Source organism: Aulonocara stuartgranti (genome assembly GCF_965226115.1).
Source record: "Aulonocara stuartgranti genome assembly, chromosome: 13".
Taxonomy (NCBI): domain Eukaryota; kingdom Metazoa; phylum Chordata; class Actinopteri; order Cichliformes; family Cichlidae; genus Aulonocara; species Aulonocara stuartgranti.
Genome location: NC_138949.1, coordinates 34450442 through 34684186, shown reverse-complemented (window position 1 = coordinate 34684186; position 233745 = coordinate 34450442). Strand labels below are relative to the sequence as shown.

The window sequence follows — 233745 nt, the reverse complement described above, 5'->3', positions numbered from 1 at the left end:
ACTTGTAATATTCCTTCTTTTTTATATATAAACTTATTTCATTTATTCATTTTGATGAATTCACTGTTTTTTCATTTTTCGTTTACCAAGTTTGGGTGTTCTTTTTTTTTTTTTTTACATTTTGAATCTTTTTATTTTTTTCATCTCCATATTTTTCAAGTATTAACATTTAGAAAACAAGCTCTTCTTAAACACAGAACCTTAGAAAGTAAATTTCATCATACAAAGAAAACTTGGTTTATGGATTCAAATTACCGATCAAAGGAATTTTATTCACGCGTTCATACTGCTGTTCATCTTTCCCACAGATGTGAATTCATATTTTCATCTGAATGAGCTTCTGTGAACCTGCACATCTGCTTCAGCAGCCAATCAGCTCACCTATGAGGACAGATGTTCCCCCAGATGTTTTCAGTTAGCATCAGACTGACAGAGCTCCCAGACGAATTTCAACTTATTTTTAATTTATGTTGTTTACAGACAGGAAACAAAAACAAACAAAAGCACTGGTCCTTCACTTCAACCAAACTTTATTTATCCAGCACAGAACAAACAGCTGACAGACCATCGGCCAATCAGCCGATTGCAGGCTTGATCATCAAAACAACATCAAAGAATTCAATGAAATAAAAAGCAGTAAAAAAAAAATAATACAAAACTGAATTTTTATATTCAGGCAAACAATGCAAAGAATAAATAAATCATTAAAAATAATCAACCAGAAATTGACTTGAAAGGGAAAAAATCAAATGCATTAAAGCTCCTTTTTGAGCTTAGAAACGGGCAAATCGAATGACCACAAAACGTTAAAATGGTAAGCTAACATTTGGAGAGAAAAAAGTGGAATATTCACACTTTAAAATGTTTTAATTGGCAATAAAAATCATTCAAATATGTTTAAAATTACTACAAACAGAAAGTAAAATGTAGTTGTGACTCTTTAAAAACACAGTAATTTACTGACTTTGACTATAATTGACTTCATGTTTTTCCGGCATGCACGCGCACTTCCGTATAGGTTCCCATCCTCTTACCTTACTCCAAGCAGAAAGAACCAGGATCCAGGACACACCTGAAAACCATCAGATGTGACACATACCTGTTACACCAATCAGAAATAAGATGTGCAGCCTGATCATGAGACACGTGGAGTTGCAGATTAAACAGAGTCTGTGTGGGAAGAAAGTTTTTAGACTTTTACTGAAGTAAAACTTATAACAGCACAGACGTGAAACAAACATGCTCCACATTACAAACATATACATGTTACTAATGCATCATAATTATTGATGTGTACATTTCTTACATCCAGCAGCTGTGCATAACTTATACTTGGTGATTATCTGTACTCCAAATAGTTTAGAGTATAAACCACAATATCTGCATCAGAAATACAGTAGAAACAGGAAGCAGCATCACGCAGAAATTACAGGTATGTTAAATTTGAGGGAAGTACTTCAGTAAATGTACTTGGTTATTTTCCTGCTGGTCTCATCTGAGGGGCTGTAACCTGGCCACCTGCGCCATGAAAACATTTTTATTGGACATGTGCAGCAAATTTCTGAGCTTTAAAGCAACACAGGCTCATCAGGTCCACTCTGATGTGCTTTGATCCGATCTTCACTCACTCATTCACCTGTGCTCACCTTGAACATGTGACTGGAGGACCCACAGGTATAAGATAAGCTTTATTAGTCGCACACGTGGGAAATTAGTTTTGTTACAGCAGAAAGAGGACAGTGCAAAGTTACAGAGCAAAACAAAGAAGGGGGGGGGGGGGGTTCCACACTGACCATAACTGAGACCGTCACAGGGTTTTCACTCATCATAGATGACCAGTGTAAAATGTATTCCACTACAGATTACATGGCCCAACAAGTAGTTGGTAACTAGGGCTGCCACGATTAGTCAACTAGTTCATGCCACTGCATGTGGCGAATAAAATTTGAACTTGAACTAGCTATGATTACGTCGACTATCAAAATCGTCGACGACGAATTTAATAGTCGACGCGTCGTTTGAAGCTTTGTAAGATCCCAAAAGATGCAGGAATAGAGATTGACAGACCACGTGACTTTCGCGCATTGCATTGTGGGTACAAGTGGCAACTAAATCATAACACTGCATCAAACACTAGTATTTCCAGCACCGGTAACCATTAATTCTGTGGTTTTAATCCCGGAGTAAGGATGTTAGTGTGCTGCACAACTTTCATCACGCACATATTTATTATTATATGGTCCTAAGCGTGAGTGCATACACTCACAACATGTTTAGTAACTTCAGATCCTGCAACAAGCCCAGGCCCAGTTTACTTTGGTGATTTGGACGATTCCATCTCACAGCTGTTGTTACAGGCCAACGCATCTATTTGTCGTTTCAGGTTGTAGTGTTACACAACATTTTCAGATCTAATAGAAAAAAAAAGTGTTTTGTAATTCATTCAATTATTGTCTTTATTTTTAACTGGCATTATTGTTTCATTCTGTTATAGAATCTTACAAGAAAGAGGCAACATTGTATTTCATCGTGCTTTATTAGCTGCTTCGGTGAAAAACAAATCAATAATGAAAAACCTCCAACATACTGGAAAACAGTTATTCATCACTTGCTTGCTTCAATACAACACTTGGGCACATATATGCAGACGTTTCGTGGCTGTTTGGATCTCGCTCTCTCTCTCTTAACCGATCAAATCTGGCTGTGGTAGCAGCTTTAAACCCAGGCTGATAGAGGGGCCCAGTCTGGATTGCATTCCTGCATTTTGTAGGCTGGTTTTCCTACAAAACACATCAAAAAATTGGCAAACATTAGCCCGCAAAGCCACCGCGAACAAAGCAGCATAGCAACGAATTCAATTCAAATCAATATGAGACTTATTTGTAACCTACATCAACAGTTATGTTGTGATAAATTACGTATTAACTACAACAGAAGACTGACCTTTGTGGGAATGCTTGGAGCAGACTAACATGTGAGCTGGAGTGTTCTGGGACGTTATATTTGGTCTTGGAATGGCTGCAATCCAGGCCATCCGTCACCTCTTTGTTACTTCGGAAACGTGGCTTAAACAATTTCTCTTCCACAACTGAATCCGATAACAACCGATCTCTTTACCCGTCGGCTTCCCGTGGCTGTCATGCGACCGGCTATTGCAGTTAATAATACAACGGCTTCTTGCCATGTGTTTCTTTTTATCGCGGTGTGACTGTTTTCATGTGAAAGCCTGCGTGCGCTAGTACCGCTTGCCACTCGTTCCCAGAATCCTTTGCGGTTTTACTCCGGAAATGGCGTCACATTTTAATCTCTGTGGCTGTATCCCTGTATCCTATCTGCAGCCCCCCCCTTTTTTTTTTGAATACGCTTTATTGACAAATCACAAAATACAAATATACAAATACAAAATAGCAAACACAATGTCAGGGGGTTCGTATAAAAAAACAAAATAGACACAGTCTATTAAAGAATCAGATGATATTGAACAGGGAACATAAGTTTATGGTTTTGACAGCTTTTAGATTTTGAGAACGTTGTATGGTTTTAACATAGTGTTTGGTTTCAGTTAAAAAGCACTGAAAGGATGGTTTTGCGTTAGAAAATTTCGACTTATGTATATGAAATTTAGCCAATAATATCAATAAATTAATCAAATAAAATTTGTTTGCCCTGTGCATGGGGTCGTTAAAGAAACCAAACAATATTTTCTCGTAACAAAGAGAGAACTCAGAAAGGATAAAGGAAACAACAAAAACACAAAATTCTTGCCAGAAAAGATTCGTGTATGAGCATGACCAAAATAAATGAGAAATATCTTCCTTCACACAATTACAACATGTACAGTTAACATCAATGTCCTTTTTATAACGTACAAGAAAAGATCTGGTTGGGTAAAAACGATGAATAACATTAAAAGATATTTCCTTTACTTTGTTATTTAATAGAAATTTCAACGGTAAGGTCCAAATCTTCTCCCATTCCAGGTCCTGGTATAAGTTATTCCAGTAGGCGACAGCCGTTGGGACACAAGTTCTGTCTTTTTGAAACAGAGTTCGTATTTCACGGTTGTTTTTCCTCCTTACAGAGGGGAACCACACCCGACCAACATAAGTAACAGCAGGATCCAGTGGTAAAGGGGTCAAATCATTAACAACAGGATTTCTAAACAACATTAAGACCCCAGCAGGGATAGCATCAAACTTTCCTTTGGTGGAACAGGAAGACCATATGTATTCAAAAATTCTGAGTAAGAGAGTAAACCTCCAGCTGGATTTATAAGTTGTGAAACACGATGAATCCCATTATCAAACCACTTACTTATAAACACAGACTTATGTTTGTATAAAATCTCTCTATTGTTCCAAATATAGTATCTATGTGGAGAAAAGTTGTGTTTATAAATCAATGACCAGGAAAGAAGCATTTGTTTATGAAAGTTGGATAGTTTTAAAGGGATTTTATCGATATTGTAATTACAAAGCAAAAGAAAGTTAAGACCACCAATTTTTGAGAAAATATAATTGGGAATAAAGTTCCAAATTGAGGTTGGGTTACTGAAAAATTGTTTAATCCAGTTTATTTTAAACACATTGTTTAATGAGGAGAAGTCAAGAAAGTTTACTCCACCATAGGGCTGCTCGATTATGGCAAAAATGATAATCACGATTATTTTCACTGAAATTGAGATCACGATTATTTGACGATATTTATTTAACCCTTTAAGACCTACTATAGAACCAAGTCCACCAGAGCTTATATTATTTTTTTTTACATGCTGTAGTGCCATTTGTGGGAGCATTTCAAGTTGCTATACATCAATACAACTGTTATAGCCCATATTTTAATAATATGTATGCATTAAGTCCATAGTAATTACATAAATTGCAAAAAAGTGCAATAAACTACAAAAAAAATTGAAAATCGCTTTTGTTTTGTTTACATATATTTCTACTTGGAGAAATTTAAGAGGTTTATCCCTCAAAACTTTAAATACAATAAAGTTGCAAAAAATAGTTTACAACAACAGGAAATTTATTTTGAGTGTCTTCATAGTTTTATTTTGGAGATACAGCAATTTTTATATACTGCAGGAAAAACAAAAAACAATCCTATGATGCAAATTTGCAAAGAAAACAGCATGTGCATCATTTCACTGTGGGAAGTGTTACGAACAGCTGATAGGAACGGCAAAGCGTGTTTCTGGAATATTATGTTTTTGTTCCTGCAAGCGCTTTTTATGCAATTTTTGCAAAGCTATATGTGGAACGAAACCGTGACCGAGGACAAGCTGATGGCATCAGATGTAAGTACAACTCCTCCGGTTTCATATGCAAAACAAATTATTGCGCTAGCTTACACGGTTCAGGTTCTACAGGGATTTAAAAATAGTTACACAACACGGAGCGTGCTGCTCTGACCGGCTTTAAAGGGTTAACAATGACTTTAAAAAATAATATAACATAGTGTGCAACACCACTGAAGTTTTTTTTTTTAAACTCTCTTTTCAACCAGCGGCAGTCACTCTCCTCTCCAAATAACTCCTGCTTAGCTTTCCGAGCTTTCCGAGCTTCCCTCGGGTCCTCTTAATCAGCGGTCTCCAACCTTTTTTGCGCCACGGACGGTTTATGCCCGACAATATTTTCACGGACCGGCCTTTAAGGTGTCGCGGATAAATGAGGGAGGGGCTAATAATCGGCTCAGTCATTTTTAATGATCGTTGAAAGCCCAGATCGTAATCGTGATTAAAATTCGATTAATTGAGCAGCCCTACTCCACCATGTTGGTATGAGCTGGATAAAACTGATCTTTTAATATAATGAATTCTATTCTTCCATATGAAATTATAAAGATGTCTGTCAATATCTGCCAGGGTTTCTTTATTTACATCAAGAGATAAAGCAGCATGAGTTAGACGAGATAAACCCTCTGCTTTCATGAGTAAAACTCTCCCTTTAATGGATAAATCCCGCTGCAGCCAAGCATTTAGCTTTTGTTGTGTTTTGTCCAAAATTGGAGTGAAATTAAGGGAGCACCTGGTGGATTGATTTTTATTAATGACTATACCAAGGTAAGTGACAGACTCTTTCACTGGGATGCCAGCAATAGATAGACTGGTACAATTTCTAAGGGCAAGCAGTTCACATTTGCCAATGTTTAGGTGGAGTCCTGAAGCTAAAGAAAAGGCATTAATTGTGTTAATAGCCATCTGCACCTGTGAAGCATTTTTTAAAAAGAGAGTGGTATCATCAGCAAGTTGACTAATGAATATTTCTTCATCCGCAATTGTTATACCTTTCAGAGGACTGCCTTTAATATAATCAGAGAGGAGTTGAGCACAGATGAGAAATAAGTATGGGGAGATGGGGCAGCCTTGCCTGATACCGCGGTTCAAGTTAAACCTAGGTGATGTACCTGCTTGTAGTTTGATGGAGCAATTTAAATTTTTGTACATTGTTTTAATTGCATTCTGAAAATAAGGACCAAAGCCAAATTTGTCCAAAGCCTGAAAAATGAAACCATGTTCAATCGTATCAAACACTTTGCAGAAATCTACAAATAAGATAAAGCTATCATCCCTACACAAATCTGCATAATCAATTAGGTCAAAAACAAGTCTAATGTTGTTGGATATGTGTCTGTTAACCATAAAGCCAGACTGAGTTTCATCAATAATATCATTCAAAACAGTTTTCAGTCTTTTGGCAAAGATCTGAGCTAGGATCTTATAATCATTATTAAGGAGGCAAATTGGCCTCCAATTGTCAATATAAGTGGGATCTTTCTTTGGCTTTGGGATTAGGGTTAACAGACCTTGTGGTAAAGTGGGGGGAAGAGACTGATTTATAAGACTTTCAATGTATATATTAAGAAGAAATGGAGCCAGTTGATCTGCAAAAGTAATGTAAAATTCAGAGGTTAAGCCATCGGTTCCTGGGGATTTATTAAGTTTAAGACGTCGAATAGCAGGTAGCACTTCACTAATAGATATCGGCCTATCACAGAAACTCATCTGATCTTCTTTAACTGTTCGCACATCAGGGATTTGTTCCATAAAGTTCAGAGCAGCACTCTCATCAAACTCTGACTTGTATAAATTTTTATAAAAATTGGAGCAATAGGTGGAGACTTTTCGGGGTTCATCAGTTATAATACCGTCAATATTAAGTCTCCAAACAGAACCAAGTTTAGAACGAGATTTCTCTAATTTAAAAAAATAGTGGAGTTTGCATTATATTGGCTATAACATTATCCCTATTTAAGCAATCAGAGAGTGACGCGACGAATATGGCGTTATTTTTGTGGCACTACTCTGAGCGCACGTAAAAAAAAATTGAGCGCACATAAAAAAAAGTTTGCAGGTGCAAGTGTTGCATTTTGAGGAGAAATTTAAATTTAAAAGCTGAATTTGAGTGAACAAAATTCATTGCTGCGTGCAAAAACTGTATTTCAGTGTTTGCTATTATCCACACACACACACAATAGCACCCCCTCTCGCTCAGTTTTTGCATTTGCGCTCGCTCGCAATGTGTTCGCAACATTTCTGCCTGTGGGCGCTCAACTCTTTCTGTTAGTGATGCGCGAATCATGAACGAATCGTTCAATACTCGAGAATCACTTTAATGACTCATGAATCATGATTCACAAGCCCAACTGACTCACTGACTCATCCCTGTTGCTGTTAGCAGCAATGTATCTAGCTTATAATTAAAATTGTGGAGAAAAACACAACATCCAGTATCTTAACAAAAAAATTTCTGCTCAAACTCAATTCAGTAAAAACAATCTAATTTACCATCACTACTTTCTGTACACCGTTATATTTGTGCCACAAAACCAGCCAATCACAGACTTGGATGCAAAAAAATCTGATTGGCTGTTCTGGTCTCCAATGAGCTCGAAATGACGAAATGCAATATCCCAGAATCCATTTCGTCCAAAACTCAAACGAGGCAGTGGCGGAGGAACACAGAGTGGCAGAGTTTGAAATATTACTCTTTCTGGGTCACAAAATAAACTTTTAAGAGATTTTCATGTGAGAATGTTTCTGTGTAAACTTCAAATATCTGCTTGATTCATCAAGACGTCAGATATTTGCAAAAGTACTCTAATGTTTTTGGAGATGCCTGTTACCCACCAGCTGACCGGTTGGGAACTCGGGTTAAACGCTGATGAAAATGCAGAAAACACAGATCATGAACACTTGTTCAACCAATCACTTTCATTCCACTTTGATCTGCGACAAACTGACGCGTTCATCTCTGTTACAGTGTTGCGTTAGACTGCTATATTTTTTTGTTCTTTATGCTGTAGATTTTCACGTCTCTGGAATAGTAGGCAGTAATAAGGATGAGTTCCTGTAAAATCATATTGATATGACCCGTGACATATTCGTAGATGACAGATTAGTTTGATGGGTTAACTCATAGAGCTGAAGATATCGTGGACATGCTGACCTCACTCCGTGGTGTACAGGGCCGTTTACCCTCATGATTAATATTCACAATAAAAATATTAGCCGAACATCATGAAGTCTGTATGTGTTTCATAGTGTCGAACAACCTTTGTACAGTTAAAGCCAGCAGTTACTACATGACGGAAACACCAACGTTATCTCTTTTATGTGTTTATACACAGGTCACGCTGATTACTGAACAAAAACCCAAAGATCAGCTGTTAAACAGATTTATTTGCTCTCTCTCCTCCTTAAACATGTTTTTAATGTTAGTTATAATTCAGAATTAGCGACTGAAACACGTAGGACACATAAGAACATCAGGAAATAAAACACCGATAAATATAACCTCAGTAAATGAAGTCAGTGTAAGCGGGGGTTATTACAGCTGTGTACCGGGGCCTGCGCTTTGTCGGTGGTAATGAAAGCTCGATTGCGAGGCGAGTGGGTCTATCCCACGCTTTGCCGTGAGACTGGGCAGACATCTCCAAAATCATCGAAGCACTTTTGCAAAGAGGCTGTATCTTGACAAACCGACCAGACACATGAAGATTAAACCACTACATTCTCGGCTAAAAAAATATTAAAACGGTATTTGGTGACACACACACAGGGTTTTTCAAAGCTCAGTTCTGTTAGCTTCCACATGCCGGTTGTTGTGTGCTAGAAACAATGGCCACCAGGCCAAAGCAATGGTTTTGACTCGATCAGCGTTAACCCCGCCCCCTGAGTTTGATGGGTGAGGCTGACAGATAAAATGGGTGAGACCTGGTGAGACCTGAAGGAGTCAACTGTGCCAAAATGAATTAATTAAATACACCATTAAATAATTATTTAATTATTAGTTAAATGTGTCAATAATTAATTAAATGTGTCAAAAACATTTTTAATTAATTATTTCCAATTTTAATTAATTATTGCCACATTTAATTATTTAATGGTGTATTTAATTAATTCATGATGGCAGTCCTGGCGTTCCATAGGGCACAGCCTAACACTTGAAAAAGGAAACGACCACTATGTAATCCATTTATTTTAACAAAGTAACTGCATTCTAATTATCACCTATTTAAATGGTAACTGTAACAGAATACAGTCAAAGGAGCTTGCAAAGAAAAGCGTCTGGACTTCTTTAAGTTGCTTGAAGACGTTTCACCTCTCATCCGAGAAGCCTCTTCAGTTCTAAGGTCAAATGGTGGAGAGTCCCAGATATAAACCTAGTGGGAGTGACCCCCCACAGAGGGACAAAAGGACCCCCTGATGATCCTCAAATCGCCTGAGCCAAGGTGGGAAACTGGGCGTGGGTCCCAATCAGCCAGAGTTTCGGGTGTGTTCATTGTGAAACCTGGCCCCACCTTATCATGCGAATTCCTGAGGTCAGATGGCCCAGGATGTGAGTGGGCGTTAAGGCGTCTGGGAAGGATCTCAAAACTGGATTATAGATGGCAGAGAGTTGGTGTCGTAAACCCCCGCCTCTGTTCAAAGATGGTCGCTCACAGTGGACATAGATGGCTTCTTTCACTCCTCTTTCAAACCATCTGTCCTCTCTGTCCAAAATGTGAACATTGGCATCCTCGAAAGAGTGTCCTTTATCCTTAAGATGCAGATGGACTGCTGAGTCTTGTCCTGTGGAGGTGGCTCTTCTGTGTTGTGCCATGCGCTTGTGAAGTCTTCAAGCAACTTAAAGAAGTCCAGACGCTTTTCTTTGCAAGCTCCTTTGACTACGATGACCTGGATGACTGAGAACCTTCACAGACGTAACAGAATACAGTTACTCATATTTTGTATTCCATTACTCCCCAACACTGTAGATGCCCCCCAACGTGGAGACCGGCTCAATCAGAGACTTTACCTGAGACAGGTGAGCCCCGTTGGGTCACAAACTGCAGTTTAATGATCGTATGATCGGCTTGAGTATTTGGACTTGTCCCCGATTACCTCTGCATGGACGCCACTGCACGGTTCTCAGATTTGACACTTCTAGAGTCGACCCAACTCTGGCTGCAAGAATCTCTGGAAGGTTTCTTAATCACTGCAGATTATTCATCAAACCTTCAAATACAAAGTAAATAAGAGAGAATATCTCAAACTAATCTGGGTCAGAATTTCCTTCTGCTTTATACTCTACAATCATCCAGACATTAGGCTCTCAGAACTTTATTAATAATATATAACTATTAATATTTTAATAATAAATCAGATTTTTGCCTTTTATCTGTAGAAGTACTTAAACCTGAGCCAAGCGTCCCCCGTGTGTTCCGATTTTGTCCCGATTTTGATTGAATAAAGTTTCTTTCCCTTGTAATGAGCACACAGAGACATGCTGGAGTTTCTCCTTTTATTAAAACTTTAACACATTACAGAACGAGCAGTTTCAGACACAATGAACGAAGAACATCCGATGCAGTTCCAGTAACTGTTTCATTCAGGAGCATCAGAACAAGCTTTCCGAGGTCGAAACAGGATGAAACGAGGCCTTAACCGTGAACCGCCCAAAACTACACTGTGCTCTTTGAAGGAGCAGTCTTCCAACCATCAGTTTCATCTGTAAGAGGCCGTTCAACAGGTGATGAGGGAACATTTCCTTTTAGTAATTTATGCTCTGCTTTACAACCATTTGTTTGAGACCCTAAATGGGATTACAGCCTCTCATCTGCAAGTTCTTAAACAGGTTAACCACAAATTTAGTACATTACAGTGAGTTAATCTGGGTTAGCTGGATCAAACATTGAGAACCAGTGAAAGGACCATGACTCAGATCTTCACCTTCACATTGACATATTTCCCAGACACTAAGAAACTTTTAACGATCTGGTTGCTAAATTAAGCCTCACCTCGTGTTCTGAGATGCCATATTCTCTGTAGGTTCAGGAAATTTGAGGTCCAGGTCACAGGTTCTTTTCTAGCATTTCCCAGCCACAGATTTATCTATTCTGAGACAGATGATTCAGTTCAGACCCGTTACACAGGGGAAGACATCCAGCAAGTCTGAGATCAACAACAGAAAGGTCACCTATAAAAAAAATAAAATAAATACACTGATGGCTTGAAAATTTAAGAAATGTCCCTGGGATGAACTGTCTGAACTTTGTTGGGCTTTTTTTGACTTCAGGAATCTTTTATTTCCCGAAAGGTTCTAGGCCAACATTTCCTGTGACAAGAAGCAGAAATGAGGTGAAACCAAACAGTCGGTCCAGATGAACTGTGAAAGGGTTCAAGGATTACAAAGTGTTCCAGGTTCACCTCAGAGTACGGAAATTCACAGGAGTCTTAGCAGACTCATCCAAATATTCATCATTGTCAGCTGCATCTCCACTTTCAACAGAGAGCACCTCAGACAGACACTCTGCTGCCTCAAAGGACAAGTTGTGTCATTACAATAAAAGACTGTGCTTGACTGAGCCTGGTTTATGTATTTCAAAGACTGGGTCAGGCTGAAAGTCTGCAATTGTGTTTTTATTATTTAGAGCCAGGTAGCAACAGGTACACGGTAACTAAAAACTAACAAATCACAACCAGACCGGGTGAGCGCTCTGATTTTATAAGGTTTCTCGTTCAGTAGATCGGATGGCAGCCATCTACATGAGCTCACTAGTCCTGTTAGGTGGAATCATTATTCATTTAATGCAACTCCAAAACGCAACACACCAGCGGTCCCAGCTGCCAAATATGATCAAAGAGAGGAGGTTTATTGTGTTATTTAAACAGAAATGGCATAAATCAAGCAGTTTACAGGTTTATTTGAGTATTTAAATTCTTCTTTTAGTCTATTGGAAACCTATGAAGTGTAAGCAAAAGCTGCAAAACTAGGAGACTGCTGGGTGAGGACAAATGTCCTGGACACGTTTCTATGAGATCAATCAGACCTAAAAACAAATTCTGGAGAAAACAGTGAAGAAAGGAATTCAATTAAACTCTAAATAAATCTGGTCCTTTAGACAGGTGTAGTCCCTCAGCAAGAGTGTCTATCTCGTCACTTTCACATGCCCTCCACTATGTGACACATTGTGGCTTCAGCCTTTCTGGATAGCCGAGCGGTTAGAATAAACCCCGCCCCCATGTCACAAAGCCCAGTCACCTCCTACTCAAAGTTAAAATCATATTCAAAGTCCAGTGAGGTCATGTCAGAGGGCAAGCCCAGTGTTTCTGCAGTTATCTTCATAATCTGAGGGTTCGCCTCACTGGACGCCTCAGCCTCTGGCTGCGACACAGAGCCAGGATCTACCATGTCCAAGTTCTTTGGGTTTGTAGTTGCAGCATCAGTGTCACCTGAAGATGACTCGGGTTCTGGTTCAGGCTGGTTCTGGTTCAGCTGCTGTCGGGTTTGGTATCTTGTTTGGGATCGGGTTTGCCGGGTTGGCCGAGGAGCAGGCGGGGTTTTCTTACCCCTGGTTTTAGGACCCGTTTTTGGTTTGGGTTCAGGTTCTGTGTCAGAATGAGTCTCTGGATGGAATTCGTTGACCTTGCTTAATTCTGACTGTTGGGGCTCTATTTGACTTTCAGGACATGGTTTGAGCTGGGACTCCAGTCTGGAAGACTGACTCTCTGGGAAGATTTGGGGATCCAATTTGGCTGTCACAGACTGGTCTTCAGGTGCACTCTGAACCTCACACTGAAGCGGGGGAGACACTCTTGGTTGAGCCATTTGCGTGTTTCTTTCATTAGGTAGAGCCAACTCAGATGCGGAGTCTTTGGCAGACTGCAGGGACCAGACAGACATAATTTGAATGCCTGAGTTTGTTGGGGTCAGTGGGTTTTGTGGCTGCTCATTTGGATTTCGTTGTGGAGATCTTTGGAGTTCATTTGGAAGCGGGAACTGAGTAAGACCTTGTGCCTTGGGCTGTGGTTCAGGCTGGAGTTCAAGGTGTTGCTGTGTCTGTGGTTTGGACTGTGGCTGGGACCCAGGTTCAGGGTGCAGTTTGGGCTGTGGTTGGGACTGTGGCTGAGACTCAGGTTGGGGCTGTAATTCTGGGTGTGGTTTGGACTGTGGTTGGGGTGTTAGGGCTTTTGGAACTGGAAATGGACTTTTACTGCCACTACTGCCTTCAGCTCTAGTATCTGATGCTGGTTTGCTGAAGGAGGAGGGGCCCGTTTGGCTGATGCTGCTGTAGAAGATGCCAAATAAATCTTGGGCTCTGGCTGCAGCCAGGTTGCTCCTAAATTTGTCCGATTTCTGAGCTCCATCACACTTATTCATGAAAGGTGGAGGTTTGACAAACACCGTACGAGTCTGCTCACCCTCTGGGACACCAGGAGCTGCCACGTCAGACACAATCTTTATCATGGCTGGTTGTGCTGGAGTAGCTGTGGTAGCTAAAGAAGTTAAAGGTTTTGCCTGTACTGGGACCGACTTTAAGTCGACTGGGACAGGTTTAGAAACTGGTGGAGCAGGGTTAACTTTAGAAGGTGTAGGAGTTGTGACACCTGCAGGGGCAGGATTTGGCTGGACTCGAGCAGGTTCAAAAACTGGTGGAGTAGTATTAAATTTAGAAGGTGTAGGAGTTGTGAGACCTGCAGGGGCAGGATTTGGCTGGACTCGGGCAGGTTCAAAAACTGGTGGAGTAGTATTAAATTTAGAAGGTGTAGGAGTTGTGAGACCTGCAGGGGCAGGATTTGGCTGGACTCGGGCAGGTTCAAAAACTGGTGGAGTAGTATTAAATTTAGAAGGTGTAGGAGTTGTGAGACCTGCAGGGGCAGGATTTGGCTGGACTCGGGCAGGTTCAAAAACTGGTGGAGTAGTATTAAATTTAGAATGTGTAGGAGTTGTAACACCAGCAGGGGCAGGATTTGGCTGGACTCGGGCAGGTTCAAAAACTGGCAGAGTAGATTTAACTTCAGCTGGTACAGGCACCACGGGTGGAGGTCTAACCTGAAACAAGGGAAGGACTGCCTCAAATGGCCCAAGTTTATCAACGTATGGGACCATTTTAGTCTGAAGCAGACCATTTCCGGAACTCACGGGAGGAGGCGGGAGTACTGCGCCCTCTGTTGGAAGAGACTCTACTAAAGTAGGGTTTTGGGGTTTAATGGACAGAAAGGTATTCAGAGATGCAGGTCTGCCCATCATGGTTGGCTTCCTCAGACCTAGAGCAGGTGTAGGGAGGTTGGGTCGGATCCGTCCCCGGTTGGACATCCAGGGAGCAGATACGCTTGGTTTGTTTCCCAGCTTCTCTGCGATCTCTTTGGCAACAGCTACTGACTTTGCAAAAGAGTCTTCCACCGAAGGGGACTTGGCAGCAGCTTCATCCTCTTTGATGAATTCTGCAGCAACTTTCTCTGCCTCCTTTGCAAGCACGTTCTCCTTCTTCTTCCAAATGAACTTTCCGAATGTGGTTGTTGCTGCTGTAGTTGGTTTGCCGGCCTCCAGGCTCTGCTTGCGGAGCTTGGCCCTCATGGCCGGACTGGGGCCACAAAGAATTTTGGGCGGTTCGTAGGGTTTTGGTAGTGGTTCGGGGTTGCTGACTGCCGGCTTCTCTGGCTCAAACGTTTTAAAACCTTCCCTCTCAGGTTTAGGTTTGCATTCGTCTCGCTCTTTCTCATATTTGGATCTGGCATCTGAATATTTGCCACCTTTAAATTTGTCCCCATCATCTTTTGAACCATATTTGGGACGGTCATTAGCATCGGTGCGGTAATGGTACCGATATTCCTCATCCCTGCTGTATCTGTGCCGGCTGTCCCTCTCGTCTTCCTCTCGGCTGTAATGGTACTTGTCATCCTTCTTGCTGTAGTTGTACTTTTCATCATTATTTTTCTTGCTGTAATAAGGCCACTCCTTTTCAGGGCTCTTGGCATTCTTAAAATCTTCCTTTTTGCTTGGCTTCAGCTTATCCTCGTCTTCCTCCTTTTTAATTTTGGACTTGTCCTCCTTTGAAGCATTCTCTTCTTTCTTTTTCTCCTTTTCCTTTTTCTCTTTTTTGTGTTTGGACTTTTCCTCTTTGCTGCCTTTCTCATCGTCATCATGTTTGCGTTTCTTTCCACTTGCCTCTAAGGCCAGTCCCGCCTGGCGGTCCAGGTTCCGCCTCTGCTCGTACAGTGGGTTCTCATACATTTGTTTCTGGTGAGGAAGAGTCAAGAATATATATTGAAGTCCACTTTGGTCACTTGACATATAAACATGTAATCTTAAAATCTACACATCAGAATTGATCAAACCCCAGAAACACACTGCTCAAATAATTCAAAGCAACACTTTTTAGAGCATGGGGAAAATTCCAGGTGACAGGCAGTTACTCTAAGCTGGACATAGATGCCCCTCAGCCCAACAGCAGAACTGATGTCTGCTCCTTTGTACAGGATGAGAACTGAGGAGCATTTTTAGGTGCTGCAATGAAATTTCAGCATAATGAACAAGCCTTTTCGTTTTGACTGTTGACGTCTTTGAATTCAGTCATCTGTAAAGGTTCATAATTTTCTCTTCCATTAAACCATGTGGCTGTCCAGATTTCCAGGATGGGGAGGGATCCTCTGCGATCCGATGTGTGAAGTGTTGCTTTATTTATATCTATCCTTTATCTATATCAAATCAAGAAAAGGCAGGCCTGACCACCTTTAAAGGTTTAGGTGGCACAGATCTCTGTATATTTGGCAATGCTTAAGTCATTGAGTTCCAAACCTTATACTTCTCGTTGTGAGCGTGCGTGGTGACATGCTCTTCTGCACAGATGCCGTCGCCATAAAACTCTCTGCACAGCAGGCAGAAGAATCCTCTGACGGGTACCAGGAACTCCGAACCTGCAGCGCGACACACATGACATTTTCAACCCTCAAACGGAGGATAAATGAGCTACCAATCATGTTTACCTTATGGAAGTGTCCATTTCCAGTACCTGTCAAAAAAGGAGAAGGTTAAAGAGGCGGGGTGCTGACTTTTTTGGAAAACAGATGGTAAAGAGTTGAGTGGTTATTTAAGACCAGTGAAAGATGGAAAAATGCTGCAGCTCCTCAGCAATAACCGGGTGCCTGCAGGAGATGCAGTCAAGCTGTTTTTGGGGTGATACGAACACACCTGCACCAAGAACTTAGCGCACTTTACCAACTGTTGTTGCATTTTCAGCAGCTTTCAGAGCCATGTGAGGCATGAAAAGGAAACGAATCAGCACTGGAGGTGCGGACAGCAGTCTCCCCTATGCTTCGATGCGAATCACTTCATTATCACTGTTTTCATTAAGAGACAGAAATGGCAGCAGAGATCCACACTGAGCTCCACCTGGAACCAAAATATGGCTAACAAAATTCAGTGGTTCAAAAAACAGACTGTGATACGTCTGCAGGATCCTCTGAAGGTGCAGCACAAGTACCTTTAGCGGGTTTAGTCAGCTTCTCGTCTGGCAGCTGGTTCTTTTTGATTTTGCTCGGAGTGGAAGCCCAGGGTCGGTCATACGGGTCCAGAGTCTGAGGGACGGAGAAGAACATGAAATGTAACAGAGCAAACACGAGGAGCCCGCCGAGGTATGAATATCAACTGAATATCAAAGAGGGAGAATTTCAGACAATGTGGGCGATGATGCTTTAAAGTGAAAACCAACCTTTAGGTGCGTTTTGCTGTGCAAGTGTGTGAAAAAATCAAACATGGAACCACACGTAGCGTTACAGTTTTTGCACCAGTGGTTTCCAGCGTCATAGTATTCAAAGGGCTCGGGGGGCGGGGCTGGAGCTGCAGTGGCGTCGGGCGGCGTGTGCAGGGACGCCTTCGAAGGCGACAGAGTCACGGAAGTCTGCTAAACAAGAACAAAGAAAGAAAAATGATGGAGAGTCAAGATGGCGGGGAGAAGAGCGACAGCCTTCATTCAGAGCAAAAACAGGAGCTCCTTTTAAAGAGTTTCTTACCTTGTGTGACTCTGCATTGAAGATGTCAACGTGTATCCCTCAGACGGTTTTTATAGCGGCAGTAACTTCTTACGCAAAATTTCAACTTGAGCACAAACTTGCAGCGGTCACAATGAAACTCAACAGTCTAAATTCAGTCTATAACCCTCCGCTCAGCAGCGTTGTTTTCATGACTAGTCGCTCATTAACGCAATCAATAATCTGGATCTGACTCGTCCAGTATTAGGGCTGCTCAATTAATCGAATTTTAATCACGATTACGATCTGGGCTTTCAACGATCATTAAAAATGACTGAGCCGATTATTAGCCCCTCCCTCGTGCTTTACTCTCGCGCTGCTCCGTGTGGCAAATCGAGTGCACCTCTCTGCATTTCGAACACGTGTCACAACAATTAAGAGGACCCGAGGGAAGCTCGGAAAGCTCAGCAGAAGTTATTTGGAGAGGAGAGTGACTGCCGTTGGTTGAAAAGAGAGGTAAAAAAAAAAAACCTTCAGTGGTGTGGAAACATTATGGGTTCGCGGAGTCAGACGTGGATCAAGTAGACACAGTGTGTAAACTTTGCTACGGTGTCGTAGCTGCACCACAGAGCAACACTGCAAAGTTCACTAAACACAGATGTTTACATTTTTCATTTATTTCTTATATTGCAAACATTTGCACTGTTATCAGTATTTGCACTATTTTATATTATTTTTTAAAGTCATTATTCAATACATTGTTATTGTTAACCCTTTAAAGCCGGTCAGAGCAGCACGCTCCGTTTTGTGTAACTATTTTTAAATCCCTGTAGAACCTGAACCATGTAAGCTAGCGCAATAATTTTTTTTGCATATGAAACTTACATCTTATGCCATCAGCTTGTCCTCAGTCACGGTTTCCTGCCACATAAAGCTTTGCAAAAAATTGCATAAAAAGCGCTTGCAGGAACAAAAACAATATTCCAGAAACACGCTTTGCCGATCTGATCAGCTGTTCGTAACACTTCCCACATTGAAACAGACGTCAGCGCGAACTATCACATGTCCGCCATTTCCTGTCCAAAATCAGAAGTGACGCCATATTCGCGGAAAATGTAGTTTTTTACTTGTAGGCCTTAAAAGCCTATACTGGTGTTTTTATAAGTCATGTTTGACTTTTCTGAATAGTTTCTGGGATGCTTAGAACTCGAATTGCACTGCTGGAAATAGTTTATTTTGATGCACCTGCTGTTTTCTTTGCAAATTTGCATCATAGGATTGTTTTTTGTTTTTCCTGCAGTATATAAAAATTGCTGTATCTCCAAAATAAAACTATGAAGACACTCAAAATAAATTTCCTGTTGTTGTAAACTATTTTTTGCAACTTTTTTGTATTTAAAGTTTTGAGGGACAAACCTCTTAAATTTCTCCAAGTAGAAATATATGTAAAAAAAAACAAAAACGATTTTCAATTTATTTGTAGCTTATTGCACTTTTTTGCAATTAATGTAATTACTATGGACTTAATGCATACATATTATTAAAATATGGGCTATAACAGTTGTATTGATGTATAGCAACTTGAAATGCTCCCACAAATGGCACTACAGCATGTAAAAAAAATAATATAAGCTCTGGTGGACTTGGTTCTATGGTAGGACTTAAAGAGTTAAATAAATATCGTCAAATAATCGAGATCTCAATTTCAGTGAAAATAATCGTGATTACCATTTTTGCCATAATCGAGCAGCCCTATCCAGTATCCACGCCTTGGTAGCGTCACACCTTCCTGATGCTGAAACCCAGCGTGTAACGGCCAAACCAGCCGAGCAGCAGCTGTAAACGTGAGCCAGGAGCTGATTCATGTTGATTTCTCTCACTACCTAGCACCCGATCCACGTGTTTTAATAAACTGATTAGAATAAACTGACGTTTAACTACTCGAGGAGGGTTTCAAGGAAACACATAATTACTCACAGCAAACATTCAAATGTCTGTTTAACCCATCAGCAGCCCAGGACACCGCCACGTTCTGTTGGGGTGCTGATGGAGGACTTTCGGCACATTGATGACCTGAGACCATGTGCAGATTCACACGTATGTGCTGCTTTTTTGCCTGACGTTGGATGTATCTGGACGAGGATGGGGCGCTCTTCAAACCAACAGCGCTGCGTAAGTGCACCAAATGATCAGCGAGCAGTTACTGATCATCATCGATTTGTATAACCTGGCTCACGGGGCTGTCACAACTTCAACAACCAATCACTGATGAGGCAAGCTGCACTGTCATAAATGCAAACGCTTCTGAAATGTACGCTGTGACCGTCCTAGAAACACGAAACATTTATCATCACAGTCGGCAACGACTACGACTCAGTGCGGCCTTCCCACTGTTGCCAAAGCGCTCGCTCGTAGGCGGTCGGTCACAGGACTGTTGGGTTTTCTCTGTATGTGTTATCGTAGGGTCTACCTTACAGTATAAAGCGCTTTGAGGTGACTGTTGTAATTTGGCGCTGTGTAAATAAAACTGAATTGAATCACCTCAAAGAGAGAAACTCCACCTCCAACTACTCCAAACTGGTGGAGCTCCGCCATGCACAGGTATAAATGTTGGTGGCCATGACAGTCCAGTCTGACAACATGTGATGTCACAACAAACACACAGAATGAGAGTAGAGCCCATTAAAGCCGGACACAAGCACACGTGAATCCTCCTAAACTGTCTGTGAACATGTTTGCAGAGGTACGTTAGCTTGCTAATATGGGCTCAAATTGTGGTCATAAAAGTTTTGTGCTTGTAAATCAGGATTTGTATGTGTAAAAAGATTTGTGTGTGGACTTAGCCAAAAAATACACTTAAACTCTGCACTCAAGTTTCAAGTTACAAGTACGAATTTTGACCCTATTTTTCTTCCTTTCATCTCACTGGCCAATGTCATGTCAATCACAAATTTAACAATCCAATCAGAGAACAGATGGGCTTGGGTTTGTGGAAATGACAGTCTTCACTAGTGGGGATAGTTACAAAGCTTTCTTCATTATGAATTAGCGATACATGTTTTTGTTGAACATTTGAAGATAAAAAAAAAACAAACTCTTGTAGAGAACATAAAGTCAGAGACAGAAACGACAAGGAGCAGGTACATCTAGTGCAGGGAGAGCTGCTGCACACAGAATTCAGCAGCCAGCAACAGATTCTGGATCCTTGGCTTTTAGTTAGCATTAGCAGCACATGCTGCGTCCAATGAGAGGACCTTTATGCTGCGCACTGTGACTCACAGCCATGGTCCCGGGTCAGCTATGACTTTGTGTTAAACTAATCCTAAAGTAATAATGCATTTCTAACCACTGAGATATCACAACTTTATCCTTTCAACAGCTGCTGAAAGTTAGGGGACCTAACTGCTATCAGATAGAGATAGAGAGATAGAGAGATAGAGAGATAGAGAGAAAGAGATATAGAGATCCTCCAGCTTCAAACTGTATTACCCTTCCAGGACCTGCAGTTAAAAAAAAAAAACCTCCGACAGCCCAAGCCCATCTGTTCTCTGATTGGATAGATAAATTTGTGATTGACATGACATTGACCAATCAGCTGAAAGGAAGAAAAATAGGGTCAAAATTCGTACTTGTAACTTGAAACTTGAGTGCAGAGTTTCACACTTAATTTTTGGCTAAGTCCACACACAAATCTTTTTACACATACAAAACTGATTTACAAGTACAAAATATTTATGACCACAATTTGAGCCCATATGCTAATCCTTTATGGAATTCAAATAATATTTTATTTTCTAGAAATACTTTTTTGACTTCCTGTTTCTATGTTTCACAGCTTGCTGAGCTGAACCGGTCCTCTAAACTACATCACTCGACCACAAAGAAATGTTTTCAAACCGTCTTATTGTTACTACAGCTGCATTAAAACGCGCTCTCACTCTCAATGTAACGAAAACAAACAGTAGTAAAAGTACAAAGACATTTCTATGATGATGAATGGATTAAACTAATTTACATGAGACAGTAGTGAGGCTTTAGCTCCACCCAGCGATTATACAAATCCTTTACATGTCCGATAAACTTCTTGTTTGTTAGCACAGCTTTAAAAACATTTCATTTCTCTGAGCTATCTATTTCCAGTCTAACGCGACAAGATCGCAGAATCTTGTCATGAAACATTTAAACTTCTTATATTAAAATTTTTATATAAAACCATTAAAACAACTAATGTTCAGGGAAACTAGTTTCACTGCCGACGTGATGATGAGGCAGACAAAACTACAAGCACAAAGTAAAATCTTCCAAAATAAAAGCATTGAATTCAAAATAACAGCTCTAGAGGACAAAGTGGTCTGCAGGTGAACCTCACTGAGTGAATAAAGGAACATGTTCTCGGTGCTTCTCGACACATCTCGTCTGAGTAAACTCTGATCAATAACTGACCCTAGCTATGCTTTCTAACTCCGATATCACTTCCTGTTACCTCCTCTGCAGGTGAGTGTACCTTCATCATGGGGCCGCTGGCCGCCGGCTGGCCTTCTGGGCTCCTTTCCGCATCACGTTTCTTCTTCTGTGGTGGAGTCTGCTGCTCAGCCTTCTGGACCTCAGGCGGTTTGCTGGTCCTGCGGGGTCGGTCCGACGGGTTCAAGCCAAGGATGAGTGCCACTTTCTCGATCTCGCTGCGTTTCTTCTCGGCAGCCTCGTGCTCCTTGCGGAGGTTGGAGATCTGGGCCATGACCTCCTCCTGCAGGTGGCTGATCTCCTGCAGCAGAGGGTCCTTGTGGCCATCCTTCTCCCGGCGCTTCTTCCTCAGCAGCTCGCCTGAAAAACATTGCAGGGCAAATGTCAAAGCGCCATCAGTGACGTTCCATCGATCAGAAGGCGTCTCCTGCAGCTCCATGTTTTCATGTCACACCTAAAACAACAAACACCAAATGAAACTTTCTACAGTGGCAGGTTTCTGAAATGATCAGCTGTACACAGCTGTGCACATGTTGAATAAAAACAAATTTTAAAAAAGTCCCAGAGGTGATCCCTGAGGATCTCCAGTCTCATTTCAGCTGAGAAAAGTGTCTGATTTTATACTTCATTAATAAACTTAAAACCAACACCAGCTTTATAGGACATCCCACCACATGCTGGCTGGGATTGCTGCGTGGGCGGAGCATAAATCACCTGTAACACAGTAACACACCTTGCTGCTTCCTGAGTCTCTCCAGCTCCTTCATCAGATACTCCTTCTTCTTCATCCTGATCTCTCGCTCCTGCTTCAGCTTCTCTCTCTCTTCTAGAACCTGAACAAACCAACACAGTCACAGGTGTGAACATCCAATCAGCTGAATCTGAGTCAGAGGCTCCACCCAAATCTACATCTTTCCTTCTCGGAATGATCCACATCTCAGTTTTTCAGGTGGAGCCAAAGGATGTGGAGGCATAAACTTCCTTCTGACGTAAATGCAAAGACGTGGGAAGAAGCGATGGAGGCTGACCTTCTGTTTCTGGCTCTCGTTGTTCTGCTCCTCAGACACTCTCGCAGCTTTGGCGCTCCCCTTCTCTGCGTGTTGGGTGGAGCTCTTCACCAAACCTGAGGATGGACAGACACATTTATTTACACCGACTGACCCACAGCTGCTCATCCTGCTCTCGCTGGTCGATGAATCCAGTTTATTCTTCCAGCGCTCACCAGTTTTGTACACTGGATTCAACTGTGGCCAACCATGTGTTACACTGATTATGGAGGCGGGTAAAAATAGTAACAACACATTTTAAAACTACCTGAATGTTTATGACTGAATGACTCGTTTCTATGTGCAAACATTTGGGTAGTGCACATTTCAGCCTTCTCAACCTATTAAGTAACACAGCTAATAAAAATGGCTAAGTACTCTGAAGCAAACAAACTGTATATAAAAATGGAAGTAGCTTCTTAAAGCTGCATTGTTTTTAAGCAGGGGACAATCATTGGATAATGAACATTTAATCACAACTTGTTGACCAATGAGGATGCAGAGTCTCTGTGACAAATCAGTAACTGTTCAATAGTCAGCCGTGTCTCCTACATGCTGTTTTGCAGAGGTGGCAGGGGGAGAAGTGAGAGGACAAACACTACAGCAACCTACACGCAAGGATCCACAAGAGGAAGGGGCAGGGCCGCCTGGTTAGCGGTGAGGAAAACATCCCGCAAATAATCGTCACGCTCAGACTAAATGTGATAAGAGTTCTTTAAAAGGAGACTGACCTTTGACCCCTGGCTCAGGGGTATAATCCTGTTTGTAGGGTAGTGTGGGAGGGTACTCCTCAGCAAGTGTAGGAGGAGGCATCCTCATGTTTGGGGGTGGATATGTGGGGGGCCACTGCTGGGGTACGAAGGGCAAGTAATTCCCATACTGACTGTACACAGGTGGCGGGTAGCTGGGGTGCATCATGGCGGGGACCTGCGAAGGGGGGTAGGTGGGGATGGGTACACCTGGATGAGGGGGGTGGCAGCTTGGCTCTGGAGTCTGACAGGGCGGCGCTGCCGTGTTGCTCCACTCGCCTTTCTCCTCTTTAATGTCACGGTCTTGGTGAGATTTGAGCGAAGCTGAGCTCTTCCTGCGGTCATCCTCGTCGCTGCTCCAGCCGGCGCCAGTGGCACCGCGTCCGTGGCTCCGGCTCCGGCTGGTGCTGCTAGAGCTGCCACTGTGGCTTCGTGACCTACGGCCCTGCCGGCTGCCATCAGAGCTGTCGGAGGAGTACCGTCTGCGCCGCGTGGGCGTCTTTGTAGGGGGTTTCTTCCCGTGGAGACGCTCTTTGGTCCTGGCGGCCATCTTGGTAATTTCGGCCACTCCAAGGTCCAGACCGATGGTTTTAAGCAGATCCTGGATCTTCTCGTACTCTTCTAGTGCCTGGCGCTCGCTCTCCTCCAGGGGCTCGTTCCCCGGTGGGTGAGCGGGGTTCGACACCTGGGCTGTGGTGTTGTGGTCGGGGCTGATGGCGGGCCGGCTCACATAACTGTCCGTGGAGTGAGGGGGCTGAAGGGTACATCCGTGTGTCTGAGCAGAGACCAGTTTCTGCTGTGGGTAGTCTCCATACAGCGCCTCCTCAGTTACGTCTCCATACAAGTCTAGACTGTGGGTCAAGACTGGCTCTGGCCCCGGCGGTGGTTTGGGTTCCTCCAAATCGCCATAGAGGAATCTCTCCTCGTCGTCAATGTCGTCCAGCACCTTCTCCTGAGTCCTGGGCCCCGGCGTTGTCATCCCCAGCAGGCTGAGGATTTCTTTGATCTCAGCGTCGAGGCCAGCACGGCGAGCCATCTGTGGATCAGACCGCAGCTCCGCAAGCATGGACGCCACCATGCGAGGGTCAGCGCCTTTGACGGCCTGCAGGAGCTGATCGGCCAGTCGGGACATGGAGCCATCCTGAGTTTGAGGAGAGTCCGTGCTCTGTAACAGAAATACTATGATGGTCATTTTGAGGAACTCCGCCGTGGTCATCTCTGCTTTTTGGCTAACAGAAGCATGTATCGAAACACCGACTGAAACACTGTCTGCAAACTTACCCTGACGGATGGCGAGTCCTCGGAGCTGCGTTTCTTCAGGATGGACTTTGTTGGTAACGTGAGCAGCTCCTCAAGTTCCTTCCTGCGGCGAGCCATTTCTAGCTCCTTAAACCCTTTATTCAAATCTGTGGCACCACTTCTGCTGCGGCTGCTTGAGCTGCTGCTTGCACTGCGACTGCGGCTCCTCTGACGGCTCTTACTGCGAGCATAGCTCGTCCCTTTGCTGTAGCTTCGTCCTCGACTCCTTCCTCTGGATCGAGACCTGGATCTGGACCTAGATTTAGACCTGCTCCGGGGGCGACTCTTGCTGCGGCCCCGACTCTTGGCTCTGCTCCGGTCTGGACTGCGGCTCTGGCTCTTGGCCCTGCTCTTGGCCCTGCTCCGGTCCGGACTGCGGCTTCGGCCCCGGCTCTTGGCCCGGCTCCGTTTCGGACTGCGACTCTGGCTACGGGGACGGCTCTTGCTCCTTCCAAGACTCCTGGCCCGACTCCGGTCGGGACTACGGCTGCGAGGTTTGCTCCGGCCCCGACTTTGCTCGTACTCCCGTCTACATGGAGACAAAAACATGAAGTAGCTAAACCTCACTGGCAGGGTTTTAATAGTTTTGCAATTTTCATTAGTTTTTATTTTTATTTAGTTTTGACTTCAGATTTTCAATTTTATATCAGTTTTAATTAGTTTTTACCAATTGTTTGCTAGTTTAGTTTAGTTTTTTTTGAAAATCCTTAGTTTCAGTTATAGTTTTAGTTGTTTGCAATAATTAAGTGCAACAAAATCCCAGTTTCATCATATCAGTCATGCTCTTCTGCTTATCCTTGGGTATGTTGCTATTCCAGCTACCAAACCCTGCACCCTGCACAGGTCGCCTGTCTGTCGCAGGGCTAACACGCAGAGACAGACAACTCACATTCCCACCTATGGGTTCTTTAAATAAATAAATAAATGAATAAAGGCAGATGAACAACCATTGATACCAGGCAACTATAAAATTTATATCTTGGCCCCAATGAGACTATTAACTCTTGCAGCACCGGGTGTTCGTAATTTTGGTTCAAGTGAATTGATAAACTTTGTGAAGGCAATTGACTCACACAGTTATGCAGATGTCCCCGTTCTGTTGTCTCGGGATGCATCACGCTGCCTTGCCTGGGGTTAGCTTCTGTTTTCTGGGGATGAGGTTTGAGTGCGCTCCCTTACCTTCTCAAGGTAAGCTAGGTTAGCCTTCTTGTGTGAGCTTTTCAAGCGCACTTTAAGGTTTGTGGGATTTTTTTCCCCTTTAGAAATGTCCCTCATAATTTGTCTCTTTCCACTACAAGACACTTGCTTTATCCAAAACACAGTCATATTCAAAGTAATCCCAAATTGGACTCTGGCGCTTTCTCCCGACTTTTCCTGACATGATTCTGCGCGTGGACGGAGCAGCGACACAAACAACTCGACTAACGTACTGCCACCTGCTGGCATAATGAGACACAGCAAGAAAAAAATCTGGAAACTAAACTTCATTTTCACCCTTAACTATTGTATGACACACACACATCTACGAAAACTAAACACATTTTTGCTATAAATTCAGTTAATTTTAGTTAGTTTTCCTTTTTTTGTTTTTATTTTTATTTCCGTTAACAAAAATGTTTTTTCACTTCTAGTTTTCGTTATTTCGTTAGTTTTCGTTAACGATAATAACCTTGCTCACTGGTTGTGCAGATAACACATTTTTACCATTCACTGACACATAATTGCCAGGAACCTCAATGCACAGGCCGAGGGGGCGGTGTGGCAGCAAGTTTTCACACCAGCCTAGTAATCAACCAAAGACCCAGACAGACTTTTAATTCATTTGAAAGCCTGATGCTTAGCCTCGTCCACCCCAGCTGTAAAACTCAGAAACCAGTCATACTTGTTATCATCTATCGTCCACCTGTGACTTACAGAGTTTCTGTCTGATTTCTCAGACTTTTTATCTGATTTAGTTCTGAGCTCAGATAAAATAATTATTGTGGGTGATTTTAACATCCACGTAGATGCTAAAAATGACAGCCTCAACATGGCATTTAATCTGTTATTAGACTCAATTGGCTTCTCTCAAAATGTAAAATGACAAATGATCTTCTTATGGCCTCTGACAGTGGACTCATCTCTGTGCTTGTCCTGCTAGACCTCAGTGCAGCGTTCAATACTGTCGACCATAATATCCTATTAGAGCGATTAGAACATGCTGTAGGTATTACAGGTACTGTGCTGCAGTGGTTTGTATCATATCTATCTAATAGACTCCAGTTTGTGCATGTAAATGGAGAGTCCTCTTCACACACTGAGGTTAATTATGGAGTTCCACAGGGTTCAGTGCTAGGACCAGTTCTGTTTACATTATACAGTGGGGCAAAAAAGTATTTAGTCAGCCACCGATTGTGCAAGTTCCCCCACCTAAAATGATGACAGAGGTCAGTAATTTGCATAGTTCCCATTTCTGTATAGCTGTATATCCCAGATTCTGTAAAGTTATTTATTTCATATTCTGTATAGTTTTTTCATATTTATATCCTGTTCATATCCTGTACATAGCTTGTACTCACTACAGCCTGTACATACTTATAGTTATAGAATATTCACAACATACTTCATACCGTGTACATTATAACATACCATAATAGACCCATTTCTGTAATATACTCACATATCTATATTATTGCTAATATATATTGTAATATATCTATATCACTAAAGCACTTCTGGATGGATGCAAACTGCATTTCGTTGCCCTGTACCTGTGCATGTGCAATGACAATAAAGTTGAATTCTATTCTATTCTATTCTAATTTGCACCAGAGGTACACTTCAACTGTGAGAGACAGAATGTGAAAAAAAAAATTCATGAATCCACATGGTATCAGACAATCACACCACCACACAGTACTGACCCACACATATGGTTCTTACACACACACTGGACTTTCTGGACTTTGGTTTTGCACAACACTGGTCACTATATTCTTCATTTCCGGTTAATACTTGTACAGCTGCTGTTATTGTGTATATATTTATTTATATTTAGATTTCTTCATACATTCTTATATAGTTCTATATTGTGTATTGTGTATTTTGTTGTACAGTTATTTTATTTTCAACTTTAATTTATATATTTTATCTTATTCTTCCCAGTTAAATTTACCCTTCATTCTAATTTGTGTTGTACAGTTATTTCATTTTTAACCTTAATTTATATTTTATTCCTTCCTAGTTAAATTTACCCTTTTTAATTTTTCATATTTATTTCCTTTCTTATTCATAGCCTTTTCCTTTTTTGTTTTCTTTAGGTCACGAGCAGTTGTCCAAGCATTTCACTACATATCGTACTGTGTATGACTGTGTACGTGACAAATAAAAATTTGAATTTGAATTTGGTAGGATTTGTAAAGAATTTATTCGTAAATCAGTAGATCAGGAAAATAAGTATTTGGTCAATAACAAAAATACAACTCAATACTTTGTAACATAACCTTTGTTGGCAATAACAGAGGTCAAACGTTTACTATAGGTCTTTACCAGGTTTGCACACACAGTAGCTGGTATTTTGGCCCATTCCTCCATGCAGATCTTCTCGAGAGCAGTGATGTTTTGGGGCTGTCGCCGAGCAACACGGACTTTCAACTCCCGCCGCAGATTTTCTATGGGGTTGAGGTCTGGAGACTGGCTAGGCCACTCCAGGACTTTCAAATGCTTCTTACGGAGCCACTCCTTTGTTGCCCGGGCGGTGTGTTTTGGATCATTGTCATGTTGGAAGACCCAGCCTCGTTTCATCTTCAAAGTTCTCACTGATGGAAGGAGGTTTTGGCTCAAAATCTCACGATACATGGCCCCATTCATTCTGTCCTTAACACGGATCAGTCGTCCTGTCCCCTTGGCAGAAAAACAGCCCCATAGCATGATGTTTCCACCCCCATGCTTCACAGTAGGTATGGTGTTCTTGGGATGCAACTCAGTATTCTTCTTCCTCCAAACACGACGAGTTGAGTTTATACCAAAAAGTTCTACTTTGGTTTCATCTGACCACATGACATTCTCCCAATCCTCTGCAGTATCATCCATGTGCTCTCTGGCAAACTTCAGACGGGCCTGGACATGCACTGGCTTCAGCAGCGGAACACGTCTGGCACTGCGGGATTTGATTCCCTGCCGTTGTAGTGTGTTACTGATGGTGACCTTTGTTACTTTGGTCCCAGCTCTCTGCAGGTCATTCACCAGGTCCCCCCGTGTGGTTCTGGGATCTTTGCTCACCGTTCTCATGATCATTTTGACCCCACGGGATGAGATCTTGCGTGGAGCCCCAGATCGAGGGAGATTATCAGTGGTCTTGTATGTCTTCCATTTTCTGATGATTGCTCCCACAGTTGATTTTTTCACACCAAGCTGCTTGCCTATTGTAGATTCACTCTTCCCAGTCTGGTGCAGGTCTACAATACTTTTCCTGGTGTCCTTCGAAAGCTCTTTGGTCTTGGCCATGGCGGAGTTTGGAGTCTGACTGTTTGAGGCTGTGGACAGGTGTCTTTTATACAGATGATGAGTTCAAACAGGTGCCATTCATACAGGTAACGAGTGGGGGACAGAAAAGCTTCTTACAGAAGACGTTACAGGTCTGTGAGAGCCAGAGATTTTCCTTGTTTGAGGTGACCAAATACTTATTTTCCACCCTGATTTACCAATAAATTCTTTACAAATCCTACCATGTGGATTCATGGATTTTTTTTCACATTCTGTCTCTCACAGTTGAAGTGTACCTCTGGTGCAAATTACTGACCTCTGTCATCATTTTAAGTGGGGGAACTTGCACAATCGGTGGCTGACTAAATACTTTTTTGCCCCACTGTACATGCTTCCCTTAGGCAGCATCATTAGAAGACATAGCATACATTTACACTGCTATGCAGATGACACCCAGCTCTATCTGTCCATGAAGCCAGATAACACACACCAATGAGTTAAACTGCAGGAATGTCTTAAAGACATAAAGACCTGGATGGCCGCTAACTTTCTGCTTCTTAATTCAGATCAAACTGAGGTTATTGTACTCGGCCCTGAAAAGCTTACAAATATGGTATCTAACCAGATTCTTACTCTGGATGGCATTACCTTGGCCTCCAGTAACGCTGTGAGGAACCTTGGAGTCATGTTTGACCAGGACATGTCCTTCAACGCACATATTAAACAAATATATCAGACTGCTTTCTTCCATTTGTGCAACATCTCTAAAGTTAGAAATATCCTGTCTCAGAGTGATGCTGAAAAACTAGTTCATGCATTTATTACTTCCAGGCTGGACGACTGTAATTCATTATTATCAGGAAGTCCAAAAAACTCCCTGAAAAGCCTTCAGTTAATCCAAAATGCTGCAGCAAGAGTCCTGACAGGGACTAGAAAGAGAGCAGATTTCTCCTGTTTTGGCTTCCTGTTAAATCCAGAATTCAAAATCCTGCTCCTCACATACAAGGTCTTAAATAATCAGGCCCCATCTTATCTTAATGACCTTGTAGTACCATATCACCCTATTAGAGCACTTTGCTCTCACACTGCAGGCTTAGGGTAACTATGTGAGACTGCTGTTTGTTAATTACAGTTCAGCGTTTAACACAATAGTGCCCTGCAGACTGTTCACAAAGCTGAGGGATCTGGGACTCAACAGCCGTCTGTGTGCATGGGTGTTGGACTTCCTCACTGGCAGAACTCAGGTGGTGAGGGTAGGTAGATGCGTGTCTAACAGCATCACCATCAACACAGGAGCACCTCAGGGATGTGTCCTCTCGCCACTGCTCTACTCCCTCTACACTTCAGACTGTGTGGCCACCCATGGCTCCAACACCATTGTGAAGTTTGCTAACAACACAGTGGTGTTGGGCGCCATCTCCAACAACGATGAGACGGCCGACATGGACGAAGTGAAGAATCTGGCATCGTGGTGCCGGGACAACCACCTCCACCTGAACGTCAGCAAGACCAAGGAGCTGGTGGTGGACTTCAGAAGGGGTCAGCACAGAGACTACAAGCCCATCATCATCAATGGAGCTCCAGTGGAGAGGGTGCAGTCCTTCAAGTATCTTGGTGTCCACATCTCCTCAGACCTGACATGGGCTGCCCACATTCAGGTCCAGACCAAAAAGGCTTTTTTGGTCTGGACCAAAAAATTCAAATTCCTTTAATTTTAAATGTTTATATTGTCTATTCTGTAAAATAGTCAGATGTCTATTCTTATTAATGTACAGAATTCACCTGCTTGCTGCCACTACTGCACATTCACCCCAATGTGTGTGTGTGTGTGTGTGTATATATATATATTTTTTTTTTTTTTACTCTCTCCCCCCCCCAATTTTTGCACATGTCGAGGAGCATGTCAGGTTACATTTCACTGTGTGTTATACTTGTATAACTATGCACGTGACAAATAAAGAACCTTGAACCTTACTTGTTGTTCCTAGAATATTTATATCAGATGACTTAGATGAGATGTTTCACTGTGAACATCTTTTAATGGTGAAATCATTTCCTTTTCACAAGTAACAAAGGACCACATTTGCTGTTTCTTTATCCAGCTGTATTGCCTTCAACCATCACAATAAACACAAAATCTGCCTAATGATCACCTTTCGAGATGGCATAAGGAGGCGGAGCCAGAAGGTCCATTCAGCTCGTTGCCAACGGTGATGACGAGGTTGTGGTCCAGGGGAATCGGGCCACGTGGAGACAAAGACCTCTGTACGAGAAACACAAAAATTCAGCACTAAATCTCTCAGAGTAGAATACCGACAGGACAGCCCAGCGCCTGTGGCACGTAATGGAAAAAACGAACCTTTTCACCATCGGCGTGTGTGACCTGATGGAGATGTTTTATGGCAGCTTTGTGTTTTGTTTGGGGTTTTTTCAGGTTTCTAAGATTCTGATTACTCTACAGCATAGGTGTCAAATTTGGCCCGCAGCCTAATTACATTTGGCCCGCGAAGCCATACCAAATTACTATTAAAGCTGGCCTACTGGTATTATACAGCTAATATATATATATATATATTGTTTAGTATTAAGCTTTGCTTGTTTCATATTCAGTTTTTCAGCAAAACGTGTTTGAGTCCGTAAGAAAAGATTCATTCTTATATCTGGAGGAATAAATATATTTCAATAAATATTAATGTTAGCCCGCGACTTTGTTCCAGTTTTGAATTTTGGCCCACTGTGTGTTTGAGTTTGACACCCCTGCTCTACAGTTTCTAACCTGAGCGTTCCTGAGCTTACAGCGCCAAGTGTGGTGGGAGCAGAGCTGGATTCAGCCAAAGTCCTTCCTGAAGTATCTCCAGGCACTTATTCTGAAGAACTATAATCAACTAGAATTTTACAGGTCACTGGGACATAAACTTCACGGCTGAAACAGCACTTAAACCAAAGTAAGATTTTACAAAGCTCCTTGTCTTGCAAGCTAAACGTCTACCAACATCATTATTACCAACAAACATCCCAACAGTCCTGCTGTTTAGCATACGTGCTCCAGGTGCCCTTTCTTCTGCTCACCTTCAAGGCCCTTCATAACCTGGCTCCTCCTGATCTCTGACCGAGTCGTCGGGCAGACACGTTAAACAATAAAACTAAATAATAAACGCGGTACATAAACGCTAATCTCGCGATAAATTGGTCGTTTTTTAAAAGGGGTTTGGTCTAAATCTGATTCCAAACACACTCTTTATAAATGAGAAACAGATATTTTCCCTCTCAGCCGTATCCGTCCCCGCAGACCACCCAAACCGGTGTGTGTGCGGTAACCTGCCGGCTGTCCGGTGTGTTCGGCCCGTTCGGACCTCGGCTCTCTCACCTCTCTCGGCGGACCTCCGGTCCATAACTCCCCGCCGCGGTTGCTGTCTGAGCCCGGGGAAGGGTACCTCCTGCGCGGCGGGGAGCGGCGGTAGGGATCCGGGGGTCCGTGGTCGTGGTAGCCAGAGTGATACGGAGGTCTGGGCCGGCTCCGGTCGTCCCTGTAACCCGGGGCCGGGTAGGGCCTCGGCGGAGGCGGACCCCGGCCTTCAAAGGGAGGCGGGTAGCCCCCTCTCGGAGGAGGCCGACCGCGGTACATCTCCTTCCGCGGAGGTCCTGCGGCTCCTCGCGGGCACGCTGCGGGAGAGCTGCGGAGGTCACTGAACGAGGAGGACCGAAGTGCAGAGCTCCGCGGATAGATTGCAGCTTTTTCTGCGGATATTCCAATACAAACGGAACTCAGAGCTTTAGCTACGAGCAACACAACGGCCTCCCGCTGCTTCTTCCTCTGCTGCTGCTGCTCACCGACATAAACAGCGCGCAGCGAGCTGCTGCCACCCGCAGGCAGAAACCTGTACTGCACATTAACAGCAGCGCTCTCCTCGGCATCAGTTCTTCAACTCATCTTCCTCTGGGCCTTATTCTCACAGTTTTCATCACAACAGCAGTACAATAAAATATTATATATATCATATCCATCCATGTATTATTTTGTGCTTATCCAACTCAGGGTTTGGGAGGCTGGGAAGGGTAAACCCTGCCTGCATGTTTCTTTACATCTGTCGTGCACTCTAGAGGTTTCCTGGGTATGCAAATTCTTATACATGAGCCATTTTCACAGAAGCCAATTGGTATGCAAACTGATAGATCAAACACTTGCGTCCATGTTGATAGTATACTTGCACATAAACCACTACATTGGACATTGATGTGTCACTCCATACCCCGCCACCCACTGGTCAGCCAGTGGACATTTGTAAGTGGACATGTAACAAAAAACAAAACTCTTTTAAAAGCATGTTTAAAAAATGAAGTTCAAAAATATTTTTTCTTGCCTGAAGATGAATAAAAATACTTAAGAAAACAATCCTGATTGAGGTTGTCATAATTCATGCATGAAAGAGTTAAATACCCCCCTCCCCAAACTGAGACGCCTACAGATGCATCTGTGACAACAAACTTATGACAGCTCTTTGGTTTGCACTTGCACAGACTGTGTGACGTTTATGAAATGCATTGTTCACAAAAGTAACATCATCACACTTTTTTTAAAAGAGTCAGAATCTTTATTGTCATTGTGCTTTAAGAACAACAGAAACTGTATCCAAACAAATTCAGTGCAAGTGGCAAGAGAAAAAAAGTATAATAAATAAATAAATAATATAGTATATAGAAGACTGTATATGAGAATGGACAAGGGAAAATATGGTTATTGCACAGTGATTTAATCCTTAGAAAAATATTGTAGAGTTAAGAGTTCGCATTTTCACAGTGGTTTATGCCCGAGTATATTTATTAATGCAACAGCCGGTTTTGGCTTGAAGTGTCCTGCACCGGCTGCCTGAGGGTAACAGCTGGAACAGGTGATGTGCACATTGCCTGCATGTTAAAACATCAGGGCATGCTTTCACATACGAACTTCTCCCTCCTCGTGGTACCCCTGAGTTTTGTTTTAAGTTTGTTTTCCTTTAAAGCATGGCACGTCTCTCTGCTTTCATCAACCTAAAATGCTCCTCCCAAAGATCCCACCTCATGCCTCTGAATACCAGCTGCTGTTCAGCTTTAAATCTCAGAATAGTTTGGCACTCATCATGTTCCAGTTTTCTAAGAAAAAATTAGGAAATGTGTGAACTAACAGCTGATTCGAGTCTGTCAGTGTGTCCGCATTTCTCAAATTTCTCATGTTTTTGAAGCTACGGCTGAACTCTGTTTCAACAAATCAAACAGACTCCACACTGGATAAATAAGAAACTGTACAAAGTATTAGTGCAAATAATTAATACAAACTATTATGCAAATTATGATTGGAAAACAGAGCAGGGCACCGGCTTATGACCCAAATGATCTAACAGTGGGTTGTTTCACTGTGTTCATCAGAATTAAAGCCTGGGGGACGAAGCGTCTCTCTGGCAGCTGGTTTTTCATCACAGAGCCAGTTTATTTACTAGTTTGAAACCTGAAAATATAACAGCAACACTTTCCCCTGTAGGTCTGCGAGAGACGTCCTGAGAGTTACGTCTGACTTGTTGGAAATTACTAAGCACATTTGCAGGAAATTAGCTGGAAAATTAGCAGTGGTGGGATTTTGAAAGGTTTTCAGGGGAAACAATGGAAGCAGCAAACTTTCAGCTCATCTTCTCAGGCTGCAGACATCTGTCTGCTTCAGCTTCTGTTTGATGAAATATTCAAACTTATGTTGAATTTCATGAAGGCTCATCTGATCAGCTGTTTCTATTGGATGCTCTGATGCATACTGACTCCGCAAGTAGTTTTCGCTCACCTGATCCATCACAGGTACACAGCAAAAACTAACACTGGAGAGTGTCTATATGGGTCCACACCTCTGAGTGTTAAATACAACACTGTTGAGTGTTAAATTAACACTTTTGACAGTGTTATATGTTTAAAAGTAACCTAGTCAGTTTTGAAGATTAACAAAGACTAACACTGAGCAGTGCTGGTTTTCTAACACTGGAAAATAACTCAAAATGTTAGAAATAGTCCAGCGCCTGTGGCACGTGTGTGTGTGTGTGTGTGTATATGTATGTATGTATATATATGAACGTCTACAGGAGGTGGAAGAAAGATTTCTGTGAGATTCTGAGTGTCCCCTCCTCTCCATTTCTATCCAGGTGAAGGCAGGAATCCCACCAGGAGAAACAGGAGAGGATGAGCGCAAGCGTCCAAAGTTTCTGCTCAGAACGGTTCACCTGCTGAGTCCTTGACTCACCTAGAGTGTCTTTATTGGCCGAAACCTGCAAAGAAACCAGAAACTCACCTGGTCAGCTCAGACAGGTACCACACGAGATGAAAGCTTGAGTGCAGAACAAACTGCATGTCTGTCACGTCTGAAATGTTACGACTCAAACATCAGAGCTCTAAACTCTGACCGGTGTCATCGATCCATCCCTTCACATTCACTCTGCGCACAGCGGGGACGAGTTTAACGACTGTCGTCTCAGATGTTAAGAAAAGGAGAGTTTGGATCTACTGCACTCAGTCGAGTCTTTCTAGTTTCAGGGATGAAGCTCTTCGTCTCTCCAGTTTCCTGACCTCACAGTATCATTCTTTTAACTCAGTCATTAACTTACAAACACAGAGACATCAGAAAGCTGCAAACCCACAACACACACAACCCCTAAGAACATCAAATCATTCTGAGCTTCATTTTTCTAACAAGGACTATTTGGGTATCAGTGACCTCTCAATGTGCATAAATATGTTTTTGGCTTTGTTCTCTTTCCTGAGCAGGTGATAAGAGACCATCTTCAGTTACAAACTGCTTAAATGGAACATTTAAAGACCAAACTCTCACTTTCCAACTCAACATATGAATAGATCAGAATGAGCAGGAAGCTGAAATGAAAGGATAGACGTGTGTTCATTAAATGAAAGCGATCACTTTTCAGAGCTTCTGTGGCTGCACAGGAAACACACACACATTAACCTACCTTACTGTTTTCACAGGTGTGTTATGTAGAATTCGACATCCACAGGAGATCCCTGCTCCTAAATGTTGCACAGCTTGCTCCACCAGCACTAACCAATAAATGATCATTACTTATGGTCACCTATCAATAAACATGCATCAGGAGCCCAGCAGCACCTTCAGAGGGTCACACTGCTCTGACCTATGACCTTTGAGCTTGAAATTCTCACAATGACATGAAAAAACCCTTTTTAAACAGATTTGATTGTTTTAAGGTCTGAGGTCGTCCCAGATGAAATGACCTTTTTTCAAAAAGCAAAACAAAACAACTAATTTCTGTTTAATTCACTGTCTGAAACCACAACCGTTCACACAGGAAGTCCCGCCCACAGTCACCTGATTCAGAGCAGCTTTGACCTTTAAACAAAGACATTGAAGAGAAAACAAAACAAAAACAGGTGAAAAAAAAGCTGTTTTACACTTGGAACAAAGCAGTAACTTATATGACAGATACACAGATACTCTGATTCAGGTTTCTTTAATGCTTCTCTGACTAAAACAATCAGCATCCTTTCATTTCTGTCTCAGTTATCAAAGACCAGATGTGAATGCCGGCCTTCATCTACATAATTATTAATAACAAAATGGTTCTTCTCCATCCTCCGCTCTGATAATATTGCGGATGAAGATGTCACCGAAGCTTCTGACAACTCCCACATATTCACAGATCATTGTTTTAGACGAGACATTTATCACAAAGACCAGACTGAATCAGTGTTTATTTCATTTTCAGAACACAAACACAAAGCAGTTTAAATCATGAACATGCTTTTTGCTTAAATCAAATGTAGGTTTAACAGCTCCATGCATGAGAAAAATGTCTCTGCATACCTGCTGCATAACATTAAGTCGTAATGGCTGAAAATGAGCTGACATTCATGAATACAGTGAATTATTATTACCATAAGATGTGAGATATGCTACACAGTAAGCTAAAACAGTTTCATTAGTCAGGAGGTGGTCTGTGCAGATACAGAGTTGGTGAAAAACTGCCTAGCTATCCTCAGAAATAAACCTAAAAAAAAAAAGAAAGAAAGAAATGAATGTGAAACCTCTCAGCTCTTCTCAGAGGCGGCGTTCACCTCCATCTCCCACTTCTCCAGGAGGTCCTGCAGGTTCAAATTGAAAACATCGATGCCCTTTTGGGAAAGGTGTACACCATCGACCCGGTATAGACCTGTGTTTGCGCCACAGCGGATGTTATCGTGGGTCAGAGAGGTGCCACCCAACTCTGAGATGATATTTTGGATCCGGCGATTTACCGTAGTGCGGACCAAATCGACCTCGTGGCTGTCCACTGAGTGGCGCCACACCCTTCGAGGGAGGATATTGGACCACACAAGGACGCACTGTGGGAAGATGCTCCTCATAGACGTCAAGTCCTTCTTGACGGAGGCTAGCAGGTCTGTGGGGCTGTCGGTGCTCAGGTCATTCCCCCCCAGGTGCAGGATAAGGACATCTGGGTTGGGCCAGGTGACCTTCAGCTGGTGGAGCTGCGGCAGCAGCTGAGACCATGTCATGCCCTGGGTGCCCTTCCACCAGACGGTCACCTTGCCAGGGTCCATGCCCAGCTGCATACCTACCTCCGGAGACTTGGCACGTGACTCGGCCCAATACACCAGTGAATGACCGACGATCCAAACGTTCCTGGGCTCACTGCTGACTTGTTTACCTGGAAATTTCAACAGGATATACTTGTAAGTGCCAGAGCCTTATGGAACATCTTCACAAGCTGAACCCACATCACATTTAGCATCAAATCCCAAAGCTAAGACTACTCCATCTTCAAGCTGGTTTCACAAAGTTCTTTTAGACCAAAGCATCAGGTCAACTTTAATTAGTGCAAAATTATAATTTTAAAACGTCCAGAAGAGATTTTACAGTGCTTGGACACTTGTGACGGGTGACAGCTGAATTAAAGGTCCATCGACCTTTGTGAAACAAGCAACCTTAATACAGGTGACATCACATAGGATTATCTGTGCAATATTCACCCTCTCAACTTCATTTGTAGATGAGGTTCCATTTTGCTTCATTGTGCTTACTTGGTGCATTATTAAACCTTTTCTTTGTCGTATTTGCTGAAGCTTTCTAGCTCAATACATCAGTGACTATATAAATTACTGAAGTGATAATTACCATTTCAGGAAAGTTAAGTGTTAAGCCAAAAGAAAACCTACCATTTACAGGTTTGTGATAAATTAGTATCTACATCTTCAGACTCATGACTTTATTGATATGTTTATATTTTAAAAATGTACTTTTGACTATATTACAGCAATCAAAACTATCAGCCTGATTAATCAAGAGACCAAAATGATTACCTACCTTCGCCATCAAGACATTAAATAAATCTGCTGTTTTTATTTTAAACCTCTTTAAAATCTAATGTATGCAAAGCTGTTTGCGACCGTTGCTGTAGCAGCTTTTATATCCCTAGCTAATAACTCAGTCCCAAATAACATCTCATTTCTTAAACATTTCATTTTTACAGATAATACTGATGCACAAAGAACACTATCAGCTTCATTCTAAGGCCGTTTTACTCCGAGGTTGCTTCAGAGACCAATATTTCATGTGGGGAAAGGAAATGGAGCTTAAGCTCAAAAAAGCCCAACGAGGGCAGACAAATGGGAATGTGGAACCCCAACTACACTCGCTTGACTGTCATTGGGGGTTACGGCCAGTGTTTCAGGGCTTATAGCACAGTCGAGTCATAGCCAGGTAACCGAAACAATATCTGGGAGAAAAATTCTCTTTCCATAAACTTTTTATCATTTACAATCCAACCACCAATGGTGACACGTTTAAACAAAGCTGAAATCTCTATTGGAGATCACATTTCAGCCAGTATGAAGTTCTTCTTCTCTCCACGTGGAACACTAATGGCTGAATCTGCAGGCAGTGTCCAAGGCTTCAAAATGGCCTTAAAGTGGTCCATTTTTTTTGTATGATCAGGGCACGCATTTACATCTGATCATTACTACTGAAACTATTGGTGGATATTTAACAGCTTGACTAGAGTGTGGGATTTAGTCATTGAGAGTACCTTAAAACTACAAAGATGAAGTTAGTGAGGGGGTGGATCCAAAGAAAGAGTCATTTAAGTGTGGGTCATATCTTTAGAAAGTGCAAGGCGTAGGCCTATCTAGTATAACCCTCTGTTCACATTATGCCCTGTTGTTAGATTATTTGAGAGATTTTCTCCATTTCCATTTCCCAATTCCATATTGGACCTCATTATTTCACTGACATCTAAACCAAACTGGTCTAAACTGGAAGTCCAACCTGTGAAACCTCACAGGTCTGCAACGTGAATAGAAGTTACCTGAGCACATGTTTAAAGGCAGAGATGAGACCTGTTGTGTGTGGAGTCACACTGGATGTAAATGCGTCAAAGTGTGAGCTGTGACAGACGACCTACTGCCGTTTGGAAGATGGAAGTCCAAAGGTTTGAAGTTCAACCACTTCCTGTGACACGGCCATGTTTGTGGCACAGAAAATAAATACAGAACCCAAAAGGTGCGGATAAAGATATCTATACGACCATCAGGCAGGATTATCAGCAGTGCGTCAGTCCCAGCTTCAAAAGGAGTTCTCTGTTAGCTTTCTGAGCTAACATTGGTATTACCGGTAAGACAAGCAAGAAAAGTAAAACGTCCCTATCATATAACAAAAGCTGGATGGCTTAAAATATTGGTTTTACAACTCTTGAAATCTAATTTTACATTCAAACATAAGAGTATCAGATTGTGCTACATGATACTGATGCTCTACCAAAGAAACGGTGATCTCTAGCTGAGACTAGTGTCACAGACCAACAGGTACAATCCCAACCATGTAATCAAGTTAAACAACCCCCCTCCCAAAAAAAAAAAAACCCAAAACAAAAACTTTGCACATTTTATATAAAGGATAATTTAAATTGATCTCTTAAATTGAAACACAATGCTATGCTGCCTTAAACAAGTTTTAAAAGTATTCTATGATCAGAAGCAATATTTGTACTGAGGGCAGTGGACCCATTCTGCTACTCCATATCGGAATATATAACTGATGTTCTTATTAAATGTGACTAACTTTCACATAATGTTATAAGTCTAACTAAAAGTCATCCAAAAACTCTGACTGAACCATCCCTTTATGTTTTGTCTTCTTTCAAGAGACAGCCAATCAGGAGAAAGTGGCTTTTATATAAGGTGGCCTTCAAGAGGCAGGAGCTCTTCAGGCGAGTATAAAGACTTAGTCACAGGATACAAATACAGAGCTGGAAATTAGCAGAATAGGTCCACTTCAAGCTAATGACACCTGCGTAATGAAGCCTATGGTAACAAGATGGGTAATCTAATGAGATTAATATGGACGTTATATACCTGGAGTAAATTTTCCAAATGAAACAGGACAAATTTATCTGGACACAATGCTCTTCATCATACTTGCTACTCTTTTGTGACATTCAAAGAAGCCTATAAAACACAAAATCTTGTATCTAAGATTGAAATCAAGCAGATGTGAAATAATGTAGTTAGCAGTCCAAACAAGTCTACTCTGGAACAAAAGTCACATCCTTAATGAGTAACCTCTCTTATCTCTCATTAGGTACCAAATTAGTTCTAAAATATTAGATAACCAAACATTTTTACCTGCGGTGGAATTAAACAACCTTCTCAAGGAAGCTTTCCTGATTCACGAGCTCTTCCAGTTAAGTATTAAATCTGGCTGGATAAAAATAACTATTCCCGAGTTCCTTTTACTGTAAATGAATAAGGAAGGCTTTACTTGTTGGTGCCCGGATTACGAGTAGTCTCCTGGATCTTCTTCTGCACACTTTTCAGTTCGATGCAAATGGAAATGAGCAAACTTGACTTACCCTGAGTATTTCATTAGGACTGGACTCAAGAACTTCAAATCAAACACAAAAAAATCTTGTGCAAACAATTATGTAAAAACTAAAGACTAAATGCCTAGAAAAGTAGACTTGTTAGCAATAATCAACCAAATTATAATTACCGCTTAAAACAATCAGAAAAGAAGCTGTTTCAAGATGGAACAAACGCTCATTAAAAGATGGCAAAGCATTCGTGACCGCGAGACATTTTGGCTTAAGAGAGCAGAGTTCATAAGAACCTGTAGCTTAGCATTTCCAATATACTTCCAATGCGAAAATGGACACAGTCTGAGATCTGCTGTATTTAAGGTACTGTCATCGTTAATGAGCTACAGCTGACATAGTTTCTAACACTATCTGCAGGAAACATTTTCTCACTTCAGTCAAATGTCCGTTTTGACATCCTTAAGCTCGGACAGTATATATCAGTAACATGCATAGATGGCTGATATATACCTAACATTAGCTGTATAACGGCTAACTACACACAAAATGACAGCTCTAGACAACTTCTTAGCATTGCATGCATTTGGGCAGACGGGGCTCAGAGTATGGGGCTGGACTACTTCATTCGACGCTAATTCATGTACGCCCAACTTATTCCTGTACTGACGCTCCCTCATTATGATACAACCCTAGATCTTGGATCTAGGCAGTTCTGATAAGACTGAGACCTCGACTACTTAACCTTGAATTTTAGACTAAATAAAGAAAAGAATAGTAGCTACCCAAGATTTTGATAAGACAGAGCAACCAAATATAGATAGGAATGAGTCAATCTATGAATTTTGGGATGGTCTTTATCATGGTCTTCCTCCTGGTGAGCTGAATCAACATACTGAGTTTATTAAATGAAAGCAGGTATCAGGAAAAACATAAAACCATTCAAAGCTTAGAAATGGGATATTATACTAGCTGTTCAGTGTTTACACTCAGTGGTCACAATTTCAGTACACCTCTCAGTATTTGGTACTGTGTTGAGGCTGAGAGGCCCGATACAGGATCTACTGGCTGTTTGGGGCTCAAATCAGGATTTGCCTTCGCTGTCTCCTGGAATTCCCTCTTTGGATTGGAGATGTGATCCTTCATCCAAAATTATTATAGACCTTTATTTTAGGACGACCCAGAGGTAAAACCAGCATACAAGCAGTCAGCAAATACCATTTAGCAAAAGAATATACTGTCCACAAGGTACCTGTGGACAGCTACAGGTACCTTGGTGTTCATCTGAACAATAGACTGGACTGGACTCATAACTCAGACGCCCTCTACAGGAAAGGGCAGAGCAGGCTGTACCTGCTGCGGAGACTCAGGTCGTTTGAGTGAAGGGCCCACTCCTGAAGACCTTCTATGACTCTGTTGTGGCTTCTGCTATCTTTTATGGCGTGGTCTGCTGGGGCGGCAGCATCTCTGCTGGGGACAGGAAGAGACTGAACAGGGTGATCCAAAGGGCCAGCTCTGTTCTAGGATGCCCTCTGGACCCAGTGGAGGTGGTGAGTGACAGGAGAACGGCGGCTAAGCTGTCATCCCTGATGGACAACATCTCCCACCCCATGCAGCAGACTGTGACAGCACTGAGCAGCTCCTTCAGTGGGAGACTGCGGCACCCACGGTGTGGGACGGAGAGATTTCGCAGGTCTTTCCTCCCCACTGCTGTCAGACTCCATAATAAAGACTTTAACTGATCAAGCACACACATCCATACATATGCAATAATACTAAGTGCAATAATCCTTTCTGTCATCGTTGTATTTTTACTCAGTTGTATATAGTATTTGTATTCTATTTTTATCTTATTGTATATTTATTTTATTCTACTGTATATAGTATTTTATTTTATTCTATTCTGTACAGCTGTGTACTGTATTTATTCTTATTGTATTCTAATTTTTGCCTCATAACTTTTGCACTGTCCACTTCCTGCTGTGACAAAACAAATTTCCCACGTGTGGGACTAATAAAGGTTATCTTATCTTATACCTTCTGAATTACATGTACCGTATTTTCACGACCATAAGGCGCACTTAAAAGTCTTAGATTTTCTTCAAAAAGTGCGGCGCGCCCTATAGCGCAGTGCGCCCTGTGTGTTGTAAGGAGGACGTAGTAGAGAACACCATGAGAACGCTAAAGGGTGAAGTGTGGGCGTTGATCGTATATACCGGACAATCGCACATACCTGTATAAAAGGACAGGTATATGCATTATGTGGAACATCGTTGTTTTAACAACCCTGAAAATGGCAAAGAGACACGCTTACGAAGCACAGTTTAAACTGAAGGCCATCAGCTATGCGGAGGAACATGGAAATCGAGCAACGGCGAGAGAATTTAAGATTAACGAATTGATGGTTCGAGCAAAGAGCGAGCGGGAGAAGCGTTTCGACGGTCACCATTCGGCTAAAAGCAGTTTCACTAGCTGAAGAGATGAACATTGAACATTTCCAAGGAGGTCCGTCTTGGTGCTTTCGTTTTATGAAACGGTGCCATTTTTCCATCCGGACCAGGACTACGGTAGCGCAGCAACTTCCAGCGGATTATAAGGAAAAGCTGGCCATCTTCCGCTCCTACTGCAGCAAACACATCGGCGACAAAAACATCCAGCCCAGCCACATCACAAACATGGACGAGGTGCCGCTCACTTTTGACATCCCGGTGAGTCACACTGTGGAGAAGAAGGGGACCAGCACGGTAGCGATACGCACAACGGGGCACGAAAAGTCTTCTTTTACTGTTGTGCTTGGCTGCCATGCTAATGGACAGAAACTGCCGCCTATGGTGATTTTTAAGCGAAAGACTTTGCCTAAAGAGAAGTTTCCAGCAGAAATCATCATTAAGGCAAATGAAAAGGGCTGGATGGATGAGGAAATGATGAAAGAGTGGCTGAGGGAGGTGTATGTAAGGAGACCAGGTGGTTTTTCCACGCATCACCATCGCTCTTAATCTGTGACTCTATGCGTGCCCATCTCACAGACGATGTGAAAAAACTAGTGAAGCAAATGAACTGTGAGCTTGCTGTCATTCAGGAGGCCTGACAAAGGAGCTCCAACCGCTGGGCATCGGTGTGAACCGCCCGTTCAAAGTAAGGCTGCGAGCGGCCTGGGAGCGATGGATGACCGATGGGGACCACAGTTTCACCAAGAGTGGAAGGCAGCGCCGGGCGAGTTACGCCACAATTTGCCAATGGATTGTAGATGCTTGGGCTAACATGTCTGCTGGCACTGTTGTTCGAGCTTTCGCAAAAGCCGGCATCATTTCCAAGGAGCCGCACGGCACGGAAAGTGACTGACAGTGAAGAAAGTGAACCTGGCATGTTTGATGGAGATTTAGCGCAGCTGTTCAATTCAGACACAGAGGATGAGGACTTCGATGGGTTTGATTGATGATAAAAATGTGAGTACCAAACTTTGTTTTGCTCCTGCTTTATTTTTAAATATGCACACTTGTATGCTTGTGTGTTGTTGATGATGACGATTACTGGTAATAAAAATGTGAGTAAGGTACCGAACTCAGGTTTGCTCCCGCTTTATTTTTAAATACGCATACGGTACTTGTATGCGCCCTATGATCCAGTGCGCCTTATGTGTGTGTTAAATACAGTAATGGCACACATAACTGAGACTGCGCCTTTTAGTACAGAGCGTCTTATGGTCGTGAAGATACGGTAGGTATGAATGACCACTGAGTGCAAGTAAATCTAAGCTGAATATGGTGCTAGCTTTCCAAAACATGATCACTCTGCCTACCTGTCTAGTTATCAATGTGGGTTGATGCTAAAAACTGTCAGGTTCTGGACTGGTACTGAATGTTTGGTCATACAGTGTAATTACACTCAAAACAAAGTCTATATTCCAATGGAAGAGACCAAACGCATTATTTTGCGGAATTCAGATCGCAGCTGGTGGCTTCTCTCGATCATTGGATGAACCACCAGACTCAGTAAACGGGAGCAGAAGAACACACAATTGTATATATATGTGTGTGTGTGTGTGTATATATATATATATATATATATATATATATATATATATATATATATATATATGTGTGTGTATATATATATATATATATATATATATATATATATATATATATATATATATATATATATATATATATATATATATATGCATGCGTACACACACATATATCTGACTCTACTGTGTAGGAATCTATAAGATGGCAGGGCCACCTAGGTGAAGAGACGTGACTGTATCTTAGCAATAGATAGGTCTCTCTTCAATAGGGCGTACCTGGCTAGCAAGGCTTGGGTAGTTACATGTTTTCAATTTCAGAGAAAGCAAAGCAATACTTCCTTGATGTTATCTTCTGAATGTTTTACCACGTGGCTGGGCTTCTCACTAAAACCTGCTTTTGTTTTTTTGTTTTTTGAATACTCAAAGTACCTGTCAAGTGAAATAAAAAGAAACCATGAAAATAATATACATTGTATTCAGTGGAAAATATATTTGTCATTCAAATACCTGCAAGTGAAAGGTTTCTAGTTAGGATGAAATATCTTATTTTAAAAACAGAGGTTCTGATACCTGACGAGATCAGCAAGCCATCCTTACTGGTCTCCCCTTGCTTCTTACGGGCTAGCATCTCCTTGAACTCCTGTTCTCTCTTTTCCAAAAGTCTCTGGTTGTACAAATCCAGCTGCAACATAAATATAAATACCTTCTGTCAAGACTTCCACCATGATGCAGTTGATCTTATCGTTCTTTTAACATTTCCTGGGTTTCTAACTCTCAAGTGCACAAGTTATCTGGAAACATACGATCTAAGGAAAGAACCAATCCAAAAAACAGACGTTCTGCAGTACATTTATTTTATCTCTCGTGCAGTAAAATATCTGATAGTCTAGTAGTGCCGAACTCTACCTTCTCCTTCTGCTTGAGCTTTATGTCATCTTCTGTCTCTACTAATGGGGGCTCTGTGGGTAAACTGAACTGGACAGATTTGACTGGTTTGGCTGGTGACTGAACAGCTAGAGATTTCACGGTCTCAATGACCTTCAGGCATCTCGCCACTGTTGTAGAGATAGCAGAGTGGTCAGTGCTTACAGGACTTGAAGATGTCAGTGTTGGTGATGGTGGTAGTACCACAGTAGTGATTAAAGGTTGCGTAGGACTGGTGGTCCCAAGGGGAGGTGCTTTGTCTGGCACTTCAATAAAAGGCAAGACTGATTGATTGGAGGGTGGAGAGAAAGGAGGCTGTCCAGGATGACGTCGTGGTGGAGGTCCAGGAGGCGGTCCCGGAGGAGGCTGTCCTGGCCGCCGTGGAGGGGGTCCAGGTGGAGGTCCAGGAGGTTGTCCCAGTGTTTGGAATTGTGTACCAGCTGCAGGAGGAGTTTGAGTGACCATGCTGGATGTGGACGTCTGCGTTGGCAAAATCTCAGCGGTGACGCCAAGTGGCCAGTTGAATGGTGGTGTTGGATGTCGGTAGTGAGCAGGTGGAGGCCCAGAAGGGGGTTTTGGAGAAGGAGTGGTGGTGGCTGTGCTCCCCATCGTTTTGGTAAGACTCTGTAGCTGTTGTGCCTTCTTAAATGCTTCTAACTCTTGCTGGTCCAGGAAATCTTCATATTCAGACACGTTAGTTTTCTGTCTGCTGAGCGGCTCCAAACTGGAGGATCTGACAGGCGAGTGGGAATGGATGCGATCCGATTCCAGGGAACCGGTTCTGGTTGTCCGAAGTTCTTCCCGTGGAGCCGATGAAGTGTCTCTCTCCGTGGAAGATCTCGGGCTAAAGACTTTCTCCTGGGCTTGGCTGGCTAGTTTAGAGACCTCTCCTGTGCTCAGCTTCAAGCCAATAGTACGAAGTAGACTCTGGATCTTGTCATAGGGTTCTGTCTTTGGATCCTCATTTGTTTTCTCAACAGAGGAACGTTTAGGGCTCGGTGGTCTCTTTTGCCCTTCTTGGGCTAGACTAATGCTTGGTGGCTCTTGAGCCAGCCCCACAATTCGAGAGAAACCCTTACCATCCTGAAGAGCCCGCTCATGAGGCAGAAGGTCATCATTAACATGAACTGGTCCCAAATTCTTTTCAGCATCCACCTTTCGGTTAAGCATATCAAGGAAACGGTCCAGGGGTGGTTTCTCAGTTGGAGGAGACAAGCGTGACTTCTTCTCCTTTAGTTTGGGAGAAGGGCTTCTAGGAGGTGAGTCTATGGGCGAAGGGGGTCTGAATGAGGTCTGGCATGAGGATGTGGCAGCACTATGGGACAAAGGCGGGTGAGTCGAAGCTGTGTGAGCTTTGCCAGCGTGAGAAGGGGGCGAGAGGCCACGAGGTTCTGGAGAGTGGCTTCGTTTGGCTGGGGGATATGGATCGTAAGGTCGGTCCACATACGCCGGGTCATAGTAGCGATCATCGTAGGGTTCATCATAAACATCGTATCGATCAGTGTAGCGGCGGCTGGTAGATGGCGGGCCACCATAGGGAGATTCACTATAGAGGTGACTTTCATAAGAGCGGTCACTGTATGGACGGTCACCATACTGATCTGCGTATGGCCGAGTGGCATACGGGTCACTGTAGGACCTGTCTTGGTAAGCACTATATGGGCGGTCATAATAAACATCGTCGTAAGGAGGACGGTGGAGATATTCTGGTCCATCTGGTCGTTTCTTTAAGATGGAACGGACCGGTTTGTACTCGGCGAGGGGAACGGCGATCCTACCGTGGTCGTAGTCAATGCAGGTCCTCTGTCCAGGTTCCAGTCCTCTTGGGTCCACCAGCGACTTTTTGTAGGCGATCATTTCATTCAGCTCCTCCAGTTCCCGCTTCTTCCTTGCCAGCTCGTCATCCACAATTCCACCTCGCCTAGGAGGAGGGCTCAGTTCCCTCCTCCTCTTGTGATTTTCTTCATGGTCTCTGTTTGTTTTACTCCTTCTCTTGCTGGCCCGGTCTTTGCTCCTCTCCCTGCTTCGGCTCCTGCTGGAGCTCTTGCTCCGGCTGCGACTCCTGCTCCTGCTCTTGGAGCGGCTTCGGGTGCGCTTGTGTAATCTCTCTCGGCTTCGCCTCTGCCTGCTGCTCCGGTGTTCACGTTCGACGCTGGAGCTGCATCTCTTTTTGATACGTCCAAACTGGTCTCTGGAGGGACTTCTGCTCCGACTCCTGCTCTGACTCCTGCTGTATCTACGCCTTGTGGCGCTGTAATCCTTCTTGTTAGTCTTACTGTCCTGTGCTCTGAGATTTTTCACCACTGCCTTCAGCTTCTCTGCCTCTGGTTTTTCCTTCCTGAGGAAGTTACAGGGAGGTTGTTCTTAATAAGTTTTACAACTTTTCCGAGATACAAAAAGAAATATGGCATTTATTCAGAGCCAAACGTATTTACATGAAGAGTGGTAACATTTTGAATGTATAACTTACTCTTCGGTAGCTTTTGTCAGCTTGATGGTCATCTGCCAAAAAAGAGTTATGACAAATTCATTAGAATGATGACGATTTTGCATTCTTCGCAAAAGATTTCTTACAGTTTGAAGGAAAGTTTGGAAGACTCCATAAAAATGATGGCATAAATTACCAACAGAACTAATGAGAGTTTGCCCACCATGCACCTCCACACTGGACTAATGTAAACATAAATCAGGTCATCCTCACCTTTCCTTTGTTTGCACCGACACCACCAAGTTTCCTCACTGGGAGGAAAACGCTCTCTGTGTAACGTTTTATCCTAATGGCCTGGACTCCCCCGTCTGCTGTTTCATGCTTGAAAGAAATGACAAACATCATTTTAATCGGAAATGTCACCAGGCGCGTCCAAACGCGTGATTTCCTCACGTTTGAGCTTGAAGCGTTAAATCTAACACCAACATCAAGAGAAAAAACAGAGAGGTCTGCAGAGGAAAACTCCGAGACTGGACTAAACAGATGAAAACAAGATGTTCTTGAAGACGTTCCCCTCATTTCATTTTAAAAGTTCGGTTGCTACCAACCAGAAAGCCTCAGCACTTCCTGTCTTGTTTCTCTGCCAGCAGTTTGACGAGTTGTTCCGGAATATCATTTAGCTGCCTCTCAAGTGGATCCCTGATCCACTGGTTGGATAAACTCCACCTCCTCTGCAGCTAGTAGTCCTCGTTCTACTCGGCACACCACGGAGGCTTTCCAGGAAGAGCCTGGACCAGCTGGAGGCGGAGTCTGTCCGTGAGATGAGGGATTCACCGGAAAGGCAGCCAACTATTTTTCAGTAAGAGCAGTTTGTGTGCTTGTGTGACCTCCACAGATCACCTTGTGGTAGTTCCATTTAGAAATGTTTGGACCCTCCTCTGGAGTTTACCTGACATCCGGTAACCTTTCCCTCCACCCCGAGAACCCAGCAAGGGGACTCACCGGGACGATGCTAAACTCAACCTTCTCGTTCAACTCCAGCTTCTTCTTCTCGATCACCTCAGACATGTGGAAGAAGAGCTGGGGGTTCTGAGTGCACTTGATGAGCCCGGAGTCCTCCAAGAACTCGATCACGATGCCCTGGTTGGAAAAGCAGCAGAGACCTGGACTCAGACCCTAAGAACCAAACTGAGGCCTTGTTCTGTTTTTGACTCTGAGGCTGGGAGTAACCGGACGTCAAGTCTTACGTGCTGACGCTGTTCAGTAGATTCTTCAAAGGAGTCGTGGAGAATTTCCACGCAAGTCGCCCGCTCCTCTTTGGTCTCCCGATGGGTTGCGATGTTAAAGCGCACCTGTGCAGGCGAGACACAGTTCAGGATCAGGTTCAAAAGAAGCAAACGTTCTGTAGATGCTGAACTCTGAGACCTTATTTGCGTTTATTTTGCAAATAAACGCGGCTGGTCTGAAACATAGAAGAAGAAAGTCCAGCGTCCTCACCTTGTCACCATCGAGCATGGTGGCAGTGGTCAGGAGGTCTTTGGGGCCAAAGGTCAGCTGTTTCTGTTGGCCGTCGATGGTCATCACCAGCCGGCCCACCTCTACGTCCGATTTGGTTTTGACTTCAGCAACAGGAGGCTTTTCCTTCGTTACCTCCTCATATGTCTTCTCCTTCTTCAGCTCCAGTGTTACCTCCTGTCCTCCCTGCACCTCTCCCTTCTCTCCCTCCTCCATTTTCTCCACTTTTATTTGCACCTGAAAGAAAACAACAAACTGAGTGTTTTCTTTTCGTTTTTCAGGGAAATTGCCGTTTCCACAGAGCTTTTGAAGTTGTACCTGTCCAGCATCGGCAGCTCCTTGCTCCTCCTCAGTCGCCTCCTCTTTCTCCTCGAGCTCCTTCTTTATTGTCTTGGGAGGGTGTCTGGGAATTGATTTGAGGATGGTGCCTTCAAATCGCTCCTTGCTGATGTCGTCCAGCGTGTCGGGGTCTCTCATTGTGAAGCCGAGCGGCGTCCACTGCAGAATGTCAGGACAGCGAGCGTTCAGAAACAGTTCAGAGTTTTATATTTGTGGCTCGTGATATTTTTGTGAAGATAAACGGACACAGTCAAAAAAAAAAAAAAAAAAAAAAAAAAAAAAAACAGTTTAATGCACTTTTATGAAAAAATAAAATGACAATAAGAAGCTCTGATTGGCGAGTCATGACTCCCTGATTTCATTCAATAACCATTAGTGGCTTGAACGCTCAGGACCCGCCCACTTTGCAACGCTAATGATATTATTATTGAGCTGTTGGCGTGGGGCGCCCTCTGTTGGCTGTTGTGGGTTTCTTTGCTATAAAAGAGCTGCAAAATGTGACGTCGCAGCCTGAACTCAGCGCCTCTAACAACCCGAGCAACTCTTTCCTCACCTTGTCTTTGGCAGCTGCCAGTGCTGCAGCCACCTCCTCCTTCTTCTTCCGCTCCAGCTCCCTCTCACACTCCTCCTCCTCCTCTCTCTTCTTGCTCTTTTCCTCCTTCCTCTTCTTCCTTTCTTCCTCCTCTTTCTTCCTCTCCTCTTCATCCCGTTTCTTCTGCTCGTATAAGATCGGGTCCTCGATCTTCTTCGTCCTCCTCAGCCTGATGGCCCTTGTGTTCGATTTCACCTGTGGAGACAAAACGATGGATCAAACCCGCCCCCTCTCTGCAGCTCGCTCCCGTTTGGTTTGCGCACTCACCTGGATGGTCGTGAACTCCACCTCTTTCTGGACGTCGTCACCGTTGAACTCTGTATCGCTGAAGTTCTCGCAAACGTCAAAGGGAAGCTCGCCGTGCTTCTCCGACTTTAGGATGCCGACCTCTGGCCCCAGCGAGGTGATGATGCCCTGAAAGACAGCGGCTCTTGAGAGACCAGAAGCAAAACGGAGGAGGCGGGTCATCAGTGTGCGTGCTGCGTTACCAGCTCTCGCTCCTCTTTGGTGTATTTGAAGGTGAACGGGACTTTGGGTTTGATGTTGGCCGCTCTCCTCTTCCTCGTCACTGTGTCGATCAGCAGGTTGATCAGCACGTGGTCGTTCTTCAGAAGCGTGACGCCGCAGTCTCGATCGTCGAAGGTCACGTTGGTCCTGACGGTGCCGATGTTGGCGTGGACCTGGCCCGGGTAACCAGGCATGCCGGACTGGAGGCATGGGAGAGGAGCTTATTAAATAAACATGTTAACGGCCTGGCTTAAAGTCTGCTTACTTCTCCTGTGTAACAACCGTTTCTCTAGCTCACCTGTTTAAATTGGATTAAGTCTTACAGTTTTGCATGATTAGGGGCGTGGCCTGTTTGACTGACAGGTGGATCCTTCACCTGAACTGGACATGTGGGGCGTGTTTGTGCTGTTGGAGCCGTTTTAATGAGGTCACTGTACTAAAAGACTGTCTGAGGGGGCGGAGCAAGAGTTTGGCTCCACAGTGAGATTCTGGGACTGTGATTGGATGTTGCCGAGTGCCGATTTGAAGATGTTAATAATTTTCATTTAACACTGTTTGAAGTCAATTAGTGACATCTGCTGGTCAATAATAATAAAACATTAGTTACCGTCTCGGTTTCCCGTTTGTCTCATCTCATTTTAAAACTGTTAAAGTTTGAGTTCAGGGTCACCTTGGGTTCGATGATAGTCTGGCTGACGATGCCCTCGTACAGCTCCGTGTCCAGCACCATGTTGGGTCCGATCTCCTGCTTGGTCCTGGTTCTGATTGGCTTGGTGAAGCAGTCTTTGCTGGTGTCGTTTTCTGTCTTATCCTCCTCGTCGCCGCCGGCGGTAGCAGTGGCGGTGCAAAGGGCCAGGAGGAGGGGCTCCTTCACCCGCTGGATCCTGACGGCTCGTTTTCCCGCTCTCAGCTGACGGTAAGAGCAGAGAAATGTTTGAAACAGTCCAGTCAATGGCGCCGACAGCCACTCTCAGCTAACGGCCTCACCTGGATGATGGTAAACTCCACCTCCTCGTTGATGTCCTCCTGCGTGAACTCGACGTCGCTGAAGTTCTCTTTGGTTTCAAAGGCGAGCTCCGTGTCGTCCTGCCTCTTGATGACGCCTTCTGTCTCCTTCAGGCTGACGATGACGCCCTGTCGCCCGCAGATGAGCGGAAAAAGTAAAACCATCAGACAGAGAAGCCGATTTGAGAACGTGAGCAATCAGATATTTCTCGTTTGAGGATAGACAGCGGAGAGGTTTCACCGCACGAGCACCGCCGGCAGGCGAGGATTGGCCTGACCTTCTCTCTGATCTCCTTGGTGTGGCTGAAGGTCGCCGGGATTTTGGGCTTGATGTTGGTGGCTCTGGTCTTCTCTGTGATGATGTCGGTCAGCAGGTTGATGAGCACCTGGTCGTTCTTCAGCAGCGTCACCGTGCTATCCTTCCTGTCGAAAGGCAGGTTCCTCCTCACGGGCCCGATGGTCACGTACACCTGACCTGGGTACTGACGCTCGCCGGGCTGCACGGCAACAGCACGTGGAAACGTGGAGGAGAGGAAGTAGAAACAGAGACATGAAAAAGCTTTAAAAAGGAGCTAAAACATTTAATCTCTTTGTTACAGTTTTCTGGTCTTACTGAATAAAACCTGAATAAACTAAACGCAGCTGAACCGAATAAACAAAAAACACAACAGAAATGTGAGAAATGAGAACATGAAGACAAACACACCAAACACAAACTGACAAAATTAACCACACAACTTATTACGACGCTTCTTTTCTCCTTTAGCTTTTTAATTTTGACAGATGAATAAATCAGAAAATTCAGACTGAATTTAAAAACAAATGAAGAGTTTCTTGTAAATCTAATGGTACTAAGGTGGCTACATGCACTGGTTTAATTTTCACTGATGCAGCAGATCTATTTTGAAAAGCAGGCTCAGTCCCTGCAGCTTTCAGTCATCTCAACTTTCAATAAGCATGAAAAGTCATTAAACTGGGACAGAAAATGACTGTAGAAGGATTTTTAAACACTTTCAATGTTGTTAAAGATGTTGACTGGCCGAGGATGTTATTTAAGGACCAGAGAAGGTCTTAGAGATGTTCAATAGTTTGATTGGCCAATCACAGACAAACTGAGGCCTGCGGCTTCCTTGGACACGCTCTCAATTTAACAGATACAGAATATTAAGAAATTATGTTAGTAAATTAAATAAATCCAACAAAAGACGTTATTACAAAAAAAGATTAAAAAGATCCTAACTGAGGTTTGGGCAGGAGAGCTAAATCAGTGCATCACTGTATACGTAGACACATCCTTCCTGACTACACCCGCTAATATCTGTGTGTTTATTTTAAGTTTGTACTCTAAGAAAAGGGATGGATCCACAGAAATAAATCATGCAGACAGAGCTGGTATGAATATAACTGAACGTCTTAAAATTAATGAGATAGAACCCATCAGGTGCTGATAACCTGAGGTCATTACAAACAGCAGCTGATGTGATAACGTCAGTCTGTCCTCTGGGTGGAATAACTTCTTACAGAGGAGCCAAAAGAGTTTCACTCGCTCTGAGTAGATGATAGAAGAACAGTCGATGAACACATCAGTGAACACTGTAGGACTGCGGCCTCACAGAGAACAGATGATCAGAGATGGTAAATGGTCTGTATTTGTATAGCGCTTTACTTAGTCCCTAAGGACCCCAAAGCACTTTGCACTACAACCAGTCATCCACCCATTCACACACTGGTGATGGCAGCTACATTGTAGCCACAGCCACCCTGGGGCGCACTGACAGAGGCGAGGCTGCCGGACACTGGCGCCACCGGGCCCTCTGACCACCACCAGTAGGCAACGGGTGAAGTGTCTTGCCCAAGGACACAACGACCGAGACTGTCCGAGCCGGGACTCGAACCTTCTGATTACAAGACGAACTCCCAACTCTTGAGCCACGATCGCCCCAGATAGTCGTTAGAGCTGAGTGTTTGATTCAACTCGATCATGAAATCTTATTGGATACATTAAATTGTTATGGTTTTGAAAAGTCTGCTGTTGAATGAGTTAAGAGTTGTTTACTGCATCGTTTAATGCGAGTAACTCTGACACTTGTGGTGTTCCTCAGGGCCGTAGCCTGGGGCCACTTTTATTTTCTGTCTTTACAAACGATTTGCGTTTTGCTTTGGACAGCTCCACCTCTGCGCTACGAACCTCTGCTATTGAAGAAGCTAACAGGGATCTTAATAAACACATAATGAAGCTCACTGAGAGAAGGCCGAGGGTTTGCAGCAAAGCAAAGGGCAGCTAACTTTGAGGAATCTAAAACAAAACAGATTTATCAGTTTCTTCTTTGCTACATGAGTCCAAATAACCTGCTTCATACATCTGACGCTTCAGTGAGAATCTACAAAGTAGAAAGTTGTAAAAATAAAGAGAAACTATTCAATGAAGAGGTGTGTACAAACCTTGTATATATATCAAAAACATTTAACTGACTGTTAATTTCATGTATGTATCAAAATGTATTTAATGCTGAATTTGGCAGTTTGGGTCGATACAACTTTATTTATATGGCACATTTAAAACCGAAGCTACACCAAAGTGCTTCACAACAAGGTTAAAACATAAGATATAAGATAAAAGGCTATAACAGAGTACAAACCCCCCCCAAAAGTAAAGTAAACAAGTAAATAAGAAATAAAACATTAGAGCACAGTTTAGAAGATAAAATTACTGGGTATTCATAAATATAAGGTGGGGGTATTTATACAGCGGAACATTAGTAGAAGATAAATAACATAAGGTTGATGTGCACTAACTGAAAACACTCGGTCAAACAGGTACGTTTTTAACTGAGATTTAAATGAATAGATGGAATCGGAGGTCTGTAATTTGCAAGGTCGTTATGATCAAGATTACTTTTTTTAGAACAGGCTGTACTACCGCATGTTTAAAGACTGTCGGGATGCAGCCGGAGGACAGTGATGAAATCATTAAGGATAGGACACTGGGCCCAATTACATCAAAACCATCCTTGACAAAGCGAGATGGGAGGATATCACGAACAGAGTCAGTATTTCTCAGTTGATCGCTTATACGCTTAAGAGTGGGATGTGACACCAGCTCAAACTGATGAAAAGTCGATGGGCATCCTGAGGTAGGGGCGGGGCTCCCCACTATGAGGTGTAAGGCTTTTAAAGATCTAATTTTATCTGTGAAGTAATTTAAAAATTGTTCACAGAGAGTTGGGGGAGCGCCCACGGCACTTTGGGACAAGGATTTACCACTGAATTAAAGATTTTAAATAACATTCGGGGGTTGTGAGTACTGGTAGCAATAATGTCTGATAGAAAAGCTGCTTTAGCCATTTTAGTGCCATTTTGAAATTCTGAGCGGCTCATATGTAGTATGTCAAAGGAAACTTGGAGCCTGTCTTTCTTCCATCCCCTCTCGGCTTGGTGGAAAGCACGACATAAGGCACGTGTAGGGTCATTTAGCCAAATTTGAGAGTGAGTTCTGGGACGTTTCACCTTAACAGGGGCAACGGCCTCAAGGATATGAGAGCATGTAGATATCAGAGAATTAGCATAATCACAGTCGTAAGAGATACAGAACAATTACAGATGCTGCAGAGTCAAAGGCCGCAGAGAAGTTAGCCACGGTATCGGGGTTGATTATATGCACCAGGCGTCGGGGCCGTCATAGTGTAGCTTTGATTTGCATAGGTCAACTTCAAACATAACTGGGAAATGGTCCGAAATCCCAGTATGTCAATGTTCTTAATACAAACATCCAGGCCACACGAAAGAAGGGGTAGGTTCATTTACCCACTGAAACAGGCTAAAAGTGTCAATAACAGCGAGAAAATCCTTGGCTAGCGGATCACCCTTGCAGCAGATATGAGTATTAAAATCACCAATAATAAGAGCACAGTCATAGCTTAAGAGGAGAGATCCTAAAAGATCAGCAAAGTCAGCAATAAAAGTCTTATTGTATTTCGGTGGTCGGTAGACCAAACATATTGTCGGGGGGGCAGCCAGCTCCAAAAGTTGAACTTCAAAACTGGGGTAGGTAGGGGAGGGCAGATGCCGCACTATATGTTTAATAACTGAGGCTAGACCTCCGCCTTTACCAGTGGGTCTGGGTGAACTAAAAAAGACAGTCAGGAGGGCGTAGCTCAGCGAAGGAGAGCGACTCCCCAGGACGAATCCAGGTCTCCGTCAGAAACAATGCGTCCAGCCCAGAGGTGAGGAAAAAGCTTTCAATAATGCAATAACTAAATGTATAAAACAAAGCAGCGCGGTTTCTCGAACTCACCTGAGGCTCCATGATTGGCTGACAGACAACGGCCTCGTAGATCTCAGGGTCCAGGTTCTCGGTCCCGCCCGGCGCCACCTTCACGTCGGTCGCTATCGAGCTGTTCTGCTCAGAAACAGGAAGTGACAGAAGACCAGGTTTACAGAGAGAACTCATCCACGCCGCGCGAGTAACAGGCGGCGAGCCGGCGCCTCACCTTCTCCTTGCAGGCAGTGAAGTGAACTCTGACCCCGGCCGTCATGGCTTTAGGATTTCCAAAGAAGGCGTCGAAGCTGAAGTTGAACTTCTCCAGGTCTTCACGCATGATGTAACCGAACGTTGGCTGCAGGTCAAACACAGAAAAAGACGAAGATTCATACAGGTGAGCGGGTAAACAGGTGAGCGGGTAAACAGGTGAGCGGGTAAACAGGTGAGGGTCAGACGGAATTCTCACCCCGATGAAGGAGATGATCCCTGTGGACCTGCCTGGAGGAGGCCTGCAGACAGAGAGCAGTTTAAACAGCAGCTACAGGAAGTGATGTCACATTTACAGCACAGGTGTTAAAGGGAGGGGGGGCACGGTGCCCGTGTCGGTACAGAGATCAAAGCTGCTGAAACGAGCCGACCTCCACACTGACGTGACTGAATCTGTGAATTCCACAAACACACCGCTCACTGCTCCCACGAGCCGGCGTTCCACGTGGGAACTTTCATTTCTAAACTGAAATGAAAGCTTCTGTGCTGCCTGCTGGTTCTACAGATGCCCCACAGGTGTCAGCATAAATAAATCATTTATTAAATAAACAAAGAGAATACATTTGATGTATTTGTGGGTAGTCTGAGCACCACCACGTGAGCAGGGTTAGTTCCGCTATACTGAGAGAAGACGGACGTCTCCACCACCGAGCTGGTCGCAGTCTGCTTTTGATTTTAGGTGAACTGTCCCTTTAAAGAGGAGTGCAGTACCTGTGTGAGTCACACAAACACAGCCGCCAGCTCACAGGCGGAGGCAGCTGTTCAGCAGCAGCTCCAATGCTCTAAGGTAAAATTAGAGTTTACGTGAATGCAGTCTGGTGGGAGTGATTTTTGCCAACTGTACTTACTTTTCAAATGTGCGTTTTCCCAGCAGCCCCAGAGCTTTACTGATTGTGCTGACCTCAGGTTTAGGTGTCGGGGCAGGAGTGGTGGGGGCGGTGGGAGCAGCAGCGGCGGTGGGGGCGGGCTCAGCAGCAGGCATTTTTTTGGCCACAGCCGGGTCCTCAGCGGGCTTTTTAGCCTCAGATGATGTTGACTCCGTAGCCGGAGCTGAAATCAGAGCTTTGATCTAACAAAGAAAAAAAAGAAACCAGCAGGAGTCTTTACTGAGCGCGTTCAGTAACAGCCTCAGACACATCCTGCACACTTTTACATTTTAGTGACATCTGAACATTTTCAAAGTGTTCTGCAGTTTGTGACATGCTCCGAGACAACGAGCCAGGAACACCTGGCGAAGGTTCAACAGCCATCACTGTATCACCAACATCTGTCACACAGCTGCAGGTTAGAGCACGGCTCTGTCCTCGGGGATCAGGACTCACCCACTCGGGCTGGTCAGGTGGAGGGTTGGGCATGGGCTCTTCCACCACAGGCTGAAACCAGACAAACATTCACTTATTCTGACATAAACTGCGCTTTTATCACAGCTAACACACAATAATCAATAATCGGTGATCGATATCTGTGACTGAGGCAGTGTTTGTGTGGACTCTGCTGAGCTCTCACCTCTCCTGTCCAGCCGGGCGGAGGGTAGGCTGGTGGGTATCCAAAGGGAGGTATGCAGCTTGGGGGTACAAAGGCTGCGGGGTCCGGGGGAGGCATCCCAACCGTAGGCACAGGGGGAATCCCAGCTGGGACCACAGGGGGGGGCACAGGGGGAACCACAGGGGGGGCGACAGGGGGTATGGGTGCAGGAGGGATGGGCTCGGGGCCCCATGGTTCAGGGGGACCCTCCGGATCCCAGCCAGGATGACCCCATCCTGGCGGAGGGAGAGGCCGGTCGGGTCCCCTCCAGTCAGCCTCTGGGTGTAGGGGTCTCCAGTAATCAGCACGACGGTCCCAGTCCCAGTCCTCCGGTCCCCAGCCAGGGGGAGGAGGTCCCCGTGGATCCCAGTCAGGGGGTGGGGGTCCTCGGCCGTGCCAGTCTGGGAGTGGCGGTCCTCTTGGACCCCAGTCCGGAGGCAGCGGTCCCCTTGGATCCCAGTCCGGGGGCGGCGGTCCTCTGGGGCCCCATGCACCATGAGGAGGCGGCCCTCTCGGACCCCATCCTCTGGGCGGCGGAGGGCCTATCAGGTCCCAGTCATCGGGCGGCGGAGGCCATCCACCAGGCGGTGGAGGGCCCCAGCCCCCAGGAGGTGGAGGTCCCCAGCCAGGGGGACCCATGTCAGGCGGATGTCCGTGTTCACTGAAGGGTGTAGCGGGAGGTGGGCAAGGGTCTGCGGCAGCGCCGGAGCCCCGAGACGGCGAGGAGGCTAGGCTAAGCTAAGCTAAGTTAGTAGCGGGGTTAGCCGGCTAATCAACCAACACCGCCAAGCTCACCGGAGGGTCCCGCTGTTAGCGCTCCTTTTCAGGGTAAAAGCCGATCATCTGACGCGGCAGTGCGGAGAACTTTCTTCAGATATTTTCAGCGGAAAGTGAAACAATCACAGCCGAACTTCAGGCTTCCTCCGCTGCTCTGCGCTCCAACTGACCGCGGGACATTTTACCGCCCCCTACTGCCAGGAGGACGAAACTTCAACTACTGCTTCTGCTGCTGTCGGAAAAATCCCCGTTTGTCCTTCATGTATGTATCAATTTATAATTGATTAGAATAAGATCGCCTCCAAAGTATTCTTATTTATCAGATCCCAGAGCACCTTCTGCGATGATTTCTTCATGCAGACTTTGTGCTCCAAGCTGTTTTACCCTGCGAGGTTTCAGTCATGGCCTCATAAAATAAACAAATCAAACCAATATCCAACTTCCTTTTATCTGAAACATTTTTGAATAAATCAGAAAATTCAGACTGAATTTAAAAACAAATGAAGAGTTTCTTGTAAATCTAATGGTACTAAGGTGGCTACATGCACTGGTTTAATTTTCACTGATGCAGCAGATCTATTTTGAAAAGCAGGCTCAGTCCCTGCAGCTTTCAGTCATCTCAACTTTCAATAAGCATGAAAAGTCATTAAACTGGGACAGAAAATGACTGTAGAAGGATTTTTAAACACTTTCAATGTTGTTAAAGATGTTGACTGGCCGAGAATGTTATTTAAGGACCAGAGAAAGTCTTAGAGATGTTCAACAGTTTGATTGGCCAATCACAGACAAACTGAGGCCTGCGGCTCCTTGGACACGCTCTCAATTTAACAGATACAAAATATTAAGAAATTATGTTAGTAAATTAAATCTGAAACATTTTTGCAAGAGTGATTAAATAAGTAATGTATATTTAAAGTGTCTTTTAAAGGCATTAATAAAACACAGTCATATGACCACAATCAAGTAAAACAACAAACATGAACTCAGAAACCTTATTCAAATTCAAATTTTATTTGTCACACACACAACCATACACAGTATGACATGAGGTCACCTATGACCTGTCAAAGGTGTACCCTGCTTCTCGTCCTATGGTCGCTGGGATAGGTTCCAGTTCCCCCCCCCCCCTCCAAACTGTGACAAGGATAAGCAGAAGAGAATGGATGGAGACTGGGTCAGATATTTCAAAGAGTGAAGCCAATATTCAGAGCATTTGCCTTTACAGTGGACGAGAAAAGACCTCAGATATTCTGGACAATAATTACAGACTGTGTTTTCTGCGTTAAGCTTCAAAAATCTGGAAATCCAGACATCCTGATCATGTGGTTTCATTTGTGGATTAACATTTGATGATTAAAGTTATTGAAGGCTGAGCTAAGGTCCAGCAAAAGAAGGACTGAGGAGACACCCTGCAAAAGGTTGTTTGTGACTTTAACTAGAGCTCTTCAGTTTAATGCAACTTTGTAAAGGCAGATTGAGAGTTATCAAGAATGTTGTGCTTCTCCAACTTTCCTAAATTGTGTCTCAACAAGCTTTTCTTATATTTTAGCCATCAAAGGTTTTGAAATAGGTGTATAATTTGTGTGAAGTGCCAGGTCCAGGTTTGGCTTCTTCTGCAGTGGTTTGTATCATATCTTCTGCTCTTGCTCTTGACGAAGGCGGTCGCACTTTTCTCCTCCTCCTCTCCCTTAGCTTCCCTGCTTAGCCTCTTGTGTCCTTGTCTAGTCTCGTGTTTTTTGTGTTACTTTTCCCTGGAACACTCTCACAGTCTGTTCTCTAAAACCTAAAAGAAGAATTATGGGTTGGATCAACTGGTCTCTGAATGCAATCGACACCCCTTTCTCAACGAGAAGTTTGGGCTCGGGTGAGCCTGACTGCTGAAGATATCTACCTATTCGGAACCATGGTAACAGGTTTCTGGCTGATCGGAGCTGGCTTGGTCCTGACTTATCGAAGAATTAAGGAAGCGGAACCGGCTGTTCAAACCCCCACAAGGCTGCCCGCTGGGATTGAAATGATGGGAGAGGCGTGAGTTTCTCAAAATGGGCTCATTGAGTCAGCACGGAGAAGATCTTGGAGCTTACGGCTGCCGTGAACACTCAGAATAAGATCTCTGAGCGCAGACTGGATGACATCTCGGGGAGGCTCACTGCCGTGAGTTCTCAGAATCGGCTCCTTGAGCACAAGAAATGACAACATCACAGAACGCAAGTATGGCGAAGCTCGCGGCGCTCCAACGGGAGATAGAGAGACCAGTGTCGGACTGTAGAACTGCTTTGAAATTCATATGAGCTGTTCGCACTAAAGTAAAAAGCACCATCACTTCATGCGGAGACCCTCTCAGCGCCAGCTGCGGTCTCAAGGCTGGAGCTGAACAACAACACCCTGATAACGACTGTGTTTAGTCTGTTCCTTCCCACTCCATGCAAGGCCACCTGGGTTGGCTGGAAGACTGTTTACTTAGCCTGGCAGGGAGGAGGACACTGTCTCAGCTGAACTCTGGACACACACACACACACACACACACTGATATGCACACACTCATCCCCCCTCCCTTTCCAAACGCCTTCGATGCTTGTGCCCTCCTGGGAACACGGCAGGTCTGAGCCTGCGCTGGAATGGTAGCGCTGGGCAGGATGGCTGCTGTGTTTGCTTCGGATGACTCCTCACCCCCCACCCGACCCTGTGGCTTGTCATGTGTTCCATAATGTTGTGCTGTGGACATTTATGTGCTTTTTGTGTAGAGGAGTTTTTTTGTTTCCTGTTCTCTTGCTGTCCTCCCAGGAGCCCAGCATGAGGTCTCTTCTTTTTCCTCTTGTACTTTCCTATTGTAGTGTACATTTCAGTGTTTTCTTTCTGTAACGCTACCGATCTCCGACCTGTATCCCCATGTGATGTCTGTGTAAGGTGTGTGTGTGTGTGTGGGGGGGGGTCCTATTTCACTGCAGAGCAACCTGCACGTGGTGAATAAAGCCTTGATTGATTGATATCGGACTCCAGTTTGTGCATGTAAATGGAGAGTCCTCTTCACACACTGAGGTTAATTATGGAGTTCCACAGGGTTCAGTGCTAGGACCAATTCTGTTTACATTATACTTGCTTCCCTTAGGCAGCATCATTAGAAGACATAGCATACATTTACACTGCTATGCAGATGACACCCAGCTCTATCTGTCCATGAAGCCAGATGACACACACCAATGAGTTAAACTGCAGGAATGTCTTAAAGACATAAAGACCTGGATGGCCGCTAACTTTCTGCTTCTTAATTCAGATCAAACTGAGGTTATTGTACTCGGCCCTGAAAAGCTTAGAAATATGGTATCTAACCAGATTCTTCCTCTGGATGGCATTACCTTGGCCTCCAGTAACGCTGTGAGGAACCTTGGAGTCATGTTTGACCAGGACATGTCCTTCAACGCACATATTAAACAAATATGTAAGACTGCTTTCTTCCATTTGTGCAACATCTCTAAAGTTAGAAATATCCTGTCTCAGAGTGACGCTGAAAAACTAGTTCATGCATTTATTACTTTAGTAACGTTCCACGAAACAGACTTATGTAAGTTTTCCTCCGTTCTCATATATTAGGGTGCAAATACAGCAGAATTGCTGATGGGTACAAAACAAGAATGGAACAAAAAATAATTACAGAATAACAGTGGGAGTGCCAAGTATCCTAACCCTCTCTCTCACCTTGTACCGCGCCCCAGGACACTGGGATGTGGATCTTGTGGTTAGTGGACGACCTGAGGAAGTCACGACCTCACAGGTGAAACCTGTATCATGAGATTTTACTCTTACATTCTCTCTGCGTGATGTGGGAGGATCCTTGGTGTCCTCACAACACTAAAGACTGACAAGCTTTGAGGTTAAAGTACAACTGCCTGAATCTCCCCCATCCCCCCCCCCCAAAAAAAAAAAAAAAAATACACTGAAGACACAGTTGGCATGTAATCTAATTACATTTGAAAGTAACTGAAGAGTAGCAGAAAAAGCTTTTATTTAGTTTTGCTAGCGGAAGTCGCTCGACTCCAATAAAGAAACCAGAAAAGCATCTCAGAACATCAATAATATGAATATAAGATCTCTCAAAATTACAGCAAAACTGGAGCTCAGGCGACATCCCAGAATCCCGCAGGGCAGGAAGTCGTCCAACAGCGTCAAACGGAGCAGGGGACAGTCTTTGCTTAGCAAATGAGAAGCGATCGCTCGTTTATTGCAGTGATACATTAGAGATCAGTTCTGCTCGACCCATCAGAACCATCAGCATCGATTTTTTCAGATGCATAGAAACCGCAGACTCTCAGAACACATAAAAACCTCCAAACACGGAGACAGGAAGTGAGTTTCTTCACTCACTAACGAAGGCAACGTCCGTCAAACGCAGAACCGAAGGCAGAACGCGATGAGGAGGACGAGCGAGAGCCGGACCGGCAGTCCGACTCCGGGGCGCCGTCCGGTTTCTCACCTTTACTCCTCAGGAAAACAAACATATGATTCAGGTGCGGAAGCAGGACCGAGGCCGGCCGGAAAACAAACCAAAATCAGAGCCGGAAGCTCCAATCAGAAGTCGTAAAAATATCACGTGAACTATTTTTCTGAAGGGAGGAGAAAAAGGAAAACCAGCGTGAACTGGTTTAAGTCAGCACAAGTTAAACTGGGGTTAACCAAATTAAAACAAAGACCTTTGAACTAATCCAAACGGGCTCGTTCTAGTTTTAAAGAGCGAACAAACAGGAAGTGGTCACGTCAGGACGTAAAAATCTTTTTTTTTTTAAACTCAGAGCTCGTTCCTGATTTTGACCCTCGCCTGCTTCCGTACTCTGAATGCAAATACAGGAAGTGAGATACAGAAGTGAGAAAGCGGGTGCAGCTGTGTTCGAGATGAAGGAGGACGTCTGTCCCAGCGCCCTCGCAGACATCCTGAGGTGGCGTTGGATGGCGGTGCAGAGGGTGCGGGGTCACGGGAGCACCTGGGTCGCCCTCAGGCTCTTAAACCCGAGTCAGTCGAAGGGGCTGAAGTCCCTCTCCAGGTTCTCGGACTCGTCGTCGTCGGAGAAGAAGTCGTCCTCGTCGATGTCGTCCTCGTCGTAGTCCTCGTGCCACTCTGGGACGTACTCTTCATCGTACTCGTCATCGTCATCCTCTGCTTCGTCGCCGCCCTCCTCGCCCGTGTAGTTGTTGTTGTCAGAGTCTCCGGAGTGGGACGCCCGGTCCGACTTGGACCTGCGTGAGAGAGAGAGAGCGCGTCAGTGTGTGCACATGCTCAGTACGCACCTTCAACCTCGCTTTACGTTGCAGGAAGCGTTACTCACACTTTGTTGGCGTCGGCGTGGTTGGACAGGTTGGAGGACTGAGTGGACTCTGGTTCCTGGCTGCCCTTGGACTGGTATCCAACACGGAAGTCCTGGAGACAGAAACAGGAAGCAGTGCAGCGATGACATCACAGAACATCCCATCGCATTTTGTCAGGAGGTCAGAGCAGCGCCCTCTGAAGAAACAGCTAAAGAAGCTTTTATTTTGATAGGTTTTATCGTTGACTGAGGCTGCTGACTAATGTGGTCATGACACGACAGCGCGTGGAGGCGGAGCTCGCCGTCACAGCTCTGACAGTAAACGCTGTCCATGGTTTACGGGCCGTGTATTTTCTGAGAGTAGTGAACGCGTCTGCCTCAGAAATAAAAAGTTCAGAGTGAAGCGACTTTGCCTGCGCCGTTCTTCACATGTAAACGCCACCGCAGGAAGTGTCAACAAATCTGCAGCACCAAACACGCTGAGCCACCGCCGTGGCGAGATCTTTTTAAAGCGTTGGATTTAATGTCAAAGACTGAAAACGTGCAGAGCTAACTTTTTACAGCGTGCATGATTTTCACTCCGCCCCCTGCAGGATCATCTAAGCCTGTCAGAGGAATCGGCTCCGTGATGTGGGCTGAGGCGCATTCCCAGTTCTGTCATCAGAGCCGTAACGCTCGTCGGCTCACCAGCTCGGTCTCACATAGACCGAACTGGTTCTGGAGCGAGTACCTGGGTGGAGTGCTGGAGGATGGCGAGGAGGCGCTCCTGGATGCGGCGGATCAGCTCGAGTCCAGTGTTCAGGTGTTCGGGTTTCAGCAGCCGCACGCACGAGGCCAGGTCAGTGCACTGCAGCAAAGTCTCCTCTGAGGAGAGAAAACCAGCAGACACACCAGTGAGACCAGTTCACACAGGCCTGACGAGGATCAGAGGATGGGAGCCTCACCCAGCAGGATCTGCAGAGCGTTGGTATGCAAGTCCAGAGCCTCGGTCTGCTGCTCCATCACGTCCATCTTCTCCGTCTCCTGGTTGTAGTAGCTGTACACGCAGGAGTAGGCCAGCACCTGCAGACAGAGCGGAGGGCACGGTAAGGACACGCTCCAACCTCAGCGGGAGCGGCTGAGGAGGAGGAAGACGACGGGGACGATACCTTCCGAGCCTGAGCGAGGACTTTACAGGCGTCGATGACGAAGGTCAGAGACTTCATCTGCAGAGCCTCATTGATGGACGACACTTTGTTCTCCAGGTTGATGGCAAAGTCCTGCAGACACACACACAGACACCACCCGGTCTGTCAGCTACGTCACTGTGTGATTAAATACAGCGGCAGCCTTAGCCTGGAGCTATCCACAGTATTTTCAGACCCCCGACCCCTGAGCTGGGCCGGGGGTTTCAGCAGATGCAGGTGTGGGGTTCATTTGAAGCGCCTACATCACCTTGAGTTATCGCATTGACAAATTTATACTTATGCGCTCTTTGTACTGACTGCACGGCCTGTAGCGGGCCACAGCGGTGCTCTTTGATGGTCTGTAGTCATACCTTGGCCTGATGGTGGAAGGTGCATCTCTCGTTGTAATCCTGGAACTTCTTCTCCTGCCGCGCCGCTTTACTCACCTGCAGACAGATAACACCTTTAACACACCGTTTGCTGTTCTGATTGGCTGACTTGTGTAGTCACATGACAGCATGTGGACCAACCATGGCAGAGCAGTTGTAGTAATCTTTGTGTGTTGGTTTCCATGGTTTCAGGCAGCGCCAGCAGAAGCCATGGTTACATTTGGCACAGGTCATACTGAGGAGAGAGGTCATCGACATCACCGTTACCAGCACGTCTGTGCGCGTGCGTGTCTGTGTGTGTGTGTCTGTGTGCGTTCGTACTGCAGGCAGCCTTCGTTCTTCTCGATCTGAGCCTGGCAGCTCGGGCAGCGTTTGGAGATTAGCTTGGCGAGGTGTTTGCTCTGAGCCTCCATGCTCATCCCTTCGTAGTAACCGCCGTCGTCCATCCACTGGGACATGTGACTGCAGCTCGCTGGGTAGTGTGCCTGCAGGAGGGGTGGGGGGAGCGGTCGCATGTTTACATACCTGGCCTTTAAACGGTTTAACGCAGCAGCGGTCACCCGAAACCCAGGTGCTGCGACTACAACACACAGACTGTATAGAGAAGATGGACATGCACCCACTGGTTTCTGTGCTTCGTTTGGTGCGATGAGCAAGAAGGTCACCTGACTATGGAGCCGCTCACTCATTGGCTAACGGGATTTGACTGACAAAGCATCTGCCAACAAGGATGCTCTGCATAATCTTCATGTTTTATTCAGTTAGACCTGGAAGGACCAGATCAGGTGACCAGGAGACTTTAGCCAATCAGACGTCAGGGGAGTTGCCCCCTGCTTGACACTAGGCAGAATGCAGGTTTAGGTAATCTTTTTATACAGTCTGTGGTAAAACAAGGTTCCCGTGGGAACTACAGCTTCACCTATAAACTGAAAGCATGTAAGGTGACCTCTGACCTCAGGGAAGTTGCAGCTGAAGCAGGAGGACCAGCAGCACTTTGAGCAGGTCGCCATGCTGCCCGTGTTCTCCTTGCAGAGGATCTGATCGCAGCCCTGAGGGTTGGTGCACCACGTCAGGTTGGAGCAGCACTCCACGTAGCCTCTCAGCAGGGCATTCTCATACTGCGGAGAAGGAGGAGCTTAACACCCATAGACGGGACAGGCAAACCTGAGGGTGGTCAGGTGGTGTGTTACCTTGGCGATGGTGTCCTTGTCAGTGAGGACGCTGAGGAAGAACTGGGAGGTGGGCTGAGCCTGGCAGTCTGTGATTGGACAGTTGCAGTTCATGATCAGGTTCTGCTCGATCCTCGCCGTCAGGTACTCCTGCCAGCACGACTGCACGACACACACACACACACACACACACACACACAGTCAGACTCACGCCACGCCCACGGCAAACATCAAGAACTGAGAGCGGCGCTGACCCTGCAGCAGTAGTGCATGCAGCTCAGCGAAGGCACCAGCTCCATGCCGCAGCTCCACGGGCTCAGGCACACTGGGCAGGTGGAGGCGGGGCTCGGCGGCGTCTGAGGGTTCAGGAACTTGAGTCCGGCAGCCACGATGATGGCGTCAGGGTCGTCGGTGTACCGCTGCACCAGCAAGTCCACGTTCCACTTACAGTGAATGAGGAGGTGCTCGGCCCGGTCCAGGTCCAGACTCAGCGTCCCCGCAACCTGAGAGGACAGAGAGGTCATCTAACGCACCTGAGGGGGTGGAGACTACGCCTCATGAACCTCTGACCTCACATACGCCTATGCAGCATCTCACCTGTTGAACCGTCCTCTGAATCAGCTGACGAACGTCATCCTGCGTCATCGTGCGACCCATCGAGAAAAGAACGGTATCAAGAACGCCATCCTCGAACCGCTGCGGCACAGGCACCAGACTGCAACATACACACACACCTGAAACACTCACACGCTGCAGGAGGACTCTTTGATAATCAATGAATACGATTATTTTTTAGTTAATGTATCAGTTTAAGACTCTCCAAACTGGTGCTTTTACTTTGAAAACTCACCTGGTTTAATACAGGTAACACTGACTCACTGCCCCCTCCTGTGGCACACAGTGGTATTGCACCTCGCTCACATCGGTGTTTAACATTCAATCTTAGTTCAGTTTTTATTTCACAGTGAAGAAAACTGGGAGTCATTTCGTTGAATGACTAACAAACGTAAGAACCAAAACGCCTCCAGCTCCAGACCATTTAACAGATGGCACCGAGACAGCGCCCCCTGCAGACCAGTCAAACTTACACTGTTTAAAAAAGTAAAGGCGTTTGTGAAGGTTTACGTTCTTTTGAAAGTCTCCGTCTCTGATGGCTCCCTTGTAAAGAGTACGACTGTTTGTGTAACCTGTGCTGGGACAGGAGTGTGCGCCTCCACCGACTGCATGGCAGTGAGTGTAATACCTGTAATCAGCATGTGCGCTCCTCACACTCATTATTCAGTTTCTGGTCCTGACATGTTTTGTCTCATTGTTATCACCCTCACCGACTCTCATAGTCAGAGGAACGTGGAAATGACCCACGGTCTGACAGCAGCAGCGTCTGTCCATCGTTTCATTCTGCCGCCTCTCTCATTCGCGGCGCTGTCAACCGTAAGGGCCGGACCGGAACACGTGCAGCTGATAAACAGCTGAAACCAGCCGCTGCAGGAGAGCAGCTCAGGTCCTGATACCCTCACAGTTTAACGTGGACGTGAAGCGCTACACGCAAAGCCTCATTTACCCCACGGAGCCCCGCCCTCAGACACTGACGCAGGTGCAACTCTGTCTGTGAACCTGGGTTGAAGAAATAACAGCTTCAAGACAAAGCTTAAAAGGTTTGACATCATAATGTGCCAACCACACAACGTCATGCGCCAACCTGACAGAAGATGGCGCTACGCCTGTTTTTAAACCCAGGTTCACAGCCAGCGTTACAGCTGTGAGAGCCTGAGGGCTCCGTGGGCCTGCGTGTAGCGTTTCACGTCCTCTTTAATCCAACGATGACTTGTACGCACAGAGACGAGCTCTGAAGAATCACTGCAGCTCAGTTTGATCCTCATCAGTTTATTTGTCAAAGGTTTGCTCGTCAATCAGCATTTTAAATCAGAACAAACAAAATCAGCGTTTAAACTTCATTTTCTTCTTCTCCTTAAAGTCGAGTTCGGCTTCGGTGTGATGTGAACAGATGTCAAAGGTCAAACAATATTTACAACATCATGTCTGATCTGTTTCAGCAGCTTCGTTTCACAGACGTCCGATTTCTGATCGATCGGCCGATCAGATAAACGTCGAGCCGATCAAAATCAATCGAAATTTACAGCCCATTCGAGTCTGTGGCCTCGTTTGAGGCTGGCAGACCGCCGCAGGCCCCAGCACCGCCCTTTTCTACAACTGCATTCCTATTGGATGATAATAAAGACAAAGTGCTATTAAAAAAAAAAAAAAAAAAGCTGACGTGAGTGAATAAAATAAAGTCAAAGAAGAAGAAATGAGAATTCTTCTGGTTCAGAAACGCCGTCTGTAAAACAAAGCGCTCTCCTGGCTAAGCAGGGCGTGGCTTAGCTGAGACTGACAGACTGAACCCACGTGTGAAGTCAGAGGTCGCGGTCACACCTGATGTCGGCCTGGCTGTTGGAGGTGGCGTCCTTCCCGATGTCGGCCCGGCTGAAGGAGAACTGGGCCTGGCCCTTCTGCGGCGTGGACGGGTCCTCGGGGACGAACTCCACAATGTGCGGGTTCTCGTCGTTGCGGCGGATGCAGCCCTTGCTGATGACGTGCATGATGCAGGACAGGACATCGCTGGTGCTGCAGCTGAAACGGCCCGAGCCCGGCGAGCGCGACGCCTCCTGCTTCTGACACGAGTCCAGCACCTGAAAGAGAGCGGCGCAGGTCAGAGCCTTGACATGCCACCACGGGCTTTTATTTTGAAGGAGGCAGGCAACCTCTGACCTTGAAGACGAGGTTGTCGATATGCATCTCCTTCTCCTGCTTCATGATGTGGACGATCAGGCAGTAGATGTAGTTCCTCTTCCTCTCCAGTGTGCCCGCCGCGTCCTCGTCCACGTTCAGATACGTCTGTTTGGGCAGCAGCCACACGGACGCCGGCGCGCCCTCCTGGCTGCGAGACGCCACCTGCTCGTTCAGCTGCAGCACACCTGATGCAAAGAGATGCAAAGTCAGAAAAGACGGACAGCGGTGCTGACACACGTGTGCGTTTGTGAGGCGGGTCTGACCTCGGGTGGGGTCGTCTGGGTGGCTGCAGGTCAGCGGCCCGCCCTCGCCAATGAGAGGCAGCAGAGCGTGCAGCAGCACGGTGGCGGAGAGGCCGCTTGCCTGCAGCAGAGCGTCAACTCGAACCTCCTGCAGACGCACAGAAACACAAACATCACACGTACATCAAACTACGCACTCACTCCTCCAATGCCACAAACGCGGCGGGCAGCGAGACCACGAGGACCTACCTGCTGGCTGTTGAACTGCAGCAGCACGAACATCTGCAGCGTAGAGACGTGCAGCGTCCAGCCGCCGAACTGCAGCTCGGCGTGCCCGAGCCACGTCCACTGCAGCCGCCGAGGCTTGGAGTGGCACAGACCGTATATGGACTGACCTGCAGACAGGAAGTAATATCCGTCAGTTAGCGTGAGGTAATACTGGTTGCTGTTGGAAATAGGGGTGCTGATGTGGGTGGAGGTGCTCACTGTGGGTGTAGAACTGGGTGAACTGGTTCAGGTAGGAGCAGAGCTCCGGGGGGAGGTGCTTCGCCGGCTCGTCCAGGTAGCAGAGTGAAGAGACGGCCCAGCAGCGCGGCGACAGAACCAGGACCTGGACCTCCGCCTCCTCCTCCAACTCCGCCCACTCCTCCTCCATCACCTGCAGAAACAAGGACACACAATGAGACCCTGCAGGCGGCGATGGGTACCTGGGGGCAGAGCAGACATGCAACCTGGTCGTGCTCCTGCAAGCTGCGGTCCAGCTGCTGCAGCCGGTACAGGTGGAACTCCTGCTGCAGCTCGGACGACTCGCTCAGGTTCTTCAGCATCTGCTGTGGGAAGCGGCTCGGGAAGCAACTGCCGATCTGCTCCGCCACGGCGTGCTCCAGCCACACGTTCCCCTGAGCCAGCAGCCGGTCGCCCAGATAGTACCTGCACAGAGCGAGAGACTGTGAGCGTTAGAGACGCGGGAGGCTCGGCGCAGCACGGCGCTCGTGTGATCGCACCTGTAGAAGTGCTCGAAGGTGCTGGCGAGCTCCAGGCCTGACAGGAAGAGCATCGGCTCCAGAAACTGCTGCAGCCGCTCCAGAGTCTCCACACAGCCGGATGCCATGCCGCTCGCCTGGATCATCTGATCGATGTACTGAGCGAAGCGCTCGCTCACCTGCGTGCAGCAAACACAACAACGTCACACCGTGCACCGAGAACACGAGAGCTTGGACGGACGCGCAGTGGCGCAGGCACTCACGTGCATAGCTCTGAGGATGGAGAGCTGCAACAGGGCGGTGGAGAAACCGTGCCGCAGGGCAAGGACGAAGGCGGTCTGCTGGCCAAACAGCTCCTCCATGGCGTTCTTCAGCCGAAGGTAGAGCCGCCGATATCGCTCCACGAAGTCCGGCAGAGTGCAGCTCGCCTCCAGGAACTTCTTCACCTGAGGGGAAGGAGTCACGTTTAGCTCATTAGCATCTAAACCCTCAAACAGGAAACAACACTGAACAGCTGACTCACCTGGCGTTGTACCACTCCCTGCCAACAGAGGGCGATGCCCGCGATGCTGCTGCTGCTCTTCACTTTGGGTTTGGCTGAGGACGATGAGGAGGAGGAGGTGGAGGCGGCTGCGGATGCCTCTTTGTTCTTTCCTTCTTTACCATCTGCAAGAAGACGACATTTCAGACGTCGGATTTGGGGAGCGCACGCTCGCCGGCGATGAGTGACGGGGAGGTGAGATGAGAGCGCGACAGCCACAAACGAAAAGTGAAGCCGAGCGTCGGTCCTTCTTTTCCCACTGAAAAGAAACCGCGTCAGGGACTGCGATGGGAACAGGAAGTAAACAAAGAGCGGCCCAACTGAAGGAAAACGAGATGGAGGACGGGCGCGTCTGAAGGAAGCCGAATGTTTCAGTCGGTTCAGATGAGGACGAGGAAGGTCGCCGGGCGCCGCCTTGCTGGAGGCATTTCTAACAAAAATGGGTGCTTTTGGGCTGCCTGTCAGACTCCTCCCCCAGCATCAGCAGCTACAAACTTGTGTCAGCAGCCAGCAGGGGGCGACACCAGCTTCCTGCCCTCATGTGGACGCATGAAATGTCAAAGCGTAAAAACCAAACTAACAGGGTCCGACTGCAGCGCCGCCGCCCTCTCAGGCACGTTTTAGTTGCCTCTGCTGGTGAGGAGGGGGTACTGCACCAAAACAGAGCGCCACACCACCGTTTAAAAACCGAAGGGTTCACTTTAAATCCGACTCACAAACAACAAGCGTCACCTCCTCTCAGTATGTTCTGATCTGACGGACAAACAGGAACAGGCGAGTCTTTGATGTTTCCTTTGTGAGGTTTTAAACAGCAGACGTGTAAATTCAATGCAAATATTTTATCTATTCGTAACACGGCTGTTCACACCGAACGCATCACTGTGCACAACGAATCTGTGGCATTTATTTTTCAGATCAAGGTTGATGTTTCAGATACGCATAAACACATCTGACCCATCAGATGTATAAACACATCGGATTGGTGCTGTTGCTCAAAACGCACGCCGGTGCTGAAGACAAACCGACCCGTTTTACCTCAGACGCTCACCTACACCTGCTCAGAGTCACTCAGGTGCCAACAGGAGCTCAAACTGCTGACATCCTGAACGTCTTAAAACCATCACGAACACCCTGAAACACTAAGAAACCAGCGTGAAACCATCAGCTTCGCTGCGGGATCAAACCAGGAAAAAAAAGAAAGAAAGAAGAACAGCCAATCCAAATTAAGTAGCGCAGAGCCGAACCAATCACAGCGTCACGTGACTTGTTACGTACAGCACAAGTGCCAAGCCGCACACGTGTATTTGTTTGGGAAGCAGCCAGCCGCCGTGCCGCCGGGTGATGGAGGAAATGAGTGTGCCGACTAGAGAAATCAACCGAGCGTGACCGAAGGTTACCGAAGAGAAAACAGATGATGGTTCCAACGCCGGAGAGATTGTCCAACGGAAGAGCCACAGAAGCTCCGTAGTGTGAAGGTATTTCTGCTATTTCAAGTCAAACAGAGCAGCTGCACTGTAAATGTGCCGAAAGCAAGTCTGGAAATACAATAAAGCGGTGCAGCTCAGTCTCTGACTGGAAGCGCTGATTCGTCATTCGGCTTTTGTCAGACTAAAGTAACTGTTAAAACTGTTTGAAAAGCTCAGCTATACAACAAGGAGAGATTGAGAATTTCCTTTTAGTTCTCAGTTTATTTGATATTGACAAAAGTTAGTTTTGTCTGTTCTTCTGTAAAACAAACTAAGATTTATTTTTAGAATTAATATTTTGTTTCTAAGTGGAATTGACAATTTAGTCTGTTTCATTTGTTCTATTTTGAAACTTAAACGCTTTAGCGGCTGCCTTTTGTGTAGTTTGCAATATTTGCCTTTATTTATCTGAAAAAGTCTCGTGTTCCTTAAGTACATCTACCCTGTTGAACTTATTATGGGAAATAAATATTTAAAAACAAGCTGCTGATTATTTCACATTTTACTTGTGAGCAACGGCACATTTAAATCTTACAAATATAGTTATTTGGCTGATATCGTGATAGATATCGTTATCGCCTGAAATGAAAAAAACATATCGTGATATGAAAAAAAAAAATCGCCCAGCTCTACTTTCGACCCAAGTTGAAATTGAGACTCAGAGTCGCTGCATCTTGTAGCTGTGTCGTCTTAAATTGGTCATGTGATTTTGATGCACCGAGGTGTCCATCGACCCCAGAGGTTTAAGCTCCGCCCAATCATCAGCTCTGTGGGATGTTTGAATGCCGACAATGATAACCAAAAGGACGACACGAGATCACTGTTTTTATGGAGACTGAAATCTTTTTAAACTCTCCCCATGAACGACCTGCGACGGCGTCCCCGTGGCCTGAATGGCGGGTGGTCACCCTCAGAAGTCGTCAGGTTGAGTCTGCGTTTTCTTTTGTTCAGGATGAAATACGACGGCGTTACGGTCCAACCCGGAGATGGCGGACGAGCTTGTGTTTTGCTTTTGTTTCAACGGCGGGAAGAAAAGTGAGATCGGTCCGACTCGTGCCGACCCTGACGTGCACTTTGACCCCTTGGACCTTCAAGCCCAGCTGTTTTTTTGGAGTCACAGGTGAGTGTGAAGCACGGCTGACATCAAGCAGCCATCATCGCCCTCACTGTGAGGTCACTTAAACTGTCCTCACAGTCACCGTGACGACGCCAGACTCAGACAGGATGGCAGATCTGAGACTGCGGCCGAGGTCAGATAAGAACGCTCGACCTGATTGGCTCAGAGAGGAGGAGGGAGGAGGAGCGCAGCTGGACCCTGGAACAGACGTGGCCTCTGAACTTTGCTCTTACTTACTCTTCAGCTCTTTGCTTCTGTTGAGACCTTCTGGAGACAAAATAAACTCCTTTAAGTTATTAACATCCACAAAGGGTCAAAGGTCAGCTTTTAAACACACATTGCTCCTAAAACAGAACTTCCTGTTTGTATCATCAAAGATCCTCTGACCCCGACCACCACTGACACCTAAAGACAAACTAATGCACTTTAATCCCAGGATCAGACAAACCCGACAGGAAAAACACGAGGAAGCTATCACAATAAAAGCCACGAACATGCTCCGACTCACTGGATTTGACGGGCGGTTTGAGCTCCTCGCCGTCCACTCGGCTCGTGTCCACGTGGACCAGCAGGTGCGTGAGCCGCCTCACTCGGGAGTTAAAGATGGTGGCCCGACTCTTACAGCGGCGAGGCGCCTCCGAGTTATCCAGATATTCACTGAGCAACCAGGACAGAGGGCTGCACGCAGAGGATTCTGGGAACACACAGACATCGGGCCGCTTTAACGAGGTCATAAAATAAAACATCAGAATTCAAGAATTAATAATCTAATCAACGAGGACGACCTGCGGCTGTAACGAGACAGGAAACCATGTTTCTACAGACACGAATCCAAACGCTTCGATCAAATCAACAAACCTCAAAATACATAATACAGCAAGACAACGTGAACAACTACACACAAAAACCACAACAGATATATTCATGAAGACACCTGTGTGTGTGTGTGTGTGTGTGTGTGTGTGTGTGTGTGTGTGTGTGTGTACCTGTGATGCTGTGAACGATGGGGGTGATCAGAGCCTCCCAGCAGGTTCGACCCAGGGCTTCGGCCGCCTCTGCGTCCGACAGGAAACGATCGGCGAACATCTGCTCATGTCTTAGAGCGCTGTTCAGTCTACACACACACACACACACACACACACACACACACACACACACACACACACTTTTCCAGATACTTGTACTTGACTAGATGCAGTAATAGAGTATTTACTAGTACTCTAACAATATTTTCAGTGAGTATTTGTACTGCAGCCGTTCACCGTCACGACTGAAACGCCGTTAGAGCGGCTTGGCGAGTTTCTCGTGGTTGCGCAGACACGCTCACAGCGAGCTGGACTGTCATTGGACACGCCCACAGTCTGAGTACACGTGAACGGTTTGCATGTAAAACTTTGTGCTCTAACGTTTCCTGCATCTTTGCTTTCTGACACGCCGTACTTTACAGTACTGTCACGTCATTTTAACAGTATTTCCTGCAGTACTTGTACATGCTAGAGAGCGGCAGTACTCTGTATGCAGTATTCATACTTGTTGAAGAGCTGCAACAACTGCGTCTTGTCCTCCATCACCTCCTGACACCAGGTGTGGGCCTTGGTGCTGTAGAACAGGTAGGTCCGGCAGCACAGCTGCTCCTTGAAAACGGGCCAGAACGTCGGCTTCGGACCGAGAACCTCGAAGCCGTGGACGCGGGTGTCGATACCGCCCTGTGACAGAGAGGGAGGGGTCAGCGAGAGGACGGGAAGCTAAAGGAAGCTGACGTGAACTTGGTCTGACCTGCTGGCACCGCTTGACCCTGATCTGGACGATGGGCCAAAACCGGGTCATGTTCTCCAGCAGAACCACGCGGCTGGCCGACGGCGGCACGTTCACCTGCGGAGACGCAGACGGGACGGGTGAGGGAACGCTCGGAGCGAGCGCAGCACGAATTGTATGGAGACTCGCACTCACCGTGTTGAGCTCCGTGTTGATGTTGGTGGGCTCGTCTCCCCCCAGGACCAGAATCCGGGCCGGCATGTAGCTCGAGTCCTCGCTGGCCACCAGGATGGCGAGTTGCCTGAGTGGAGACACAGACTGTCAGGTGTCAGCGTTACCCGAGTGGCGGGAGTAGACAGCGAGGAGCTGGGGCCCCGCCTACCTGATGATGACGCCTCTGTGCATGAAGATGTTGATGAAGTGCGAGCCGGTGCAGCCGTTGGACTCCCAGTAGGTTTTCGGGTTCTTGTCGGTCAGCTTGTTCGCTCGATGGTGATTGGACGACACCTCCACCTTCTCCCAGCATTTGTCCTCCTTCAGCTCCACGCTGGACCCTGGACGCAGCACAGACAGTTAGAAGCACACCTCCCCCAGTGCGCCAACAGCCCCTCCCACTGCAGATCTAAGGTAGAAAAGCACCACCCGAGGGCAGCGTGAAGCGGCTCTGCTCACGGAGCTCAGCGAGCTGTGAAACCAGAGCGACGCCGATTATCAGCAGCCTCTGAGGAAACACACCACCTGATGCCACCTCCACCTGTGACACTCAGGGCTGGATTTAAATCTGCACCAACAATAACACTCACTGTATATAAAAGATGGACATCTGTTCTCCAACCTACAGTGAACACTGAGGGGGCGGCTCTGACTGTCACACTGCATGCTCATTGGTTACTGAGACGCCAGTCATGAGCGAGCTACGCCCGTTTCGCACGGCGGCGGGTGGCTGCCACGCCTAACACTCGAACAGGATTGGACGTTCACTATTCTTTTGTTTTGCGGTGAAACGTCAGGATTTAACCAACCTTGGCACAGATTCCTGAGAAACACGTCGAAGAAGGGAATGTTGATTGGCTGGTGGCTGCGGCGGTGCTCCTCGATCTGCCCCAGCACCATCTGACAGGAAACGGGAAGACGTTACTTTAGAATCAGAATACTTTATTAATCCCGAAGGAAATTAGGGTTACAGCAGGCAGCACGCTAATGGCGCATGCGCACTTACAAAGGAACCTTCTGACCAACTTTACACAAACATCACATTGGGGAGACACGTCAGAAAGGTCGGCTGATAGGAAAAAAACAACGAAAATACATAACATGAGGTAAGAGGAGGAGAAAAAAAACTCCACTCAGACTGAGCTCCTAGTGGGAGAACAGTTTGATAACAGAAAAAACACCTCAGCACAAAAAGCACATGACTATTGTCGAGGAGGGAAATTATTTTACTGCTATTGTCAAATAATTGTCATTGCATTAATAATATAATCTGCAGCATGGATATTGCATTCCAAGGTTTAAACAGTGTCTCTTTTAGAAAGACTGAGTTGCAGGCTGACAGGAAGTTGTATGCAGAAAGAAGCAGGAAGTTATTTTGAGCCGCAGGCTAAGACGAGGCTTTAACAATGTAACAGATAGCTTTATCATTTTATATTAAGGTTTTAGTAGAGGTTCTTGATTAAAACATTTATTTAGTAGAAGACATACACATAGTCTCAGTGAGCTTCTGGTCTGGTAAAAGGTCAGAAGTGCAACAGGTGAATTGAGAAAGAGCATTTGAGGACGAGACACAGACAGTAGGTGAAGAGGTGACACAAAGAGCATGTGAGGTCAACACACACACACACACACACTTTAAATTAGATTTATTTAGAGGAGAGGTTAGTTATGTTTGGCTGTAACTGCAAAATGGTCTCGGTAAAAGAGGAACCGTTCCTTGTTGTCTCGGCAAGAAAGAGGAACAATTCATTTTAAGATAAGAACGGAAAGTACCAAGCCATGAAAATAGAAGATGATTTTCTAGGGGAAAAGTCATGAGGATGTTGATCTGATCTATGTATAAAATGTGTCTGTGACGTATGAAGGGGCGTCAGTAAACAAACCCTGATGCTATAAAATATCTGTTCATGCTTTGATTAAGTCGAAGACTACTTCCTGTCTGCGTACAGAGTTGTCTTCCCACACGTGTGTTCATTAAAATCATCGTTTGACTTCACCCGGCCGGATCGGTGTGGTTATTCTTCGATCACCTCTTGTACCCTTCCTCAATATTGAATCTTAACATTTGGGGGCTTCGTCCGGTTATTGAGGAGGGAGAGTTGGAGGTTTAGACGGAGAAATCCGGGGTCTTAGGTGGTCTGACGGGCAGACATGAATTCCAGTGGTCTAAGTGAGTGGGCATAAGCCGGCTTATCCAAAAGGTAAGGCACTACCTGTTGAATTATTTCCAAAGTGTGCCAAATTGGATATGATAAAATTTAAGTCTACTCACTGAAGTTACTGGTGGATGTCTGTTTTGATTTTGATGAAAAATCTCATGAGTTGAAGCAGTTAGAGTTCTGCTAAGAAGAATGAAGAAATGAAAGCAGTAAAGTCTGCTAAAGCAGTTAGAGTCTGCCAGGAAAAGTTTAAATACTGGGTTGAAGTCCCAAAGAAATTGAGTTAGAGTCTCAAGTAGTTTGGTAGGGAATTGGTTATTGTGTTGGTTAGAGTCCAAATTTGGTCATAAGAGTGGACCTGAGTGGTCATTTTGTGAGTTGGAGTCTCCATTGACCACTAGGTTGCACCTGCCTCAGTTATACACTTGTTTCGGGTGTTGATTGTTGTTTCAAAGTATTATAAATTATTCTAGAACGGCAGTTCGAGTCTGCTAGGAAGCGCAGAGCCCGGAGGTTACGCTCCCTCCTTGTCGTGGACGCGCGACATTGACCTCTCGGCGAAGAGGGTTAGTTCAGTGTGGTTTAACTGTGGGGTACAGGGCAGCCTGGAATTAAACTAGGAGTTAGAGTCTCCTTACCGTTTGAAACGGTATCTGCGCTTTTTTGGACAGGAGAAGTTGGTCTTCGGGCGTGTAACTTTAACTTAACACTTCGAGGTAAGCCTTGGCTGTGAAATGCCAAAAATAGAGCTTCAGGCAAAGTTTGGGTTGGTTGACGCTTTTAAATTGAGTTAGGGATTTTAGAAATGAGGCCAGAAACAGTTAAAGTCTTGATACTGGTTAATTGGTGGGCGGTTATTTTAAATTTGTCGAAATTGGTTAGGCGCTAAAGCTGACAGATCTGACAGTAGTTGTAAATATAAGACGTCGTTGTAATATAGAATAATAAAATTTGGTGTGAGAGATCTCTGTGTGTCGAGTCAGTAATGCACTGACTGCCTGCTGCTATTTTTGGAGGTGTGTGTGTGAGTGAAAATGCAAATGAGTAAGCAGTGAACTGTTTAAGCCACAGTTGGTTTTACAAATACTGCTGCAAACATTGTAGAGTGTGTTTAAAATGCCATTTATGTTTAGCAAAGGACTATAAATAAAGTTTTGAGTTGCCGTAGGGGATGCATAGTAACTGACTGAGTTTGGATGTAGATATATAAATAGATTGAGTGCACTGTATATACTTAAGACTAACACATCACTTTCAGTAGTAACTTTTCTCCAGCATTAGTTGCTGGTGGGTTTTATTTTTTCAATCTCTTGTGTGTGCGGTGAGAATTAATGGAGGTTTCAATTTTTTGTTTGTTTGTTTTTTACTTGCTCTTTTTGATTATGACAAGCATGTCTAAAATACTCTTAGGAAAGTGTGTTGAGTTATATTCCTTAACTCTAGTCACAGTTTAAGTGTGAATGCGGTGACTAGAAGCTTTGACATGATGAATGAAGGTGTGAGAGGTATTTCTTGGGTGATGTAAAGTAGGACGTTTTAAACTTTGAAAGTGTTTTTAATTTGAGAGAGGCATGAGTGATGTTATAAGAGTTTAGTTTATTTAAAAGGTGTGTGTGAGAGGATTATGAAATCATTGTGTGAATGATGCTACATTTTAGGTCAAAAGTTAGTAGAATTACAGAGGGTTTGTAGATTGTAAATACAAAATAAGTTTGATTAGCCTGGAGAAACAGCAAAGCAGCTTGAGCTGCTCTGAGCAGCTGCGTGCGGTGTGTGTGTAACAGGAAATGGTGTGGGTGACAGGAAGTTTGCATGCTCATATAAGGTGATGTGTGAACAGAGGAAGTCTGAGAGAGAAGTGTGTGCGTAGGCAAAATGCAGAGTGTGTGCGTGAAATAAGGGAGTATTGTTTTTACATCAAGGTTTAGTGGAACTAAAGTAGAACGTTACAAACAAACAGATAAATAAGGTAAAATGAAGAGAGAAAATAACTGACAATTACATTAATGAATAGAAAACACACATACACAAAGTGCCATATGTGAAATTATTCTAGGAAGGAGTCAGAATTGAGATAGCTTATTATAGAGATAGTTTAATATAAGATGCAATGAAGGAAGCAGCTTACATTCCTTTAATTCCCAGAGCCAGTGTGTTCCCTCCCCTGCCCACTTGGGCCCCGTATCAGGCGAGTATGGAAGGCTGGATAGCCCATGACGGGTAAGATCCCACCTCGAAACCCTGGGACAACCTAAGGCAGGCACAGTCACGATTACTCTCGGCTTCAGTAAGAAGACGGGTCCTGACGGGTAAGGCCGCTGGGCTAGGGTGGAGGTGGAAAGTGGCAAGTGGAGCCCTACCTTCTGGCTGAGGACAAGGAATGCTGCTATTTAAGGTAGGAAATCAGAATTTGGGTTAGTAAATTTGGGGAGGAGAAAATTGACTGTTTAAAGGCAAAATTATGAAGGAGTCTGACACACTGTAAAAGCACCATATGCAAATTCACACACACAAACAGGAAATGCATTAACCTTATAAAGACAAGACAAGCTCATGGAGTTTAATGCATAGACACTGATTAAACCTGGCTAAGAACACGAACATAGGCAATGAAGAACAGCTTGCTATTTTGTATGAATGATACAATGGTGTGAATGTTTAATAAAATACATTTGAGTTTGTAATTGAGGAATAGAAGAAGCCATATGACAAAGGGAGTTATGAAAACTAAAAAGGGATTAAAGTAGTTTTAAAAAAGAGTGACTTAGGAGTGCTCTCGTACTGAGTGATCAACACTAGTGATCACTGTTGGAAGAAATAAAATGTTTAATGAGTTGGGAATGTTTAAACATATGTTTCTGTTGTTACAGCTTCTTGAGAGATGATTCAGTATGCAAATTAGCTGGAGTGTGTGGTGACGAAAGGACTTCCTGAGTGTGTGTGTGACTGTGACTTTCAGGAAGAGGAAGCATAGCAGAGACGAGAAGTGCAGATTGGGGTAGGAAATTTATAGTTTAGTGATATGTTGTTGTAAGGGGGTTTATGCTGAATTGAAGTATGTTATAGAGCATAAGGGGGTGATTTTTGTGTGCAAATTGAGTGGGTTTAATGGGACTTTCGGTGTATTGAGGAGGTGAAATTATGTGGTGGCAAGACTTGTGTGTTTAAGGTTGTTGTGGTGATGGGTTGATTCGGTCAGGTAGGTTGTTGTTGTTATTTTTGTTTTTAAATAGAGGGAGTTTTAGGAAACATGGACATGTCTAAAAAATTGGGCCCATTATTTTGTAACAGTGCACTTAAAGAAAACCTGTCAGGTGATTTTGTTTTGTGTTTATGAGCTAACAATCAGCTCTATTGTTTCCATTTTTGTTTTAAGCAGGCCTGCAACAGTGAATAACGGCGCTGAAAGTTCTCGGGAAGAGCAAATATAAGGCGGCTTTCCAGATTACAATTGGCTGAGGAGAAAGCTACCTGGGGACTGATCAAGGTCGTAAGTCCCTGTAAAAAGGATTTTATGCGAGTCAATCCAGTCCAAAAGCATAAAGAAATATTTTCCTATGGAAAATAAAAAATGACTGAGCTCATTTTGCTGAGGGTGGAGTATCTGATCGTGCGGGAAGCTCCACTATCAGCAAATATATGGTGTGACTGCATGTGAGTGAATGTGTGAGTGAATGTGAGGGTGAATAAATGTGGACAAACAATTTGCTTTTACCAGAAAAATTTTTGTTTTGTTGACTGGGGTTAGATTATGGGATTATAGTATATTGTTGGGAGAATGCCAAATGCTAAAGGGGAAATATTTTTTGATGTAACTCAGTTACCATTAATTGTAGAAACACATGACTGATAACTGTTCGGTTTTAAGTTTATTTTTATGACATAGATTGGATCATGAGTGGGGAAAACTGAGCATTTTTAAGTTTTGTATAGTATCTTGACACATGAAATGTATCAAGATAAAGGGGGGTTTAGGGTTTAATAATTTAATTGTTTAATAATTTAGGATCATTTTAGGACCTTTTGGGTTTTTGATCATTTGGATATGGTAAAACTGAAACTGTTATTTTTAAGTTAAGGTTAAAGGATTAAAAGTGAACTTGTCACGGTTTGCGAGGCAAGCCGTGTGGAGTTGTAGAAAAGGACCCAAAAGGCGGCAGCTCTGGTGCAGGTGAATATTTATTTACAACGGTGGGCACAAAACAGCACTGGTGGAAAAACAAGAAACCGGAAACCTAAACTGGGTAAGCTAATAACACAAACCAGAAACGAGACGCAGGGAGACCGAGGGGAAACAACACAGACAAACCAGCAACTACCATAACAGAAGACACAACTTAAATACACCCAGAGCACGGGGAGAACACAGACATAACAGGCTGGGGGAAACATGGAATAAACACAAAGAGAGACGAGAGCTCATAAATACACAGAGGGGCACAAAGGGGTAAGAGTCACAAAGGAAAAAATACTTAGGGAACACCACAACAGGACACCTCAGAAAACCTGGCCTAAATAAGGAGCGAAAATACAAGGAACCAAGAATACTGGGCCAACATGGCCCAGGACCATGACAGAACTGAATCCTGTTTAGAAGATACAATGCCGGTTTTTCAAAGCTGTGAATAATTCTTAGAGGGAAAATTAGTGAGGGTTGAAGGGGTAGAACAGCTTTGATTTCTTTTTGATTTCTAGAAGTAGTGGTTATAATGTAGGCTTACACATACAGATATTATATAGGAGGTATTTTTAGGATAAAAGGGGGAGCTTATAAATAGAAATGATTTTTATACATATTGCATTTTGTGCTTTTAAAGGAGTTGGGGCTCAAATTTGTCTCTGGAGGGTCACGAGCCTTTGGCTAGCGCTATGATTAGCCAATCTACTGTGAGGATAATATGAGTTCATGAAGGATTGCACACGCTTACAGACACAGAGTTAAGAAACACACATGACAGTATTGATTCCAGGCAAAAGGCCTTAAATTCATTTAGCTTTTAACTGAACTTAAAGAAGGACCAAAGAGGAAGGAAAGCATATATTTTGGTTAAGTCTGATAAACTAGAATTAGGAGGTATTGTTACATTAAAGGGAGCAAAATGAAATAAAAAGGCTATACCAAAACAGGTGATAACATAGGAAATGTGAGGTTTTAAAATGAAGTTAGTGTTAACACATAGGAGTTGTTTCAAGGCAGCATTTAGCTATGATGAAATGTATACAGGAGTAATTGCTTATATGCTTAAACTTAATTGATTAAAGTGGTTGTTTTCTTTTGGAGTAGATTAACTTGCAGCAGCGACAACTTGTGCACAGGAGGTTGATGATCAGATAAGGGAAAATAGAGCGAGCAATCGGACGTGAAAGCAGGGCTTAAAGAGTTCTAAAGGGATGAGTAACGTTGAAGAGTATACATAAATACAAGTCAATAAGTTAAGAAGATAATTAGGATCAGGCTTTTGATTAAAGAGTCCCAGATAGGATAAGTTAGGGAGATGCAAGAAAAGGTGTTTTGTTTCCTTTGCAGAAGATCTCGGCGACCACAGGAGGGGCGAGGATCCTGGAGATCTCGAGGTTCGAGACCACCAGAGAGGGGTCTGCGTGAGGACACAATGTATTGTGACCTCTGGTGTTCCAGAGGTCAAAAGGGGGAGTGTCGAGGAGGGAAATTATTTTACTGCTATTGTCAAATAATTGTCATTGCATTAATAATATAATCTGCAGCATGGATATTGCATTCCAAGGTTTAAACAGTGTCTCTTTTAGAAAGACTGAGTTGCAGGCTGACAGGAAGTTGTATGCAGAAAGAAGCAGGAAGTTATTTTGAGCCGCAGGCTAAGACGAGGCTTTAACAATGTAACAGATAGCTTTATCATTTTATATTAAGGTTTTAGTAGAGGTTCTTGATTAAAACATTTATTTAGTAGAAGACATACACATAGTCTCAGTGAGCTTCTGGTCTGGTAAAAGGTCAGAAGTGCAACAGGTGAATTGAGAAAGAGCATTTGAGGACGAGACACAGACAGTAGGTGAAGAGGTGACACAAAGAGCATGTGAGGTCAACACACACACACACACACACTTTAAATTAGATTTATTTAGAGGAGAGGTTAGTTATGTTTGGCTGTAACTGCAAAATGGTCTCGGTAAAAGAGGAACCGTTCCTTGTTGTCTCGGCAAGAAAGAGGAACAATTCATTTTAAGATAAGAACGGAAAGTACCAAGCCATGAAAATAGAAGATGATTTTCTAGGGGAAAAGTCATGAGGATGTTGATCTGATCTATGTATAAAATGTGTCTGTGACGTATGAAGGGGCGTCAGTAAACAAACCCTGATGCTATAAAATATCTGTTCATGCTTTGATTAAGTCGAAGACTACTTCCTGTCTGCGTACAGAGTTGTCTTCCCACACGTGTGTTCATTAAAATCATCGTTTGACTTCACCCGGCCGGATCGGTGTGGTTATTCTTCGATCACCTCTTGTACCCTTCCTCAATATTGAATCTTAACACTATCAATACACCATAGAAACACAAGACAAGCAACAGGGGCGGGTAAAGGGTAAGAGAGAGCCGGTGTAGGCAGCGCATCCGGTCCTGCAGCATGTCTGCGCTGGTCCAGTCGACCGCCATCTTCCCTGGTAGGAGACAAGCATCGAAGGCGTTTGGAAAAGGAGGGGAGATGAGTGTGTGCTTATCAGTGTGTGTGTGTCCAGAGTTCAGCTGAGACAGTGTCCTTCAACACAGCTCAGAACAGCGAACAGCTCATATGAATTTCAAAGCAGTTCTACAGTCCGACACTGGTCTCTCTATCTCCCGTTGGAGCGCCGCGAGCTTTCTATGATGGTATCCAAACTTACGTTCTGTGATGTTGTCGTTGTTTTTGCTCAAAGAGCAGGTTCTGAGAACTCACGACCGCAGTGCACTTCCCCAAGATGTGATCGATCGCTCAAAGGTGTTGTTCGAGCGAGCCCCTCCAGATGTAATCCAGTTTTCCACTCAGAGGTCTTATTCTGAGTGGAAAACTGGATTACATCTGGATTACATCAAACTCGTGGTTCTACAGTCCGACACTGGTCTCTCTATCTCCCGTTGGAGCGCCGCGAGCTTCGCCATACTTGCGTTCTGTGATGTTGTCATTTCTTGTGCTCAAGGAGCCGATTCTGAGAACTCACGGCAGTGAGCCTCCCCGAGATGTCATCCAGTCTGCGCTCAGAGATCTTATTCTGAGTGTTCACGGCAGCCGTAAGCTCCAAGATCTTCTCCGTGCTGACTCAATGAGCCCATTTTGAGAAACTCACGCCTCTCCCATCATTTCAATCCCAGCGGGCAGCCTTGTGGGGGTTTGAACAGCCGGTTCCGCTTCCTTAATTCTCCGATAAGTCAGGGCCAAGCCAGCTCCGATCAGCCAGAAACCTGTTACCATGGTTCCGAATAGGTAGATATCTTCAGCACTCAGGCTCACCCGAGCCCAGACTTCACGTTGAGAAGGGGTGTCAATTGCATTCAGAGACAGTTGATCCAAGCCATAATTCTTCTTTTAGGTTTTAGAGAACAGACTGTGAGAGTGTTCCAGGGAAAAGTAACACAAAAAACACGAGACTAGACAAGGACACAAGAGGCTAAGCAGGGAAGCTAAGGGAGAGGAGGAGGAGAAAAGTGCGACCGCCTTCGCTGAGAGCCAAAGACGAATGTTTGCGTTTGAATCTTTACGTTTGCTTTCAACCGAGCGAGGGTCGTCTCCAGGTGACAGAAGCCCCACCCCCGTGTACCTGGATGCATCCTGCAAGGACGCTGGTGGTCATCTTCTTGTAGAGGCTGGCGTACTTCTCGCAGTCGGTGATGAGGTCTCGGAGCTCGGTGACCAGCAGCAGGTTGGTGCTGTGCTTGTCCAGCGCCTTCACCAGCGCCTCCTTGGTCCCCAGGCGGCACATGACCACGGCGTAGTCTTTGTTCAGAGACGCCAGCCGGTACAGGAAGCGGATGAAGAGCTGCACCACCTGCGGGAGGAAGCGGGAGGTTAGCGGATGTTGGCAGCTTTACCTGTGAGCGCGCTTGGAGCTAGCTGACCTCTCTGTCATTGATGAAGGCCGTCATGGAGGACAGGCAGGGCTCGATGCTCTCGTGCCACGGTAGCACGTCCTCCTGGTAGTTGTCCAGGAACTTGTTCAGGATCCTGCGGGAGCGTAAAGAGCCAATCAGACAAGAGCATCCTCATCAATATTAAACATATTACATCCACTCAGGAAGAAGCTGCACAACGTGACTGAGCTATAAACGTGTGGCGGCGGTGGGAGTGCACACCCCTTTACCAGCACCTGTTGCACCTGAACGCAGCATTTTGATCACTCATCATCAAGGTGAGCAGGGTCAGAGGTCAGCATACCTGAGGATGGACAGCTGGACGGCCCGATCGCCTCGGTGCTGCTCAATCAGACGGACCAGGTCCTGGTAGGTGTCCCGACTGTGAGTCACCTGCACGGAGACGAGACCCGGGGTTAGAAAACACACCTGCGGCGCGTGCACGTGTGCTCATGCGTGCGTCACATCACCTGGCTGCGCTCCTCCTCCAGCTGTGAGGCGTCGTCACACAGCAGCTGCTCCAGCGTCTGGATCACCTCCTTGGTGGCCGTCATCTCCTTCAGACTGACGACCAGCATCTGCAGCTCCGTGTCCTTGAAGTCGAGCTGCTCGCGGCTCTCTGAGCGCGCAGGTTAACGAGCACGAGTTAAAATTAGCACAAATCTGAATGGACTTTGGCGGGAGTGATCAAAGCGTGCGTACCTTTGCTTTCCAGCTTGTGCACCATGGAGATGTGGTTGAGCGCAATGATGGCGAGCATGGTCTCGGCGCGGGACAGACTCAGACACTTCTTCAGGACGCTGGTGACGTCGCAGGCGACCAGCTGCTCCGCGAGGCTCTTGTGGTTGGAGATGAGCATGATGATGACGAGTAGCCCGTTCCTCACAGACGGCACGCAGCTGCACAAAGAAGGCAGTGTCAGAGCGGCGAGCACACGGCGTTAACTGTACTCGCCGAGCCAAAAGTCACTCACCCTTTTGTGGTCAGCATGAGGTCGATGGCGGCCGGAATGGCGTCCAGCAGGCCTCTGGAGCCCTCGGGCGTGGCCGAGCCGATGCTGGCAAAGATCTCCAGCATCATCTGGGTGCCTGACTCTGAGAGCGGCGGGCTGCTGCCTACGCTGCGCAGGTCATGTTTACTGGCGCCCGTGATGACCTTCAGAGTCTGAGAGGGGGAGGAGCCAGTCAGGAATCATTTCACAGCAAAGCGGCAGATGAGCAATGACCAGACGTTTTCTCACCGCCAGCGCCAGCTGCTGCACATGCACCACGCCCGAGAACTCCTGCATGCAGGACAGGATGGCTTTGACCCCACCCTCGGTGGCGAAGGAGACCCTCCACTCATACTTGAGCATGAGGAGGTGGGTCAATCGGAGCGTGCTGACGACCACATCTTTGGAGGCGGAGCCGAGCAGCTCCACCAGCAGCTTCAGCACTTTGTCCCTATGAGAGTAACACGCCGTCACCTTCTACTTCCTGCCAAACACTATCACAACCGGCGCCCGCCAGCGCAGCAGGTCAAGTTTTTATGGTAACGCCACAAAGAAATGAGGTAATCTGACCGCGTTTGTGACGAGACTCCGCCCACATACCGAGGGTGAAGGTTAACATCGGGACGACACAGGAAACCGCTTGGCGGTGTCTCACCGTACAGTCTGGGCCGAGTCACTCCTCGTGGCGTTCTTCTCCTGCGTCCCCTCCACCAGCCGGGTGAGGAAGAGGACGGCGGCGAGCTGCTGGGTGTGGTCTGAGCCCGACCCGCCCTTCTTCAGGACGTCCACCACCTCCCCCAGCTTCTCCAGCACAGTCTTCTTGCCTTGCACCCGTGGGTTGTTAAACACTGCAGGAAGAGAACACAGGTGAGTAACAGCTCGCTCCGATACCTGAACCAAGTCTGGAACAGGCCCCGCCCCCACCTTTCATCTTGTCCTCCAGGTCGTCGGGGTATTTGCTGACGTCCTCTGTGGGTAGGTCACTCTCCGTCTCCGAGTTGCAGCAGCCAGAATCCACAGGAAGCTCTTTCTTGGCCTTTTTGGAGACGGAGCCCATCGCTGAGGACGAGGAGGTCGAGGCAGACGAGAAGCCCTGCCCTCCTCCGCCACCTCCACCCAGCCCGGACGAGCTTTCAGCTGCAGAGACGCACAAACGAGCACAGTGAGACAAGGGTGTGTCGAGGACGCGCCTTACGAGAGGCGTGTTGTTTGTTTTCTTACCCAGCAGCTCTTCGTCCTCTAGGCTGGCTCCGCCTCTCTTCAGGTAATGTTTGGTGAAGGCGTGGGAGCACAGCAGGTCGCCGAGGCACGACGACGGCAGCTTCTGCTTCAGGTAGTGCAGCAGCTTCTTGGCCACGTCTCCGGGCACCGACAGGCCGATGAGAGACGAGTCGTCCAGCTCCGCCTCCTGAGGACAGACGTGGTGACAATCAGGCTTTTCAAACCACAAACCCGGATCACATTTCACCGCAGACAAGCCAGGCGGCCGCCATCCCGCCCTCAGGCTCAGGTTGTACCATGTGACTGGGAGGCGCCCTCGCTCACCGTCGCTGCGATAAACTCTGCAGACTGATTTTTATTTTCAGAGAAAGTTTCAGCTTCTCGCGCAGCGACTCTTATCAAAGGACATCAGGTGATTTAGTGACACTCTTACGTCACAGGCAGCTGACGGTCAGATCCTCTCACCGCAATGATCCGCCTCCCCGCGCTCTGACTTTAAACCTCAAAGACGAAGGGGTCTCCTACCTGGTCGTCGAGGCTCTGCAGCAGGACGCCGTTGACCTCCTGCTGCTGCTTCGGCTCCAGTTTCTTGATGAAGAAGAGGATCTCCCACCACTCGGCTCTGCTCAGAGTGACCGGCTCCGTGTTCAGACCCTCGGACAGGTAGGGTAGAGAGTAGAGACCGCCGGGAGGCTTCGAGAAGAAGGTCTGGCTCACTGAGAGAAGAAGAGACGTGCTCAGACTGCGGAGGAAAGCAAAGGAGCAGCGGACGGTGCTCGGCTCTTACCTGCTGAGAGTTTGAGCGTCTCTGTCAGCGAGGAGGCCTTCTCCTGTGTCTCCTTCTCAGCCTGACTGCTGCTGCCACTCCCCAGGATCTCCACCATGTGCCAGTGGACCCAGTAAGTCCTGGACAGGGAGTTCCAGTACACCTGAACACAGCAGAGAGCGGGTCAGAAGCAGGCTCAGGTTCACGCTGATCCGAGTGCAGTTTCTAACTCAAAAATAAGAGCACGAAATGTGGATGCAGCTCCGTGTACTCAGAGTGCTTTTATTCTGAAAGTATTCACAGCATTAAGCAAGCAAGCAATTTATTTATATAGCACTTTCAGATCAGCTGAACACTTGACATGCCAAACATGATACATTGAACATGTTAAAGAATAAGAAAAATAATAAAAATTAAAAAAATTAAAATGACATTTAAAACAATAAAATCAGGGTCAGACTGTGTCATAAGCCAAGGAGTAAAAATGGGTTTTAAGATGCGTTTTAAAAGTGGACAGTGAGGGGGCCTCTCTAATGTGCTGGGGCAGAGAAGGCCCCGCCCCCTCTGAGCTTCCTCTTGGACCTGGGTACCTCCAGGAGCAGCTTGTCAGCTGACCTGAGAGACCTGGGGGTGAGTAAGGATGCAGAAGCTCAGAGAGGTAAGTTGGGGCAAGACCGTTTAAGCATTTAAAAACAAACATGAGAATTTTAAAATGAACTCTAAGATATACAGGCAGCCAATGGAGTGAGGCGATGATGGGAGTTATGTGCTCTCTTGTACGAGTTCTGGTTAAAAGTCATGCAGCAGCATTTTGGACCAGCTGCAGACGAGAGAGAAGACGCTGACTAACTCCACAATACAGCACATTACAGTAATCCAAACGAGATGGAATAAAAGCATGGATTACTGTTTCAAAATGCGGCCTGGATAAAACAGGTCTTATCTTTGCCAAACGCCTTAAATAATAAAAACTGGACTTGACAGTAGCCCTAATTTGACTGTCTAATTTAAAATCACTGTCCATCTTAAAACCCAGGTTAGTAACAACAGGTTTAAAATACTCTGCCAGGGGTCTCAAATCAATAGACGAGGGTTCACAAGGTCCACTGAGACCAAACAGAATCACCTCAGTTTTGCTTGAATTACATCTTAGAAAGTTTAGGGACATCCAAGATTTAATGTCTTCTAGAGATGCTAGAAGTGGCTTAATAGCAGTGGAAGGATATTCCATGCCTTCTGAGGATGGTTCCCAGGGGCTGTAAATATAATGAAAAAAAGCAGAGGTCCTAAAATTGAGCCCTGCGGGACCCCCAGACTGAAAGGCGGCAGAGGAGGACTCATACCCTGAAAGGTTAACACTAAAAGTTCTGTCAGAAAGATAAGACCTAAACCATTTCAAGGCAGTACCACGAATGCCTGCAAGATGGTGCAAGCGAGACAGTAAAATGCTACAGTGGTCTACAGTGTCAAAGGCAGCTGTTAGGTCAAGAAAGACAAGAACAACATGATTACCAGAGTCACAGGAAAGGAGGATATCATTAAAATCCTTTAAGAGTGCTGACTCCGTGCTATGAACGTTTTTAAAACCTGATTGGAAGACCTCTAGGACACCATTCTCCTTTAAAAAAAAAAATCCATCAATTGGCAATGTACAATTTTTAGACATAAAGGACAACTTAGAGAGAGGCCTGTAGTTAGCCAACACAGTGTGGTCCAGGACAGGTTTCTTAAGCAAGGGTTGTACTATTTATTTATTTATTTATTTATTTTCCGCCTTCGTTGTATATTGGTTTCTCTTCTTCTTACTTTAGCACCTTTGTGGTTCAGCTACCCAATTTCGCTGTGCAAGAAATTGCACAATGACAATAAAAAGCTCTACGTCTACTGCTGCATGCTTTAAATTAGCAGGGACTACACCAGATATTAAACTGCTGTTCATAACAGTAAGAACAGCCTGGCCTATGCTAGGAAAATCTCCTTAAAAAATTGTGGTGGGACAGGATCATTTGGGGAACCAGTGGGCCTCAGGTGGCCGACCACATCCTCTAAATAAGAAAGAGTCACAGGCTCAAACTGGTTAAAAACAGCAGAGCAAGGGATCGAGACAGAGGGGTCGGACTCAAACCAAGCACACCATTGTTTTTCTTGTGACATTACCAATAAGTTTGATGTGTCACATGACCCTCTTCCTATTGGAAAAACAAAAGTTATCCAAGATGGCCGACTTCTAAATGGCCACCATGGTCACCGCTAGGGCTGCACGATTAATCGTTAGAAAATCGCGATCTCGATTCATACTTATGTGCGATCTCATTTCCAAATGACAACGATTAAAAAAAAAAAAAAAAGAAAAAGACGACGATTGTACCGCATTTTGATCCGGGACGTACTCTGCATGAAAACAAGCGCTCACTCTTCCTGCTCAACAAATGACAAGGGCGGAGCCTTATACCACGTGATACAGAAGCTGTGCTGTGTGATGCTAAAATTAGCAGGAAAAAAACAACGGAGAGCACGTCAGGGATGTCGAGAAAGTGACAGGAGAAAATCCGTCCCGGTCAACCACCCAAACATCAATAACGGGAACCTTATACAGCGCTTCCCTTTACCCGTCGAACTCAAAGAAATTACGGAGGCTATCACTTATCACCTGACCAAAGATATGGCTCCCATCAACACTGTGCAAAACGAGGGATTTAGGAAAATGATCAACACCCTAGACTAGGGGTGGGTTTTTATAATCGATTTATCGATTAAAATCGATTCTGGCTTGGATAACTTAAAATTGATTCATTAAAATCCTGAATCGATTTTTTAATATAAATTTATTTTGCCCAAAATGCCAGAATTTCTGGTGAAATCTCACAAAATTTCAACAACCACCAAACAGCTAAGACAGTAAATGAGAGCAGGAACACGGATTCTGCACAAAGACAAAACCCGTGGATCAGAATCAGTTAGATGTCGCCTTTCTCACAGTCGGGGCTGGAAGCCGACAGCTCGCTGATTCTGATCTGGGCCTGGTGGCGCCAGTGTCCGGCAGCCTCACCTCTGTCAGTGCGCCCCAGGGTGGCTATGGCTACAATGTAGCTGCCATCACCAGTGTGTGAATGGGTGGATGACTGGATATGTAAAGCGCTTTGGGGTCCTTAGGGACTAGAAAAGCGCTATATAAATACAGGCCATCTGTCGGTGGGTCGGCGCTTTGTGTTCACGCCCTTTATGCGCTGATTCTAAAGCTGTTAGTTTTATCTCTCTCCAAACAATATTGACCGAACCAGCAGCAAAAGAAGATCCAAACTACGCTTCACATAAACATCGTCATGTATTCACTCTGACTTTTGCTGTTTTGCTTCGACCACGATGCACAGCTCTCTCTCTCTCTGTACTTCAACTTCAAGAACAGTTTCCCGTCTAAAAATCTGTTTTCTTCATTATTCGCTTGCTTGTTATGCACAAGACTACGTTGTATACAGCGCTGTCGGCCGACGTTTTTTTTTTCCGTTTTATATACTTCCAAAAAGAAAACCTCATTTCTGCTGTTCAATACTGAACAAATTTAAACTTTTTAAAATTATGCAAAATGCAAAACGCTTAGCCGTGTCTCTAATAAAACCGCTGTAACGTCAGAGGTAATGTTCATTAATTAATGGTTTTCTTTTGTTTTTGATGTACTGCAGAATATTTTTATAAAATCCCAGGCCAGGAAAATCACCTCCATGTTTTTCTGTGTTTTATCTTCAGCTACTTTGACACAAAGGCCTCTGCTGTGATGCTCACACCTTGGATAAAGTCTTGCGTGTGTCAGCTTCCTTTTTATAGATACAAAAATATGTAAATGTACTGATCTGAATTATATCTCTGACTGTCAAAATTTCCCAGATTTAAATCGAATCGAATTAAATCGAATCGTGGAACAAATCGATTCGGGACCTTGTGAATCGGCATTGAATCGATTCTAGAAATCAGTGACGATACCCAGCCCTACCCTAGACAAACGCTACACAGTGCCGTCCCGCAACTATTTGTCTATCGTTGCACTACCTGCTCTATACACGCAGCGTCGAGCAACGGTGGAGACGGAATTTCAAGCAGTACAACATTTTGCGGCAACAACAAAACGTGAGACATTTGTTGTTTTTATGTTTATTTATTGTTTTCATGTTCAGTCTCAACTGTTACGAAGTTGATGTGCAGTTAATAAGTGCGATAAATATTTATACTGGAAAAGAAAATCGTGAGAGAATCGTGATCTCAATTCTAAGCCAAAAAAATCGTGATTCTCATTTTATGCAAAATCGTGCAGCCCTAGTCACCGCCCATCTTGAGGAGTTTGCCCCCTCACATATACTAATGTGCCACAAACAGGACTTTAATATCGCCAACCATTCCCGTGTTATTACGCTGTATCCATAGAAATGGCCCACCCTGTACACTGACAGCCAAATCTTCCTCTACACCTGGATGAAGCCCCACCCCCTACTTCAGCCGACCTATACGGGTTTCCTCACCTGTACAGGTGGCGAGCCGTCGTTGCTGTAGCGAAACTCTCCTTCGTCGCCGGCGCTCACCTCCTCGTAGTCCTCCAGCATGCGGACCATCATGCCGCTCTTCAGGTTGTCCTGGACGTACTCCACGTAGGCGGAGCGGCAGGTGAAGTCCGAGCGCGTTTTGAAACCATTTGCTTTCTTCTTTGGTGGTGTGGCGGCGGGGGCTGCGCCACCGGAGCTGGTGGTTAGAGTGACAGGGGAGGCGCAGAATCGAGGCTGAAAAATGGACCTGAGGACAGGGCGGGAAGCCTCCTCCCCTTGATCCTCCCCGCTAACCACAACTCCTGTGAGGTGGGCAGAGCCATCAAGCGGTTGGCGGTTACGGTCCCAGCCCATCACTCGGACCAGCTCCGAGATCAGGTTGGCCATGGCCATGGTGAAGTCAAACTCCCGCTGGACACGGAGCTGCTCCGTCTGGTGGGCGGAGCTGCTGGAGGAAGAGGCAGGAGAAGGGCAAGTGTCCAGCTTTTCAGAGCCTGACTCCGCCCCCGCCGTGTTGAGCTTGTCCATCAGAGACGTGACGCACAGGTAACGCTTCACCAGGGAGAAGAGCAGCTTCCCGGGAATCTGAACACACAGTCAAGCAGGTTTACTGCAGCGACGCCCCCTGCTGGGCGGAGCCACAGAGGCGCACCTCTGACAACATAAAGAAATTAGTCTTACCTGCGGCAGGTGAATGCCCTCGAAGGAGATGCCGTGCTCCTCGGACGACGTGGTCTCGGCGAACAGCTCCAGCAGCGTGTAGCGGTTATCGAAGTCCATGTGTTGCTCGATGCCGTCCTGCTGGCTCAGAGACAGCAGCACGTACGCCCGGCTGCCTGCGGGCGACACGGCGGGACACGCCCTCAGCGCCTGACACTACTCAATAACAGATCAATAGTCATTCCAGGAGGCATTGGCCCATACGCACACATTTATACTTTAAACCACTTACACTGTCAGCAGGGGGAGGAGCCAGGAGGGTGGAGGCAGTGTTTAACAGGGGCTTAAAACATCTGATCAACTTATTAACTGATTTTTTCAGACCGTGTCAGAGTAAACGCGGCATCAGGCTTGACCCGCGTTAGCGCTCAAAGCTCTCAGCTCTGAGGTGAAGACGAACGAATGAGGCGGAGCTTTAAGAGACGTCGAGCAGCTGAACACAGAATAAGCCTGAAAGAATCAAAGCTTTAGACAGATGTGGACCAGAGTCCATTCATAAAAACGCTCATTTTAGCCCGAGTGTGGAGCTGCTGCTGATTGGCTGCCTGCACCGACGAGTGCGTTTCTGGACCCTGACCGTAACAAGTGACAGGACGCACACTTCAACGTGGCGGATGTAGACAGAGATAAAATAGTTTGTCAAAAGCTCCAGTGACTGCTCGGCTTCACGCTGCTGCGATTACCATCAGTGATTAGAAGATTACTGAGAGAGCACGATCACAGCTTATTGATTATTAATCATCAGCACCGTTCTATCAGAGTACTGATCATGTGACAGGCGTTGATGTCATCGACTGTTTCAGAGGGAGCAGGGTACGCCAGGACTCCCTCCTCCATCAGTACGGGAGTTCAGAGATTCTCAGAACATGAAAACTTTCTTCTTCTGCTCCGACTCCAGCTCTGACGTGGAGAGACGTGAGGAGCAGTGTTGCTTCTCCAAGCAGGAATCAAACTGCTCCACGCCTTTGTGGCGTGTAAACATGGCTGCTATCCCTGCCTGAGGCCTGTTTAAAGGTTTGAGTCATCACCCCTCGACGCTCAGGCGGCTTCTCCAAAGTCCAGATCTAAATCTTAAGGCGACCACAATCTCGGCGTCTTAACGTCAGCTTCACGCTTCTGTCTTTGATCATTCTGCTAACCTCGGCCTGCACGCCTCAAACGGCCGGCCGCGGTGACACAGTACTCTGAACTTCCTACCCAGTTTTTTCTCGAGTCAGCTGAACATTTCTGTTGCCACGGTGACGTGATGTCAGGCTGTCTGAGGGTTCACAAACTAAAAACTTTAGTCCCAACATCATGACCGCCTCTGATTGGACATTCTCCCCGCTGGAAAACGCTTCTTCTCCCGATTCACGATCTCGGCAGCTCGATCTTTGTCGCGGTTTCCTGCTGAACGTTCTCACACGCTGACCAATCAGCAACACCTAAACACTGATGCAGCACTGGAGCACGCCGCCGACCTCGCCGAGCTCTTGTCGTGTATCTGACACCAAACCCACTGAAAAACATCCCTCTGCTCCGATTGGTCAGCTGGTCAAAGTTTTACATTTTACGCCACATTTTAGAGCAAGTTGGGAGGAGGAGGCGGCGTAGCCTTGGCCTATCAGCTGATCGTACTCAGCACAAACAGCTGTGACGCAGAGCGCACAGACGTCATTACTCTGATCGCTCCTCACGCTTCACTTCCCATTTCATTCATCACTTAAACTCCAGAGCGCCGCCCCAAACCTTAAAACACAACTGACCGTCACACAGACAGAAGACCCAGTCGGTCCTTTTTTAATATTCTGATGATTTTATCTCCCACAGCAGCTCCAGCTGTTAATTCTGTCCAACTACCGCTGAGACTGTAAAAGAATACCAGCGCCTAATCCACCTGAGGACTCTGAAACAAGCCTGCAGTATCCTCACAGCCCACCGGGGGGGAACTAAACCCTGTGTCCGATCACAGCGCTGTTTAAAGACTGCTTACCTGCGTCATGCGAGGCAAGCGCGCGCAGCATCTTCCCGGCGCTTCGCCTCGTCTGAGTCTCCTTGTTGCACAGCAGCTCCATCAGCAGGTTGAGCGCGCCCGTCTCCTTAAAGACACCGACAAGCGAGCCAATGCTGGCGTAGGCGCTCAACACGTGGATGGTGTGCATGATGTTGATGGAGAAGTCGCTCTTCTTGGCCATCTGCTTCCGGGCTCGGCACACCAGGTTCTTCACGTCTTCCTTCATGTCCGACAGCTCCACCTCGTCAAAAGTGACGTCGGACGGGAACTCTGTGCCGCTTGAAATGCCCGAGTCGGAAGCCTCGCCGCCACGCTGCTTCTCCTGCTGCAGGGGACGCTGGGAGTCCATCTTCCTCTTGCCCAGCAGTGTGGGACAGTTGGCGTACACGTCCTCTGTCGACATCCACATCAGGATGTTTTCCGGTTTGGTTTCTCCAGACACGGCGCTCACGGACCCGCCCACTCCGGAGCTGACGCCGACCGTCCCGCCCGCTTCGCTGGCACCGCCTCCAGAGGTGGAGCCATCGTCGATGGCGACGAGGCACCAGCGAATCAGGTATTCCGTCTGCCCGTCGTGGGTGCGTCGCTGGCGAATCAGCTCCTCGGGATACGCCTGCAGTTTCGGGCCGAGCTGGACCAGCAGGTTCCCATTGCGGCGTTCGCCAACCATGGTCACTGATGGGAGGAGCCAGAAAAGGAGAAGTGGTTATTCAAAGAAAAGAAGGTCGCTTATTCATGTTTCAGTAAACTTACTTTACTGCATTCTGATGTCAAGACGTTCTAAAATGACCAAAAAAGGGACTGGACTTTGGCTTGAGGAAAGTGGCAACCAATGATCTCCAAACCAAACTCCAGTCAGAAATCTGCAGATTTTATAATCGTTATTCTTTCGGGTCCTCTCTTTAAAACAATTACTCTGACTGAACATGTGTGTGAAGGAGGACGACTTCTGAAATGAAAGTGAAAGAGTAAAATATGCAGGCCCAAAGAGAAATGCCTCAAATTTTAACTGTACTTTTGTGGCGGGAATAAAGTCATGCAAGACCACACCGAGTTTTATTGTATTCTAAAATGATCAAAAATGTAACTGGAGTTTGGTGTCAGAGTTAAAACAGTGTACAACCAGCAGGTCTTCTATGACTTCTCATAAAAAGAAACTAAAATTAACCAGAATCCGACTAAAGTTTCATCAGGAGGCCACGAGAAAATGACATCACCTGAAGTATAACTCCGTTTTTGTTGAGAAAGAGGAAAAAAAAGAAAAGTTGATCAACCCAAAGAAAATCGTGAAAATAACTAAAAGGACCAGAAAGTGAATGGAGCTGTGGCATAAAGACAAGTAATACATGTGACTGTAGTGTGATGTCAGCGGTCACATCTGCACATTTTTCACTGGATTCTGAAGAATGTGCAGAAATCAAACTCACTGGACTTTGGTGATGGGGTGAACTCTGCAGATGTGACTGGAGCTGGGTATAGAGAAGATCACTCTAAGAGGATCACAACTCCGAGTGGATGTTGGTGTGAAATAAAACGGATGTGACGCTAGTTTGATGTCAGGGCAAAATTTGTGGATTTCTGACAGGAGTTCGGTGGAAGCACAAAGTCGGCTGGTTTCCAGCTGCGTTTCGGCCCTGGGACGATCCCAGTGCGTCTCCCCGCTGTCAGCTGAGCGTGCGCTCCAACGGCTGCTAGCTTCATCGGGCTACGTCTAAAACTTGGGTAAGAAGGGGACTAATTTCTGGAGTCACCCGTGCTCGCCGCTGCCCTGCCTTTAGCGCAGTGTCATTAATGAAGTCAAAGTGACTTTTCATTGCATTAGCTCACTGACAGTCCTGTAGATTCAGGAATTAGCCGGGCACTTGATTTTTTTTTTTAATCTGAACGCAACAAGCTAACACGGCTGCTAAGGCTAGTTTGCTGCCGCAGTTAGTTTCACCTTTAACCGCAAAAATCTGCGCTTTGTGCGCACTTTGTCAAAGCTGCGGTACGCTTTGTTGGTTAACCTGCCAGCTAACTACCCATCACACCTAACCAGCTAACTTTTACTCATGGTGAGCCATATGGACGAGCACTCAAAATGTCACACCAAAGCCCGTGTAAAAAAAGCTCGATTTAACCTTAAACCGCCCGCTGATCAAACTCACTCACTCTCTCTCTTTTGCTCTATAGAATATTCTAGTAAATTCGGCGCCTCCAACTTCCCGTTTTTAAACACAAGTTATAATGAAGTCTACATCCAGTCTGCCGCTCTGCATCATCGTCACCTCAGACATACTTCAGAGGACGAGCCAACAGTTCCCGACTGAGCCCTGGTGGCGATAACGTGCCGTATCAGAGTGCCGAACCGAAGCTCGCCACCGACAAGCTCGCCACACGTCTCAGACACGGACGGGACTGCGCGTGTTTCTGCTCTCCGAAGAGCGTTTGTTCTGAATTAGCAGTTTTCTGAATGGAGTTTGGTGCGCCGCTCTCAGGGCGGCTCAGGGTGGGCTATGTGGATGTGAACGGAGGGCCTCCGGCAGGAAAGCGGTTCCGCAGGCATCCACGGCCCGGCCCGTAGGACCAGCCGAGTGTCAGGTAAGTCCGGCTTACCTACTGCGTCACAGGCCTTCCCCCCGCTCTGAGTGCCCCCCCTGGAGCGCTGTTTTCGCTTCCTTCCTAAGGTTTCGTTTCTTAGCCCGCCGGTGTGGCTCTGCTCGCTCTCAGCCAGAGCTCCGCACTCCTGGATGCGCATTTGCGCACTGTGACAGGAACAGCGTCACTAACGGCCTCTTCTTGGACGCACGCGCCGACACTTTTCTTCTTCGCTGGGTTCAAAACTACGATTAAATGAGCAGCGCGCACCCCGCTGGACGGCAGTGAGACATCAGCCCAACGAGTCCAACAGGGAAGGCGAAAACATCAGAGAGGTCTGTGTAGGTGTAACTAACAGGTACACAGGTGCAACAAATAGGTAAGTGTAACAGACAGGTGTAAGTAACAGTGTAACCGCAGAGGGTCAGGTACAGGTGAGATATATTAAGTTAAGGACTCAGTGTGACATGGAGGAAGGGCCTGGCTAACCCTTGCACATTAATATTATTATTGCTGTTTGGAGAGGAAAGCTCCAAAAACAAAAGTGTTCTGTTTTCTGAGTTACAGACATGGCAGTAACTCCTCCTGTCCCGGGGTCCTCCTCCGATGTACGAGCATCCCATTTCACACTGATTGAAGATTAAATATCAGTTTTTAATTTCTTGTATTTTCTTCATTTTTCACTACCTGATGCTTTCCCCTCAGTCTGCAGGGAGGAGCGCCTGGAGGCTCACAGGTGTATGTGCTGCAGTAAAGCGTCCACAGCTGCAGGGGGTGCTGACGTTTAATCTGTGAACTGCAGCAGGAACTGACCGAAGAATGAAAACAGGAAAGGAAGTTTGAAGTCAGCTGGAAATTTGGTTCTAAAGAATTTTGAGTGGTGAAGATAAAAATGAGTAAATTCAAGACAAAATCAGATTTTCATTTTGTTTCCAACATTCAGACCTCAGCGTGAGGGTGTGACTGTGGGCCCTGAGTGTGGTCTGACATGAGGTGTGCTGCATCTTTTTCTTTTTTTTTGCATCTGTTAGATCTGCCCTGGACCTGTGAGGTGGATGAAGCTGTGCAGGTCTCCAGTGAGCGTGAAGGTGATGCAGCATTTTTCATTTGTGCTGATTTATGTTTCCCTCTGCAGGAGTGACCTGATGTTGTGATGTGTGGATCACTGAAGGCACTTTTAGCTTTAAGCTGCTTCAGCACTTCCCTTTTGTGCAGCTCATATTAAACATGAGGACAAATCTTACACAGTAAAACACACAAAAACACTCCTGCTTGCTTTAAAAAAAAAAAGGTGGTGTGGGTGGAGCGGGATAACAGGGAATGAGGACTCCATCATTGCGTACAGCGCGCCCTACATCCTGTTTCGTTTCGGTTACTATCCATGAATTTAGTTTGGAGCTTATTCTTCTGCTTTGACAAGTTCTTCTCACTCAGATGTTTGACGTTTTTTTCCTCAGCCTCCTCCAAAATTCTCTGCTTCATCCTGATCTCCCCTCCGTCACCTCCTCCCTCCTGAGGTGTGGTCTGTTCCTGGACTCTCTCAAAGCAGCTGTGCTTGAGTCCCTGTTCAGAATAATCCTTCTTTACCTGACACCGGCCTCTCTGCAGTTCATCCTCTGTCTGAAGCGAGATATTTAACTCCTCCCCATTTTCCACACAGCTTATCTCTGATTGGCTACCCCACACAAACAGCAGTTGGGCGGGGTTTCAGCAGGTCCCAAGAGTTCAAATCCAACCCAAGATCTATAACACCAACGTTAATGAATTAACAACTGCGTGGAAACCTGACTCCGTCCCCAGTGCTTCCACTGGAGGTACGGGGCTCGGCAGCAGCAGCTGATCGGCTGCATTGATGACCTGATCCGATGCATTGGTGACCTGATCGGCTGCATTGATGACCTGATCCAATGCACTGATGACCTGATCAGATGCATCAATGACCTGATCCGATGCACAGATGTTTGTCCATGATGCACAAAAGCAAACCGCTCAGACGAGCTGTGAGCTCCTCGTCTACAGTGATGTGACACACTGATGAAATCAAACCATCACTCATACCAGGTTTAATGGGACCTGATGAAGTTTTAGTGGGTGTACTCTGTCTGAAAAGTGTTTATGACAGAAAGTGTGGTTCATTTTAAAATGTCCTGTTTCCATGACGCCTGATGGAATATCTCACCCTGACATTCTCTCTCTTGACTCTTCCCTCGTTTATATTTTGTTTAGTCTCTACAAGATTGTTTCTGCATGAAAAGCAGCAGGTGGAGTTGAGACATCTAAAGCTACGTTCACACTGCAGGCGAAAGTGCATCAAATCCGTCTTTTACGTCACTGACACAAGACAGACGCCAATTATCAGCGCTGGAGAAGCGCCCGAGATTCCTGGCCATCCAGTATAGATGTTAGTGAGACTGTTGGGAAGACAACGTTGGAGAAACGTGAACATTTTATTTGTACTGTATAATCTGCAGCTATCCTTTGAAGCACCGCTCCTCTAAAACAGCAATAAGGATCATTATTAGGCCAAATGTAGATAACAAAATAACTTTATGACTTAAAGCAAAATTGGGAAACGTAAAGTCCGAAACAAGACTTTATATGAAGGCCATCAGTCAAAGAATACTGTTGCTCTGGGTCTAAACAGAGCGCATTGTGTGTGACGTCTTCGTTTGCGCATGCGGCCGCTTTGAGGGTTCACACTAGAGCGTGTTTGCTGTCGCATTTTATTTGTAGACAAAAAAATCAGATTTGAGCTTTAAGACCTGCAGTGTGAACGTAGCCATAGTTAGAATCGTAGGGCTGGCTTCCCTGACGACCAAAAAGATATCCAAGCACCCCGGATGTTCCCATTCCAGTCCAGAAGCCTCCTCCTGTTCCAGGAGCTGCCTGGCCTCCTGGGTACTGGTGCCTGTGAGTGTAATCACTGTGGAAACATGCATGAACTGAGTGTGAAGGAGATCTGGAACAGATTCGGTTTGTAATATTAGAACATCAGGACGATGTCTCCCAGCTAAAAACAAAGGGAGATGTCAAAAATTCAACATTAACTGAATTTCTGAATTTTTTGAGAAATTCCTGGATGCAGATCAGGATCAACTCCAAACTAAAACCAGTTCTAAGTCCGAGCAAATATCTTCAAATGTTCTTTAGATCATTGAGAAAGATGTCCCACGGGAGAGGCGGAGCCTGCGATTGGTCAGCAGGTCTGACTTCAGGAGTCCAAACCTGGACGTTTTCAAGGACGATTTATTCGATTCGTCATGTTTGATGTGAGGGGCTTTAGGACCCTGTGGAAGAAGTCTCTGCTGACACACACCTCCTCTGTATTCAGCGCACATGCCTCTTCTCTCCTCCTCCTCCTCCTCCTCTCCACCTCCTCTCTGCAGGAGAATCATTCTCGGAGCAGACGGACACCTGCCTGCCCGCCTGCCTCTCTCCTCTTACGGCTTTTTTGGAAATACGGAGCTTCGCATCGGGAACCCGCCGCCTCTCAGCCCGCTCAGAGCGCACCCAACGCGGCTGCGGGACGGCCGCGGGGGTCGCTGTCACGCCTGGATGCGCAGATGGATGGACGATGAATGGATGGACGGCTCTCGTGTCTCACCTTGGGAGGTGAGTATGTGCGCGTGTTTGTGTGTGTGCGCGTGTGGCTATCACCGTGCTGACGTCAGAGCCGGTGAGTGTCGGTATTCGGGTTTACGATGAGGGTTTTTCTGTAAACATCCGTGCACGTGCGTGTGCGCGCTGTCCATGCACGTGCGCCTGTCGGTGGTGTGGGCGCAGCTTTGAAGATGAGCTTTATTATTAATGTGCTGTGGATTATTTGATGTGAGCCGCAGCTCACAGAGTCACAAATACCCCAAAAACGTCAGGAACACCTCCAACACCACAGCCAAGGAAGCACCACAATATCTGAAGGCTGTAGGGAGGGCCGAGGCACAAAATCCTTTATTAGAGCTCTAATATACCAGGTGCTTCAGGTGTTTAAGGTTTCACACACGCTGCTGACGCCAGATATTCCAAACAGACCATCATCTGGTCCCAATATGAAGCAGCAAACACAGCAGTGCAGAAATGTCCCCGTATGTCAGATTGTCCTCCTGCTGATGGTTTCCTGCCAAAACATAAAAGGACCTCAGGTGTTTATCAAGGCATCTCATCGGATGCAGGATGCAGCTCAGCAGGTGAATCCTCTGACACACACACCACGTTTGCAAACACACGTCACACGGGTGCATGTGTCCGTGCTGTGAGGACAGCAGGACAGGCCTCTTCGTGCTTTTTCCTGGATCGGTTTCACAGAGATCCCTTCATACCCCTCAGACCCCGCCCACTACCTGTTTGACCCACCACCCTCTGCACCACGCCTTGGGTCAGTCAGGTCCCACACCTCCAGGCTCCCCTGGGCTATTCGGACTGTTACCCTGCCCACTCGCCACACCAATCTGAGCCATTCTATTCTATCTTTTCTTTTTCTATTTTCCAGCAAAGTTCAGTATGCAATGCCTGACCCTTGACCTCTGACCTCTCTGAGAGACCCCTTGAGGAGGAAACGAGTTCTGAGGAGAGATGGAAGGTGGAGGAAACAAGGAGAGCCGAGGAGAAGAGCCTGAAACCTCCTCCGGGCTTGGGAGAGTCTCACGGAGAGGAGGAGGAGAAGCCTGCAGACAAAATGGCCTGATCAACACGCACAGGCTGGGGGCGGAGCCTCGGGAGGTGCTACTGTCAGTGTACTCTGCTCCTCAGTATCAGGGTCACGTGGTGGTGAGCACCTCCCCTCAGCAGGAGCACAGCAGGGGTCCTCCCCAGCTTCTGAACCCCAGCACTCTCCTGCCCCAGCATGGGATGCCAGACCCTCGCCTCAGGCCGGCCCCCGGCCTCTTCCTGTGCCCGGAGAGTGTCCTGCGGGCCTGGGGGGAGGCCGGGGGAGGCGACTGCTGTGAGACCACCTTCATAGAGGGACTTGGACCAGAAGCCTCCTCTTCTTCTGCCGCTGCCGTCTCCACAAAGGAGGTGCTGCTGTTTGCTGATGGGAAGTATCTGGAGTTTTCTGGTGAGGAGGCAAAGATTCACACACTGTCCTATGACATCGACGACGATGACGACTTCCAGGAGCTCGAGGTAAATAAGCTCTTTTCACCTCATGTTCACACACTCACACTCTGATGATGAGTTGGGGAAAACTCTGGCTTCAGAACCCCAAATCCAAGCACCGACCTTCTGATTGGTGGATGACCCACTCTGCCTCCTGAGCCCGAGGTGAGGGCAGAGGTCTGAAGAACGAGTGCCGGGACTCTTTTTCTAGTTCTGATTGAAAAGTGTCATCGACACAAATTCACTGAGGGAAAACAGGCACTGCAGTTCCTCTCATGTCCACTAGATGCTGCTGTGAAACGTCTCTGCGGTAGTCAAAACGGGCTTCCTCGTGGGTGCTACCACACCAAGGAAGCATGGCTGAAACACCAATGTTTTTGCCATTTAAAGTCATTGCTATGACAACAACAACCGCATCACAGTGGAACAATGTTAACAAAGTTCCCACATTGATTAGTGGTCCAGTCAGATCTTCTCTAACAGAGGAAGAACCAGACATGAGAGCCACTGTGAGTCAGCTCGTGAGGCTTGGTTTGGTGATCAGTGAGCTCACCACGATGGAGGTCAGGGCATCAAATCGAAATATATATAAAATAGCGTTTGAACACAAACCTGTCTGTGCTGTAGTAGGTGACATTCATGAAGCACATCCAGCAGAGTTTGGAAATCAGCTGATATCTGCTTTCATCAGAGACATCAAGAAAGTCAAGATTTAAAGTGTCTGCGGTGTTACTGTTATAGCTGAGCTCTGAAGGAGCTTTTGTGGCTGCCGGCTCATCGTCTTGGCTTAGTGATTTCTGGTCATCATCAGTCACTCACAGATAGGGATGGGTATCGTTTAGGTTTTATCCGATACCGGTGCCAAATCGGTACTTTTGAAATGGTGCCGGTGCTTAAACGGTGCTCAAACCGGTGCTTAAAGAATGGAGAACACAAAATTGGTCCAAAAACCTCTCATGTTCAGCTGTTTTTTGTAAAAATATAACAATGTTAGCCTTTTCTGCAGCTATGGGGCATATATGGTATCACTCTTGGCTGGAAGCAGTGCTTAAACAATGGAAAAAACACAAACTTTGTCCTAAACCTCTCATGTTTAACTGTTTCCCACTTTTTCTTTGGTCATTTTAGCCTTTTTGTCCAGGGTGAAGGGAGTATCTGCCATCAAACAAGAAGACATCCGCACGTAGCTATGATGATGTTTGCTAGTTCACCTTACATGCATTAATGTAATAACGTGGTTAGCCTACTCAACGTAAATTACACACGAACAACATGAAGCTACTCACGCAGAGAAGAACGGCTGCTGCTGCCGTCAAATACGGCGCATTTCTGGGCTTTTAAAAAAACGCTATGCGTCGCCAGGTGTTTCATCAGATTCGAGGTGTTACCTCCTTTGACAGTATCACAGTATCAGCTTAAAGCACTTGTTGCTGCTGAGTTTGCATCTTTTGCTGTGAAGTACAGCCAGACTTTTAACCGCTTCGCCTTGGACATTTTTAATCTGTAGCTCTGCTCTAACAGAACGTACGTACCTGGCCCCGCCTACTATCCTCGGAAACGTAAAACGATTGGCTAAAAGTGTATCACAGCTCAGGAAAAAAAAAGCACCGAAATAAAGCACCAAAATGTGCGCTGCTTTTCGGTCTGGTTACTACCGTTTATGTCAGAATGGCACCGGACACCGGTACCCATCCCTACTCACAGATGCTCTAAAGTTTTTCAAGCGTTGCAGATGTTCTGACTACTTCAGACCTCCTGGGCAACAGCTCGTTGCTCCCCTTTGGGTATAAACGTACATTTTTACTATTGTGACTGTGAGCTGTGGCATCCAAGGGGCAGAAACAGCTTCCTCTGGGCTCTTTAGAGATCAGGTGAGGAACCTGCACTTTGAGGGATCTCAGAATGAAGGAGGTGTTTCAGATCAGATCTGATCAGGCTCAGGGTTCCTCCTGGATGCTTCTCTTTGGAAATGTTTTAGCCATGCCCAGAAATATGGAGGACGACAAGAGCCCCGCGCATCGAAATAAAACATTCTGTGCTTAATTAATGAATTGTAGAATAAAATCTGCATTTGTAAATTCATTTTTGAATTCAAATTTTATAAACTGCATTTCAAAATCCATTTCCCTTTCCTGTTCGCTCAGGGATTAACATGTGGATTAGCAGTTGGATTAACAACTTCATTTTAAAAATCCTGCTGCTATTCAAATTAGCCACACCGTGGGATGTAAGGAGCTCTCTGATTGGTTGGTCAGACACAGGCTGGCCCTGAGTTAATCCCTGAGCGAACAGGAAAGGGAAATGGATTTTGAAATGCAGTTTATAAAATTTGAATTCAAAAATGAATTTACAAATGCAGATTTTATTCTACAATTCATTAATTAAGCACAGAATGTTTTATTTCGATGCGCGGGGCTCTTGTCGTCCTCCATACAGAAACCCCACCGGATCCATCCAGAACTAGATGGAACGATCATAGTCTAAGGATGTTGAAAAGAAAAGGGACCGGGCTTCTTTCAGGTACTTCAAGCTCCTGAGATTACCATGACCTGGACGACTGAGAACATACAGACACATGGAAACGTTAGACGTTCTGTCTGACCTGGGAACACCTCTGGATAACAGGAAGTGAAGCTAGTAAAGAAACATCTGGATCTGATTTTTGAACAGGGCAGGTGGGAGGATGGATGGAAGGATGAATTGAAGGCTAGAGGGAATTACAGACAGACAGGTGGATGGATGGACGGTTGGAAGTCCGTCCATCGGTCCGTGCTGGGAGTCAGAGTGCTTCCTGCAGAATGAGATTAGCACTCAGAGCTGCAGCTCTCTGAGCGACACGTTTGACCTCCTAACAGCCAATCGCATTAAAGACGATTAGCTGAGATTTTGTCTCACTGAAGTCCAGCGTTAATCTACTCTGCAGCTCTGATGGGTGAGTGTGTGTGAGTGTGTGTGTGTGTGAGGGTGTGTGTGTGTGTGTGTGAGGGTGTGTGTTTGTGTGTGAGTGTGTGAGTGTGAGTGTGAGTGTGTGTGTGTGTGGGTGAGTGTGTGTCAAATTCAAATTCAAATTTTATTTGTCACGTACACAGTCATACACAGTACGATATGTAGTGAAATGCTTGGACAACTGCTCGTGACCTAAAGAAAACAAAAAAGGAAAAGGCTATGAATAAGATAGGAAATAAATATGAAAAATTAAAAAGGGTAAATTTAACTAGGAAGGAATAAAATATAAATTAAGGTTAAAAATGAAATAACTGTACAACACAAATTAGAATGAAGGGTAAATTTAACTGGGAAGAATAAGATAAAATATATAAATTAAAGTTGAAAATAAAATAACTGTACAACAAAAACACACCCTGTGTGTGTGTGTGAGGGTGAGTGTGAGTGTGAGTAAGCTTTTACACACTGAAAAGCTGCTCCTGATTGATTCGTGTTTTTGATCAGAGCGATTACTCCAGCGAATCAGAGAGCGAGGACGCCTTCCTGCTGATGCCTCCCAGAGATCACCTGGGCCTCAGCGTCTTCTCCATGCTCTGCTGCTTCTGGCCGCTCGGCATCGCCGCCTTCTACCTGTCACACGAGGTGAGGACTCAGATCAGCTGCATGTTAACATTTCTCTGAAATAGGAAATCAAAGAGTTCTCGTGTTTTGAAGCCAGAGGCTTAGCTGCATTGAACCCAGAACACTTTAACCTGCAATGTGCATGAATGAGGGAAACAATAGCGAGTGCACAAGCTGAGACTGTAACCCCCCGAAACCGGCGGGAGCATTTTAGGTCAAATTACTCTTGAACATGGCAAAATTGCAGCAGTTTCTGAAAGCACTGACTCTGTGCGTTTCACTGATGTTAGGGCCATTATGATAATCCCAGGCAGGGATTCAAATCTCAGCAAACAGCAAAAACAAAACAATAAAAAAGACGGTCAAAACTCTTCTCTCCACCAACCTTCGTCTTTACGTAGTGTGCCTAGGTTTACCGTAATAACCCTTAAATCACTGAAAAAGCACAGACCACTGGAATTCTTTCAGTTGAGCAAATGGTTCAGATTACAGATGTTTGTCACAGCAACAGGTTAGGCTTTAAAGCAGGGGTGAAGAACTCGAGGGCCGGTGTTCTGCAGGTTTAGACATGTCAGCTGGTTTAAACGGCTAAATGACCTCCTCAACATGTCTTGAAGTTCTCCAGAGTTCTCCTGGTAAAGAACATGTGAGTCAGCTGACCCAGGGTGATGTCTAAAACCTGCAGGACACTGGCCCTCGAGTTCTTCACCCCTGCTTTAAAGTGTTAAATACATCCGTCCTTAACAGAGCTACCAGAGGGCGAAATGCAGGGTACACCCTGAAGCAGTGTGTGTAAGGCTGGCCCGATAGATTTGAAAATGGCGTTTTCGTCTGAAAACGCTCCGCGCCCACACTAGCGTGTTCAGTTGTTTTCACAGAGTTGTGCGTCCACATTGAAATGGCCGAAAACGCTTACGTTCCAGTGCTGCACATGTGTGAAGCGCAAGAAGATTTGCCCTGCCTCATTTCTGTCTGCCGCTTATTTACTTCCGTCTCTTTGAAACGTGGCAGCAGAATGTTGAGGAAAAGCACCGAGTTTGTTAAATGGACTCACAATGAGGTGGAGTCGTTGCTGCGAGTAACACAAAAGTACAAAGTTGCAAAAGCGAGTGAGAATTAGAAAAAAGAAGAAAAGCTCTCAGGAGCGCGTGCAGACTGATGTTAATCTTTAATACGGCTGTCAAACAAAACAACTGCTGTGTAACGCCCTCCGCTATCTTAGCTTGGTCACATGACTGCATCACATGACTAACACGCGTCATCGTTTTGGAAAGTCTCGGTTTTCGCTGTCCACACTGCGACGCATGAGCACCTTCTTCAAATGTGTGCATTTTCGAGAGCGTTTTCAAAACGCCGTCTCAGTGTGGACGGGCGGCCAAAACGGAGAGAAAACAATGCGTTTTCAAACAAAGACGCATCAGTGTGGACGTAGCCCAACACAGAACCATACAGACACTGTTACTGCATGTGAGAGGAGCCACACAGCCAGCCTGTCAGCCGCAGCTTCTCGCTGTGAGTGTGCTAACCACCGCACCACCGCACAGGGAGCACAGAGGGCTGGATAAATGAAAAGACTAACAACACAAACAACAGAACTCAAGTCGTCCTACAACAGAGTTTAGACTAAAGCTCTGGAATAAAACGTGGCAAAATTAACAAACTGCAGATCAGGTAACAGGCAGACATGCTGAGTGCTCAGAATCTCGTCACTATTGGCTGTAAACTGCACATGCTCCCTGTGCACGTCCACGTCCGCCTGCAGCCTCGCTCTGCTCTCTCGGCTCTGCTCATCAGGCCTGAAAGTGTCCGATTGGCTGCTCTGCCCTCATTGCTCTGATTGGTTCTCCGCACTCTGGACTCTCTGTCCCGTTCGGCTGCTTCCGCCGCTACTCTGCACAGCATCAACCCCCCCGCTTCTCCGCGTGTCTGTACTCTGCTCTGACACGGATCGATACTGCATCCACGACCCGTTCAGCTGCGATAATTATTCATGTTTGTCTAACTACAGTCTGATAACTGCTACGTTAATGGTAACAGATGGCCAATGTGATGATGGGGTCACTGCTAACAGTTAGCAGCTGTGGTTTGTCTGTTTGTGGGATGGAGACATGATTCCCTCCAGCTGGAATAAACTACCTGCATGAAACAATCACGTGACCTGAACGTGGCAAGTGACCGTTGTGTATTTACAGTAATGAGTCAATGTGTGTGTGTGGATCATTACTTCAGAGCTGCGTCTACACACACTGACACAGTTCACCTTATATAACTGATCTGCAGTCAGCTGGAGGAGGAGAGATGCTCTCACTCAGCTTGTTAAAAGAATCAGGAGTGGGACGGATGCGGCGCCTCCTGTGACCTCACACAGGTAGGATCCAGGAAGGAGAACAGGTGAAAGGGAAAGCCCATGAAACATTCAAACGAGAGGAAATTATGCATAAACACAACGCAGACACAGGAAGAACAGAGAAAGGAATAAACCCACGAACCAGCAGACAGCTACACACAGACCAGGAATTTCAAAATAAAACAGGAAACAGTCACACTCTCTGGTTACAGTCCAGTCATGCTTAAAGTGACGCTGCGTTGAAAGTTCCAGAATGAGAATTAAAACAATCACTTGATTCCAGCATCAGTCTGACAGTTTGTAGACGAGGTTTGAACTTCCTGTTCCAGACTCTCTGCAGGCTTTTGACAAAAAATGGCGGCTGATGACTGCCGATTGCTGATTGGACGGCAGGAAGTCTGAAGGAAGCGGCTAAAAATGCTGAAAAGTTTAAATGGAGCTCTGGAATGTGCACAAAGCAGGACTGGTCGGATGCGGAGGGTCATCGCAACAAGCTTTCTGGTTGTCACATATGTGGTTTCCATGGCAACTGCACACCTACAGCTTCAAGGGAGCCTGGGCTGGTTGCCACTGACAACCCTTCCCACACTGAAATCCGTCAGTGAGAAACAACAGAAAGCACTGCGGCAGGAGGAAGAGGAGGAGGAGGAGCATGGTTGTCCTTTCTCTGTCAGAGGTTCATCAAACCAAAATCATTAAGAAAGGAATATTTGAAAGGTTATGAGCGCACAGGAGAGGATCCTGCTCACTCACAGAGGGAGCTTTACATCATGTTTGAAATACGAGAATCTTCTTTGGTCCCAAACCTTTAACACTAAGAAGTCCCACAGCCTTTCTAAGAACAGGCGCATCATTAAATGTACGATGACTGTGCCTGAAAGGTCGGAAACATGACACTCGTCAACATGTTCTCAGTAATAATGCTTATTTGAGTCCCGTGGAGATGTTACAGCTCTAAACGTACTGACGTGACTTCTTATTGAGGAAAAGTAACTGAGCGGCTGCAGCCAGTCGACCTGAGTTTATAATGAGCAGGTCGTTGGACGTGCTAATGCTAAACGGCTGTGTCTGAACCATCTGCTCCACAGTGAGCTTTAGTCCTCAAGTTTCCTTTAACTAGTTTTTATTGTATTTACTGCAGTCAAACACCCTGGACCTTCAGTTAGACACATGTCCGGTACAGAGGGTAAAAATATAAACTCAGTCTGATGCTAACAGAGGCAAGCAAGTCAAAACACAGAAAAGCACACCAGGAAAAATAACTTTTAAAATCAAGGACGATACAAGCTGAACTCACATATAACAAAGCTTTCACACAGATTACGGTGAACACTCGTGTGATGTATTGTGTATGAAGTCACATCAGGACTTTTATCTAATGATGGATGAGAAGAGAAACTCCCTCTGAAAATACTGTCAGGACACTTTTACTGTGAGAACAAACAGCTGAAAAGTGTCCTGAGAGTAAACGTGGCAGACTGAAACAATCGCTCCTGTTCATAATCTGATTTGGTGCTTTTAGAGCAAGCCCAACACGCACACAGATTCATTTCCTGGAGATTAACTCACACTACTACTGGGATGACCCTAACCTTAAAAAGTGTGTCTTCAAGCATTTCCCTTTTGTCCCAGTCAGAAAGACGTCTCTCTAATGTGGTGACGTATACACACTTAGGACCCCACAATGCCAGTAAAACCTGGCTACACATGCACACACAGTTTGAGCTTGTTACATAACTCTGGCTTCTCACACACACACACACACACACACACACACACACACACACACACACACACACACACACACACACACACACACACACACACACACACACACGTTCTTTATTTGGGCCGAGTGGGAGCATCTCCCCACTGGACCAGTCACAGGAGGTCCTGAGCTCACTGGCGCCCTCTGTCATGTGGTATGACATGGAAACTAATTAAATCTTACTGGAAACTGTGGTGATTACAGTGGTTATTTCCTGCCCACAAGCCAGTTAATCAGGTTTACAGAGTTAACTCAGCTGTCACCTGACACAGAGATAGATGGTCACTGACAGCACACGGCGAACATCAGCCTCGGAGCTCTAACACATACCAGACTCCACCGATAAAACAGAACAAACAACCTGCTGTCTCAGTCGGGAAATTTGCTTTGATGAATTTGGTGTTTTAACCTGTTACTCGCCCAAGTCACACTGCACAGTGTTGTTATGTCAGTCAGTACCAGCTCTGATAGCACATTAAAGCAGTAAGAATATTCAGATTCAGTCTGACTCAGTCAGGTGGGAGGCCTGGTCCCCCTGTGTGACGTTTAGGTTACTGTCAGAATGGACCGCTGCAGCACATCGCTGTCATGTTAGCAACATTTTTCAGGTCCACTCATTCAATAAGTGGAATCCAAGCAGAAGCTGATGAAGCAGATATCTAATAGAGCCCCTGAGGTCAAAAACCAAGCAGGATGCTTTGCTCCCTGATCACATCATCTTTATTAAAAAGCGATTAAAGAGCAGAGAGACTGATGGGTCCTCTCTACTGCTCTTCCTCTGCCTTTTAATCTCATTTCTTCTGCTGCTGTTTTGCTCAGCATCTCTTTGTAAAGCTGATTATCTGCCGTCGTGAGTGGAGTCTCCCCCTAAGCTCGGAGCTCCGCGGGCGAGTTCAGACCTGAACGCTGCTGGTTTCATCAGAGAGAAGATGGAGACAGATCTTCATCACCTGATTGCGCCAGTGTGTACGGCAAGCCGTCTTTGGGTCCGTCTTCCTGAGTGTTGTTTTCTCTTTGTTTTATTACTTTCTATATGCTTTCGGGATGTTACTGCCCTGATTGCCTATGATCGACAAACTCTTTTAAATCTTCGACCCTTGAATCACCAAAAGCCGGATCTATATTGGAACTTAGGGAATTTTTCCCAGCCTCGACCACATACTTCCGCCTGCACGGATTACCTGCCTCTTTTTACACCGCACAAGAAACGATATAGGAAACGGGGTAAGCGGAGTGGTTTTCGCGTTCGTATTAAAGCTTACCTAAAAGCACATGGAGTGATTGGCTACCGCTCCATTATTGACAACCTGTGGCCCTCCCAGCATACCTTCAGACTGTGTCGTCATCGATGGATTCGCTATGCTGGCCAGCAAGCCCATTCGGTTCTACCAGCTGAGTGTCCACCTGTATGGAGCTGGAAGCGGATCTCTGGAGGAGGTGTGGATTACAGTAATCTTCGTCGGCTGGGACGTGCTCCCAGTAGCGTCAACGGGGCTACGCTCCGTATGGCACTGCTAAACACTAGGTCACTGGTGAACAAGTCCTTTTTCTTGCATCAAGGCTGGATGTCCTGTTTCTAACAGAGACCTGGATTCGCCCTGGTGAGTCCTCTTCCTTTTCGGAACTTCTTCCACTGGACTGTGCTTTCTTTAATTCTCCTAGGACCGCGGGCAGGGGTGGAGGGCTAGCCTCGGTTTTTAGAAGTAAATTCCGAGTGCGGCAACTGCCTCCCGCCTTGCACTCCAGCTTCGAAGTACAACTACTGGAGATGTCCGGTTCCCCCCGGACCCTCTGTGCGGTGGTGTATCGACCTCCGAAGCGCAACAAGGACTTTATCCGTGAATTTGCTGATCTTCTAGGAATTATTTTCTTAAGTTATGATCGTGTACTTATTTGTGGTGATTTTAATATTCATATATGCTGTGAGGAGGACCTATTGGCTAAGGACTTTCTTGCCCTTATTGACTCTTTTAATATCACTCAGTGGGTGAGGAAATCAACCCACATTAAAGGGCATATGCTGGACTTGGTATTGTCGTATGGACTGGACATTTGCATCACAGACATCAATGATGCTGGGATTTCGGATCATTTCCCAGTTATGTTTGATGTTCAGTCATGCAATATGGAATTGAACTCTGAGGGTCCACCGAGCCTATCACGTCCGATTAATTCTGAGGCTGTTGCTCTTTTTTCTGCGGCCTTTGCCAATTCTTTTTGTTATGAAGACATCAGTAATGCACCTCTCTCGGTTGATGGCGTAGTCAACTCTTTCATCTCTATATGTACTTCTATTTTGGATACTGTGGCTCCAGTAAAGATTCGACGCCGTAAAACCTCACGCCAACCTTGGCTAAATGAATCCATCCTCGCTCTTAGACGTGAATGTCGTCGAGCTGAGAGAAGATGGAAAAAAGATCAACTTCAGGTGTCCCTTGACATCCTGCATATGAGCCGGTCTAAATTCCAGAAGGCTGCCAAAATGGCAAAAACTTCTTTTTTATCTAACATTATTGCGAATAACAGCCATAATCCTCGAGTCCTGTTTAAAATTTTTAATTCAGTGGTTAATCCCTGTTCGGATGTTTCAATGGGTGCCTCCCCGGCCCTCTGCGAAAAATTTCTAAATTATTTTATAGATAAAATCTCATTGTTAAGGGCCACACATTCTTTGGTAGTAAATCAAGCCCCAGCTTCTGAATGTTTAACGGTTTTCCAACAGTCCGAACCTGTGTCATTTTTGACTTTAAAGGAAATAATTAATAATCTGAGAAGCTCAAATTCTTTGCACGACATTATTCCCTCTCGTATCATTAAGGATGCATTGAATACAATCGGGTCTTGTATTTTATTTCTAATGAACTTCTCACTGTCATCTGGCTATGTTCCGAATGTCTTTAAACATGCAGTCATGCAACCTGTTATCAAGAAAAGTACCCTTGATCGTAACATTTTAGCTAATTACAGGCCGATTTCTAAACTTCCTTTTATGTCAAAACTCTTAGAGAAAATAGTGCTTCGGCAACTACAGACCTATTTAGAGAGAAACGGTATAAGTGATAAATTTCAGTCTGGATTTAGACCGCGTCACAGCACCGAAACTGCCCTACTAAGAGTCTTTAATGACCTTCTCTTAATTGCTGACTCTGGGCGCTCTGCGGTCTTAGTACTATTGGATTTGACCTCAGCCTTTGATACGGTTGATCATGATATCCTTTTGGCAAGATTGGAACATGTAGTAGGCCTCAAAGGAAATGTTTTATCTTGGTTTAAATCATATTTTTCTGAGAGGTCGTTCTCCGTCACGATGGGAAAATATTCCTCTTCTTCTGCCCATTTCCGCTGTGGTGTGCCCCAGGGCTCGGTACTGGGTCCTGTGTTGTTTTCTCTCTATATGTTGCCCTTGAGCTCCATTTTTGAAAAACACAATGTCTCTTTTCACTGTTACGCTGATGATATTCAAATCTACCTTCACCTGACTGGGGATGCTTTATCCTCACCACATCCTCTGTTTGACTGTCTGAGTGATGTCAAGGACTGGTTATCACGTAACTTTCTTACTTTAAATGGAAAGAAGACAGAAATTATTGTTTTTGACCGAAATATGCCTCTGGGACAATTGACTGGCACATTTGGGCCTGTTGCTAACTACCTTACTGATACTGCCAGGAATCTTGGAGTTTTCATGGATAGCTCCTTCAAACTTGACAAACAGGTCTCTACTGTGGTAAAAACTAGCTTTCATCAACTACGCCTAATCTCTAAGGCTAAACCCTACATACCACACAAAGATATGGAGAAACTCATTCATGCTTTCATTACGTCAAGACTGGACTATTGTAACTGACTCTACTTGGGTCTACAATCTTCTCTTCTGCAGCGTCTGCAGCTGGTCCAGAATGCCGCAGCACGTCTCTTGACCGGCACTAGAAAGTTTGACTCTATCACCCCTGTTCTGAAAAATTTACACTGGCTTCCTATCAAATATCGAATTGATTTTAATATTCTATTGTTTACTTATAAAATTTTAAACAATATGGCACCTGACTACTTAGCTGATCTCCTCTGTCTGTACAGCCCTCAGAGAGCACTAAGATCATCGGGCCAACTGCTCTTGGTGCAACCTAGGTCTCGGCTGAAGACCAGAGGAGGCCGTGCCTTTGCCGTTGCTGCACCCAGGCTATGGAATACTCTCCCTCTTCATATTCGCGCGTCAGATTCCATTCAGTCTTTTAAATCATGTTTAAAAACGTATTTGTTTGATCTGGCATTTAAGGCGAATTAGGGTAATTTACATCTGGCTCTGTATTTAGATTATGTAATTATCTTATATTTTATATATTTGTAATTTATATTTTATTGTGATTTTATTTGTACTGCGATTTTAATGGAAAGCACTTTGGTGTACTTCGGTCTTAAAAATGTGCTATATAAATAAATTTTGATTGATTGATTGACCTGATTGAACCAGAGGAAAAATTCTGATCGGTAACAATTACTGAGGCGTACCTGGACTAGAGACTTGGGATGATCTGATATCCTCGTGTTGGTGTTGTTCCCAGACCATCATGAAAATGTTGTTCCAGGTTCAAGTGACCAATCACATTGTTGTGACGTTATTCTTTTGCGCGCCAAGCCATTCATGCATTTATGAAATTCCAATGTTGCAAGGACAATATCAGTTCTGCTTACTGTTTAGGGTCAGGGTCCGTTGATCGGCAGACAGAGGCGGTTTCTCGCAGCTTAAGTACAGTTTTTTGTTTTACGGCAGTTTTTCCCGAAGTCGCAAAAGTATGACGTCACCACATTCTGATTGGTCACTTGCAGTGTTGATCCTGGAACAACATTTAGTATGATGATCTGGGAACAACACCAACACGAGGATATCAGATCAACCAGAGACTTGAATCCTCCTATAACATCAGCAGTGGTTGGCGGAGTTGCCTTACAGTGAGAAGGTTTGAAGCCGTCAGCCTGCCAGACTTTTCCATGTTCTTCTTGTTCCTGCATGGTTTCTCTCCGGCTTCCTCCCACAGTGGATGGATGGGTGGATACTTTAGCCCAGTTTCCCACTGTAACTGCCGTTCTAGCTCACCTTGGTGCAGTTTTCTGTGTTTTGTGTTTCTTTTCCCAGCTCGTGTCACACGAGAGCGACGAAATAAGGAGCTAACCTTTGTCTGACTTGTTTTTACGTCTCTGTCCCTCTCAGACCAACAAGGCAGTTTCCAAAGGAGACTTTCACCTGGCCAGCTCCAGCTCCAGGCGGGCTCTCTTCCTCGCCGTCCTGTCAATTACCATCGGGACAGGTATCTATGTGGGCGTGGCCGTGGCGCTCATCGCCTACCTCTCCAAGAATCACCACTGGTAGCCTAAGATCACGGAGCGAACCCTCACCTTCCCCTGGAGTTCAGCTCCCCAGTGAGTGTTTTCAGCATGTTGGCCGTCATCTCGAACTGGAGAACTTCCTGTGAGCGCACGATGGCGTCGGACACCCCGCTGTGCTGTTCTGAAGGGCCAATCGGATCCAAGGAGAGGAGATGTGTGAGAAACAAAGAACCAGCAGCATTTTTTAAAGCTTCTGCTGACGTTAGTTTGTTTAAAAGAACATTTTTGGTGTGATTACTCTCATTTCCATCATCCAAACTGCACTGAATCATCACTTTAACTGTATCTGCATGAAAAGTTCTTCATTACTGTTGGAGGACGTGAATCAAAAAGCTCGAATAAACCCTGGAGGTGATGTTAACGTTCAGGGTGTAACAGTTTCTCTCATAGGAAGTTTTTAATGTCCACATCAGATGTTCAGCCAGAATAAAAGGAGGAGGAGTTTAAAGGAATACCATTAGCAGCACTAATAAGCATTTGTGTTATTTATATCCTGCTCTGTGGGCCATCAGCTTACCTGATTTAGCTCTGGACGTTACCTGTTGGCAAACACGGCCTCCATTTAACACCTGTGAGACTTTTTTGGATGTAAATGTAAATTTACTCTCTTCACACTTAAACAAAGACATAAAAAATGGGACCAAACTGTAACATGATCTACAGTGATGATAAACACAAGGAGAGTGTGAAGGGAGAGATGACCACACACCTGTGCTCAGGTGGACTCGGGTGAATGTGTGAAAGTGGACTGGCTGCGTCCTGTTTGCATATCAGGACAGACACAAAGACTTTTTATTTATTTATTTATATTTTTGGACAAACTCTGGACTTGTTCATGTGATAAAAGAGACACTGCTGAACTCTGTCAGCTGATCCGATGACATTGACCTCATCATGTGTCCTTTTGGCTTTAAACCAACACAGAAACACCAACAACCCACCAACTGGTACGCCGGTGTCGAGGGTAGAGACACATCTTTCACCTGTCATGGTCTCTGCAGGTTTAGCATCTGGAGGTCAGGCTGGGACTTCATTTAACATCTGTGTACAGTTTGGTTATGAAATTTGGACATACATTCATTTATTATTCTTTCTTATTGTCTGTTTTGTTTTTATGCACACTGATGTCTTCTCTTTGAAAGTCTACAGACTTCTGGTCCAGAATCAGGACATCTCAGTGAAAACTGAATATTCAGCAGAAACCTTAAAAGACTTTGGAAGTGTTGTAATCATGGTTCTAATGCAGGACCCTGTTTGGTGGCTGTGTAAGACAGGTACTCGGGTCCTCGTCTACAGGTGAGCACTGGGAAACGAATTGTCATAGTCATGTGTGGACATTCAGAAAATGTTATGTAAGACTATCGGTGCGGGAACGTTGGGAGGTTTTTTCCGGGGTGTTTCTGATGTTCAAGTTTGTCTGGATGTCCAACTACAGATTTTTGTCTAGAACTTTTATTCTTTTGTTCATCCACAGATCTGATTGTGATTTTTGGGCTGGCCTCTCTTCTACACCCTTGGTACTGCAGGTCCAATTTGATGGTGGACTTTAAACGAAAAACAAAAATCCTTTGAGTGATATGGGAACATATATGAGTCTTTAGATGTCCACTGATGTCCACTGATGTGTAAATGTACTGTGGATTCTACATCTGTGTCAAACTTAATTCAGAGGTTTTAAAACATCCACTCAAGTTTCATTTTGAGGGCATCAATCCGGGATTGTTATTGAAAGTCTTTAAGTCTCAGTCTCCGTGGTGCAGACCACATTTATCTTTTGGCAAACAAAACCTTGTGTCTATCTCTTTGGTCCTGATCTTTGTTGGACACAATGTCCATTCACAATTTTTGCTGAAGGCCTTCAGAAATCCAAGAGTATCAAAACTGATGTTGAATCTCCACCAACATCTGAAACCAGTCTGGTGTTTGCATGTCTGCCCACTCCTTTTTAGGAAGTCCACCCAGGTCCACCCAGGTCCTAGACTGAAGGCTGTACATGTCCAAAACAAACTGACTGCTCGTGGTGATCCTTCATAGAGAAAATGTTAAACCAGGGGTGGGCAACTCCAGACCTCGAAGGCCGGTGTCCTGCAGGTTTCAGATGTGTCCTTGATCCAAACAGCTGATTCAAATGGCTAAATGACCTCCTCAACATTTCTTGTAGTTCTCCAGAGGCTGGGTAATGACCTAATCATTTGATTCAGGTGCGATATCCAGGTTGATATCTAAAACCTGTAGGACACCGGCTCTTGAGACCTGGAGTTGCCCACCCCTGTGTTAAACACACATATCAGCTATACAGGCTTTGTGAAGGTCCAGGGTCATTGACTCAAAGTCCATCCAGCACTCGTGTTGGAAGTGTTTAAATGTGAAACCGACTGTGTATCCATGATAGAGTCATTATTTCCCAGTACAAACCTTCAGAGCTGCAGTGAAACCAAACAGAAGAACACATACACATGTTCCTGAAACTCTGATAACAATCACTGCTGTCAGACCCTGAAGAATTATCTGTTTAATGACTCCGCCCACCTAGGAGGACAATCTACCACACCTGATTCACTGCTAAGCTAACCTTCAAGCTAATCGGGCTCTCTCTGACTTCAGACCATCGGATAGAGTCTGCAAATACTGAGTGGATAATAACGCCCGTTTTTAATGATTGTAAAGTCAGACTGAAACAGTCGTTGGCTGTTATGGATTTCTAAAATTAACGGGATGAGTCTCGTGCATTTCTTTACTGAAATCAAGCAGAATGACCCTTTAATCAGAGGTTCACGCAGTCTTCAGGTTTAAGCTGCAGGTGTGGCTCTGAAGGTGTTCAGATGGGTGCTTTTGTTTGGCGTGTAGGAGTACAGTGACGGCTGTTTAAACCCCCGATAACAGAAAGGCCGTGCAGCCACTGGGTAACGTAGTGGGGTGTTGATCGCAGAACGTTCATGATTCCTAAAAAGCTGCGGTGCGCTTTATCAGCCTGGACTGGAAACAGGAAATGGTTCATCCTCGGCAGCTTCAAAGTCTGGGCTAAAGGGCTGCAACCGTCATCACACATGCTGTCCGTACACGCTCACTGAATGTGTTTGACTTTCACTGAGATTAGCATCTGCTGAATGTTTCAGATTGAACTCTTAATAAAAGTCAGAATTAAAGGAGCTTTTTGTCAAACCTCCCTGTTTGCTGTCTGTCAGTTGTTTGACTCTTAGCCTAACATGCTAAGCTACATGAGCTTATAACTTCCTGCCCAGCTACAAATCAAACAGAGCTGCTCCGGTTAGCTGTTTTTTTAAGACTTCCTGGACTTTAGGTGCTCGCTAATAAAAATGTAAATGTTTGTGTCTGAGGTACTTTCATTGAGTTGTTTGCAGACAGTTCAGCCTCACACACTTCTCCACCTAAGATGGTGTCCCTGCTGCAATCTTTCCAACCACAACAATTCTCCTCTCAGGAACAATTCTGGAGAGAAAAACACACGGGAGACTGGATTAAATGGTAAATTCACACAAGCACTTTTCTATACTTCAGTGGTTTCAAACATTCACACTCAGGTGCATGCACTGGAGAGCAACTCAAGGTTCAGCATCCTGCCCAAGGATAGATTGGCATGCAGAGTGAAGCAACCAGCAATCAAGCCAACAACTATCCGATTAGTCTTGAGTTATACTTGGGAATATTTCTTAGGAACACCTACAGCAGGTAAATAAATATCAGTAAATATATTTCTAAAGATGCACCGGATGTCAGTAACAATCCAAATCAACGGGTCGGTGCTGTTTCTCCATGCCGGTCACGTGGACTTTGATGGCGCTGTAACCTGCACTGGTGGACGGCACGCTGAGCTGCTCACAGTCGCCGGCTTCTGGAAGTGTTCCTGAGCCGTGCGCTGATTTATCACAGAGTCGTGTTTTTAATGCAGCGCCACTGCAGTTATCAGCCTCGTCTCTGCACGCACACATTCCTCTTACTATACTGATGATACAGTCTTCTCCCAGCACGACATCCCAGTGTACTTCAGATCCAGACACACACTCAGCCACACACTGGTTCATCACAAACTCAACAAACCAGCTGTGCAGAGAGGGGCGCTCGGACGTCTACACTGGACACACACTTCATAAACACACAACACAGAAGAGCCACCTCGAGGGGTCAAGACTCGGCTGTTCATCTGCATCTAAAGGTCAAAGGTCACTCTTTGAGGACGCCAATGTTTACATGTTGGACAGAGAAGACAGACGGAGTGAAAGAGGAGTGAAGGAAGCATCTATGTCCACTGTGAATGACCATCTTTGGACAGAGGGCGGGGCTTAGCACACCAACTGTCTTCCATCTATAATCCAGTCTGAGATCCTTCCTAGACGCTTTAACGCCCACTCACACCCTGCATCAGGTGACCTCAATAGGTCACATGATAGTGTGGGCAGGGTCTCACAATGGTTTCACCTGAAACCTTGGCTGATAATGACCCGTGCCCTTTTCCACACCTTGGCTCATTTGATGAGTCACATGATCGGCAGTGGGTCAGCGACCCTCCCAGGGACACGCCCACTAGCGCTTAAATACCTGGGACCCTCCACCGTTTGGTGTTACAGCTGAAGAAGCTGAAACTTCTTCTTAAAGAAGAAGAAACTTAAAGAGCTCCAGCTCACCTTTCCAAGTTCCTTAGAGTACCGATTATAGATGCAGCTTTTTCAGACTGCTGGACCTCTGCCTCTCCAACATGCTCTTTTTATACCTCATCATGTGACTGACCTGCTTCCAAATAACCAGAGTGGTAGCCAAATCTTCCTCCACCTGTTTTGTTTTAGCACCACCTCCATTTCCACTCATCCTTCCCAACTTTTTGAGACATGCCTCTGCCATCAAAGTCAAACTGAGGGCTCATTGTCTCCCACATTTATTATGAGTTAAATGTGAGTTTATGATATGTGCATATCATTGTATTCTGTTTAAATGTACACACAGTGCTTTTAGGAACTGGGTTGTACACGAGCAGCTTACGGCGCATGGCTGAACTGTTCAGATGCACTTTACTGAGTTTAAAGACAGATATTCATCCTCACACTTCATACTAAATGAATGAACAATGCAGCAATGAATGTGTCGTGAATTGCAGAGTTTAGGACCCAAATGGAAACACATGGTGATGGATAAACTACACTTCAATTTTATTTGTGTAGCACAAAATGACGACAAAAGTTGCCTCCAGGTACTTATAGTGTAAGATAAAACCAGACAATAACACAAAACGGGGGTGAAAAGTCCATCAGATGCTAACGCTGAGAAGTGACCACAGCAGGAATAACAGACGTAAAACTAAACAAGACAGTGGAGACAAGAAACTATCAGAATAAAACAGGAAGTGAGAACCAGGACTAGTTGAGGAAACAGATGAATGAACTTTAGGATAAGACAGCAGCCACAGAGGGAAGAAACTAAAATACAACCAGGAAAAAAGAGCTGCAGGACGTCCCTGTAACAGGCATGATCACGTCTGCAACACATGCACAGATACAACAGACAACAGTCGGCCACAGAAACGTTCAGGAGAGCAGAGAGGAAGACTACAGGGCGGACCAACAGGATGATCGGCAGACGATGCAGCTGTGCACATGTACAGGTAGGGCTGGGCCATATCATACCGTTCACAGTAACACTGGTATAATGTCGGGCAAAGAAAATGAAATATGGCGATAGGATATGGGTAAAACGCGCATGCGCAGTGCCTTTGTTTTCATACACACATGGCGGAAAAATCATGGCGGCGACAGAGAATGAGAAGGGCGAGAGCAGATCGTTGAATGAAACAGATGAACCAGAACTGGTTTGTAAAATTGCTGCAACTTTAGTGGTGTGGAACTGGTTTAGCTTTCAATCAATTCAATAAAACTTTATTGATCCTGAAGGCTGACCCCGAAGGAAATTGGGTTAAGGCTGCCGACCTTTGCCAGCGCTGACTTACCCTTCTGACCATAGATACATTACACAAACATCACATGGGAAAGACAGGTCAGAGAGGTATAACAATGGAAAATGCACCACATGAGGAAAGATAAGGAGAAAAATAACTCCTCCCAAACTGAGCTCCAACAGGGAGATCAGTTTGAGAACAGAAAAAACACCTCAGCACATGAAAAAACTCTTAATACACCAAAGAAACACATGACAAGCAACAGGGGGGGTAAAGGTGAGAGACAGACGAATTAGACAGCACATCCGGGCCTGCGTGCGCTGGTCTCCTTGATCTCCGTCAGCATCGGAAGGGAATAAGCGTCGAAGGCGTTTGGAAAGGGAGGGAGGATGAGTGTGTGCATATCAGTGTGTGTGTGTGTGTGTGTGTGTGTGTGTGTGTGTGTGTGTGTGTGTGTGTGTCCAGAGTTCAGCTGAGACAGTGTCCTCCTCCCTGCCAGGCTAAGTAAACAGTCTTCCAGCCAACCCAGGTGGCCTTGCATGGAACAGGAAGAACAGACTAAACACAGTCGTTATCAGGGTGTTGTTGTTCAGCTCCAGCCTTGAGACCGCAGCTGGCGCTGAGAGGGTCTCCGCATGAAGTGATGGTGCTTTTTACTTTAGTGCGAACAACTCATATGAATTTCAAAGCAGTTCTACAGTCCGACACTGGTCTCTCTATCTCCCGTTGGAGAGCCGCGAGCTTTCTATGATGGTATCCAAACTTACGTTCTGTGATGTTGTCGTTGTTTTTGCGCAAAGAGCAGGTTCTGAGAACTCACGACCGCAGTGCACTTCCCCAAGATGTGATCGAATTTGCGCTCAAAGGTGTTGTTCGAGCGAGCCCCTCCAGATGTAATCCAGTCTGCACTCAGAGGTCTTATTCTGAGTGTTCACGGCAGCCGTAGCTTCTCCAAGATCTTATCCGTGCTGACTCAATGAGCCCATTTCGTTGAGAAAGGGTGTCAATTGCATTTAGGGACCAGTTGATCCAACCCATAATTCCTCTTTTAGGTTTTAGAGAACAGACTGTGAGAGTGTTCCAGGGAAAAAAACACGAGACTAGACAAGGACACAAGAGGCTAAGCAGGGAAGCTAAGGGAGAGGAGGAGGAGAAAAGTGCGACCGCCTTCGTCAAGAGCAAGAGCAGTCCGTTAGATACACAACAAAGCACTATTTTTGGTAGCGCATGCTAGCGGGCCGTCGTTATTACCGTGTTGTTTGGAAAATACGGCGCACTTAAAATCAATCCTTTGATTTGTCTGAAAGTCGACAGAGCCCCTTATAATCCCGTGTGCCTTATGTATGAACTCTGGTTGTGTTTACTGACCTGGAAACGATTTTATGTGCACGGCGCTCGAAAATCTGTCAGATGTTTCAGCACGACTTTGCTAAGCTACGAAGCCGCACCGCTCGATGGATTGTTGGAGCGTTACGGCTATCGTAGGCGGAGCCTCGCGGAGTGATACATACTGTGCTTCAACATAATATTACCGTACTGTGTGTGTATAAGCTCTTTAAGTTTTGTGGATATTATACATGGTTATGCTGAGGATGTGTCGGCCAGTTTCCACTGGAAATGCCTTTTGGTTAAACTGTCAGCGAGGAATTTGCATTTGCACTGTTAAATGTTCATATAACTTTAATGCACATAAAAAACAGCTGCTTGTTTCAGTGAAATACATTGATGGTTGTTTGTTTTTGCTCTAATAAAGTTGTGGCGTTGTAAAGTATTTTGTCTAGTGTCAATTATATCGTTATCGCATACTTTTGGTCATATCGCCCTGCTCTGTGTACAGGTATTACACTTTAACCAGTCGCAGGCTCTCGTCTGCAGCTCAGGAGAACGGTTCTGGTCTCCTCCTCCTCTCGACACGGAAAGTTCTCCAAACCATTTATGGTACATGGCCTGTATTTATATAGCGCTTTTTCTAGTCCCTAAGGACCCCAAAGCGCTTTACACATCCAGTCATCCACCCATTCACACTCACATTCACACACTGGTGATGGCAGCTACATTGTAGCCACAGCCGCCCTGGGGCGCACTGACAGAGGCGAGGCTGCCGGACACAGGCGCCACCGGGCCCTCTGACCACCACCAGTAGGCAACGGGTGAAGATCTCTTATTCTTTCTAGAATAAGCTTTGATATTGTTGTCTTATCAAGCTCTGTGAGGTTTCCTGAAGCTGAGTTTGTTCATTTTTATTCTAACTGGTCCCGCTGGTCTCAGCAGGACCAGTTCTGGGTTTAGTGGAACATCATTAGGAGTCACTTCCTCTCCTTTGTCTCTGAGCTCGTCTTCAGCACGTTCACCCTTTGAAAAAAACTCAGTGAAAGCCAACAGGAAGTGCAGTCACACAGAGTCAGGAAGTCCTCATTAACCCTTCCTGTCCCCAGCCTGCGATAAACTTTCACACATGTGCAGAGCTGCAAACGTTTTGCACGCCCACAATGAGCCTGTGACTGCTTCACCCTCATCTAACAGGAAGGAGGAGAGGTGAGAGAGGAGGAGGTGGAGCCTGAGGTGACTGATTAGTATCAGCTGAGTCAGATCTGAGAGTGCAGCAGGAACCCTCGCTAATCTAAACAGGTACAGGAAGTGACGTCAACGAGGCAGCGGACGGACCAGTTCTCTGTGGTCTGAGACTCGACACTTTGCAGGAAGCTCAGTGAGAAGGATGGAGGTGAAGATGCTGCTGCTCGTGTTTGTGCTCGCCGCTCTGGGTAAGACTCTGTGTGTGTGTCTGTCTCAGCACAGTCAGAGGTTAAAGCTGAACTCAGGTCTGTGCAGGTCGGGGCCTTGCAGCAGCTCCACTTTCTTTAAAACAAAAACTATGCAACTTCAACTTCAAAGCGGCGACTTGTCCCAGACATGAACAAGAGCTTAATGTGGTGGAAATGAAGATGAAGATAACTGCTCTGCAGACAGTTTCTGATCAATGGAAAATGCCCAGATATTTTAGAAAGTTGATCAAATATGTACTTCTTGTGCTGAGCGTCGTCACCACGGCCTGCGTTTATCATCCTGATCAGTGTTGGTTTACATGTGTGGGATGGCTGCTGCGTTGTCAGCTTCTGATATCTTAAAACAGTTTAAACTAAACGAGGCCACGCTGTCGTCATTGAAGTCCACCTTTGGCACAGTTCAGACTCGATGGTCACGATCCTGCCCGCATGTTTAGACGTTGTTGAGGTCTGCTCGTCCCACACCTGCAGTGTGGTGACCTCTGCTGACCCGCTGAGGTCACCTTCTGCCAGACTGACATTTCTGCTGCAGCGACGCTCACTTTGTCATGTCAGCAGATTTATGGGCAACCTTCAAACATTCATCCCACATCTTAAAAACAGAAACGCTGGACTTCTGGAAGTCTCTGGGCTCTCTGTAAGTCTGTGGATGTTGCTGTGTCCCATACACCGCACCGTTACTGGTTTCATTTCAGTTAATCGCTGCAGAGGTTCGCTCACCATGACCTGTTTACAACTTCAGCCTTCACACCCAAACACCGGAAACCTCATCAGCAAGACTTAAACAAGTGAAAACAGAAACAAAGATCGCTGCATGACTAAACTAAAAACTGTCTCAGTTTATGAGTGAGAGGCTGCTCAGACTACCGTCCTGCTAAATTCTCTCGTTTAAACGAAGTCGGGTTGCTGTTTGCGCTCAGAGCGAGGTGGCTGCAGACATGATGTTTGAAGTAATGTGTATGTTCAGTCTGGCGTGTTGAGCTTGATTTTCATCAATATTAGACCAGAGAGGCGGTGACACCACGAGTGCAGCGGGCTGATGGGAAGGAAAGATTTTCATGTGAATTTCAAGCTGCTGCTCTAGACGAATGCCATGTGTAATCATCATTAAAGATCAGAACCAGCATTGTTTCATTAGAAAATTACTGTGATGCCTTAATCTGATGAACATATTTGCTTTATAAGCATTTTAACTGTGATCAAAGCGTGTATCCATGCAGGTCAGCCCTACAGGTACCTGAGACCTGTACACCATAAATAAACTACAGGCACAGACAAATGAACGCTGTTAGTTTGGCCTTCAAAAACTAGGTGTCACAGCCTGTGCAATGGCTCGGCTCGTCGTTCCAGCATGAAAGGTAAAAACTGTTTAGACATCTGAGCGTGTCAGAGATGCTGAGACCACATCTGCCTTTATGTCAGCCGTTTTTCAAAAGGCTCTAAAAATGTCAAACTACTTAAAAATTAAAAGATGCCTAGATGATGTGTGTTATTATTATTAACTCGGTGTGTGAAACGAGCTAAAACACAGTACAGTGTCTTTAAATGCAGTGAGGCAACAGGAAGTGCTTCTGTCACCACAGAAAAATGGTTCTTCCTCTCAGACCACGTACCCTGTCTGACTCACCATCCCCACAGCCAATCACCACAGAGCGTCCCCCCTGACTGATCCACTCTGTCTCATCAGCCTGTTTCCTGTGGCTGTTTTGACAGTTTGACACCCGCCTAAAACTTCACTTCTCTGAAAATGTCTTAAGTTTATACCTAAACGTTCAGCCTGAGTATTCCGAGGTGTACAACATTCAAACATGAAGCTGAACTGATCACTGTTCTGTTTGAAAAACTTTATGGAAACTCGGTGTTAACTCATCCGTCCTCTCCTGCGTATCGCTATCAGGGCTGTGGGGGGGCTGCAGGCTATCCCAGTTACCATAGGGCGAGAGGCGGGGCACAGATCGCCAGTCTGTCTCAGAGCTAACACGGACAGTCGGACGCATTCACACCTGAGGGCAACAATATTAATTCAATTCAACTTTATTTATACAGCACCAAACCACAGCAAGAGCTCAAGGTGCTTTATATTGTAAAGACCCCAAATAACACAGAGAACAATCGGACGCCCCCCTGTGAAGAATGACTTGGTGACAGTGTGTAACGTCGGGTTGCGTTTAGTGGTTGAGAGGAGGCGGCAAAACACTTAGCAGGGTAGCCAAAAGAGTACACACTCACGCTGGCGTTGGGAATTCCACAGTGTGTTCTTTAATATACCTTCTCTTCATCAACCATATAAGCCCGGTTGAACGGCTGCAGCTTAACAAACATAGCGCACAGTGTTCGTACAACCCATAACGTTGCAAACAAAGGTGTCTGGAGAGGTAAAACATAAAATCCGTCCCTCCTCATGCACTAGCGTGCAAGCACATGTCCACACAATCACAGAGAGAGACCAGTGGCACAAACTGATGACATCATCAACCCTCGACTTGGGTGTCTTAAAGGGAGACCAAACCATAGTGGCTGTTACAAGTGGAAAGGAAAAACACCCTTTTAACAGGAAGAAACTTCTGACACGTCTCTGACGGTAGGTGCTCTTCTCTTCCAGAGGGAACGTTGGTGTCTGGCTGGCATCATCACCCCTCCATGCCCGGGTCCCCACACAACATCAGCAAGAATGACCGTGGCCTCCAGCAGGTTGTCCTCAACGCCACCTACTTCTTCAACAACGAATCAAATGACGCCTTCCTCTTCAAACCCGCCACCATCGACAGAGCACAGAAGCAGGTATGACGGGGTCAGAGTTCAACCACTGCATCTGCAGGAAATATGGCAGGCGTGGGTTCATGCTGGCGTAGGGGGCGGTTCCATGTGAGGTGCTCGCTAAGTGTGTGTGTGTGTGTGTGTGTGTGTGTGTGTGTGTGTGTGTGTGTGTGTGTGTGTGTGTGTTTCAGATTGTTAAAGGAGTTCGGTACATGGCAGATTTTCAGATTTCCAGAACGGTGTGTCGTAAACGGGACAAGAACAACGACCTGTCCAGGTGTGACTTCCAGCCACCCGGTCCGCTCCACCAGGTGAGTCTGAGCTGCCAACTGTAGAGGAAAGACTAACCCTTTCTTGCTTAACTTTGACTCCATCCAAACTCTGAGAAACAGGATGACATCTGTTATAATAAAACCTTTAATGAGAGCATTACAGGAGCAGAGAAGACTCTGTCAGGATGAAGATTGAGGTTGAGCCTCCTCGTCTCATCAGAGAGTCTATACAGTTGCTCAGTACAATACTGTAAAGCCTCAGAAACAAACACTGTGAGCTGCAGTGCATCATGGGAAATTTGTGCAGTATTGTTGATGCCAGAGACAGTTTGAAATAATTTGAAATAAAATGATTACATAAAACCACTTCCTGCAGTATTACTGGAAATCCTGGCAGTGGAAGTACTGCAGTAAAACTTGCAGTAGTGCATGTTGTACTGTAAAACGATTCTTCTGTTTTTCAGGTGTTTCAGTGTCACGTGGATGTTTGGATGATTCCTTGGGAAAAACCACAGAAGAAGAATTTCAACTTACTTTGCAAACAGTGAATGCAGCAGCTGACTCCTCCCCCTCCTGCCGCTGTCGCCCGTCTTCATCCACTGAATAGAAACTGTCAGTCGTCCACGTTCATCTCTGTTCTCTGAATATTTCAGTATTAAAGATGAAACTGAACTCTGCGTGCGTGAACGTCTTTATTTCAGCGATAAATCGACCCATCGAACCGTCTCTGAGTTTTGAGGTTTCTCAGTCGAACATCTGTCAGAGCTCAGCAACACTCGTGGATTCATCAGGACTTTAAATCCTGCTATGGCTGATGGAGGACGAGGCCCCCTGCTGGTCAGACTGTGAACGCCTCCGCTTGCTCCATTAAAACCGTTTGTCATGAATCCATGCAGAGAGGAGCATGTGGCTCATCTTTCATTTAAACGTGCTCTTTGTTTCCGGAGCTTTGGGGTTAGGGGTGGGTTCTTATAATCGATTCATCGATTAAAATCGATTCTGGCTTGGATAACGTAAAATCGATTCATTAAAATCCTGAATCGATTTTTTAATATAAATTTATTTTGCCCAAAATGCCAGAATCTCAGGTGAAATCTCACAAAATTTCAAGAACCACCAAACAGTTAAGACAGTAAATGAGAGCAGGAACACGGATTCTGCACATAGACTTAAACACACAGCGGCTCAGAATCAGTTAGATGTCGCCTTTCTCACGGTCGGGGCTGAAAGCCGACAGCTCGCTGATTCTGATGTGTCGGCGGGTCCGCGCTTTGTGTTCACGCCCTTTATGCGCTGATTCTAAAGCTGTTAGTTTGATCTCTCTCCAAACAATATTGACCGAACCAGCAGCAAAAGAAGATCCAAACGCTTCACATAAACATCGTCATGAATTCACTCTGACTTTTACTGTTTTGCTTCCACTGCGATGCACAGCTCTCTCTCTGTACTTCAAGAACAGTTTCGCTTTCTTCATTATTCGCTTGCTTGTTACACCAGTCTACTGCTGTTTACAGGCTGTCAGCCGCTGTTTTTTTCCTTTTACATTCTTCCGAAAAGAAAACCTCATTTCTGCTGTTCAATACTGAACAAATTTAAACTTTTTAAAATTATTCAAAATGCAAAACGCTTAGCCATGTCTCTAATAAAACCGCTGTAACGTCAGAGGTAATGTTCATTAATTAATGGTTTTCTTTCATTTTTGATGTACTGCAGAATATTTTTATAAAATCCAGGCCAGGAAAACCACCTTCATGTTTTTCTGTGTTTTATCTTCAGCTACTTTGACACAAAGGCCTCTGCTGTGATGCTCACACCTGTGATAAAGTCTTGCGTGTGTCAGCTTCCTTTTTATAGATACAAAAATATGTAAATGTACTGATCTGAATTATATTATTTCTGGCTGTCAAAATTTCCCAGATTTAAATCGAATCGAATTAAATCGAATCGTGGATCGAATCGATTCGGGGCCTTGTGAATCGGAATTGAATCGATTCTAGAAATCAGTGACGATACCCAGCCCTATTTGGGGTGTCTGTGGCTCACGAGGACCAGCTGAAGGTTGTAACTGGAAGTCTGGCTGTTCCAGGCTGCAAGTCCTACACCAGGACAGATTCAAATGGCACTATTAACCCTTTAAACCCTAACCGGTCACCAGCGATGGGTTAGGGCAGGGGTGCCCAATCCCGGTCCTCGAGAGCTACCGTCCTGCAGCTTTTAGATGCATCCCTACTCCAACACAGCTGAATCAAATGGTTTGGTTACCTCTTCAGCATGCCATCATGTTTGGCAAAGGCCTGATAACAAGCCATTCATTTGATTCAGCTGTGTTGGAGTAGGGATGCATCTAAAAGCTGCAGGATAGTAGCTCTCGAGGACTGGGATTGGGCAGCCCTGGGTTAGGGTTTAAAGCTGGGGTGGGTTCTCCACGCCTCGAGGGCCGGTGTCCTGCAGGTTTTAGATATCACCCTGGGTCAGTTGCCCACCCCTGCTTTAAAGGGTTAATCACTCTGAGGCAGAGCAGAACAGCGTGATGTAGGAACCAGACGCTTGGCCTCACACTGCAGACACAGCCAACCAATGGGCTTTGATCAGGGGTCATGACAATTTGCATATTAAGGATCCTAAACTGACCTCCTCGCCCGTTGTTAGTCAGCGTCACTGTGCAGATGTGCTGTTTATGAGGTTGGGGACCTGCAGTCAGCTGAGACTGAAGACGTCACCTGATGATGCTGAAAAACATCCAGATGGACAGAATCGACTTTTTAGGATGAATTGATCATGTTTGACAAAGAAAGCCGACGATGCTTCACGTGTTCTAGGAGCACGCCGTCTCACAGCAGGTTATGTTGTGTGGGATGTCTTTGAGGTTCTGTCTCCTTAACCTGACAAAAGAGCCTAAAAACCAAGAAGCTGTGATTCTTGCAGGTGTGCTCAAGACTTCATCGGATGCATGAAATAAGGACTCTGGAGCTCTGTGGTGGGAGAACCGTTACTACTTCTTTGGCCTGTATTTACGGTTCTGCACCTGTCGAGGAGCATGAGGAAGTTGTGCATGGACTCTTTTAGTTCTCTGTGACAGACGGAGTACCGTACAACAATAAAGTATTTGACCTCTGACCTCACAGCTTCCTCTTTGTCACGCTGACCTGCTGTATGTGTAAAGACTGTCAGGAGAAAAGCCGAGCTGCAGAGTCGGTGACAAACTGTGTAATGTAATATTTTATAAGCTTGAGTTACTCACCGGTAATCTACACAATCTGTGTAATCAGAGTAAACCTAAATGATGGATGACATCACACGTGGAGCTACAGACACGGTGGCTCAGCTGGTGGTCCATCCTCACCCCCCCCCCCGGGGGGGCTTTAGTCTCAGTTTCTGAGCTTGTTGTGTTTCTGTAAGCTGCACCGTCACTGGGCATTCCTTTTCATCACCACCAGGTGGCAGCATCACACCAGCACAGAACCTGAGGGGAACTTAAACTCAGCTGGTGCTTCAGGCAGTTTGTTCACGTCCTGCAAGCTCGTTTCAGTCTGAGCATCCTCTCAGCCTATTTCATCTGTTATCAACACAAAAAACAAAACACCCTCCACTTCAGTCTGTCTGTGGGAGTCTGCCTCTGGATTACATCACTCATGGAGACTCCGTGTGATCTGTGAGGAAGACGAAGGCTGCGATAACAGTTCAGTTTTTATTGAAAGGCTGCAGGACATTGGTGTGAAAAGACGCAGTGCGACTGAAATACAGAGCTCATCACAGAGAGAGAAACACATTTGGCACAAAAGAAAATCAACAGAAGCACTGCTCAATCATCACTGTTCAGGTAAAAAACAGAAACGCCACCAAACTGGACGACTTCACCGTGAAGTTCTCCGGCTGTGAGGAAACCTGTGGCTCCGACGTCACACTGATGATGTCACAGAAACGCTGCTTCTCTACACGGATCCGAGTTAGAGATAACGACACGCTGATCAGGAATTATTAGGAGGCCAGTGCGTTTCAGCCTCGGGCTCCTTCACCGTCTCCAATCTCAGGGTTTGTTTGTTCGGCTCGTCCGTCGTGCTCTGACCTGCACGAAAGACGCTGCACGACCTAACGCTCTGAGGTCGAAGGTCAAACAGGAAGTCGACAGCCAGCTTGGATCATTCGTCACATTTATAAAACAAAATGATTCAGTTAAACGTCCTCCAGTGGTTCCCTCAGTTTTTACACATTTTCCAGTTTTGAAGATTAACAGACAAATACTGAAGAACTTCAACCCAAAGATTATTATAAAATCTGCTAATGCTAAGCAGCTCATTCAGTGCATGTGAAACATTGTCCATACTAAGCCACTAAACCGCCTGAATTATAAAATCAAACTAAAAAAAAGCACGCGTCAGTCTTCCGTGGATGATTGAAATGTCTTTACAGGGACCCATTCTGCTCATTTCCAGCTGCTTATTTCTAATATATGAGCAGCTTTGCATAACTTCCAGTTCAGAATAATCCTTCTGTGTCTGTGCTTGGATCATCCTCTGTCTGAAACAAGCTGCTTCAGCTCCCGTCTCTTTAAGCCCCTCCTCCCTCAAAGCCCACTGTCCTCTGACTGGCCAGCTTCCAGAGGCCTGCTGAGGGGCAGCACGGAGCTGCTGAGCTGTACTGACTGCAGAGGCTCTGGCAGTCGGAGGAAATCTGTGGCGTAACGACGTCAGCGCATCAGCAAAACAGGAAACAAACAGAAACGTTTAAAGTCGGTGACGTTTACACGGAAACCAAAGCTGCTCGTCTTTAATACACGAGCAGAATAAGACGTATTTGTAGGGTTAGACGAGTTTGTAATGTTATATATATATTCATACAAAGGACAAGAGGAGGAGGACAAGAGGAGGAGGACAAGAGGAGAACAAGAGGAAGAGGAGGACAAGAGGAAGAGGACGACAAGAGGAGGAGGACAAGAGGAGGAGGGGGGCATGAGCAGGAGGGCATGAGGAGGAGGAGGAGGAGGAGGAGGAGGGCATGAGGAGGAGGAGGAGGAGGAGGAGGAGGAGGGCATGAGGAGGAGGAGGAGGAGGAGGAGGGCATGAGGAGGAAGAGGAGGGCATGAGGAGGAGGACAAGAGGAGGAGGAGGAGGACAAGAGGAGGAGGACAAGAGGAGGAGGGCATGAGGAGGAGGAGGAGGGCATGAGGAGGAGGAGGAGGACAAGAGGAGGAGGGCATGAGGAGGAGGAGGAGGACAAGAGGAGGAGGGCATGAGGAGGAGGAGGAGGACAAGAGGAGGAGGGCATGAGGAGGAGGAGGGGGGCATGAGGAGGGGGGCATGAGGAGGAGGGCATGAGGAGGGGGGCATGAGGAGGAGGGGGGCATGAGCAGGAGGTCATGAGGAGGAGGAGGACAAGAGGAGGAGGAGGGCATGAGCAGGAGGACAGCTCCTCATAACAGCTCAGACTCGCTCAGATGACACAAAGAATGTGAGTCCACGCTTCGCGACGTCCAACAGACATCAGTGTGAGGGAGGTGATCAGCGAGGACATCCAGCTGCGTCCACAACAGAAGCAATTTGCTCGCCACGTTTCGTGACAGCTGATCGCACCCGGTTCTGGTTACCCAGGTAACTCTACAAACAGGCCATACCCGTGTTCATCAGTGGTATCCTGCGCTCTCATTGGACGACATTTCAGTCACCTGTCTGGAAGTTGTGAAAAGAAAGGCTTGAAGTCGCCATGTTGCTTCCAGTGTGGACGTAGCTTCGGTGCCACAGGTCTGAAGCTTGGTCGCTAGAAAAACGTGTGCGCTCCCAGCTGATGGGCGAGTGGCAGCAGGAGGTCACCGACAGTCACCGGCGTGAAATCGGGACTCACAGAGGAAGCCGCTCAAAACGTCTTTGTGATCGATTTAGACGCTAACAGAGGAGTCCTCTGTGGACACTTTCAAACATGTCACTAAGCAACGGTGCCTTCAAAGTAAAAGGTGCTTATTTTGTTAGTTTCTGTGGATAGAGACAGCTTTTATTTTGAAGAGGAGCCATCACTGTTTCCAGTTTGTGCTGCGCTTTTTAATTTCATCAGTGTTCGCTGGTTAGCTAGCTAACATCTGCAGCCAAGTCAGCATCCTCCACTATGGGAAACTGGAGCGACCAACTTCACACTTGTGACTACCAGCAACCTGCTGGGAGAACACATTTTTCCTTAGCGACCAGCAGTTGCCAGGTAATCCCTACATTAGTATTGTCACAAAAGATCTCCCCTATCCATCTATCAATCTAACCCTAAAGCAACGCCTGAATCCTGCCAAAGCACCCAAGCTAACCCGTTCAGACGCTAGCCCATCAAACTGCTATTGTATAAATATTTCAGTGCTGTTGGCCAATCGAATCACAAAGAAATTACAAAGAAATCCTGGGAGGGGCAAGATGATTGGTTAAACCAGGGGTGTCAAACTCAAACACACAGTGGGCCAAAATTCCAAACTGGAACAAAGTCGCGGGCTAACAGTAATATTTATTGAAAAAAAAATATCTTCCTCTAGATATAAGAATGAATCTTTTCTTATGGACTCAAACACATTTTGCTGAAAAACTGAATATGGAACAAGCAAAGCTTAATACTAAACAATATATATATTAGCTGTATAATACCAGTAGGCCTGCTCTAATAGTAATTTGGTATGGCTTCGCGGGCCAAATGTAATTAGGCTGTGGACCAAATTTGGCCCGTGGGCCAGAGTTTGACACCTATGGGTTAAACAGTCTGTAATGTGACATCAATCACTGTAGCCTGAAGTACGTAAGCACAGTTACAGGTAGGGTGAGTTAGCCTCTCTCGTGACTGGTTGGTTGTCACTAAAGACACACCCATAATCACATCCCAACGTGTGAGATTTAGATAAAAAAAAAAAAAAAAAAAAGTGCAAGCGCAGTAGTGCAGACAATAGCCAATCAAAACACATTAAATCGTCCCGAGAGGGCGAAGCAGTTTGTCAAGCAGCCTGTAATCTGACATCAGCGTTAGCAGGAGGTTGATCATCACCGTGAGTAACCGCTCTTCTTCTGTGTAAACAAAGTTAGTCAGAGGCAGCTAGGTTAGCTCAGGCTAACTGCTAATCAAAGCATCTGTAAGCCTGCACTATGACTGAAGGGAACAAACTCCGCCCCTAAGAGTACAATTTAAAAAAAAAAAAAAAACTAGGCCACGAGCGAACTTGCTAGCTTAAATCCATTAGGTAACGTATGCTTTAGTTAGCTCGCAGGTGAACGCTGTAGTCGCAGTGGTTTTCAGTGAAGAAACGACAAAAGCACAAACACAAAAACACAAACCTTGTTTCTCTGGACACTTTTGTTCTGAATAAAAAGTCTAAACATAGCAGTCAAACAAAATACCGTCGAAAAGGGAAGAAATTATCAAAAACGGTGATAAATCTAAAGCTGCATGAATCTTAAAAGGAAAAATCAACAGAGATTAGCCACAAATGGGAATGCCGCCCAATTCCTGGGACAGCCTGTAGGTGGCGCTGGGTGAAGTCATTCTCGGGATATTTCCAAGGCTGGAACTTTAATTTGCGGAACAAGCCGGCAGAGACGGGTTAACGCCGTGTTAACATCTCAAAGTCACAAAAATGTCTGTCTGCGTGTCGTCTTTTTGAATCTTCTACACCTTGCTGAGGTCGAGTTTGGCGATGTACGGCGAGCGGAAGGAGCCCAGGTACAGATTCCCATCATGCTCGTGGACCTCGCTGATGTAGGCTGCAACCAGGCCGTTGGGGTCGTGGAAGCTCCGCGTGCACACGCCACCGTCGTGGAGCTCTGCAACCAAACTGTACCGGGGAACAAACTTCATCAGGATATCCTGGCTGAAGAGCTGCAGGAGGGTGGAGGAAAGGTGAGAGAGAAGGAGACAGACAGGAAGGAGTTAAAGGGAAATCAGGCGTGCTCTGTGACGGTGATGAACCCGGCGTGACCGCTGCTCATGTTTTCCAGTGTCTGATGCAACAGCACTCGCTCCAGGTCAAAGTCTGCAGACAGAGCAGCCAATCAGATTACAAAACTCTGGGTTATGACTCATTCATGTTCCCAGACACCGGGACGAAGGAGAGGCGCTCTGAAACGCATCATCACTCCAGAGTTCACTGCCGTTTACCCCACAAACCAGTGGGAGTCGTACACGTGACGGAGTTTTAACTTTAGCAACGTCGTTAGTAATGATCATTAAATCGGTCGGGGGTCAAACTCAGCTGACTCGTGGCGCTCACTCGAGTGTGTGCTGAGGATAATTAAACCAAAGGTCAAAGGTCGAACACTCTGAATGAAGTTTCCTCCTAAACTAAACAGAAGATGACAGCAGACCCCCGGTGACGGCCGCTCCACGCGGTTTACGAAGCGTCTCATTAGCTGTAGCAGAGGCTGCTTCTGATTGGATCGCTTCCAAACTCGTGCCACCTTGCTACACAGCTCAGTCATTTGTGATTGGCTCTCGTCTCTGCAGATATTTTCATCTCGCTTTTATTCGTTGATGAAAACTTCATCTTCAGTTTTGTTCTCGTTCGCCATTTTTAATATATATCGCCTGCTTTCATCAGATAAAAACTGACGGTCAGCGACATTAACACATGCTACACCCGTGCCTACGTCAGGTGACATCACAGAAATGACCCTCCCCCGCTCAGGCGCCAACGGATGTAAGCCGTGGTCCTGCACAAACGGCGCCTTTGCTCTGACGTTAATAGAATCCGCTCTCAGCATCCACAACATGCCAGAGGCCATCACCTCCCCGCCACCATGTGACCGCCATCACCTCCCCGCCACCATGTGACCGCCATCACCTCCCCGCCATCACCTCCCCGCCACCATGTGACCGCCATCACCTCCCCGCCACCATGTGACCGCCATCACCTCCCCGCCACCATGTGACCGCCATCACCTCCCCGCCACCACTGTCAGATTCCAGACATTTTAATCAGGTCTAATTTTAAATGTGTATAAAAGTCTGTTTTTACCTTGAATATGAACTTTTTGATCCAGGGTCTCTGGGACAGGAAGTCCAGCATTGAGAAGCCGGGGTTCGGTCTCACTGCCGACATGGCCACCCAGTAACCTCCGGTGGAGCTCGGGCGGATGTTGTCAGGGAAACCCGGCAGGTTGTCCACGAACGTGTCCATCCCGCCTTTATTCAGCCCGGCCACGTGGACCCTGGTGCAGAAGAGCGTCACGTGACAGACAAACGTACAAACTGCATCACATGACACCGATCAGCTGTCTGTGACGCTGAGCGGCCTCTGGGGGCCAAAACCCAAACGCTCACGTCACAGGGAACCTCACCCGGCAGCGGGTGATGTCACAGCAGATATATCCATTTTTTATTAAATGTTTACAAATATTTTATTTATTTCAAAACAAAAGCGGCTTAAAAAACATTTTTCCAAACAGAACATTTATGTTTTAGTCTCTTTAATTAGAAAAGATGAACATGATTAAAGCTTAAAATCCTGGGTTAGCACAACTGCAGAGGTCAGACTGACAGCTGCAACAGAAATATTGATTTATGTCATCGTGAGCTGAGTGTAATGAACTGCATGTTTCTGATTGGCTGTAACTCAAAACAGACGTGACCACAGACCTGTTTACTGTTCACACGCCGCTCAGGCCAGAGCCTGACAGGAAGGAAGCAAAACACCTGACACACACACACACACACACAGGCACGCACGCACGCGCACACACACACACACACACACACACACACACAAACACGCACGCACACGCACACACACAAACACGCACGCACACGCACACACACACACACACACACAGGCACGCACGCACGCGCACACACACACACACACACACACACACACACACGCACACACACACACACACAGGCACACACACGCACGCACGCACACACAGGCACACACACACACACACACAAACACGCACGCACACGCACACACACACACACACACACAAACACGCACGCACACGCGCACACACACACACACACACACACGCACACACACACACACACACAGGCACACACACGCACGCACGCACACACAGGCACACACACGCACGCACGCACACACAGGCACACACACAAACACACACAAACACGCACACACAGGCACACACACGCACGCACGCACACACAGGCACACACACAAACACGCACACACACACACAAACACGCACACACAGGCACACACACACACAAACAAACACGCACACACACACACACGCACACACACACACACGCACACACACGCACACACACACGCACACACACACGCACACACACACACACACGCACACACACACGCACACGCACACAAACACGCACACAAACACGCACACACAAACACGCACACACGCACACAAACACGCACGCACACACGCACACATATCCTCGTGGGGACATCTCATTGCTTACCCTAAACATAACCGTGACCTAACTGTAACCTAACCTGACACCAAAACCACATTTTGAGTCTCAAAAATACTTTCAATCTGGTGGGGATGTGGATTTGGGTCCCAATAAGGACTGTTGGTCCCCACAGGTATAATAAACGTCCAATTGTTGGTCCCCACAAAGATATTAATACCTGTAGACGCTCACGTCTTTCTGTGTGTGTCAGGACCAGTGTGTCGCTGACGTAACATATTATGTAACCGTGCCTGATTTCTACCAGCACGTGTGAACCTTCACTAAACGTCCTCACAGTGCAGACGCGTCCCCGTAAAACAGACGTCCTCACTGCAGCGGTCTGTAACATGTAAACCCCACAAACGCAGAAAGACGTGACTCCCTCTCTCACTCACACACTTGATGTAGGTTAAAAAAAAAAGGGTTGGATGATCTCAGAGCCTGTTTCCACGACAACCGAGATCCAGCATCAGCGCCATCGTGCTCCATCGCAGACGGTTGTTTAACATCCATCGTACACGAGTGGCTCACACAGGAAGTTAAAGAACGCAGATGGCAGCCTGGTTTGATTTGCTCGAGATTTTAGGTTAAATCTTTTTAACTCTGAGGTTTTTAGTTTGTGCTGGACGTTCTGAACTTCTCTGCCTCGGATGATCTCGCAGGCACAGGTGAGTCGGGTGGGTTACCTGCGGATCCGGGCCATGGTGGTCTCCGCCACCAGCACCGACTCCTCGTCCGGCAGCAGTTGGATGCCATTTGGGAATCGCATGTCCTCCATCACCACCGTCAGCTCCTTGGTCTCGGTGTTGTACTCGAGGACGCTGAGGATGAAACCGCTCGCGTTAGAGAACCGCTGCCAGGCTTTTAATGTGACATGTCACAAACAGGAAGTAGTAATCACACTAAAGTGAACTGATACACAGATGTTTCGACGTATGGATGATTAATAAACGCCATTCTAATAAGACGTTTGACTGTCAGCGCTCTCAGACACTCATTGGACGCAGGTACCGGCCGTCGGGCGTGGCCTCCATGATGAGGTGCATGTAGTCTCTCCGCTGCCACCTGCTGCTGGAGTCGGTGAAGTACACCTTCTTTCCATCTTGCGTCACCGCCACGTCGTTAATAAATGACAGCTTCCTCCCTGCGACGACCTGGCCGCCGTTCACCAACCTGGTCGCCTCACCTGCAAAGAAAAACACACAGTCCGCTCCACCTGATCACATGACTCAGCACGAATACAGTCCAGCTGTTAGCTTTGATCCAGATGTGCTACAGTAAAACCCAGAATTAGACTTTTGAGCGCCAGAACCTTTCAGTCACAAGACATCTACGAAACTCACCTGAGCCCAGCAGGCAGGAAGCGTGGGAAGTGGGATCACTCACCAGTGGTGGGGTTGACCTCGAACAGACCCAGGTAGGCATCGGCTACAAACAGCGTCCCGTTGGGTCCGACTCTGATCCCCAGCGGCCTCCCGCAGTTGGGCTCGTCCTCTCTGGAACCTGCTGGACATCGACCAATCAGAAAGGGTGCAAGATGTGCTTGGACACAGACGTGTGAGGAAGGTTAAAAAGAAATCTTTTCAGGTTGTTCGATTCTTTTATTTTGGCACAAACAGGCTCCAAACGTCAACGAGCACAAAGCTCAGAGCTTCTGCTTCCTGCTGGAGGAAGCACCACAGCGAGCTCACGTTACCTTCGCTGACCTGAACTTCCTGTTCAGGTTCTTCCTGACACACCTGGCTGAAAGTTTAAACTTAAACCAGAGACTTCAGCTTAATCAGCTGGTTTGAGTTGGAGTCAGCAGACGGCGTGCTGTTACCTGCGTGTCAGGTGTGCTGTGACGCTGTGCAGGTTTGAGCGTGTCGCCGGGTTCATCTGAGGTCTCTCACATGTTTGTGTTGAAAGCGGCAGATCAGGGCTGAAGGTCGAACTGTCAGTTATTTATTGGGAAACTCCAAAATGAAGCAAGCGTGTGGCTGCAGGCAGGCTGACAGTAACGCCTTGCTCAACACAGGCTGACGGTTTGATCTCGCTCATTGTCAGCATGTGACAGAGCTCAGGCTGGCTCACCTGCAGCTCCGTCACATGATGTAAGGTTTAAAGCCCTGAGCAGAGGGAGGCGGGTACACCTGGACGCAGGTGAGCACCGCGTCGCACCTGGACACCGGCCAATCATTTAGGTTTCGTCTAGCTGGCTAACACATGAAACCTGGACATGCTGAAGTGTTTCTAACCTGAAGTCCAGGCCACGCCCACAAACTCTGACAGCGCACAGGAAGAGGAGGCAGCACGTGAAGACCGGAAGCACAAACGAGCACGACTCACCACACGGCAGCTTCCCGAGTCTCGTCACCATATGGATCCTCCGACCGACCAGCTTCACGATTTTCCCGTCAGCTGTTCCCGAGAACAGAACATCTGCAGACACAGAGGGACAATCTGTCAGCTCTCGGCGCTCCTCGCCGTGGTCGCCGCCGACGTCTGACACCAACCTCCGATGTTAGCGATGGACTCGGGGCCGACGAGCTGGTCCTCAAACAGTCTCTGAGCTTCTCTGAGCTTCAGGTTGGGCTCCCAGCAGCCCTTCATCATGGGCGGTTCTTTCAGCCTGCAGCACCACGACCGACCAGCAGGGGCAGCAGCAAAAACTCGTTAACTTTTATTTCAAAAAGGATTTAACATGAATATTGTGACTTTCTCTGAACAGACAGTTTCAGATTACAGAGTTACTTTCTGTTTTTATTCATCGAGTTATTCCAGGATTGAAACATTAGGATCTTTCACACGTTTTTATGGATTTTATTTTGAAAACATCTAAACTCATTTCTGAACGCGCTGATGTTTGTAGCCAAACGAATTATTCATTAAGCGGCTGACTTGTGTCACTCACGTGAAGACTTCAGGCTTGATGGGAGACTCGAGGATGAGGATGATGACCAGGAGAGGAAGAAGCAGGAGGACGCCCAGAGAAAGCAGCGTGACCCGGAAGATCTTACCGCTGTAGGTGCTGAGAGCAGAAACAGAGACGTGACTGCAGCGGGGCTCCTCAGGGACCCACCCCGGAACCGGACCCACCTGACCCCACAATCAACCGCGTTCCCCACACTAGCTTCATTAATGCAGGCGTCCTCGTAAACACACCTGCACGATCACATTTACAGGTGCGCATCACGAGCTAACGAGGCGAGCGTGGAAAGAGTCAACGTGTGTGAGTGAGAAGACCCCGAACACGAAGGCTAACAGAAACACGCAGCGTGTCCCCGTGGGCTGCTCAACACCGCCTCGGTGAGAACAAACCCAGCGGCTCTTACCTGGACCCTTTGCGCCGCTGCTCCGGCAGCTCGTCGGTGATCACCTGCGGGCGGTGCAGCCGCCGGAAGCGCAGTCCCGCCGACTCGTTCATGTTGCACTCGGCTCGGTTCGGTTTGGCTCGGTTGCAAAGCGCGCGGTCACCGTGTGCAGGTTCGGTGCTTGTTGGAGCGAGTGAAGCAGCAGCCTGCTCTGACAGCGAGCAGGGATTCGTCTTCTTCTAAATGTTGTTGGCGGTTGGCAAACAACAAAACGGTGCATTACCGCCACCAGCCGGTGTGGACCGGAACGACCTCTACAAAACCCTCCGTCCTCCCAAACATTTTACCCTCTTTTACAAACTGGAACAAGGCCCGCTAACCTTCAGGTTCTGGGTCAGTGGGTCAGTGGGCTTCTCTCCACCTGATACTGTGAGACATGATCCACGGTTTCCTCACATTTCCCTGTTATATTTCCCCACCATCAACAGTGTAGTGTTCGAACCAGTATGTCCACATCTTATTCTTGAAATGTGACCATATTGTGATTTCCAAAAAAGAGGACACTTGGCCCAGTCATGAAGAACTTTAATAATGTTTACTTAAAGAAAATGTTAACATATTTAAACCATGCCTTCTCTGTGCGGTTAATGAACGGTGAAATAAAAAAATGTCATACAGGCTTTTACAAGCCAACAAGTGCAAAAACAACAAAAACCTCTGGAATTAAAATAATGGTACAGAAATAAAGCCTCATCTGTATAAGAAAGATGACCAGTCCCGCGACGGTACGAGGGAAATTTCTTTTGCGGTTCGTCTGAAAAGCTGCACTTGCGCTTTGGCTTCTTCTAAACATCATCAGCCGCGCCCTGTCCCGTCTGTCAGGCAGAACAACCACTCGCAAAGCAGCAGCTCGGGATGATGTCACACATATGGGTCCTCTGTAGGCCTATAGAAAAACCCGGACATTTTCATCAGTCTCGAAAATCCCCCCGGACAGAACGTGGAAAGTGGACATGTCCAGGGAAAAGAGGACTGTCGGTCACCCCACTCCTTCCTGTGCTCCTCCTCTCCATCTCTCCTGCATTTCTTGCCTTGCGGCTCTGTTTCTCTGCCTGACAGAAGCTAACAGCCGGGTTACTAATCTTTGGTTTGTGGCTTCCCTCGCAGCTCTATCTGCCATTTCATTGGCTCTGACTCCACACAAACCCACCTGCAAGTCTGTCATCACTGTAAACTGGCCAATGACGAGCTTGAGTCTGAACAGACGACTGATGTAACGGTCTCGTGTCTTGTGTCCATTGAACAGCTGACAGTACTGGGAGCATTACTGTATACTCAGTCCATCCGTGACCCTTTCCCCCACTTTGACTGGCTCTGTTCTCCGATGCATCTGTGTATAAAATACTAATAATACTGATGTAAGCCTGTACTGTATGTGAGTTTAAAGTAAATGCCCTGTCCCTGTAATGTGAAACCTTCTGTGGAGGAAGTATTCATGGAGGTATTGCTGTAACTCTGACCCGATGCTCTCTGAGCCACAGTCCATCCAAAGCTCCTTGTACAGCCCAGGTTACATTTTCACCCAACCACAGCCCAAGAAACTTAAATTTACTCCCTCTAACTCCTGACTCTATAACTGAAGCTTCACTTCTTCTCCAACTCTTTTTCCTGTAAAACATTGTCTTGCTCTTATCAACTGAAAAATTTATACCCCACTTATACCACCACTCTTCATCTTTCCCAGTCACTCCCAGCAGGAAAAGATGAGTTGCTCCATGGAAGGGAAACCCCATCCCACCCTCTATGTCACATCATTTATCATTAAGGAAAATAACAAAGTCACTATGCTCCCGTTTTCTACAGGAAACCTCTCCGAGTGAATTCTCACTCGTATTTGTCTTAAAAATCTTTTATCCACATCATGAACATCCGCCCACTGGTTTCCTGAGTTCATGTTCCAAACACACCAGATCCTCTTCTGAAACACTTTGATGTTTATGTACGCGTCCTTTACTTTCTGTGTAGTGCTTTAGTCTTTCATTCATTCGCTCCATTATTTTACAGATGTATAATGATAACAGGTCTGTATTTCCCTGGTTCATGTACGGGCACAACCTCTGCCTCCTTCCAGCTTTGCCACAGTTTCTCCCAAACTCATATAACTCTGACAAACGACCATCATAAAGCAAACCTGAGCTTTTCCTGGTGCTGATTATTTGGATTTCTGGAGAAAAATGAAACTTCCTGTTTTCAAATCAAGATGAAAAAAAAAAAACAAGATGGGGAAAAATGAAAACATAATAAAAGTCATTAATGAATCCAAACTATCTGAAACTTCCCAAAATCAACAACAGTTTAAGGTATTTACGTATTCACTGAGGCCATTGTATGGTCCATTTTGGCTGCATTTCCATGTTTTAAACATGAAATTTGCTTATTTAAAGGGTGTCTCATGTATCTCTTATGCAGAAATATGTGTTGCCTAGCTGGACAAATGTAGCACAGGTCTACTATTATTGGCCTAATGTATTTTACCAATCATTTCAGCATCCAGATAATCTCTTTCATACTCCCTTAGCTCCTGAAAGCTACTGGAAAGCACACAAAATATTCATGAATTGTATGTAAAATTATTTTGTGAAAAATAATTATTGTTTTTTCCATCTCCCTTCACTCTTTGGCTCACCTTGTTCTTCCTGATCTTGTACAATCTCTTTGTCCTCTCCCTCTGATTTGAATTGATTAGGTAAATTAATAGTGAATTTAGACAAAATTAAACATCTGCTACTCTAACAGCCATCTTTCTATACACACACATCCCTCTTTACAATTTAGTCACAACAAAAAGTTACTTTGACGAGGTTTAAGCATTAAAAGCTCGCTGGTCAGTCATCTCCATGTGTTCTGTCCTTGGTCTTTCTCCCATTGCTCATCTTCTTAGCTTGGCCTGGATTTACTGAAGGGCTCCTAAATGTGGATTCCATTTATGTAAAATCATACTAACTCTTCACCACAATTACATATTTTAACTGTAGGCAACACTAACTAACTGTCAGAGAGCCTGACAGATGCTTACGGCACATCAGTTGACCAATCTAGTATTTGCCAAAGCTTCACAATGACATGTTTTTGTTTTTTTTGGTTTGTTTGTATAAAAGTCAACCCGACACACTGTTATGTTGATCACTCTGGACGAGTGTTTGTTGAAGCACCACACATATGGCTTTCATGGTTTGCCAACCTGTTCACCAACTCTCCGGTTGGTCTTCTGCACATGCTCCTGCTCACTCTGGTCTCCGGCTTGACTGTATAAAAAGGAAAACCTCGTTAGGAAGATCATCACCACCTGTCCCTGCAGCCTCCCTGGCACCGCCCCCTTGAGCTCACTGCATCACTCCTCCCCTGCGGCTGTGCCAGGGACCACACCTCCACCACAGTTTGGATTTCTAAATAATATTTATTGGGTGTTTATAATTCATGTAACCATTATCAGTTACAATTACCATCAATCTGCATTTTGTTATTATTCTTTTTTTCTTCTTTTTTTTATAATTTATTTTTATTTTTTTTCACAAATCATGGTCACAATACATAATGAAAACGTTGCCATTATACAAGAAACAAAACAAAACAAAAAAAAGAGAACCCCCACCCCCACCCGAGGCTCATGTAAACAGAAACAAAACAAAAACAGACAAAAAACGTATGTCACACATCTGGAAAACATGTTTTTATATAGTCAATAAATGGGTTCCAAGTCGCAGAGAATTTTTGTTGTGATGAGAGAACTCTGTATCTAAGTTTTTCCAGTGGTAAAAAGAAAAGCACCTCCTTTAACCATTGTATGTGTGGAGGAGCCTTATCAGACTTCCAGTGGAATAGAATAAGTCTACTGGCAAGCAATGTAGCAAATGCTATGGCATTTTCCTGAGATTTACTAATTTTGTATTGAGATGGCATAACTCCAAAAATGCCAATGCGGAAATCAAGCACTAAATTCTGCGCACTTGTTGGACTGTGTGTCCACAGGTGTTTGTACTTTGCGTCGTAATAAAATGACGGTAAAAGGCTCCGCCCACTTCCTATCCATGTCTTACCATGCAACGACTCTGTGAATGGACTGGAGAAGTGTAGTGGGAGAGTCCTCCGTCAGGAATGAGATATGTGTGTCGACTTTTTATTCTCCCTTAAAATTATTATGCCATAACGCTGCACAGAGCAGCTCTGCTAACAGCACTGATATGAGATAATACTTTAAATATATTTCCCCAGTAATTATCCAGGTTCGGACAAGACCACATCATGTGACCCTCATTTGCTGGATTATGTCCACACCTGGGACAGGCAGGATCGGCTTCTGGGAAAAATTTTGAAAGCCTCTCTCTTGTATAATGAAGACGATGAAGAATTTTAAACTGAATTAAACCATGGCGAATGCAAAGGGAGGAAGTATGTATACGATTCAAACAAGATCTCCACTCATCATCAGATAAATCCACCCCAATGTCTTTTTCCCAATTATTTTTAGTTTTTTCCCCAAGTAATAGGCCTTAAGCTCTGTATCAGTTTGTATATGGCGGAGATTCTCCTTTTGCCAAAAGGATCCATTTCCAAAATGGTATCCACTTGATTTTTAGGAGGTAGGTAGGGGAAAGAAGGAAACAATGCTTTTGCAAAACTTCGTATTTGCAGGTATCTAAACATATGTGAGGTTGGTATATTGTAATCTCTCATCAGAGCGTCAAAGGTGTTAAAAGTTTCTCCTGAAAATAAATTGTAAAAAAACTTCAAACCATAGAATATTTCCTGGTATACATCTTTGAGTATTGGTGCTAGTTTGTCTATAAACATTTTATATAGTTCAATAGGGAAACCATCAGGTCCCGGTGCCTTATTACTTTGCATTGATTTAATTACTTCGACAATTTCACTAATGGTTATCTCTCTATCAATTTCTGTTCTGTCATTTACCGATATTTGTGGAATCGGTAATCTATCAAGCGTTTCAGCAATCTTTTTTTCATCAACCGGATCTGAGGTATAAAGATTGGAATAGAACATTTTAAACTGGTCATTAATGGTTTTCGGATCAGACGTCTTTTCTCCAGAGGTTTTACAGATTTCAGAAATCGTGTTAGCTGATATGGATTGCTTAATTTGATGTGCCAAAAGTTTTCCGGCTCTTTCCCCATGTTCATAGAACTTTTGCCTTGATTTGAAAAATAAACGTTCTGTTTGCTGAATGGACCGAATTTTGTATTCTGAATTTAGTAATAATTTTCTCTTATATAGGTCTGGTGTTGGATTTTCTGCATATAAGCAGTCAATCTCTTTTATACTGTTGGCTAGGTTGTTCATTTGTTGTAAGTATTTCTTTTTTTGAAATGATATATATGAAATTATCTGGCCTCTAAGATAGGCCTTTAATGCCTCCCATACAACAGTCATTTTCATCCCTTGGGTTTGATTTGTCTCTAAGAAAAACTGTATTTGCTCAGAGACCTTTTTTTTTTTAAATGAGTCTTTAGTTAGGAGTAAAGGATCAAGTCGCCAGGCCGGTTTTTGACTTAAGCGTTCATAAAAAATTACATCTAATTGTACTGGACTGTGGTCTGAGATAACAATAGAGTTGTATTGGCAATCTAAAACCTTGGGAAGAATTCTACTATCTACAACAAAAAAAATCGATCCGTGAGTATGACCGGTGCACTGGTGAGAAAAATGAGAATTGTTTAGATGTAGGATTTTTGTCCCTCCAGGGGTCAAAAAAAGCATAAGATTGCATAAAGGATTTAAGAACATTACCCGCTTTTGAAATTTTGCTATCAGGTTTTGGGTTTGATCTGTCAAGTTGAGGATTAAGTACGCAGTTAAAGTCACCACCCAGTATCAAATGGGACTCTGTTAAATCTGGCAGGTGTTTTAAAAAGGTACAATAAAAATTTGGGTCGTCCCAGTTTGGTCCATATACATTAGCAAGAATGACTTGTTTCCCATACAAACTGCCCTGTATAATAATATATCTCCCTCTGGTATCCGCCACAGTTGATAGTGGAATAAATGGAATCCCCTTCCTAATTAGAATAGCCACACCCCGTGATCTATCCTCAAATTTTGAGCTAAATATTTGGCTTATCCATGTTTTTTTTAGTTTAATTTGTTCACTTGATCGGAGGTGTGTTTCCTGCAGATATACAACATCGGATCTCAATGATTTTAAATGAGTAAAAACCCTTGTGCGTTTAACCGGATTATTTATACCTTTAACATTCCAGCTTATAAAACGAAGAGGCAGATGACTTTGCGAGCTTGCCATTCAGGTACCTAAATGCAGGTGCAGAAAAAATATGTCCCAACCTCTGGAACCCCCCCCCCCCCCCCCCCCCCCCAAAAGAAAGAGGGGGAGAAGGAAAAAAAAATAAATAAAACGAGTCTCAAAACCCCATGCTGATCTACTATTATCCCTGAGATCGCAACCCTCCAGGCTAGGATAGCACAGTGACTAAACGTACTGTTAACCCTCAAACAGCCCCTCAGCTGGGCAAATATATAACATTTAATAACTAAACAAAACTCCAAAACTTATATTTTCCACTTTCCCCGTGTTTATTCTAATCAAATGCCCCAGAATAACAGCAATATCTCGAACATATCAAAAATCGGAACGAAGAAGGAAGGCAGAGTATTCATAATCAATTAAATCAAAACCATTCTACCTTCCGGCCTTTTATGACTATGGCCCAATTATTTACTTGACATCTCCCCAGCACCGACGTATAACTATGTCCCTTGAGTTCAAGCAATCACACATGTGGAGTCCAACTTATCTTTTCTCACTCGGCTGTACCTCTCACGGCCGTAGTAAGTCTTTTTTGATAAAGTCTATTGCAGCCGCTGGGTCGGTGAAACGATTGTCCTGTCCCGTCGGTGAAGTGATGCGGAGAACAGCTGGAAACAAAAGTCCAAACTTAACGCCAGCCTCGGAGCAAACGTTTAGCCTCCATAAAAGCAGCTCGTTTCTTTGCCACCATTGCTGTAAAATCAGGAAAAATGCTTATCTTCATGTCCTGCAGCAGCAACGGCTGCGACTTGGCGGCCCTTCGGAACACCTCTTCCTTCTCTTGGTAATAGTGAAACTTCACCACGATCGCCCTGGGGGAGTTTCCCTGTTGACCCAAGCTTCGATGAGCGCGGTCCAGCATCGGAGTAAAGTCGAGGCCCAGTATGTCTTTCAGCATTGTAGCAATAGCTGCCGTAGGTTTCCCGGTGTTTTCAAAGCCCTCCTTCACCCCTACAATGCGTGCATTGCACCGGCGTTGTCGCCCCTCGATGTCGTCCAACTTGCTGGTCAACTTAGCAACGTCCGATTTCAGCTTGCTAACCTCGTTTTCCAACTCCACTGTCCGGTCTGAAGAAGCATTCAAGTCAAGTCAAGTCAACTTTATTTGTCAATTCTGCCACATGTACAGGACATACAGAGAATAGAAATTTCGTTACTCTCAAACCCTAGTGATTAAAAAATGCAAATAAAATAATTAAAAAGTAAAAATTTAAATAAATACAATACAATTTTACGTATAACAAAAAAAAAGCTATACAATATACAACATTCAAAGCAAACTCAACACTTTCCAAACGGGTCTCTTGCTTCTCCAGATCTTCTTTGATTGTGTCTATTTTATCATTTAAATCTTTCGTGCTTGAATCGATACGGTCCAATATCCTCTTTTCAGAGCTAGCAATAGCTCTCATAATCTCACTCATGTCATGGGGTGGTGCCTCCGGTCTGTCCTCAGCATGGTCCGAGGCTTTTGCGGCCTGCTCTTTCCCCGATCTAGTTTTGCTCATATTTCGTACACCGTAGCCTTGAAGATGTAAAAAGTGCCTCAGAGCAGCACACGGGCGTGTTATCGTACTGTTGTTAAAAGTTCGTTAGTTTTGGAGCAATGGAATTATGAAACAAGTTAGTCCATTGAGGAGCCCTGTACAACACGTCTTCACATGGCTACCAGACACGCCCCCCGTCATTTTGTTATTATTCAATTCAGAACTGCCCAGACCAGACACAGTGACGTTTCACCAGAATCCCTTTGATCTCTGGTCTTCTTTATGACATCAGCACCCGAAAACCTATAAATAGGGGAGAGGTTCTCACTCTTGGCAGTCTTTCAAAGAGAGTGGAAGAATTCACTAGGCAGGAAACTACTGGAAACTTGCGTTTCTGACACAGTTGACGGTATTTTTAAAAAATCTTTTAGTTGGTACAGAGATTTAGCATCAACTTCAATTTGAAATATGAGTCTGTCAAATCCTGTTGTATGCAACATGAGAGCCGAGAACGAAAAACTTAAACAGCAAATCAAAGAGCTGAAAAATGAGAATAAAACTCTCAAACAACAAAACTCTACCATACGTGACCTTAAAGTCGAGAACGCCGACCTTAAGGAGCAAAAAAGAGAGCTCATAAATGAGAACAAGATTCTCCAAAAAAACATTGAAGTTCTCTTCAAACGAAGTGGGTTCTCTAAAAACAAGAGGAAAAGAGACCTGCAACTAGAGAATGAAACAATTCACTTCAAAATTCAAGAGCTGGAATATTGGAACCAAATTCTAAAGGATTTAAACAGCTCCAAAACCAAAGAGATCCAGCAACAGAAAGAGGTGATGCAGGAAATGGAGGCAGAAATCAGAGAGTTGCAAAGCAGCAAGACAGGCTTGGTTATAAAAGTGGGAGACATGGAAAAGGACAACCCGTCTTTAAGAGAGGAAAATGATGTGATGATAAAACGCATGTGTGAGCTGAAAAGGGACTTTGAAAAGGAAAAAGATGACATGCAACAGGAAATACAGGCTGTTAAAACTGAGCTCCATCAGGCAAACACAGCCTTTAAAGAGTTACAAGAGAGTGAAGAAAGAAAAAGGATCATGAATGAGGAAAACAAAACAACGGACAGTGAACAGCTCAGACAGACCCTGGAACTCCAATGCTTTGCACATGAAATTGACATATTGAGGCATAATGAACTTCTTGAACAGGACCTCCAGGAGCTTTCCAAAAGGAGTGGTGATTCTCAAAAAGAACTGAAACCACACGATGAGGGTGTGAAAGGAGAATCACGGATCTTCAAAGCCACTGAGAAAGACTCCCAACATGATTTTAACGTGACCAACAGAGAAAAGGAGTTTTTGTACCATCAATTTGAGGCAGTGAAAAGAGAGCTCCTAATTGAGAACAAAATTCTCCAAAGAAACGCTGAAGTTCTCTTCAAACGACGTGGGTTCTCTAAAAACAAGAGGAAAAGAGACCTGCAACAGAAAGAGGTGATGCAGGAAATGGAGGCAGAAATCGGAGAGATGCAAAGCAGCAAGACAGGCTCGGTTATAAAAGTGGGAGACATGGAAAAGGACAACCAACATGATTTTAACAAGACCAACAGAGAAAAGGAGTTGTTGTGCCATGAATGTGAGGCACTGAAAAGAGAGCTTGTCAAGAAAAATCTGTGTAATGTACAGGAAGCCTTGAAAACAAGACATGGCGTTGGGAGTCTGAGCTTGGGTTTGCAAAGTTTCACAGGAAGCACATAACGATCTGATAAACAACTACGATGTCCAAGTTGACATACTCAAACAACAAAATAAGGCCTTAGAAAATAAGGTTAGTGACCTTACCAAAAAGATGTGGAATGGACGGGAAGCGATGAGACAAATGGAAAAGAACTTTCAAGAACAAAGGAAGCTACTCGAAAATCTCCGAGGAGAATTCGAGGAAATTTAGCACAACTAGGACTTTGGCCCTCCCTATTAAAGCTGGTTAACGCAGGTTCAATAGGGCTATAACTCAGACAATGGAAGTTCATTTGATTTAATTGGCCCAAAATGAGTGACTGCACCCAGACACTCAGTAGCAAAAGAATTACAGAGATTCAAGAGAGAAAACTGTTTCTGCATAGACTCCTATAGTACTGCAAGTCGTGTCATCGCTTGGTGTCCTGCATAGAGTGCAGGTTTAAGGTATCTACGTATCTTTCAGAATTAGAAGCTATGCTGCGTCAGGGGTTATAACAGCTGTGCCCCCCCCCAACCGGTCGAGGCAGATGGCCGCCCCTCACTGAGCCTGGTTCTGCCGAAAGTTTCTTCCTGTTAAAAGGGAGTTTTTCTTTCCCACCGTCACCAATGGCCTCGATGACTGATAACCTTCACAGACACTGTCATCAAGGGTTTGCTCACAGGGGATCATCTGATTGTTGGGGGGTTTTCTCTCTTATATTGTATGGTCTTTACCTTACAATATAAACAGCCGAGAAGCGGCTATTTTTGCCATCCGGTGCTTTAGAAATACATCTTAGCTGAACTGAACTCCATAACATCTGGACCGAAATGCCTACACACAACGGTAGGCATTTCAATCAAGAGCTCTGTCCAAAACGTTCAATGACAAGCATCAGCACCAGGATTGTTTTTTAGCTCACCAACAGTTTTTTATTGTAACTGCAACTTTGTAAGACTGGGTTGGGAGATGTTCTTGTGGTGAGCTTTTATTCACATAATTGGTTTCTTTAATAGTGAAATAAAATAAATTTGTATAACTGGAAACAGCGTTCTCATGTGTGATTATCACATTGTATTCTTTAAACCATGTAACAGAATATATAATATATATAATTTACTCATAGTCATATTAATGTCTAATGTGATTGAGTTTCCTCATCTCTACTTATGTGCTGATGTGTTCACTGAGGCCATTGTATGGTCCATTTTGGCTGCATTTCCATGTTTTAAACATGAAATTTGCTTATTTAAAGGGTGTCTCATGTATCTCTTATGCAGAAATATGTGTTGCCTAGCTGGACAAATGTAGCACAGGTCTACTATTATTGGCCTAATGTATTTTAACAATCATTTCAGCATCCAGATAATCTCTTTCATACTCCCTTAGATGAATTTAGCCTGGTTGTCATGAAATAGGCATTTGAAACAATAACTACCAGTATCTTCGAATGTGTGTGATTGCACTAATCCTACACATTCTTTGCAAGACAACTGGGTGCTTTTATGTAAAGAATGATCTGAGAACACTGAGGCTAATGAAGTAACAAGAGAAACATAGTAAGTAGTCTTTCAGTTTGCATGATCAATTTTGATTATTGTTCATTTTCATTTACCATGTCAACATGTTTTAGAGCAACGTTTTCTGATTTTGAGCTCTTTTAGGTGTAAGTCATCGTCAGTGATCACCCTAAGCCCAAAGCAACACCAAACATGGGCAACCAAAATGCATCATTTTGTTAGCATGTAATTGTTCTCCCAATTCTTAGAAATCAGGAAACAACAAAAATAACAATTTTAACTTACAGACATGAAACACTCCCCCACCCTGGAAAAAAGTCCATTTTGCCTTTTACAAAAATATAAGGTTAGTGTAATGTTAGATTTTGCATTACTACCTATGACTGAGACCTCAAAGGTAATTCCTCGACTGCTTCAGTAACAGCCTGGTTGATTTTAACAAGTTAAGTAAATTTGCGGTCAATTTAGACTCAATTCAAAATCTCCTACTTGGGACGAACACTAAATGTAAATAGCTGACTTTCTAAATAAACCTATCCATCTTTGCAAGGTCAATTTTTGCTTTCACTAAATTCCAAATGTTTAGCCATAATTAGCTTAGCTGTCCTACTCTTGTTACTGCTCTTTCCTACTGCTGTTACAATCTTGTTGCATTATATTTCATTTTGAAATGCAAAGATATATATCTAAAATCTTGTAACTAATAATAATAAAACAAGAAAAGTCTTCCCCTTACACCCAGAAAGCTGAGAATTCTTATTTTTGATCATATGTTTTGTCTGTATAGATATTTTTTATTTACAAAGTCAAATTTACAGAATCTAAAACAGATTTAAGATCTTTACTGTTTTATGGTTAAAACTAATTTGATGTTGTTCCAACCTTAAATAAATAAAAGCACACAGACCGATGTGAACGTTTACTGTTTATTTCTGTGTATTTACATCATCATTGCTTAATTGCACAGTTTGAGATTTCAGACTATAAATATGCTGAATTTAAGATGACATGAAGAAATAAAATAAAATCATTTAAAAGTTGGATCCATTGGTAACGAGAGAAAACCGCCCTCAGTGTCTCGGCGTCTTTCTTCCTCCAATCAGCAGCGGCACTGACTGCCGCACTGCTCCTGATTGGAGCAGAGCCTTCACCTGTACGTGACACCCCGCCCACCTCCCTCCTAATTCTTCTACTTCTTCTTCTCCTCCTGTCTCTGCTTTCTGTACGCTTCGTGGGCCTCTATGATCTCCTTGACAACGGACGGGTCGTCCAAAGTCGACACGTCGCCGAGATCCTCAGTTGTTTCCATGGCAACCTTCCTCAGGATCCGCCTCATGATCTTACCTGAGCGGGTCTTCGGCAGCCGCGTCACCACCTGACAGACAAGAGTGGCAAACTGAGCTCTGATTGGACGACATAGCTGAACGCCAGCAAATAATGTGATCAATAATATAATCAACCGACAAATTACAAATGAAGAAGAAGAAAAACGTTTTGGTTTTGTAAAACGGACCGAAGCAGGAAACAATCAGAATATATGAATGTAAATATTCCAGATCACAGCTAAATATTTATGTAAATCTTCCTGTTTGTTGTTGTTTCTGGTACTTCCTGTTTCCTGCTGAGGGGTGTGGAGGCGAGTTCAGACACACACTGACCAGGAAGTGCTCGGGGACGGCGTATTTGGCGATCTTGGTGGCGACGAGGTCTCTGAGCTGCTGCAGCACGGCGGGAGCGTCATCACTGAGGTCCTCCTTTAAAACCACGAAGGCAAAAGGCACTGAGGGCACACACACACACACACACACACACACACACACACTCAGTGTAAACTTCGACAAACATCTGGAATCAGACCTAAATCTTCTGACTGGACAGTTGCACTGCCCCTCAGCACTCTGACTCGTTTCTCTACGTTTCTGACTCTGCCTGCAGACTCAGTGACGGCCCAGCAGGGGGCAGCAGAGTCTCATGCGCTTGATGTCATCATCATTAATAAAACCAATCAGGCTTTTTCATCTCTCCCCTTCCTTCCCTCCTTCCTCGTGTCCTTACCTTCTCCCTTGATGTCATGTGGGATTCCTATGACAGCTGTTTCTGGAACAGCTGGATGTTCGTCCTGCAGGGAAGAGCACATGCGTGTCAGCTGCTCGAAATCACAAATATTGAAGATGCACCTGTGGTATCCATATCAATCTCCTACGTCGCCTCGTTCTCGACTGATGGCTTCCACGTGATTTTCAGAAAACTTGACCTGTGACCTTGACCTCGGGGTCAGATCCTTCAAAATCCTTCAAATGTGCTCAAAGGTTTAAAGAGAGTAATACTCGGCACGTTTCTGAGGCCTGTGTGCGTCTCACCAGAGCGTCCTCGATCTCAGCCGTGCCGAGGCGGTGACCGCTCACATTGATGACATCATCCATGCGGCCCGTTATCTGGTAGAAACCGTCCTCTGAGCGGTAGGCTCCATCGCCGCTGAAGTAAAACCCTGAAATAAAAAAACGCGGCTCTCAGACGGTGACTCTACAAAACTACAGACGGCCAGGGTTTACGCTGTAGCACTGACCAGGATACGGTTTGAAATACGTGTCGACGAATCTCTGGTGGTCGCCGTAGATGCTCCGAGCAATCCCCGGCCATGGCTGACTGATGCACAGCGCTCCGGTGATGTCGTTACCTGACAGCTGCTCGCCCTGGTCAACAACAACACAACAGCAGGACACACAAACTGATGACAGAGGCCAGTTTAAAAGCAGCTGATAACATGTGCTTCTTTGCAGTCTATGCAGTTTTATTTCTCACAGCCAAAGAAGAAGGAAGTCAAATCTCGGCTCACCCTCAAAACTGAAAAGAGCCACACTTTAAAAAAACTAAAAACAACAAACATCACAACAAGCAGTTTGGTCAGTCTACAAGCTCTTGACATCGTTCAAAGAAGGTTAACAGACCGAAGACCACTCAAGTTATTTTTATTTGAATTATTTCCATTTCTCAACCTCGTAAACCTGCAGTTTCTCTAACCTCCAGCAGAGGCAGGAGTGATCCCCACAGACTCCCATGGTTACAGCCTGATACAGGAACCTGTTTTTTACTGTATGAAGGACTAAAGTTTGCATTATTAGGGGCGTGGCCTCTCTGACTAACAGGTGGATGCTAGCTCCACCCTGAACTGGACCCGTGGAGCGTGTCTGTGCTGCTGGAGACTTTTTAATGTTATTGAACAATTTCCAGTAAACAACTCAGACACTCAGAAAATAGGGAACGGGTCCCCTCCAGTTCATTCTGCTCTCTAACGTCTCACGTCTCCACCCTGACAGCGACGCCACTGTAAGTGGTCCGGTTAAATCCCGGACAACCAGCGGCTAAACTCTGAGAGGATTGGAGTGAAAGTGACCTCGAGGATGAGGAGCTGAAGGAGGTCTAATCTAATTGAGTCCTCTCTGATGAAAAACCCTCAACATCCGCAGATTACGCCTCTTTAACGAGTGGATAATTAATTTGGAGACGTGGCGATCGGAGTCCGAAAGTCTGTTAATCAAAGCAAACAGATGCTGCGGCGCCGTCTTAATGGAGAGATTAAAGAGAGGGTGTCACTGGAAGGCTCGTCCATCTGAAGGTCTGAGCGCGGTTAATGAGACGCAGGATTGATGTGAGGCTGCAAACAGCTTCATCAGCAGGTCCGTCTCTGAACAGCTGCTTCATTCAGTACGTAACGATGCTTCCTGCTCCTCTCTGACTCTGACGGGACCATTGGCTCCAACATGGACTTCCTGTTTCATCATTAAAACGTTCGCTGAGGTCAGAGGTCACTCACAGGATGCTCACAGATGATCAGACCTGCGGAGCTGCCCCCTGCTGCTCATTGCAAACAGTTTTATCGTCACGCTTCATCTGAATCGATTCTGTTCTTTGTATGATGCTTCGAGTTCTGAAGGTCAACCGGGGTCACAGGTCACAGGTTCATGGGGCTCACGATGAGCCCACCTTAACCTCTTTGTTTGGGTTCTTAAAGACGCTTCCCCTCTCATGCCAGATACCTCCAGGTATGCAACCTGTAGTGTTGTCACCTCAGAGGTGGTCCCGAGACCCCCTCCCAGGTGACTGAGCCCCGACTCACACCTGGACCCATATGACCCTAACAGCTCCTCCCAGGCTGGAACACTGAAGTCTGTGTTTTATTTATCTGCCGCGTGACCCTTCAGCTCGTCACGCGTGCTCGTCTGATCGTTTCATTATAAGTGAGAGTTTCATGATAATCGCCTGTTTGAATTGTATTAGGCTGAACGTTAGCATGACTGGGGGCGTGGCCTCTTTGCCTGCCGGATGCATGGCAGTGTTAAGTCAACACAGGTACAATATAAAGAGCAGAGACAGCAGCTCACCTTCTCTCCCATCAGGACGGGCTGGATACCAAAAAACGGCCTCATGGCCATCGCTGGAACGATGGGCGCTCCTTCGTCAGCCGGGCGTGGGGCGATGCAGACTCCGCCGGTCTCTGGGGGGGGACAGAAACATCACGCCGCTGTGAGGTTATCACAGAGGACACTGCTGATGCGTTCCATGCTTTCTACCCCCCGCCACCACCAGATGGCCTCAGAGGTCGCCTCTGACTGCAGCTTTAATTTCTTAATTTATTGGGATTTTCCTCCTTTTAAGAGTCAGAAGCAGCTGGCAGAGAGTTTAAAGTCCGATTTAAAAACACACTCTCGGACACTCGGTGTCGTGATTGTCGAGGAATTAGGTCACACGCGCCCTGCTGTCGGTGATCCTGCACCGTCTCATCCCGGGGGGGGTTTCTGTGAGGCTGCAGGGGGGGTCGGGGCATAAAGTGTGCAGGATTTGATCTTAATTCATTTTCTGCAGAGCTGCAGATGTTCTGCTGCTAATCGTTCAAATTAGGGTAAAGGCTTCACTAAAGAGAGAATCAGACAGACTTAGAGTCGGATCAGCGCCACAAACAAAGAGACCAGAAAACTTCCAGGAATTAAACCCGACCGCCGACTCCACAGCAAACACCCAGGCACGCTGTTTTTAATTGAATTTGGTAACGTTTCCGTGAAATCAACGGTTGTGGAGCCGTCAGTGAAACAGTCAGCGAATTTTGTCCTCGTAAACCTTGCTGAAGGAATCAGTTCAGACGCTCTACGAATGACTTTCTGAGTTCTTGGAAATGAAACTTAATAATAAAGCTAGCGCATGTTTTCTAAATGTGTGAGCAACGATGCGATCAAGAATATTTCCAGTGTTTGTTGTCATAATTTCAGGACCCGCAGACGCTGCTCACACCTTCAAATCGTCGATTCAAACTGTAAATAAACAACGTGCCGTTTCCCTCTAAACCCTTGTGCAGCGAACGCCTCGGCTGTGACAGGGAACGCCCACTCGGCACACCTGTGTGTGCGACCTGGCCAGACCAGCCCTGCCTCTGGGCCGTCGAGCAGCAGAGACACACCTGAGCCCCATCGTTCTGCTGCTTCTCACAGCTGAGCTTAGGTAAGACTGAAGGCTTTATTTTTGCTACTGATCATTTTTATGAACCAACCAAAGGCCTGGAAACCCTGGCGCTATCGTTCATCGACGATTAGAAATCATGCAAAAGTCAGGTGAGCACTCGCTGATAACAGTGTGTGGCTGAGTCTCACCTGTCTGCCACCAGGTGTCCACTAAAGGGCACCGCCCCTCTCCCACAACACTGTGAAACCAGTGCCAGGCCTCGTGGTTAATGGGCTCTCCCACTGTAAACGCACACACACACACGTTAGTACTTCTAAGTTTAATAATGAAACTCAGGTTATAAAACTAACTTTGTTGACATGTAGTGCGTAGATATTTCTCCCCAGAACACTCAGATCTGATATTTTGGCTGAAATCTGATAAAACCGTCCAACCTGATCCGAGCGTCCTCAGAGACGAGCGGTCGTACTTCTTCACCCAGCTCTCGCTGTACTTCAGAAGCAGTCGCAAAGCTGTCGGAGCGCCGTAAAACTGGCTGATCCTCAGACGCTCGACGGTTTCCCAGTACCTGCCTGAAGGAACCACAGAAACGAACATGTGGAAATATGAAATACAGAATACACGACATGCTTTCAGCTCAGTCACATGACGTTTCAGTCACATGACGTTTCAGTCACATGACTGAGCTGAAAACATGCCGAGTATTAAAACTTTGTTTGAAACAGAGACACCAAACACCTGCAGTCAAAACCCAGGGGTAAAAAATCCACAGTAGTCTAACATCCATCCATCCATCCATCCATCTGCCCGCCATCCATCCATCCACCCATCATCCATCCATCCATCCAACCATCCACCCATCCACCCATCATCCATCCATCCACCCATCATCCATCCATCCATCCAACCATCCACCCATCCACCCATCATCCATCCATCCATCCGCCCATCATCCATCTGCACGCCATCCATCCATCCATCCATATTCCAAATGTCCTTCTCCCCAGAAGCTCCTCCTCAGAGATCCTGATGTGTTCCCAGGCCAGATGAGATGCCTGAACCCCTGATGTGTGAACCACCGCAGCCGACAACCAAAGAGACCAGTACAGAGGAGCCGTTGTTCTACTCCAAGGCTCTCCCCGTTCATCATCTGACCAGGACGCCTCCTCGCTGATTTCCAATGGGCATCCCCAACAGGAATTAAAACTGCAGAAATACCCTGAAAGATTATGTATCGCACCTGGATACTGGAGCACCTCAGGGTCTTTACCTTACAACACCCTTCAGGTGAGTATTGTGATTTTATGCTATATAAATTAAATAAAATGTATTTAAAATAATTAAGAGGAATATAAACCACAGCTGGGGATTAAATGTCTGGAGTACTTACTAACACTTACACTTACTTCTGCACCTATCAAACAAGACCACAACATGACTATAAAATCACATTCACCTTGTGGCGCCTCTTTGAGGTCACAGATGTTTGAGAAAACAGAGGAAGTACGGTAATAAAACAATGGAGGTGCGATAAGCTGCCTGTGCAGGTAATAAAACACCTTTAATGAGTCACTAAAGCCTAGAACACCTGGTTGTACTTCCTTGAGGTCACCTGTGAGGAGAGGGCGGAGCTTCATGAGCTTCACGTGTTACTCTTACCTGGATTTGGATAAACAGGTGTGCTCTCAAACAGGACGGTGGTGGCGCCGTTGCACAGCGGGCCATACACCACGTAGCTGTGTCCCGTAATCCAGCCGACGTCTGCCACGCAGCCGAACACGTCGCCGTCCCGGTAATCAAACACGTGCTGTAACAATAAGGTCGGGGAAACCTGCAGTCAGCTGAGACTGAAGAAGTCACCTGGATGAGTGACGAAACGTTTCTCCCACAAAACGCTACGTCCAGATGAACAGAATCAACTTTTGGAAAATAAAGAATAAAGGATAATAGACACATTTGTTCTGTCATTTATGAGTAAATTTGGCACTTTTGGTGCTCCACATATAAACTGAGTGTGACACATTAAATGAAAAGTGTTTGTAGCTGAGCGGCTGAAGCAGCTGATCTGAAGCGTTTCAACCACAAACACCCCCCCCTCCCCGATACACACACACATTAGTGCTCGTTGCTCCTTTTTCACATAAATCAGCTTTTGTTCTGTTTCACATCCAAACAACCAGCGAGCCAAAAACTCTGAGCCGCTAAGCAGCTTTAGAAATTAGCACTGATAAATATTTGGCAGACATGGAGGTGTGTGTGTGTGTGTGTGTGTGTGTGTGTGTGTGTGTGTGTGTGTGTGTGTGTGTGGGGGGGGGGGGGGGGGGGGGTGTTATGTTTATATTCAATCATGAACAACAACATCAGGTCATCATGTGACACATGCAGAGGAAGCGGATGTCTCAATAAAGGCTAATTTAAAGCTTTTCAGAGGCAGGCTCGCTCTTCATCATCACCCTCTTCTTCCTCCTCGCCGGTGAGGCCTGTTATGTAATTGCTCTGCTTTGTCACAAACAGACACAAACAGCCCATTCAAAAACACGAAACTTTATCAAACGTCCTGCCAGAGGAGGGTGAGGGAGGGAGGAGAACCCCCCCTGCCCCCCCCCACTGAGAACAACGTCTCAGTTATTCTCAACTCTGCAAACATCGTTAGAACAGGTTTCAAATCGCTGACATAGAAATCATGCCTGCAGCCAATCAAAAGTTGGCACCTGACGCCAGAGAGGAGAACCTGCACTGACCTCTGCACCTGAACTCTGCCCTAAAGATTTTTGCCCTGGAAATATGAAATATTGTTCTCCTGCTGACGTTCCTCAGAACCTCCATACAGAACATTTTAGGAAGAGGACGAGTACCTGGAGTGTCAGGGATGCGTACAGCAGGTATCCCGCCTGTGTGTGGACGACGCCCTTCGGTTTGCCCGTGCTGCCCGACGTGTAGAGCAGGAAGAGGAGGTCCTCGCTGTCGAGAGCCTCGGGGGCACAGACGGCCGGCTGAGAGGACATCGCCTGCAACACGACACGGAGCTCAAACGCTGATCAACAATTCAATATTCAGATTGTATCGATAAAGTATCGATCTCACCTCCTCCAGCTGGACGTCCCTCTCTCCCATCACCACCGGCGTCTCAGTCCTCTGACAGACGAAGATGTGCTGGACGGAGGGACAGGTCTTTACCGCGGCGTCCACGGTGGCTTTGAGCTGGATGACCCGGCCTCCTCTCACACCTTCATTAAAGGTGATCACAGCTTTACAGCCAGCTGGAGAGCAGCAGAGGGACAGTTTGTCATGATTTAATGATGAAGTGGAGTTCCTCAGGGCTCAACCCCAGGTCCTCTTTCATTTCACTTTATTGCTTCTTTTAAAAGTTTCCCCGCGGTCACACTCAGGAGAATCAGTAAAGTCAGAGATCACTCCCAGGTGTTTGACATGTGACGTCACCTGATCTGTTACCTGAGGAGCACACACTGAGCACTTCTTCTTCTCTTGTATGACTTTAGAAACTCACTTTTCACTCGTCAAATGTTGTTATTCATTAACAGACGTTCCTCTGAGGGGTATTACAGTTAATCTGCTTTATGAATGGACTGTGAGTGTGTGTGTCACAGACACTGTTTGTGTGTCTGACGTTGTGAGCTGCCTCATTTTGTTTTTGTGGAATTTCATCTCATTTGAAAGTTTTACAGTTGAATCCGAGCCCTGAGCTGCTTCACAGATGTTGGTTGTAGAGAAAGTTTGATCCTGTCAGCTTTAAAATGTTCATTATTGTCACGATTACTAATATCATAATTCTCTGAATGTTTACATTTAAATGTGTTTTTGTGTCCGACAGTGAAAATCTGTCAACAGGAAGTCAAACTGTGGCTGAAAACGATCCAGAGTCAACCTTTGAACTGCATAAAAATATAAGAGTCTGGTGATAAAACGTTGCTGCGTCTGTGCCAGAGGTCGGAGGGCAGGTTGGCTCTGACTAAAGCGAGTGTGTTCTGCTGCTGGTTTTGGTTCATGTGAAGAAACTGTTGAAGTCCAGACAAACTTCCGCTCTCAGCTCACAATCTGCAGATAATCCCAGATTTAATGCAAAGGAGCATCAAATATGCAATAACAGAAAGTTGCACTGCCCTGTTTGCGCTTATTCAGCCATCAGCCACAGAGGACGCTGGAAGGAGGCAGGGATTGGCTGAAAAAATATGTTTTGGTAAATTTACCAGCAGCATGAGTCTGACGAGGATTTGCTTCTTAAATCTGCACCAAGAAAAAAAACTGAGAAATAACTGCAGAAACTCAGAGAAATCCTAAAAAGATTCAGAGGACAGAAGAATCGCTGGTTTCCTCATTTCCTGCTGCTGTCGGTTCAAACGACCGTTGGGTTTTATTGCTACTCCTGAAACGCCACGCTTCACTGATTTGTTTCCAAAACACATCCCTGGACGGTGAGGCTGACCTCCACGTCCCTGAACCCTCCGCCTGCTGTCAGACCAGACGCACCACAAGCTAAAAATGACTCTGTGTGATTCTGCGGGAATCGAACAGTCAGAGCTTTAAATGTTCAGTCTTTGTGAGAGATTAGATCGCACAGAGAGCGTGGGGGACTGACATGCAGGAAATGGTCTGGCAGCATACAGGTCACCTGTTCAGCCAGGTGAGGTTCAGCAGCAGCCCACAGGGTAAAGGTTTAACATGACCCCATGTGTGAAATACAGCAGCGGATCTAGGATGCCCTCGGGAGCTTTGAATTAGGGTCTCATACGGTTTATTACCCGTGATCATCCCATGGTCACCGGTGAGCGGTGCAGGAGTCGACAACAATATAGACGCTAGGAGACCGACACTCGTACCGCTCGCTCTGATGGAAGGATCGAGGGAAGCTCAGGGTTCAGTCTCTAACCCTAGCCATACCCCGCCTCCTGACAGGGAACTTTTACCTATTTGGCATCATCAACAAATATGTGACCACAAAGGAACCGTGAGGCTGAAGAGACGCGATCTGAACGGGAACATGTTCTAGTTCATGAAGCTCTGTTGGTCTCACACACAGCCCGACGCGACTCATCACCTGCTTTGTTTCAGGTGCGTTCCACGTTCCTGCTGCGAACTTCTTCTCTGGTTTCTTCTTTGTTCAGTGACTGAATGTGGAGCAAACGACGCATCATCAGGAACCATCTCTGTGGTGATGAAGATGATGACCTCTGCCCACAGCAGAGGTCACATGATGACTTCATGCACTGCAGGCGTGCTTACACCGACGTTTCTAATAATGAGGTGTTTGAGATTTTCCTCGAGTGGCTGAGGAAAGGTCGCGATCCGGCCTTTCAAGCTGTGCTCCACATGCGTGCAGGTTAGTGACATCCATAGCTGGCGATTTTTTGTTTTTATGGGCCGATGGATTTTTTTTTTTTTTTTTTTTATATGAAGGGTATATATAATGAAAGGTGTTGGATTGGCCAATTGGTCATGAGCAACTCTGGGCTGGACCAATTACAGCCGAGGAGGCCGGATGCACCCGCCCCCTTGTTTAGCAATCACGTGATTTTCGCGCATTGCATGCCGGAAACTCGTGGCAAAACAATCCAAGTACCGCATCAAATGCAAGCATTTGCAGCACCGCAAAACGTTCATTCTCCGGTTCCAATACCTTCTTGTTTTTTCTTTGCCGCACAAAAAAGGAATGTACAAAACAAAAGGAGAACAATGCCGGTCCGTACAAAGACAGACTCGACGAAAAGACAAAGAAAAGATAGGAGGAAAAAATCAAAGGAGTGAAAGAGTGGACAAAAGACATTAGCGTGCTGCCCAACTTTCACCACGCTCAGATTTATAATCATATGGTTCTTGGAGTGAGCGCATACACTCATGAAGTTTAGTAACTTCAGGTCACTGCAACAAGCCCAGGTACAGTTTACCGACGGATGGGTGCAGGACCTTGAAATGCACCGTGTAGAACGAAAGACCATCGTACGTATCATAAGTTTACCGGTCTCACAAATCGTCGTCATAAATACACATTCCTTAACCGTTTATTAATAGGACCTTTGAGCTCAACGGTAATTAATTAGCAGTGGAAATAATTTCTGGTAGCATCACAGAAATGTAGCAGTGACAATAATACTGTATGCTGTAATCGTACTGGGCAATTAGTGATACAAAACAACTGTTTTATCCTGTGAATAAAAGTACATGTTTTTGTCAATGTACCATAATAACAGAAGCGAAACGCAATATTGTGTCAGGACAATTCACTATTTATGCACAATAAACAAAGGAGCATAGCGCGACAATTTCTGTTCAGCGCCAGACTTGCTTGTAACCTATATCACCAGTTATGTTAAGAAAAATTACGTATTAACTACAACAGCAGACTGACCTCTGTGGAAATGCTTGGAGCAGACTAACCTGTGAGCTGGAGGGTTCTGAGACGTTATATTTGGTATATCCAGACCATCCGTCGGCTCTTACTTCGGAAACATGGCTTAAAACATTTCTCTTCAACGACGTAATCCGATTAAAAAAAAAACCGATCGGCTTCCCGTGGCTGTCATGCGACCGGCTGTTGCAGTTAATAATACAACAGCTTCTTGCCATTTTTTGTTTCTTTTTATCGCTGTGTAACTGAGTTCAATTGAAAGCCTGCGTGCGCTAGTACCTCTTGCCACAAGTTCCCAGAATCCTTTGCGGTTTTACCCCTGAATGACGTCACATTTTCAATCTTTATCCTGGTGGGCCGGTCTCTAGTCAAAATGCCCGGGCCGATTTTTTGTCCCAGTCCAGCCTTGGTGACATCTATCAGGTTTCCTCTGGTCTGTGGAACAGGTAAGGACTGCTGAATCTGTAAGTTTGCTCAGAGGAATCGTGCAGTGCGTTCTTGGTTCATGTTGTGGATCAAATCATTACTCCCTCAGTGTGTCAGCGTTCCTAACATGAATGAATGAAGCACCTTTACATGTCTGTTTGTTGGTGATCTGCACCTGCTGAAACAACTTTAACATCCATTTTCACCTCACCTCCTCAAAGCTCATCTTTCCTTAGAGACCCAAAGAATTCATCATAATGAAAATATCAATAACAACAATGACTTCTGTGTGTTTCGTCTCTTTGGCAGGAATGAATTTTCTGAGGGGCTGACATCAGAGGGCTGATGATGATGATGAAAGAGGTGTACTCACCATCTTGGATCCTTCCTGCTAGAGCATCAGAGCTGAATCCGGCAAACACCACGGTGTGCACCGCGCCGATACGGGCACACGCCAACATGGCTGCCACCGCCAGCGGAGACACGGGCATATAAATGGCCACTCGGTCACCTTTGTTGATCCCGTGACTCTTCAGGGCGTTGGCAAGGCGGCAAGTTGTCTCCAGCAGCTCCCTGCAGGTCAGACAGAGTGAGGATGATGAAGGTGGCTGATTATTTCCAGCTTTGTGTATTTATTCTCAAAGGGAAGAGTGGCTTTGCATGACTCGTAGTTTGAAATAATCCTTCTTTGTCTGAGTTCATCATCCGTCTAAAACCAGCTGCTTTAGCTCCTCCCCTTACATGAAACAGGACTAATCAGACAGCAGGACATGGGAGGAAACAATTAACAGCTGGTGAGAACCATCACCTGATGAGAGCTGAACCTGTGTCATGTTCAATGGCGCCACTCCGTGCATACCTGTGCTTGGTGTGGCTGTGTCAATGTCACCTCCAAAACACTAGTTGGCAGTGGAGTTCCTGTCTTCAGAAAGGATATCAGAAGGAGAGGCTGGAAACGGGAGATAACTAACTTGGAGGCACCTAACCAAAGGCCAATCAGTCACCACAGGCTATTACATTTGCAGACAGGTGTAGGTTAGGGTGGTGCAGGTTCAGGTGTGGCTACGACATAACGAAGGAGTATGACTCCCACCGTGACCGTTCTGAAAGCTGAACCTGTAAATTCGAGTGCAGCACCCTAAAAATATCCGGTCTTTAAGTGATGACGTATGAACCCTGGGTCCAAACTGCTCTGTTTATTAAGGCTGTTGTGTTTTTAACATGTTTTCATGTTTTGTATCTTGTTCTGTTTAATCTGAACAAGCCACTAAAAACAGTCAGTGATCACTGTCGGCCTCTGTTTTTATCACCACTGTTCATTTTAAAGCTCAGTTTTAAACCCTTATGATGTAACTGCAGCCCAGCCCATGCAGCAGTATTTGAATGACTAACCTCGTATTGTGGATGGATTATCTCAGTTGTTCTCCTGACTGAAGTTTGGTCCGTTTACAGCATCCTGCCATGCGATTGCATTTGTCCCTAACCATCAGGAACCTTCACGTTAACTTTTATCAAGTGGAAAATTGTTAGCGTTCATCCTCCAGCTTCACTGTGTTTATGCTAACATAGCTGTGTCGCTAGCGGTCACGTAGCACATCATTATCTACCAGCTAGCCCAACTTCAGTAACCCTACAGACGTCACTGCTGTTTAGTTTTCTGTCTTCCTTTATGTTGAAAGTGACAGCAGAGCTGTACGTTTTAACTTTTCATAAAGAACATGCTATATCATGTTTAGGTGGAAACTAGCGAGCTAACGTCCTGCTAACTTCTATCCATCCATCGATCCATTTTCTTCTGCTTCTCCGGGGCCGGGTCGCAGCAGCCCAAGCAGAGAAGCCCAGACCTCCCTTTCCCCAGCCACCTCCTGCGTCCGGAGTGAGGCGGGAAAGAAAGTGCGAGAGAGAGGGTGAGAGAAAAAAAAAACCCCACTGCTCGCATCATTCACTTCAAAGAGTGAACGAGTCGGCTCTCAGAGCCGTTTCGTTCGCGACCAACACATCACTAGTCGCAGGACGTTTTGGGACACAGCTCTAGAGTCATTGTGGTTACTTCCTGTTTTACTTTGAAGGTTAATCTTCTGTTGTGCATCCTTCTAGTTTTACATCCTGCCTGGTGTTTCTTGCTGTGTAATCTTTGTTCACTTCGAGATGATGTTATTCCAGTTGGACTTTGCTGTGTTTGGATTTGGTTATCTCCTTTGGTTAGCTCCCATGCTGTTGGCGGAGAGACTCTAAGCTGAATATATCAATCAGACCATCACAGCTGTAACTGAAACCCTGCAAAGTGAAGCTGCTGACAGCTGAGGTTTCTGGAGCCAGGTGAAGATGCACAGCAGAAACACCTGCTCCACCTTTACGTTGCTCCAACACCTCTGTGGCTTTGCTGCGAGCTGATAAGATAAAGAGCGGTGTCATCTGCATAGAGGGAGGTCATGGCTTGATTTCTATCAGTACAGCTGATTAAATGATAACAGGTGTTCTTACCTGTAGGTGACCTTCACCTCAGTGCCGGGTTCATCTTGTTCCCAGATCAGAGCCACTCGGTCCGGATGTTTTTCCACGTGGACATCCAGGCAGTTCACTGACAGACAGACAGCGACTCAAACTGAAGCTTCAACAAACTAAACTTTTTATCAAACATAAAAATCAGATTCAGATCACACAGTGCTCACACAGATTTACACAGATCTGTGAACAACATCTGAGAGTCATGGGTCTTTGTTTTTGTAGAAAATGTTTCAGATCTTTGAGTTCAGCTCATGATAAATGGGAGCAAAAATAAAAGTGTTGAGTTTTTGTTCAGCACCAGGAGAATAAGCTTTAAACATTTCATGCACTGTCCCAGTATCTCCGATCATTTCCAGGTCCCTTGTTATCATTTAGCAGACTGGTGACTCCAAACGTGAGCAGAAACAGCACAAAGTGAACCTTTTAAAGCCAAAAATACAAACGTGTCACAGACAAGGCAGCTGCAAAAACTCGAGGCTGGACACAAATGAGGACGGCAAACAGAGACAACGGCACGGGGAGACTGAGCCTATTTATACAAGAGACCCAAAGAAAACCCAGAACCAACACAAAACAGGACGGCACTGACCACAGAGACCCAAAACCCCCACAAGGGAAGGCTGCGAACTACAGGGAATAAACCCTGGAAATACGCGGAGCTAAAGAGCAGCGACGAATGTGGAAATCAAACTCAACTAAAACCAGAGCAGAACGCAAGTTCACAACCTCAGAACTCTCTAACGCTCTACGACCTGAGGCACCTGTTAGTCAAAGAGGCCACACCCCTAATAGTCAGTCCTACATGCTACACCTGTAGAGGTGTTATGGGGGTAAATTATCTACAGAAACCAGAAATGTTTGTGTATCAGGCTGTGAATATGTTGACTCACCGCTGCCTCTGCTGGACACTAGAAAAACTGCAGGTTTAAGGCTTTCTTTTTCAGCCCTGGATGGCTCAATGCAGCTCCAGAATTCAGAATCCAGAATTCCTCCTCACGGCTGCTTAGTCCCGTCAGCAGCTACAGGAACGTCTGATGGAGGTCTGAAGGTTACGCACTGATAGATTTACAGACCGGTCTGACTCTGAGTGCTCCCAGAGTCTCAGAGATGGTGTTTGTGGTGAAAATCACACCGCCAATATTTCACTTTGCTCACTTTGCTTCTGGATTTTAAGCCACGGAGGTGGATTTCATACAGAAACTGACTGAATAAAATACGATTAATTCTACTAAGCAAACGTTTGAAGCTGAGGAAACAAATGTTTCTCTTCATTGTTTAATAATCTTTAAGAAGACAGGATTCAAGCCAGTGTGCCAAACATCATCACACTCCTATATTTACTCGTTTTATCTCATCAGGTTTCAGTTTATCGTGAAACCTTCAAATCCTGCAGCTGCACCTGTGTCCTCTATCCCTCGTGTTTTGTGGCGTCAGCATCTCTCAGATCCTCTAATGATTAATTCTGTATCTGATGCAAAGTGCTGCAAACACATCGTGTGATGCAGAGCGTCTTCATTTATGTTCTGATTGAACATTAATCTGAAAATGGGCTTAAACCTGCAGATCCTGTCACGCAGCAGCTTTACAAAGTCATTTATGTAACAAAGAGCAGGAACAGAAAAGAAAAGCATCCAATCAGATTGGAGAGAAATCCTCCAGCCGGCATTATTGGAATATTATTGGATTATTATTGGATTATTATTGGATTATCATGAGAGAGAGAAAAACAACAGAGGAGGATAAAGAGAGAAACGCAGTCAGGTCACACCCTGCAGAGAGGCAGATACTCAGTAAACCATTAGTATTGTAATTACTCACAGCACTGTCTCAGTTACTTACTGTCATGTGTTTACACACTAACATGCACACAGTAAGATAACATATGAAACTTCCAGTCTGATCGCTGACTCTTATTTAACCCAATAAACAAACAGTCCACTGACTAAATCTTGATTTCTATCAAATCGTATCAATAAAGATCAACAAGCACAGCAGTGACAGCAACAATAACCTCTGCTGCAAACACTGAAGCAGAAACATCTGAACATCAGAAACAGCCAGCTCCTCCCCCTGCCCCTGCAGGTGTGTTACTGATCAGGTGAAGTGGCTTTATTGTAATTTTGACCGTGTGCAGTGGTTCAGTACACAGTGAACTGAGACAGAGTTCCTCCAACACCCTGGTGCAGACAATCAGCACGGGACTGCATGAAGTGCAAATGTGCAAAAACACAACAACAGTGCAACATTAGACACAAGCGTCCAATAGAAATGTGCAAAAGACTGAGCAGAATGTAACTGTGTCAGTCCAGTCACGGAGTGTTCAGGAGTCTGACGATTTGGGGGAAGAAGCTGTTCCTCGGTGAGGGGTGTGTGGCGTCCTCCATGATGCTGGTGGCTTTGCAGATGGAGCAGGTGTGATAGGTGTCTGTGATGGAGGGAAGAGAGGCTCCAATGATCTTCTCAGCTGCGCTCACTATCCGTTGTAGAGCATTGTGATCCGATACGGTGCAGTTACCATTCAGACAGTGATGCAGCTGCTCAGGACGCTCTCGATAGTCGCTCTGCAGAAGGTGGTGAGAATGGCAGGAGGGAGATGGGCTTCCCTCAGCTTCCTCAGGAAGTAGAGACGCTGCTGGGGCTTCTTAGTTATGGAGCTGGTGTTGAGGAACCAGGAGAGGTTCTCTACCAGGTGGACACCAAGGAATCTGGTGCTCTTGACGACCTCCGCAGAGGATCCATCGCTGTTCAGTGGACAGTGATCTCTCCGTGCTTTCCTGAAGTCAACAATCATCTCTTTTGTTTTGTCCACATTCAGAGACAGGTTGTTGACTCGACACCAGTCCGTCAGCTGTTGCGCCTCCTCTCTGTATGCTGACTCGTTCTTGCTGATGAGATCCACCACAGTCGCTCAGTGTGGTGGTGTTGGAGATGCTGTTGATCCAGATTGTCTGAGGCCTCTGCGTCAGGATCCAGGTGCAGAGAGAGGTGTTCAGGCCCAGCAGGCTCAGTTTAACAATCAGGTGCTGAGGAATGATTGTGCTGAAGTCTATGAACAGCATTCATCAGGTGTCTTATTGACAGGTGTATTACTGACATGTGGGCTTGAGCTGAGCTTCAGGGGTCACCAGTTTCTGCAGTTATGGTCTGAAACATAATCAGGTGACAGTAAAGGTGACCTTTGACCTGTTGAATATAAAACGGCACCACTTGAGGGTATGATCCGGTTTGGATGAAGTCCAGGTGAGTGTGTGCAGAATCAGAGGCCGAACTGAGAGCTCTCGCTGTGTTATCAGCCATGCACATTCCTCCAGACCACGCCTCCTCCTTGTGCCAACAGCTCATTATCAGCTCAGTCAGCAGCAGTGGCTCCGCCCAGCGACATGGAAGTAATGGGTGTGGTAAAAAAACGGAAACAAACGACCACATGAGGAGATGTGCGTATTCATAAAAAGGTGAATACATGATGAGAAGCCTGCGGCACAGGACTGAACTTTGCCTTCATTTTATGATCATTATATGTACTCACATGCATTAACACAGAAACAGACACGCCCACATGATCGCTAACATGCGTTTGTTTAAAAGGATTCATTCATGTGCAAAAACACATGACTGTCTGCATGAATAAAGTTTGGTCTGAAAGCAGAGCCATTATTAACCTTTAAATGTGTTTCGGTCCGAGCCACAGAACAAACGGACACATTTCTGAATGACGTCTGGTGAGTTTTTTCTGGCCTCATTAGGAGCCGCCGTACAAACACTCAGACGGGCCAGAGCTTTAAACTGTGACTGATCAGCAACAAAAGAACACCCCCATCACACCCCCACCATCATTACACCAGCAGCTCCGACTGTGAGACTGTGAGGTTTCAAACTGAGCTCAGGCCTCAATGATCAAACTGCGTGACAACAAAACCTTCATTTAGCCTCTTCATCAGAGCTGCAGACCCACAGAGTCCTTTACATTTCCTGCAGGCTTTATTTTTTCACTAAAGCATTAAACACAGTCCAGAGAAAATCAAGGTACAAAACTACTGACTTATACTTAATCAGATAAAACATTTAAACACATCAGTAAATGTAATTAAAGCAAGCAAGCAATTTATTTATATAGCACTTTCAGATCAGCCCCCAGCTGAACACAAAGTGCTGAACACTTGACATGCCAAAAGTGATACATTGAACATGTTAAAGAATAAGAAAAAATAATAATAATAATATTAATATATGTATTAAAATGGAAAATAAAATGATTATTAAAATGTCATTTAAAATAATAAAATTAGCACAAATAGCAAAAACAATAATAAAATAGCATAGAAAATGACGATGAGCATTACATTTAAAACAATAAAATCAGGGTCAGACTGTGTCATAAGCCAAGGAGTAAAAACAGAAGGGCTGCTAGCTGCAGCAGCACCGTTGTTACTGATTGATGGGAGATTAGTGTGGAAACAGCGGAAGTTAAAAAAGGTGAAAATCTGACTGAAGTTTGGCTCCGTTCGGCTTTTTCTTCATTACAAACTTTGACTGAAGCGCACAAACAGCCGCACACACAGGCGAGTAAAATCAGGCACATTTTGAATGAAGTCTGGTGCAGACACTGGCTCCCCGCACAGAGGAGTTCAGGGCTCCTGCGCTCAGTATCGATCACTGATTAATAACAGTTATCAGCGTGTTATTGACTGGCACGCGCAGGAAACGTGACCGACTCTCCGACAGCGGGAAGTTTGACTGAGCACGACGGAGGAACTCGGATTAAATATCGGGATCGATCAGGTTATTGATCGACGGGAAACTCACCGGACACGTTGAGCTTTCCTCCCAGGAACCAGCCGATCCTCCCGCTGCTCAGGTCGCAATCCCGGACCCGGTGGAACGGTTCCACCCAGCGGAGCCTGTCGGCGGCGGCGGCCCCCCAGAACCGATCCGGGTCCGTGACGGAGAGGCGGTACAGGTCCCCGTGGGAGAGCCGGGACAGCTCGGTGCTCCAGGTCCCGGGGGCAGGAGCGTGAGGCTGGTAGGACAGACACCTGCTGGGTCCCGGAGCCCTGCGGCGGCTCAGCGCGGCCCAGAAGAGCCCGGACCCCCTGCTGCGCGCGGCCATGGCGATCCTGAGCGGTCAGCTGTGAGACCGGAACACCTCCGCTCCTCAGAGCCGGCCCCTCGGCCCTCCCACCCCTCAGGTGTGTCCAGGTGCAGCAGGTATGGAGGAACAGTAGTGCCGAGTTTCGGTGCTCCAGCATCCGTTATGAACATAATTATACCTGAAGTCTGAGTTTTGGATTGAAGAGTTAAAATGAAATTCTGAACTTATTTTTGTAAAAAAAATTAAATAAAAAATGAATTCACTCATTATTACTTATTATTTTAGAGAGTTTGTCTCATATTTATTCAGAAACATGTAATAAAAATATGTTTGCATTTTTAATCCCGTAATGATGTTTTTTATATTACATTTAAATTAAAGTCAGAACGTCAACTTTAATCTTTCTGTGAAGGTTCTCAGTCATCCAGGTCATCGTAGTCAAAGGAGCTTGGAAAGAAAAGCGTCTGGACTTCTTTAAGTTACTTGAAGACGTTTCACCTCTCATCCGAGAAGCTTCTTCAGAGGTGAAACGTCTTCAAGTAACTTAAAGAAGTCCAGACGCTTTTCTTTGCAAGCTCCTTTGTCAACTTTAATCTGCTCGTGTTCACTTTTTATTGTCACATTTATTTATTAAACTACAAACAATTTCCTGTCTTGTCTTCTTATTGTTAACGGTTACATCACTTCCTTTGTGAACATAAAGAAACCATTTAAATTTGAACTAAGGTGTCCCCGGCTGAGCGTCCTCATGAAGCCGCCCGCTCACATTAAAACCTGCAGATATTTAAAAGTGATGGCACGCCTGTAAAGGCACGCACTGTGCGAGCAGTTTGGGTGTTTTGCATTTCTAAAGGAGGCTCTGTGAGCCGAGTGTCCACAGATGTGGAAAAACCTGCGGCACAGAAACAAGCAGAGCGTGCAAAACACAACTTCCTTTCTGCGTGTTTTATTAAAATGTCAGAGCGAGGTCTGAAGATCGCACACAAGACCAAACGCGTCAAACAGGAAGGCCGTTTGTCATCGAGTGCGTGAGGTCGTACTTCAGACTCAGTTTTAGCTAAAGGAAGGAGGTGATTTGTCTTTCAGCCGGCGATGAGCACGAGGACGCTGAAGAGAAGCTGCTGGATTTGTACAAAATGAAATGTCTGCAGTGGACAGATATCCATGGTTACAGCCTCGACCAATAAGGAGCACGGATGCTGTATCACAGGATGGCTGGTCAGCTGCGCAAACATCTACTGTAATCTGCACATTTCCACTTTTTTTATTCTCAGAATTTTCTTTATGTCTTTATGTTTATAAAGAGACGAGCTGAAACACGAGGCTTTCAAAGATTAGAGACAGGAAGTTACCGCCGAGTGTTTCCTGTGTGGATAACAACAGTAAAACATGACAAAAGACACGATTAATCTGACGTAAACAGCTGATTCCCGCTGTCAGCGACACTTCAGCTTTAACCCTGTGAGCGTCTGAGCACCTGACCAGCTCGCCGACGTCCACGTTAAATCTGCGGCTCCTCGCATGCCTGTCAGCCAATAAGCTGTCACAATTATTAGCCCGCATCGAAACTGGGATTAACAGCTGCAGCTCTGACACGCTGACATGGAAAACATGGCGGTCTTTAACAGGTAAACAGAGACAACAGTAGCAATCAGCGGTCGCCACGGTGATTAAACTGTTCAAACACAAAGGATCAGGATTATCTGCTGATTGGATCCTTTAATCTCACCTCTGTTCAGCTGGAAAACAGCTGGATTACATGAGCAGCTATCACAGAGGGGCACGGCCGACACAACAGAGGTCAAAGGTCACAAAGCAGGACAACTGGTCAGACGGGAAAACTCCAGGCGCTCTATTCTGAAAGTGCAGAGGAAGTCTGTGTGTATGTGGGCTGGAATCAGACTGCATATAAAGAACAGTCATTCACCTGTCAAAGAGGCCACGCCCCAAATAATGCAAACGTCATTCTTCATTTATATTGAAATTCGGCATGGCGATCATTTCTGATCTGAGTTTGTTTTCAAAATAAACAGACGTCACATGACACATAAGTTATTACCAAACAGATACGAGTTTAACGACCACGCGGCGCCACGCCTCACAGCTCCGGTGCAGAGTGCGACTGTGGCCGCTGAGTTCTTGCAGTTCTTAAACACTGTAAACACAAACGGCGAGTTCTCCCACTTGCCGTTTGTGTTTACGGTTTCATCGTTTTGCTTTAAAGACTCGACACCAGCTGGGCAGCAATTATGGATCCGTCCGGGACCACCTCCTGTTCGATGCTGCTGATTGGCGGGGGGGCGTTTCCCTGCGCTCCTGTCTGCTTCACGTGAGCTTTGGTCTGCAGGTGAGCCTTGAGAAAGGTGAACAGGCGGAAGTGTTTACCGCAGTCGCGGCAGCTGTACGGCATCTCGCCGCTGTGGATGCTGCGGTGCCTCATGAAGCTTGTGGCGAGGTTGAAGGTCTTGGGGCACAGCGAGCAGCGGTACGGTTTCTCCCCGGTGTGTGTGTAGCGGTGGTCGCGCAGCAGCTCCTTCAGACGGTAGCTTTTCCCACAGATGTCGCAGTGGAAAGGTTTCTCCCCGGTGTGGCTCCGCTGATGTGCGCGGTACTGCGATGGGTTCGGGAACTTCTTGCCGCAGACCTCGCAGCTAACAATGGCGTCGACAGCGGGCAGCTCGTCGGCGGGCAGCTCGTGCGAATGTTTGCTGATGACGTGGTTTTTCAGGCAGCGGAAGCTCTTGCCGCAGATAGAGCAGAGCTGCCGCTCGCCAGTGTGCGTCGCCTGGTGGCTGCGCAGGTTGGCGGCCTGCGTGAAGCCCTTCCCGCAGGTGGGGCAGCGGAACGGCCGCACTTCCTGGTGCACCAGCTTGTGGCGTGTCAGGTGGCAGGCATGGTAGAAGCCCTTCCCGCAGACGTCACAGATGAACGACTTGTCGAAGTGCGTGATGCGGTGCGTCTTCAGCACGCTCACGCAGGCGTAGCCCTTTCCGCAGATGTCGCAGTGGCAGCTCTTCTCGCCGGTGTGCCGCGCCTTCACGTGCAGGTCGCGATGCGCCTTGTGGTTAAACCTCTTCGGGCAGAAGTCGCAGATGTACGGCAGCAGCCCGTGTTTTTTCAGCTCGTGTTCACGCAGTTTCAGGACACCAGTGAACCGCAGGCCACACACCGAGCACGCCGGGTGAGCCTTCTTCTCGTGGTCGGCGAGCCGCTCGCTGTTTGGAAACAACATGGCACAGTGCGAGCACTGTAGGTGAGTCTCTGTTGCCTCACCAGACACCACGATTCGAGCTCTCCTCCTGCGGCCGCGAGGCCTCTTCCTGACCCCACCCACTGCCGCTGAGGCACTGCTGGATGGAGGCGACGTCGAGCGAGCGTACTCGTGGTCATCGGCCTGAGGCGCAGACGAGGAGGGGGAGAGCTCTGTCCCCTGACCTGTTACATCACACGTGCTTTCATTTCCACCTGCAACAGAGCAACAGGAAGTCTGTGAGCGGGACGTTACTCGTAGACGGGACAGTCGGACAGCGCTCGCACATCTTAAAAAACTATCAAGTAACCTGAGAAAATATGATGTCACGGCCAATCATGATGCTTTGATTTCACGCTACAGACAACACCTTCACCAAACAGGTGCCTGTCTGGGGGTGTGGCCTACTGCATAACACCCACACTGTGGATAAGAACCTCACCTTTTTCAGGTTTAATCAGTGACAAATCAAAGGAGCGACTTCTCACCGTTAGCGTGACTCTCCAGTGACACCAGCACACACTGTGAGTCTGCGGCGGCATTCTGAAAGACACAGGACAGGTGTCAGTGCTCGCTTAGCGCTCGTTCTCTGGCAGTTTGCTGGACTCACTCACTGACCTCATAAACCAAGATGTAGGTCTGCTCTGAGGGGGGGAAGGGAGCGCCACCGCCGCCTTCGCCTGCAAAACAGGAAACAGCAAGTACACAACCTGAAGCGTTTAGGTGGTGATGTAATCATTCTTTCAGGGACCCCGTCCCAGCTGTTCAATCTGCAGCCAATCAGAGGTCAGAGTACTGACCTCCGGCTGTCTCTGAAACATCATCGCTCCCATCATGCATCTGGCCCACGTTCTCGCCGCTCTTCATAACGCTCAGATTGACCAGCTTCAGGATTTTCTCCACAGCTTCAAAACAGAGATGCTCGACGAGAGCGCCGAGTTTCTCCTGTGAGGAAAACACACACACCGTTTCATGACTCATGTTTTCTGATGATAGGTGATGGATCTTCATTGGGAATGTTCTTGTTTTTAGGTTTTCTTCACTGTCACTCCGACTCAACAAAACTGTCTGCACATGATCACACATATGAGGGGAAAAAGGTTCATATTTGGTTCAGGATATTTCCCAAAAACAATGCTGAACGCTAACCTATACTTGGAATCTGTGAGGTAAAAGCAGAAAAACAGAAAAAGCAGAAAAACAGCTCCTGCTGCAGGTGAATGTCTTTACCTGTGTGTTAAGCGAAACTTTTCTCTTTCCAACTTAAAACATGCCGAAATGTAGGCGGCTTAGATTTCAGTCACAGGTAAGAAGGAGGAGCCAATTTTCAGGCTCTAGGTCTAAGTAGTCTCGGTTGTAATGATTTGTGTCACTGAGTTAATAAATTATTGACGAACTAAAATTGGAGGATTTTTAAATGGAGCTCGGGATGATGACATCGGGACTTTGGGAGTGAGTAAACCACTTAAACACCTCGCGCTTCTTCTTCGTCTTCTCTCGCACGCACACCGTGAGCACGTGAAACCGGAAGAGCTGGAGTTGAGCTAGCTGTTAGCGAGAGTTAGCTGGGCTGGCTTACCTCGGCTTCGAGGCTTTGTCTGTTTAAAGAAGCTCCCTCCACAGCGCTGAAAATCTCCGTCACCACCGCCCTGGCCAGGCTGTTGACGACGAGCGCCACTTCATTCCTGAAAGTGCTTAAATCGGCCATTTTTTAGGAGTTCCCACTCTCAGTGGCCAGTTAGCTTAGCAACCAAACCGCTAATGTGGATAGAGGAAGTGACGTAATTGGCTTATCCCGCAGGCACTGGTCGGGAAAGGGAAGCGGAAAGTGAATAAAAGTACATTTATTGATTTTCTGCTGAATCTACTGAAGGCGTCGCGCATTGGATAATAAACATTACGAAAAATCCTTAAATTACATGATTTTAAAATAGAGTTTGGCTTACTTCAGTGTGGAATATGAACGTAAATGTGTCTTTAATGGAATAGAATAGAGATATCCTTTATTGTCCCCTCACCGGGACAGGCGGAGCATGCAGATTCACACAAAAGTAAAGAATATGAAATTTAAAAAACAACAATTAAGAGACTGTAGAGGCAGATTTCCAACATTAAAAAAGCAGGACTCACAGAAATGTGCAGCTGAGTAGGATTATTGGTGCACAAAATGCTGTATATTTGTGCTTAAAAACCAACAACAACAGACTATTTAGCAAAAATGGAAAAACTGCAAATACCAGCAGGATGTAAATACTTTATTGAGTTTGTTGGGAGCTGTGACGGAAGTCCAACAACTGCTGGGAGGAGGGACCTGCGACACTCCTTTGTGCACTGTGGATGCAGCAGGGTGAGACCAAAGGAGCTCTCCAGTTCTGCCACAGCTTCATGCGTGGGGTGGAGACACCGTCCAAGGATTCTTCTGTCTCCTACCACCTGCACTGGGTCGAGGGGGCATCCTAGCACAGAGCTGGCCTTTATGAGCTGGTCCAACTGCTTCCTCTCAGCTGTAGATAAGTTGCCGTTCTAACAAACAACATCATGATGGCTGATGATACACGTGTAATTTAATTCAGATAACACAGAAAAAACAGTATTAAATGGTATAAAAACATTTTTATTTTCAAAGGTGCCTGTTTTTCTTCTAATACCAGCAGCAATGCCTAAAATGGAATTAAATCATATTTTCAATTCATCCTTCAGTTTCATTACATTTGTTTTATAACAGAAAGATGAAGATTAGTGAATCTCTTGGCCTTTTATGAATTTTATTTGTATTTTTTCACCTATCTGGTTAATTTGGGGTACCGCTAAGTAGGTATGGAAGTCAGTGGGTGGCAAAAGTGAAACAATTCACAAAAAATTTGAATTAAACATTTATGGTACTCAAAGTTTCCTGTTAAAACTGAATATAGAATTTGGAAACTTTATAGAATGATGCTCTTTTAAAACTAGTAGTAAATATGTGCCTCTTTTTTTTTCAGCTGATGTGTAAAATTAAGTTTTAATCAGTGTTTGTGTTAATAAATCACAACAAAGCTCAGCTGATTCCAAAAATACTTCTTTATTTTCCACCCTGCTGAATCTCCACCTGTATAAGCATATACTACTAATAATAATAATGATAAAATGTTTGAAATCTTACATTTAAATTACATTCACAGAGTTTCAGTCAAGCAGGTCCAACTATAAAACACAAAAACCAACAGGAAGAAAACATTAGATATTCTCAGACTCCCAAAAACCATGGATATAAAACATAAACAAACACACACACACACACACACACACACACACACGTCTTTCACAGTCTTTTAGAAAAGACTCCAACCCCTCGAGGCTGATCTGAACGTCACAGCATCGGTGTTCATCTTAACGATGAACATTAGTTTCCCAGGAGCACGGCGAGCACAGCCAATCACTATTTTGTTGTTTCAGAACATAAGTTAGCATACTTAATGATTAGCATGCTTAATGCTAGTGCTCTGTTAGTATCAGGCTATTTTAGCACACTAACAACACTTTGTCGCACAGTGCAGAAATTACCACCGTAGCATGCCACTAGCATGGTAAATCTGAAATGTTCAAATACTAATACAAAAAGTTAATAGTAGTGATTAAAGCTTTTTTGAAGTGCTAAAGTTTGCTAGCTGATCCTTATAGTATAACACAGGGTTTACATATATTAGCATGTTAGCTAAAAATAGCTTTAAGTAATAGCATTTTCTATCAAAATATGTTATCATGACTCATATTTTTCCATTATTTGTTTCACTGTTAACACTTGTTGACAACTGAAACTTTTAATATCATTGTTTTTCATCTAAAATCAGAACTTTTTTTGTCGCTAACACTGAGAAAATAAAGTCAGCTACAAAATGCTTACATGATCAATCCTGCTGATATTTTAACAGGTAGTAGCACACCAAAACAATATTTATATTAGCTCTTAGCTTTGTTAGCAAACCAGCAGCTAGCGTTTGAACAAACTAACTTTGCATAGTAACAAGTAAAGTTTTGGCTGCGTTTGTTTCAATTGGCTGTGCTTCCTGAAAGAGCCAATCCCATCACAGCGCTGCCTGAACAGAACACCTTCCTCCTCTTTGGTCAGATCATCTTCAGCTATGTTCGTCTGATTCGCTGCAGCTTTGTTGCTGTGGTGAAGAGGCGGTTCTTATCGAGGCTCCGCCCTCCTCTTGCTGCTGCTGTTTAGATGAGCTGGACAGGTCAATGGCCACCTCCTCCTCCACCTCGTCCTCTTCCTCCTCCATCAGCTTGTCCTCCTCCGGCTCCTGGGCCTTGCTGGAACCTCGTCGTTCCGAGGCATCGCAGAACGAATCGGAGCGCGCCGAGTCGGACGCCGGAGGGCTGGAACACTTTTTGGACATTTCCAAAGACTTCTTGTGCATCCCTGTGGGGGCGGAGTCACATTCAGGTTCAGTCCAGTGCGAACTGCAGTGTTGTTTACATGTTTGTTCACTGCTATGGTAACATGAAAACATTCAGGCCCGTGTTACACGCAGCACTTCATTGTTTACTCTAAAGGCTTATTGATCACTGATCGGTGTGTATTGATGCTGCTGTGGTGCACGTGTGGCACTGACGTGCATGCGGCTCACCGAGCAGCCAGGGGGCGCACGATCCCATCATGCCGTTCTTGGCAGAGTTGAGGATGGACTCGGGCAGCGGGATGGAGTGTCGCACCATGGCGCCGTACAGACCGTACTCCGCCATGACGCTGCTGCGACCCCAGCACTTCTCACGCTTACGCCACTTGGCCCGCCGGTTCTGAAACCACACCTGGAAATAAAACAGGAAGTACAGAGGTCAGAGGTCGTGCCCAACACTTGAGCAGGTAAACAAATAAATAATGTGTTACACAGAGAAATAAAAACAACACGATTTCACATGTTCACAGCATTTCTCAATAAAATCAACAAAACAGAACAAAGTTCAGATCAGATTAAAGCCCAAATATTAAAAACCAAACAGCCTCTTCAAATAAATTCATTAAATCAATAATAAAAACAATTTGAAAAAAATACTTCTTTTTTTTTTTAATTGAGAAAACTTGTTTTTACGCTGATGTTTCCCCCTCACAGGAAATCTGTCTCTGATTTGAATGATTCAGGGTTTTCGCATTACAGATGTTCCTCGGATCAGTTCTCCACTCTGCTGATTGGTCAGATTGATGTCACCTGATCGGGACCCTCACCTGTATCCTGTCCTCGGGCAGCTCCGTCTTCATGGCCAGCATCTCCCGGGCGTACACGTCGGGGTAATGAGCCTCCTGGAAGGCCTTCTCCAGCTCCTCCAGCTGGTGGGAGGTGAACACCGTCCTGAACACAGCAGCAGACCCGATCATGTTTCATTCTTCATCACGTTTGATCTTCTTCATTACTGACATCACTGATTATTTTATTTACACTTCTAAGAATTGTTCATGACTGAAAATTTAAAAAAAAAAATCAGGTTAAAATATGAAATCTTTTTATTTTATTATCATCATCTGTCTTCTCTCCTTAATTATTGGAACCTGATTATTGATTATTATTTAGTGAATTCAGTAAAGCAGCCACGGTTTGGTTTGTTCCTCCATTTTTTTTCTATGATTTGATTGAAAATGTTTTCTGCTTTTCACTAATGGAACAATCACGATTCATCATCAACATTATAATATTTATGACACAAAGCTTTCAATAATAAAATAATAATAAATGTTTTTAATAATCACGATGAATCAAAGTTCTTTTTTCTGCTAGAAACGAATTAATTCGTAGTTTTAACTTAATTAAAATATATTTAAGCCTTGCGTGAAGCTGAAATGTGTCTTTAAAAATCTTTTTTTCGTTTCTTCTTTTTTATTTCTTCACGTTGCTGAATTCAGAATAAAAATCTGAATGTGTGTTTGGGTTTTTTCAGCGTTTTTTCTCTTATTTGTATTTTTGTCCGAATTCAACGGAAACACCGAAAAAACATGAAAAGAGCACAGAATTAGAATTTTAAAAAGGCCAAATGTTTAAAAAATGACCCTGAATTATTTCTTCGTTTTAAAAACATTCGGTTCGTTGAGTTCTGCAGTTTTCCTCACCGGTGTCTCCTCTTCTTCCTCTTCTGAGAGTTTCCGGAGGTTTTGGGGTCGTTTCGGTCCGACAGACACTCTTCATCTGCGACAGCAAAGAGAAAAAAATCAAATCTGAACGAAAAATCATCAGAAACAAAATAAAGTTGAGATAAAGGAGCCAATAAACTCGGGTCGGTGATGACGCTGAAGGCCTCGTGACTAAAACCAGATTAAAAGCCAAAAAATATTTTAGGGACGCGTCAGCACAGAACCCGAGCCGGAGCGAAGGGCTCCCATCAGGGACCCTTCTTCCAGCCTGTCTCCGTACCGGAATAGGCCTCCCGCTGGACCTCCAGGTTCTGCAGGTAGTGGCTGTCGGGCCGGGCCTGCAGCAGCGGCAGGTGTCCAGGCAGGAAGCACGGCGCCCCGGCGGGCTGCTGCGCCGCCAGGCTGCACAGGAAGCCTAGGCCAAGGGGCAGCGACCCCCCCGGGAAGGAGAACCCGCCGAGGCCGGGACCGGCCCCGTGCTGCTCCGTCCCGGGCCCCGAGGCGAAAGGAGCCCCGCCGGGCTGCTGCCGGGCCTGCAGGTCTGTCTCCAGGCCCAGCAGGTCGGTGATGGCGAAGCCTTTGGAGCGGAGCCCGGGGCCGTGCAGCCGGCTCTTGTCGATGCCGAAACCCGGGGACAGCAGCTTCACCCGCGGCTTCTCCTCGCTGAGCTCCTCCCGCCCGGTCATCATGGAGCAGAGGAGGTGATGGAGCAGAGGAGGTGATGAAGGTGGAGAACAGAGCGGCAACGGGCGGCGGGCAGCTTTATCAGGCCCGGGATCCCAGCGGCGGCCAATCAGGGCACAGAGCAGGAGGGGTGGGGGGGGGGGGGCTCAATCCCAGAGGATTAATTGCCACCAATTTCCCTCCAATCCGATCAGGATTTCAGAGGAAGAAGAGGAGGAAGAAGACTGTTTATCTTTGATGCGGCCAAACATCACAGAGCATCCACCAATCAGCTGCTGCCATCAGCACCATCAGATTTCACAAACCTAATCTAGGCTCCATCAAGGCCGCTTAAACTGTGGGGCGCGGCCCACGGGGGCCGTGCTGACAGCAGGATGGGTCTAAGGGAGCCGCAGACTGACACTGCGAAGGCTGCGGTCACGTGACCCTCGTGCACTTCTGTTTGTGCTCTTTTCATGACCCTAAAAATGACCTCTGACCTCTCTTCACAGGTGTTTGATGCTTTGGATTTGCTGTAATCTGACTTCAGCTGCTGTTAAATGTACAAAATAAAGAAAACTGGATTTTAAAAGTGCTGAAAAGTCAGTTTTAATGATCGATGAATTTTATTTACAGACAGAAAAATCTAAACTCAGCAAAATAAACTATTAAATCAAGGAAGTGAGTAAAGAATCAAATGCACAGTTCCTACTTTATCCGTTGGATTTATTTCCTGGATTTGGTGCCATTTTATTTCTTTTTTTAAACATTGATTTATTTATTTTCCTTTCTGAGGTTTTGAACCTCCACACACAGTATGTTCATTTTTTATATTTCATTTATTGTCATTATTTTGACAATAATGCTAGAAGAATTGAATAAAAGTGAAAATAAAGATAATAAAGATGATGATCTGCGGGTGGAGCGGGTGGAGCTGATGAGGATAAACAGAGAAAATCAGCTGTTTGTCTCTTTGGGCAGAAAACGAAGCTCCTGCTGATGAAAGTCAGGCTGGAAATTAGGGCCAAGTTGGCGGTTAATCCCTCAGGATTGACTGCAGGCTTGCAGTGTGTGTGTGTGTGTGTGTGTGTGTAAGAAGGTAAAAATGGTCAACTGGTTTTAAAAGCAATTAGAGGAATCTGCTTATCAGAGATAATTAAAGCAAATTTGGGCTGTTTTTAAATCCCTCTCTGTTCTCCTTCTTCTTCTCTTTTTTATTGTGGGCGTCACAGTTTGAGCAGATTACAGATTAAATCATCCGATGCGTTCATGCGCTCGTTAATGTGCTCGTGTTAAATTAGAGCAAAGAAGCTCATTGCTCTCACTTCATCGGGACGCCCGAGTCTCCGACATTCGAGCGCCAAACAAAGTCAGAGGTCGTGTCCAAATTCATGGGCTGCATCCTCCTGAGGACCCGGCCTTTGCGGTCTACGTGGGCCGGGTCCTCAGGAGTCGGGAAGGCCGGAAGTAAACGGCTGTGAAATTGGACGGTCTCGCCTTCAGATTAGCGTCGCCGCTGTCTCGGTGGAGTTTAACAAACTCGGCCGTCTGCTTCTTGCTATCTAAAATATAACAGCACACTGGTGTAAACTCTCGACCGTCTCACACTTCTGTTTAATCAGTTTTCTGTTTGACGTTTAGTCAGCTGTGTGAAAACCAAGGAGGAACCCACCCGATGGATTAATAAAGTTTTATTTTATCTAATAACTTTGATCTCAACCAAACCGATTTACTCATGAACAAACAAAACACTGAAAAAAGCCAAACAATAACATTTTTAGGTTGTCTAAGTGACTTATATATCACGTTTAACCCGAGCAGCGAAACTCCGCGGTGATCTGAAAATGATGTGCCGGAGTTGTGCCGTTCTCGGCGGCTTCAGTGACCCTCGAGCTCCCGGCTAGCTGTCGAGCTGGTGGGTAGCAGACGTCTCCGAAAACGTCGAAGCACTTTTGCAAATATGCGATATCTTGATAAACCGAGCAGATATTTGAGGTTTACACAACTACTTTCTCGCCTGAAAATATGTTAAACGTTTATTTTGTGACCCAGAAAGAATAATAAGAGTAATATTAAAATTAAGCAGCGGCTGCCATTGTTGGAAACTGGAGTTTGGCTGGGTCACGCTATGAATTCTGGGCACGCTGGAGAGATTATATCTCTCGGTTGGCCTGGGAACGCCTTGGTGTTCCCCCAGATAAGCTGGAGGAGGTGGCTGAGGAGAGGGAGGTCTGGGCTTCTCTGCGTGGGCTGCTGCCCCCGCGACCTGGCACCGGATAAGTGGAAGAAAATGGATGGACGTCAGTGTGACGCAGCCGTTATCGCCCAGAAATCATTTTTAAAAAATCAAATAAGAAACTAGAGAAACACGAGAGACGTACTGAAACAGAGCTGCACAGGTGAACCTTCACGTGCACGCCAAGAAGAGGAGGAGGAAGCTGATTGGATGAGCGGTGGAATTACTCAACCTCAGCTGAAAGTCTGTAGAGTCTGTACCTGATTACTGACGAGAGCTGAAACATCTGTGCACATCTGTGTCCAGGAGGAAAGGGGGAGACCCTGAACGCACCGCGGCGGCCTGCAGAGCCCACGAAACGTTCACAGACATCAGAGAGTTTATCTGCCTGCACTGTATTTGAGCTTACATGTGTTTGATTTTTACAAAACTTCACCAAATTACAATTTATGGGTTTTTGTGTTTCTTATTTTATTCGTTCAGTTATATTTAATAATTTTTTTATCCTTTAGTGTTTTGCTTTTTATTGGGTTGTTTTACCTTCAGTGTAATTATTTTTTCTGTCTTAGTGTTCAAATCTGGTTTTAACCTTTAACCTTTGTTGCTGTTTTAATGTTTATGTTTTGTTCATCATTTTATTTTGAGGTTTCATGGTTTTATTTGTGGAAACATCACGTTTGAAATCTGAGACGGCTGAGCAAAAACACGATGTTCTTCTTCTCTGCCGCTTTAATCAGCCGCTCACATTTGCAGGAAGATGAAAACAGAGCTCGGAGGGTTCATCAGGAGACGCCCATCTCGCCCCGCCGCTCACAAACAAGATGATAACAACAACGAGCAGAGGCGACACGGCTCGTTATCTTCTTTAATCTGAGGGCGCTCTTTGTTATCTCACTGATAACAAAACTGCAAAAACAACTGAGCATTCATGCGCCGGCCCTCGGCGTGTGCTTGAGACACCCTCGGCGTGCTGCAGCGGCGCCCGCTCTGACTCAGTGGATCTCTGTGGATCAGTGTGTCCTGAACCAGCTCAGACACAGACTGTATATAAAAGACGGACAGCGCTTCTGTGAAACGTGAACTTAAATCTGAGTTTGTCCTGACAGACGCGCAGCGCTGCAAACGTTTCTTATCAGAGCTTTTCAATATCGATGACGTGCAGCGGAGGAGGAAACAAAGGGGGAGGAGCTTCAGGAAGCGCAGCAGAGTGGCTCGCGCTGGGATATCCGTGCAGCAGGTGGTTTCTCCGTCTTCACCACGTTAAACCAAATTTTCATGGCTTCTGCTCGTGATGGCGGGGGGCGGGTTCGTTGATTATTTTGGCGCCAAGCCCCTCTGGGTGAAAGGAGGAGGCGGGTTTCCCCTGAGAGCGTGGACACGCCCACATAAAGGAGCAGCAGGAGCATCCATTTGTCAGGCTGCCGTAACCTCCACACACCAGCCTGACCTCTGACCTCTGCATCAACAGCAGCTAAACGCAACAATAAGACTGTGAGAGGCACAGCCCTGCAGAGCAGTCATCAGATTTTACTTTTGCATCATGCTTATCAGCCGGTGTGATGGAGAGGTCAGAGGTCAAAGCTGACCGTTTTCTACTCTGTGGTGTTGGCGGCGCTGACACGTGCTGACACGTGCTGACACGTGAGCGTCTGTGACTTTCATGAAGTCTCAGTTATCGTTTCAGCGTAAAGAAATAAACCAACAGTGGAATAATCTGATAACATCGCTTTCTAAACTGTAAACAGAGCGCTCCATTCTGAGGAACAAAAACAGCTAATCGTCTGAAGACAGCGCGCGGAGGCGTGGCCTGTGACCGCACCACAAAACACCTGAGAGCTGGGGCTGAGAGTACGCCGTAATTCTGTCTGCAGGAGGCGGCAGGACGGTGAGGTTAGCCAGGCTGAAGCACTGCGAGGAGGAAACCTGCACCAAAGAGCCGAGACAGCTTTATAGGCAGGAACGCAGCAAAGGGGAGGAGCTTCATGTCGAGCTGGGAGGAGCCCCAGCACACTGACACCGGCGCCGCCTCCTCTGAGAAACGTTCTTGATGTAACTGAACACACTTCCTGGACTCGCAGTGATGTCAGTAAGCCCGAGAGCTTCACAGCTGACCTCTGATCAGCGGTGACGCGACCAAAGCTGCGCGTTAATTACAGAAAGAACAAAATGATGAGGGATGGAGATAAAGTGATGAGAAGCTCAGAGAAATATTCAGACCTTAATCTGAAGATTATTTAGCGCTCGTAATCAATCAGTTTCCTCCGGCAAATCTTGGTAATCCACGCTGTTTGAAGAGTGAACATAAGTTTGTGCGGTGATGTTTAATCCAGCCTCAAACTGATGTTCTGCTTCAGTTTATAATCTGCACACAAAGAAGAAAGAGCGGAACAGAAAGCAGAGGAAGAAGAAGATGAAGAGGCGATTGAGGCTAAAATGGAAAAGATTAAATTATCTCATAATTCAGAGAAAAGCTTCCACAGCCGTCAGTAAAACCTCAGTTATGTTAACAATAAATCACAGCAAGGTGATTAAAGCCTGCACGCTCGCTAACATCCAGCAGGGAGTGCATAGAAGTGTGTAAGGAAACGAGATGACCTCTGACCTTAGTAAACTGTGTCCTGATTGGTTTCTGCTCCAGCGTGCCTTCTGCTGCTCGTCTCTGCACTCCAGGGCTGTGTCCCAATTCAGAGGGTCGCACGCTTGAAGTACGCATTTCAATGCGATTACGTCACAGCGACGCGACGACGGCTGTCTCAATTCAAAGTGTACTTCAAATGTGGCGTCGATTTCCCCAAATATCAAGCGTGGTCCGGTGCACGCTTCGTGGTCCCATATATCCCACAATCCATAGCGCGGCGGTGGGTGTGGATAATTTTGCCGCAAAATCCGGCAGAAGGGAGCGGCCGAAGAGTGAACTGTCAAAAGTACTGAATATGATGTCACTTATTTATGTGCGAAAGTTTAATAACGAAGAACATTAAAACATTACTGTTGGCCACATGTCGGCAAAGTTACAAACATTAGTGACGTTTGTACTTTCAGCGTTAACTTGGTTTTAAAGCCTTTACATATATATATGTTTGTGAAGGACTGCTAGGAAAGTTTAACATAACTGTCTGTGCTGAATCAGTCTTATTAGGTAATGTTCAAATAATGTTATCATCCCAGTGTTTCCAGTGTGGGAGAAAGTACTCAGAGTACTCAGGGCCTTCAGGTTACACACCATGAAAGGCAGCAACAAGTTTAATGTTCAGAAACCTAAAGTCTGTATCAGCAGCAGAATGGAGCTAAAATAAATGTTGGTTTCAGTTCTATGAAGCTTTGAGGATTTTGGATCAGTAGCTGCTGTGTTTGTTGCATCATATTGCTGTAACTGTTTATATGCTTTATATATTCTGAGCTAAGTTGATCTATAGTGTTACATCATATTCTATAAGGATGTTATGTGTTTGTAGACTTTCTGCCCAGTTTGACCCATTTAGCAGACGTCAGCCTGTTTAAGGCTCTGATATCTATTCTGTGTGACTTACAGCAGTTATGACATGGTCTGATTTTCTCACCCAATAAAGGAATATTTCATATATCAGTCGACTCTTCATTCTATCAGACACAGTTATCACAGCTCCTACATTTGCTTTTTACACATACATGTAAGCACTGAGCCAAATTTAGTAATGCCAACATATTAAAAGAACAATATTTGTCTCTTATATATAACATCTGTAGATACACTGTCACAGATTCTTGTCTTTGAGTGAAGATTTAAGGTGACAGGAAATATAAATAACTGCAACTTGAATCTTTGAATCTTTGACACAGAGTTCAAGCTCACTGCTGTGATATATCATAATAATCTGACAATAAATATAACATTGTCCATATTATATTTACATTACACAGTGAGATGACTTTAGTCTCATGAACAACATCAGCTGATTGTTATTTACTAACTAATCTTAAATGACTGTTCAGCACAGAAATGAAGCCCAACAATCATGTTTTACAGTCCCGTGGTCTCAGCCTCAGATACTCAGCTAAAGTGATGTCATGACAAAAATGAATGACCAACAAAACATTTTTCTCCTTCATTTCTGTCACACAAAGCTGTATGTAACGTGTCTCGCGGTTATTATCATGGTTGCTAGGCAACCTGAACAGCGCGACGAAGGCAAGACCGTCCTATTTCACAAGCCTCTCACCTCCGCACTTCTCGTACTTATAGTACGCACCGTACGTAGTGCGCGTACTTCAAGCGTGCAGACCCTGGATTGGGACACAGCCTCTGTCCATCTTTTTAATATCCTCCTCTTTATCAGGTGTTCCTGACTCCTCCCAGAAGGGGGCGTGATCACCTCACCGGCACACCTGTTTCCCATCTTCATCTCGGTCCTCCTCTCTCCTCCTCGCTGGACCGCGAAGCTTCAAAGAGTCAAGTGCCGCTTTGTTACCTGCCTGCTCACCTGTGCCACGTACTGGCCTCACCCACCTTCAAACCTGCAGAAATCAGAGCATGCTGAGAAACTTACCTGCACTCGTGTTTGTGAAACTGTCATGTAACGGGCTAAACACAAAAACAGGAAACTAGAAACCACGAATGAGGAACTAAGACACTGGGAAACTAAGCTAGGAGCGTGGACGACACGTGGGCTTAAATACACAGAGGAAGGAGAACCCCGTGGGGAACACAGCTGGGAGAGATCAAACACAACGAGACGGGGAGGAAGCCAAACTGAATGCACTGACACGGGACGCGAGACTGTCAAAGTAAAACAGGAGGCAAAGAGACATGACTGACAGAAGGTGCACGAACACAGAGACGAGACTGAAACATGAAGAAGACTCACCTGTGCTAACACCTGTGGAACCAACAGCCACTCACCCGAGCCTGCAACCACACAGCCGTAGCTGGACGTGGTCGTGTGGAGGACTCCTTTCAACTGCTGCCAATACTCACCTGTTGTTCACCTGAAAGTCTTCATTAAACTGTGACGTCGTTGTTCGTCTTCAAAACGGAGGTTAGCGTCAATAAAAATCCAGAAACACGACAAATCCAAAAGACGAGGAAAAACAGGCTGACGGCAACAGGGGGACAAAAGACAGGCAGGAAGTAAAACAAGCCCGAGCACACAAAGTAAAGAGGAAATGACTGAAACAGAGACAATAGTGCTCTCAGTCTGAGAGTTCAGGGCCAGTACACAGATACCGATATTTTCACCCCATAAAGGAAGCTTACGTATGGGAAAGAGCTGTGTCCTGATTTGTGGGAGAAAATCATTAACTTGCACATTCTCATCACATTTTAATGACCAGTGTGATTTCCACAATAATGAGTTAATACAATAAAACAGCTTTCAGCTTTTATTTTGAAACTCTGTCTCAGCTTGTGTGAATGAAACAGCACAGACAGGTTCACACACTGAACTTAGAAGATAGAAACAAAGTATTGATCTCCTTGTACCGGCATCGATCAGATACCGTTACCAGTGTTGGTATTGATGATATCGATATTTGGATGGAGCCGCCTGCGTCTGATGGACTCAGAGGGGAAAACTAGGAGACGTTTTATCCATTTTCTCTGGTTGAAATCGAGTCTGCTGAACACAACTGCAAACGTTCACCTGCACCCACTTTACTCCGAGGAGGCCGGGAATGAAAGCAGACCATCACCAGAAGCAGCTCAAAGGTTTGCGGCTGCCGTGCTGTCTCACGGGGAGTTAATGGGACCAATTAAAGCGGCAGCTGTGATGAAATTAAGGGCGGCTGGCTGCTGGTGCGTGGGCTCGGCCGGCCGCGGCCTGTAAGCGATAGCAGTAATTCAGGCGGCAGACGGCTGCAGCTCCCCGCGGTTTTTGTTGTTCATTGTTGTTGCAGCTCCATTGTTTACTGCCGGCAACGGCAGCAATAGTCTGGCCACACGTCGGCACCCCTCCCTCGCCCCCACCACCCTCCACAGCCCTCTGTGTCCCACTAATTATTCATAAATGCACATTTATGCAAATAGATTAACCTAATTCAGTGATGTAAACAGCGCCTGGGTCGGGATTAAAGTTTTCAAATTAGACTGGAGTCTGTGTCTGGAGCTCTGAACCATATTCTCTTATATGAGGGAGGCCTGCAACCCCCGACACACACACACACACACACACACACGGCCTCATTTGCATTCTGTAATCTCGGCCCTAAAGTGCATGAGGCCAAGCCAGACCAACAGCAGCATCCAGAGAAAGCTCCAGTCTGTCTGCTGCCATTAGCTTTAATGGCTAATGATTAAAAAATTTAATACTGTGCGGAGACTCGCTGCGTCTGGCCTGTTTCTTTAGCCACCCGCCTCAGGCATCACGCCACCTCGGACACCTGATGCCAACGCGTGCCGTCTCACTCAGTAAGCTAAATGCATTATGCTAATTTAAAAGCTTGACCTGAATGAGCGATTAAATGTCATAGAGCTTTTGTTTTCTTTGCTTTCTGAATACAATTAGCCAGTTCTGCTCGGCCTGTCCCAGGAAGCTGGTGGCCAGTGAGACAGGAAGTGACAAAAGCACCTTCATGTTTACCTGCAGGAGCGCCAAAGAGGCTGCTGGCATTCCCTCTGCAGATTTACAGGAGATGGACACTGATGTGATCAACCTCTAACCCTGAGTCCTGGTGACCCTTCATTTCTAACCTCAACCCTAATCCTGACCTCAGCCTTCAGCTCGCCGTGTTGTGGGTCTACGCCTCCTTCAGAAGGTCAGGGTGTAGTTTACATCTATTCGTGTTGCCTTTAAAGGAAGTCATCACTGGTCTGAGGTAAAGATGTTGTCCTGAGAATATTAAGATAAGATAAGATAACCTTTATTAGTCCCACACGTGGGAAATTTGTTTTGTCACAGCAGGAAGTGGACAGTGCAAAAGTTATGACGCAAAAATTAGAATACAATAAGAATAAATACAGTACACAGCTGTACAGAATAGAATAAAATAAAATACTACATACAGTAGAATGAATAGAATAAAATATACAATAGGATAACAATAGAATACAAATGCTTAATACAACTGAGTAAAAATACAACTTTGTCAGAGGGTTTTGCACTTAATCTTATTGCACATGTGGATGTGTTTGATCAGTTGGAGTCTTTGTTGTGGAGTCTGACAGCAGTGGGAAGGAAAGACCTGTGAAATCTCTCCGTCCCACACCGTGGGTGCTGCAGCCACTGAAGGAGCTGCTCAGTGCTGTCACAGTCTGCTGCATGGGGTGGGAGATGTTGTCCAACAGGGATGACAGCTTAGCCGCCGTTCTCCTGTCACTCACCACCTCCACTGGGTCCAGAGGACAGAACAGAGCTGGCCCTGCGGATCAGCCTGTTCAGTCTCTTCCTGTCCCCAGCAGAGATGCTGCCGCCCCAGCAGACCACAGAGTAAAGGAAGGCTGAGGCCACCACAGAGTCATAGAAGGTCTTCAGGAGTGGGCCCTCCACTCCAAACGACCTGAGTCTCCGCAGCAGGTACAGCCTGCTCTGCCCTTTCCTGTAGAGGGCGTCTGAGTTATGAGTCCAGTCCAGTCTATTGTTCAGATGAACACCAAGGTACCTGTAGCTGTCCACAGCCTCGATGTTCATACCTTGGATGTTCAGTGGTTGCAGTGGAGGATGTTTGTGCCTGTGGAAGTCTACCACCAGCTCCTTGGTTTTACTGAAGGTTTTTAAAAAACAGTTAAACTCTTCTGTTCAAACAAGCCTTTTGTTGATCTACATATTTTATTTTTTTTACATTATTTACATTTGATCTTTTACATTGTATATAATGTCTATTGATTTTATTGTTTATTTTAATATTTTAATATTTGTGTACAGCGCTTTGTGATTGCCTGTCTGCGAAAAGCGCTTAATAAATAGAGTTTACTTACTTACTTTAAGTTTACTGGTGTTGATCTGGAGGTAGTTCAGCTGGCACCAGTCCACAAAGCCTTGAGTCAGTCCTCTGTACTCCTTGTCGTCCCCATCAATGATGAGGTGACTATTACAGAGTCATCAGAGAACTGTCACGGCGGGGTGCGCCGATGTGTGTGGAAACAGGACCCAAAAGCAGATGATGACGAGTAGTTGAAAGTTTGAGCAGAAAAGTGATCCTTTATTAGATGACGGCAGGAGTAAACCAGGAAACCAAAGTAAACTGACAAATCACTAAGAAACAAAACACTAAACGGTACTGAGACCAAAACCTAAACTATGACTGTGATGGAAAATAACCAGCAAATACTATGACTAAGACTAATGATGAATAACAGATGAAAACCATAACTAAGACCGAGGTCAAAATAAACAGACCCAGGCTAGAACTAGGGCAGAATAAACAGACGACCCGACAATGGCATGAAGAAAACAAAAGGCTTAAATACAGACATGAGGTGATCAGGGGAAGTGGAAACATATGGGGAAACAGCTGACAGCCATAAACCTAATGACAGGACCAGGAGAGAAAAGCTAAATACAATTAACAGAGAACACATGACATTGTCAGAATAAAACAGGAAATACTAAAACTAAACATGACAACACAACTTAACAGACCTAATACGTGATGAATAAATACCAAACCCCAAAACATAGAAAACCCAGGAACAATAACCAATAACTGCCTAAACTAAAGGCAAAATAGGAAATAACACAAAAACTAATAACATATCAAAAAATACAAAGAAAACTCAGAGTGCTGGGTCGGAGACCCAGCCTGTGACAAGAACTTCTGCAGGAAGCACTGGGTGGAGTTGTGGGAGAAGTCTGCAGTGTAGATGGTGAAGAGGAACGGAGCCAGAACCGTTCCCTGTGGGGCCCCCGTACTGCAGACGACCCTGTCCGACACACAGCCCTGAGTCCTCACATACTGTGGTCGGTCGGTGAGGTAGTCCAAAATCCATGTAGTGAGGTGATGGTCCACTCCTGAGTTCTCCAGCTTGTCCTTCAGGACCGAGGGAAGAATGGTGTTGAAGGCACTGGAGAAATCAAAGAACATGATTCTCACAGTGCTTCCAGCGGTCTCCAGGTGAGCGAGGGAACGATGTAGGAGGTGAATGACGGCATCATCCACTCCAATTCCAATGGTAGGCAACTGAAGTTGGTCCAGTGATGAGCTCACCAGGCGCCGAAGCTGAGCCAGCCTCAGGCTCAGGTTGAAGAGGTGCTCCATCACCCCACACAGTTGGTCCGCGCAGGACCTGACGACCCTCGAGCTGATGCCATCTGGACCCGCTGCCTTCTTGGCTTTAATCCTCCTCAGTTCCCTCCTAACCTGGGTGGTTGAGAGAGACAGGCTGGAGCCTTGTGTTGAGTGTGTATTGGATGCTGTTGTTGGGGGTGGGGGGGAGTGAGCAGGGTGAATAGAGGAGGTGTGAAGTGTCTGAGGTGGAGCAGCAGCAGTGGGGGTGGGTGAGTCTGCAGCCGATGTTGTAGACTGTCTCATGGTTGAATCAAATCTGTTGAAGAAATGATTCAGTTCATTTGCCCATCTCACATCCCTCCCAGGCAGAGAGTTCTGCTGTTTGTGGCCTGAGATGGTTCTGAGGCCTCTCCAGACTTCACCAACGTTGTTTTGCTGAAGCTGGTTCTCCATCTTCTGCCTGTAGCTGTCCTTCCCATTCCTTATCAGTCCTCTCAACTCTCTCTGCACCCTTTTCAACTCCTCTTTGTCTTTGGATTTGAAGGCCCTCCTCTTCTGCTTGAGGACGGCTTTCATTTCTGGGGTAATCCAAGGTTTGTTGTTGGAGAAACACCGTACAGTCCTGGTAGGTACAGTGTTATCCACACAGAAATTAATATAGTCAGTAATGCATGTAGTAAGGCTGTCGATGTCCTCTCCATGGTCGTCACAGATCACCTCCCACACAGTCGACTCAAAACAATCCTTAAGAGCCTCCTCGCTCTCCTCCGACCATCTCTGCACTGTGCGGGTGGCTCCCTGCGCACTAAGGACTCATACACAGGGACAAGGTGCACCAGGTTATGATCAGATCTGCCCAGTGGAGGGAGAGGTGATGAGCTGTATGCCTCTTCTGCATTGGCATACAGTAAGTCCAGTGTTCTATTGTCTCTGGTTGGGCAGGTCACATACTGGGTGAAGGTGGGCAGTGTAGAGTCCAGCGAGGCATGATTCAAGTCCCCTGATATTATGAGAAGGGCTCTCGGTGATTGTGTTTGCAGTCTGCTGACCACAGAGTGGAGAGAGTCACAGGCTGCATCCGCGTTGGCCGAGGGGGGGACATACGCTGTTATCGCGATAACATGCGAGAATTCCCGGGGCAGGTAGTACGGACGCATGCTAACGGCTAACAGCTCAATGTCTCTGCTGCAGAGTTCTTTCACAGTGATGTGCCCAGGTTACACCATCTGTCATCTCAAACAGATGTGACATAGAGATGTTTCAATAAAGTTTCATATGGTTTATTAAGCTACAGCTGTACAGATGAAGTACATCAATACAAAAATTCACACGATAAAAACAATCAATTGCATGTATATAGGAAACGTTCCTGTCAGTGATCGAGCTCATTGTGTGTCCTCAATGTTATAGATGTACGCCAGAGTAACACAGGCCTAAAGTATTCATTAAGGTCACATAAATATAATTCCATATGAAGCAATGTTTAATTATTACTTATATATAAATATATGAAAAAGATTATTTTCACAAAGCTGAGAGATTTGGTGGGTGTTAACCACAGAGTCTTCGGCTTCTGTAAACATGTTGTTTTGGTTTATGACCTGTGTATTGTATATGAGTGTACACGTGTCTATAGTTAAACATGTGCAAGTATTCATATCGATAATCTGAGGTACAAATGGAGTAAAGTTTATGTGATGCAGGTATTCTCCATGTGTTGAAGTACTCGCTGTACTGTAAACACGAGCTCAGTCTGTGGGCTCTGTAGGCTCCAGGTTCATCTCTTCTCCTGGATTAAGTCTGATTGTAATTTTCTCTCAGGTCAGATGTTAATTAATTAATTATCGGGCATAATTGTGATGTGTGTGGTCGCTCACACTCTGCTCCACCATGTGGCTGCCCCCTCCGTTTCACCCTCCCTTCCCACCATCTTCACCCCTCCCCATCCCTTTCTTTGCATGCCTCACTCTCCTCCTCCATCTGTCCTTCCTTTTCCCTCCCTGATCCTTTTCTCCTCCAGTTTCCACCCATGCTGGGATAACTGGGAAGGAGGGAATTCCAGGACTCACAGACGAAGGCCTCAGTCAGACCTTCGTCAGCCATTCTCCATCATCTTCACACCTGTTAGTAAGAAAAAGCACTGAGTTTTTTTTTGAAACATTTATTAATATTTGACGGTGTTTGGTTGTTGCAATTTCTTAATATTTTCAGGCATTTTTAAAATATTTTATTCTGATCTTATGAAATATTGAATTATGAATTAGTTATAGTACATAAATAGTTACGTTAATACTGTGAAATCATATACATATGAATTATAATGAGCTGACTGAGGAAGTGTGTGTGTGTGTGTGTGTGTGTGTGTGTGTGTGTGTGTGTGTGTGCCTGTTAACAAGAGGAAAGTGTGCTGGGATTAACACAATGAAGCTAAGAACAGATTGGAGGACAGAATAAGAATCAAATCGGTTTCAAAATGACAAATATTAATAAACAGTTGAGGATGTTCACCTTCACACAGACTCTGTGTTTCAGCTTTGGACCTAGAACAAACTATGTTCAGAGTAGAGGACGTAGCATGACAGATTCCTGCTAATGATTGATCAGCAACATGCAAATGAGAGCCTAAAACTGAAGCTCCGCCTCCTCAGGTGGTCTGTTAGTACAGTGACCTCACAGCGGCTATATTATTGGTCACATGATGTCATTAAAAATGCTCCAAAAGGCTCCAACAGAACAAACACTGTCGAGAGGTCCAGTTCAGGTGACCCTACCAGCTGTGTCACCATTCACCTTTCATTCAAAGAGGCCACGCCCCTAATAATGCAAACTTCAAACAGGTGAGCTATAAGTAAATCCTCCCTCTGTACAGGTGTTATGAAGCAGGAGATTATCTACAGAGGCTGCACCTGTGGACATCAGCCTGTAAACATGCTTGTCTATGGTAACGGACTCACTGCTGCCTCTGCTGGACGCCAGGGAAACTGCAGAAAAAAACTCCTGCTTCTTCTAATTGGCTTCGAACTCTGAAGCAAATCAAAAGTATTTTAACAACTGAGGCGGGGTCAGAGGTCAGGTTTGGGGATTTTATTTATTGCTGATGTGAAGACAAAACGATATGGCTCATGTTCAGTGCTGAATATGAGATAATCCACAAACAAATAGTGATGTGCAGACCTCCATCTTGGTCTTCAAAGCAGGTTTCAGGGCACTGCATCCATGCATCCATCATCCATCCATCCATCCATCCATGCATCCATGCATCCATCATCCATCCATCCATCCATCCATGCATCCATGCATCCATCATCCATGCATCCATCCATCCATGCATCCATGCATCCATCATCCATCCATCCATCCATCCATCCATGCATCCATGCATCCATCCATCCATCCATCCATCCATCCATCCATCCATCCATGCATCCATCATCCATCCATGCATCCATCCATGCATCCATGCATCCATCATCCATGCATCCATCCATCCATGCATCCATGCATCCATCATCCATCCATCCATCCATCCATCCATGCATCCATGCATCCATCATCCATCCATCCATCCATCCATCCATCCATCCATCCATCCATGCATCCATCATCCATCCATCCATCCATCCATCCATCCATCCATGCATCCATCATCCATCCATGCATCCATCCATGCATGCATCCATCCATGCATCCATCCATCCATCCATCCATGCATCCATCATCCATCCATCCATGCATCCATCATCCATTCATCCATCATCCATGCATCCATCCATCCATGCATCCATCCATCCATGCATCCAACCATGCATCCATCCATGCATCCATCCATGCGTGCATCCATCCATCCATCCATGCATGCATCCATCCATCCATCCATGCATCTATCCATCCATGCATCCATCATCCATCCATGCATCCATCCATGCATCCATCCATCCATGCATCCATCCATCCATCCATCCATCCATCCATCATCCATCCATCCATGCATCCATCATCCATCCTTGCATCCATCCAAGGGTCCCTTTACGGTTTTACGGTTTTACGCCTTTACGGTTCGGAGCCGCAGACCTGTTTTATATACGCGCGGAATAGTTTTCTATACGAGATTACTGCAAAAAGTGTAGCCTTACCTAATGTCCACCTACCCTTACTTTACTCTTTGTATGGAGAGTAACCTTCAGTAATAGTAATAAATCACACAGCAATAGGACATTCATGTAGTTGTAAAAAGCATGACAATATATTAAGTAATCCAACGTATTCAGAATACATTACTCTCATTGAGTAACTTAACGGAAAACGTTACAAAATACATTTGGGGGCAGGTAATCTGTAATCTGTAGTGGAATACATTTTAAAAGTAACCTTCCCAACACTGCATATAGTTAGGGCTGGACCAGGTGACTCTGAATCCTCCCTTAGTTATGCTGCAATAGGTGTAGACTGCTGGGGGATTCCCATGATGCACTGGGTGTTTCTTCTTCACTCATTATGGCCCTTTCTCAATTCTCAAGTACGCGAGTCTGTGCTCGCGTTCTCGGCGAGTCCGGACTTGCCGAGAACGCTTGTTTGAGGTGACCAAATACTTATTTTCCACCCTGATTTACCAATAAATTCTTTACAAATCCTACCATGTGGATTCATGGATTTTTTTTCACATTCTGTCTCTCACAGTTGAAGTGTACCTCTGGTGCAAATTACTGACCTCTGTCATCATTTTAGGTGGGGGAACTTGCACAATCGGTGGCTGACTAAATACTTTTTTGCCCCACTGTATGTCTTAATAAAAACAACCAGGTGAGATGTTAGAACGCCTTTATTTTTATTTTAGTAGACACTCAAAAATTACAATAGACAGCTGCTGGGGTTTGGAAGAGAACTGAACAAATATTTAAATTATAATCTGATCATTTTGAAACAGCCTTCAGAATCTCCAAGTATTAACATGCTGTTTTTGTTCCCAGTGAAAATGTTTCCTCCTGAATTTAAATATATCTCAGCCAGAACGATTTACTCAGGAACAAATAAAACACTGAAATAAACCAAAAATTTACATTTCGAAGTTGCCTCAGAAATTTATATATCATGTTTAACCTGAGTAGCGAAAAGACCGTGGGGGGGTTGAAAACGATGTGCCGGGAGTCCGCTGTTCTCTAGAAATCCTCGACCTCCCGGTCAGCTATCGAGCTGGTCACAGACGTCTCTGAAAACATCAGAGCACTTTTGCAAATATGTGATGTCTTGATAAATCGAGCAGATATTTGAAGTTTACACAGCTACATTCTCGTTTGAAAATAACTTAAATGCCGCGCCTATCCGCCATTGCCGCGTTTGAGTTTTGGAGAAATGCATTCTGGGATATTTAGCTGTACCAAGTCCACACAAGTCACCACTGATGCATGCTCGATAAAACGGGCGGAGCGAGAACACATCCGGGAATTTTTTGCGTTCTCGGCTTGATGCGTACTTTGAATTGGAACAGTACTTGGTCTCCGACTGATGGCGTATCACGAGTACACGAGAACACAAATACGCACAAGTACACATATTGAAACAGGCCCTATGTGTTAACAGACCTCTCTGCACTGACTCACACTTGTTATTAACCTCTGTCTCTCTTCCACAGCATGTCTTTATCCTGTCTTCCTTCTCTCACACCAACCAATCACAGCAGATGGCCCCGCCCCTCCCTGAGCCTGGTTCTGCTGGAGGTTTCTTCCTGTTAAAAGGGAGTTTTTCCTTCCCATTGTCACCAAAGTGCTGCTCACAGGGGGTCATATGATTGTTGGGTTTTCTCTGCATGTATTATTGTAGGGTCGACCTTATAATATAAAGCACTTTGAGGCGACTGTTGTTGTGATTTTGTTGTGAAAAAAAGAGGACTCAGAAATGATCCCTGAGGAACCCGACCCCAGCCTTTGCTTTGTCCAAGATTTCTGAGGTGCTGATGAGGTGTTGAGCTGTGAATAATCATGCCCACAATATTACTGCATGTATATACAGATATTGTAGTCAGCATGTCACCGTTTTACTGTCAACTGTAAATCCTGTTGTTTCCTGAAAGATATTGCGATTTGTGATTGCACAATTTGCTGATCAATAATCCATCAGGATCAGTGCTGCCTTCAGGCTCTGTGACACACTGCCAGTCAATAACCCTTAAATTAAGCAAATTGCAGGCGAAAGAGAAAAACAATCATTGTTGGATGAGATCAGACGGGTCCTCCTTCATCTCTTCATATTCACTGCTTATCTCATTGTTGCCTCCAATCCAAGTTAGCAGGGATTATCTCCATGGAAAGGGCATTAAGAGGCGGATAACCTCAGCTTGGAGGCAGTTAATCTAGCAGCATGTTAATGAGTCTTGTAGTGGATTGCTTAAATTAAAAGCAAATATCAACAGTCATTTGGCTAAAGGAGCCCACGCGACAAGGGCCTGGCCTCAATAATAATGCATTAAGTGATTTGAGTCGCTGGGTCGTTGCAGTAATCGTGTAATGTGAGTGAAAAACAATAAAATTAACAGGTTATCAGGAAATTAAGGAGGCGAGGGGAAGAAGAGGGGGAGATGAGTTTGTGTGAGGATACAAACAGGATTTGAGTCACCTGGATGAAAAAACAGAAGGATCAGACAGAACCACACACACTTCACTCTGTGCGAGCTTCAAACAAACAAAAGACAATAGGAGGAAAATGTAAACACATTAATAAGGATTAAAGTCAGATTAAATGGAGGGAGAAGAAGAAAAACACTCAAATAATATCCTCCATCAGAAATAAGCTCAACACAAAAGCAGCTTCACAGGCCCCCGAATAAAGAGGAATGATTTCACCTGAGATGCACACAGACTTATTCCCAAGAGTTTGGATCCACGGCGGTCAGCAGAACCAGACGAATAGAATAGAATAAAACTTTATTATCACAAGGATGAGAAGTAAGGGGAATATAAAATATAAAAGGAAGACACAAAGTGGTCCTGTAAACATAAGCAAATGAAGTTTGTATATACAGGTAACAATGTAGAGAAATACATATAGAACAATTGCCCGGAGATATGCATAAAATGTGCAGAGAACAAACAAGCTGGTGAGTAAGATGACCAAAGGATGTTAAGCTGCATTATAGAGTCTGACAGCTGCTGTAAGAACGACCTGTGGTAGCGCTCCTTCCTACACTGTGGGTGTAAAAGTCTGAACGAGCGGCTCGGTGCTCGTACAGTCTCATGCAGGGGTGGGAGGTGATGTCCATGATGGATGTTAGACAACATCCTCTCCTCCCCAACCTGCTCGATGGACTTCAGCGGACAGTTGAAGGCACTGGAGAAGTCAAAAAACATGACTCTCACTGTGCTGATGAGAGATGAGAGAAGCAGGTAGGTAACAGCATCATCCACCCCGATGTTCAGCTGGTAGGCAAACTGCAGCAGGTCTAGACCTCTAGACTAGTGGGAGAAGGTGGTGTAGTATGATCCCCTCCATGGTCTTCATCAGGTATGAAGTCAGGGCAATGGGCCTGAAGTGGTTTGGCTCCTTAGGGTGCGTTGTCTTTGGGACCGGCACCAAGCAGGAGGACTTCCACAGAATGGGGACCCTCTCCAGGCTGAGACTGAGGTTAAAGATGTATGTGATGACCTCAGAGAGTTGATCTGCACAGACGAAGCTGATTTAATGAAGGCTGAGCGGGCCCAACACATTAAAGGAAAAGAACGACAACTTCAGAATACACTGCAGCGACGATCTTAAAGGACACAAGGACGCTCCAGCGTTTGGTCTTAGAGCTGAAGGAGCTTCTTAAAGAAGTGCAGTCGCTTTTCTGTCCAAGCTCCTCAGATGACTGAACTGATTTTTATGATGTTTTTGATGTGTCCTGTTCTCTGCTGTTATTTGAAACGTTTTGTGTTTTGGGCAACAGCAATGTAAACTTCATATGTTTTTATCTGCTGACGTATCCACGTCGCTCTCGTCCTCCGTTAGACAAGCCTCTCGTCTTTCTCCGTGCTGTCACTCGTTGTCTCTCGTTTCTTTGAACCTTCGGTCCTCATTCTCTGCCTATTTATTAGCTCTGCTCATCTCTGAGCTCAGTTTGTTAAAAACTCTGGGCGTACCAACAGCTGATGGGCTCACGGAGCTCCTCAGAGAAGAATCAGTGTGAACATGAAGCTCAGGATCGGGACTTTCTCCCAGCGAGTAATCCAAACCACACAGCGGCATTAATGAGTAACCTCGTGCTGTCGATGGATCAGGTCAGACAAGCTTGGTCTGTGTCGTCATCTCTGCTTTTCAGGGAACCTCAGCACGAACTGTTACTGAGAACAGACCAAAGCCTGCAATGAAGCCAGAAACAGCCTGACAAGGACGATGCGATGCAGGTGGGGTGCAAAGCAGCTTTCAGATGTTTACCTGAGTGAAAAGGTAAATGCATTATCTTTATTAATAAATAGTTAAGTTTTCATAAATCCAAACCTGGTGTGATTGTGCTTCTCAGACCTTTGGAGTCCCTCAGGGATCTGTTCTTGGGTCCTGTTGTCTCTGAGATCCAAACGGTCAGATAACTGTGTCAGCTGATTAAAACAGGAAAGAACAGAGGCCCGAGAGCTGATCCCTGAGGCACGCCAAACTCCAGGTTGACGCAAGCACTGGTTTTCTCATCCATCCACTTTCCTGGAGATACCAACTCGAGGCTTCGGTTGCCGTGGAACCGTCCGAAACGCGACCTGAATGTTTGAGAGTTATGTGGAAAAAATGTTTTAATTTGATCTTCTGTAGATAAAACCGTAAATCTCCAAACTCAGTTGAGTTGTCTGCTGGCTCTGAAGGTAAGAAATCCTTTGTGTTAGTGTGTGCGGCCTGACCTTTGACCTCTAAGCGATCTAAAATGATGTGAAAGTTTAGCTTTGATTTGATTCAGTTTGTGTTTGATCAGCTTTGCAGCCACTCCAATCGCTGAGCAGCAGATTGCCTGCAGGGTTTAAGCGTTTCACAGCGCTGATATTAAAGATCAGGAGGCTGTGAGACAATATGTAATCTAACAACCTCCAACAGCAGACATGATTAAGGATTCATCTTCACAGGCTTTATTTACTCTACAATATGTCACTTATTGTCCTTTTTCTGCACAGTGCGACCTTTGGGCTCATCTAGAAATAAACACGTGAGTTCAGGTTCTGCTGCAGCTGAGCCGCAGAAATGGGTTCGATGGTCAGCGGAGGCTCGTACACCCAACATCTCACACATGAAAGAAGGACGGACGAGTTTGTGAGGACGCCTTCGATCCAACAGTCAGAATAACTGAAAGTATGCAGCACAGAGGCTACTGCTATTATTATTGTTATTATCATTGCTATGCAGTGCAGAGGTAATTCAGATAAAAACATGTTTCCTGAATTTCGTGGGTTACTGTTGAGAAAAGGGTTTTCAGCCTGACGTGATTAATAACGACATGTTTGATCCTTGTTACGGCTGTAGGTCTGTGTTGAAAATGATGTGCTGGGAGTTCGCTGTTATCCCCGGCTCTGGTGACCCTTGACCCCTCGGTCAGCTATCGAGCTGGTGGGGCGATCGTGGCTCAAGAGTTGGGAGTTCGCCTTGTAATCGGAAGGTTGCCGGTTCGAGCCCCGGCTCCGACAGCCTGAGTCGTTGTGTCTTTGGGCAAGACACTTCACCCGTTGCCTACTGGTGGTGGTCAGAGGGCCCGGTGGCGCCAGTGTCCGGCAGCCTCGCCTCTGTCAGTGCGCCCCAGGGTGGCTGTGGCTACAATGTAGCTGCCATCACCAGTGTGTGAATGATTGTGTATAGTGTAAAGCGCTTTGGGGTCCTTAGGGACTAGTAAAGCGCTATATAAATACAGGCCATTTACCTTAACAGACGTCTCCAAAAATGTCAGAGCGCTTTTGCCAATATGAGATGTCTTGATAAACTGAGCAGATATTTACACAGCTACATTCTCGCCTGAAAATATCTTAAAAGTTTATTTTGTATCACAGAAAAATTAATAAGAGAAATATTAAAACTTAGCAGCTGCCGCCATTGTTGGAAATTGGAATTGGCTGGGCCACGCTATGATTTCTGGGATATGGTGGTCCACGAAGAACACACCCGACCCATCCTTCAAATCTGGGGAAATGAAGGACGCATTTGTCGGCTGCATTCGGAGGAGTCTACGCATTTGGACAGCCTTTGTTGCGTCGCTGTGACGTAATCGGCCGACAGATGTGGCCTCAGGAGGACACCCCTTGTGTCTTTGTGTCGTCCTTTTTAGTCATTTTGATCTCTTTGCTTTTACTTTTAAAGGTTTTTCGTTTTGCTTTGTGTCCTGTTGTAGTCCATTAATGCCTCTGCACGTCATCGTTGAGTCTCTGTGTGTTTTACAGACTCAGTCATGTTCTGGTTGGATTTCTTTGACCATCTCGGAGCGTGCTGGAAGCTGAGCTGGTTTAAAGTGAATGAGCGAGCGCAGCGAGACGACCTGTTTTCTGGTCGTCGACACATACGTGATGTGAACGCTGAGTGTGTGATTAAGTGTGTGTCTTTAGGATCCATTAGTGTGTGTGAAGGGAGGGCTTAGTGCTGCACATGAATTGTTTTCTGTCTCTTATATGAGCTGATTGAGGAGGAACTGCAGCTGTTGACATCTGGACTCATGCACGCTACATGTGCATTAACACATGTGATCACTGCAGATGAACTTGAGTTTGTGTTGTACGATGAGATCAGCTTAAAGGAAGCGATGCAGAGCTGCTGCTGGTGGATGCTGGTGGAGTTCAGACCCTCAGAGCTGATTCTGAGGTGGAGCTCAGTGCGTGGACTCGGGAACATCAGCATGAATGCAAAGATGCAGGAGAGCGGGGTCAAACCGCAGCTTTAACATCAGGCAGTGGTTCCTAAAGCAGGAGAGATCCCAGCAGGCCTCGCTCCGACGCAACCACCTCACAAACTGTGCAGCTTGGGTCGCTCCCCGGGTCTCAGGCCTGAAACAGTCGTTGGGAACATTTGAGGAAACAGGTGATGTTTGGATTAGGTCAGACCGCGGGGGGGGGGGGGGGGGGGATTAGCTGGTCGGACTTCCTTCATTTTTCAATCTATTTTAAACACTCCCTTTAGATTAGCCGTCAGAGTCAGAGTGCATCAAATCAAAGAAAATTGCATTAAATTATCCCATTAAGATTATTATATTGGGCTCCAACATTATATAATGGGACAAACTCATCTGCCTCAGCCTTCATCCACACAGGAGCCGTGCTGCTGCATGAAAATGGGATTGGCCCGTTATGATGCAGAAGCTGCAGGACGTCCTCATCCTCACTCTGTCGCTCCACAGGACGAACTACTCGGATTACTTACTGCAGTAAAAGTACTACACTACAGTGTAACAGTGCTCCTAGTGTCTCCTCGACCACCCGGGCAGACCCACCTTTCTACCTGCCTCTCCACCTTTTCGCTTTCTCCGCCCAGTCTGTGTGTGTGTTTCAGGGGCGGAGCTTCGGTGTACCTGGAGTTATTCTTTGTAACTCTTCATAAGTTTGTTAACATTTAAGTTTTCTGACTGAAATTCTTCATTCATGCTGTCCACGTGCTTCCATAATAATCCCAGTGACAGTTTCTGGTATCCTGGAGTTATTTTTATTGGTTCTTTTTATTATGCTCTGTTAGTTTGGGCTCCTCGTGTCATCATGTTCTTTTAGGCTCTTCCTGTTTTATTTTGATAGTCATTTTGTCACGGTCTGTGTGGCAGACTGTGGGGATGAGGGGAAAGGAGGACCCAAATGCTGGACTCTCTGTGCTTAACAGTGCATTCATTTACAGTGCAGTAAATCTGCACATAAACAATCCCTGTGCGTTCCCCTGACTCCCGTGTCGTGTCTTCCTTCCCAATAAGTCCGTGTCCTGTGCTCTCGGCTCCCGTGTGTCTGCACTCCCCGTGCTCGCTGCTCTCTGGCTTTCCACGCTCTTCGTGGAGTCTCATGCAATGATCCTGCACCGGAGGAAGCTCCATCATTCCCTGCTCCCCCCGACGAGCCCGATCAGCAGCAGGTGTGTGAGGTCCTAGGCGTGACCAGCCATCCGGCAGGGCCACACCCACCAGGCCTGAGAGTGTCACTGCTGCACTCACACACACAAACAAGCAAGGAGAACGGGACAGCAGCACAGTCCAGAAAAGATAAAATAATAATATAAGTCCACAACTGCTCAGGGACCCTGGGTCGCTCAGACTCAGGACCCTGACACATTTATTTCGAATGCCTTGTATTGAATTCTGTTTCCTCCTGTTTGTCATTGTTCCGCTTGTACCTCGATCAGATGATTATTCCTCAGTGTGCCGTCTGTGCTTCCTCCCTTCCTCTCTCACGTGTTTGTCTGGACTTTTACTTGTAGATATTTGACCCAAGTCACTTTATACTGTCAGGTAAAGAGCCTAGAATAAAACAGAGAAACAAGCCAGCACTTGGTGACAGCGGGAAGGAAGAACTCCCTTTTTAGAGGAAGAAACCTCAGTTAGAAGCAGGCCCGTCTGCTGTGACTGGGTGAGAGGAGGAAGGGTTAGTATATGAAGCTTGTTGTCCCTCAGAGGTCTTGTGTGAGGCCACGTCAGTGCGATGGAGCGCCCAGCCTGGCACTGAAGGCGTTGTGTTTTGAGCACGGAAGCAGTTACTTTGGAAAGCAACAACTATTCACCAAGGAATACCTGGAGTCCAGTAACGGATCTTCATTAGTTCCTAGGAAGTCCTGCAGCTCTTCTCATGCGTCGGTCTAAGAGCCGAACAGAAGAGCTCGGCTGTGAGAACCTAAGAGGGGCTTTGAGGCACCTCGGACACAAACGCCACATCGTTTGGACTTTACTGGACAATTCCCAGAAAAATCCATGCACAGGCTCTAAGGGGCACACGGAGAGTCAGGAAGGTCTCGAAACATGAAAAGTGCTGTGTGTGTTAGAAACTCCTCCTCCTGCTGCTGGCGGCCCTCTGGGGGCCGGCGGGGGCCTCTGACATGGCGGCCCTGGGCCTGTTTCCTCCTAATCCGCCGTGTCCTTGGGCCATGCAGGTTTTGTGTCTAATGACTTGTTTTGTGGCCTAAGCAGCAGAGTTAAGCCCCGAGAACAAGAGCGGGCTGAACAATAATAAAAGAATCGATAATAAAAGCAGTTTAATCTGCCTCTTAATGTGACTGCGGCCGTCTAATCCACGTCTTCCCGGCTGTGCGGCTGCGCCGTGTTTTCCTGCGGGATGAGATGGTGTTTAATCGACTTTGGGAGAATTAGTCATTCCTTATTACCGTCGTGGTTTTTACAGGACTTTCCTGGAAAATCCCATTCAACACACATTTTAATTTCATTTCTGCGGCTCAATCATGTTGAGGGCAATGTAAATAATCCAATAACATTAATCATCATTCCTCTTCTCCTCCAAAAATAGAGGCAGCAGCAGGCGGATTGGACGGGCCGAGACGCTGCCGTTCACTCTCCTTTATTGGTTTTTAGAAGCTCTGATGGTTTTATGAAATGTCATCATGACCCCAATTTACTGAGCGCGAGCAGAACGTTCTTTCTGTTAATCCGAGGGGCGCCCGAGCGGCGGTGCTTGCCCTGTTTCCACTTCCCGATGATCCAAAATCACATTTTCACCTGAAAGTCAGCTCCTTCGCCATCGACCGCTCCATGTTTCTTCTTCCTGTCTCTAAAGTAATCCGTCTTCCACCAACACGAGCAGCTCGCCATGCGAGCTCGCCCCCAGCTGCAGGAAGTTCCAGTGGTTGTGCTACATGCTGCTTTGCTGCAGTTGCTGCACCTGTGCTCAGGTGTGTCTCGTCGTGATCAATCTCTGACGTCATGCTCTGACGACTCATCGTGTTTTGATCGATGTGTTTAGCGGTCACGTTATTTTTAATCGATCTCTTTGTTTCGCAGCTCGTTAGAAGCACTCCTTAAATAACTGTTGTCACTCCTGTTTGGGGTGCAGAAAGCGTTTCCCTCCGCGGAGACTCGACGGCGGCGGCGTGCAGCAGGTCGTGACCGTGCAGCAGCTGCAGAGTGCAGATGATAATCGGAGCTGATGAGCTGCAGACATGATAAGAGATAAATAAGATTCAGCCTAATAAGGCTCAGAAAATAAGGCAGCTCAGTCCAGATGTCTAATCCACGCTGAAGCTGCGTCTTACCAGATGAAAGTGGAATCTTCTATCAATTATTATCCTAACATGCTGAATTATATCCGCAGAAATCCTTCAAATGATTCCCAATAATCCTCCTGATGGGATCACGTGACCCAGAGCACAGGCGGCTCAGGAGCTCAGTGTTCTTACGATGGAAACGGGTTTTCATCCTGATGTCAGCACAAAAACTCAGAAGTCATCAGAAGAAGAAAAGGTCAAAGGTTAAACATTTAACCCTCTGCAGTGCGTTTATTACCTCTCGTAAATCACATCAGCTGTGCGTTGATCTCTGTCGTCACTAGGGCTGCCACAAACGATTATTTTGATAGTCGACTAGTCACTGATTATTTTTGCGATTAGTCACTAATCAGATCATCATCCATTGGACGTAAAACTACAGCTTATTGCACCAGCAGCATCTGCTCTTATATAACTATCATTAGCTTACAGCTTGAAGTGTTTGTGCTAACTAACAATAAAGACACGATGATAGTTTATTAAATTTTAATGAAGTTTGCAGATTGTTTCGGTGAAGTTTAGTAAACTCCTTGCTATCTAAAATATAACAGGACACCGGAGTAAATTCTCCAGCATCTCACACTTCTGATAATCAGCTGTCTGCTTGACGTTTATTCAGCTGTGTAAAAACTATAACTTTAATCTCAGCCAAACCGATTTACTCAGGAACAAATAAAATACTAAAAAAAGCCAAACAATAACATTTTAATTTATCTAAGTGACTCATATATCATGTTTAACCTGAGTAGCGGCGGTGGGTTTGAAAACGATTTGCTGGGAGTCCGGTGTTCTCACGGCTCTAGTGACCCTTGACCCCAGCTAGCTATCGAGCTAGTGGGTAACAGACGTCTCCGAAAACGTCGGAGCGCTTTTGAAAATATGCGGTGTCCTGATAAACTGAGCAGATATTTGAGGTTTACACAGCTACATTCCAGCCTGAAAATATGTTAAACGTTTATTTTGTGACCCAGAAAGAATAATAAGAGTAATATTAAAACTAACTAGCTGCCGCCATTGTTGGAAACTAAGCTGGGCCGCGCTATGAATTCTGGGACACAGCTGCTTCTTCTTCTCCTTCTTCGGGGTTTAACGGCAGCTGGCATCCTTGTACATGCAGTGCTGCCATCTTCTGTTTCAGTCCGTTATTACACTCTTAAATCCTGCTACTTATTCCTGCGTCTTTCAGGATCTTACAAAGCTTCAAACGACGCGTCGACTATTAAATCAGTCGACGATGTTTTTGATAGTCGACGTAATCGTGGCAGCCCTAGTCGTCACACAGACGAATGTCAGTTTACCTGTCAGCCGCTTAAACCCACATGGTGTCCGCAGCCATGTGGGCTCTTTGTCCTCCTGTCAGGTAGTGCTGGGCCATATCATACCGTTCACGGTAACACCGGTGTAATGTTGGGCAACGATAAGAAAATGAACTATGGCGATAGAATATGGGTAAAACGTGCATGCACAGTTCCTTTGTTTACATACGCACATGGCGGAAAAATCATGGCAGTGACGCAGAATGAGAAGAGTGAAAGCGGATCGTTGAGTGAAACCATGAACCTGAACTGGTTTGTAAAAATGCTGCAGCTTCACTGGTGTGGAACTGGTTTAGCTTTCGTCCGTCAGATACACAACAAAGCACTATTTTTGGTAGCGCATGCTAGCGGGCCGTCGTTATTACCGTGTTGTTTGGAAAATACGGCGCACTTAAAATCAATCCTTTGATTTTTCTGACAGTCGACAGAGCCCCTTATAATCCCGTGTGCCTGATGTATGAACTCTGGTTGTGTTTACTGACCTCGAGACGATTTTATGTGGTACACGAAAATCTGTCAGATGTTTCACTACGACTTTGCTAAGCTACGAAGCCGCAGCGCTTGATGGATTGTCGGAGCGTTATGGCATCGTAGGCGGAGCCTCGCGGAGTGATACGCACTGCGCTTCAACGTAATATTACCGTACTGTGTGTGTATAAGCTCTTTTTAAGTGTTGTGGATATTATACATGTATATTATACATGGTTATGCTGAGGATGTGTCGGCCAGTTTCCACTGGAAATGCCTTTTGGTTAAACTGTCAGTGAGGAGTTTGCATTTGCACTGTTACATGTTTATATAACTTTAATGCAGATAAAAAACAGCTGCTTGTTTCAGTGAAATACATTGATGTTTGTTTTGCACTAATAAAGTTGAGGAGTTGTAAAGTATTTTGTCTCGTGTCGATTATATCGTCAGTTATATCGTTATCGCAAATTTTCAAATGTATATCGTGATAAATATTTTTGGTCATATTGCCCTGCTCTATTGTCAGGTTCATAAGACGTGTGCACGAACACACGCTGACATTCTGATATTCCTGGACATTTCTCACACATTCATGCTTCATAATGATGAATCTTCGATTTGAACCTTGAACCCTCAGGGGTAGAAAATGATCGCTGCATTTCCTCTGACGTCCAGCGGGGGCAGCAGTGAGTCGGTCCCATTGACCCCCATGTTACAGCCTGATACACAAACTGACAGAGGTGTGGACTCGAGTCACATGACTTGGACTCGAGTCAGACTCGAGTCATTAATTTTATGACTTTAGACTTGACTTGAAAAAATGTTCTAAGACTTGTGACTTGACTTGGACTTTTACACCAATGACTTGGGACTTGAATTGGACTTGAACCGGTTTACTTGAAAAGACTTGATATTTTACCCCAAATATAAAATTTAACATGCATATTATATGGAGATTGAAAATGTGACGTCATTCACGGGTAGAACCGCAAAGGATTCTGGGAACTCGTGGCAAGCGGTACTAGCGCACGCAGGCTTTCAATTAAAATCAGTTATACAGCGATAAAAAGAAACACAAAAATGTCAAGAAGCTGTTGTATTATTAACTGCAATAGCCGGTCGCATGACAGCCACGGGAAGCCGACGGGTAAAGAGATCGGTTGTTATCGGATTACGTCGTTGAAGAGAAATTGTTCGAGCCATGTTTCCGAAGTAACAAAGAGGCGACGGATGGCCTGGATTTCAGCCATTCAAAGATCAAATATAACGTCCCAGAACACTCCAGCTCACAGGTTAGTCTGCTCCAAGCATTTACACGAAGGTCAGTGTTTTTTAGTAGTTAATACGTCATTTTCATAACATAATTGGTGATATAGGTTACAAGCAAGTCTGGCGCTGAACAGAAATTGTCGCGCTATGCTCCTTTATTTATTGTGCATAAATAGTGAATTGTCCTGACACAATATTGCGTTTCGCTTCTGTTATTATGGTACATTGACAAAAACATATACTTTTATTCACAGGATAAAACAGGTTTTTTGTATCACTAATTGCCCAGTACGATTACAGCATACAATATTATTGTCACTGCTACATTTCTGTGACGCTACCAGAAATTATTTCCACTACTAATTAATTACCGTTGAGCTCAAAGGTCCTATTAATAAACGGTTAAGGAATGTGTATTTATGACGACAATTTGTGAGACTGGTAAACTTATGATACGTACGATGGTCTTTCGTTCGACACGGTGCATTTCAAGGTCCTGCACCCATCTGTCGGTAAACTGTACCTGGGCTTGTTGCAGTGACCTGAAGTTACTAAACTTCACGAGTGTATGCACTCACTCCAAGAACCGTATGATTATAAATATGCATATAAATATGCTAAGATGAGATAGCTGACTTCATCTAACTAGCAAATGTTGTCCAGGCTACGTTGGTGATACAGTTTTTTTTAATGTGTATGATATTTTTGTCATGCGATTTTAAAGCCGGTCCTACAACCGCATCCAATAATAACATGCAGCTTATCTCAGAACTGTCGGTGAAAATTATTCTTGGAGCTAAGTTTAATTGAGCTGCATTTTAAAGAGGTGCAATTTCACAATTTGTGTATATTTTCTAAGTTCACTATTTTGTCATGTGTTGAGAAAAACACAGATTTTAAAATTACATGGTCTAATATTTACATTTAGCATAACTGCAACATTATTTTTTCATTTTTTTTTTAAAGACTCGAAAGGACTTGAAATTCAAAGTTTCAGACTTGTGACTTGACTCGGACTTTTACACCAGTGACTTGAGACTCGACTCTGACTTGCCTGACATTACTTAAGACTTGACTTGAGACTTGAGGATAAAGACTTGAGACTTACTTGAGACTTGCAAAACAATGACTTGGTCCCACCTCTGCAAACTGATTGGTGTCTAGAAATAATGTTGCCCTTCACAGCAAACGTACGGGGACGATGACTTTATAACTCACCTGTTTAAAGTTTGCATGGTTATGGGCGTGGCCTCTTTGACTAACAGGCGTTGGCGACGGCTGTAGCTGCTAGCTGTCTGCTAGCCTGAACTGCACCTTTGTGATGTCATCATAATATGACCGCTGCTGTGAGGAGGCGGAGCCCCAGGTTGCTCCTGGATGTCTGCATGAGCTCAGCAGCACGTCTGTATATGAGTGACTGTGTGACCATGTTTTCTTCTGTGACTGTTCACCTCCAGCAGTGTGTGTCTGCCTCACTGTCGTTTTCAGGCGTCATCATGATGTGTTTGGACTGTGAGGCTGAACACGACCGCAGAGAGGAGGAACTCTGAGGATGTTCATGCTCGCTGAGCTTGTCTTCCTCGCCGTGTTTCTGTGTCGATTAACAACTTAGTTGGATTATTGTCTCACGCTGACGTAATTGTCTCTAAATGTCATTTGTGTGTAAATCTGCGGGACGATTATGATCCACTCAGCGAGCTGCTTTTGTTCTGCTCACCATCAGACTGATGAAAATAAAAAGGCACAGAAGATTACAGAACCATTAACGTCTCTGCCACCATTAACTGATAAACAGCTATTAGAGGCTTACAGATGAAATTACATATATGGAGCAGAGTGAGGAGGAGGAGGGTTAGGGTCAGACTTCATTCATGAAGGTCTGAAAGTGTGAGTGAAAACGATCTGCAGTCAGTTCAACTTCTGACCCTGAATCTTTCACTTGAAGAACACGTGCGTCTCTTTGCATCTCTGCATGTTTGTGTCTCTTTCTTGTGTGTTGGCAGCTTTGGTGCATCTTAGATTTGTTATTTGTCTTTCTGCTCGTTTTCATCACTTCTGTCTCTGTTGAGCTGATCCTTTTGTGCCTTTGTTCTTTGTCTCTAAGCCAGTTCTGCTGCGGTATTTGTGAATCATGTCCAGGTCAATGTGAGCATCTTTCACATTTCTTCAACCTTACACACTCTTGTGGTTTTTCCTCTTCATCATACGTATGTTTTCATTTTTAAGGCTGTATGTTGTGTGAAGCAGGATTAGACACTAACGCACTGAAATGCTGCAGAGCACTGAATGGAAACTATGCTGTGGCCAATCAGAGCCTGAGCTCCTGTTTGTGATTCCAGTGATGCTGCAGTTCGCTAATTTTACAAAGTTAAAAACATTTTAACAACATTCACAAATTCAATGAATCGTTTTAATTTGATCTTTTTTATTATATATAACAATAACGTAATTATAATATATATATAATAGAAAAGAATCATTAGCTTTTCTTTATTATTATTATTGTTGCCACGTCCATGCCGCACACTATGACGTCATCACACGGCGCCTTGTCGTTGACGGAAGTCCAGAATGAGAGAATGTGAAGTGACGAAGAGGAGGAAAGTGACCGGGTTGTTTGGTTAACGGGAGCCGCCGCTCACGGTTTCTGCTCGGTACGTCAACACTCGTTTGTCCGCTTGTCCCCGCGCCAGGACGCTGTTAGCCTGATGCTAGCCTGCAGCTAACCGGCTGATGCTAGCGGGCTCAGCTAGCTGTTAGTATCTGAGAAACTGCTGCTACAAACACGGAAACGTTTATTTTCTGCCTTTTCTGTTTAAAGTGACTTATACAAAATGTGTTTCACCTAACAAAACAGCGAACGTGATTCTAAACCAAACTCCATTTAAAAAACTGCCAGCTTAACATTGTTTGCATGCCAGCTTAACATGCGTCCTGTTTTCCTGGCAGCTGTTCATTTCAGTAAGCTAACCTGAGATTCAAGTGTAAGCTGAATAACATGAACTGCTTAGAAATGACTTCACACTAGACTCCTTATTCCAGTAGAGTGTGTAGCTTTTAGCGATCTTGTTTGAAGTGGTAGATGTTGAACTTTATTCTATGTGTGTAGAGACGCTGTGAAAGGTCTGCTGTTAAATGTGATTGTTAAATAATTTCCCCTAGGGATCAATAAAGTATTCTGATAAATGTGGATATTTTGTGCTGTCTTTGGTCACCAGCTCTTGCATCTGCACACAGAATGAGAGGCGATGAAGAGACCAAAGCTGGCCGGAGCTTTCCTCTTCGTGTGCTGCCTGTTTGCCTACCTGATGTTCGTTAAGCATCACTACTCCACCTCCAAACCGGAGGCCTACAGACTACCTCCTCACCACCAGCCTGACTCAGACCTCAGCGCAGATGAAGGGCCCACCTCTGATGCTGGACGGCGCTTCCAGTACGGCATCATGTTTGATGCTGGGAGCACTGGGACCAGAATCCATGTCTTTAAGTTCCAGATAGAGGACAAAGGTACAGCCGAACAACCAGTGTAACTCACACCAGACCCCATTCATATATCTGATGATAGCACGATGTAGTTTGCCTGATGTATCTTCAGACTCTGTAAATGTCAGAGTGCAGCTGTGTAGTCACATATCTACACTCCCTACGCCACATAAACTGATTCCCAACCAAAGTCCATTCAAATATCAGTGAATTTAACAATCTGTCGATAAATACACGGACTCAGACAGACTCAGGGTGCTACTGTTTTTTAGATCTGTTTGGAAATTTAAAATACTGCAATCCTGCATCAAACTCCATTTAAAAACTGCAGTTTTTACTGTAACCACTGTGGATTTATTTCTTTACTATTTTGAATTTTTACACAATAAATGCATTTTAACCATTTTGTAGGTAGCTTACATGACTTTTAATTCAAATAGCTGTTAATCTGGAACTCCATCAGACTCTAACCCGATCAGAAAACTGAGAAATAGCGTGACTAATATGGTGGCTTTGAGAAACTCCTGACGTATCTGAATATTTGATGTTGGTATTTTCTACAGCAACCACTGTGTATGCAGCAATGAGACACGTTGATGTTGAAGCTTTGAATCTTCTTACATTTTCGTTTCAATTTAAAGGAACTCGATGGCGTCCACTGTGACTCCAAACCAAACTCCATTTAAAAACCTTCAAGTTTAAGTTGAGTTTGTGTGTGTGTGTGAATTTGAATGATGAATATTTAATGAGAGTATGCGTGTGTTGTTGTTTTAGTAGCAGCTGATATTAATGTGTATCAGGGGATGTGTGGGTGTTAAACCTCTATGTATACATCCTCTCAGATCATATAGTGCTGCTTTTAGTGTATTTAAATCCACATGTTGGCTCCGAGCATTAATTACCAGACGTGAATCCGTGCAGACAAGAGGAGCTTTCAGCCTTTAAGTCCTGCTGCAGGGAGCTGCTGCCAGTTCAAATGGACACAAACTCATTAGTGTGTTTTAGAGCTTTCTGGTTTATTAGGCTTAGAGAAAGTTTCCTGCAGCGCTCGGCCAAATGCCTTCGTTATCGCATTTAAGCGCTAAGCTAAATCACACAGGCTGAGTGCTGTCTTGGCTCCTTTGTTAGCATCGCAGCTAACTGGACTAATGGCAGCACCTGTTAGTTATACATGCTGGGATTGTCATTAAGAGCTTAATGACAGCTCAAATGTAGGCACAGGTCCAGGGTCACTCAGTGAAATTCAATTAAATGCGCCGACGTATCGCCTCTTTTATCTGTTTAAAGCTCACAGTCACATAGTTTTATCTTTTTTCCCGCAGGAGCTCCAAAGCTGGCCCAAGAGACGTTCAGAGCCATCAAACCAGGACTGTCAGCGTACGCCGACGACCCGCAGCAGGTAGGGCGCACACGAGGGGCCACGGGAGGGCTGCACGGGTCCCACGCTCGAGTGGGCCGACTGACTGAACCTACAGCAAACAGCCCCAGAGTGACATTCAAATACTGTTTGCTTAGGAATTGTGCAGTTATCAGCGCTGATGTTCAGCATTGGTTTTCTCATCGTAACAAACAAGTTCCCCGACACGCTCACATTTGTGAGTGAATATTTCTAGAGTTGGTGCAGCGAGTGTAGTTTTGTTGCTCCGACTCAAACCTACAGTCCTACAGACTGAGCATGCTCAGAGCCTCCCTCTGTGTCCAGTGCACTGCAGGGATCGTGGAGCTCTTGGAGGTCGCCAAGTCCAGCGTCCCCCCTTCATACTGGACCTCCACCCCCGTGGTCCTGAAGGCGACGGCTGGGCTGCGTCTACTTCCTGGAGAGAAAGCCGACCAGCTGCTGGACAGAGTGAGACTCACACGTCACCTGATCTCATCTTTATTATTTCACGTTTCAGTTTTTCAATTCTTTTATTTATTTCGTATCGTTCAGACTTCGTATTTTATAAAAATCATTTAAATTTTTGAATTAATTTTTTCCCTCATTGCATTTTTTATTTTCCTGTATTTCTAAATGGAACAGCTACATTTAGGGTTTTTTCAAAATAAAACGATAACTCCAGCACAGATGTTTAAAATGTTGTGATCAGGTATCGATCAGGTCAGACTGATAACTCCTCTGGCTGCTGCTCCTCCTCCTCCTCCTCTTCATCGTCATGTTGGAGCCAGAACAGAGAAAGTCTATTAAATCTTTTAAGTAATCAGTAATAACAGGACTACAGCAGCGAGCCAGAATGTGGTTTAATCTGAGGCTTTGCTCTTATTATCAGACGAGCTCTGATGCTGCAGATTACGGGGGGGGGGTCATTTTTACAAAAATGCATCATTAAATATTAGATTATATTTAAACAGATCACTGATTGATGGGAGGCAGAAATAAAACTGTTTCACTTTGTGAAGCTCAAAGATTGTTCGCTTCGTGTCCAGGTGAGGGCGCTGTTCCTGGAGTCTCCCTTCCTGTCCACAGATGACAGCGTGTCCATCATGGACGGCACCGATGAAGGTAAGATGTTCTGATTGATCAGCCCGCACACTCCTACTTTCTAAAGATGACCTTTGTTCTGAAAATATTTCACAACAGAAGCCTCATTTGCTGAGGGCTTTTAATGTGAAATGCATACAGGAACTGTTGAGTTCCTTATGCAGCATCTTAACGGTGTGGGATAGGCCCCGTGGGCCGGCTCTGGCTCCCGGGCTGAGATGAGGTCTTTTCTTTTGAAGTGGTGCAGGAACCATGCGCAGCTGAAGAGAACGCCGCAGAGCATGACGGCACAGAAACAGGAAATAGATCCACCTGGAGCGATCTGAGGGGAGTTTCTGGAGGGTCGTGACCCCTCGCGAGGTCTCGTCCTGAGCGGGATCTTCATCTCGTTATGACATTATTAGATCAGAGGGAATCTGCAAGTCTCCTCGGGTTTAATCTGTGACGGTGATGAACCGAGCTCCGGCTCTGATTTCCCCAACGGAAAGCGTCAATATGGAGGATTAAAGAGGAGACGACGGGGGAGGCGGAGCTCAGGGGTTTGATTTGTAGACACTTCCTCTCTACAGTTACAGGAAAACATGATCAGGCTACACAGCGAAGCAGCAAATATGTTTAATTACTGGGTGAAAATCATCCAGTACTATAAACTGGGAGGGGCGGGGATAAACCAGGTTTTAGTTCAGGGCGGCGTGGGTATCCAACTTTGAATGCGAGAACGAGGCGATAGCGTAGGTGCGTCGGTGACATCAGCCATGTGACACACACACAGAGGTGGCGAGGCTGGCCGTGAGGGTCAGACTCTCGCTCACCGCCCCATGGGCCTCGTTCACACGGGAAGCTTTTTTCTGTGTCGAAATTCGGCCTTCAGTATCGTGCAGGAGCTGAACCCCCGACCTCCTGATTGGCTGACGACCCCACTCTACCTGCTGAGCCACACCCACGGTCAGCGAGGAGAGAGGCGGTGATAATGTTTGGAAATGGAAGTCCTTTCAGAGGCCTCTGTTTTTAAGAGTGAGGCGGAGCGCACAGTGTAGTTCATGTTTCACATGTTTGATTCCTGTAAATCGTCCAATCAGGATGCAGAGTGAAGGTTAACCAGTGAAGTCATTCACTGATCAGAAGTAAAGTGCATCTGCTTATTCAGGTCAACTCAAAGATGACTTTAGTGTCCGCGGTGCAGTATTTGCACTCAGCTGCATCCATTAGTGCCTTTTAGCAGCGACCTCTGACCTTTGGGCATGCAGGAGTGGGTGATTACGGGGCTCGGTACAAACTGTATCATAGGGGCTTTACCATAAAACTCTTAGCCCGATACGCTAAGAAGCAATTTCCTAACAAAACAAACAAGAGGCGGAGAAAGTCGGCTAAACACTGGCACTTAGCACCCGGCCGCCTCCCAGGAACCACTCAGAGGTCCCATTAACAATAAGTCGCTTCACTCGGACGGGCCCAGGGTAATCTGAGCCGGGATAAGCATGCTGGCCAAGAACGGCACAACATCTGAGCCACAGTCAGGCTGCGGGAGTTCAGACAGACAGACTTCAGTTTAGTCGGGAACGCCGCACAGGACTCTGTCCATTAGAGGAAAAGCAGAGCGGGATAAACGGCAAATTCAGCGATCATTAAAAGACGAGCAAGGACGAGTAGTGATCCCGCTCAGGAGAAAGAGAAAAGATTTCAGCCTCAGAAATAAACGGGACACATAATCCCCCCGTTAGATTAAGTGGGACATTATCCCACACCAACATAATTGCTTGTATGAACTACTTTAAAAGGATTGGATTATGTGCAGGCGGGCCTGTTGCCCATACAGGACAAAACACTGAACTTACATTCCCATACATATCCACCAGCAGAGACATTACAGCTGGGCCAAACATCTGGAGCTCAGGGTCACAGCTGGATCCAGGAGAGACGCATACAATACGTCCAATCAGGATCCAGCGAGGTGTTCAGGACTTGTTGAGTTAGTCCTGAATACGACGCGTGTGTTGTGGTCACGTCTGGTTACTCTGGGGGGGGGACGGGCGCAGAGACATTACAAGGGGGGCGCAGTGTGAATTTCAAAAAAAGCACTTGGACACTGCGAGCGTAATGGAGGACAGGTATTTGACGGGGCTCCCACACAAACGCAAACGAAGCCAAACGTGTTTCCAAACCAACTTCCTTCTGAGCCAAAGACTAAAACTTGTGATGAGTCTTGGTTTTGGTGTCGCCTGCACAACAGCTGTTTCCAGAGTCGGGTCCACGTTGCTGCGTCTCGTCTCCCAGAGAAACGGTTCATATTGATGGTTACGTGTTAGCGTGCTCGCTGCTGCTGCAGCACAGAAACACGAGTTTGCAGTGAAGCGCGTGAGCAGCTGAGTGTCGTCTGCATAGAGGTGTTGAATCCAGCGATCCTGTAACCTTTTCGTTTTCTCCTTTCAGGTATTTCTGCTTGGATCACCGTCAACTTCCTCACAGGTGAGAGCGCTCACCATCGTTTTTATTTAGTGCAGCAGGGGCGTGTGATCCTGTGCTCCCAGCTGATGTTGAGTGCTTTCAGGTTTTGTATGAACCGTCCTGTCATTGGCGTGTTTGGGTTCTGAGTCTTCAGTGGACGATGGTGGTGTGGAGTTTGCACGCGCTGCGTCTTCATCGATCCTCTTCCTTGGTCATGTGATCATGCCGTCAGAAACTCCACCCTAACCATGAGGCTGGATGTCCACGCCCACGACTGAACTTCAGGGTGAAACCGCCACCTCGTGTTCCCAAACAGATGACCTCTGTCCTCTCAGAAAGCCCCGAACCTCATGTTGGGCCTCCACGTAGCATGCACACTGGCTCCATTTTTAACACTGCGGCAGGAAGTGGATGTGGATTGGTGTGATTTATGATGCGTGTGTGTGTTTTAAACCAGATTAATGTGCACAAGAAACGGTGATTACCTGTTATTGGATTAAACTGCAGCTCGCTCTTCCTCCTAATCTCCCCCTCCTCCCTCTCTCTCTCTCTTTTCAGGTGGTCTTCACAGTGCTCACTCGCCCACAGTGGGGATGCTGGATTTGGGAGGTGGGTCGACTCAGATCACCTTCAGCCCTCAGGACGAGGTGAGGACTCGCACAGGTGAAAGGGTGAGGAAGACTGAGAGAGGAAGAGCTCTGTCCCCTCAGTCAAACTACCAGGATGGCTCCGTCTTAGGCTTTAATCTGGAAACGCCTCACTAATCCCAAATAAACAGCCTCACATCAGGCAGGGGAGGAGAAAGGGAGTGAAGAGGGGTCTATTTAGGTCAGGCTTCGTACACGAGGGATTGGCCAGTTCTTCTTCAGCCTGTGAGAGGAGGAGGAGGAGGAGGAGGGGGGGAGGGGGGGATGCAAACGAGGAACTGAGGCAGCAAAAGCTCCAGATGAAGCTTTCTTCTTACTGAGGTCTGACAGCATCAGCAGGAGGGTGGAGGACGGCCTCCCAAGAAAAAACCCACCCGGTGTTTGAGAGTACAACACAGAGAGCTGTGCAAAAGTCTTGAGCCACCCCTCAGGTCTGCTGAGCAGCTCTCGAGCTTCCTGAAGCTCCTTAAAGTTCTTCTGTGGACATTGGCTGCTTTTCCTCTCCTGTTCAGTCCTTGTACGGGAGCTTTCTCACAGGAATGACAGTGAATCCCACACACCTGAGCAGAGGTGCAGTTAGTTAGCATCAGCCTGTCTCACAAACTCATCATCTGTTCCAGTTTCTTTACCAAATCTGTCAAAAATGCCAACGATATCACAGCTTCTCATGAAAACAGGATTTTGTCTCCAACACGGTGATTCCAAAGAGCTGTCAGCTGAAACTCTGCACATCTCAGCGTGGTGTCAGTGTGTCCTCAAAACCCTGAGGAAAGTGGACAGAAGAAGCTTCCTGTTCCAGCATGACAACGATGCAAACACACTGTCAGTGCAGTGAAAGCACACCTGGATCTGACACCACACAGCAGGACACCATCAGTCACGGACGGGCCTCCGCAGAGCCGCCCTCAGCTGAGGAGACGTCTTCCTGAGGATCCTCACAGAGCTGACAGCTGCTCACACCAAATACACACTCCGTGTTTCCATGTGTGTGTACTGTATTTACATGTGTGTTTGCACAGTACTGTCAGAAAACGCTCTCAGGAAAAATAAGCAGCAGATTGATTTTCTGTGGATTTGTTCCACCCAGCGTGGAAGCAACACTCGAAGGAATCGTCTGTTTTTAGAGCCGACCCAGCGTCACAGAAGCCTGAAGATCTTTTCTTTCTGTGCAGAAAACCATCCAGACCTCACCTATCGACTACATCCGGACCTTCCAGATGTTCAACCACCCACATGTGGTCTACACTCACAGGTACACGCACTCACACTGTGCCTGTGCTGATTGGCTGATGTGAAGTCAGCTGGTGGGTCACACACAGCTGTCAGTCAGAGGCTCGCTGACGTGATTGAACTCGTCGAGTTTCCGGTTTAATCGTCGTGTTTGCTGTTCGAGTCTCAGTAGCGACGTTAACACGCAGGAACTGATTGTGAGCTTAAAAAGTTAAAAATCTAAAGAAGCAGGAAGAACCAAACGTGTCAGCGCAGACACATTCATTTTCTGATGATCAGCTGATCGATTATGGATTATTGATGTGCTCTCTCTGCAGCTATCTGGGTCTGGGCCTGATGTCGGCTCGCCTCGCCATCTTGGGAGGCGTCGGTGCCCCGCCCTGTACGTACCTGACCTGTTTTTCTTTTTCTTGTTTTTCAGTTTTCAGATTTTCATCTCAGCCTGTTGTGCCCCCACCCACCCCCGCCCGGCAGATAAATAAGCCATTATCTAATCTTTTAATAACACACTGCAAGATTAATTCCTTGCTGGCCAGCTGTTGCTGCGGTTTAACTGCTGCAAGAAGCTGCAGCTCAGATCCTCTCTGCTGTCGGGCTGTTTATGTGCACGCAGGCGTCGCCGTGTCCGTGGCGGTGTCGCGTTCAGGCGTCCTGCTGGGACCGTTTTAACCACACATCATATATTTGTGACTTTTTGGAAAACTGCTGTAGCAGACTGACAGCATTTGGCTAAAGCAGGAAGTGTGTGCAAGCAAACTGCTGCAAACATGAGCCATCGTCACTGCAATAACCTCACCGCTGCCTCTGCTGGCGGTCGGAGGAACTGCAGGGCCGTGTGTCGTTGTTTTACTGTTCGCGGGTTTGAGATGAGATAAACAGACAAACGTGTGTCTGTGTTTGTGTGTCTGTGTTTGTGTGTCTGTGTGTGTCTGTGTTTGTGTGTCTGTGTGTGTCTGTGTGCAGTAGGGGGCAGCCCGGAGCTGGTCAGCCCCTGCCTTGCTCCAGAGTACTCGGGCAGCTGGGAGCACGCTGACGTGGTCTACACTGTGAAAGGCCAGAGCACAGGTGAGCAGATCATCTCTGATTGGTGGTGTGGTTGCCATGGTTACTCATGATGCAGCTGGGGTTAGGAACCTTTTGTGTGCACGTGTGTTTCAGGGGAGCCGTTTTACGAGGCGTGCCTGAACAGAGTGGAGAAGGTTTTGTACCAGAAGGTGGCGAAGGCGTCCGGCGTGACCGACATGGACTTCTACGCCTTCTCCTTCTACTACGACCGCGCCGTCGACATCGGCGCCATCGGTGAGGAAATACTGCCGCTCTGCTGCTTGCCTGCAGGGGGCAGCATGTCAGGCTGATCCATCATGGCGTAAACAGGAAGCCAAATAAACCTCGACGAGGGCGTGGCGTCCGTTGAAGCCGCAGAAACGCTCGGCGCTGCTGCGTTCGCGACTCAAACTTCTTTTTTGGCGGATTTTAGAAGACGAATCGTTTGTGAAGCCGCGCCGTTACAGGGGAAGTTACCCGGCACACCTGTTGTCCCCGGGGGGCGTCCCATTTATCAGAGCGTCCTGAATGTGGCCCGGCGTTACCTGCAGACCAGGTGTGAGGAAGGGTCAGAGTTGGAGCTTCACGTTCAGGCGGCGTTCGCTCACTGACTCGGGTTTAATCGCTCGTAGGCGCAACTTTCATCAGAGCCTCGTCCCAGACTTCCTGTTTTGTGTTTACCAGAGCCGATTGGCTCACAGCCGCCCCCGTCCCGCAAGCTGCCGTTTGTCACCTTTAACATGACGTTTGACTGTGGGAGCCCACAGTTCCTGAACACAGCTGATCCCAGAAAAGCTGGAAAACCGGGAACGTTCGTGTTAAGGAGCTGCTGCAGGTTTCTGTTTAACCCTCCTCTCTGTGCTCTGTGTCCAGACGAGAAGAAGGGAGGAAGCATCAGAGTGTCCGACTACACCGACGCAGCGAAGAAAGGTGAGACGGCGCCCTCTGCTGGACGTCACTCAGAGCTGCCGTCATCATCAATGAAGCCAGAACGTGTTTCTGACCCGACTCTAGTCCACATGATTGATTAGTTTATGCTAACCCCACAGAGGTCCAATTAAATGTTGATATCAGCAGATTTTTTTTTAATCGGTGACCGCTGTGGGTGTTTTTCTCCCTGCAGGGTGCAGCGACGTGTCCGTCGGTCCTCAGCGGAGCCCCTTCCTCTGTCTGGACCTGGTCTACATCTCAGCCCTGCTGCAGGAGCTCGGCTTCCCTCCACACAAGCAGTTCAGGGTGAGCTTCCTGTCTCGCTTCTATCGATTCCTTTAAAACCATCGATCCGTCTCACCTCTCTGACGTTGTCTGTGTCCCAGCTTGCGAGGACCATCAACCAGGTGGAGACCAGCTGGGCTCTGGGCGCCACTTTCCACTACATCGAGTCCCTGAAGGCACACTGAAGCTCTGAGCTTTTATTTTGAAAAGCTCGGGGTCCTGCTTACTCTGAACACAGCTGACTGATGATGTTTGTGCCAAAGCAGAAATCTGAGCGGTGGGATAAAAACGTGACGTGTGTGAAAGCGGCTCATTCAGACCGGCGGTCAGGAGGCCGGGGCTGAACTCGCTACGGTCCCAGCGTGGTTCATTAATCGAATATTTCACATTTTTAAGACCGAAAGGATGCGGTGGAGCCAAGGGTTTGTGAGCCAGTGACGGGAAAAAATAAAACCCTGTTTATGTGTTTGTTTGTTCTGTGGCTCTTTTCCATTAGATAAACCTTTGTTAGTCCCACACGTGGGAAACTTGTTTGGTCACGGCACAAAGTTAACCATTTAACACGTTAGTGCTCTTCTCTTTTAGGTTTCTGGGATGTTGTTGGTAGTGTTGTGGGTTTTTCCGTAGATGTGTCGGTTTCTTGCGAGTTCTGCGTCGGTGTTTTGGGAATTTGGGTCGTTGTTTCTGAGCGTCGCCTGAATGACCGTCAGCGTGTCTTCTCACCTGATCAAACTAAGCCGGGCTCAGTGTGAGCAGCTCGTTGGCGACTGATTGTTTTTATTCTGAAGGACTTCCTGTTTGTATCCCTGTAGTTTCATGATGAGCAGATGTTTAAACGGTTCCTGTAGAAACCCGTCTGTTTGGCTCTCAGGTGCTGAGACCGTAAGAGTCTGAGTCACGTGACTTTGGCGTCGCCTCCTCTGATGTCAGCTGTTCCTGAGTGGAAGCTTCAGCGTGTGAAACTTTCACATAAGATCAGGATGAGACAAAGAAGGGTTATTATGAACTGTGAATCATGGCGAGCTGCTCTGTGAGAGCCTCAAATAGACCTGAGTGTCCTTCTGTTACGTGGAGAAGCTCCTCCTCTCTGTAACGTTCGTCTCAGTGATGATCATCTTCAAACCACCGAAGCAGCAGCTGGGCTCTCAGCAGGCCAGAGCTACACCGGCTTATTTCACACAGAGCGGCTCTGCATCAGTCCCAATATTAAATTGAAGAATGTGAAATGTTTTCCTTCAGCTGATCCTGTGCTTCATATGAATGATGATGTTTGCAGGTTTTTAAGGATGTATTTTTATATTCTGAATCATAAACTCTGTATTGTGATCAATAATTCATTGGAATAAAAACTGGAAACAGCTTTAATTCATAAAAACCTGAAGGTTTCACTTAAACACATTCAGGAAAAATAAAGTTTAACAGAAGATGATGGAGGTGTGAAGGTGTTTGTCCTCAGCGTCCTGCAGCAGGAAGCCCACAAACACAGGTGTGCTTCAGGTGAGTGCGTGCAGGTCTGCTCTTCTCTTTTTGTAGGATGTGGCGGGCGGCTTTAACGCTTTCAGTGTGAATGAAAGCACCCGATTGGTTCCTTACCTTTGAAAACAGGAAGCTGCATCAGCGTGGAGCGGCCCTGAAGTTTGCTCGTCACAGAGAAACCAGCGAGTCTGCACCAGCTGACGTTTCACCGTCATCCTGAAGCTCCAGGTGTTTCAGGAGAAAGCACGCCGATGAGGAGTAAAGGACGCCTCGCACGCCGAACACCACCTGCTCTCACTCACACCTTGACCCATGTGACCTTAATGACTGGTGTGATGATGGTGGCTCTCCACCAGCTGTTAGAGCCTCCTGGATGAAGGGGAAAGAATCAAGAGACCGATAAGACAAGGAACACAAGACCACACGGCTGAGTTTGACCTGAAAACTGTCGGCGTGATGACGAGGATGCAGCGTTGAACAGCGAAGCAGGAAATGATAGAATGACGGCAACAACAGAACTTTAAATCAAATCTTTGAATGATGGAACCAGCGGCCAGCTCTCAGCTGTGAGGTCTGACCCTCCACCTTCACTCAGACCTCCTGAGACGATACTAACTCAGCGTTTCTTCAACTCGTTTATTGCAAACGTGTAAAAACAGTACATGTCCCAGACGGCCTCAGGTGTCTGCTGAGGGCCCTGCTACAGTCACTGTGCTGTCTGGATTATGATGCTAATAAAGTTTTAATGTTTAAAAAAGCAGCGGTGATGAACCTGCAGGCAGCATGTAAAGCCGAGATCTTGGCTAATGCTATTAAAGATATCACAGGGCTAACTGAATTTGGCTAGCAGCAAACCTAGCTTGATAATGTTTACCATATAGTGTAAATTAATAAAAAATATTTCATATGTTTAATATTTGTTCCAGAATACTTTTACATAAACAAAGGCATTTTTCTCTTTCACCTCCACATACCATACATATGACATCACAACCTGATTGGCTGGTTGTGACGTTGATCCTGGACGAACGTTACTACGTGGCGGGTCCACTGGAGCCCAGTTTACAGCGAGTCACGCAGCCTCATCAAGATCTGAAGAAACGTTTCTGTGCAGACGTTTACGTGAGATTAGTGTGAATGCTTGAATGCTGTCTCCTTCAAAACCGCTCAACTTAAAACTTTATTCAACAAAAACATTTCAGCCGTTTCAGAGTTTATGTGTGTGGGACGGAATGTTGGCGCTAGCGTGAGAGGAGGAAAGAAATTAATCTTGAAATCTTCCTTTAAACTGCTGCTGTGTCCGCAGCGTTTGCTCTACAGGTATGATTTTACCCTCAAAATGTAGCCATCGCTGTCCTCTTTCATCCAATGTGTTTACTATTGTACTAGGTGTTATGGTTCTTTCGTAAATGTCACCGATGCACAGCCTCCTCCCTCCAACTCTTCCATAGACTCTAATGTTAAAAGGGCTCAGAAAGTTGGTTTGAAAATCAGAAGTACAGGCTGTCTTTACACTGTCGTCACGCCCATATAATAAACTCCACAGGCATGAAAACTGAGAATTTGGTAGACTGGACATTGCTGCCGCTCACGGTGAAAGAATTTTGTCAATACGACTCCAAGTTGTGTCCAGTGTTTGCTCTACAGCCATCATTTTACCCTCAAATCACAGCCATCGTTGTTCTCTTTCCAACACCGAGTCTTTCAAAGCTCAGAGATGTGAACGTTTTAAACTGTGTGGATCCAAGTGGAGGGATCACATTGAATCACTGAATGAGTAAAAAGAATATGAACTTTTAATATTCATTCAGATGTTTTCTGACTTTAAATTTTCTTTTCTCATTTCTTAGGTTTTTCTAATTTACAATTAAAACATTTTCAGCTTTTTTCCAACTTCTTCTTCTGTGTAAACGTCAACGTTTAGCAGTTCAGCACTTTTGTTTTCAGATTAAACTCTGTTTTTTTTCTCATTCAAATTTTTTAACTTAAAATTCAGCAATTAATTCATTTCAGTGCATACATTCAGATTCAAGCATTCACACTGCAGTTTCTTTAGAAAATGCACTTCCCAGTTATAAATGATTGGCATGTGTGCGTGCATGCGCACACGCGTGTGCGTGCATGCGCGTGAGTTAGAGTCTCAGGGCTGTTTCTGCTTCATCTCCTTCCAGCTCTTCCACACCAGGACATCTCGACTTTTTCCCCAGGCGACGAACCAGCGGGGCAGCCTGAAGCCGTTGTATTGACCCACGCCGTCGTCATGGCCCATCGCCAGCAGCATGGTGACGTTACCTAGCAACCAGGAAGAACTCGAGTCAGCCAGAGAACAGAGGCAGGTGACCAACAGCCCGGCATGGTGAGCGCATACCTGTTTGATAGGAAGTCAGCTCCTTCCCGCTCACACTGTTGGCAATGTTGGCCACGGCGACAGCGGCGTGGAAGCCGGCGTTGTACGCCGTCTTGGGCTCGTTGACATTGGTGCAGTCACCCACGGCGAAGATGTTGGAGAAACCGTCGACCTGCAAGTGGTCGTTGACCTTCAAGGCCCCGTTTTCAGCCATACTGTCATCTGTGAGCAGAAACCAGTCGCTGATCAATGCAGCCATCGTTAAAAATAAATGTCTACGTGATTTTTCAGGCTAGCAGAGGCGGGACTCGGCATTATCACTTCCTGTGACACTGTAAGTAAGAAGAGTGACGTCGGGCGACCCTGTGGTCAAACCGCAGCGTGGAGTGAAAGAAGGAAATGACCTCCGTGCGTGTGGGTTTGCTGTTCTTACTGAAGGTGGCGCTGTAGGCTGCAGAGTTGATCTTGAGCCCGGTGCAGCAGATGATCAGATCCGTGACCAGCGTTTCGCCGTGGTCCGTGATCACCTCCGTGTTCTTCGTCATCGTGTTCAGCGGCAGCTCCGACAAGTTGCTCACTTTCTGTCCTGAAAACACGGCGGTGGAAAGTGAGCCAAACCCCGAGCTGACGTGAGCCGTCACCTGCAGGCGTGAACTCACCCAACACAAGCTCCACCCCCTTCTCCAAGAGAACCTGATTGGCCTCGCGCCTGATGCTGGGCAGCAGCTCCGGGTCAGCCAGCCCGAGTTTGGAGTGGATCAGAACCACCTGGAGGGGTCGACGCGGAGGAGAGAGCGGGGTCAGCGTTCAAAGGGCAGCAGCAGAGGTCAGAGGTCAATTTAATTCAGTTTTATTTATACAGTGCAAAGTCTCGAGCGCAGTCAGCTCAAGGAGCTCCACCAATCTGAAGACCACGGCTGAGTAAGCACTTGGCCACACAAATCTAACAGGAAGCAGACTCCAGCAGAAGCAGGCTGAGGGCGAGACTGACGGGGGCGAGGGCGGGACAAAGACATGCTGTGGAAGACAGGTCAAAGGTCATCACCTTCTTATCAGGATACTCTGTCTTTATCTCTGCAGCCATCTCCACACCGGTCGATCCTCCGCCGACCACCAACACCGAGTCAGCAGCCTGAACCTGCACACAAAGACACACACACAGACACGTGCACGCACATACGCACACAAAGACACAGACACCCACCCACGTATGCACACGCACACACACACGTGCACACACACGTGCACGCACACAGACACACACACAGACACACACACAGACACACAGCGTGAGGAATTTACATATTTTTAACTTGACTTCTTGAAGTTTTCTGGGTTTTTGTTGTCGTGTGAAACATTGAAAAACCAGACAGAGAAACACAATCTGACACGTCAGCTGCAAAACAGCTTTGCAGTAAAACCTCCTGCTCGGGTCTACCAGAGGCCCGGCAGCTTGAGGGTCCTGCAGTATCTCAGCTGTTCCCAGGACTGCGCTCGTCTTCACAGAGATGTCCGACGTTGTTCCCGGGATCTGCTGGAGTCGTTCTCGCAGTTTGGGAGTCACTGCACCCAGTGCTCCACTGGGACCACCGTCACCTTCACCCTGCACATCTCCTGCAGCTCTTCTCTGAGCCCTTGGTACTCCTGCAGCTTCTCGTGTTCCTTCTTCCTGAGGTTGCTGTTGTTCAGTATCACTACATCTGTCACTACGGCCGTCTCCTGGTCGTCTACCACCACTACGCCCGGTTGGTCCCACAGGACTCAGTTAACCCGTGTTGTATTTCCTGTAAAAGGCCTTTTTGTACCATTCTGAAATGTGCACTCTCTTTCAGTTTTAGCTAACTTTACCTTTATTTAAGCCTCTGTTCACCACTCACCTTTCCAGCTGTTCATCGGACCTGAACTGCAATAAATAACTGGAAACACGGGCTGTTCTAACACTTGTGTATGTATATCTGCGTTAAACATTACAATAATAAAACAAACGGTTTTGAAAAAATATTAAGTAATAAAATAAAACTAATTTCACTCACTAATACTGGACAGTTCTATTTCAGTACAGAGATAAACTTTAGTATAAAACTTGTACATTAATGTACTTTTTAGAGTAGAGTTTATACTTTACTCTAAATCTACGTTTACATGAACTTTTCCATGGCAGTATTTTTTCTGCTGGTGAAGTTCAAACTAAAATGTATTAAATTATTAAATATGAAGATTTGAAATTCAACCAAAAAAGGTTAAATAACAATAACTTCTAAACAAACAGCAGTAAAACCTGGATCGAACCTCTCTGATGAAGTCCTCGTACTTCTGGACCGCCTCCTTATGCGACGCCACCGTGTTGAACTTCCCGGGGAACGGCCCGTCGGTGCCAGTGCACAGGATGAGGTGGGAGTACTGGATCTCCTGCGGCACAAACGACACAGATTCAGCTGCAGCTTCACCTCCTCCTCATGCTGCAGAAGAAGCTCCACAGGGAGCTGCTGTGGTCCTCACCCTCCCTCCCTCCAGGATCACCAGCTGCCTGTCTGTGTCGACGAGCTCCACCCGACCCTGAACGAAGCTCTCGCCAAACGTCTCGGCGTACGGGATGAAGGTCTTCTGAGCAAAGCCTGCACACAGCACAGCACTAATTTTTTTTAAATTAAAATGTGTAAAAATAACATAAATCTAGAATAAAATCAGCAAACACAACAAGATAGAAGAATAACAGTCGACGAGGTCATCTTAAAGTGAAGATAATATAAGTACCAGAAACTACTTTTAGAACTGACAGGAGAACAGGTGAGTACAGGTGTGGACAGGTTGTACAGGTGTGCTCATGGTACCTGGCTGTACGGCGGCTCGCAGAGCGCCCAGGTTGTGATGGAAAGCGTCTCTCATGTCGATCAGAGTGAAGCCGAATCCTCGATACTTCAGGTCTTGAGCTGCAGCGATTCCACCAAATCCTCCGCCCACCACCACCACGTGGACACCCTCGGTTGACACCTGACCCCCCATCTCTGCAGCCACACACACACACACACACACACGAAGTCACTACTACAGGTTGACCACACCTGACGTCGTCACCCCAGAGGTCTGAAGCTTCTTAAACCTGCATTCTCTCTGACGCCCAGCAGAGGGCGCCCACTCTGAAGTCTGATTCAATTGGGTTTGCTCAGCTGACCTTTGACCTCAGTAAACTCTGTCCTGATGAGTTTCTGCTCTGTCGCTACTTTCAGGTCTGACTGAATCAAACAGGAAGTCTATTTTGGTCCTGTCAGAGGGCGGGGCTAAACAGTGACTGACTAGTTGCTCGTTGCTCATGAAATCCAAACGACTGCTTCATGTTCGTGGACATGCACTGCTCCTTTTCAGCAACACTCAGCACACCTTTGAATGAATTTCAGCCAAAAGAACAAACAGTAACTCTGCTGTGTCCACAGGGGCGTGTCCATAGGGGAGTGTCCACAGTGGGGCACCATGAGGTCAACCCCCCCGGCACCACGCTGCAGAATAAACGCTGTGACGTCTCACAAACTGAAACCGTCGACTATCAAAAGCTCCAACAACACTCAGCTCCAAGCTTCAAACACACCGCTGCCATCTTTTATATACAGGCTGTGATTTCTGCTGATTACATAACGCCCACTACTTTAATCTCAGCCTGTGTTTCTACAGGTGTACACAGACCACACCCCCTCCATCTTCTGAGAGCTCACCTGAGCATCACTCACAGGGAGATGAAGCTGGTCCTGCTCACCTGCAGTGTCCTCAGGTGAGCCTGAGCTGCTCAGATGGTCTTATCGACGCATCAGCTGTGAGCTCAGAGGCATGCGGGCGGTGAGGCAGGTACAGGTACGCCAAACATGTGGCGCAGATAGAATCGGGTGACGTTTACTTCCTCGGTTTTCCGGTTCTAAATCGGACTCATCGAGTAGGCTACAAACTGATGAGTACGTGTAGGTGTAGGTTCTGCTGCTCCTCTTCATCACTCTGCAGGAAACTCCTGCTCGAGCATCCAGATTAACAGGCGTTGGTCTTTTTGTTGTTCAACAGCATCAAGACTGACGGAGTGTGTTTGAGATGACCTCACAGGTGACACGCTTGGCGTTTTTTTTGCTGGTTTGTCGGTAGCAGCTCCTGAAACGCAAGACTGCCACACATCTGTTCGACCAACGCCAGTTAATCTGGAACACCGGCCTCACGTGAGCTACCTGCCGCTGCCAGCCCGTCTCTCTGACACCTGCCCGCGCGAACGGGAGGAACTCACCTGCTGTAGGTACGCGCCTCGGTCACGTCGTCGTCTTCTTCTCCGCGGGTGTCTGACCGCAGCGTCTTTCTTACCGAGCTCCTCCTCCTCTGATGACACCAGTTCTCCCCCAATCACAGCCCGGCTCCCCATGAAGGAGGCGGGGGTAGGCGTGCTGCTTTCAGGTGCTGTAGGAAATATTATTTTTAAGGCGAGGCGTGACCTTTAAAGCAGTTTACCTGTGATGGGAGCGGTCTGTAAAACTTTATTAGTGAGGAGTAAAAGAATATAATTTTTTAAAAACCGATCAGATGATGGTAAATGGTCTGTATTTGTATAGCGCTTCACTAGTCCCTAAGGACCCAAAGCGCTTTACATATCCATACATTCACACACTGGTGATGGCAGCTACATTGTAGCCACAGCCACCCTGGGGCGCACTGACAGATGATCATTATTTTCTTTTAAGGCCCTTTGATTTATTCATGGCTCTGAGCCAGAGATGTCCTCACAGGCCACATGAAAGCTACAGCTCCGCTGATGTCCAGCAGAGGCAGCAGTGAGTCCGTCCCGACGCACATGTTAAAATAAGCATGCTTACAGCGCGACACCTGCAC

At 45.8% G+C, this 233745-nt stretch overlaps 12 protein-coding genes and 4 long non-coding RNA genes across 39 annotated transcripts; 5 read left to right on the top strand and 11 right to left on the bottom strand.

Annotated features, from left to right (window-relative positions):
- Positions 1 to 10773: 10773 nt before the first annotated feature.
- On the bottom strand, positions 10774 to 33109 carry znf318 (zinc finger protein 318). Of its 3 annotated transcripts, XR_014280386.1 has the most exons (12): positions 32623 to 33109; positions 31409 to 31518; positions 24774 to 25320; positions 23475 to 24657; positions 22726 to 22820; positions 22431 to 22530; positions 21741 to 22057; positions 16978 to 17169; positions 16750 to 16843; positions 16065 to 16183; positions 11284 to 15506; positions 10774 to 10994 (listed from the first exon to the last, which is right to left on the bottom strand). XR_014280386.1 is itself a non-coding variant. In XM_082556548.1 (11 exons), the coding sequence occupies exons 1-11, from the start codon at positions 32878 to 32880 to the stop codon at positions 12531 to 12533; spliced, it is 5991 nt and encodes a 1996-aa protein (XP_082412674.1). In that variant the 5' UTR covers positions 32881 to 33109; the 3' UTR covers positions 10774 to 12530. The 3 variants fall into 3 exon arrangements, 2 of the variants coding, with proteins under 2 accessions (XP_082412674.1, XP_082412675.1); XM_082556548.1 differs by having other exon boundaries at positions 10774 to 15506; XM_082556549.1 differs by having other exon boundaries at positions 10774 to 15506; positions 16978 to 17166.
- Positions 33110 to 36732: 3623 nt separating this feature from the next.
- LOC309720021 (uncharacterized protein) lies at positions 36733 to 59464 on the bottom strand. Of its 2 annotated transcripts, none has more exons than XM_082556546.1 (21): positions 58476 to 59464; positions 58292 to 58342; positions 57818 to 58038; positions 57169 to 57211; positions 56932 to 57057; positions 56736 to 56840; positions 52720 to 52938; positions 52424 to 52570; positions 52107 to 52346; positions 51418 to 51636; positions 51197 to 51343; positions 50891 to 51124; positions 50317 to 50496; positions 49981 to 50235; positions 49731 to 49835; positions 49486 to 49623; positions 48757 to 48864; positions 48526 to 48557; positions 46038 to 48393; positions 45702 to 45813; positions 36733 to 37942 (listed from the first exon to the last, which is right to left on the bottom strand). In XM_082556546.1, the coding sequence occupies exons 1-21, from the start codon at positions 59130 to 59132 to the stop codon at positions 37326 to 37328; spliced, it is 6312 nt and encodes a 2103-aa protein (XP_082412672.1). In that variant the 5' UTR covers positions 59133 to 59464; the 3' UTR covers positions 36733 to 37325. The 2 variants fall into 2 exon arrangements, with proteins under 2 accessions (XP_082412672.1, XP_082412673.1); XM_082556547.1 differs by lacking the exon at positions 36733 to 37942 and adding an exon at positions 45250 to 45560.
- A 3785-nt stretch (positions 59465 to 63249) lies between these two features.
- cul9 (cullin 9) lies at positions 63250 to 99682 on the bottom strand. 2 transcript variants are annotated; one of them, XM_082556544.1, is made up of 44 exons: positions 99458 to 99682; positions 96842 to 97537; positions 94831 to 94985; positions 94129 to 94734; positions 89639 to 89780; positions 89377 to 89567; positions 88852 to 89038; positions 88555 to 88767; positions 88286 to 88478; positions 87880 to 88081; positions 87613 to 87803; positions 87342 to 87538; positions 87110 to 87258; positions 86944 to 87032; positions 86628 to 86733; positions 86330 to 86557; positions 77208 to 77298; positions 76568 to 76739; positions 76381 to 76486; positions 76207 to 76302; positions 75961 to 76136; positions 75417 to 75544; positions 74939 to 75124; positions 74668 to 74697; positions 71830 to 71972; positions 71570 to 71752; positions 71328 to 71485; positions 71055 to 71253; positions 70810 to 70981; positions 70573 to 70718; positions 70061 to 70471; positions 69725 to 69981; positions 67889 to 68006; positions 67546 to 67794; positions 67313 to 67453; positions 67076 to 67240; positions 66444 to 66607; positions 66264 to 66357; positions 66105 to 66179; positions 65716 to 65826; positions 65512 to 65629; positions 65298 to 65431; positions 64589 to 64680; positions 63250 to 64499 (listed from the first exon to the last, which is right to left on the bottom strand). In XM_082556544.1, the coding sequence occupies exons 1-44, from the start codon at positions 99597 to 99599 to the stop codon at positions 64277 to 64279; spliced, it is 8025 nt and encodes a 2674-aa protein (XP_082412670.1). In that variant the 5' UTR covers positions 99600 to 99682; the 3' UTR covers positions 63250 to 64276. The 2 variants fall into 2 exon arrangements, with proteins under 2 accessions (XP_082412670.1, XP_082412671.1); XM_082556545.1 differs by lacking the exon at positions 74668 to 74697.
- LOC309720037 lies at positions 77606 to 78394 on the top strand. Its single transcript, XR_014280398.1, has 2 exons — positions 77606 to 77936; positions 77988 to 78394. It is a non-coding gene; the product is annotated as an uncharacterized lncRNA (long non-coding RNA).
- Positions 79194 to 85001, top strand: LOC309720036. Its single transcript, XR_014280397.1, has 2 exons — positions 79194 to 81555; positions 81937 to 85001. It is a non-coding gene; the product is annotated as an uncharacterized lncRNA (long non-coding RNA).
- syndig1 (synapse differentiation inducing 1) lies at positions 97574 to 120766 on the top strand. 13 transcript variants are annotated; one of them, XM_082556575.1, is made up of 7 exons: positions 99769 to 100047; positions 100145 to 100335; positions 100471 to 100527; positions 102826 to 103051; positions 103926 to 104560; positions 107984 to 108121; positions 117425 to 120766. In XM_082556575.1, the coding sequence occupies exons 5-7, from the start codon at positions 104009 to 104011 to the stop codon at positions 117581 to 117583; spliced, it is 849 nt and encodes a 282-aa protein (XP_082412701.1). In that variant the 5' UTR covers positions 99769 to 100047; positions 100145 to 100335; positions 100471 to 100527; positions 102826 to 103051; positions 103926 to 104008; the 3' UTR covers positions 117584 to 120766. The 13 variants fall into 13 exon arrangements, 9 of the variants coding, with proteins under 9 accessions (XP_082412706.1, XP_082412707.1, XP_082412705.1 ...); XM_082556580.1 differs by adding an exon at positions 97574 to 98584 and having other exon boundaries at positions 100007 to 100047; positions 100145 to 103051; XM_082556581.1 differs by adding an exon at positions 99141 to 99442 and having other exon boundaries at positions 100007 to 100047; positions 100145 to 103051.
- Positions 108023 to 125159, bottom strand: LOC309720038. 2 transcript variants are annotated; one of them, XR_014280399.1, is made up of 3 exons: positions 124874 to 125159; positions 120943 to 121050; positions 108023 to 108109 (listed from the first exon to the last, which is right to left on the bottom strand). It is a non-coding gene; the product is annotated as an uncharacterized lncRNA (long non-coding RNA). The 2 variants fall into 2 exon arrangements; XR_014280400.1 differs by having other exon boundaries at positions 108031 to 108105.
- Positions 125160 to 125920: 761 nt separating this feature from the next.
- On the top strand, positions 125921 to 129989 carry cst7 (cystatin f). The gene is made up of 4 exons (XM_082556226.1): positions 125921 to 126267; positions 128891 to 129069; positions 129237 to 129356; positions 129782 to 129989. The coding sequence occupies exons 1-4, from the start codon at positions 126222 to 126224 to the stop codon at positions 129863 to 129865; spliced, it is 429 nt and encodes a 142-aa protein (XP_082412352.1). The 5' UTR covers positions 125921 to 126221; the 3' UTR covers positions 129866 to 129989.
- Positions 129990 to 132991: 3002 nt separating this feature from the next.
- apmap (adipocyte plasma membrane associated protein) lies at positions 132992 to 143273 on the bottom strand. 2 transcript variants are annotated; one of them, XM_082557145.1, is made up of 9 exons: positions 143024 to 143273; positions 142603 to 142719; positions 142205 to 142320; positions 142038 to 142130; positions 141096 to 141215; positions 140721 to 140895; positions 140396 to 140530; positions 138286 to 138478; positions 132992 to 137150 (listed from the first exon to the last, which is right to left on the bottom strand). In XM_082557145.1, exons 1-9 carry the CDS (start codon positions 143113 to 143115, stop codon positions 136941 to 136943), a joined length of 1251 nt encoding a protein of 416 aa, XP_082413271.1. In that variant the 5' UTR covers positions 143116 to 143273; the 3' UTR covers positions 132992 to 136940. The 2 variants fall into 2 exon arrangements, with proteins under 2 accessions (XP_082413271.1, XP_082413272.1); XM_082557146.1 differs by having other exon boundaries at positions 141096 to 141212; positions 143024 to 143271.
- Positions 143274 to 154981: 11708 nt separating this feature from the next.
- Positions 154982 to 175473, bottom strand: acss1 (acyl-CoA synthetase short chain family member 1). The gene is made up of 14 exons (XM_082556557.1): positions 173625 to 175473; positions 168798 to 168894; positions 166687 to 166886; positions 162608 to 162783; positions 162379 to 162531; positions 161183 to 161330; positions 159958 to 160095; positions 159712 to 159804; positions 158452 to 158564; positions 156636 to 156762; positions 156430 to 156557; positions 156125 to 156188; positions 155728 to 155849; positions 154982 to 155444 (listed from the first exon to the last, which is right to left on the bottom strand). Exons 1-14 carry the CDS (start codon positions 173926 to 173928, stop codon positions 155259 to 155261), a joined length of 2049 nt encoding a protein of 682 aa, XP_082412683.1. The 5' UTR covers positions 173929 to 175473; the 3' UTR covers positions 154982 to 155258.
- Positions 175474 to 175603: 130 nt separating this feature from the next.
- On the bottom strand, positions 175604 to 180818 carry LOC309720027 (uncharacterized protein). The gene is made up of 5 exons (XM_082556562.1): positions 178740 to 180818; positions 177961 to 178105; positions 177779 to 177840; positions 177649 to 177703; positions 175604 to 177375 (listed from the first exon to the last, which is right to left on the bottom strand). The coding sequence occupies exons 1-5, from the start codon at positions 178866 to 178868 to the stop codon at positions 176129 to 176131; spliced, it is 1638 nt and encodes a 545-aa protein (XP_082412688.1). The 5' UTR covers positions 178869 to 180818; the 3' UTR covers positions 175604 to 176128.
- A 93-nt stretch (positions 180819 to 180911) lies between these two features.
- Positions 180912 to 184082, bottom strand: vsx1 (visual system homeobox 1 homolog, chx10-like). 2 transcript variants are annotated; one of them, XM_082556573.1, is made up of 5 exons: positions 183550 to 184082; positions 183249 to 183324; positions 182373 to 182496; positions 181762 to 181957; positions 180912 to 181568 (listed from the first exon to the last, which is right to left on the bottom strand). In XM_082556573.1, the coding sequence occupies exons 1-5, from the start codon at positions 183956 to 183958 to the stop codon at positions 181276 to 181278; spliced, it is 1098 nt and encodes a 365-aa protein (XP_082412699.1). In that variant the 5' UTR covers positions 183959 to 184082; the 3' UTR covers positions 180912 to 181275. The 2 variants fall into 2 exon arrangements, with proteins under 2 accessions (XP_082412699.1, XP_082412698.1); XM_082556572.1 differs by having other exon boundaries at positions 181777 to 181957; positions 183550 to 184054.
- An 8848-nt stretch (positions 184083 to 192930) lies between these two features.
- On the bottom strand, positions 192931 to 195882 carry LOC309720797 (uncharacterized protein; the record flags this gene model as incomplete). The annotated part of the gene is made up of 2 exons (XM_082557971.1): positions 192931 to 192971; positions 194061 to 195882. One exon carries the CDS (start codon positions 195880 to 195882, stop codon positions 194824 to 194826), a length of 1059 nt encoding a protein of 352 aa, XP_082414097.1. The 3' UTR covers positions 192931 to 192971; positions 194061 to 194823.
- Positions 195883 to 203531: 7649 nt separating this feature from the next.
- On the bottom strand, positions 203532 to 214523 carry LOC309720039. The gene is made up of 3 exons (XR_014280401.1): positions 213744 to 214523; positions 203797 to 204023; positions 203532 to 203709 (listed from the first exon to the last, which is right to left on the bottom strand). It is a non-coding gene; the product is annotated as an uncharacterized lncRNA (long non-coding RNA).
- A 528-nt stretch (positions 214524 to 215051) lies between these two features.
- Positions 215052 to 227458, top strand: entpd6 (ectonucleoside triphosphate diphosphohydrolase 6). Of its 5 annotated transcripts, XR_014280468.1 has the most exons (15): positions 215052 to 215179; positions 215744 to 216032; positions 217331 to 217407; positions 217711 to 217854; positions 218433 to 218508; positions 220918 to 220953; positions 221491 to 221603; positions 222752 to 222831; positions 223127 to 223191; positions 223773 to 223874; positions 223968 to 224108; positions 224727 to 224783; positions 224977 to 225089; positions 225170 to 226565; positions 226674 to 227458. XR_014280468.1 is itself a non-coding variant. In XM_082557141.1 (14 exons), exons 2-14 carry the CDS (start codon positions 215774 to 215776, stop codon positions 225251 to 225253), a joined length of 1347 nt encoding a protein of 448 aa, XP_082413267.1. In that variant the 5' UTR covers positions 215052 to 215179; positions 215763 to 215773; the 3' UTR covers positions 225254 to 227458. The 5 variants fall into 5 exon arrangements, 4 of the variants coding, with proteins under 4 accessions (XP_082413267.1, XP_082413269.1, XP_082413268.1 ...); XM_082557141.1 differs by having other exon boundaries at positions 215763 to 216032; positions 225170 to 227458; XM_082557143.1 differs by having other exon boundaries at positions 221491 to 221579; positions 225170 to 227458.
- An 860-nt stretch (positions 227459 to 228318) lies between these two features.
- aifm2 (AIF family member 2) lies at positions 228319 to 233255 on the bottom strand. Its single transcript, XM_082557144.1, has 9 exons — positions 233150 to 233255; positions 231723 to 231896; positions 231391 to 231506; positions 231181 to 231300; positions 229937 to 230029; positions 229551 to 229659; positions 229325 to 229477; positions 228913 to 229113; positions 228319 to 228836 (listed from the first exon to the last, which is right to left on the bottom strand). The coding sequence occupies exons 2-9, from the start codon at positions 231892 to 231894 to the stop codon at positions 228685 to 228687; spliced, it is 1116 nt and encodes a 371-aa protein (XP_082413270.1). The 5' UTR covers positions 231895 to 231896; positions 233150 to 233255; the 3' UTR covers positions 228319 to 228684.
- Positions 233256 to 233745: the final 490 nt, after the last annotated feature.

What these genes read in the sequence shown, in the direction of transcription:
- znf318 (XM_082556548.1), bottom strand. Translation starts at nt 32,880, where the DNA reads ATGTACCGCGGTCGGCCTCCTCCGAGAGGGGGCTACCCGCCTCCCTTT. An exon ending in TCCTTATGCCATCTCGAAAG is followed by an intron (nt 25,321 to 31,408) that starts GTGATCATTAGG and finishes GTCTCCATGTAG; the next exon opens with ACGGGAGTACGAGCAAAGTC. An exon ending in CCAGCGGCCCCATGATGAAG is followed by an intron (nt 17,170 to 21,740) that starts GTACACTCACCT and finishes GTTCTTGTTTAG; the next exon opens with CAGACTTCCGTGACTCTGTC.
- entpd6 (XM_082557141.1), top strand. Translation starts at nt 215,774, where the DNA reads ATGAAGAGACCAAAGCTGGCCGGAGCTTTCCTCTTCGTGTGCTGCCTG. An exon ending in AGGCGTCGGTGCCCCGCCCT is followed by an intron (nt 223,192 to 223,772) that starts GTACGTACCTGA and finishes GTCTGTGTGCAG; the next exon opens with TAGGGGGCAGCCCGGAGCTG. An exon ending in CACCGACGCAGCGAAGAAAG is followed by an intron (nt 224,784 to 224,976) that starts GTGAGACGGCGC and finishes TTCTCCCTGCAG; the next exon opens with GGTGCAGCGACGTGTCCGTC.
- vsx1 (XM_082556573.1), bottom strand. Translation starts at nt 183,958, where the DNA reads ATGATGACCGGGCGGGAGGAGCTCAGCGAGGAGAAGCCGCGGGTGAAG. An exon ending in CCAGCGGGAGGCCTATTCCG is followed by an intron (nt 183,325 to 183,549) that starts GTACGGAGACAG and finishes TTGCTGTCGCAG; the next exon opens with ATGAAGAGTGTCTGTCGGAC. An exon ending in GCTCGGTGAGCCGCATGCAC is followed by an intron (nt 181,569 to 181,761) that starts GTCAGTGCCACA and finishes CCGCCCCCACAG; the next exon opens with GGATGCACAAGAAGTCTTTG.
- aifm2 (XM_082557144.1), bottom strand. Translation starts at nt 231,894, where the DNA reads ATGGGGGGTCAGGTGTCAACCGAGGGTGTCCACGTGGTGGTGGTGGGC. An exon ending in GCGAGCCGCCGTACAGCCAG is followed by an intron (nt 231,507 to 231,722) that starts GTACCATGAGCA and finishes TGCTGTGTGCAG; the next exon opens with GCTTTGCTCAGAAGACCTTC. An exon ending in ACGAGGACTTCATCAGAGAG is followed by an intron (nt 230,030 to 231,180) that starts GTTCGATCCAGG and finishes CTTTGTGTGCAG; the next exon opens with GTTCAGGCTGCTGACTCGGT.
- syndig1 (XM_082556580.1), top strand. Translation starts at nt 104,009, where the DNA reads ATGGAAGGTGGAGGAAACAAGGAGAGCCGAGGAGAAGAGCCTGAAACC. An exon ending in ACGACTTCCAGGAGCTCGAG is followed by an intron (nt 104,561 to 107,983) that starts GTAAATAAGCTC and finishes GTTTTTGATCAG; the next exon opens with AGCGATTACTCCAGCGAATC. An exon ending in CCTTCTACCTGTCACACGAG is followed by an intron (nt 108,122 to 117,424) that starts GTGAGGACTCAG and finishes TGTCCCTCTCAG; the next exon opens with ACCAACAAGGCAGTTTCCAA.
- LOC309720027 (XM_082556562.1), bottom strand. Translation starts at nt 178,868, where the DNA reads ATGGCCGATTTAAGCACTTTCAGGAATGAAGTGGCGCTCGTCGTCAAC. An exon ending in TGTTTCAGAGACAGCCGGAG is followed by an intron (nt 177,841 to 177,960) that starts GTCAGTACTCTG and finishes CCTGTTTTGCAG; the next exon opens with GCGAAGGCGGCGGTGGCGCT. An exon ending in ACTGGAGAGTCACGCTAACG is followed by an intron (nt 177,376 to 177,648) that starts GTGAGAAGTCGC and finishes GCTCTGTTGCAG; the next exon opens with GTGGAAATGAAAGCACGTGT.
- acss1 (XM_082556557.1), bottom strand. Translation starts at nt 173,928, where the DNA reads ATGGCCGCGCGCAGCAGGGGGTCCGGGCTCTTCTGGGCCGCGCTGAGC. An exon ending in TCTGAGGACGCTCGGATCAG is followed by an intron (nt 159,805 to 159,957) that starts GTTGGACGGTTT and finishes GTGCGTTTACAG; the next exon opens with TGGGAGAGCCCATTAACCAC. An exon ending in GTATTTCAAACCGTATCCTG is followed by an intron (nt 156,558 to 156,635) that starts GTCAGTGCTACA and finishes TTTTTATTTCAG; the next exon opens with GGTTTTACTTCAGCGGCGAT.
- cul9 (XM_082556544.1), bottom strand. Translation starts at nt 99,599, where the DNA reads ATGCGCATCCAGGAGTGCGGAGCTCTGGCTGAGAGCGAGCAGAGCCAC. An exon ending in AGGGCATTCACCTGCCGCAG is followed by an intron (nt 94,735 to 94,830) that starts GTAAGACTAATT and finishes CTGTGTGTTCAG; the next exon opens with ATTCCCGGGAAGCTGCTCTT. An exon ending in CGCTCTGCAGATCCTGCTGG is followed by an intron (nt 65,432 to 65,511) that starts GTGAGGCTCCCA and finishes TTCTCTCCTCAG; the next exon opens with AGGAGACTTTGCTGCAGTGC.
- apmap (XM_082557145.1), bottom strand. Translation starts at nt 143,115, where the DNA reads ATGAACGAGTCGGCGGGACTGCGCTTCCGGCGGCTGCACCGCCCGCAG. An exon ending in CGAGGTCAACCCCACCACTG is followed by an intron (nt 140,896 to 141,095) that starts GTGAGTGATCCC and finishes TTTTCTTTGCAG; the next exon opens with GTGAGGCGACCAGGTTGGTG. An exon ending in GAGGCCACGCCCGACGGCCG is followed by an intron (nt 140,531 to 140,720) that starts GTACCTGCGTCC and finishes TTTCATCCTCAG; the next exon opens with CGTCCTCGAGTACAACACCG.
- LOC309720021 (XM_082556546.1), bottom strand. Translation starts at nt 59,132, where the DNA reads ATGGGTCCCCCTGGCTGGGGACCTCCACCTCCTGGGGGCTGGGGCCCT. An exon ending in CGCCCGGCTGGACAGGAGAG is followed by an intron (nt 58,343 to 58,475) that starts GTGAGAGCTCAG and finishes GTCTGGTTTCAG; the next exon opens with CCTGTGGTGGAAGAGCCCAT. An exon ending in AGCTCAAGCAGAAGGAGAAG is followed by an intron (nt 45,814 to 46,037) that starts GTAGAGTTCGGC and finishes TTTATGTTGCAG; the next exon opens with CTGGATTTGTACAACCAGAG.
- cst7 (XM_082556226.1), top strand. Translation starts at nt 126,222, where the DNA reads ATGGAGGTGAAGATGCTGCTGCTCGTGTTTGTGCTCGCCGCTCTGG. An exon ending in GTTTGTGCTCGCCGCTCTGG is followed by an intron (nt 126,268 to 128,890) that starts GTAAGACTCTGT and finishes CTTCTCTTCCAG; the next exon opens with AGGGAACGTTGGTGTCTGGC. An exon ending in CACCCGGTCCGCTCCACCAG is followed by an intron (nt 129,357 to 129,781) that starts GTGAGTCTGAGC and finishes TCTGTTTTTCAG; the next exon opens with GTGTTTCAGTGTCACGTGGA.